The sequence below is a fragment of the Oppia nitens genome, unplaced genomic scaffold (assembly GCF_028296485.1).
Source record: "Oppia nitens isolate AA-2021 unplaced genomic scaffold, nextdenovo-longstitch-racon4-pilon3 scaffold7_pilon_pilon_pilon, whole genome shotgun sequence".
Taxonomy (NCBI): domain Eukaryota; kingdom Metazoa; phylum Arthropoda; class Arachnida; order Sarcoptiformes; family Oppiidae; genus Oppia; species Oppia nitens.
Window position 1 is genome coordinate 519,420 of NW_026533251.1, and position 288,358 is coordinate 807,777.

A 288,358-nucleotide genomic window follows, 5' to 3' on the forward strand; every position below is an offset into this window, starting at 1 on the left:
ATTGATAAACAATTAAATTAAACTATTATTTATTATATAAATATTTTTTTTATTTAAGAGTTCGAGATAAACAAAATAATTGTTAAATTTAATTAGTGTAAATAATATATTATTTAATCAAATAAATTCTAATTTAATATAATTTAACACAAAATTTTTTTAAACAAAATTTAATGTATTGTAATTAAACTAATGTCTAACTACTATAGATAAACAATTTATAGCTACAATATAATAATATATTACTTTAAATCTATATCCAAATAATTTTGTAAAATAAAACATTAATATTAATTGGAAATACAAAAATAGATTTTTTGAAATAAATTGCAAAAATACAATGCTATCTAATTTAAATATATGTTAAGTTTGATTTATTTATTTTTATAGTATATATTATTTATAAAATTGTTTAYTAACTCATTTGTGTCTAAATAATTTTTAAAAATATATTATATAAATATAAAATAATAATTTTTTACTAAAACAAAGTTTTGATATACTGTACAATAATCGAATAAAACTATCAAATAAACTGATAATTTGTTTTTATGAAATATTTTTATTTTAAAGAAAGGCTTACTAGAAATCTATAATAAAATTTTCAAATATTTATTTTGAATAGTTTTTAAAATTATATGAAACTAACGGAAAGAATAACTGGTAAATGCAGAAAATTGACACACAAATAGATTTCATAAAATTTGTAAATTATAATATAATTTAAAGTTAAAWCAAAGCTAAACCTAATAAGTTAGAGTCTATTTGAGGGTCAATATAGCAAACATAAAAAATATTTTATATTGTAATTATAATTTTTTTCCTATTATTTTCATGTAATTTATAAATTATTCAAGATAACTTTGTTGAAAATTTTAATTATAAATTGTTATTTTTCTAAAAGTTTTACTGACATAAATAAGTAAACTGATCCCAAAAGTATATATTAATAAAAATAAATATAAGTTATTACAATTGTAACGGGTATAGGTGAGTGCTTACCCGTCAAATGCCCGTAAAGTAAGACTTTACGAAGCAATATGCAATGCGGGGTATATATGATAGGGAACTGTGACGTAATTACTGTACGGGATGCTATTAGAAGACTATTTGAAGAGTAACGGTATATTTGGATAGCTTATATATTACGCCACAGTATATATGAATGGCCCATTCGAGGCTCTGGTCATTGGTAACTGCGCTATATATCGGTATTTAGTATCGGAAGCCTTGTATCGGAACTCGGAAGGACTCGTCCGTAAAATGACGGAATTATAGCCCAACTCTGTTACACCTAAGGCTTGCACTTACTATTCAAATAAATGATACAACTGTTTATGAGCCTTGAAGCCCCTCCTAGACTAGCTATTGCTAGCCTGAGCTTCTCATTTATTGATAATATATAATGAGATAGTTAATGATTTACATGTATTGCTTATTACAGTATATTAAACATAATAATAATTAATTTAACTTATTTACATAATTAATAATAAAGCATAAATCATTTTAAACGAATAAACATAATATTAAGTAATAGTAAATGAATTCAAAAGTAGAAATAATATCAAATATAATTAGTTATAATTAAATAACTATGTTTAGTTAAAATATATATATTACATAAATATATACAGTTTAATAGTTATACATTACAAAGTAACTTTGTATATTGATTTACAATATTTAGACCATCACACAATATTTACAAGATTTTGTTAGATTTAATTACAATATTTATATTTTACATATAATAATTACAATGATTTTATTAATATGAAAATGTAATTTTTATTTAAGATAAATAAGTTTATAAATAAATATTTAAATAACAATTTAAAAAATAACAATAATAAATTATAATAAAGTAATGCATTATTATTATTGTGCGATAAGAATATAATTTTTATTAAACCATAATCTTATATGTTGTGAAAATATTATTTATTTATAGTATTTATAGTATTAATCTAATTTAATATTTTATTATTTTTTTTATAAAATATTATTAACTATTTTTTTGTTATACATTATAAAACATATTTTAAAAAATTAATTAAATAAATTACTTAATATTATTTGAAGTAATAATTTTTTAAAAAATTCTATGTATTAATAAAATATATTTTTATTATAAATCATATGTTTTGTCTATCGTTGCGATTGAATATTTACTATTATATTGATATAAATTATATCATATAATACTTTGTAGTAGTGTTCACAATAATAAAGAGTTTAGTTGTAAATTGTTTAAAAATACAAATACATCAATAGTTTATAAATAGATATTTATTGATTAATAAAAAAAATGTTAAATATAAAGACAAAATAAAAATTGAGTGCATTATTATATAGATTTATGGTATTAAATAATTTTGCATATAAATCAATATACTGTACAGTATTTTTTAAATTTAAGTATTACTATTTTCAGATGAATATCTAAATAATTATAATACTTAAATCTAATACAGAAAATGTTTTAAAAAATATTTTAAATAAATTTAAAATTAAAACAAAACAAAATAATTAAAAATTACATTAAAATACATCAATCAAACAATGACTAACTTGTTTGTTAATAAGTTTTAACACTCAAGTGAACTCCATTGATATTAATTTAACTTAAATCATAGATTAATATATAATATTAGAATCAATTCTGAGACCAATGGAGTCCATTTGAGTGTTACAGTAAAACTTATTTAGTAACATAAGTAAAGTCATTATTTATTAAATGTATTTTTTAAAAATTATAATGATATTTTTACATAATTTTAAAACTTAAATAAGATTTTCTGTATTTTAGTCAAATTTTATATAAACCTAAATCAAATTATATTAATTGTTTGTCTAGTTTTTGAAATATTTAACATCAATTAGTGATATTGGAAATTGAAATTTTATTAAATTTTATAAAGATATAATAAAGTCATAAAATAATCAAATATATTGGTAGTAAAGTTTATACTGTATTACTGTATATTAGAAATATTATTTTAGTTGTTATCATATAAAATTACTATAAAATTTATTATACAAATTTATTTTATTSTTACATAACCTTATATAAAAATTTCAAATAATTTATTATTTAATTTATATTTTATATTATTTTATATTGATTTTATAATATTTATTCTATTTTTACTTGTAATAAATATGATAACATTGCATTATATTTTGCTTAAATCATACAAAAATTTTATATAATTATCAAAGTTCATATAAAGCAATTTTTATATTATAAATGATTTTTTACATGAATTTTGTATCAGACTTTAAATGATAAATAGAAATATTATTTTTTGTTATATAAAAAAATTTCAATTTTTTTAATTTTTTATTTTATAGTAAATATTAAAATATCTAGTAGATATTATCTACTGTATATTGAAAGCCTACATACAAATATATTTATTTTTAATTATTTATTTTATATAGAAAAAACCTTTTATAAAACTCAGTTTATTGTAAAAGACCAAAAACTATTGAATTTTTATATATTATTTAAGTTAAACTAATAATAATAATATTATTTATAAAAAAAAACATTTTTAATTTATTTTGCAACAACAGTTAATAATAAACAAACAACTGCTACTAACTTTGTTGACATGACCAGGATAATCCCGGAATCAATAGATTATTAGCTATAAATTATAGGGTAATCTATTTTGTATGTTAAATAAACCCAAATAGTTGATCCTAGATTTATCCCGGAAATAATATAAAACATTTTTTTGTTGTTGAATATTTTGCTAATGTCAACACTAACTATCACTTGCAATATGTATAAAATTAATTGTTGTTTTTCAATAAAAATGAATTTAGTTATATTTTAACAATAGCATTATACTATATCATTATAAGCCATAGGTATTACGAAAAATTTTATTTTTGAAATAAAAACACATCATCTGTCAATTAGATAGTGTTTGCATAACACGATTATTATATTGTGAAACATATATATATATACAGTATATATAATTTACTGGATTTATGATTTAGATGGTCATCCGATTGCTTTATATTAGAATCTTATTACTAGTTTAACAATTTTGATAAAGAATCTGGGTACTATTAATGAAAGCTTAAATGACACATTCAAACTGATTAAATTTCTATAATTAAATAGTTTTGACTGTCTAGACAACAAAATTATGAATATTTAATTATTTTTTTAATAAAAGCATATTTACTTTAAAATTTATATTGTAATATTAAATAATATTAAAGTATATAAGAGGATTTAAAATTATTTAGTAATAACATTTTTTAGTTTATGTAATTATTTAACAAATAACTTATTTTAAAATGTCAACATGTTTAGAAGAAAATATTATATTATTTAATTGCAAAAATCTTGATTCAAAAATTAATAATTTTAACTGATTTTTACATTATTACTTTTATAATCATAGATAATAAATATTATTATAATWAAACTTCACATTATTAAAGTATCATTAAAATTTTGTAATCTAAATATATATAAAATATTCATTATTTCAATGTTATATTGTTTCAAAATATTTATCTAATCAGATATTTTTGTTTACAATTATATTATTTTTAATGATATTTAGATTAAATATAAAAAAATTATTACTTTATCACACTTTGTTTATCTAATAATATAAAAATATTGTCTAAACAGACTTTTATAATTATTTCATAATTACGTAAATATCGTAATACTGTGTATAACTCATAAAATAATAATTTTATTTTGTAAAAATGTTACTTAAAGTTATTTTAAAATATACAAAATACCAAAAAAAGTAAATACTATAATATTAGTGATTGGTCACAAAAAATACTCCATTAGTTTATAATCATTGCAATAAAAATCATYAATTTCTAACAAATATTTAAATAAATATTCAATAAATCTTATATTTTGTTACTTTTATTTATGCAATTTACATATGAATTGCAATAAGTATTTATTCAATATTGTAATCGTAAAAATAAATAAAAATATATATTTTTTGATATTCAATAAATCAAAATCACATTTAATTCTAATATTTGAATAGACATTTTTGGCCATTACTTTATGTATACAGTATTAAGTTTTTCTATATGAACTATCTTTAGTTATTGAACCATATGTATAAAAAAAGTCAATTTCAATTTCATACATAAATAGTTATTATTACAAAAAAAAATCATACAAAAGTTTTCCTATACAAAAATYTATCTATTCATTRAAGTCATATGAAAAATATACATTTCTAAATAGCAAACACACATAAATAAATAAATAAATAAACACACACACACACACATAGACACACTCCTAATTATATTCAATGTCAACAAGTATTATACAGTATTAAGGGATGGGCAAAGTTATTAAATATATCATATATAGTCTATATGGCTAATTAAATAAATATTATACATAATTTTTCTAACCAACATAACTTAATTAACATTATTTGAAAGAAAGAGAGAGAGAGAGAGAAAGCAAGTAAATAARAAATATATAATTATTATTTATATTAATGTACTTTTATTATAATGTTTTTGACATAAACTAAACAGATTAATCTTATTTTGTCATTTTTAAAGGTCATGTCTTAAACTTAATTTTTTGTTTTGTTATAAATCTCTAAAAGACAAACTTCTTTTAGGAATATTACCAAAAAATATGTATATTTAGGAAAAATACTTAGTAAACATTATTTATTAAAAAAACTATTTTTTAATACAAACAAAAAATTAATATAAATTAAAATCCTGTAAATCATAAATATTATGGTWCTAACACTTATAAAAAATCTTGTTATTAATTTAAAATAAAATTTATTAAAATTTAATATGTATACTCATAACATGTATACTCTATCTAAAATAAAAGTTAAGATAAGTTTCTAAAAATGTTAAATGATATTTATTTATTTTTTTATAAATATTTTAAGAGTACTTAGATTAAAAAAAACTAGAATTATTTTAACCATGCTCAAATAAACTAAAAATTATGTCTTTACTTTTGAACATAATATTAATATATAAATATTTTAACAATTTATGTCTGCATTTTTGTATTATAGCTAATAAAATATGTATTGTTTTTTTTRTTTGAATTTTAACAATGTATTACTGTACGTAAAAAAATCTAGAAATTTAAATTTTGTTTAAAAATAATTATATTTACGGGGAAAAATAATTTGTTTAAATATAATCATATTTAATTAACATTCAMTTCAATAAATGTTTTGTTGAATATCTGTAATTACACTCAATTTCATCTCACATATAATCATAAATCTGGAAAATAAATATTAAAAAAATTATTAATAAAAAAATGTCTTAAAATTCAGATTATATTTATTTTATTTCCTCATTAAACATTTATTAGTTGTATAAAATATAAATTATGTACTGTAAACCCTCATATTGATAGCACCTGATCTCTACAAATAACTTTCATACACTAAACACGTGGTTAAAAAAATAAGAAAAAAATAARATTAATTTTTTCTATAATTATATTTTGATGTATTCAAGATATATTAATTGATATATAATTTCACTAATTAATTTTGTGTTTATTRACTTAAATAATTTCAAAAAKATATATTTGAAAAACTTAATCTACAATATTATCAAATGATTACAATTTTGAAAATTATTATAGTAGTTTATTAATTATTTTTTAAATTACATAAATAAAAAAAATAATTTAAAACTAAAAAATATTATTCTATGGTATATTTATTATTGAAAATACATCTCAATTAAAATAATAATAATTATATATATGTAAAATATATTTTTGTTTTATGCATTTATTTTATTATTATTTCGTTTTAGTATATATTTGATATTTTATATTTAGAAATTCATTTATTTTGCAAACAATAAAACTAATACAAACTCAATATCTATTTCAATTAATATTCAACCCTTTTATTACATTTAATATTTTATAGCATTTACTTTAACTTTATGTTATACATGTAAGTACACACATACATACACATAATATCTATTTGTTAAACACCGACAATACTATCTATGCATAGTGTGCGAACCACTTTCCCTTACATTCAACACTATGTGTTAATTAAAAACATTTTTGACAATAACTTTTGAACTATTGTCAACTCATAGTTTTGACTTTAGTTATCAATTATATATACCTTAATTAACACACATACAAAGTTATATTAAAATCCTTGACCGGGAACACCGCTTAAACACAATGAAAACATTTATTACCATTAGTTTATATATAAGCTGGTGTTCCACTTTACCCGCCATTCAGTGACTGAGAGCCAAACCTAACACATCACACATGTGCCACACATCTGGAGCCAACTCTCCATCACCTCAAACGGATCCAAAGACATCCGACGACAATATTGTGAAACATTAACATTAAATAAGATAGTTTGTGCTCTACAGCTCAAGTAAATTCATCACTGGATCAACACTTATAAACTTTAAACTCCACTTTTTATAAACTTGTGTATAATTTATACTTTTAATTTGTTTATTAAATAAATAACTTTTTTAAAACCTTAAATACGACTGCAACCCATCATTTATTTTACATATATAATAATTATGATAWGTTAATTTGTTATCTGTATATTAACTGTTGATGTGTGATATTATATATCAATTAATATATGAATTTAAATATTATGTTTAATAAAATTATTATTATTTTTCCACAATTCCTTAAAAATACAAATACATTAATAATTGTGAATATTATGATAAATTAATTGTCATTATAATGTTGTTATTGTTGTTCATAGAGATAGAGTCGAATAAATAGAATTAAATTTATTTTATAAATAAGTTTTATTGAGAATAGTTTTTATAAAAATAAATAAAAATTTAATAATAAAATTAACTTCAATTGAATAACTCAATCAACCAATCAACTTGAATAAAATATGTGTATAAATAAAAAGTTTAATTAATAAAAAATCAAAAAAATAATATCTTTAAGACATAAACAATAAATATAAGTTTTTATTTAATGTAATTTAAATTATTACATTTTTATGTAAAGAATTATAAATATAAATTATATAAGTAATCAATTGTGTAAATATATATTAAACAAACAAACAAACAAATTATATAATCAAAGTCAATATATCATTTTATATAATTAATAACATTATAAACCATAACATTTTATATTGATATTAATTTAGTTATGAATAAATGTATATTATGTAYAATATTATGTAATAAAATACTGTATTGATTAATATAAATAATTAATAGCATTTTTATTATTTAATGTTCAATAAAAATTAGTCAACTTTAAATTAATTATCTATTTATTTGAATTGTATCATTTTGATAATACTATATATCTTTTTGTAAATGTGTAACATATGATAAAATAAATACTGTATATATTATACAGTATAATATATATTTTAAAAATATTATACAATTCCATAACAAAATAATATTTAGCATATTTAAAATATTGTTATTATACAAAAAAAGATATAAAGTGACAAAAATATCAAATTAATCATAATATATCTAGTGTAGGCAAAAAAGAGAAATTTATAAAAAAAAATAATAAAAGCATTTCCACACGCTTAATAAAAAGGAAAAAAATTTAAAAAATAGTTGAGAATGCTTCAAAAGCATTCTAATACGATCTCCTTAACTTAAAAAAGAAAAAAACCAAAAAAAATTTGTAGCGGAGCCTGGATTCGAACCAATGTCCTCGTGGGACAGACAGACAGACGGACAGACGGACAGACGGACAGACGGACAGACGGACAGACGGACAGACGGACAGACGGACAGACGGACAGACGGACAGACGGACAGACGGACAGACGGACAGACGGACAGACGGACAGACGGACAGACGGACAGACTTTTAGAATGCATATACGTATTCCTTTCAGGAATTCGTGAAAAAAACAAAAAAATTTTTTTTTAAAATTTTTAGACGCCATTTTCTCTATGTTCCTGATGAAATATCAAAATTTCAATACTTATCCCATAGCTCATTTTTTATGCTTTATAAAAAAATAAAATTAAAAAAAATAAAAAAAAATTTTGTAGCAGAGTCTGGATTCGAACCACTAATCTATGTGGGACAGACAGACGGACAGACAGACGGACAGACAGACGGACAGACAGACGGACAGACTTTTAGAATGCATATACGTATTCCTTTCAGGAATTCGTGATAATAGAGAAATTTCTAGAAAGTTTCTAAAAGAAATTTCTAACTATGGTATCCCCATGGTTAATTTTGTTTATCTCGATATTAGTTATCTTATAAGTTATAACAATACATTTTGATTAGAAGTAATAGTTAAATATTATTAGTATTAGTATTTTAATTAATAATTAAAATAAAAATTTATTTATTATATTACATTCTTATATATATATAATAAAATGATTATTAAAATTTTAGAAAACTGATTATTATTAAATAATTATAATTATTTTACATATAGGTATCCAATTTTGTATAGTAGTGTTACTACATTACATAGTTAATGTTAAATGAATAGTATTGTCTTATTAATAAAAAAATATTACATTAGCTATAGATATGTCATATATATCAATATCATAGTATAACTATAAATTTAAATTTCTATAAAATTTATTCCTGAGAAATTTTCTAGAAACTTTCCAGTTGMCCATCTCTATTTTAGTATCTATGATGCTTTAGTTATGAATAAAATTTATTATAAATAAAAAAGTATAAATATTATTTATATATGTATGTATATTATGTAAATGTCTATTATTTAGGATAAAATAATGATATTGTTAAAAAAATTTATTTTGAAGAAAGATAAAAATTACATTATTTCAAAATTATAATTTGCAAAATAATTTATAAAATGCTATGATTTATCACATTGTTTATTATTGTTTTTAATAACAAATAATTTTTAAGTCAAACATTTGTTTTAGAAAAATAATAATTTTAATATAAAATATTACATAAATACTCAAAGCAAATGTTATCATCAAAACAATAAAAAACATAATTTGTAATTTTTGCAAAAAATTGAAACAATAATTGAATTGAAAGGTTATTGTTTTTATATATAAATTTATTTTTAGCTTAAGAACTAACATTAATTTTTCTATACAATAAATTAATAATAATAAATTGAAATTTACATTCAATATTTTTTATAGATATATAAGACAATTAATTTGCATCCTATGTTAACAAAAATTGCGAAATAAATTTAAAATTTATGAGAATAGGTTGCTTTGAGACTAATCAAGTGATTATCATTATATATATATATATATATATAAACAGTATAGATCAGGGTTGGAAAATACAAGGTTTTCAATTTCAACTTTGTAAAATACAGTAAAATACAATGTATTGGATGTATTTTACAATATAGAAAAATTACATTAACAATGATATATTTATTTTTTATTAAAATTATTATTATTACATGATTTCAATATCGTTATTAGAATCGTTGTTTTCTAAAACTATTAAAAATTAATATTAATTATTTTATTAATATATTTCAATACAAGAATTAAATTGAATAACTAATTTCWATTTTTTTCAAAATAAAAAAATAATTATTATTACAAAACATGTGTTTGTTTGTGAATTTTAGTATTTTTGTTATTARGTGGCGCTAAATTTTTTTTGTAAGCCAAAATTGTCATGTAATTTACATTGTATTATACTGTATAATACGCTTTGTATTATACATAAACTTTGTCTCTGCCAACACTGGTATTGATTTAATTTGTATTATTTATAGATATAAATTCTAATATTATAAAATAATATAATATAATTATAGTTTTTACAATATAATGTCGAAATTTATAATTAATTATGTATTTCAAATGAAAAAATTAATTATATATTTCAACTAAACCTAATGAGCAACAGATGTGCATTTATAAACAAAAAGTTGTGAGTTCGATACTCATAGAAGAAGCAATTATTTTTGTCTAACATAAACAACAATATATTTAAATGTTATTTATATTTAATAAATTATAATAATTATTATATCTTTTAATTATTCTATAAATACAGTACTGTATATTATTATTGATAATGTTTTATAGATTTAGTTATTAAAAATAATTATCTTATTTCTAATAAATTTATGTTTGTAATAAAACTATGACTTTTTACGTTTAATTAGATTTTAACATAAACCACAACAAAATTGAAAAGTATTGTATTATAATTTTATTATTAATAGTCAAATAGTCATATGTCATGGTTTTATTACAATAATATTATACAAATTCAATATAAATGAATACAAATGTTTTATAATTTATTATATCAATATAATATAATAAGATTTTATTTATCAATAGTATAATATAAACATCAAATAAGTAAAATATTTGTATTTTTGTTTTTTATATAAGTCTATACGAGTTTTTTGTGTGTGTGTGTGTGTGTATTTTTTTGCTATTTAAACAATTTTTTAAATGTTTACTAATAATGTATTGAAAAGTTGAATTAAAATTTTGATATTTCATTTTATATAACAAAATGGCGGCCAAAGTAAAAAAAAATTAAATTTTTTTTAAATGAATAAAATATAAGAAATATGCATTCATTTTGATATAGATCATAAAGATATTTTAAAAAAATTAGTAAAAATTTTAAAGTTTAGTTTTATCAAAAATATGATATAATATTTACTATTTTTTTAAATAATAAAAAAATTTTATTTTTTTAATTATAGATTTGAATAAAGGATCAAAAACAAAAATAAAAAATAAAATAAAATTTTGATATCTAACATAATGAATAAGTAATATATAATTTTATATATCAATAAATAAAATGTTTAATATATTTATATCTGTTACTATTATTAAAGAAAATAACAGATTTAATAGTAATAGTAATAATAATATTTATGACAATAATTGATAGTATTATAAAATCTATTTTCTATTATTTAATTTATTTTTAGCATTTTTTATAAGTTTGCAACTATTGAATTAAATCAATAAAATATAAATTGAATATTTGTGTTTTTACAATAGATTATAAAATGTAATATTTTTATAAATTCATAGTTTTTTAGAGATTAAATTTATTTTGTGATACATAAGTCAAGCTTAAAAGTTTATACTATTTTTAAAAACAAATTATTAAATATCTTAATGTTAAAAACAGTCAATAAAACAGTAATTATATATATAATAGTAAAGCAGTCAATTATTATCATTTATAAAGGTATMTATAAATTTTTAACTACTGTTTACTGTATTTATTCAGTAATATTGTTAGTATTGTGTATTAATTGTATGAAAAACGTGATTGTTAGTTTACTTTTGTTATTATTTATTTATTTTGTTATTATTTTATTTGATTAATATAATATTAATAAATATCTGTTTTATAACTAACAGTGTCCAATATAATTTTTTATATATATAAATATTTCGGGCACATTTTTCCGACATACAAATAACATATGGATCAATAAATAATATAAAAAATAAATAAATATACAAAAAAAATTTGGATACACTTGTACGCATATACTGTACTTTACTGTACAATAAACGCGCGTTACAAGTAAAGTCTCTATACTATTGCCAAACAGTCAAACATAAGTTTAGCATTTTATCCCTCTATGAGTTATTTGTCATAAATCAATATAGTTTAATGTGATGAGGATGAGGATGATAACAATATTATTCAATAAAAATTACCAGTCAACTTAATTAAACTTGTTGATTTATCAAATAACAAAATATTTATACATATTAATATAGATATAAATTGAAAWTTTTTTATTAGTGAAAAAAAAATTACATAATATATACTTATATAAAGTTATAATAATTATTATTATTTTTGTTGGTAAAAAATTGATTAAATTTATTCAATCAACATTTTTAAAAATTTATTAAGTTATTAAATATTGTATTAATATTATATATTTATATTTTCGTATAAAAATATTTATTTATTTTATATAAAAATAAATAAAAATTATCATATTATTCTGATTATTCATAAATATATTTTATGTGATATCTATAGTTAAATTAAGAAATAATATATAAATAATAGGTAAGAATTTATTTTATATTTTTATTAAATTATCTGAATATTCTAATATATTAACAATAAGATATATATACTAATCTTTTAGTTTATATATTAGTTGTATGTTATATATGATAGTATTATTTAGCATTTTAATAAATATTTATAATAAATAAAATACAAGTAGTAATCCATTTATTTGCATTAAATAAAATTGTGAAACAAGTGTCAATAATTATTACACTTAAATATTTAGAGTTAATAAATGTCTTTTTATTGCCCAAAAGCTTTCAATTATTTTTTTCAATTTGCTTTTATATAAGAATAAAAATTTTTAGTAGAAATTTGTTAGTTTGAAGTCAGTTTTTTTTGTTAAATCAAAAAGGTATTCAAAATAAGCAATTTTTAGAATTTAGTTATAATTTATATATAAAAAATAATTATATATATTAAATATTAATATAATATAATATTAATTTATATAGTTTTAAACTATAATATTTAAAAATATTTAAAACATCAAAAACATTTTTCTTTGAATTTTAAACAAATATTTGAATTAGCCTTCATTTTTATTATGTTTTTTTTGCTAAATTATTTAATTAGAAAATATTATTGAAAACTATTTAAATAATTTTAATTAAATTTGGAATAAAACTTATTATGAAATTATATAAATTATTTTTGTATATTTATTTTATTGTATTTTATATTGCAAAGTCAAGTAATAATTTTACCCTATACTAGTTTATACTATAGATTAATATTTATAATATTATTTATAACTATTATAATAATGATTTATTATATAATAATTTGGAAATATATTTTTATAGTCTATATTTATTTATAATTTAATAGATTTGTGACAACAATTGTGAATGAAATAATGTCGTGATATATATAATGATTGCATACGATTATAAAGATATTTATAATCATAATAATAATAATAATAATTTCAGTGCTTTAGTTAACTATCAAACAGTGAATACAATGATAAACAACGAGACTTTTATTAACCAAAAGTCAACTATGAATACAACTATAAATATTACAGATTTTGTTAATTATTTTGATGACGAAAACAATAATATATTTACGACATTATCTTTTAAAATATTTCTAACATTCATCTATTCACTAGTTTTTATCATTTGTTTCATAGGTAAGTAATTTTTTAGAAAATTAAACATTTAATTAATTAATATTTAGGTTTTAGTTTTAAATTATGTAATAAACTTAATAATAATTAATTTTGTTATTAATAAATTTTTCACAGAATAATTAATTAAGTTTTTTTGTATTAAAATTTTTTCATTAATAATACAATTAGAGCAATATTTTAATTATTAAGATATATAAATATCTAAGTTATAAATAAGTTATTAACAAATTGTTAAGCAAATATTGAAAAACAAAATTATTTTTTGTTGAATAATAGTTTTATTTTTATAAATTAATTATTTTTATTATAATTATAGATAAAAACCATTAAAGCTTATAAATAAGTATATATTAATTTAATATATTTTTATATWATAGTAAGAATACAATAATAAAAAAACATTAATAGTTTATTTCTTCAAATGATATTTTTAAAGTTAAGTTATTTTAGTTTTATTAATATTATATAAAATAAGATTAAAATTTATATTTTGTTTTATTATATAAGAAATACAATATATATGATATTACAAACATTATCTAAAATAATAAATTTTTAATGATATACTTATTATATACAGAACAGTATAAATGTAATCCTATTATTTTTATAATTTATAACACAATTTTAGTGAAATAAAATATGTAAAAATACTTTATTTAAATGCTCATTTTATATTTTAAAAAGTTAATATAACATTACTTTTTTAAACAGTTAAACAGTTAAGTTTTTAAATTGCAATGTAATATTTACAAAAAATTATAATTATTAGACTTAATTTTAAATATTACAAATAATACTTGTAAATTGCATAATAAAATTTATTTATATAAGTAATTTTAATAAGAAGAAATAATATAATTTACATACAATTAATTTATTTATATAAATAGTTTAAAATATGATTCTTTAGATAATTGATGTTTTAATATTAGTAATATATAATAATTTATATTTTTAAATATAAAAATTAAGTAATTATATTTGTTTATTAATTAATCATTCATTTATTAATAGTAATGTTTTGCTACATATCAATAATATTTGCTAAGATTTTGTAATACAGTACATTAATATTTTTATAGTTAAAACAACTAAAATTGTTTATCAGTAATCATATATTACAAATTTAAAGACAGTTTTATTAATATTTATACAACAATAGGCTTAATATTTTCTAAAATATATATTTAATCAAATAATTATATTTGTCTTATTGTAAATTACAATTTGTAATATACATACTAATTAATACAAATATTGTAGTCATATATATATATATATTCATAGGATATAAACTTATTATTATTGTATATTTTTTGTTATTAACCTTTTTATGATAAAGAATATATTAAAATCTAATGTAATAATTCTTAATATAAATGTTATATATTTATATATTATTATAAATTAATCTAATTTATGCTTTAATAAAGCTTAATAAAATTATTCAAATATCTATTCATTTGACTATTTATTAAGTTTTATTTTTACGAATATAGAGAAATCTTACTATAATATTAATATAATTTTTAAAAAATAATGTCTAAATTAATGAAATTTTTGTATTAACTCAAATATTTGATTTAATAAAAATTGCTTAATATCATGAAAAACAAATCTTAAAACATAATATTTAATAGTTTAATAATAATATATATAAATAGATATAAAATAATTTTATATAATATTAATGCATTCAATTCTCTGATGACTTTATGTTAATATCATATTATTAGGCAATTCATTGGTAATAGCAGTGTTGGCTCTCAATCGTGAAACTCAAACGGCGACCAACTTTTTCCTCCTAAACCTTGCGATCGCCGACTTATGTGTCGCCATATTCTGTGTCTATCAAAACCTATCGATCTATTTGTTTACCGACTGGTCGTTCGGTGATATCCTGTGCCGTATGTATCACTTCATACACGCCCTGAGCTATACGGCATCGGTGTATATATTGGTTGTCATATCCATTGAGCGCTACTTAGCTCTGGTCTATCCATTGATGAGCCGACGGCTCCTAACAATGAGAAAACTGAAGATAACAATAATCATTGTCTGGTTATTGTCRGCCATCTGTTGTTTTCCTCGTTTCATAATTTTCGGTACCATTCATATACCACTTCCACATCAAGGTTAGACATATCATTAATTAATTAATTAATTAACATTTATTTGTCATTAACTTAAATTTAATAATTTTTGAAACATTACAAAATTAGTAAAGTTAAAATCATTGCACAAATAGTTTATTTTTATATTATTTTTTTATTTTACAAAATTATGTTAATTTCTTAGTACAAATCTATAAAAATTACTAATGATGTAAATGATTGAAAATTTTTGAAAATTTAGTTTTGAATATTCAGAAAATTCAGATCAAATTCAACTTTAAATTAGATAAAAACGTATTAATAATCGGTTTTTTTTTGAAAATCTTTTAAAAATTTAATATAATATTATCAATTAATTTTCGATTATCAATAAAAATATTTTTGAAAACTGAACCTTAATATAATATAATAAACGCTGAGATTATTTGATAAAGTTGTTAAAATTAATATAAAATAAAAGTTTAATTAAATAACACAAATAAGTATTTAATAATTAATTATTATTTAAATCATTTTATTGTTCAGTTTAATGTTTTAATTTATAATCAAAATATGATATACTTAAAAATGATTCAATAAATATTAATATTGTTTTATAAAATCAATAAATAATCTGAATTTCCAATTGATTATTCAGCTTTAAAAAAATTCAGCTGAATTTTGCATCACTATAAATTACACTTATGTGTGAAATGCAATTTAAAATAATTTATAACAAAAATTTACAAAAAGTTTGTGAAATATTTTCAATGGTRTTTATTTAATTAACTTTGTTAGTTATTTGTATTTTTTTTAGTTTTTTATTTCTAATATTTATCATTAATTTTATATTATGTTAACAATTTCTAAAATGTAATTGTACTAATTTATGTGTGGGTTTACACTATATAAATCTAAGTGTAATTGTGTGTATGAAATATACATTAATTTTTACGTATATATTATATATTTTTTGTGAATAAATTAGAAAGAGCTGAGAAAGAGARAGAGAGAGAGAGAGAGAGAGAGAGAGAGAGAGAGAGAGAGAGAGAGAGAGAGAGAGAGAGAGAGAGAGAGAGAGAGAGAGAGAGAGAGAGAGAGAGAGAGAGAGAGAGATTATATATAAAAATAATTGTATTCCTAATGTAAATTTACAAAAAATACTAATATAAGTAAAATTAAATAAAATTTGAATCAAAACAGTTATTTGAATTGAATTTTTTTAAATCTTTTTTTCTATCAGAAACCCAAACATTATGTGTACTCAAACAAGTCATATATGACGCCAAACTATATGATGTTGTGTACATCGCTCTGTGCTTTATTACACCGCTTATCATAATATCTGTACTCTATCTGCGTGTATGTTATCATCTGTGGACCAGTCCGTTGCCCGGCTATAGTCTACAAGCGAATCGGTCGACAACATCGACACCGAACAACGTGTCGTCGCGCGAATCGCAACCGGTATGTAACGGCAATAATAATAATAATAATAGTAGTGGTGGTGGAGGTAGTGTTGCCGCCCATAACACTTACACCGATGCCATGTCGTTTAAAACACGACTGTGCTGTACAAATCACGGCGGGGACAACCATCTGAGTGAGTCGTCCATCAAATTGATAATAGAAAGGCGCAAAAAGGTCATCAAATTGCTTATCGTGATTGTTGTAGCCTTTGCCCTGTTTAGTGCCCCATTTCATGCCCGCAAACTGGCCCAACATTTTCTGCACGGCTATCAAGTGGACTCGGCTTTTGCCACAATGTTTACAATATTAACAACTTTATTGCTTTATTTAAATTCAGGGGTCAATCCTCTAATCTATTTGATATTTTCAAAAAAATTGCGTCGACTAATGATTGACGTTATCTATCAGCTGTTTGTCAAAATCCATGGGTGCGCCACTGGCAACACTGGCCATAGTCGAGACACTGCTACSGATTGTTGTAGCGGTGTAGCCAGGTCTACTAATATTATTTTGCCGGTAAAAGTCGTATCCGATAGCTATGATCACTCCGATTGTAACACTAGAGCTACTATGAAAATCATTGGTAATGTCCAAACTAACAATTATAATAATGTTGATGGCAATGATAATGATAATTATAAGCATGGTAATGCTAATAATAATAATAATAATAATAATAAACATATTTATTTTCATAGTGATAGTTTCAATAGTAGTAATAGTAGTTATAATAATAACAATAATTATAATTATAGTGATAAAAATCGTTTGACAACTACTGTATAGTTCGCAATATATTAATATATTGTATGTATTTTTGTAATGTTTTTTCCAAACTAAAAGTTATTATGATTAAATGATATATTAATATCTATATTCAATATTTATATATATATATATATAATATTGTATATTATGAAACTAATTTACTATGAAAAAGTAATTAATAAATAACATATAATATTACTGGAAACATAATAAACAAAATGATCTGTAATAATATAATATAATATTATTGACTGAAATAAAAAATAAATCTATTTTTTATCATAAAATTAGATACACTATTAATGAGACTATAAACAATATTACATTATTACTTAGAAAGATTTTTTATGAAAAAAGTATTAAATATAAAAACAAACAAAAAAACTCTTTTATGTTTTTTGGTTTTGGTTTAGTGTAAAAAATATCAGCCTTTAATTAAGTTTAAGTTTATATACTGTATAATTATAATTTATAATTTATAAAGCAATTGAGTACATACTTTATATATATAAGATTTATTTATTTTTAAGAATAATCTATTTCAAGTACTGTATATATATATATATATATATCTATATATAATTATTGAATTTGTTATAGTTATTAAATTTATTTTTTTAACAATTAATTATAAATTTAAAAATCTGAATATAATTCTATGTAAAATATATATATTGCATATATATATTTGTAAAAAAATGTTTTCCATATATTTATCTATAAATTTTTATATCATTATTACGAAATTATTTATTGATTTTGTGTTATTTTTCTAATATTATATGCTTTTAAATAATAAAAGTAATATGTAGTCAAATGATTTTTTTAATATAATATCTTATTAATAAAGCTTATTATTATTATTATTATCATTTTCTTGGAATCTATTGTGAAAATTAATTATTTTTTGTTTTATTGGACTACTTGTAAAAAATTAATTTATAGCTTAAAGCTAACCACAATATAAAAATAAAATAAATTTTTAATAATTTATATGAGTTTATGTTAATAAGTTTAACAATAATGTAAATATAATATATTTTCAATAAAATTAATTTTGTGCCATTGATTTATTTAAATAATATTTATGTATATTATTGTCGAATATAAAACAAAATTTAACTTAATTAAAATAATTTTTTAATTTCTATTAATTAATACTATTGTAATAATATTGTAAACTTTTCATTATATAAAAATAAATTATTAATGTAAAATATTTGCGCAAACAATAAAATCTAATTAATTGAAAACGCATATTATTAATAATTATAAATTATATTACCGGTAATTTTAATTAAGAAAATATTATTTTATTTGTTTGAGAGTTTATTAATAAATTAATCAAGTTCAATAATTTTAATGTTGAACTAGAAAGCGGTATACAATTTTAGGTAGATAAACTTAATATAATTATTTTATTTTTTAATTTTAACTATAAATAACTTGTAATTTTTATTGACAAAAATTAGTGTATAAAACTCTATAAAAAATCTAGTTTAAAATTGTTTATAATTATTTTATCGAAAAATCAGTGATAGTAGTCTTGATAATATTTAAATCACTTTAGTTTCTTAGTTATTTTTTWCGTAAAATGTTTTAATAAAAATAATTTTTAATTGCATAATTAAAAATATYAACATAAAAATGTATTGTATTAAAATAATTTATTGTTAATAAATTCAGATTTTATTTCTATTGAATTTAATAGTGAGTCAAATACTGTATTTGATAAAATTTATATCCAAAAAATATACATAAATTATAAGATATAGATATTTTTATAAATGTTTAAATAAAACTTAAAAAGTTATTAAAAACTATTTTTACTTCAATTTTATAAACATTTTTATTATATATATTTTTTATTTTATATATTTTTTATTTTATATATTTTTTATTTTATATATTTTTTATTTTATATATTTTTTATTTTATATATTTTTTATTTTATATATTTTTTATTTTTAAAAATTTGCATTTTTAATTTTATTAAACTATTATTTTATGAATTTAACTTAATTATTATTAATAAAAATTCAAATTGTATAACAAAATATTGTATTGTGATTTTAAATTATAAATATTTATTAAACATTTTAGTAAAGTAAAGTAAAATACTGTATATTTACTGTATTAGTTATTGATAGTACTGYAGTTRTATATAATTAATGATTACAAATATTAAATTAAATATTTTTTAAAACAAAATAGTTTTGTTATATTAAAATAATAATTATAATTTAAAAAAAATTAAATAACTAAAATTTGTTGTATCTCATTATTAAATATAGTCTTTKAAAATAAAAATATACTTTTACTTATAATTAATTTATTAATTAGAAATTTATAATTAATAAAACTTAATTAATTAATTACTTGAATAATACGTGTAATACGTATGTGTTATAAGATTTATTATATTAATATCWAAGACAAAATAAATCAAAAAATGTCTGACTATAATAATTTAGTTAATTGTAAATTAATTTTAATATTTTTGATAATTATCCAACAATTGAACAATTRTGTCAATGGCTCATTGGGCAAAGTAGATGTGAYMATACAYTACCAAYTAATATGTCCTCATAGTAAGGAAATAGTGATTGAACAGGCCATCCCTGCGTGGCGTAAATTGGCTAACATTATGAACCTGGAACTCATACCATACGGTCACAGCCATACACTTATTGACAACTATACAACAATACCGCCGTCGGGACTGAACTTTGAGTGCCAACACGGCTATGACGARTGTTACGGCAATGCCCTTATGGTAAGTTAGTGTACAGTATAGTACGGTATAATACAATACATGCAGTAGTACCAGTGCTCAGRATGTTATTAGACTTAATTGTTATAATTTATTTAGTATATAATTTATTTGCAGTTTTATTAATTAAATTAAATATTTTTTTGTCAATTAAATTTATTCAGTAATTTATTTATATAGTTATTCTCACTAATAGCTAATGTATAAAAAAAGGGATTTATTTAAATACTGTATTCTATTAATACAATAATTGTTTTAAATTTTAATTTTGTTCTATTTTTTAAATAATCAATATCTTAAATGTTATAAATAATATGAGAGGTGAATCGTATATTACTTTCTCACATTTTAAGAGACCCCCTCCCCCAATGTTCGCAATTGTTGACATGTAGTCACTTTAAAATTCGTATGTTCCCAATCCCGCCCACACCATCCATAAGAAATAAAATTAATTTAAATAATAAATTAATGATTTAAATAAACATTTAGTTTAAATATTCCAAAAACTGGAAATAAAACTATTTCTGTTCAAAAGTAAAATATTTATTTAAACTGTTTTTATCAAAATATTAAATTTGATAAAAAATAATTTAAATGTGAAAATTCTAACCTTCTCTACCCTCGTTCGCARAAGTTTGCTTTGGTCGACACCCCCTCCCCCAAGTGAAAACTTAATATGTGAATTATCWCTAAGTATATAAAAAAATAAAAAATAATAAAATTAACAAAATTTAAAATGTAAACACATTTTAGTTTATAGACTAAATTCTTCTATTTAATTAAAGTTTATTATTTGATTTGCTTATAAATAATATAATTTAGTTTTCTATGTAAAGTAAATGAATATTAATTTAAGTGCAAAAAATGATGTAAAATATAATAATAATATACAAATTTTATATATAATGTAATTTTAGTTTAAGTTAATACTACATAACCAAATACTTTATAATAAGCTGTTATACAGTATATATATTGAGTTTTTCAATTTCTGTTTAAAAATTATATTTGATATACTATACTATACTATACTAAACTATTATATTAATATTATACTAGTATATATGAATACTAATATACTATTCATAGTATATATTAAAAGACATTTTATTCCCTTGTTTATAGACTCAATATATGCATAGAAAATATTATGACACACTTTGTTGTTAACAATTATACAACTACAAAATTTTATATATTATACATGTTTGTCAAATTAACAATTATAGATTTTATATTGTTTTTTAAAATAATATTAATTAACATGTTTACTAACTTGAATGGAAAACAAACAATAGATATATAATTATGATTAAAATCATAATAGAATATCGATAACAATGTTTAAGTACAGTATATTAAGGATATTATTAGAATTATTTTTTAATATAAACGTTTCATACATTTAGAAAAATATCAACAATTAATATATTAAATCAATAATTTTTAAGTTTAATTTATAAATTAACAATTTTTTATTTTTTAAGGCATGTGCTATGGCTCAACTGCCTCGCGAGTATAGCATTGCATATATTGAATGTATGTATAAACATAACGCTTGGTCGATACCCAGTATAACTGGCCCCGAGGTATATATAGTTATATAATTTATAATGTTTTTTATATATTTATTTTTATATATCAATATATATTTATTATTTGATTAGTATATTTTCATTAAAAATTTAAACAACAAAAATATTTTTATTTTATTTGAAAAAAATAATATCTAAAATCATCTCTCAGTTAAGTTTTTTATTATGTTATATAACAAAATATAGTGTGATATTAATACGGCTGTCAGGTCTCCAAACATATTATGTGAGAGATTAAAGATCTTTATTATATTTTTAAGACTTTTATTGTTATTACTTGTTTTATTATTATTATTAAAGGCATCTCAAAATCATTTTATTTGTTTTTTTATTTTAAATATATTAATATTTAAAATAATTTTAATTCTTATATTAGCATTCTAAATAAATTTAGCTTTATTTATATAAAGTGTTAACTAAAACTCAGTTATTTAAATGTATTAATATATTACATTTAATATTATGGTAAAAATTAAAAAAAACTATATAATTAATATTACATATATATATATATTATTATTACTATTATAACAATGTCGGATAATATATAGTATGGTCCGATACAACTACTGATCCGGAAACTGAAAATTTTGATTTAATGTCGGCTTCTCCGATAATGACTGTCCTGTCCTTTATATAAAGTATATTATTCTAAATTATGATATGATTTTGAATAATATTACTAATAATAATAAAGTTGTTGTTGATTTTGTTATGGTATACTACTGTAACTAAAAATTATTGCCTTAAAAAATGTGTATACACTTGTTATGACTTAAATAATACAAAAATTAATAACATATTATTATTATTGAGATTCTATTTATAATATAAAAAATAATAATAATAAAATACTGTACTTATATATTATAAATGATAATACAGTAATAAGATAATAAAATTTTTCATATCCGACGTAAGCAAATTGCTATAAATAACATTATATATATATATATATATATATAGGGTTAAGTAAGGGGGGGGGGTAGGGGGTAAGGCCAAAATACCCCCCCCTAAGATCGAAAAATTGGGATTTTACCCCCCCAGACTTTTTGACCAAATTGAAAAAATTGTCGCTTAAAAACGAGGAGAAATGACCCCCCCCCTAAAATTTCGGCGCCGAAGGCGCCGAAAATTTTTTTGAAATTTATAAAAATTTTAATTTTAGTTGATACTATTTTAGTAAGTGTTTTTATGTTTTTAATATTTATAAAAATCTAATTATTGATTAAAAATAGTTAAAATAACGTTAAAAGTCATCAAAAAATAACATTATTTTAATTAAAATAAACTAAAAAATTAAAAATTACCTATTTGTTGAAAAGAGTAATCATATTACAATTTAAATATAAGTTTAAGAAGTTAATAAAACAATAAATACTTATGTTTTTATTAATAATTTTTAAATTTTAAATAAAAAATTTAAAAATATTTTCAATTTTGTACTTAATATAATTAAACTTTAACGAAATTTGAGTTAAATAAGTAGTATTCAGTCAGTATTTGTATAAAAATAAAAATATATAACAAACTATAAACATTAAGTATTGTTTAAAAAATTAATTATGTTAAAAGTTAAAAATTATTAAAATACTAAAAATAACTCATAGTGTATCATTAATGCTTTTATCAACTATTTTTAAATCTTAAATACATTATTTTATTTTTTTTTGTAAAAAATTTAAGTTTTTATTAATTTTAAAAAAATTTTTTAAAAAATATTTATTTTTTGTTAAAATTTAAATTTTTGTTAATTTTTAAGTTTTTTAAGTTTTTTTTTATATTTTTGGAAATTTTACCTATTTTCCCGGGAATTTATACGGGAACTTGTGGGAATTTTATTGAATTTACATGGGAATATTCGGGAACTTAAGGAATTTTTAGGGAATTTTCTCTAGACCCCCCCTTGATTTTGGATTTTTGAAAAAATTGCCGTTTAAAAATGCAATAAAAATCTTACCCCACCCAATACCCCCCCCAAGATTTTTTGAGAATTTTGTAAATTTTACCCCGGTCTACCCCCCCTAAAATCCAAAACCTTGCTTAACCCTGATATATATATATTTATGAAATATAATTTATACAGAAACTAATCTTCACATTAAGGTCTATAGACTCTATACACACACAAAATAAATATTTTAAACATATAAACCGATTATTAAACACAATATATAAATTTTTGTTATTTTTTTATTACATTAAAATAATATTTTGTTCTCTCTGTAATAGAAATGTAAACTAAAATTACAATTTATTACATAATATTGCTAACAAAAAACAGTTTATTTTTAAAAAAAATCCTGATTTACTTTATATAATATATTTATTTTAACAAACATATAAATAGTGTGCCAAACAATTAAGTATTGACTGGATTTTGATGGATGAGTGCACCCGTTCACCGATAGGCAAAACATTTCAATGGCTTAACGGTAGAAAAGTTGAACAATTGCGGCCCAAACATACACACGTGCCATGGATTACCATTGATGGCAAATATAGCAAACATAATGAATTGAAAGCATTTGAAAATATGATTCAATTGGTGTGCGATAGCTATAGAGTAAGTGAATGCTATTTTGTTAATCATAGACTTACTCTAGTTTTTAAAAATTTTATTATTATTATTAATATAAAATAAATAGTTATTTATTTTTAACATAATTTGAAATGTAAGTAAAAAAGTTTTTTTTATAAAAATTATCAAATAGTTATTTTTTAAAAAAGTTACTTAAAAATAATCACAAAAATATTATTATTAAAATTAATCTGAAATTATTTTTTTTTGAGAGTTTTAAATGTCTTTTTTTAATAATTGATAGTTTTATCATAAATAATTGACAAAAATACTAATTGATTATTGATTTTATCATTATTGTTTATAATGAAAACATTGCCAAATTATTGGCTAAATTGTCTAATTTGAGATATTATTGATTACTTTGTTATTTTTACAGCTTATTATACARTATTACTTAAGTATTTTTTAAAAATTAATATAAATAGTCAATTGCAACTACAGTWTATAGATTTRAATAAAATAAGCAAAATTAATTTTKCACAGTATTTTTTACTTTYTATTTTTAAAATAACTTTTATATATACTGTATGTATAAAATAACTKWAKAATGTATATATATATATATAATAAAAATATTGCTCATTTTTTAAAGTATTTTTATTTAGTGAATAAATAGTATTCAAAATGAAAATATCTTTTAAAAATATTTTTATTGATTTTTTGTTGCCTAGCATAGTTAATAAATAAAATATTTTTTTCACAAAATACTTAAAACAAAATATTATATACTAATAATTTGATTTTYATACAGTATGAATACTTCAATATAAAACTTTATATTACAATATTGWATTACTATGTTTATATTTAAATCTATTTTTAAAATTAATATAAAATTATTATAATGAATAATAAATACAGTATATAGATATATACAGTATATTTTAAATTATAATTTATAAAAATCKATCYATATAATTATATGATAAAAATATTAATTTAATTAAAATTTGTTAGAATTTATATATTTTATATAAATTTAAAAATTTATAATTCAGATAAAGTAAATTTCTGTTAAATTCACTATTAATAACTTATATAAAAGAATTCATTATACTGTATATACAAATATAAAATTTTATTATTTAATCTCATTTAAATGCATATAAATTAATAGTTAACAATACAGTATAATAAAGTTTAATTTATTTTCTCGTTTTTTGTTATTATTAAATCWAATCAAAACTCTATTTTTACATTTTCTTAAATTTTWAAAAACAATGTATTATAAGGTAAAATAAACCAATTTTATATATCTATACTTRTATATAAAGTTATATTRTACATAAATTATTTAACAATGTTACAAACATAATAAATTTATATTGTAAATGCTTTTGTTATAGTTACGGWTATTGTCTATTATGTTAATTATTATTTTGTAAGATATTTGTATACTATATATATGTATATATATATATATATAAACTGTATATATAAATATATAWTATATAAGAGTTAATRAAAACCACTCTTATGTAATAAAATTAGATTTAATGGCAACRTAACTGGGATTATGTGTTAAAAATTGTTGTCCCGTCTAAAGTAAAATAATATATTCATACTGTTATCGTATTTATTTAAAATAATAGTAATAATAGTAATACGATAGTATTAATACAAACCTTATTAGGGCTACAAACCGGACATTTGTAATGAAACCACTATTGATTCGGTTTATCCAACAAAGTTTGGTTTCACCCAAAAAAACAGTACATTACCGACCATTTTGTTGACAAAAAATCAGACAATACTGCCGTCACTAAATAAATACCAGCACCAGCACCATACCCATGAAAATGTTACCGCTTTAAAAGACASGAKAAAAGATCTACCAGTGCCACACTTAAACACTGTTGAAATTATGGATAAACAACAGGAAGTATTTCCGGGTAAAGATAACAAAATGATTAATCAAACATTAGGTAAATAMAGAATACATTATCTATTTTTATTTCAAACAAAACTTTTTTATTWCTAAACTATTACTGTATTAAATAAAAACATTACCATTTATTAYAATACAAACAAATGGTTATTTAAAACAGTTATCATATTTRTRATGCTGTATATTATACTGTACAATAAATATGTAATTCATGCAAATAATTAGATAAATATTTGTTTTTAAATATAGYTTTTTTGGATGACTTGTATTTTCTATATGATTTATATTTAACTTTTTTTTATTTAGTATATTACAATATTTTTGAATATAWTATTATTWTTATKAYTACATTAGGTGATGATCATTCACATCATGATCATAAAAAATGTTCACTTATGCATCATTTAGACGATGAAACYATGGATGCATTRATAGCTAATAACAGTCACATAATTCCCGGTGTTCAGATTCAACCCGACCCCCATCARCCCCACCCTMATCCCCACCAACATGAGCATCATCATCATCCCAGTGGTTCTTCATTATACAACAACGACAAAAACAGCATAATAGTGCCTAAAGTACTGGTATATTATTATTACTTTATTWATTATATAAAAATATYTAATAGTTAAATTATTAATATTTATTATCTATATAGGTACCAACTAGTAATGTAAGAAATAWTAGTGAAAATACTAAAAYATTACCGGTATTAGCAATACAGACAAATGGTAATCAAACAAGTATTTTATTTTTTTAAATACTGCATATATTTTGTATAATATTATATGAAAACATAAAAATTTTATTACGAAAATAATTTAATTAATACTCTATACTCTATTTGCTTTTACCAGAAAATTATTATTTTTTATTTTTATAATTTCAATTTTTTAATTTTATATACATTTTCGTCTATAATTTTGTTGGCTAATCGGCAAACTTTTTTTTGACATTTGACCTCAAACTGCGGTCCAATTATATTATTTTTATAATTTATTTTTTTACTCTATTTATATATTTCAATAATTTTTAATAATATCATTATTATTATTATGATTACATTAGGTGATGATCATTCACATCATGATCATAAAAAATGTTCACTTATGCATCATTTAGACGATGCAAACTATGGATGCATTGATAGCTAATAACAGTCATATAATTCCCGGTACTCCAYATAATTCCCAATCTAATAGTGTTAACAGTGATAAAAACAATASTATATCACAATCCAATATTAACGGTATGTAAATTTCTATTATTATTAATATAAATAATAATAATAATAACTTTTTTTTATTTGACTCTTCAAATAATTATAATTAGWTATACAATAGTATATTCATAATAATCTATTTATTTGACTAATGTTTAGCTAACGGCACAGTTGTCACTAATCATATATTGCCGACATTATTACCATCAATACTGTCACAATCAGATATGGGTAAAAACAGACAACTATTGATTGATTCGCATTCAAACCACATTAATCAKGGACCGGGCAATCAGGGAAGTATATCTCGAGGACAGGAAGCACCTAATAACCAAACTAATAGTAGCACCAAWCTATCWGTGCCATTAATTTTTAATAAAGATAGYACACCACAAGCCACTGTTTCAGCTAATAATAATAATAATAATAATAATAATAATAATAATATGTCTATTACTAGCAATATGAATARTGTGTCTAATAGTAATGGCTTGTATAACAATCGTAGTTTACAGTCGACTAATACACCCGGAGATATATCAAACATTGTCAACAAAATTGATGTAAATGCAAATAATGTAAATAATGCAAACAAAACTGTATSTATGATGTTTAACTAAACAAATATTATTATTATTTTTTACCAAAAWTTTTTATTGATATAYAKATTCTTATGAAATTTTAATTTTATTTTTATTTAAAAAACTAGAATGTTTATAAACCAGGCRCTTWACATGGCTAATAAATTAGAAAAAATTAGTAAATGACATTGATACTATTTTTCTATTATCATCAATATGGAMATKTGAAGGTGCAAAAAAAACTAATAATAATTAATTTAACTATTTTTTTATTAAAGTAAAAAATATTTATTACCAATTAATGTATAATTAAAAAAAAGTTGCTAAATTAAAAAACATTTACAACAAATTCTTGACTGATTTTTATTAAATTATTTTAAATGCTTACTAAATATTTTTAAAATWAAAATATTATGTTTACAAAAATTATTATGTAATCTACTTAAGTAAATAGTATAAAAATAATAATAAAAAATTTCMAACTAATTTCCATGTGAGTTTTTTTAGAAAAAAGTAAATAAAAATTTTATTAAACTTTTATTTTAGTTGTATTAAATTGTAATTTTCCGAATATAAATGAAAAATTTACATGTATATTGTATATGTAAATTACAATAAGCATGAAAATTGTTATTTTTTCTAACACATTATATWATACGAAAAAAAATCTTAAGTCAAATAAAAACTATTTTTATTTAGATTTTGCTTTATTTATAGCAACCATAAARAAAATRGTAGAAACCATCATAATTGAATTTTAGTATTTTTTATTAGATGATTAAACATAATTATTTTATAATTATTATTAAAAACATTACTTATWCAYAACAACAATAATAACTACTAAATTATATACTMCACGGAAAGCCTATAAGTGCTGTACATATAAAACAACACTTTAATAGCTATAAAGTAKATCTACTACTATTAGTCTACTAATGATAAACAGTTTTTGACAACAATTACAGTACAATAACTCCGATAAGTTATTTCCAAGTAAAATAAACTTATATATATTTTGCCATTTAATTAAAATATATATCAAACTAWTTAACAATGATTGTTAAATTACTGWTTTTCAATCCGTATTATTATTATCTAATATATACTTTATTAWAATAATTATAACTGTATATATATTAATTTATGAATACTTAATACAATTATTATTATTATTATTATTATTATTAATATTATTATCGTCAAAAATATAATTATTAAATATGCTTTTATTTCAATCAATGACAAATATAACAGTATTGTATACTTAGATAATAACCAGACATTAATTATAAACAATATATTTTTGTTTGTTTATTAATCTAATATTTATTAATTAGTAAACMTTTTGTTATARAATAATATATAAATATATTAAATAATAAAAATATTTAAAAATATATTTTTAATAAATTATTTASAAATTTTAAAACAATATTTGTGACATTAATAATAATATGACTAATTATTTTTGCACTATAATTTGWTATCTTATGCTAAATTTGATTTATAAATTATAATATTTAATTTAAATATTCACAATTAGTAAATTACTTTTTAGTTTTAATTYATAATTATTATCATTTTSAATATTAACTATGKGTTTATGTCTAGTAAATATTTGTTTAGTTTAATGCTATATTATTTTTAAAATGTATCTCTAATAAAAAATATAATATAGTATTATATATATTATAGTATATATACAGATATTATATACCGGTACTGTATTATAATATTTATAAATTATATTAAATAGTATTTTTATGTCGTAAATATAATATAATAGAAATCACATGTTTTTATTGATAATAAAATATCCACTATATAATTTAGTAATCGCTAATAACAATTCACAATTAACTAATCATATACTTTATATATTATTTGTATATTTATTAAATATTTTGATAATTTGCTATCGTTTCACAAATTAAGTAGAAATGTTAGAAAAAGTAATTTAATGCAATAAGATAAAACAAAACTAATTAATAATCAATATATATATATATATATACTGTATATMTTGTTAGATATAAAAAAGTTAAWTTTAGGCACATTAAAATGATTAAAAAATGTACAGTATATTAATATCCTTATTTGTTTTATTTATTATWAATAAATTAAAAATTAAATTATAAAAAACAGATATTTTCTCAATAGCTATCTAATTAATTAACAATACATTTCTATTATATATATTTCTTTAAAAAATAAAAATTATTCTAAATAAATATTTAATTACTTTTCAAAATTAAATTATCAAACAATAATTATCAGAMAATTTAGTAATAATAATAATAATAATATTAAATTTTACAAAAATCTAAGTTACTATCAGCACTATGCTGTTAAGATATAGTCATAACAAATAGCAATAAGGTTAAATTAATAAAAAAAAAGTTAACAATAAAAATAGACTATTAAAATGCAAAAAAATAAAATCGATAAATAATTTATTTGCAACAAGTTATTGAAGACTACAATAAAATTTCTATTATTTTATTTTCTAGTAAATCTAAATACAAAAGATTGAATTAATAAATTGCTTATTCAAGTAAAAGAAATAAATTTTTATTTTGTTTGTTTGTTTGTTTATTTTCTCGTTGTTTTGGCAAAAATATAATCAAACGCAATGTACCATGTTAAATTAGTTACTGTAGTTTTATTGRTGACTACTACCAACCTATTGGTATTATACACACAGCCTGGTTATGGCCAGTCARCCGTAAATATTAAGTTACACTACGAATCGTTGTGTCCGTATAGCAAACAGTTTGTTGTCGACCAATTGATACCTACCTATACTAAATTAGCCCAGATCATTGATTTGCACCTGGTACCGTTTGGCAATGCAAAATGGAACAAGTTTCTTAGATCGGACGGTGATTTTGATGTAGATTTTACATGTCAGCATGGTACTAATGAATGTATTGGCAAYAAAATACATGTCAGTATTTATTTATTTTTATCTAATTGTTTATTTAGTCAATTTTTATTTTATTTTTTTAAATATAAAATTTATACATATATTATAGATTAAAACCATTAATTATTTTTTTAAACAAAAACGTTTGCTTATAAATAATTTTTTTTTCAATGAAAAAATGAAACATATTTTTTTAGTTAATTATCAGTGTGTCTAAAATAATAATTATTAGTTTAAAATAAATATTTTACATATACTATATATATATATATATATATATATATTAAATTATATACAATATACAAAATATGTATACTATTACATCATATACTATTAATTAGGAAATTATGTTTCATTTGTATAACATTTCACAAACTAATTAATGTTGGAAATGTAAAATCAATGCTAATTTTATCTTAATTAATATGTTTATCTATAATTATCATTTAGGACTGTGTATTGCCCACTGTGTCTATCGATCGATCACTAAAACTGTTTGAATGTATGTTTAATGACAACAATTGGAAGGATACGACAGCGGCCGGTAAAAAGGTATTATAAAAATACATTAATATAACAAATATTTTTATTTTTAGTTCAAATTAATTCCTATGTGTCTATGTATTTATGTTTGATTGTTTGTGTGTGTATGTATGTATGTATGTATGTATGTATGTATGTATGTATGTATGTATGTATGTATGTATGTATGTATGTATGTATGTATGTATGTATGTATGTATGTATGTATGTATGTATGTATGTATGTATGTATGTATGTATGTATGTATGTATGTATGTATGTATGTATGTATGTATGTATGTATGTATGTATGTATGTATGTATGTATGTATGTATGTATGTATGTATGTATGTATGTATGTATGTATGTATGTATGTATGTATGTATGTATGTATGTATGTATGTATGTATGTATGTATGTATGTATGTATGTATGTATGTATGTATGTATGTATGTATGTATGTATGTATGTATGTATGTATGTATGTATGTATGTATGTATGTATGTATGTATGTATGTATGTATGTATGTATGTATGTATGTATGTATGTATGTATGTATGTATGTATGTATGTATGTATGTATGTATGTATGTATGTATGTATGTATGTGTGTGTATGTATGTATGTATGTATGTGTGTGTGTGTATGTATGTGTGTGTATGTGTTTGTTTTAAATAGGTTAGAGTTTAAAGATAAAAAAAGGAGTGAAAGGGATATAGAAATTAAATTTTAGATTAAAAATAGAGAATTATTGTATTATTGTCTATTAATAGTAATATACAAATATATTATAAGAAATAAATTGATTATCTTTTTTGATAATAAATTTAAAAAACACACTTCAATACACTTAAATAATAGTACTTATGTACAAATTATATTATACAGTATATCAGTCCATATATATACTACCAGATTTGTAATGTAAACTTTTTAGTTATCTATATTTAAATATATATATATATATATATTATATATATTTGAATAATTATTTTTGATTTTAAAAATAAATCTGAATTAAAATWAATTAATTAAAAATAATTATTAAACAAACATTTATATTTTTAAAATTTTTTAATTATTTTTACTATATACGTGTMAAAAATACTAATTATATGAATAGATTTAAAATAATAATGCTTTATCTATTATTTAAATWTATTTTACTAAAACAAACAATCATTAGTTTATAAATAATTTATTAATACTTATATATTTATTTTATATTTTTTATATACACATAATAAGTATTACATATACTGTATTTACTTTACATTGATTAAATTTTTTTCAGTGCGCCGATCAATTGTCTTTCAATTGGACTACAATTAATGAGTGCACTACTGGTCCATATGGACGGGGTCTACATTTAGTGCACGGGGAGGACCGTCAAAATGAGATACCTAAACCAAACTATGTACCCTGGGTCATTGTCAATGGCGTTCATAATGATAATATTCAGGAACAGGCACAAAATAACTTGCTCAAATTAGTGTGCGATACTTATCAGGTAAATTATAACTATGATAATAATAWTATTATTATTTYAATCAATTAWCTAATCAACTAATTACCTRTTGTTTYAAAAATATGCAAATAATTTWTMTTATTAATAATTAAAAATATTTTGTATATTTTTMAAATACCAGTAATTATTTASATATTTWCATATTTTCTTTCTTATTATTTATTAGGGCACTAAACCAGAACAATGCAAACAAAGTTTATAATAAATTTAAAATATTGTTATTGTAGTTTTAAATTAAAATAAATGATTATTTTCTTAGAAATTTAAATTATATTTTATTAATATATTAATAATAATAAAAAATTTATTTCGAAATATATTTTTAAAAAGATCAACATTAAAAATATTTTTAGTGGCTAATATGTATATTTAAAAAAAWTAATCTATAATAAATTWAAATTAAAATGCAAGTAATTTTTCTATGATATTTAATATTAAAATTTGTTATGCTTTCAACTGTAAATAAAYTAATAATTAGTGAATTGTTTTTTCTATTATTTATTATTTTTCTACATAAATTTCTATTTTTTATATTTCAAATAATAATAATATTATTAATTTTAATGATAATAATATTAAAATAATATGATCATTATATTTACTAATGTTTTTATTGGTTATAAAAATACTATATTTATATATTAATATATAATTTTTACATAAAACTCTTAATAAGTAATTCATATTAAATTCATATCAGTATATGATTATAATTTGTTTTTTGTAATACGATTAGAAATGTTTTTTTCAAGTTTTCTTAATTTTAATAATTAATTTATTTTAGTGGTATTACTTTGACTCAATAATAATGCAAATATAACAATAATCCGTAAAAATCTATAAAAATAATGCATTTTTTATTTTCTAAGTGAACATTCATTATCATATATTTATGTRAAAATAATAAATATTATTCAATGTTAGAATTTTATGAGAAAAGTATTTTTTTGTTRGATTTATATAATAGGTATCAATGTTTTATAATATTATTARATACAAAAATTATRTATTAAATATTAGACTAACCAAATGTATATAAATTATATTATTAATGTCCTATTATACAGTGCATAAATATTACAATTGCATTATCCAAAAAAATGTAAAGTGATTGCATATTTATTTTTTAAACTATTTATTATAATAACATTACTACAAAAAATAACAAATAATTTATAAATTAAAAACTATTAACAATTTGTATAATATCTATATAAAAAACATTTAATTGAAAATGTTTAAATATTTAGGTCARTCAATCTGAAAATATTATAATAACAAAACTATCATATTATAAGAATATATAGTACTGTAGTAATAAATGACAAAAAAATTGCTATAAATATCAATATATAAATTCATTGTCATTAAACTCAAGGCACACATGAGTTAAATTTATTAAATATTAATATATTAATAGATAACTATTAAACAATATACAGTATTAACTATAATAATGAAAAATAACAACAAAAAATTATTTACAATCTACTAGTGAGTCATACATGGCTTAACCAAAAATAGGAAACTCCTGATCATAGTCAGCCTTACTGCCAGTGTTTTCCGATTTCTCACTACTCTCCACACGACCGGCCTTTGCATAACCGGCCGCACCGGCGGCAGACGTCAAACCGTTTTTGTCGTGCGCTTCGCTACCCTTGGCCTTCACTGACACATATCCTCCCTTATCTCCAGCCTTTCCTTCGGCCAGTTTTTTTGTCATTTCGGCTGCGGCTCCGTGTTTGGCATTAGCCCTGTCCCACGACCACGACTTGACAAACCCRTGTCCCCTGTCGTGAGAGTATTCGCCAAAATTGCCACTCTTTTCGTGATCCAGTTCCTTACGTCCCTCTGCATACTTGTTCTTGAAACCACCTAATTTGGAYACTTCGGCCTCTTTGTGACCGCTATCAGAGTGTTTGTTAATTGTAGCAAATTTTTTAGCCGCTGTTTCAAAAAATAATTAATTTTTATTTATTTAAAAATATATAAATAGTTTCGTGTTGATATATTCGTATTAATAGTCTTAATAATAATAATAAATACAATACATTAATTTTTGTGTAATAAATTATTACTAATTACAATCATATTTATGCTTATTGATAGTCATTAAACAATTGTTTTTGAACTAATCTAAAGTGTTTTAAAGTTTAATGATTGTTTAATCTAGTATTATGTCCAACATTTTAAAATTATATTATTAATAAAATAGAATTTTTAATCTAATTCTAATTATAAAATATTTTTAAAAATAATTTTCTAAATTTATAAATATATATAATGAGATATTATAGTTATAATTACAGTAGTAGTTGTAGTAGTAATATAACTGTTATTAAAAAATACTTTTTAACTTAAAATTCAAGTTTATTGTTTTAATGTTTATTGAACCGGTAACTGATTTCTATTATTTTTTTAAAAATAATTATTCCAACTTTTTATAATTTATAGGTATAAATATTTATGTAATTTATATATTCATTAATTTTTTCGAAAATGATATTAAAAATTCAATACCTCCTTCTTTATGATCTTTTTCATAATGTTTGTCACTCTCCCGGTGCCGATGTTCACTATCACCAAGAAATTTGTCGGGTATTTTAATATCCCTATCTATATATCCGTCATCGTCGACATACTCGACCCCTTTGAGAGGATAATCTCTATTCCARTGTACACTTTCCCGATAACCGTTGGGTTTATAATCATAAATATGTGAGACTGTAGGCGGAGAAGCCCTTTGTCTCATATAGGGTGCCGCCAGTGACGACTCATCGTTGCGATAGATATCCCGTTCAACATGTCGTTGTCGAGGCACTGGTGACCGAAACAACTGTCCTATTCTCGATGATGACGATGATTCCGATGYTGGCAACTGGCGTGACGTGTGATATGCAGGACCGGCATCGGCRTAACGGTTATAATATTGAGCCTCACATATAGTCACTAATAAAGTCACACAAATTATTAGCAAAAATTTAGTTGACAAAATTAATAGCATTTTTACAATAGTAAAATCTATTTGTTTGTATTGCGGTAATAATTTKTAACAATAATAAAATATAACAAAAAAAGCTTAAACAAAATGTTTCAAAATTTGAAATACAATCATAATATAATTTTGCTGTTATTGTTGATGTAGTAACACAATAAACTAGTTAAATTCAATTGAAATAATAATAATAATAATAATTGTTTATTTTTCGAAAAACAATAGTATATACCAGTAGTTATAAACAATAATTAGTTATAAAACTTTTTACTTTCTATAAAACATGCAATAAATAAATATAATAAAACATTTTTTCCGACACCACAACTTTACATTTTCCCCTTAAATAATAATAATAATATTATTATGTATTATAATATGATATACAGTTATATAAAAAAACATTGAAATTGAAAGCGGTTTTGAAATAAGACAATAGCATAATAATTATATCCGTTATAAATGTGTTCACACAATTTGTTTGGCATTTAATTGAAAACATAATTTTCTCACTCATGAGAGAAACCCTAAAATCATATATATTTTCTTTAAAAAAAACTTAACATTAATCTAAAAATCATAATATCGCTTATTTTACAAATGACTAACTTTTAATATGCATTTTTTATATTATTATTGTTGTTGTTGTTAACACACATATAGTTTTGGATTATTTATTTTTTTTGTATCTAAAAACCCATTAAATCATAAAAATATATGTACTTGAAATTTGTAACAGAAAAACATAATAATGAGACAAAAAATAAATAATAAACAATGCTTTTTAGATTAAAACATTTCGTGTGTAATTATATTGAAATTATTATTTAATTAAATTAATAGTCAAATTTTGTTTTTATGTTTTTTAAAAGTGATTTATATGTTGTTTTAGATTACTGTTTGATAAAACAATAATTTTAAATTCTAGCTAATGTACTTTAATATTTTAAGTTTTAAAATTGGAAAGTTTTATCATGTATTAATAAATAATTACTAAAATACTTGAATTAACTTAATAGTTTGTTAAATGTTTTATTATCATAAATTTAATAAATATTCTCTAATTAAATTCAATTTTTAATACTATGATTACAATGTTTATAAAATGTTTATATTAATTTGAATTAAATTAGTTTTTACATTGTTTTTATTATTTACGTTTGAAATTAAATCTCATAAATTGTAATATAAGATTAATGCTATTAAGTGTAATACGATAATACAGTATAATATTATTCAATTTATTTTAGTAGAAATAGATAATAATTAATATTAATAAAAAAATATTATACCCTTTTATATTATAAAATTTGATTTTGTGTGTGTAATATAATGTATATTTTAAAAGAAAATTATAAAGAATATTTTATATATTTTAATTTATACGGTATATTCTATGTATAGATACAATTAATAATACTGTATATATAATAAAAATTAATTCTTATATTTTTAGTTGTTAATAAATTTAAATATTTAAAAAAAAAGTTAAAATATATCTATGATTTTATGAAATCTACAATTAAAATATTATGTATATTAGATTAGAAGATACATTCATGCAGTTTAAATAAAAACTGTAGATTATTTATATTATCATTTACAACAAATTGCACTAACTTTACAAATACTTACTTAAAATATTATTTGTGTATCAGTTTTGTCCGTCTAAAGCTAATAAAAATAAATTTTTAAAGATATGATTATAACTAAAACTTTTAGTTACAACAATTTAGGTTACAATAATATAACTTAATATCTAAAACAATAATTACATTATACTGTATATTTTATATAATTGAATATTATTAAAATCTATTTCAGTTATTGTTAGTTATAAATAGACATTTATAGTTTTTTTTATTCATTTGAAGATTGCTAAATTTTGAAAAAATTACTATTAGTAACTTTCTTTAAATATATTTAATCAAATAACACTATTATATTACATTAGTTTTGAATTGTTTTCCACAATACAATTACAATTTATTTGCAAAATATTAATATCTAATTAAGAAACTCTATTATTGAAAAAGTCATACAAAATTACAAATACTATGTTTCGCTGCAACAACAAAAAAGGCTATAAAATCTATTATCATATCATATATTAAACTTGTTATAAATTTATTCAATAGTAATGTTAACTTGAATAAGTATTAGTTAGTTTATCTTAAAATAATTTAAGTAATAGACTATAAAATTACTTTTTATTATGAAAAATACATAATAGTATCTATTATAGCTAAAAGTGTTTTCTTAAAAATTTTTCTTAAATCTATTTAAAATTTTAAAAATATTTTGTAAGATGTTTTTTAAAGAATAAATATATAAAATATAATTAATGTTTATAAAAACTAAAAATTTTATCAAAATTATTAATAGAAATAAATTTATTGTTTTTTTTAAATAAATATATATATATTTCAATACAATTAGTGAAACATATGTTCCCAACTCAACCCAACCGACCCCTTGTATCACTTTATAGACTAACTATTGCCGTTGTTGTCACCACTATTAGTAGTAATATGGATAACATTTTGTGACGATTGTTGTGACAATTCATTGTCAACTGTTTTCTTAATCAATTTAATAGCTTCGGCTTTGATGACCTCTTTCTTAGCCAATGTGTTGTCGGCGACAGGTTTGGCATTTCCGGCATTATCTGTGTGTATGTGTTGGTCACTGTCATTGTCGTCCAAATCAATTTCGTTTGCACTTTTGATCCATTCGATTACCGGCGAAATAAAGTGAAGCACTTTGACCTCAAGTTCGGTCCACTGTTTGGTCATATCTCGCCTATATTTAGTTATAATATCGTTGGCCACCTGTTTGGATGATTTAATCGGATCCATAATCCGATGATACAGTGCATCATAGGTATCGTTGATAGTATGTGTAAAACTATCCCAATCGTCTTTGTATTTATGTTTGGCGACTTCGGTAAGAAATTTGATATCTTTAGCCCTCAAACGTTTTACAGCTAACTGTTTAGTAAACCCGTACTTGTCTTTCGGCCCCTTTTGGTTGATATTAGATCCCCGCCATATCTCTTCCCAAAGCAAACTTTCCTCGTCTTCGGTTGTAAGCTCTACCGGTGCTCCGGTTGCCGGCGACTGTTTGCTGTAGCCGTCAGCAGTAGCACCTGTCTGACCCCCCTCACCACCACCACCACCACCACCACCACCAACATCATTGTCGCCGTCAGCGGCATAACTGAGCTCAACGTTTAGCAGTGCTATTGTTGTCAGCAATATTGTCATACAAACAACGAGATTAACATTCATTATGAGATTATTAATATTATTTTTATTAATATTATTATTTTGCTCAGAAAATAGTAGTATCAATAATATGAAATATAATAAACAAAATTAATAAAAAATAGAAAACTTTAATAATAATAACTAGTTTTTATTTTCGGTATCTTAAATAAACACAAATATTATTGTTATTATTATATTATTTTTTATATTTTAATTAATAATATAATGTAATCCATTTTGTTTTTCTTTAATATTATTAAATTTTCTTAATTCATAGTAAACTACTGTATACTATACATAGTTATACGATATAACACAATGTGTTTTAGCAGATGTTAATATGATATGTCTTAAAATTATTTATTTTAATTGAATTTCCTATTTTATTTATTATATTTTAATAATAAATATAATCAATAAATGTTTTATATAACATTATTTTATAATTATTTTTTGTTATAAAAATAACACTAAAAAACAACAGTAAATTCTTATACATATTTAACTTATAAATAGTTTTTGTTTTGACGTTAATTTATAATTATGTTTTTTCAAAATTTTATTTCATTAATTTTATAAATTATTAAATTTTATTTATTTGTTTTTATTATAAATATAAATAAATATTTACTAAAACATACATTATAAACATTTGACTATATTGTAAAAAACTAAAAATTAAGAAATTATTGGACATCGACTCGAGGATAAAAACCAGGATAGTTGGACTGATGATTATTGTTATGATTATTATTATGATTATTATTATTATTTGTAGGCCTAACCAGTATACTAACTGTTGGTTTTGTTTGAAATGTATAGCTTTGTGAACCCAAATTTGAGTTCAACAGAGGATACCCGGGTTTACTAATCACGGCATTAGGTCCATGATATACACCATCGTATGGTTTTCTATGCGGTGGCCTATTCTGGGTTTGAGAGATAAAATTATTATAGTTATTGTATTGACTGTTATAGTTGTCTTGCGGTGCCACATATGGATAGTTAGATTGAGAACCGATATCCGGTTTGTCGGTTGTCTCACTTATTATTGGCACACTGTTAGTCTGGTTATTGACCAGCGGTTTATGTGGCGGTCGGTTAGGTTTGCTAACAAAACCGGTCAAGTTTTTCAATGTGTTCACAAGCGGTGAGCCCGGGTTTAGCCAATCCAGTAGTTGAAACTCTGTGTCTATTAACGGATTACCCGATTGACTGATAGTGTTGTTGTTTCCGTGTTGTGTAGCGTTTTGTCTAATATTTTGTATAATATCCGACAAAATAAAACTGTTTCCCCTGTCTAGCGATGACACTGTATTTGATTGTAGAAATTATAAGAAATATATAATGCTATTTAAATATGAATTTTACAAAATAATAAATTATTTTATGAAACTTTATAATGAATATTAGGTTTATTATAACATTATATTAAATATTGTGTTGACAAATCACATTATGACCTTGCTAACTTTTAAATTTAAGAAAATAAAACATAAATTATAATCTCTTAATCAAAAATTTATTTAAAAAACATTTAACAAATTAAATTTTAAAATGTCATTATATAAGTGTATTTATTTTTTTGTTCATTCTATAAATTCATTCAATAGAAATATCATTTATTTGATATAATTAATATACTGTATATTATTATATAAAAGTTTAATTTTAACTTAAATAGTTAAATCCATATAAATAACTTATGAAAAATAAGATGTATTTTATAATATAATATAATTTTATGATATAAATTTAATAAGCTATAAAACATATAATTAAAATTTTTAATACTAAAAAATATTGATTTAGGTTGAAATATTATTATAAAGAAATCTTTCAAAAAATTTTTTTTAAAGCATACCATTTTCAACATTATTATTATTATCTGCTAAAATAACATTGGTTATTATTAATAATAAAATAAACATCACATTAATAAATAACTGGATATTTGTTGTTGACACTTGAATTTTTATAAAATTTTTATTATAAAGTAATCTTATAAAAAATTATTTAATTAGAAATAGTGTTTAACAAATAGTATTTTAATCAATTAATAAAATCTTAACTATCTATAATAATAGCAATGTTTTAAATTGTTTAATTTTATACTAGTTAAAAATATATATAATTTATATAATATTCTTATTATTATTATAATCACTATTCAAAATTGAAACAAATATTTTATATTTAATAAGAAAGTTTAATATAAATTAAAATACATTTATTTATTAACTAATTTGTTAACATAAATTAATGTTTATTAATTTAATTTAAGTTCAGAATTTTTGACATAAATTACAAAATATTAAATACTATATAAATTACACAAATATTTTTAAAAAATATATTATAATAACTTTTATTTAGCCTAATTTTTCGGGAAAAAATAATAAGTTAAAAATTAATTATAACACACAAAATAACATTTTAGATATTAGCAGCTGCATATGTAATTAACTAAATACTGAATTGCAGTAATTTTATTTAAAATAGTAATAATAATTAATATGCACTTTAAAATTACATTTTATAATTGAGAAAATTAAAAATGTAATAATAATATAAAGACACGAAAATATTATTTTTATTTAAAGATGGATTTATTTTAATTTTGTATTTAAATTTTTACAATTTTTATTAGAAAATCAAATTTCGAATTTAATGTTTGTAGCAAAAAATGCTATAATACTGTATAATAAACATTTAAATAAAATTATATACAATACGGTAAATAAATTATCAATAAATTTATATAAAAATAAATTATTTAAAACTAAATGAATAATTATTAAAATTTATGATATTTTATTTTAAATAATAAAATAAATGAAAATAATATAATCTTATAGTAATCTTTATTTTATTATATAGTAATTTATATATACTATATATATTAATATATATTATTATAATAAAACTTTATATATAAAATAACTTATAATAATTTTTAGCATTATATAGAATTATATAACAATAAAAGTAATATGTTAGTATTTTCATAAAACTATATTATAATAAAATTAAAATAGTAAAATTCATTATTATTCTGATAATTTATAAAATAAAATTTTTATTTATATCATCAAATTACTAATAATAATTTATTAATTTTAATTGAAAAACTTGTTATTATATTGTAACTCAATTTTGTGTGTTGTGTAACTCAATAGGATAACAATAAAATCTTTATAAAAACAATATACAGTATATGATTTATTTATTTTTTAAATAAAATATTAGGATGACAAAAAATATGAACAATATAGATTTTAGTTTTTATTTTTATTATACAATGATACCAGTTTAATAAAACCTATATATCAGATAAATATCTTATTGTACAGAACTGGTATATCTAAGCAATTTATATGATAGTAAACTATTAATATTTAAACTTTTTTTTATAATATATTATATATATTTGATACTACTGTATTACAGTATATTCACACTGATTCAATTTTTATATGTTTGAATTATAACAATATGTTGTTAAAATTATTTCAAGTTTTATTTGAAAATTTATGTTTCACATAAAGTTGGCAAAAAAATAAAAATTATAGAGAAATTTATAGAAAGTTTCTAATATAAATTTCTCTCTATGGGATCCCTATGTTAATTTTGTTTTCTTTCGATATTTGTTATATTGTAAAAATGCAAATAATTAAATAATAATTTATTAGTATTTTTTATTTACTATAATATTACATTAGCAATAGATATGGAGAATCCCATAGTATAATAATAAAGTAAAATTTCTATTGTTTTATTCCTCAGTTAAAAAAAATTGTCATGGAAATTTTTAGGGAAAATTCTATTTGCCCAACTCTAATTTTATGATACATCAAATTTAGTTTCAAATATTATTAACACATAGATATTTATTTTAAAAATTGTTTTCTCACTATTACTAGTATAGTAGTATATAAAGCCAACAATGAAACTAATAAAACTGTACTTAATATATGACTAGTGCTTGAAATTTTATTCACGACTACTCACGAGAGTTTTATTAGTTTTTTATTTTATTTTATTTTACTTGTTATACAGTATAACTCATATGATAATAATATGATACCTTAAAATCACTTTCACTGTGTATTCAGTTTCAGTAAATCAATTATCAATCACTTAAATGTAATTACAATTTAATCGATTTGTTTTTTTCTGACATTAAATTTCAGTAATTTTATTGTAACCTTAAATTGAAAAAAATATTTCACAACTAAAGTATCGATTAATAATTATTTAAACTATCAAATAGTTATTTAAAAATAGTTATTTAAATAGTTATTTATCTTTTTAAATATTTGCAAATAATAAATGATTTACTTGTTTTATGCATATATAACAAAGATTTAAACAAATATACTAATTATTTTGATTGTTAACAAAAAAAATATTAATTAAAAAAATTAGTTTTTATATAATTTCTGTAACTAATATTTTGTATTATTTAAATAAACTTATAAAAAAATTTACAGTTTAATGCTTATATTTTTCAAAATTATTGAAATAATAATTTATAAGTTTCTATAGTTTCTAACCCATCAAATAGTTATCTATAGTTATAATAAAATATCGTAAAAATCGTCTCCAATGGTTATGTTTAGTGAATATACTAAGTCTCAATTATAATCGTTAAACCGAAAAAATGATTTTTAAGTTGGAAATCAAGACACTATTAATAACTTACAAACTATGTTAACAAAGAAAACACTATAAATCCAAAAACTCAAATTTAAAACAGAAATTGTAAACCTTTTGATTATTATTATTAATTTTTAAATCCACAATATTATCAATATATTCTCTAATCAATATTATTATTTACTACCTGTATATACTTTATATACACTATAAATATATATATATATATAAATCATAATATTTTATTATTAGTATGATTAATTAAATAAACAAAAAAAACTAATAATTTTTTATACTAAAGAAAACATATTTTTTTAAAAAGATAATTAAATTTAAGTATAATTGATTTAATGACAAAAATAAATAACATAATTTTATTACATTTTTATAGTGCAATCAATTTATCTTAACTATTTATGTGTGGCATTATTATTATTACTATTGGTATTATTATTATTTTTAATTTTATCATCCATTGACTGTTTTCTCAATTCATTGATCATATCTTTAAGTAGGCTTTCCTTAGACAACTGTTCAATTTTACCCGTATTATCCATTGTAACAATTTGTTTGTCAGTTTGTTTTTGTTGGTCTTTAAACCATTTATCTAAGAAATCATTCAATTTGTTTCTTTCCATTGCATTGTTAATATCAGTAACGGTTTCGTTGACATTGGTTTTACTTCGGATAAAGGCTTTCAAAATTCTAGAGTTTTTCATATATTTAGCCAACCGGTCGTACCATTTAGTAAAATAATTGTGAACTTTTTCCACAAATCTCTCCATCATTTTAATCACCTTTGACTTACTATCTTTGTCTTTGTATAGATCTTCCAGAAACTTGAGATCATCAGCGCTTAGTTGCAGTTTACTGTTTACATGTGCACCTATCGGTGCTACACTAGGAGTAACCGGTGCTATATCAGGATTAGCCGGTGCTACACCAGGAGTAACCGGTGTTCCTGCAACATTACCCTGTTCAATAGTAAAATTAGTCAACTTACTCTTTTTAAAACATTTCTATAATTTAAATTTTTTTTAATAATATTAATTACAAAAAAATTTAACTACAGTAATATCTAATTATTGTCTATTGTAGTTGTTATCATTATTATTTTATATTTAAAAAATAACAATAGTAATAATGCAATACAGTGTTTAAATAAAAATCTAATTATTATAATTGCTATAAATAAATACTATTATTTAATTTTTATAAAATAACAAAAAAAACAAAAAAATATCTTTTTAAATTATATATTATCTTATCTTATTGTAAAAAAATCATATTTATAGTATAATAATAATAATAAAAATTTATTTTATACTATTTTAATTATTTTCAAAAAATATTTACCGAATTTAAGTTAGAATTTTTTTTATCAGTATTACAATTGACATTATAATCTGAAAATTGATATAACAATGTTATTATTAATATAAACAAATATTTTATCATTTTTAACAAATTAAATAATCTTTGATATTGTAGTCTTAATTATATTTGATTATATTAAATATTTAAATTAAAAATAATTAATTAATATTATAAAAATATTTTTTATTATTAAAAAATAGTTAACATTATTGCAAAAATATACAGATGTTTGACGTACGTAATGTAAATCTTTAATAAATAGTTAATTAATTAAATTTAATTAAATAGAATTAATAACAATTTAATTAAATAATTATTGACATAATATTTTATGAAATATTTGTAAATTAAAGTTAAATAAAAAATTTTATTTTTGCTTTAATAATAATAACATTTTCTATCAATACATTAAAAATAATTTCTAATAAATAAATAAGTATATAAAATATACAATTATTTTAAAAAAGATTTAGCATTTAATTTTTCAGAGATTAATATAATAGGAAAATCAAAAGATTAATTTATATTTATAATGACAACAAAAATAGCTGACATTATTATTATTGGACTACTAATGAATGTTACGGCACTACTGGGTTTGCCTGTTGTTGTCAGCACCGGACTAATAGTTGGCTTTGATGTTGGCGGTGTTGTTGGCGGTGTTGTTGGCGGTGTTGTTGGCGGTGTTGTAGGCGGTGTTGTAGGCGCTGCGGTTGGCTGTGTTGTTGGCGGAGGTGCTGTTGGCTGTGTTGTTGGCGCTGCGGTTGGCTGTGTTGTTGGCGGAGGTGTTGGTTTTGTTGTTGGCTGTGTTGATGGTAAAGTTGTTTGTATCGTTGTCTTATGTGGATCGGCCTCAAAACTTATAGGATTGTGCGATACATAAGCAGTGGTATGATGTATAGGATTACCTAAATACCAATTACAGTAAGTTAGTATAATAATTAAACAAATTGTCTGTTTAAAAAGTACCTTGTTTATCTACCGGCCCATAGGCAAGAAATAGATAATAGTTGTTAGCTTTTAAATTGAAATGAATAGTATCGACATCCGTTTCCTCCGGTCGCCACCACTGACCAGTCAATTGATTGTCGGAAAACTTTCCTTTAGCTGCGGGCATACCTTTAACGTCGACATATTTGATACCACAGTTGGTATCACAATATGTCAGTCCTTGTCTAGACTGAACTGAATCATCAGTTCCCATTGAAAACAGGGTCACCGAATCGTTTCCCATTTGTGTATCACTGGACAAACCAATGCCCAGATACCTGTCCTCTGATGTGGTCTGACGTTGCCAATAAATTTGAAACATGACACCGGGTTTATCATTTTGAGTGGACGGTTTTATTTTAAGCAACACTTGACATGATTTTTTGCTGATACACTCATCAGTCATACCGATGCACTGGTAGGCAATATCGCAGTCGGAATAATGATCATCAAGTATAGGATTGCTGTGCACTGTAAGCACATATACTAAAATCATAATAGCTATCGACAAACAACTTAATTTTGACATATTGTTATTAAAATTAATTATAAATATATTTTTAATTTAAATTAAATATATATTTTTTAAAATATTAAATAAGTTAATATTTATTTTTATTTTTTGAAAATTTACATTAAAATATATACATAATTTTTATCTTTAATAGTAAACAACAAAATAGTTAAAAATATAATTAAAATTTATTTAACTTACCACACACTAACACAAACAACGTTAAAAGTTATAGAAAAAAGTAAACGATAAAAAATATTGAATATATATTTAATTTCATGTTTATTTGATATCTATATATTTTTAAATTTTTTATCAAATTTTCAAAAAATAATTAAATATAACTTCCGATAAATTGTTAGTATTATAATTTAATTTAATATAATAAAAATATTATTATTATTTGTAAAAGAATACTCTGATAAGTTTTAAAATCTATTATTTAAAATGACAATTATTTATTAATAACAAATAAAAATATTATTTTAACAATAGCTTCAATATAATAGTGTTTATCATATGATGCTATTGTATTCAATAATACAGTTATTGAACTTAAATATTGTATATAATTGAAATAATATTGTTTAAAAGTTTACATAATTTATAATTGAATTTTGATTTTTAATTTGTTTAATTTTGAAAATAAAATTTTCTATTTAACTTATAAATTTATAATATACTGTATATATTTTTTTACAAAATTTATTAATTTTGTTATATGATAGTCTCTATAATAACAAGCAAAATATAAAGATTAGTTAAAATATAACAATAATGTTAATGTTAACAATTAATATTGGTTTATAAATCGTAAAAATTCATAAATTGTTTTGTCTGTATATTAATATATAAATTGTAGATACATTAATTTTTAAAAATTATTGTAATTTATATTTATTATTTGCTGATATATTTATAGATATGTTAATACAATAAAATTATATTATTTTAATTATCATATATACATAAATATTTATAAAAAAAAATATTTTTTTTAGAGTAAGATATTTATGATAGAAATTAATTAAAGATTATATAACTATTATTGTTAATACCATAGTATTATTAAAGTAATTATAGTTGATATAAATCCATTATTTATTATTATTTAATAAAATTGTGTTACCCAAAGCAATCTAAAAAATAACAATCTTACTATAATGTAATTTGTTTTTTTAGTCACAAATTTAACTACGATGTTAATAAAAAAAAAAATTTTAAAAATAACTGTACAATAGCTTTAATATATATAAATTATTATATAATTATTTTTTACTTAACTTTTTACTCTACACTCCTACTGTATAATAAATAGTTAAGTTTTTTAATAAATTAAAGTATACAAAAATATAACTTATTATTATCTAAATATATTATATTTAGATTCTCAAAATTTTCAGTAAGTTCAACACATATTTTAGTATCATTTAAATTATTTTATTATTAGATTTTAAAATTAGCCTTGCTTTAATAATATTTAAAAAATATTTTATCATCTCGAGGGTAATAAATTTAAACTTTATAAAATTTATAAAATTATAATGATTTTTTCAACCTGTATATATAAAATATTAATAAATTAATTTTATTTATAAATGATATTTGTAATATAATTTTTAAAAACATATTAAAATTATATTAAATAATATATATTTTTTAAACATTTTCTATTAAAGAGATACTATAGATTTAAATTCAAAATTGATATCTCTTTTGTGGCAATATTTTAATATCAGACTTCCGACTAATGATTTATTTTGAACAATAAGTAAACTATATTTTACATTTAAAAATGACCACAAATGCCAATGTTATAGAGTCTATAATATAGACAATTTTATACTCAATATATTTATACAATTTTATACATCATTTTTTATTTACTTGTATGATTTGATCACATAATTTCATCTGACATTTCTTTAGTAGTTGAATGCAATTTTTTTGGTTAAACATATAAGTAAATAAAAAATAATCAAATACAAAAATATACAGTATAAAATTATGTTTAAAATTATGTTTAAAATTATGTTTAAAATTGTGTCTAAAATTGTGTTAAAATAGCCATTTTTATATGTAAAATATGATTCAATGTATATTTAAAATAAATCATGAGTAGGAAAACTGATGCGGGTATGATATAAGGATAAAACCTCTTTCATGTTTGTTTTAACAAATTTTAATAAATTATATAATAATTTAAATATAAATATTTATATTAAATATTTTGTAAAAAATATATTTTGTAATTTTTAAAATACTATGCAGATATTCAATTTGTCTTTAAAAATAAACTTTTTGTTTATAAATTACTAATTATTATCTCACTATTTTTTTGAAATATTAGATCATAATAATGTTTAGTGCAAGTAAATATAATTGTATAAATGTAAAATTAATTTTTTTAAAAAAGTTATTAATTTCGTCAATTAATGAATCAAACAAAACCAATAACTTAAATATATATTTCTTCATGAAAATCTTTGTTTTATAATTTTATTTTTTCACTTATTTAGATTTTAACTTTTGATTGTTAATATTTATACATATATACAATATTATAATTATTAAAAAAAAACCTTACATTCCATTTAATAATATTATTTTTTTATTTTCCGAGAATTTTTTATACTGTAATAAGTCTTGTTTTTCAAATGTATATAATTTATATAATTAAATGTTAAATAATTAGAGTAATATAAGTAATATAAGAAATATAAGTAATATAACTGTATAATAATATAATTTTAATTAAATTTTACATAATGTGATATTAAAATAACAAAATTATTTTTTTAAAGTGACTAGTAAGTAATTCTTTTCTAATTGATTAATTGAAAAATATTATATTGAATTGATATAAATAATAATATTATGATTCGTATTATTATTAATATTAAATATGTAGAATAAATATAATATTTAATTTATTTAAATACTAATAATGATACTAATAAATAATCAATCACATTTTCATTTTAGTTGTTAATTCTTGATTGAAATATACAATATAACTATTTTTTAATAATAATAATATTATTACAGTATAATATAAACACAGGACCACCAATAATATAAAATATAGTAAAATAAATATCAGATTCTATAGGATTAAAATATTTTTTATTCAATGAATTGCTACAGAATAAGAAAATTTGCAAAAATTTTTTATTAAGAACTAATCAAATATTATTAAATTTCCTGAGAAAAAATGTTTTAAAAATAGAAATAAATTTATATTAGAATTTATTTATTTTTTTTGAATACAGATCAAAAAGTTCTTAAAGTTTCATATTATTACTATCAATATATAAGAAATAAATTAAATTAGTTTTTTTTTAAATATACAAATGTGTTGTAATATAAAATCTTTGACAAAAAATTTCTCAAACATATCAATCTACTGTATTTTGTAATATTTATTACAGTAAATGTATTATCTATACATTATATATCATATACAGTACAGTATCTAAAAGTATATGTATATAAAGTATAAGATAATAATTGATAATATATAATATAAGACAAATTTCAAAACTATAATAAAATTATAATTTTTGTTATTTCTATTTATAGAAATGTTATTAAGAAAGACAAACATTATATACAGTATATAAATTTATATATTATTTTGTTACTTAAAATATCACTGAGTAATAGCATTAGACTGTATTATTAATTAATAATATTTATAAAGATGTTTCAATTATACAGTTTGTTAGTTTCTATACTAATTACAGTCTAATGATGTTTTTATTTTATCTTAAGTATTACGAAATTGTATATTATTTTTAGATTAGCAAATAATACAGTAATTATACTTTAAATAAAATAAACAAATTTAATATAAAGATTTTAATAGTATAATAGTATAAAGATTTTATATTTATTTTATTACTGTTAACTAAATATTTATTATTTTATTTATGTTATTTACTTTATTGTTTAAAGGGCAACATTTTCAATAAGTTATTTAATAATTCATTAATTTATTATATTTGTTTGATAATTATATTTTTATGCCTTATAAGAGCTACAATTGTATAAACATGCAAACATGCTTATTTTATTGATTTTTACTCAGATACTAACTATTTACATATACAGTATCATATAATTAAATATATTATAATGAAAATAATAAATGTTTTTTTTAAAAAATAAACATAATATTTATTAGACAAAATAAACATTTACGATTAATACAATCCAATTATTGTGTAATTATAGCTTATATTATAATTTAGTTAATCTTATTTGAAACTATCATTAATTTGTTTTCTTAGACATAATATTGTATTTACCGTTTGACCCAAACATGAAGCAGTAGTTTAAATCAGATTAAAAACTATTAATGTCTTAGAAATAATTTGTTGACATTACCATCACTGTCATCATCACTGCCACCATAAGTACTATTGTTGTCGTCGTTGTCACAAATAATATATATATATATATATATATATATATATATATTACATATTATCCGACATCTCCTGTGCACTGAAATCGGTTTGTATGGAAATAACTTGTGGACCGGAATAGTTATCTTTAGGATGTACTTCTTCACCTAATTCAAAATCATGAGCAACATTGGTGGTGGTGGTGGTAGTAGTGGTGACGGGTGTCAACTTTAGGCCCACTAATTTAACAATACGCCAAACAATATCCAACATCAGTCGTCTGAGTTTTTTTGAAAATATCAAATAAATCAATGGATTTACGCCTGAGTTAGAGTATAGCATCAAAGTGGTCGATATAGTCAAAAATGTAGCCATTTTGGAGGACACGTCATACGAGCACAGGTAGTGTTGTACGAGTTTTCTGATATGAAACGGACCGGTCAACAGTGTAAAAGCCAACACAACTGTTATCAAAAGTTTGATAACTTTTTTGCGGCGCTCCATTAGAAAATTGACGGCCGGTTCGTTAGCCCATTTRATAGGTGTGTGTCGCTGGTGGTAGTGGTCGTTATGTCTGTCGACTATATTTGGCAATACTATTCCTCTTTTCATACAACAGGACGTCAATAACGATGATGTTTGGCCATCCCTTCTGACAGCTATTGTCACCAAACGATTTGCCTGTAGTTTATAGCCGGGCAGCGAACTGGTCCACAAGTGATAGCACACCCGGGCATAGGTAGCCGTTATGATGGCCAGTGGTATAGCAAAACACAGTATGATGTATACGGTGTCGTAGGTTTTGGCGTCGTATGCCGTCTGCTTTAATACACACAATGTTTTGCTCTCTTTTTTATTTTTAATACCCGATGTCGAAAAATATAATATTTTTAACAATTAAAAACAAAAAGTTTCATAATTTAAATTATTTATATTAAAAGATGCATAAAAACTGTTTTATAACTATAAAATTTTTCATAAATTAATGTAAAATAAATTTAAAGTAATATTTTAGTAGATATTAATACAAATTTTAAATAAATATTAATAAATTATAGGATTTGTTTGCTATTAATTAATTTTTGTTTATATATATATATACAGTATATGGATGTATAGCTAATATAAAATAAACAAATAACTGCATAACTAAAATAACATATAAAATATCATGAAAAGCAAACATATAATGTTAATGTATTGTATAAGACTTAATCCATATAAGGCGTCCATAAAGTAGTCAATAAAGTAATTTAATGTATTGATTATTTAAAAAAGAATGTTAAATATTATTATATTTTTTGGACGTCTATTGGGAATAGTCCCATATATTATATATAAATTATCTGAATTTTATATTTATTTATTGATTTATTTGTATAAGCATTAGAAAAATATTGAATATTTACAAATCTATTTTTCATCTATAATTTTTTTCTAAATAAACAAGAATATGTAAATAAAAAATCGTTGCCAAAGGGGTTTTTACTGGGTTTCGGTTGATATATTAATAACTAATTGAAATAAATCAATATATATATTAAAATCTCATTTTTAAAAACATAAAGTTCAGAAATGTAAAACATATTTTTACATTTTATTTCAATAAAATCATATATGAAATATCTCAAACGATATACTAATAAAATATATTATATATTAAATATACAAATATGATGTACTTATTTATTATATTATAATTATATTTAGATTTAGATTAACATTATTTTTATTTTATTGTTAATTTTATTTAAATGAGTTATAATATTATAATAGAAATTAATGTAAGAAAGATCCGGTTGACAACAAATTAGTCAATAATAAAAATTAGTTATTAAATAGTAAATAAGTTAATATTGCTAAGATAATATTGTTTTTCATATAATTTTAATTGCTTTATTTTAATCAAATATTGAAATATCAACTAAAAAACAAGTAAAAACTTTATAAATATATTTAAATGTCAAGTGTTGAAAATTAAAATATTTTTCAATATAGTTTTTTATATATATTTCATAAATAAATTTAGATTTTGCAGTTTAATGTGATAATTGAAATTATTAAAAAAACTACATAAAATATCTATAATAGATTTTTACATAATTTGCAATTTTAAATAAAATAATATACTTTATTTATAATTCATTTAAAATTATATAATTCATTTTGGGAATTTAATAATAAGAAATTATTAAATAAAATAAAATATTTATTTCTCAAAAAAATAAATAAAATAATTACATTCTTAACATTCTAATGCTTTAATCAACAAAAATATCTATACATATAATGGTAAATATATATATATTTATATATTTATTTATATATTATTTAATAGCATAAAATATATTTTAGTGTTTATAAATTAAATTCTTAATTTAATTTAGAAAAAAATATTTACCGATTGGAGATAATTGTATATTAATGGTACCAAAGATAATAAAACGGGGAAAACAACAGATGGCTGACAATAACCAGACAATGATTATTGTTGTCTTCAGTTTTCTCATTGTTAGGAGCCGTCGGCTCATCAATGGATAGACCAGAGCTAAGTAGCGCTCAATCGATATGACAACCAATATATACACCGATGCCGTATAGCTCAGGGCGTGTATGAAGTGATACATACGGCACAGGATATCACCGAACGACCAGTCGGTAAACAAATAGATCGATAGGTTTTGATAGACACAGAATATGGCGACACATAAGTCGGCGATCGCAAGGTTTAGGAGGAAAAAGTTAGTCTCTGTTTGAGTTTCTCTATTAAACGCCAGAACCGCTATTACCAATGAATTGCCTAATAATATGATATTAACATAAAGTCATCAGAAAAATATAAAAATCTAAAATATGACTATAAATAAATACACATTAATCCTATTAAATCATAAATATAAAATATACAACATTACATAAAAAAATTATAATAAATTTATTAATGGATTAAATTAAAAATGTTATTAAAAATTACAGTTGCAGTAGATATAGATAAATTGTAATTAAAAAGTTTTGTAAAATAACTATAATAAGTCAATGTAAAAATAATATGTGTGTTTTGCCCCTTGAAGTTAACTTTTCAATATTAATATCTAAAGCTTTCACAAAAATACGTGTTTATAAAAAGAGTTGCGAAATATATAAACAAAATTACAAATTATATATTAGTATAGATATTTCGACATAAATATTAATATTTTTAGACAAATGTATAATACTTATGTATCACATGATACAGTATTAAAATTTACATATAAAGTAATTTGCAATTTTTCATAAAAAATAAATGAATATATCTTATGTAGGGTTTTGTTTAATTTTGATGAAACCTGATTTGAATTAATGAGAAACTATGAAAAATTTGTTTTAAATTTTAAATTACTTGTTAACTCAAATCTTATTTATTTAATTATATATTTTGATTTTATTTAAAATTTTTAACACCTTAGTAAATTTAAATTAAAATATAATTTATTATTTTTTAATAAGCAAGAAAATCGTTTTATTGTTGACTAAATATCTAAATGAGAATAAAAAATACTAAAATATTAATTAAAAAAATAACTGCAAATGAAAATATTTCTAAGTGTAGGTTATTTTTAATATTTTTATCATTACAATTATATAGTGTTGGCAAAAAAGAGAAATTTATAAAATAATCGAGAAATTTCTAGAAAGTTTGTAAAAGAAATTTCTATCTATGGGATCCCTTCTTAATTTTGTTATCTTGATATTTGCTATCATATAACAATACATTACCGTAAATATTATTATTATTATTTTAATTATTAATTAAAGTAAAAAATTAATTAATTAAATTACAGTATGATATATATAATACAATTTTACAAAACTAATTATTATTAAATAATTATAATTATTTTATATATAGGTATCTCATTTGTATAGTATTGTACTAATTTATACTGTATAGTATAATATATGTATAGTTTAATATTATATCTTATTAATATAGTATTACAATAACTATAGATATGGGGATCCCATTGTATAACAATAAAGTTAAATTTCTAGAGAAATTTATTCACGATAATCTTTCTAGAAACTTTCTCAAGGAAATTTATTAGAAACTTTCTATTTGCCCATCTCTACAATTATATCAAAATATAGTATATACAATAAATTGTTTTATTATTATTAATATAACTATTATTATTATTATTATTATTATTATTATTATTATTATTATTATTATTATTATTATTATTATTATTATATATATATATATATACGATAATATTATGAAAAGCTATTGGGTATTTTTACTTTTTTCAAATTAAATTACTTATGCAATAAACTGGTACATACTATAATTAAATTGTTTTGAGTGCATCACTAGCTGATCTTAATACAAAAATATAATGTTATATATGATATATAATGGTAAATATATATAGAAAATTATATTGTTAAAATATTTACTAAGATATATATGTAACAAAAAGTTATTATTAAATAAAACTAAAAGGTTTTATTTTTATTATTCTGTATAAAAAATATTAAATAATACTTTATGGCACTGTATATTATTTTTATTAAATTTCTATTTTATAATATTCTAATAAATATTATAGTATTTTCTAAATGCAATGTTATATATAGTATATAGAGTATTGTAATTAACTGTCAATATATTGAAATAAATTATATATAGTCAACATGTTATACATTAACACAAAAGATTTTATTATTAAAACAAATCTATTTTTAGACTCATTGAGTAGTTTTATACGATTTTAAAAGTTATAACAGTTTATTGTATATGATATATATGTTTAACAAATATAATACAATAATATTGATTTATGATGATTATATAACTTTATACTATAATATATACATTATATAATTAATATATAATTAGTTTATTTTATTACTCACCTAAAAAGCAAAGCAAAAATACAATTGTGTAGAAAATTATTAATATAATGTGAAACCAATAACTGCTAAAAATATCATTATTTTCAACAAATGTCATTTTAGATAGCGTGTCGTTTAATGAATTCATAATCTAAAATAAAAATATAATATATAAATAGAAAAAATAATTAATATTAAAATTTAATATAATTTTTTTTATAAATTCATAGATATTAAAACATTTTTAAATATAACATTATTTTCTTACCTTATGTTTGAAACATATTAACATTAATTTTTAAATTTACACATTATATTTATAATTAATTAAATATTAAATTTTTGTTTATACGATATAATTATGAGTATATAAAATTTTATTTCTAAACATGGGAATTTTTAGTAAATACTTATAGATATAATAAATTTTATTGTTTATGTTTAATAAATATATAATTTATTGTTATTCTGTTAAAGATGTCATCAATATATACAATACAATGTATTTATATAGAAAGTAAATTACATCATTGATAACGCTATACAGTATAATAAATACATGAAATAATTTTTGTTAGCATTAAATGGATTTCTCAATTTTAATATTCATCATAAATTCAAAACAAATTTGAAAATAAATTTGAAAATAATTTATATAATATATTATATATAATCTACTTATTATATGATATGACGAAATACACTATAGTATAGCTTTAAATCAATTTATTGTAGTATTTATGTGTCGGTGAAGTTCAGTATAAACCGTTGAAGTTTTCTTTACTAATGCATAGACTGTTAAGATATTTGTATAGTAGAGTACAATTGCGCAAAATCACCTGGATGATCAGCAAAAATTTATTTATAATTTAATACTCTACGTATAATATTGTAATATATAAATACTAGATTTTTTTGTAAAACTTTATAATATACTTAAGTAAATGTTATGTACTTTTATTTTTAATCTCCATTTATTTAATAAAATAAGTAAGGTTTTGCAATTTATTTTTAATCAAAATATCTAAACTATTATTATTATATAACGTATATACAGTATATATTAGTTAAAAGAACAACAAAAATCATAACTAATCTTTTGACAAAAAAACAAATAATCTCTCTCTTTCTCTCTCTTTCTCTCTCTTTCTCTCTCTCTCTCTCTTTCTCTCTCTTTCTCTCTCTCTCTCTTTCTCTCTCTCTCTCTCTCTCTCTCTTCTCTCTCTCTYTCTCTCTCTCTCTTTCTCTCTCTCTCTCTTTCTCTTACTCACACACTCTCTCTCTCTCTTCACTTTTTTTCTCTCTCTTTCTCTCTCTCTCTTTCTCTCTCTCTTTCTCTCTCTCTTTCTCTCTCTCTCCTTGACTTACAAACTAATTTATTGACTAATAATAAATAACCATATATATATATATATATATATATATATATATATATATATAAACACACTTACACACGATTTATTCCTAGATTATTATATTTTTTAAAAAAATAATAATCTTAATTCGATGTTTACAAAATAAATTGTTTACACAAATTGAAAATTGTAAATCTATTCATAAATCTAATTTACAGTAAATATAATACAATTTTATTTATTAACTAATTATGTTACTATAAATAATCGAATTTATATTTCATTAATTAAAATTTTGTTTTTAATAACTGATTTATTTACAGAATCCATTCATATTTAATATATAATAATATATTTAATAAAAGTTAATAAAATAATCAGATTATTATTATATTGTTATTGTGTTAATTTATTGGTTTACTTATTTATAAATTATTAAAGGGTTCACTTAATGTCAAATTGTAAATAATAAAATAAAATAAGAAAAAAATATATTTTTAAAATTATCATAATTTTATCACAATTAGTGAGTGATATGATATGATATTATAAATTTACACAATGCTTACACTTTACACAAAAGCTATATAAAGAAAGTTTTTAATAAAATTTTTTAATTGTCTGACATAATAAACATGATAACCACAATTGTGTCCATAATTGTCTTAAGCACAATAGGCATCGCCAGTGCTATGCCTACTGTTGTCGACACCAACAGTACTGCCGAAGCTTTCAATGTGTTGGCATTTTGGGCGACTACTGGTGACGAAGCGCACACCAGTTTCTACAATGAAGCCAATCGATGGTTTCCACAACAGGCCAGCGCTCACGGCTTCACATACAGAAGCACAAGCAACTGGGATGAGCTGACTGCTGAAAATCTAAAAAAATATCAGGTTTTATTGTTTCTCGATGACGTTCCCTACTCTGACAGTCAGCACCGGGTGCTACAACATTATCTGGAATCAGGAGCAGGCGGTCTAATTGCATTTCATGCGTCCATGTATAACGATGCCGATCCGGGATACACATTTCAATGGTTTTACAATACACTGTTTGGCGCCGGGAGATATGTATCAAATACGTGGTGGCCAACCAAAGCTAAACTACATGTGGATAGTCCTAATCATCCGGCAATGAAAGGACTGCCGCAAAAGTTTGACGCCTGTGTTAACGAGTGGTACCGGTGGCAGCACGACCTGCGCCAGAATAAGGACATTGAAATACTGGCCTCAATTGATCCGTCGAGTTTTCCGTTGGGTACCGACCCGTCCCAGACCTGGCACAGTGGCTATTATCCGGTTATTTGGGCCAACAAACATCATCGGGCTATCTATATGAATGTGGGACACAATCTCATGGATTACGGTAAACATCAAACAAAGTCGTCGACGTTTGCCAGCGAAGAGCAAAACAAGTTTCTATTTCAGGCCATGCATTGGGCGGCCGGTAGGGCTGTCCTCTAAATATGTGATATTAATGCTATTGTTTTATTGATTTATATAATTACCAAATAAATAAAATCTTTTATATTTTTTTAATTCTTTTAAATATTTTTTAATTAAATTCTTCTAAATTCTTTTATTAAAATATTAAAGTAAAGTTTAATAAATAAATGAAATTTTCAAACTACCTAAATACTATTTATTATATTTAACCTTGAAAATATATTGAAACTTAAAACAATAAGTGTATCTTTAAACAAAACAAGAGCAATTGAGCAAGGTACAAGGTATCATAATATAATCATAGATTAATATTGTTTTAAAAAAACATTTGTAAATAATATTTTCATATTATATCAAGGATTAAGTGTGCAATTATATCCTGAAACATGTGTACGCTATTGAATTAATTTTAATAAATATAATCTTTAAAAAAATTAAAAGTACCTCTTGTTTGATATTTTCTAAAAAGATATTTAATAATATTGTACTTTATTTTGTTTAAATGAAATATATTTTTTCTTATAAAATTGACAACTATCTAATATATTAACAAAAATTATTATTTTAAAAATTAATTTTAGTGGATTAAATTTTACAATTCATCAATAATTAAGAAACTATGAAATTATTTACACTGCTATTATTTTACATGGGCACTGCCCTAATTCATAGTAAGCCTACAAGCGATCCCTTTCATGTGCTAGCATTTTGGGTGCCAAGCGGTGATGAGGCACACGTAAACTTTGTCAATGAAGCAAACAAATGGTTTCCGGCACAGGGATCAGCTCATGGATACACCTATACGGCCACAAATAATATGGAACAAATGACTGTAGAAAATATGCGCCGGTATCAGGTCATACTGTTTCTCGATGACGTACACTATGCTATGGGCAATGATGAGCACCGGGCTTTCGAACAGTACGTGGAGAACGGTGGCGGTTGGATGGGCTTTCATGTGTCTGCTTTCAATGACAATCCAAACGAATGGCCATGGTTTTTCAATACGTTTTTAGGCACCGGTAGATTTAAGTCAAACACATGGTGGCCCACAAAAATACACTATCATATTGATAGTCCCAATCATCAGACAATGAATGGATTGCCTAATAAATTTGATTCATCGGTCAATGAATGGTATGCCTGGGAAAAGGATTTGCGCCGCAATCCCGACATTGAGATACTGGCCTCAGTCGACAACTCATCGTTCCCGGTCGGGACAGACCCGAACCAGTCCTGGTATAGCGGCTACTATCCGGTAATTTGGTCGATGAAAAAGTTTCGGGCAATTTACTGTAATTTTGGTCACAACAATATGGATTATGCTCATCATAGAAATACATCATGGACGTTTGCTGCCCGCGACCAAGATCAATTTTTATTTAATGCACTAAATTATCTAGCTAATCGATAGGTTTATATTATGTAATATATTTTTAATAAAAAAAAGTTAGTAAATGTTGGTGCAATTTATTTAGTAAATTGATTATTTATATAATAAATTAATATATAAAATTTATAATAATAAAATTTTTTATAAATATTAAATTATTTATTTCTATATATATTCTTACATTAATAGCTTATGCCTTAGATAACTTTATAAATAATTAAATATTATCATAATAATTCAAGTTAGCATATTAAATTTGTTTCTATTATTTTAATTTATTAGAATATAAACTATATTATTAATTTAATTATAACATGTTAGTTTAATTTATAATGTTTAAAATATTAGTAAATAAAATATTTAAAAAAAAAATTGTTTATTGATTGCAAATACTTACACTATTCAATTAGTTATATTCTAGATTGATAATAATAATAATAATAATAATAATAGTCACATAATTATCCTTTAATGAGGGATTATTTTATCAAACAATAATTCATTTTTATTATTAGTATTATTATTAGATTAAACAGTATAATTGATTCATTGGAAAAACAATTTATTAATATAAAAAAATTCATTTCTAGACTAACTTTTAGTTCAAAGTATATTATTCTACTAACTTATCATATAATGTATTAAATAAGTACTGTATTTAAGTAACTATTGATATATACTTTATACAATTTGTACTAACTTATACAGTATTTAAGTATAATTTACAATAATATAGATATTGTTAGATTAGGTTCAGTACTCATAAACTTATAAAGTATTGGTTTGGTATAAAAACTTATTAAATTGGTAAAGTATAGCTCATAAATATTTCTATATAATAATAAAACAAATAATGAACTTAACATTATTCATAGTATTGACGGTACTGGGTCTCTGTCAGGCCTTACCTATTGACAACAGTACCGGTAGTAACAACAGTGCGTTCAATGTGTTGGCCTTTTGGCAGACAACTGGAGACGAAGCGCACACCAGTTTCTACAATGAGGCCAACCGATGGTTTCCAGAGCACGCCTCGGCCAACGGCTATACCTATCGCAGTACTAGTAATTGGGATGAGCTATACAATCTGAAAAACTATCAATTGGTACTGTTTCTCGACGACGTTCCCTACAGTAATGAACAGAGACAACAATTACAACACTGGTTGGAACAGGGAGGCGGACTGTTGGCTTTTCATGTGTCACTGTTCAATCAAAACCCATCCAAGTGGTCATGGTTTTATAATACACTGTTCGGTGCCGGTTCGTACGTGAAAAACACGTGGTGGCCAACCAAAGCCACACTACATGTGGACAGTCCCCAACATCCGGCAATGGCTGGCATTCCCCAAAAATTTGAAGCCTGTGTTAATGAATGGTACGCCTGGAGTAATGATCTGCGAAATAATCAAAACATTGAAATACTGGCCTCAATTGATCCGTCGAGTTTTCCGTTGGGTACCGACCCGTCCCAGACCTGGCACAGTGGCTATTATCCGGTTATTTGGGCCAACAAACATCATCGGGCTATCTATATGAATGTGGGACACAATCTCATGGATTACGGCAAACATCAGACCAAGTCGTCGACATTTGCCAGCGAAACACAAAATAAATTTTTATTTCAAGCAATGAAATGGGCGGCACATCAATAAACAACTACACAAATAATAAAAAAAATTAATTGTTTTTAATTTTCAAATAATTAAAACTTTTATGTAAAAATATACAGATTAGTAATATTTGATTGATAAAATGTGTTAAATTTTTAAAAATAATTAATAACTAATTTAAAAACACATAAATCTATTGATTTTTATTTATTTGTGTCGCAAAACAGGCGATATTAAGATAGCCGTTAATTATATTATAATTTAATTTAATTGTAAATACTATAAATATCAATGCATTTTTAATTAAATTTTTAAATAGAAAAATAATTATAATTTTATTATAATAATAAATTCATATAATTTTAAACAAGTCTGCAATCTTTACATCATTAAACATACAGTTAGATAAATAGTATTACTTAAATAAATATCAAAAACAAATAAAATAAATTTTTAAAATCTCTTAACTTATTAGTCTTTTAAAAATAATAAGAATATTATAAAACTTTAATAAATAATAAAAACAAAATTTAAATTTAAAAAGTAAGTTAATTTTATTTGAATAATTATTTAAAACATTTTTCATTAAATGTGTAAAACAATTAATTTATCCTTGAAAAAGTCCGCCAAGTATTCCAGTCACTAATTGTGGTAACGATCCGACCACTCCGGTCACTAACTGTGGTAACTGTCCCACCAATGCCGGCACCAGAGCCGGTATTAATTGAACTAACACTGGAACCAATAGCGGCACCAATACGGGCACTAATATTGGAATCAATTGCGGCAATATTGGTGTTAAAAGTGCCAAAAGTATGCCAACTATTACGCCGAGCACTGGTATGAGAATAGGCTGTAATAATGCCAAAAGTTGTGCCACAATATTACCCAAAAGACCGACTATAGGATTGAGTAAATCATTTAGGAATTCCAATTGCATTACATCTACCGGTGCTAATGATTTCAACTCCATTGACTCCATTTTTTCTATAGATCTGCTAACTATTTGATATAAAAAAAATTATTAATATTTTTTTAATACTTTATTTATTATATCATATAAAAAATATAGTTAATAATAGTTAATATATTAGTTAATAATTACCGACTAGGCCAACAATAGTGGCAATGGACAAAATTTTTAAAAACATATTTTTTTAAATTTATAATTATAATATAAATTTCAAGTTAAATATGTTGTTAATTTAACTTACAGTATTATTGTAATACTAAATTAATTTAATAAAGATAATTGTTTAAATATACATGTACAGTACAGTACAGTGTATTTTTCAATTCATAATAATTGATTGGATGAATGTATATTTCTTAAAAAGGATGATAATTAAAATTTTAATTTATTATACTATATTTTGTAATATTAATAGTGCTTATTAAGTATAATTTATTTTATAATATATTATTTTTTTTAATTTAGATTTTTAATTTAGAATTTAGAATAGTTTAATTTAATTGTAACGCCTAACTTATATTAATAAATTAGTATCTTATGATTTAAAAAAAACTTAATATTAAAAGTTATGATTGACAATAATCTTGTTATAATTAATAGCTAACTAAAAACAACAATTAAGTAATTAATTGACTGTTTGTAATTGATGTTTACAAGTAGGCGTAAAATACAACATTATTATAATAACTACATATCAATATTATGAATTAAATTCATAAATATAATTAAAAAATTTAATAATAGTTAGTATAAGTTTTTAATAAGACTATTGAATTTGCATTACACTAAACATTTATAAACAGTAAATAATTAGATAAATATAGAAAATAAGTTAATTAATTATTTTTTAGAAATATCTTTCAAACATTAGTTTTAAAAAATAGTATTAAGAATAAAATTTACAGTAAGTTTTTGCTTACTTTTATGGTTGAAAACACTTATCAATCACTAAACTAGTGATAATGTGAACGATAGGCCATCGTTTCGCTGATACCACTGATCAGCGTTGGTCACCACATATGCACTGGAATTTTTTGGCTACCAGTGCTGTAAGCGATACGGGAGGTCGGCAGGGGTTGAGTGGACATGTGTTATAGTTTGTGAACTTTTTATTACTCAATTCACATATCAGTAATATATATATATATATATATTTATATTTAAATTGTTATAAATAGTTAAATGTCTAATGTTTTCAAAAAATATATATATCTAAATAGCTTCGCCAACATAATAATTAAGAATATTATTAAACTAAATTATTAAAATAAAATAGACAAAATAATAATAATTTTAAAAATCAATTTTATTTTAACATTTAATTAAAGCATTTTTCTCCATAATCTTAATGACCAATTAATTTAGCCATTAAAAAGTCCACTGACCACACCAGACAATATCTGCGGTAATTGTGCGATCAATGCCGGTGCCAATTGAGATACCACTGCTGTCAATATCGGTACAAATAAAGCTAGAAATAGTGAAATCAATTGAGGCAATATTGGTGTTAGACCTGCCAAAAATACACTGACTATTACACCTATAAATGATAGTAAATATGGTTTCAATTCAGATAGCAATTGTGCCCCCAAATTGCTAAAAAAGCCAACAATCGGATTGATTAAATCGGATAGAAATTCCAATTGCATTGAATCTACCGGTGCTAATGCCTTAAACTCCATGGACTCTAGTTTTTCAACAGATCTGCTAACTATATAGATATAATAATATTTGTTATTTAAAATAAAAATAATATATTAGTTAATAATTACCGACTAGGCCAACAATAGTGGCAATGCACACAATTTTCAACATTTTTAAAATTTATAATAATACTTATTATTATTTTGCTTAAACAGAGTAGTGAGTACTTAAAACTTATTATTGTATATTAACTTAGTTTAATAAAAATTATTGCCTTGAATTAAATGCCGGTATACATGTATTTTTAAATAAATATTTGATTACATCAATTTTGTATTACTTAAATAGAATGATAATTTAAATTTTGTTTTCTTATACTGTATTTTGTAATATTAATTCCGTAATAAACTTATTAAATAGAAAATCTTTCAATAATTTTTGAATTTAGTTTTTTACTTAATTAAAATAATCTATAATTTAAGAATATTAAATAATTATTGTTATTTATATTGATCTTTATATTATCTAAAATTTTAATTTTAAATCAAACTTAATATAAACAATAAATTGACTTCACCTAATAAAACATTAATGCATTTTAATAATTAATTGATTTTATTAAGATTATATTTTTAACTTAATATTAATAACTTTATATTTATTTAATAAGATGATTATTTTTGTTGTTTATTGTTTTACTGTTTATTTAAATTGATTTTGTAAAATAAACTACTATAACATTATAATATTGATTAATCAACATTTATTTATTTAATAATACAACATAAAAAATTAAAATCATTTTTTAAACTTATGATTAAATTACAAAATAAATTCAATGAGTAATCTATTTAATATATTTAGATAAACAAAGACTATTTAATTAATTTTTATTTACAAATATCTTTATTTTTTATCAATAAATTAACTTTAAAATAGACAAAAAATAATTATATAATAATTTATATAGTTTATAAAATTATCAAAATTTTAATTAATTAATTACAATAAATAATTATCAGTATTAAAAATTTTAATTAAATATATATAAATCAAAATTTTTTTTAAATAATTTAAATTTACGCTATTTTAATTTGCGTCATAAATGATATGACTTTTTATCATATCGGCTATTGGTTAAAACTATTATATTAAATACAATTAAGTTACACAATCTGTATATCATATTTGTAAATTAATACTTTAAATTTAATAAATTTAGTTTCGTCCAATAGAGAGAAAAAACATAAAATTTTTGAAAATTTTAGAAAGTTTTTACAGTAATTTTTATCTATTAGATAACCATGTTAAATTGTTTTTTATATTTTTATCTTGTATTACAATATAATTTTTAGAGTTAACAAAATTGATACATATATTATATATTCAATTTTTTTAAATTAAAAATCCTATTATTATAATTATTGTAATTCTAATTAAGATCTATAGGTAATTTAACTTGGAATCCGATAGTATAGTTAAAAAAAAGTAAAATATTTATAATAATAATATTACTGTTAGGAATAAGTTTCGAGACAAACAAAGAAACCTAAGTTTATGTCATTACTGTATGGTCTCTGTTATTGTTGTCATAATTTTATATAATCAAATCAGTAGTCAATACTTTAGTTTTCATTTGTGATCAGTTGTTTTGGTGATGTCTTCAAAAGTAAAAGAGGTAGATAGAATATCATCAAGAGATCCACATATCCGTAATGTCATGCTTAACAAATATCGTCGTGGATCAAGTGCATCAGAGACATTCAAGAAAATTAATGAAGTGTATCCAAATGCTTTCTCTAGAAGAGATATACGAGTGGTTTCAGCGATTTGACAATAAAGACTATTGTCTGGGAGACAAAGAAAGATCGGGTGCGCCATCAAAGGTTGATGACGATTATATCAGATCCCTGATAGATGAAGACCCCAGATTAAGTACCACGGAGATGGTATGATACTCGAGGTGGACCAAAAGACTGTTTGGAATCATTTGGTAAAGATTGGAACGAGATATTTGGCTCGAGTTTGGGTGCCTCATGAGTTTTCACCGGCAAAAAAGCCAAACGGGTAGTCATTTTTCAAAAATGACCCGCCAAAAGTTGGTAACCCTAGATTGGGAAGTCATGGCACACCCACCGTATAGCCCAGATATCGCACCGTCCGATTACTAATTGTTCCGATCTTTGCAGCATTTCTTAGATGGTAAACGTTTCAATAACAAAGAGGGGGTCAAAACTGCCATCAATGATTATTTGGCTCATAAAGACGAAGCCTTCTTCAGCAAAGGGATGAATGAGTTACCGATGAGATGGCAGAAGATCATAGATAAAGACGGCGAATATTTTATAAATCAAGACATTGATATTAATTAATTAAATTAGTTTCAACTTTTATGCAATTTTGTCTCGAAACTTTTTCCTACCCGTAATAATATGTCACATAATATACTACTAATTAATTATGTATTATTATTAAGCTTTAAATTAATTCTACTTAACAAATATTAAATTAGATTTGCACAAAAAAACAAAGTTTATTTTTTACAAAAAAATATTTTATTTTTTTTTATTTAAAAAAAAGTTAAACACCCAATATCTAAATATTAACAAACATTAAAATAAAAACAAATTGTTTATAATCTAGATCATTATACTAATTAAAGTTATGCCAAATTTAATGCCGCCTCCAGTGCTAATAACGGCAGCAATAATATTGGTTTTAATGTTGGATACAATGGCTTCAAAAGTGCGGCCAACAAAGTGCCCAAAAGAACCAATAGTGGAGTTAGTAGCGGATCCAATGGGACGGACAATAATTGTAAAAGAGGTTTTAAAACATTTCCTAAAACCCCACTCAACAATGGCATCAAAATACCAGTGAGTAGACTAATAACAGGATCGAGTAAAACATCTAATTGGTTTGCTTCCGGTGCCAGTGGCTGTACCATCATTTCAGTTTCAACTGTTTTACCAGCTATATTAGGAGAGGAGGTAAACAAAAATAATACAAAATTATTATTAACAATATTATACTTTTGAATAATACTAAATATAATCTATTTATTATTATTACCGACTAGAGTGACCAGAGCGGCAATACAAGCGACTACTACTTTCAAAGACATTGATAATTATGATTGTTTGAGGATCTGATAAAAAAAATTTTAATAACTTAATTATACTGTTGTAAGTTAGATGAATAACTAATTTATACTAGCAAATATTTTTCAGGCTATATAGGTATATATTGCATATTTATACCTATGATGACTAATATGTCCAGGTTTATTCGACACAATTAAATTATTGTTAATTATTTTATACACTAACTGTAACTCATAATTGTACTGTACATTTTAGACTAATAGTATTTAAATCTATATATTATGTATAGTAATGCAGATAAATTAATTTACACACAAAAATTGTCAAGGTTCAATTTATATTTTGTTATAGTCACTATATAAAATTAATTTTTATGTCAATGATGATGATTAATTTTTAAGAGTACTGTTTTTAAAAGAAATATTTATTTAATTTTGTAATTTTAAAATATAAATTATATATTAGTCATAACCAGTAGTACACAATTAAAATACGTAATCAATTTACAAAACATTAGATGATTAGATATTTTTAGTTATATTTTTGTAATTAAAAATGTATTGTATAATAGTTACAAATAATATTTTTTCTATACAAAATTATATAACTATAATTAAAAATTAATTTATAATCTTAAATAATTATGCTAATTTAAATGTTCTTTTTAAAATAAATAAATAATTAATAAATTAATTTTTCTAATATTACTTTCAAATCATTTTCAAATATTATCACATTATTGAGTGAAATATAAGAAACTTTTAACAATTTAATTTAAAAAAACATTAGCAATTTTTTTATTTTAACAATAATTTATTTATTATTATTTATTTTTAAAAAAATAATTAATTTTGATTTTATTACAATTTATTATTTTATTAAAGTTAAAAAAAAATTTACAATACTATAATTATAATTTTCTATTATTACTATAATAACAATTATTATTAATATTATTTAATAATACAATTATTAATTAGAGAACACCAGTCCGAGAGTAAGTGGAGTTATAAGTGGTAATAATATCCACTTTAACTCATGTAATACTGGACCCAACAGTGCGATTAGTAAACCGGTTAGAGCAAGGAGTACTATACCTAATAAGGGTCCCAATGGGCCCAACAATGGACCCAATATGGGATTCAAAATGCTTAATACTGGTGACAGTGTAGTCAACAATTGTTGTAAACCATCGGTTAGAGGTTTGAGTAAATCCAAAACGGGCTGCAATTGGTTGGCTTCCGGTGCCGATCTCGCATTTATCATCATTGTCATCATGTCCTGCACTGTATTACAGGCTAAATGTTTTTGTTTTTTTAAATAATATAATAATTAGTAATATATTATATAAATTATATATATTATATATATATATATTACCAACTAGGTTGACCAATACGGCAATCAATACAACTTTTAACAACATTATTGGAAAATAAAAATTACAAATTATAAATATCTGACTAAACTATAATTTACTAAATACTCGTTTGAAAGCTATAGACTAACTAAACTAATTAAAGGCATAGATATTGAGCTTATATATGACAAATTGTTTCATAATTTTACTATATATGATGACAATTATGTTTAATTTTTACCGATATTTTTTGTCAATATTTATCAAATTATTTTTAATTAAATTTTTAAAGAAAGCAATTTGTAAATACATTTAAATTATTAGGACCATCAAAAAACAAATTTGTTATTATGTTAAATTTTTTGTTATAGAAAATAGATATGTATTGAGAAAATTGTCCAGGTTAAATATATATAATTTTCTTCACTATTATTTATTTACGTAAATATATGATGGTTAATTTTTTTGTAAAAACACTATTTATTTAACTATACAGTAGTAGTGTTTATATTAGTTGTAAAATAATTTTGAAACAGTTTTATTAAATAGCATAATCACGTTTAGTGTTTTGAAATTTAATAAAATCAAATTATTTGTTTAATAAGCAATTATTAATATAAAAAATAATTAAGTAACTTTATTTAAAAATTATAATAATTTGTACATTTAAAGTGTGGAAAAACTTATTTTTATTAAAATATTGTATAAATACAATATAAATACAATATTAGATACAAACTAGAAAAAATACAAATTATTAGAAAATACAAATTAGATGTAACTATCAATATAAAAATATAAAGTTTTTAGTTTTATTTTAAAGTATAATTAATGCTTTTTAGTTAATACTGTAAATTGTTATGTATTTAATGAATTTTTTCTTAAAAAAGGTTATTATTATTATACTGAATACTATTTTTTTGCTTTAAATTAAAAAAAAAACATTAATTGAAATTTAAATTATAAATAAAATAGTCTAATGAATAGTTACCGTTTTTTGTTGGTTAATTATTTACTAATAATATTAAACTTTCTATAATATAAAATCAATTTAAAATTTGTCTAATGTAATTATAATTATTAAATTAATAATATATAATCATAGAGATCATATAGTAGTTAAAAACAATTTAAATCATTAGATTTTATAAAATTATATTTATTATAAAATTTAATTATTAAACTAGAAATATTTATATCATAAATAATATAAACTTAAATAAACATATTTATTTGGAAAAACTTTTTTCAAGTTTATTTGAAATAATTGTTAACAAATAATACATAAAAGTAAGAAAAAAATAATAAAATTATTAATTCATTATTTATATTAATTAATTATATTAAAAAATCTTAAAAGAATTTATTAATTTCATTATAATATAAAAAATAATTTTTAAAATATACTAAAATGTTTAGTTAGTATTAGTATCATTAAAGTTGTTATTTTGCTGCAATCAATGCCAAAGTTATTGGCAATAAAATTGGTAACAATAGATCTCTTAATTGGGGTAACAATGGATTCAATAGAGATAATAGAGAAATGATGAGATTGCCGACTAAGGGTGATAGTGTTGATCCCAATAGACCGCTAACTAAAGTTAAAATGGGTCCCAATAGACCTGATAACAATGGCTGTAGTAAATTGCCCAGGACTTCCAATTGGTTGGCTTCCGGTGCAAACGGTAACGACATCATCATCAAATTGTTTTGCATTGGATTACATGCTATTTGGAAAATAAAATAAAATCTATTATGGTAATTAAAAAACTATATATTAATTATTTAAATATATATTATTACCAATAAGATTGATACAAACAACAATAAATGCTAATATCAAAAACATAGTGAAATAAAATAGAATACTTTTTTAAAAGCTTTCCGAAAACAAAATTACAATAATTAAGTTAATACTTGTTTAACAGCTATAGACTAAATAATAAATTTTAGACTAAAACACTTACTTTTACTACTTTACTACATATGCTGACTAAGTATATATATATATATATTAACTAATTGTAATTTAGCTTAATTAATAAAACAAAAAAAATTGTTATTATAGTCTATAATTTATAGATACATTAGATTTTATAATATAGAAATTAGATATTAAAGTGAAATAAAATCAGTTTTAATATACCAGTAAAACATTTTAGACAATCGTATTTATTTATGTTTATAAAACAATGATGATTAATTTTTGTAATTACCATTTGTTTTATATAAAGTACAGTACATTAGAGTATTTTATATAAGTTATAATAATTTTGAAATTCACTTTAATTAAATAGCATAATCACTTTAAATTTTTTTAATTTTGTTATTTTATTAAGATCAATATATTCAAAAAAATATGTATAATATAAATTTATATCCTTAATAAACAATTCAGTAATTTAATTTTATAATAATTAATCAAATAAGATATATTTTACATTTTTTTATTTTTTTAATAAAATTGCATACACTTGTGATATACTTTTTTTATTATTTCTAAAGAAAACTGCATAAAATATATTAAATTTTATAGAATAAACCAGTTGAGAATGCTAGAAAGCATTTCCATACGAACTCCTAATATAATTAAAAATTAAATTCAGTATGATAAAATAAAATCAACTATAGTCATGTAGGGTATCAAATGATTCAGTATTACAAAATAAACTACTATTTTCTCCATTTTCGTGAAAAATAAACTTAAAAAAGAAAAAAAAGAAAAAAAATCAAAAAAATTTTTTAAAAAATTCAAAATAAATTAAAAAAAAATTTTAATTAATTTTTGGACACCAATTTCTTTAATTTCCTAAAAAATAAACTTAAAAAATCACAAAATTAAAAAAATAATCAAAAAACATTTGTAGCAGAGAGTGGATTCGAACCTATGTCCTCGTGGGACAGACAGACCGACTTATAGAATGCATATACGTACTCCTTTCAGGAGTTCGTGAAAACATAAGTGATATAAATTTTAACTATTGCATTTAACTAATGTATAGCATATTATTGAAAAAAATATAATTTATAATATTATAGTTAAATGTATAAAAAAAAATTGTATTTTTAGATCATTATAATTTATAAAATAAACTATTTGATCTTGATTATTTAATAATTATTAGTATCTAAAAAATAAATTCCTAAATTTTAGACTTCTAAAAAACCTTGACAATTATTTGTTGTTTAAAAACATGCGCTAAACTTACAATTAAATGCATTTATTCAATAATATATTATTTACGCATGTATAGTTTTTATATTTTCAAATAAAAACAAGTCAATAGCATAATAATTAAGCCAATTATTTGGGGGGATATAAATTACTATAACAAATAAATAATATAAAATCACATTTTTAATAAAAATTATTATTTATTTAATATTATGTAATAAATTTTAAGATTTTGAAGAATTTATTAATTATACAAAAAACTATATGTATATCAAATATGTCGGTAAAAAAGGTTAGTCAATATCTGGTACGAGAGTTGCGGGTATCGGACGCGGACAGTGTTCGCCAAATATGGACTGAATCGGGATTTATGGCTATGAAATATGGGCCGGAAATATGGCGCAAATCATTCAGTGAGGGTCTATTCGTGGCCGAGGATGTCAGCACAGGTAGTTATATGACATAGATTTGCTGATAGGTTATATATTTTTCAACAGTCAATTCATGAATAATTAATCTTTTGTGTTATTTTCAGGTCAGGTAATCGGTTATTGCGATGGCGTTAACCTCACCAACGATTTGGCATTTATTGGCGGCTATAGTGTTAAACCAGAATACCGGGGACAGGGAATCGGTGCCGCTTTGTGGGCCAAAGCAGTGACATATATGGGCACCGACAGGAATATTGCACTGTTTGCCGCCACACAAGCAATGGGCGATTATTATCGCACAAAGTGTGGCTTCGGTGTTGTACCCGACAGACGACTGGTCCATATGACTGGCCAAGTAGTGGTCAATGATGACATCATTAAAAATATTGATGGCATCACTTTGTCTGTTATCACAAATGAAATACTGCCACTTGTGGTCAAATATGATAGCAATGTTTGCGCCGGATTGAACCGCACTGTCTATATCAAGGAACTGACCAAAAGCCCCGACACTTGGAATTTGGTGGCAATTAATGAGAACCGCGATGTTGTTGGCTATTGTATTATATATACGACCACTACTGAGGTGACAATGGTTGGACCTCTCTATGCCGACAATGATAAGATAGCTGAGCTATTAGTAGGTCAGTGTTGTCATCAATTGCCGGTTGAAAGACGAAATAACTTTTTATATTATTGTTGGAATACTAATGACAAGTCAATTGGTTTAGCAAAACGTTTAGGACTGACCTATTTAAAGGACAGACCGTTTTTATTTAACAAAAAACTAGTTGATGGACAGTTAGATAAACAATTTTGTATTTCTAATAGTTTTCTCTATCCATATTAATATTCATAATTATTGTTAATATATAATTATATTATATTTATTATTGTTATTGCTTAAATTTTAATTTTAAACATAAGTTTTTAATATTTTTTATTAAATCTATATATTTACAAAAATCATTTTTTATTATTTTTATAGACTAAATATTTTGAAAATAAATATGTTTTGAATCAAAAATACAAATCAAATTAATAAAAAAAATATTTCTAGCCAGTTTTGCAACCTAAAATTATATTGTTGATAATTTCATACAGTTTTAAAAATTTTATAGAAATCTGACCTTGAAACAAAAATCATATGTTACATATTTTATAGATATTATGTTTAAATTATATTATACAGTACTACACAGTATAATACTGTAAATTAGTATAGTACATAATGCACTAGTAATTAATATTAATATAAAATTACATCATTTAAAAGATAAAATTATCAAATTAATAATTTAGATTCAGTGTATACTATATATTATTATCTTTGTATATAAATTAAAATTAAATAATAATTTTGTTATATAGGTTTTTGTATAATGTTTTTTATATATCTTATACAATATCTATAGAATATATCTAATTTTTTTTCACTAAATTTTATTTTTGTAAATAAAATAAGTTATATAATATAACAATATAGTCAACAACAAAAATAATGACCACCAAAAAAGTCGTCCAATTTGTTATACGTGAGATGAAACTGTCCGATGAGGCAGAGCTACAGAGTTTGTGGAAAACGGTAGGCTTTTCGCCGATGTCATGCGGTATCGGTATCTACAGGCGTGTCCACACTAGCGGACTATTTGTAGCTCAGGATGTCGACACAGGTTAGCATCACTTATAATAACAATATTTTACTTTATTTTAACAATAATATTCAAAATTAAGAGAAAATTATCGGCTTTTGTCGTGGTGTCCACGCGCGACATGATCTCGGCTACATTGGCTTCTACTGTGTACAACCGGAACTCCAGGGACAGGGCATCGGACACGCAATTTGGTCCAAAGCCATGAACCACATCGGCGACCGAAATGCCAGTCTGTTTGCTTTCAATGAAAAAATGGGTGAACTTTATCGGACTAAATGCGGCTTTACTTATGTACCCAATAGACGATTGGTTCATATGACTGGTCAAGTGGTGGTCAACGATAGTGTTGTCAATAAAGTTATTGACGGCATAACTTTGCAGCCGTTTACCGAAGATATAGTGCCGACAATAGTCAAATATGATGMTCATGTATGCGATGGTTTAGATCGACGGATACTCATTGAAGAGCTGAGCAAAGCATCGGATACGTGGTGTTTAGCCGCTGTTGATGAACACCGTGAGGTCGTAGGCTATGTTGCAATGTATGCAACGGTTTTGGGTGTCACCAAAGTTGGACCACTGTATGCCAATAGTGCCGATATAGCCGAGCTTTTGGTTAACGCGTGCTTTCAAAGCGTGCCATCCAAATACACACATAACATACTTTACACGTGTTGGACGACAAATCCAACAGCAATAGACATAGCAAAACGTATGGGACTTATCTATCAAAAAGATCGACCATTTCTACTGACACGACATAACTATGAGGGACAACATATAGATAAACAATTTTGCATTTCTGATAACTTTTTGTATCCTTTTTAATACAAAAACTATTATATTTTCTGTTAATTTTTTTATAAAAATATAATATAAATTTTTATTAAAATATGCACTTTTATTATTTCAACTTAATTATAATTATATTTTTTCTGTCGATTTTGATAAATAAATGTATTATAAACTAAGAAATTACAATTTTAATTTGATATTTTTCAAATTATAAAATGTTTGTAAATTTATTAATAGTAAATTTGCTGGAATATTGCATTTATAAATTTGAAGCACAAATTCTGTTCAATTGATTTATACAAAATAATGTTATACAGTAAGAGTTGGATACTAAAAACATTAAAAATTAGGAAACTTTATAGAAACTTATTAAAATAAATTACTCTATATTGTAGTTTTATTTGTTGTTATATTTAATTTAAAGTATCTATATTAAAGTACACTGTATTAATTTAAAATAAACAATTAAACTTAACTATGAACAGATCAATTTAATTCAAATTTATTTTTTAATAATTTTTTAGTATTTTTATGGCCAATATTTAATTTATAAACTGATTAGTAATAATATAAATAAATATATTATCCGCGAAGCATTATATAGACATTTAAAATAATTTGTATGATATGTGTGACAGTCTTATGACAACAAACGAGTGACCAAAACTGTTAATCACTTTATGTCTGCAACTTATTAACAAAAATTAAATGTTAAAAAATTATTTTTAATTATAATTATTAAAATCTAAAATAGTGTAAACCAATTAATTATAATATTTAGCAGCAATTTATAACAATTCTAATATTAAGTGCAGACAGCACTTTAGTTTATCTGATTTGGGTATAAAATTTTAATTCAATTTTATTAGTTTAATATTTATCACTTTATCAAATTAAATTTATTAATATCAATACAATTACTTATCAATATTACATGAAAGCCAATGTTATTTAAACAGTATTTATGAAATGTATGTAATATTTAGTTATAAAACTGATATAATATTTATTGATTAAATAAAAAAGTGAAAATATGTTTTGTTTTTTTAGAATAATAAATGATTATCAAATGATAAGTGCATTGTGTACTTTAATAATTTTTTAATTAAAAAAATTTACATAAATAAAATGAAAATACTATAAATTGCAAACATTAATCACATTTATTTCAAAATAAAAAAAATTCATTACTTTGTCTTTTTTTATAAATAATAATATTTTATTTTAAAATATTTTCATTTCTTAATAATAATAATGAGCGCCGAAAATATGACAAAATATATTATCCGTGAAATGCAATTGAAAGACACCGATAGTGTCCGCCAATTGTGGACAGATATCAAGTTTGTCAATGCTTTCAAATGGTCGCCAGAATTATACCATAAAGTGTTTGACTGTGGAGTTATGGTAGTTGACAATCAAAGCACTGGTATGTATGAAAAATATTTATTTAATAAATTTAATTTATTTATGATAAAATAATATAATCTGAAAAGCGTATACTGTATATTGATTATTAAATATTAGGCAAAATTATCGGTGCTTGTGTTGGCGTTAATGTGTCGAAAAAATTAGGATTTATTGGCGGATATGGTGTACTTCCAGAATATAGAGGACAGGGAATCGGACAGTCACTCTGGAACAGGACTATGGCTAATATGGGCGATAGAAATGTAGGCCTGTTTGCTGTCAGCGATACAATGGGAAATATATACAAAACAAAATGCGAGTTCAGTGTTGTACCCAATAGAAGGCTCATACATATGACCGGCAAAATTCTAGTCACCGATGATGTAGTCAAACATATTGATGGCATTACTTTATGTCCACTTAATGAAGAAGTGCTAACAAAAGTTGCCAAATATGATACAGAAGTCACCGAAGGATTAGATCGTAAAGACTATATTGAAGAGCTATGCAAAAGTCCTGATACATGGAATCTGGTGGCCATTAATGAGAACCGGGATGTCGTCGGCTATTGTGTACTATATATTACTGTGACTGAGCTAACAATGTGTGGACCAGTCAATGCTGTCTTCTGTTACCTCAAGAACGGAAAGAAAACTTTCTGTACTATACGTGGAATACAAACCAAAAGTCTATTAGTATTGCAAAGAGATTGGGACTCGACTTTCATTGGGAAAGACCTACTCTTTTCAACAAAGAGGACATTTATGGTCAGTCAGAAAAGCAATACTGTGTGTCCAACGTATATGTTCATCCATTTTGATTTTTATAATTAATAATATATATATATATATCAATAGTAGATAATTTTTGATGAAAAAAATATTCCATACATTATATATTTTCTTAAATTAATAATTTCAAAATAACTTAGAATATTATATAAATTTAATAAAGTAATAATGATATTATTATTTTTTTTAAAAACACTACTTTAGTAGTATTTTTATAATCTATTGAAAAAATTAAATTTTGAATTATCATTTATGATTATGTTTGTCAATGTCATTTATATGATATACTGTATATCATAGATATTTGGGTAGAATTGTCAAAAATATTTTAGACAGCTATTCATCTTATTTTCAAAAACCTTGAAACTGTTATATATTTTGTAATATTATATGAAAATATATGTTAAAACAAGTAACGTCACATTTTTTTAAAATACATTGAAAACTACTGTACATTTTTGTGTGTATATTTTTGAGACATGTTATTTTTTCTAATAATAATTATTACAATCTAATAGTAATATCTTACTGTAAAATTTAGTTTTTATTTTCTAAATTATCTATAGTATATACCATAGTGATAAAACTATTGAATATTATAATTATAATATTGCTTATATGAATGTTAAAGTTATATAGTATTACTAAGTATATAAATACTGTATGAATTAATTGGTAAATTAGTATATTTATTAAAAATATATATATTATTGTTTTTTTAGTTTATGCTAAATAATTGTTCAAATTAAACTTAATTTATATATATAATTGAATTGTCATTTACTATTTTTTTAATTTGTAATTATATTAAATAAAATGAGTGAAAATAGTTTAGTTGATTATACGGTACGCGAAATGCAATTATCGGAAAGCGATGCCGTCATACAAATGCTAAGAGCCGGCGGTTTTAAACACGGCTTAAGACACGGACCGAAAATATTTCGTACGATATTTCCGAGCGGAGTATTAGTGGCCATCGATCGGAGCACTGGTATGTAATAATAATTTAAATAAACATTAAATTTAATACTAAAATTAATATATTTAAGAAAAAATTATCGGATTTTGTCTCGGAGTCAACATAGCCTCCGATTTAGGATTTGTTGGCGGCTATTGTGTACTACCTGAGCATAGAGGAAAAGGTGTCGGACAATCACTGTGGGCCTCAGCTATGGCTAATATGGGAGATAGAAATGTAGGCCTGTTTGCTGTCAGCGATACAATGGGAGATATATATAAAATAAGATGTGGATTCAAGTTTATACCCGATCGACGAGTAGTCAATATGGCGGGCAATGTTGAGGTCAACGATAATGTCGTCAAAAGCATTGATGGCATAACTTTGTGTCCAATCAATGATGAATTGTTACCACTTGTATCAAAGTATGATAGCATAGTTACAAACGGTTTGGACAGAAAGGACTATATTAATGAAGTTATCAAAAGTCCTGATACTTGGAATCTAGTGGCCATTAATGAGAACCAGGAGGTCGTGGGTTATTGTATTGTTTATGTTGCTATCGCTGAAATAACAATGTGTGGACCACTTTATGCCGACAATGAAGATATCGCAGAGTTATTGTTCAGTCAATGCTGTCTTCTGTTACCACAAGAACGGAGAGAAAACTTTCTGTACTATACGTGGAATACAAACCAAAAATCAATTACTATTGCAAAGAGATTGGGACTCACCTATCAATTGGATAGACCGGCGCTATTCAACAAACAGTCTATTAATGCACAGATAGACAAACAATTTTGTATATGCAATGTATATGTCTATCCATTTTAGATTTTTTTTATTCGACATTCTTGAGTCTAAATTAGTTAATAATTATAGTTTTTCATAAATAAAATTAATTAATTTTAAATCTCGATTTATTTTTCTTAATAAGTTATTGTTTACCGGTTATTATGATTTTATAAATAAGTTATTTATTATAAAATACTTATAATTACAAGTATTTAAAGTGAATTATACTGTACAGTAGTACTGTTTGTTTTATTAAAATATATTTTAAATACTGAATTTCATTTGTATTTGGGATAAAATTTTTTATTTTAATTACTAATAATTATTTTCAATTGAAATTATTACAAAATATACGGAATAAAATTATAGACAATACTTAATATAATATTTTTAAAAATTAACAAATAATAAGTGTATCTATTATAAAAAAAGTACATATCTGTTAAGTACATTAAAAAAAAAGTTTTTCAAAGTTTGTTAATTTTGTAGTTTTGTGAAATGAAAAATATATTGAAAACAAAATTAATAATCTCAATAAGATATCAATAGTACATATAAACTTACCTGTGCTAGAAGTCTGCCTAAATTTTTTTATCAATAAATTAAACAATAATTAATATTCTTAAAAAATATGTCATTTAGTACTTGTTTTTTCTCATAGATATGATAATAACAAACAGTAATGTCTTATAAAAAGTAGATCACAATTCAACAACTGTTCACTGATTAGTTGTCATTCAATTTATTTAAAAAACAATGAATTACTTATTTAATACATTATTATCGTTAAGTTTGGCCACTTTGGGTATGAATTTTCAAATAGTAAACTAAAACCATCAATTATTAAACTAACAAACATTTTTTTTTTGGCAACTATTGTACCGATTTTATACAGTCTATTCAAGAAATCTATGCCATCCTCAAGATTTCGGTAAGGGATCGATAGTGTGTGTCTGCAATACGTCATACTGTGATGACTTGGATCCGTTACAGAAGACACCGTCCGGTGTGATCACACTGTTCGAGACCAGTCGTAATGGCGACCGATTTAAACAGACAAACCTCAAGTTTGGTGACCATCACAGCGAACATCCCACCAAATCGCAGACCATAACCATCGATAAGAATAAGAAAGTTCAGAAAATTGTCGGTTTCGGCGGTTCGTTCACCGACGCTACCGGTTATATGATCTCCCAATTGCCGCAATCACTACAGGAACACGTAATACGCGACTATTTTTCGGCCAACGGTTTGGAGTATAATCTTAACCGACTGCCGATCGGTGGCGCAGACTTTTCGCTCCGAGCCTACAGTTACGATGACAACCAAAACGGCGACTTTGATTTGAAACACTGGACTCTGACCGATGAGGACAAGAAATATAAAGTAACAAATAATTTCTAATATAATTAGTGACTTATAATTTTTAAATTGTTTTCAATTGATTGTTTAACAAATACAACAACAATCAGATCCCATACATGAAATTAGCCAAACAGGTTAGTCCACACCAGCAAAAGTTTTTTGGTAGTCCGTGGTCTGCACCGGCCTGGATGAAGACCAACAATCAGATCAATCACGGAGGCTATCTAAAGGGAAACCCAGGGGAACAGTATTATAAGACATTTGCCAAATATTTTATTAAGTATGTGTTTCATTGATATAATATTAAACTTAAACATTAAATATGCTTTCCTTTGTTTAAACGACCAGATTTTTGGACGCCTATAAGGCTGAGGGATTGCCGATGTGGGGCATCACTATCGAGAACGAGCCGTCGGCCGGCAACCAACCCAACTATGGCTTCAATAGTATGGGATTTACTAAAGAATTGCAACGAGATTTCCTGAAAAAAGATTTGGGACCAGCACTGGATGCTGCCGGCTATCAGGTGGGAGCAGACAAACTCAATGTACTAATATTTGACGACCAACGGGACGTAATACACGAATGGGCCCAAACAATATTTCCTGATAAGGATGCGGCAAAATATACTACCGGTACAGCGTTTCACTGGTATGCTAATAGAAACGAAAATTTAGGTAATCTAGAAAAGGCCCATAACGTGGATCCAAGCAAATTCATATTGAACACAGAGGCCAGCAATGGTGCCGATCCTAACAAGGGTGTCGATCTGGGAAACTGGAATAACCTGGAAAATGATGCACGAGATATTATCACTGTGAGTATAGGTGCACTGTTTTATCATGTTTTTCACTTTTTCTATATTGTTGTTTTTGTTTTGTTATTAACTTGAGATAACATTACATAATAAAGTAACAGTAAGTATATGTTCCTTGATATGAGATAAATACCGGTGCCAACCTTATAATCTGTAGACAATTAAAAATAAACGATACAGTTATATGACTACAATAATATAATAGAAAATTTTTCATCTATAATGATAGTTAATTATTTACAGTATATATATATACCTCTACAAATATACTAATTATTAATTCATATTCAAATAACACTAATTTATAAGATAAATCTATTAATTAAAATTTAATAAAATAATAATAAACTTAATTAATTTGGATAACTTTAGGATCTAAATCATTGGGTTGCGGGTTGGGTTCAATGGAATATGGCTCTCAACCCTAAGGGCGGACCAAATTGGGCTAACCTGGCGGCTGATGCGCCCATCATTGTGGACCCGAGCAAACAAACCTACTATAAGCAGCCATCCTATTACGGTTTGGGTCATTTCACCAAGTTCATTTTGCCCGATTCGGTTCGTATCGATGCCCAACAGTCACTAACATGGGATCAGTTGCACACAACTGTCTTCCAGAGACCGGACGGCGGTTTAGTTGTTGTAGTGCTGAACACTAGCGACGAATTGGTCGAGTTTAACATCAGGGATGGCTCACAATTGCTCAGTCATGTAATCCGACCGCACAGTATCCAGAGCTACCTTTACTACTAATAATAAGTTTTAATAATTTTTTTGTTGTTCAGTACAAACTACATGTACTTTTGCACTGGTAATTAATATTTAAAATGCTTTATATTTTACAATCTACACATGTTTTATGTAACATATAATACACAGTATGATGACTTTTTAAAAAAATAAAAGTAAAAACAATAATGTAATAAATTTTATATATTTTATCATATAGTTCATGGAATAGTACAAAATATTTATTTTAAAAAATTAATTAATAAATATTAATTACTAAAAAGTGTGTAATTTATTATACTTAATAATTACTGTACATGTACAGTTTATTAGATTTTTATGACTAAATATAAAATTTTAAAAAAAGAATCATAAGTAATTAACTAATTAATAAATTTATCAATGTCAATATTTTAACAAGAATTCGTAATAATCAAATAATATTTTTAAGACAATAAAAATATTTTAAATTTTTTTACATATTATATAATCAAAATATTTGCAAAATATTTCGCAAATAAAATAATTGATTACTGTTTTATTTGTCAACTTTATAAATTGTATATGACAAAAACTAGAAATTAATATTACACTAATAAACTAATAAATTATTATATTTAATTTATTTTACTAACTTTAAGATTATTATAATAATGTAATATTAATACAGTACTGTATATTTAATATAATATTAAATAAATATTAGAGAACATATACATGTATAAACTATATTATAAAAATGTTAATAAATATTTAATTTATTATTACAATTTTTACTGTTATATAATTTATATAATATAAGTATTGCATAACAAATTGCTTAATTATATAGATAAGTATTTAAAAACAAAGTCATTAAAGATTATATCATTTTTATATAGCAATCAAATAATAATAGATATGGAATCATAAATAATAAAATTTATTTTAAATGTAAGTAAATTAATAATAACTTAATATTTAAATTAATAATAATATAATTACTTAAATAATATAATAAAAATTTTTTTTTATTATATATTCTTAATTTAGAACTATTTAATTATACTAATTAATAAAAGTTTTTAATTATATTATTTGTTTAAATGGTTAGAAAAACTGTCATTTAATAAATAATTTTATTTAATAATAAAAAATTTTTTTTTCAAAACACAATTTTTATATACCGTAAAATATAAACAAAAATATAAAAAACATAAATATTTTGTTTTATATATAATGTAATAATATAAATAAAGTACACAAAAAATAATAATAATAATAATTTATCAGATTTTGACACAAATTTATTAATTATTATTATTAAAAAATCATAACAATGATATAAAGTTTACAGTTATATATTCTTAGATTTTATAAGTTTTTATTGATAATTTATATTACATGATTACTATCGAAACAAATAAATAATCAAAATATTTTATTAGATATCATAACTAATATTATCAAATGAATCAAATGTATAATTGAAATACATATCAACAATAAAAATAATTGTAATAAATCTTTAGATAATTAGATTTATTTTATAAATAATTAATAAAATTATATACTGTACAGTATATACCGTAGTACAGTATATATTGTACAGTACATGTAAATATGTTTATATATAAAGTTATAATTAGCAATAAATATAGCACGTGTTTATCAAATAATTATAATCTCACATATTATAAACATGTACAGGTATATTTATTACAGTATATATAAAATTATTAATATTTTAATTTTCTTAATTTAAACTATTTAATTAATTTTATCATTTTATGCAATAAAGATAATATATATATATTTTTATTACATAATTAAATAATTATTTTGTTTTTTGATTAAACAAAAGAAAACTTTTGTTTTATGATATTTTTTAACTTATTTTAGTCAAACATCCAAACATCGTATAAAAGTATCACTTTTACCTAACTTTACTGTCAATTGTTTGTCAAACTATCCATCGGGAAAGTTAGCAAAAAAAATAATACAAATAATTTTTGTGCACTTTTGTTAATATCTATCATAAATACAAGTATACACTTAAAGTGTATACAGTATTGCAATCAATGCCCATAAGAATTATCAATCATAATAGAAATGAAGACAAAACTTATTATCCTTTTAGATGAGTCTCTAAGTATGCGAAAGAAACGCCACGAAGTCATCGGAGGTTTCAATACATTTCTTAGAGAACAAAAACGTCTGAAAACTGATTCATCGAAACTGTATTTAATTAAATTTAATACAAACGTCAATATTGTCTATTCAGGTCAGTTGTGTCCCAATAACGTAGACAATCTCTCTCTCTCTCTCTCTCTCTCTCTCTCTCTCTGCCTGTCTCTGAATTTCTTTATTATTGCCCATAAATCTGAAACAAAATTTAAAAACATTTGTGACAAAAACTATTTTTTAATTTTAATACAAATTTAGGAATAAACGTTAAAGACGTGCCCGACTTGAAACCATCAATGTATACGCCATGTGGTCGGACAGCACTATTTGACGCCATATCCGAAGGCATATACATTGCTGAAGAAGACATGACTGACAGTGAAAACGAGAAAGTGATTTGTGTTATCATTACTGATGGCGAAGAAAACTGTTCAAAGGATACGACCAAAGACCAGGTTCGGCGACTGTTGGCTCAGTACGAGTCCAAAGGCAACTGGGCTTTCGTTTATATCGGCAAAAACCCCGACCGTTGGACCAAAGAGGTCGGTATGTCTGCGGCAATGGGAATCTCATACAACTATAATGAACCGCGAATTACATTCAAACATATCTCTAATACGGTCACCAAATATCGGGTCTCAAAATATAAGCTGAAGAAAACACTGCTTCAGAGATTTGGATTAAAATAATCTTTAATTGTTTGTTGTTTTGTTGTTTGTATTCAATTATTTCATTTAACAAAAAAAACGATAATTTAAATGTGAATTTTAAGTTTCAAAGCAATCTTATTATATAATTATATTTTTAATATATTGACTTAATGTTTTGAAAACCTAATGAGTCCTTTATATTAACAATAATAATAGTAAGTTATTATTTTAATTGTGATAATAGTTTTTTAATGTTATAATGTAAACACAAAAATGCAATATATAAAGTTATATATATATTAATATATGTAAAATTATAATAATATTTCATTTTAAATGATACTAAATAGAAAATAGAAAAATATTAAATATATAAATTATTAAAATATTCAATATAATTGAGTTTCAATAAAATAGTAAAATTACATAAAATATACAATATTAATATTGAATAAAATGTAAATAAAATATATTTGAATATTATATGATTATAAAATATTAATTTTTATAGAATAAAACATTATAAATATATACTGTATAATATAAATGCAAACAAATTGTAGTTTAGAAATAATTGTACAATTATTGTAAGATAGTATAATCATAAAAATATTTTTTTTAAATAGTACATAATTATAAATTTATTTAAACAGTAATATACTTGTATAATATAGTATTATTATAATATTAATTATTATATATAATACATACAGGTACTATAAATACTTTATGTGAATATTTATATAAATATTCTGCATTATATAATAATTAAATTATGAATTTAATAGTAAATTAAACTTTAATATTCATTTTTAAATGATAATTTCAATTTTAATACAAATGAATGTAAAGATCTAATTGAAAATAAATATTGTAATATTATATTTTATAATAATAAGTTGTTAAAATAATAGTCATATTACAATTAAACAATTAAATATTTATAGTAATATGGTATAAAATTAAATATTAATATATCAATCAATCATCATTTAATTACATAATTATAATTTATAATGATGATTCATGTTGTATGACTCAAATGAAAAATTACTAATAATAATATAAAGCTCACATTGAATTAATCATAATTTAAAAAATACCCATTAACAATTTTATCATAAAATAATTAATTATTTGTTAAAAACTTTAATGTTGGATACAATTATTTAACATTAGAAAATAATTTGAAAAATTAAGTATATATTGTATATACAAATTATTTTAAATAAAAATTAATCAATCTTTTAAAAAACCAAATTAATAACTAAATTAAATATGTTTTTACAATACAGTAATATCGATACTTAATTTGACAACAAATTGCTGCTCTGTTTGGACAGTGATTTGCGAAACTGTGAAACGGCACTATTGGCCATCATATAGTTGCGTCGGGTGTCCACGTGATCATAGTTGATGGCATTGCCACCGGACATACCGGCGTCACGGCTCCATCGGTCCGGGTTTTCACCGATATAGACGAAAGTCCAGTCGCCTCTATTCTGATACCCGGTTATGATATCTTTTACCTGTTGTTTGGTTGTCTCGCGAGAGGAGTTCTCCTCTCCGTCGGTCATAATAACACATATGACCCGTTCATCGTCTTTCTTGTCTCTATCGGCAAGTCGTACGCCCTCTGCTATAGCGTCGTACAGTGCGGTCATACCTCCCGGCAAATAGTTATTTGCTGTCAATTCAGGTACGTTGGCTAAGTCTATGCCTAAATTGTCAACAAAAAATTAATTAATTATTACCATAAATACGTTTTATTGTTTACATTAACATGACTTAAATATATTAAATAAATCTAAGTTTATTGTACTGTATATACTGTAATAATTTTAGTAAAATAAATATTTACAAAAATAAATTATTCTAAAAATAAATAGTTGTACTAAATTTAAAATTAAATCTGTCTAATAATAAAAATTAGTTGATTTATATTTTGGTAGTGATATTGTGACAATAGATTTAATTATAAACAGTAAACCTTATATTAGTACTTATCAAATATAAAAGTTTAAATTCATTAGAAATCAATAATTATTTTTTTTAACAATAAAAATAATTATAAATTAATATTTTTTAAAATGATTAAAACAATAAATATTAATACTGTATACAGTATAGTATAGTGTATAGTATAGAATAGACTCTACTATAAAGATTAATATATAGAAAAACAATAATTTATCAATGTAATACTAACAAAATAAAATATTATCTAACATAAACAACCAAATATGGTAATTATAATTTTTCATAGTTACTGAAATATATATATATATCATTGAATGCATAAAATAATTGTGTAACTAAAATTAGATAAGATTAAACAATTACTATTTTATGTACAATAGTTTTACTGTACAATATGACAATATACCAGTATATAATTTATTTATTGTATAATATTTTATATGTAATACATGTAGTAACATACATATATTTTTAATGGTCATGTTTAATTAATTGTATTATATAATTGGTATAATAACTGTATTGTATATTTATGCACATTTAAATAATTATGTAGTGTTGTGTAAATAACATTATACTGTAATACTGTAGATATTATACAGTTTATAGATTCTGTATTATCAATGTATGTGGGTTTTCAAACAAACAAACATAAAAAAAATCATGAATTGCTTATTAATTACATCACCAACATTAGGCATTTTAACTTTTAAACGTATAATAAGTAAGATTACAATAAAATACAGTATAATACACACACAGTGTATATTATAAAGTATTCAATTATATGAATCACAAATATACAGTATTATCTTTTTTTAGTATGATAAAAATGTGATATTTAGCTATAACATTGTTTAATTTAGCTTTGTTTAAAAAAAATTATTTGCAAAATTTTTTTTAAAAAAATATAATACAAACCTTTATGTACAATGGAAACTGTAGTATTAAATTTGACCATGTACAATCTAGCATGATCATTTTTGATTTGTTTTTGATCGGACACAAAACTATTGAACCCACCCAATACATCACTCTTTTTGTTTCCCATACTTCCACTTTCATCCAGAATCACTATAATCAATGTTTTTGGCATATTTTTTTAGCGATGATTAAACACTTATGTAAAAATTTAAATATATATTCTGTATTAATATTATTAATATACAATTTATTTATTATACAATTTTTTTTAAAATTATTTTTAAATTGTTAAGTTTAACTCAAATTTTAATAGTTGTTTAATTTCTAATAACTGAATGCATTTCATTGCAGTTATAATATATTTTTAAATAAATTATTTATGACTCATTATTAGCTATGCAATTAATATATTACAGTATGTACTGTAAATAATATACAATATAGTAATATACGTTTCAAATAGATATTTTCTAAAAACATGTAAAATATTACGGTAAACATTGTACAATACACTAATTGCACATGCTCATTTATGTGTTAGCATTTTATATACTTACGACATCTAATAAAAAAAATATTATATATTTATATTTATTAATGTAATTTAATAATAGTATATTAATAAATAATTTTTTCAAACAAAAAAAATTTATGATATGTTTTCTAAAAATACAATTTATTAAATAATTAATTAAAAAATACAGTTATATCGTATACAAGTATACAGTTATATTTTATAGTTTTTATATAATATGCTTTCAGTTCAATAAATATTATTTTTTACATAATGTTGTTAACATTATGACAAACTAAAATTTAACATTGTTTAAAATTTTTGTTACAAACTAATCAACACTTAAAATGTATTAAATAATTAAAAATATTTAGTAAATTTTTATAAATAATAAATTTAAAATGTTACAAAAATTAATTTAAAAATATGCTATCAATCAAACTCATTGTCATAACAAAATGTGTTATCATAAAGAGATTATATTAAATTTATAAATATATATTTTTGTACTTAAAGCTGAAATAATAAAGCAAAAATCTATCAGTTGAAAGTTTCATATAAAACACATTTTTTATTGTAAATAAAATTTCTAAAATTTAATTTTTTTGTAACGCAAAAAAAACTTTCAAATATGTCAAACCCTAATCCCGGCTTTAGTTTCATTGTACGGAAAATACGTGTCACAGACTGTCCGGCTGTCCGACAATTTTGGTGGCAAATGTATTCAAATAACTCGAGTAAATTCAATTCAGCCGAATTGGCCATAAGTATAGATCCGAACGGTGTGTTTGTGGCACAGGATCTCAGCACAGGTATACAATATATATATATATATTTAGTATTATTAAATTTTATACACATTTAAGTTTATATATTATTATTATTTAATTAAGCTTTATTATAAGCAGTAATTTACAACTTTAAAAAATAGTTATAATAAAAAAATTATAAAATAATGAATGATTTCCATTTTATTGTATTTACATTATCAAGGTTACATTATTAAGTAAACGTTTGATATGTATAATATACTGTATCGTATAAACAGTACAGTGAATAAAAGTATATGAATTTAAAAAGAAATATTGTTTTTATAAATTGATAATTTTAAAATAATTTTGAAAATATTGTGTAAAATTTCCAAACAGTTTTCTAATTATGTGGGAATTCTCACAGAATAAAATTAAGTATATAATAATCAAGGTTGCAAAAGATTATCAATCTCAAGGGGTATAAGGGGTTAAATTGCAATAATTTCGAATAATCTTGGGCATAGTTAATATATTGAATTTTTAAGTAACAATTTTTACCTAATTTTAGTAAATTCTAAATAAATTCTTTAATACAAACAAAATATTTTCACAAACAATAATATTTATCGACATTTACTCGACACCGGTATATAAGAAATAATTTTATATATATTATGGTACTATAGTATTGTAAAATTAAAATTACATAAATGTTTTTATTATAAGTCAATTAACTTAACTATAAAACAATAAAATTATAATTTATACAAAAATTATAAATAAATAATTAATTTATAATTGAATGTTATTTAAATAGGAAAACTCATTGGATATTGTAGTGGAGTTAAAGTATCGCCAAACCTGGCCTTCATTGGTGGTTACTCAGTGATACCTGAGTATCAGGGACATGGTATCGGATCGATGATCTGGGAAAAAGTTATGGACTATTTGGGTGACATCAATATAACACTGTGTGCTCCCACTCAAGAAATGGGTGAAAAGTATGCCAAGAAATGGGGATTTGAGATCTCAAAACACAAACGTATGGTGAATATGATGGGAAAGGTTGTCTTAAATGACAATCATATTAAAAGTATTGATGGGATAACAGTGTGTCCAATCACTACTGATTTATTGCCCGGTGTTATTGAATATGATAAAAATATATGTGATGGTATTGACCGCCGATTATTCATTGACGGTGTTCTAAAATCTGTGGAAAGTTGGAATTTAGTCGCTATTAATGAGCGCCGGGAGGTCTGTGGCTATTGTATTATATATATATCATGTTCTGATGCGACATACGTCGGGCCATTATATGCGGACAACGAACGAGTGGCCGAATTGTTGGTCACCCAATGTTTGCAACTCCTACCCGAAAATCGACTGCAAAAAGTTTTATATTTATGTTGGGATATAAATCTCAAAAGTATTGCAATCGCCGAGAAATTGGGACTAAAGTTAACCAGAAATAGGCCTATAATGCACTCAAAACAAGCAATTGATGGCAAATCAGATAATATTTTTGCCCTTTCAAGTGCTATGTATTACCCGTTTTAATAAAATATTTGAATAATTTTTAACAATTTGGTTTATCTTCTTATAAACATTATATTATAATTTTTTGTAATTTAATAAAAATAAAACATATATTATATTCAAAACATGTTTAAATAATATCTGTTAGTCCTTATGAATGATGTTATAATTAAAATGTTAATTTCTAATAACGATTAGTTAGTATTGTATAAATCATATTCAATGATATAATTGCTATTCCTATGAGTAAAGACTTTAACAATATATATAAGAATAGTATTCAAATATTTAATATAATATTTAACTAAATTAACTAAAATTTGTAATAATATCTAAAAATAAATTTATTCGTTTTTAATAAAATTAATTATTTAAAAAATAATAGTATTTTTCATTGAGAATATAAAAACTTTTTAAATTAAGCCGGAATTTACTTAATATAAAATTTAAAAAACTAAAAACTAACCTGATACTGTTTGACTAGAATTAAAATTTACAAAACAAATTAAAAATAACATTAGCTTAATTTAAATTACTAATATTATAAATTATTTTTAGTTCATTAAAACTAATGTTTTTATTAAAACATAATTAAATTTATCTATTATTAGTTTAATCTTATTTTTAAATTGTACAGTATTTGTACATATGTGTTAATTCACAAAATATATAATTAAATGTTAAATGTAAATATGCAAAATTAACTTCTACTAAAATTACTTATTATTATATTATATTATATTATTAGTCATATTTAGATATATTACTTATCAAATCTAAGCCATATATCAATATTACCAATAAAATTATGTTAATAATGTAAAATAGAAGTCTCTACTTATGACTGTCAATTCAAATGTTTATTTGTATTATTCAGTTAAAAAAAAGAGTGCACTCTATGAGTGAAATATAAATTATAGATCAAACAGACAATCATTGTATTGCCATAATATTGTCGTATAAATTATATAATATAATTTATATATTATAAAATAGACCAAACAAATGCATTGACAAAAATATAGACTGTCAAACCTTTTAAAATATATAAAATTAATTTAATAATTATAATATACTTATTATAAAATTTAATCCCCGAATTGGCCATCAATATAGATCTGAACATTTGTGGCATAGAATCTCTATATAAGTATTTAATATATATTTGTTTATTATTATTATATTTTATATATATTTAAATTTTTATACTATTATTTATTTAAGCTAAATTATTAGAAGTAATTTAATTTCATTCATAAATAATTATATTTTTAAAAAAAAATTAAATTAAAAATGATTGCTATTATATTATATTTACATTATCAAGGTTACATTATCATGTATCATTATATGAATAGTACTATATGTTGAAGTATATTTTTTATTAATTGAGAATCTTATATAATTGATTAATTAAATTTCATCATAAATTGCAGTACACTATGCACTAACAAATTAAGTTTATGAATTTTTTTAAAAATATAATATTTTTATCACTATATTTATAAAATACTTTCTAAAATTTCCACAAAAAATAACAGTTTTCAAATTATCTATATGTGAGTTGTCGATTATCTTTTTATTTATATTTTTTTATCTTTAAACAATTAATAGATTGACAAACAAGTAGTGGTCTATAAATTCACTTATCATCAAAATAAAATTAGGTATATAAATGTGTACAGTAGTAATGCAATTTTAAAAATTGTTGAATAATTTTTAAATTATATCTTATATATTAATTATATATTATAAGTATACTGTAATTATTAAAAAAAAAATATTATAAAAGTTATGTCAGACATTATAAAGTTAGTCAACATTAATGTACGCTTAATGCGTGTCTCCGATTGCGATGTTATACGCGATTTATGGCCACAATGTAAGGCATCGATATTCAAAAGAGCTAATGAAGTCATGTTAAACATCGACCCGAACGGCATATTTGTGGCCGAGGAGGTCGACACTGGTATATATAAAATTATTACATATAAATATCGTATAATTAAAATTACAATATTAATGATTAATAAAAATAATTTTATTAACACAACTTACTGTTTATATATAAGTTAATTTAAATTCATAATTAAAATATTAATAAAATTTTTATTAGAGAAAATGTTAAACAATTAGTAATAAATAGTCGTAAAAAAGATTAGCCAATTTCAATTTGATAATATTTAATTTTCCAATTTTTAAACAAAATTTTAATACTATTAAAACTCTTTTAAATTTAATAAATACATAATACATTGGAAAACAATAAAATTATAGTTTATACAAAAATTATAAATAAATAATTGATTTATAATTGTATGTTATTTAAATAGGAAAAATTATTGGATATTGTTGTGGAGTTAAAGTATCGCCAAAACTAGGCTTTATTGGTGGTTATGCTGTAAGACCTGAATATCAGGGACAGGGAGTCGGACCGGTTATCTGGAAAAAAGTTATGGACTATTTGGGTGACATCAATATAGCACTGTTTGCTCGCACTCAAGAAATGGGAGAAAAATATGGAGAGAAATGGGGATTTCAAATGATGAAACACAAACGACTGGTGCATATGACAGGAAAGGTTGTCTTAAATGATGACATCTGTGTTAAAAGTATTGATGGGATAACTGTGTGTCCGATCACTACTGAGTTATTGCCGGGAGTTACTGAATATGATAGCGACATATGCGATGGTATAGATCGCAGACTATTCATTGACGGTGTTATTAAATCCCCGGAAACCTGGAATTTGGTCGCTATTAATGAGCGCCGGGAGGTCTGTGGCTATTGTATTATATACAGAGCCCTTTGTCATGTGACAGTCGTCGGGCCGTTATATGCGGACAACGAACATATAGCCGAACTGTTGGTTACCCGATGTTTGCAACTCATACCCGAAGATCGACAGCAAAATGTTTTATATTATTCTTGGAATATAAATCTCAAAAGTATTGAAATCGCTGAGAAATTAGGATTAAAGTTAACATACAATCGGCCGATAATGTATTCAAAACAAGCAATTGACGGAAAATTAGATAAAATTTTTACCGTTTCAAGTACTATGTATTACCCGTTTTAATAAAATTTTATTATCATTTTTGACAATTTTTTATAATGTTTTTCATTTAATTCATAATATTAATTTTTAATATACCTGTTTAATATTTTACTGCATTTTATATTATATAGTATTTTTTAAAATTATTATTATTATTATTTATTAACTATCTTTATTACATTATTTTAAGTCAATTTCTCTATAACTAAAACAAACAAACAATAATTTTTTCATTTAATTATTTATGAAAATTACATATTTCTTACATTAATAATATGGTCACACATTTTTTCGAAAAATGTTTTGTGTTAAATAATGTTTAAAAATTTAAATTATGATACAAATGAATTGGTTTTTAAACAATTTTTTCCAGAATAATAGACAAAATACAATATTTCGATTTAATTCAAGAGAGAGAGAGAGAGAGAGAGAGAGAGAGAGAGAGAGAGAGAGAGAGAGAGAGAGAGAGAATAGAGAACATCCACTTTTATAGTGGACAAAGTGTTTTATGACTATTTCATAAAAAATATTTAATTAAATATTAATAAAATAAAATACATTTTAAAGGTAAATAAATAATAAATATTTAATTATATATTTTACATTTTTTTCTAAACATAATGCAATATCTGTGAAATTATAGAATATAATGTGAGAATATAATGCTTATAGTAATACTGTAGTATTTAAATGAACATTAAAAATATTATAATAGTTGAATTACAATAAATACAATTATTTTATAACTACACGCTAACCGATAACTAATTTTAAGATTATTTAAGTCATTAAATATTTAGAAATTGTTTTAAATAAAAATTACTTAATTAATAAAATTGAATTTGAAATATCACCATGGTAGTTTATATAGTACTTTAAATTCAATGCAAAAATAAAATAGAATTTATTTTATTTTCAAAATTTCAATGACAAAAAATCCATGTATTTCTATAATATAAATAAATATTTTCCTAGTTTTTAGTAAATATTTTATTAAATATTATCGTTTATATTAAATAATTTTTAATAGTCTAATGATAACTGTCAACTCAAACTTGATTTTTGTATGATTGAGTTGAAAGGAGTGCAATCTATTGGCATAATATAAATAAATATTTTAGACTTACAGTAATGTTTCAATACTAATTTCAATAGTAAAGTATAAAATTTAGACCTATTACCTAATACTGTATATATACTACAGTATAAATTTATATACTGTATTATGGGATCATAGAGTATAGAAAATTAGAGTGCCCAACTGATATTATATCTAAAGTATACTAAAAATATAAATAATATATAAATAAATGATAAATTTTGCTAAATAGCTATTTATTTTAACATAAAAAATTAATGAGTATTAAATATATAAATTCATACAAAATTAAATTTAAACAATTAATATAAAAAACATGAAAATATTATAAAACAATTTTCCTTATTTTTTTATGATTATTGGCAACTATACAATTGTGTAATCAATAATCATATGAATAGCATTATATGTATTAAATGTTTTCCCTCTTTTACCCATAATATGCGCAATTGGTTGATCACACTATCTATATGTTTAGGTTATATACTGATAGTAATAGTAAACAATATATAAATTAAAAAACATTTTTTTAGTCTAAATAAAGAATTATTTAGTTATTAGTTATAACTTGAAAAACAAGAAGAAAACTATAAAAAATATGTCAAACAGTAATCAAAACATTAATTTCATTGTACGGACAATACGAGTGGCCGACTGTCCAGATCTACGTGAACTGTGGTGTCAGATATATTCAAATAAGTCGAGTAAATTCAAATCGGCGCCCGAAGTGGCCATCAGTATAGATCCAAACGGTCTGTTTGTAGCACAGGATCTCAGTACAGGTGTGTAATATATATTTGTTTGTTTATATGATATTAAATATGTTTTTTTTGCTAAAATTTTCATTAAAATTTATATATTAATTTATATTAGTAAAATTAACAGTAGATTATTATTCTTTAAAAACTTATATTAAAAAATAAAATTATAAATCATTGCCATTGGATTTATATTTATATTATCAAGGTTATATTATTAAGTTAAACATATTATATATATTTTTTAAATAATATATGATATGAAACCACAATGTGATAAAGTGTAGTAATTTAAAAAATAATATTTTTTCATCAATTGAAAATTTTATATATTATGATTTGATTAAATAAAATTTCAACATATACAGTACAATCTATGCATTAACAAATTATTATAACAAAATATAAATAATAGAAAATTATACAATCATATAAATTATAATAATAAAACTAAAATAAAGCAATAATATCTAATAAATTAATTATCAGTAAAATAATTGAATATATATTTGACCGAAAAAGGTTGAACACCGGGATATCAAATAATCAAATATAGTTTTTGGATAATAGAAATTAAATAAATTTTTAAATACTATTTTATTTTAGTCGAAAATGAAAGCAATAAATTATAATTAGTTTAATTAAAATTACCACATTTTAATGATGTAATATTTAACTTTTTGATATTTATTTTAACAGTATCATAGTTGAATTAAATTTCTAAATAATCATACATTGCTGCACAATAAAATTATAATTTATTAAACAGTAAATCTATATATATATATAAAAAATGTTTATTAAACTAAATAAAATAAATATATAGATTATAATTGAATTTTGAATTATATATAAAGGAAAACTAATTGGTTCGTGCAGTGGAATTAAAGTTTCACCAAACCTGGGCTTTATTGGTGGTTACGCTGTAAGTCCGGAATATCAGGGACAGGGAATCGGACCGGTTATGTGGAAAAAAGTTATGGACTATTTGGGTGACATCAATATAGCACTGTTTCCTCGCGATCAAGAAATGGGCGAAAAATATGGAAAGAAATGGAACTTTCAGATCGCAAAACACAAACGACTGGTGCATATGACAGGAAAGGTTGTCTTAAATGATGACATATGTGTTAAAAATATTGATGGGATAACTGTGTGTCCGATCACTACTGATTTATTGTCCGGTGTTATTGATTATGATAGCGACGTATGCAATGGTATAGACCGCAGACTATTCATAGAAGGTGTTATCAATTTCCCGGAAACCTGGAATTTGGTCGCTATTAATGAGCGCCGGGAGGTCTGTGGCTATTGTATTATATACAGTGCTAACTGTGACGTCACAATCGTCGGACCGCTTTATGCAGACAACGAACAATTAGCCGAACTGTTGGTCACCCGATGTCTGCAACTCCTACCCGAAGATCGGCTTCAAAATGTCAAATATCACTGTTGGGATATAAATCTCAAAAGTATTGCAATCGCCGAGAAATTTGGACTAAAGTTAACCGTAAACAGACCCATAATGTACTCAAAACAGACAATTGACGGCAAATTAGATAAAATTTTTACCGTTTCAAGTACTATGTATTATCCGTTTTAATAAAATTTTATAATTATTTTTGACAATTTTGTTTGTTTTTTATAAAATTTATAATATTAAGTACTAATATACCGTTATATTGATATACTGTACATTTACTTATTAGTCTATTAGCACTTACCGGTACATGTATATTGTATAAATGTATTAACGTTAAGTGCATTTTCATATTAGACAATATTTTTAAAATTTATATTTTTATTATTATTTAGTTTTTTTTTATTTATCTGTATCGCAGCATTTTAATTGAATTTATTCATAATTAAAACAAACAAAACATAACTAAAATCACGCATTTATCACATTAACTATATTTAGTCAAACAATTATGAACTAAAAATAACTTATTATTGTATAAAATAAAATATTAGAAGAATTATATAACTAAAAAAAAGTTAATTGAACTTTTATATTTTATTTAGCAAAAAAACAAGTATATTTTAAGTATAGTAGTTAGAAATAATGCATATTATAAAAAATTAGTGTATTTAATATCATTAGTTAGACTGTGAGGCTTAAAAATCAGGGATAGTTAGTTTCAATGAAACATAAATATGCATTAAAATTTAAAAGTTTAAATAATTGACTACATTAAACAATAATTATAGATATTTTTGTAATAGTTAAATTTAATTTGATTACCAATGTCTTTATAAAAAAAATTTGATACATTTATTGTTTTAAGTTTATATTTTACAATATTCATTATTCACTACTCAATTAGCCAAATGTGTAATTTACTAATTTATTAGTATATTTAAAGTTTTTCTACTTATTTCATAGTTATTTATCACTTATTGATTTTAGATATTTTTTGTTTATAACTAAAATAAAAAAAATAATAAAATATAATTGAAGATACTAAGTAAATATTAAAGTATCATAAATCATATTGTAGATTGTGTTTAATATCATATTTTATATTATATATCGTTTATACAAATTATATTATTTAATAGATCAATGACTTATTTCTATATATAATTAATTATAAAATTATTCAAATTTATTTATATATTTAAAGACTGTTTAAATATATAGGGTACTGAATTATATATAAAAAATAAAAAATGTCTAACAATAAACATTTACAACTTGTATATTATTTACTATATCTTGTTGGTGATACATGTTATAAGTATGGATATCCCAAATATAATATTAATTATAATCGTAATAATAAATTTTGTTATTTTATAAATATCATAATGCTATTTGAATTATGTAAGCTAATAATATTTTACAATAATCAAAGTGAATATATTGCATTAATAATTGGCGAATTTACATACTATTGGACAATTAAACGCCAATTTATTAATTTACAAATTATTAGTTTATTCAATATGTTTATTATCAAATTAATTTCAAATAATAATAATATTATTATTAACAATCAAGACAACAATTATGATATTTTAGTAAAATTTAATTATCTTATGCTGGGTCATTATTATAAGCTAACTAAATATTATCAGTTTTTTCAAAAATATTTGAAAATTAACATGTACATTTCTACAGTTGGCCCGGTAGCTTTGACATTTTTACTAAATTGTGAACCAACATATCTATTAACATTTGGTATATTTTGGTGTATTTACTATAGTTATATTTGGACACATTTTGCATCAGCCAGTATTAATCATGTTTTATATTTTTGTTTACACTGTATGTCAGTTAAGTGTGAACTGAAAATAATTTATGATAATAACATAGACAATAATGACAGCAAATTACTATTGTTATCTATGACTAAATATCATAATCAAATTAACAATTTAGCAAGGTCATTGGATGAGTTTAATTTAAAAATGCGAAAACTAAATGAAGATTGGTCAAAAATTTTATTTTGTTACTGGATTTGTTTGACTTTAGTTATATCTAATTTATTTGTTACATTGGTTTTTGTCAAACTACACAAATTGTTTGCAATATTTTTGGTTATTTTTATTTTATTGACATTTATTTCGATAACATGTCTGATATTGTCTGCCAGTGGTGTTAATACAAAATTCAAATCTATACAAAAATTATTGCATAAGAGATATATTGATATTGTTGACAAAAATTTAATTTTTACTAATAAATCACCAAAATTATTGTTAAAGGTATACCTTTACATATAATATTTCAATCGATAATATATTGTACAGTATTTATCATAATATATATCATTAATTTAATAGATATCGTATTTAATTCAATGGTCATCTAATGCTAAAATTGGATTTTATTGTTGGAACTTATTTTTGATTACACAGTTTACATATAATATAGTAAGTAAATTCAATAGTAATTTAATCAACTATTTTATTATGATTACACAATGTTATTACAAATATTATCTAACTATAATTTACATAATTATAATTTATTATTATTTTTTAATTAATACTATTTTTATGTAAACAGTTTATGTATACGACAACCAAAACAACAATTAAATTCTTCTTATTATTACAAGATATATCATAAATCAATTAAAATATGAAATAAATATACTGTATATATATATATTGTATACCTTTTTCAAAATTTTAAGTTCACTGATATATAAGTGTTATACCAAAATAAATGTTTTCTACTTTGATATATAAGTTACCTATAATTTCAAATGCAGTCTTAATTAAAAAGTTGTGCAATAGTTACGATATAAAATTTGGTGTCGTATTAGTGTGAATCGTGATGTCCTAACTGTTTCTGATATGACAATGTATGAGCCGATTAAGTGCTATACATGAAATACAAACAACAAAAAAGTCAATTCAAAGAGATTTGGACTGATTTAATAGTCTATTAATGTATAGTTAGGAAATTATTTTGTATAACATATATTTATGGATATTATAAAATATCATCTGATAATAATAACAATTTCCAGTAGTATATATAAATTTATGTTACTTGTTTACAGTATATTAAATAATATAAATTACAGTTTAATTTTGAGAAATATATAATAAAAATATTTATAAATACAATTAATTTATTACGAAATGTTAATTATTTTATTTTTATCTATCTATCTATCAATCTATCTCCCATTCTTTCTCTGTTTATGTGAATATTTGTATCAGTAAAACAAAAAACAAATTATCACAATTAATAAAATTATCCATTTTTCACATTAACTGTACTAAACAAGCATTATCACATTAATAATATCGTATAATTATTACTAAATATATTATATTACTCGAACATACTGTATATTTAGTAATTATAATAAAATTATAAAATTTAATGTAAAGATCTAAACATCAGGGACAGGTAGATTAATTGTTGTGAAACACTAAATTATATTTAACATACATTACTACTGTATGTTATAAATTGTTTATTTATTGATTTATTGTAAACTTTAGTACAGTAAAAAATATTTTTTTTTTATTTATATCAATATATAATATCTAAAAATAAGCTTAAATTAAACTTTTATAAACTTTATTGTATTCCTATTCAAGTTGTAGTTTACGTTTTTGTAAGCATTATTAAATACATTTATAATATACAGTATTTATTAAGCTATTAATACGGTATATATTAATATTATAGTAAATGTTTAATATTTTACTATAATATTAAATTTAAGATAATAAAATATTTATAATTTAAATATTAAATTTTTAAAATGTCATATGATGAAATATGAAAATAAATTCATTTTGATAATACAGGACATCATTAAAAAAATTGTTTGCTATTTGTTAAATAATCTAGATACTTGTTATATTTACTAAATTTAAATATTAAATTATTAAAAATGTCTAGCGATAAAAAGTTACAAACCATATACTATTTACTGTATCTTTTTGGTGATACATGTTATAGAAATGGTTTATCCAAATATAATATCAATTATAATCGTAATAATAGATTATGTTATTTTAACAATATCATGATGCTATTGGAACTATGTAAATTATTGATAGTTTATAATAATCATAATGAGTATTGGTCATTATTGTTTGGTGAATTTACACACTATTGGACTATTAAACGTCAATTTATTAATTTACGTATAATTAGTCTATTAACATTGTTTATTATCAAATTAATTGCTAATCATCGTAAAAATTATGACAATAATCAAATCACCAATTATGACATTTTGGTAAAGTTTGATTGCATAATGATTGGTCATAATTATAAGTTAGCTAAATATTATAAACTTTTCCAACATTGTTTGAAATTTAGCATGTACATTTCCACTGGTGGTATGGTATGGTTGGCATTTTTTCTAAATTGTCAACCATCCTATTTATTAACAATGGGCATATTTTGGTCTATTTTCTATAGTTATACATGGACATATTTTTCAATAACATTTATCAATCATATTTTATATTTTAGTTTGCATTGTTTGTCAGTTAACTGTGAGCTTAAAACATTTTACAATAACAGTTTTGGTTTGATAAAAAATAATCAAAAAATATCATTATATAAGTATCGTAGACATATACATAATTTAGCAAGGTCATTGAATCAGTATAATTTAAAAATGAGAAAACTAAATGAAAATTGGTCAACAATTTTATTTTGTTACTGGATATGTTTGACTTTAGTCATATCTAATTTAGTTGTTACATTGGTTTTTGTCAAATTAAACAAATTATTGGCAATATTTTTAATTATATTTATATTATTGGCATTTACTTTAATAACATGTCTGATATTATCTGCCAGCAGTGTTAATACAAAATTCAAAATTATTCAAACATTATTATATCAATTATTTATTGATATTGTCAGTAAAAATTTAGTTTTTTATAGTAAATCAATACAAGTATTGCTAAAGGTATGCATATATTATAAAATTACAATTAAAAAAATTAATTGATATAATTTGAATCATATATTTATAAATAGATATCGTATTTAATTCAATGGTCATCTAATGCTAAAATTGGATTTTATTGTTGGAATCTATTTTTAATTACACAGTTTAGCTATAATATAGTAAGTAAATTAATTTAATATATATGTATAATAATAATACATAGTATGTTAATACAAAAATTTGTTGCAAAAAAACTTAATAAAATAATAATTTCTTTTATTTATTTAAACAGTTTATGTATTCGACAACCAAAACAACAATTAAATTATTTACATTATTATATGATATATCATAAAAATAAATCAATTCATAATATATATGATAATAATAATACAAATTACTATTATAAATGAATGCATTATTAAATTAATTATTAATATGATATATAATATTGATTTGTTTGAAACATCATATTATTGTATTAATAGATGGCGTCTAAAGTGTTTGTCATATAACACGACTCACACTTGTATTGCATTATTGTTTTTATTGTAATAATAAATAATAGTATTTTCATAATATTACAAATAAAAAAAATAAATTATTTATTTACAGTATTGTAAAACTAATAATTATTTTAACAAAAACATTGAATTGTTAGCTATAATACTGTAGTCTAACATATTGTCATTTATTTTCATAATCAATAAATAATACGTTGACTATTATTACTACTATTATTACAGTGTATATCAAAAAATATTATTAAATTATAGTTGATTTTTGTATAATTAGTTAATTGTATGTACAGTATATGTAAATTATCTGTATATAATTAATATAAAATATGATTATTACTAAAATATGATCAAGCTAATTTAACAATTATTGCACAATTTTCTAAAATCAAATTTAGATATCATTGTATTTTTAAAAAAAAAATAATAATAAATAATAATTGTGTTTCAATAAAAACAATAATAATAATCAATTTTAATAGTATTTAATATTGATTTTTGTTGGTTTGATTAATTGATTGAAAAATTTTCAATAAAAATCTGTATACCTGGCAATCCTATTCAATACTAATAAAAAGGTATGTAATTATAATTTTTTAATGTTTTTTTTATTAATACTGTATTTAATTTCTATAGTCTAGACTCTAGACTAATGTATTGAAAATCTGTGTTTTTTTTGTGCAGATATAAGAAAAATAATAAAAACTTTATTTACGACCGACTTATCAATTGTTATGATATAATGATGAAGAAGTCGAAGAGGAAAATGAATGGCAACTCAAGCAGTAATAGTAGTGAATCATCGCTAAGAAGTAGCGCATCGTTTGATCGTTTCGGCGATGACTTCACACAACTGATACTATCGTATCTACCGATTGACGACAAACTGCGACTACAGTGTCTGTCCAAACACTTCCGTACGATGAGTCACAGTTCACAACTGGAACTCATATTTGACGGCTATCTGAACCGTGAATTTGGTTTCAATGTAGTAATGAATTGGTACAGACATTGTGCGGCACACATAAGTACCGTTAGATTCAAGAATCTACACTCCAGTGACATAACCGATGATTATCTTGATTTCCTTGTGGCCAACTGTCCCAATTTGAAACATCTCAATATAGTCATAATAATGGGACGCCAGTATCTGACGGCGCTTAGCGACCAAACAATTGATCGCTTTTTCCAGACATTTTCTGCACAGTTGCGGACATTTGAGACCAACATAACTGATCCCAGAATTGATAAATGGTTGAAACAATTGGATAGACAGTCGGCACCAAATCTGGAAAGTCTTGTAGTCAGTGGTGATCTGTATCATAACCGATACGTTGGTTTAACTTCATTTTCTGGTCAACATCTAAGTCCCGATTTTGGCAAACAGTTGAATAGTCTGGCGTTTCAATTGACACCAAACTGTATGCCATTGTTCAAGACATTTGTAGCCGACTATCACAAACAGTTGGAATCATTACATATAAGATTAACCAAAGACTTTGAACACTTATCGGCTAAAGAGTTGATCACTGGTTTGTCTCAAATGTCTTCAGTGACACAATTGAAGCTCGTGTTTGAGCGGACAAACACCGAGTATTATATCATTGAACTATTGAAACAGTTTGGCCACACATGCGGTCATCAATTGAAATCATTGCAACTCATAGCCTATGATCGTACTATCAGTGAAAGAGTATTGTATCAATTGGTTGATATTGTTGGCGCACGTCTTCAGCATTTACGACGACTGGCCATCAAATGCAATGTCATTATCGATGTCGACGATGAAGACAACGATAATAACAACAGTGAAGCCATCGATAATAACCAATGTCGGTGGCAATTGACCAGCAAATCATTTAAACGGTTACAACAATTGACACATTTGTCGCTTAATTTTTACGGTTATCAACAAATTTTTGGCGACTTTTTTGTTAACATTACCGATCACTTACCGAGACTACAGTGTCTTGACATCGATTATTTGCACAGAAATCAAAAGACAGTCAGATTGATAGGAAAGTTGCCTAACTTGAGGACAGTTAGACTCTACTGTTGTCGCAATCAATGGTTGGAAAGGGAAAAAATTTATAGACTATTGAAAACTAAAACAAACGTTAATAACATTTATGTTAAATATTCAGATTCACCAAGGCAATTATTTAACATTGATAATTTTGTTTTAATTAGTCTCTAAACAAAATACATATTTATTATTATTTTTATTTTTATTAAATTTAGTTTTCTGTATTGTTTTAACTTTATTTAATTGTATGCACAATAATTTATTTGTTTTTTTTAAGTTTTAATATTGTATATATTAAGTATTAAATAATTATCTATTATTTTCAATACAGTTGTTTAATTTAGAATTTTAATTTATTTTAGTAGACTATGTAAAAATATTTTAATAGTACCGGTAATTTGTTGTATCATTTAATGTTATAAATATTATATTTATATTATAATTTATTTTATTTTACCGGTAAATGTTTTTATTTCAATAAGTTTAAAATTTATTTATACAATATTAAGTATCTTTTTAATAATAATTGTGAATTAGATAATATGATAGTAAATATTAAATAATCTAAAATATTTTAATCGTGAATATTATTATCATTATTATATATCATAATTATTACTATAAATGTTTAGTTTAGATTAATTTTAATTTTTTTTCATGTAAAATCATATACCAAATATTATTAATAAACAAAATCTAATAAAGCATTACACTATACGGTATAATAAAATGATATCATATGAATCCTATGAATCATAAGTATCAATATCTAAATGTATTTAACTCTTACAGTATTTGTATCAAATTATTAAAATTTTCATAATATTAAAATAGCTTACAGTAAATACTGTATGATTATTATTTTTTAAAATACTAAATATTTATCTCATCTTTTAAATAATTGACAACTAAAAATCTAATTATCCATTAAACAAAAAATACCATTTCACTATTTCAAAACATAAATTATTATAATTACAATGTATTGTATTAAACAGTTTTTGTTTACATAATAAGTAAAATAATTTATTAAAGTTTATGATTACGATTTATATCATTTGATTTCACAGTTTATTATATGAAAGACCTTGAACATTAAGGAACAGTTTTTATCAAAAAAATATTTAAATGCAAAAAAAACTAATACAAAAAAATACACTCATTATTATTATTATTACAAAAATAAACCAATAAATTTTAATTTCAATAATCTAGAATAATTTAGAAAATCTAAAATGTAATAATTTTAAAAAATTATTTTTATCTATTCTATAATTGATTAAAATTATACCTAACTTTAAATGTAAGGGATAATTATAAAAATAAATGCGCAAAACTTTATTTATAATTGACAAATACAGTATAAAAAGATTTTGAAAATTAAAAAAAAATTAATTAGAAATATCATTATATGTAATAATTGTATCATTATTTTTAATAAATTGTTAAATAACTTAAATATTTTAGTAGTTAACACATCAATAATAATAAAATATGAACATTAATAATACAAACAATTATGAAAATGTTAATAATATTATTAAAAGCAATGATGATAAAAAATATAATACAATAAATAATAACAAAAATGTTAATTTTATTGTACGCCAAATACGGGAAAGCGATTATCCATCAGTGGTTGACATATGGTGTCGATGTAAGTCATATTTATTTAAATCGGCAAATGAAGTGATCGCTAATATTGATAGAAACGGTATATTTGTGGCCGAAAATCTTGACAATGGTTTGATTATTATTATTATTATTATTACATTTACTGTATATAATGTAGTTATTTATTAATATAAATAAAAATATCTTAATTTAGGCAAAGTAATTGGTTCCTGTAGTGGAGTTATTATAGCTCCACACATGGGTTTCATCGGTGGTTACGCTGTTTTACCCGAATATCAAGGATTGGGAGTTGGCTCAAGTATTTGGCAACAAGTATTGAAACATTTGGGCGACAGAAACATTGGTCTTTGGGCTCGTCATGATATTGGCCAACAATATAGTCAAAAGTGGGACTTCAAAGTTGTTACACACAAACGTTTGGTTCACATGACTGGCACTGTTGTGGTTACCAATAATATTGTTGATAGCATTGATGGTATTACTGTTCGGCCAATTAATAATCAATTGGTAGCAAAAGTTGCCAAATATGATAGCGTAGTAACCGGCGGTTTGGACCGCCAGGCATTCATAGAGGGTATGATCAACTCACCCGAAACATGGAGTCTGGTGGCCATAAATGAGCGCCAGGAGGTTTGCGGCTTTTGTATTATAGTCACTGTCACTGGCGATACCACTATCTTTGGTCCACTTTATGCCGAAAATGAACAATTGGCCGAATTACTGGCCGGCCGGTGTTGTCAACTACTACCCGAAAACCGGCTGAAAAATGTTAATTATTATTGTTGGGATATAAATCCTAGTGCTCTGAAAATAGCTAAAAAACTGGGTTTAAATCAAACTGATAATAGTATTATAATGTTTACCAAACAGCCATATGACGGACAGTTAGATAAAATTTATACAAAATCTAGTCATATATATCCGGTTTAATTCTACATAGATTTTGTTTGCTAAAAAAATTACATTTGGATAATAAAATAATATAAATTTAAAATAGTAATTATAATAATATTAATAGTATTAATAGTATACTTTAAAATATAAATATTCTATTAAAATGTTATTGAAGTATAAATCATATATACAGGTAGTAAAACACTTTATTTGGGGGAATTTAAATTAATTTTATGAATAAGTTTTTTATCTAAATATAAAGTGTTATATATTATTTTAAAGCTTATTTATTATATTTTTAAAAAATAATTTACAATTTATTTAAAAATAAAAAATATCTAAAATATTGACCATTTCCTTATAGGTCAAAAATAAACATATAAAATCCATGTTAAACACCAATTAACTAACTTAAATTTTGTGATGATAATTAATTTAATAAATTTTAAACTATGAATATTAATGATAAAAAATAAGTTATATTGTAGATTATAATGATATTATTAGGTTAAATATTTTTAATACAAAATTAAAAGGCTCCAAATTTATTGATGTTTTTTGTTCACCTATTTTATAAATCTATAAACAAGACTATAACTTTTGAGTCATTTTATATTTTAATAATAATTTTTCTATTAAAAATATTATTATATTTAAAATTATAAACTATTTTTCTATAAATAGTCAATATTATTTATTATTTTTATAATTAATTCTAATTAATGAATAAAAATTTAAATATTAGTGTTTAAAAGTACCTTTATATGACCATATATTTAAAAATATATTTTAATTGACCACCCCTTATTTTTTATAAATTTTTAAATATAATTATTAAAATATATTAATTAAGCTTTAAAATGGTATATAATACTTGACATTTTATTTTAAAACTTAAACATAAAATTAAATTAAATTCCCCCAAATAAAGTGTTTTACTAACTGTATAAAGATTTTATCATTATAATACTTTATTATTTAATATTATATATAATACATCAATAGATTTTCTTTTACTCTATAATTTAAATATTACATTATCAATTTTTAATATTTATCATTTAAAAATTTTATTAACTTTTAACTATAATGATGAGACTAAGTATTAATAATTTTAAATATAGATTATTTTAAACATATATTTATATCTAATCATAAAAAATGATATTCAAGTATATACCAAATATTGCATTTAAGAAATTTGTTATATAAAGTTACAGAGAATCTAAATAAATTAGTAACAAATTTAATTGTTATTTTAAGATAATTAAATATATAAATCTATGATAAAGTATCTACAGATTAGAAATATCTCTAATTTTACTATAAATAATAAAATTTACTAAAAATCTAACACTTATAAAAAAAAGTATAAAAGGTAAAATTAAATTTACATTTATTCTATTATTGTATATTATTTAAGATATAATAATATAATTTTGTATCATTAAACTTTATATAGAAATAAAAATTATTTAACTAATAATTTTAAAATTTATTAAATCTAGAATATGAAAGATTATAATACTAACAATACAAATAATAATTGTGATATTAATAATAATAATATTATTTCAAAGAATAATAATAACAAAAGCGTTAAGTTTATTATACGCCAAATACGGGAAACCGATTACCCGTCAGTACTTGACATATGGTGTCGATGTAAGTCATATTTATTTAAATCGGCAAATGAAGTGATCGCTAATATCGATAGGAACGGCATATTTGTGGCCGAAAATCTTGAAAATGGTATAAAATATATGATTTGTTAATTTTGTTAATAAAATATTTTTTTATGAAATATCAAAATTTAGAGGAAATAATTGGTTATTGTAGTGGAATTATTATTGGGCCAAACATTGGATTTATTGGTGGTTACGCTGTTTTACCCGAATATCAAGGACTGGGAGTTGGCTCTAGTATTTGGCAACAAGTTATGCAACATTTAGGCGACAGAAACATTGGTCTTTGGGCTCGCAATGAAAAAATTGGTCACAAATATGAAGAAAAATGGGGTTTCAAAGCAATTACTTATAAACATGCGGTTCATATGACTGGTAATGTTGTGATCGCCGATAATATTGTCGATAGTTTTAATGGCATTACTGTGTGTTCAATAAATGATAAATTATTAGCAAATGTTGCTAAATATGATGGCATAGTAACCGGTGGTTTAGATCGTCGGGTATTTATTGATGGTGTAATCAAATCGCCAGAAACATGGCATCTTGTGGCCATTAATGAACTCCAGGAGGTATGCGGCTATTGTTTTATAATCGGTGTTTGTGGTAACGCAGCAATGATTGGACCGCTTTATGCGGACAATAAAACGGTAGCCGAACTACTGGTAGGCCGGTGCTGTAAACTCGTACCCAATGATAGACTGCAAAAAGTTTATTATTATTGTTGGGATACAAATCCCAATGCTATTAAAATAGCTAAGAAATTGGGTTTATGTCAAACATATGATAGTATTATAATGTTTACTAAAGAGTCATACGATGGACAGTTAGATAAAATTTATTCAGTTTCAAGTCATGTATATCCAGTTTAATATACAATTAATAATTATGATAATAATTTATAAGAATGTGTAATTTATTTAAAAAACTTTTATAATAATTATTAGTGTAATCATAAATAGTTTTAAAATTTTGTTGATAAATTGCTATTACAGTAAATATTAATAGTTTAAAAATACATAAACTCATATAAATACTGTTTGTACTGTATATAAAAATTAAAATTAAAAAAATAATAATATTATTATTTGTCGATTATTAAATAGTTTAGATTAAATATATAAATATATTTTACTAAAGATTGCATGTAAAAAATGCAATTAAAAAATTATATTTAACATACATTATTACTATCTAAATTTATATATGAAATTAATACTGTATTTATTGAAATTTATATTTCAACAAGCATAGTTTCAAATCAAAAAATCAAATATTTTTTTGTTTAAATAGTATAAATATTATGATAAAGTTATATAATATAAAATATATTTATTAAAAATAGATTTTAGATAAAATTAATATTTAATTTTCTAAGGTTTGCTGATTCATACCAAACCCTTTGAATAACTCCATTGGTATCTAAATTAATAACAAAAAAGTTAAAACATTTAAAATTATTATTTTATTAATTACTATAAATAAATAAATAAATATATATATATCTAATATTATAATATTTAAGACTAACCGGGAAAACAATAGTGGAGTTTCTTTCGGTGGCAATAGTTGTTAGAGTTTGTAAATATCTGAGTTGTAGTGCAGATGGAGACTCACTGATCACATCTGCCGCCTCTTTCAGGGAACGGGCGGCTCTCTGTTCGCCTTCAGCAGCGATTACCTAACCATACAAAACAATTAACAATTAATCGGACATTGATTTATAAATTTCATTAGATATACAATAATACTACTGAACCTTAGCTCTGGCATCTCTGGCCGCTTCTGCTTCGGCAGCCATAGACCGTTGCATTTCTTGCGGAAGTTTGACATCCTTTCTAATGTTTATGATTTCCATAAATATATAGTTAATTAATTTAATATTAATAATTATTCAAACCCCATCCCGAATCCCTGAGTTGCTTACATTTCAACCCTTTCCACTTTGACACCCCATGGATGGGTGGCCTCATCTAACGTGTTTTGCATTGTACTCGATATGGTTTCTCTGTCGGCCAATATATCGGACAACACTCGAGTGCCCAAAATGTTGCGCAACGCCGACGCGGCCATCAATTGTGTGGATAAGGTATAGTTTTCGACATTGCAAACGGTGACCGTCGGGTTAAACACTCGATAGTAGACAACGGCGTCAACCGTAACAGTGACCGAGTCTTTTGATAAGACCAGTTGTGGCGGAACATTGAACGACACGGTTCTGAAAACATATTTGTTTTTATAAAAATTAATTTTTATTTTAAATCTAATGAGTGTGTGTATATGTGTGTGTGTGTGTGTGTGTGTGTGTGTGTGTGTGTGTTATAAAAATATATGTATTTAAGTATTAATATAATACAAATAAAATAATTATTCATTAATATACAGTATCTCTAATATATAAATAATTTAAGTAATACAATAGCAACAATTATTATAAAATATTAATATGATAGATTATATAATAACATCAATATTAATAATTAATAGACTATTAGTTCAATGATTTGTAATAACATACCTGATATCAATGCACCGGTAGGTGTCAATGCATGGTATGATAAAAAACAATCCCGGACCTTTAGCACCTCCTTTTACTTAATTACAAATAATCAACAATAACATTATTATTAAATTAAATAATAAATTATTGTTTTTGAAAATTTAGAAAATAAATAATATTTAAAAATTACCTAGACGACCCAATCGAAACATTATTGCCCTCTCATATTCGTTGACTACCTGTACACAAATATAATTAATTGGAAATATTGAAACAATTATACAGTAAATTAATATATTGCAATAGCAAAATTTGTAGAGTAATTCTAGTAATTAATTAACAAAAATTTAATTAAGTACTAATAGTTGTAAGAAAAATAAATAAAAAAATATTATTTCTAATGGCTTTTTGTAATAAATAAAACATAGATTTATTTTAAGATTCTGAATAAAAATAAGATTTTACAAAATATAAAAAAGTTAATAAATAAATAATATCTTAACCTTAATACAGAATATTAGTGAGAACGGTAGGGTACAGATAATAAGTATAACCGATAGCACCGTCAACAACATAGAACAACATCCCGATGAGGCACTGGTATCTTATATTTATCAATATATTTACCAAAATATAAAATATAATACTTATTTATAAAATATTTCATTATGTTTTTAAATTAAATAATTTTTACATTAATTACACAATTAAATACACAATTACCATTGTTATGTCTGTCCGTTCGTAGGCTGTCCTCAATGGGCACTATATTGTCTTTTCTTTCATCCATTATATTAGAAATCAGTTGACTCGAGTCACTCATATATTATTATATTTATATTTAATTATAATATGACAAATGACAGCTAAATGATTGTATTTTTTTATACGGCATATAAAATAATATATTTATATATATATAATTTTATCTGTTATTAATTACCTGTATACTGAACATCATAATTATTATCTAAAATGTAATATATTGTAAAAATATAATATTGATACTTATTATTGCCAACTATGAGTACAATAGAAATATCATGATTTAGTTTCACTACAGTAAATACATTCAAAAAATATTGTATAAAACTTCCAATAGTAGTAGTAATAGTAATAATAATAATAGTACTAATTTAATAATAATAATTTGATAAATTTATTGCGTATAAAGTTTGATGTTTTTCATTAAATATGTAAAGTACACCCATTTTTTTATTAAAGATGACTAATATATTTAATCAGATTTTTTTAATAAATAATATTATTTAATATATTACACAAATATATAGCGTGTTTTATTTGTATTTTAATTGAAAAACAGTTTGTTTGATAAAATATTTTTAAAAAATTATAGAAATGCAATTGTGTAATACATTGTATACAATACTATAAATTTACATTCACAATTAATTGCGTTTATAATGTTAATTGCTATGATATTAATAAATAAATAGTTTTAACTTAAAAAATATAACAAGATTAATAAAAATATTTAAAAATTTATTAATGATATTAAGTTATTATTTTTTTTGTTAACTAAATTAATATTTAACAAATTAATTAATATTATATTAAATCATTTTTAATAAACTATGAATAAATTAAACCAAAAACATTTTTTATTAAAGTTTGAATTAATCTAAAATTTATAAATAATTTTATATAAGTTATACATCCTTCATATATAATAACATAAATAAAAATTCTAATAAAATATTTAATTATTTTAATAAAACAGGAAAATAAGTTTCAAATTAACAAAAAAAATCTTATCTACTTTTATAAAGATGAATTCAATATATATTTATATTATTTCACTTTTAAAAATTTATTTTAATTTTAGAAACTATATATATATATAAGTATATATAATTATAAAATTATGCTTATCATATTTTACGAAAATATTATAATATTTGCTGAAGTTTTTAAAAACAATTTTATATAACTATTGAACTAAATTTTTTCATTAAAAATTTGTTACTATTCAAAGTTAATATTATTAATTTAAATCATATGTATAAAATTGTTTAAATAAATTATTAATTTAAAAAATGACTATTTTTATCACAAAAATTATGTTGTTTTCATTGCTATTGTTATGTTCAACGATAACACCAATTATTGGTTTGAAGAGCAAAGCGATGCCACAAAAGCTTAAAATTAGACAATTATTGATTAATGATAAAATTAATAATAATAATAATCTCAATAATAAACAACAGTTATTTGAGATAACTAGTCCTAAATTGAATGAACCTAGCTCATTACCCAATTTTGAGCATGATAGATTATTAATTGCTTCAAATACGGACAAAATTGAAATGATTGAAGACATATCAGGTTTTTTATTTGATTAATATTTATAGATATTTTGATATTAACTTGAAATATATGTATTATATATATACTACAGGTGACGGTGAACTATGGCACTCACCTGAACTTAGGTCACTTCAAACAGATATTAATAGAGAGTCAGTAGTCAACAAAAAATGTTGTCATTTTCAATATAATGAAAGTATGTATTTATGACCTATGAATAAAAAAAAACTATTTTAATTATTTATTAATATAAATAATATCTTATATATATATATTAATTTATTAATATTTGTACTGTAATTATTTATATACAGATAATTGGGTTCACTATAAGGATAATAAATCTTATTATCTGATCAACAAAACTGTTACCAAACACGAAGCCGAAGAAATATGTCATACATTAACTGGTAAAGGAAGGGATGTCTCCATCCAATTGGCTATACCTGAATCAGCCGGTGAACAAAATTTCATCAATAGCTACCTTTTCTTTACGAAAAACCTGTACAAAAACGTATGGATTGGCAGATCTACTGACACATACAAAGATCGCAGAGGAAAACTAGCCAAACGTCGGGTGCTATACGCCAACTGGATTCGAGGTCGACCCACCCGATACCTCAAGCCATGTATACATATCAGATCGCCATCAGAGCATCAGGTGTTAGGCGATTATGAGAAAAGCAACGGCAAAAAGTTTGTCGGCAAATGGGAGGACGTGTCGTGTTTTACCCAAAATCTGGTACTCTGTGAGCGCCGACAGCCATGGACTCCATCGCAAGCTTACGATATGATTAAATACATGAAAACTGAGATAAATCAACTCAAACAACAAAAAGGTATTTTTGTATATTAAATATAATTATTATACATTAAAATATATATTACAATCTCTTGAACAACAAAAATAAATTAATGTAAATATTGTATAATTTTACAAATATTAAAACATATTATTTTTTCTATTGTTTAGTAACAAAATTAAATTACGTACCGTTTGGCTACATATATATCCAACTGCCCGACCAAATGAAGCCGTCGGACATTTGGCCTCAATTTAATTGGCTGGATATCAGTCAAGCTTATGAAGGTCTGTTTTTGCGTATAATGGGTGGACAATCGGGTAGGTTTGGAGAGATACAGGAGCCGCAGGCACCACATTTGGTTGGTGTCAAAAGCTATGGTATGCACGGACTTCCAAACGTGGAGGACATCCATGAAGAAGCAATCCATGCAAACAACCAGTGGTCGGACGGACACTATAATGGATTTCCCGTTGCTTTTAAAGTAAGCTCTGGTGAAGTGCGGCCTAAAAATATTGCCGTAAAAATATGGCGAAGAGTTTGATATCAATTCATAATAAAATAAATAATAATAAATAATATTATATAAATTTTTTAATAAATTATACTGTTTTTATTAGTTTAGAAAATAATATTCAAGTTTAAAGTTTACCGTAATTTTGTTTTAGTATAATTTATAAAAAATAAGATAAAATTGATCAAAAATTATATTTTAAAATTTTATACTGTTTTTAGTATACAGTATTTTAAATTTTTATTAATAAACTATAAAATAAATAAAACAGTCTATTTTTTAAATATTTTATTCATAATTAAATTAATTAATATCACACAAATGCTTTATCGAGTTTTTAATTAAGATATAAAATAATAATATAAAAGTTTTATAATGTAAAAATTAAATAAAGATAATTAAAATATAAATGCTAAATATTATATTATATTTACTGTAAATGATTGTATATCATACTAGTATTGAGTAAAACTTAATGAATTACAATAAATGTGAATATTAAAAAAATACAATTAAAACTTGTATTAAATAATATAATTAGGCGATAAATAGTATAAACCAAATAGAAATTAAGTATAAATTATTATTTAATTTTTTTTAATTTATTTATACTGTATATAATATTGTAAATCTTATTATGAATGCACGCTAACCAATCCCATAAAATAATAATGACAAACAATTTATATTTAAATTTTTTCTAAATAAAAGCTAATAATTTGCAATAAATTTATTTAATGCATATTGAATAGTATAATATATTAGTTAATTCATAGAATTAATAACTAAAAAGAAATGTATATATATATATATTAAATTGTATAAATACTATAATTATATTTTTTTGCTAACCATAAACAGTACGGTAACTATTGTATAGTTAATTTATAATGTAAATGTGACACATACTGTAATTAGAAATTAAACTAATTTGTAAATTGGAAATGTAGTGCTATTAACCACAAACCGGATGTGCTAACTGTGCCGAACTGTGAGCACTGATATAGTATTTAATATATCGTCTAGTATTCATCGCCGGCATCGGCGTCTCCATCAGCCGAATCGATGCCAACCTCTTCGTAATCCTTTTCCAGTGCAGCCAAGTCCTCGCGGGCCTCACTGAACTCTCCCTCCTCCATACCCTCGCCTACATACCAGTGTACAAACGCCCGTTTGGCGTACATTAGATCAAACTTATGGTCCAATCGGGCCCACGCTTCGGCAATCGCTGTAGTGTTGGACAACATACAGACGGCGCGCTGAACTTTAGCCAAATCTCCGCCGGGAACTACAGTTGGCGGCTGATAGTTGATGCCTACCTGTGCTCATTAGAAAAATACAATAGAATTGATTATCATACTAGATGTTTATACAAATTTCAATATAAATTATACCTTGAAACCGGTTGGACACCAGTCGACAAACTGTATACTACGTTTAGTTTTGATGGCCGCTATGGCCGCGTTAACGTCTTTTGGGACCACATCTCCCCGATAAAGCAGACATACGGCCATATATTTTCCATGTCTGGGATCGCACTTAACCATCTGGTTTTGCGGCTCAAAACAAGCATTTGTAATCTCAGACACTGTCAACTGTTCGTGATATGCTCTTTCAGTGCTGATCACCGGTGCATACGTGGCCAACGGAAAGTGTATGCGCGGGTACGGCACCAGATTAGTCTGAAATTCTGTGAGATCTACGTTGAGGGCGCCATCGAAGCGCAGGGATGCTGTAATAGATGACACAATCTGGCCAATTAAACGGTTCAAGTTTGTATAAGTTGGTCTCTCAATGTCCAAATTGCGTCGGCATATGTCGTAGATGGCCTCATTGTCCACCATAAAGGCACAGTCGCTGTGTTCGAGTGTCGTATGAGTGGTCAACACCGAGTTGTACGGTTCCACCACAGCTGTCGACACCTGAACATCAGTGATAACATTAACCATTTAATGGTCACATCCGATGACAAGACCTGATAATGCAGACCTGAGGTGCGGGATATATACTGAACTCCAGTTTGGCTTTCTTTCCGTAATCAACGGACAGTCTTTCCATCAACAGTGATGTGAATCCACTGCCAGTTCCGCCGCCAAACGAGTGAAATATGAGAAATCCCTGAAGTCCTGAGCACTGATCGGCCAGTTTGCGAATCCTATCGATTACCAGATCTACAATCTCTTTGCCAATAGTATAGTGTCCGCGCGCGTAGTTGTTAGCGGCGTCCTCTTTGCCAGTAATAAGTTGTTCCGGATGAAATAGTTGTCTATAGGTACCGGTGCGTACTTCGTCCACTACTGTAGGCTCCAAATCAACAAACACAGCACGCGGTACGTGTTTACCGCTACCCGTCTCCGAGAAAAACGTATTGAACGAGTCATCGCCGCCGCCAATGGTCTTGTCGCTGGGCATCTGGCCGTCGGGTTGTATGCCGTGTTCCAGACAATATAGTTCCCAACAGGCGTTTCCCATTTGGACACCTGCCTGTCCCACATGTATTGATAGACATTCACGCTATTAAACGGGTAATAAAATTAATGATTATTATTATTTAATAGTAATTATCAAAATTATGATTAGTAGTGCCGCACATGTCGTTTGCCATTCATTGCTATCCAAATAACGGGTAGTTTTTTATTTATTTATTTAATTTTTATTAAATAGCAAACAAATATATATAATATATATAATTAATAATTTTATTTAACATATTTTATAACAACAAAAAAATATTTTAAATATCACTATAAATTTAGAAATTTTTTTAATTATTTAAATTAATCAACAACTAAACTGTTAAAAATACAATAATTAACAGCAAAATAACAACAAAAATACTTAACAATATTGTAAAATAAAAACAATTGTACTCAATATTATATTTAAAATTTTAACAAAACTTTTAAATTATAGACCAAAATTTGCTAAAATAACCACAAAATGTTTATACATGTCTATTGAAAAACACAACAAATCTAACTAACAATAAAAATCAGTTTTTGACATGAATTATATAAAGAAACTAAAACTAATGTAGAAAAGTGTCAAAAAAGTTGACTCCAAATTGATTGTCAAAATTTGTGTATTTTTTTTTGTTTAAAAAGTTGTTTTTGTTTAAAAAAACACAAATGAAAATCTTTTTTTTAAATATAATAATAAAAGATGTGTTGGCTTATTGCTGATATTACAGTCTAATCCCGCTATTGATTATACAAAATACAGTAATAATTAAATATATATATATATTCTGCAAAAATGTTCAAAAAATTAATTATTAAAATTAATTGTTTTATATTATAAACTAAATGCTATTTTCAAACAAATATTGAATATTACATACATTTTTCTACATTTATTCATAACCATATAAAAACTTTATGAAAATAAACAATATTTATAATAGTATTATCGATTATAAACTATATCTGATTTTTTTAGTACCCTCCCTGTGCTTTGCAAACATACTTGAAGTTCAGGAAAACAACAAAAAAAGGTTATCTACTTTTAATATTGTTTTTACGATTTACTGATGCATTTCGTTTGAAAGAAAACTTTATTTAAAAAACTATATACAGGTATATATATATATATATAAAATAAAAACACTTTTTATAAACTCAACTAAAATTGTTTTATATTACTATACTGTTTGTTACGATTATTAAGAGCTAGTGATCTATGTCTCAGAACCGACAGGTGCTCTATGTGTTTGTCAATGTGACTGATATTAAGTGTTAGTTCAGTTAGTTATAACAATTATTATATGAATATAAATAAAATAACTCTATTGTCAAATAATTAGTTATTTAATTATTAACAATAATTTGTTATCAATTTGAATATTTTTTAATTTGAATTAAATATTTATTTTTTAATCGATAAAATCAAATGTATAGTAAAAATAATAATGATAATGAATTATTAATGATACAGTATATTTAAAATAACTATAAATATATGATATATATCTATATACAATATATATATAGAATTTTAAATAATTTATTGCTAATTTATTTATATAATCTAATAATTATAATAAATAATAAATAAAATAACTTATAATTTTTAAAATGCCAATAAACTATACTAATACTATTACAAATATAATTTTATTATTATTAATTCATATGGAAAAAAAACTGACACTATATTTCTAATTAATGAATACTTGTCGTGTTATTAACTAATTTAAGTAATATTTTTGTTAATATGATTTAATATCTATAGTGTATATATATTTTATATTATACTATAATAATATATTAAAACTTTCTGCTATATAAACAGTATATGAAATATTAGTAAATAATTGTTATTTTGAGCAATACTAATTTTGATAAATAATTCATCAATAATTTAAATAATAATTATTTTATAAATTTAATATATAACATATTTTATATAGTTAATCTATATATTGAATATATAGAAATATAAAATTTTAATATTTTAGATACTGAAAATTGTTATTTATAAAAATGATATATTTAAAAATTAATAAATTTTATACTTTTAATTATTTTAATTATTTAAATTTAAAAAATAATATTTATTGTAATAAAAAAACAAAAAAATTGTCAATTTTCACATTAATGTTTTCTAGTTATTTTTAAAATATACTTTTACTAACTCTATAATATAAATACTGTATAATAGTTGTATACACTATTAATTAAATTGAAGTTTTCACATAATCAGTATTACGTATTATAATTAATAAGCAATTTATTCAAGAAACATATAACTTATATACATTTATTTTTAGTAATAACATTATATATTCTGATTATTTCATATATTTTAAAACAAGACAAAAATATTAATGACTATATTATTAAAGCTATTAATCATAATTCCGGGAAAATTTTTACAATAAAAATACTTTTTTCTGTTATTTTATGAATAACGTCTAGAAAAAATTGAAATTTTATTTGTGATGATTTATTTTTTGTTTTTATAATTTTATTTTTATTATTAATAAAGCTTTTTATAGTAATTATTATTATCTTTATTTTAATCACACTTAAGCAAAAATTTAAAATTAATCCCGGATACATGTTATTTAAAAAAATATCTCAATTATAATTATGAAATAAACGTAATGTTCTAATATCTAAAAAATATATTTTCAAGTTTATCACAATGACATTGATTTTTTCATACAAATGTCATTACAATAATTGTTTATTGTTAAAAATATATTGTAATTATACAGAATAATACTTTTTAAATAGTAAATACAATTTTATGCTAACATTAAAATTACAATAACATAATCAATCTTTTACTAATAAAAATATTTATTGTTGATTATAATATTTTAAATCTTTTTAAAAACAAGATATTAAAATTGAATTGTAAAAATGTTAGTTTAAGTGTAATATAATATACAGTATTAAATATCAGCTAATAATATATTACAAAAAGTAATATTGCATATAGTTAAACACTAACAATTTATAATACATACCATTTCATCCATAATATATTAACTCTAGTTTATTAATAAAAAATTAATTTGAGAACTACCATTATATTTATTTTTTTATATTTTTAGTAAAAATACTATTTTAAATATATTATAAACTTCATTATAATGATAGTGTCATATATTTGTCCAAAACAGGGATTTCAAGGATAACATTGTTGTAAAACATCAAAACAAAATCAAATTTAAATAATTACAACTAATAATTAAGATGTAATATTTTATTTAATGACAAGTTTACTATAAAAATAATACACATTCAAGTCTAATAATTAAACCCACAATTATTTATAAAACAATTATATCATAACAAAATTTAAAAAAATATTTTGCGTTGTTTACACAAATGTTTCTCTCAATATTTTTAAAAATAAAATCAATTTTTATATGAAATAAGTTTCTCTTTTTTTTAAAAAAATAAACTAATGTTTTGGTGTATTCAACATATTTGACAGGTGTTTCTCTAAAGTATTATTTTTAATTAATAATAAAACAATTACTACTTCTACTCAACATATTAAACCATTAAATTGTATGTATTTTAAAAACTAATAAATATTGATCAGTTAATAGTATGATAAAAAAATTTGTAGTCACGATATTTTTTTATATATTTAACTCATTTTTTTGTGTAAAATTTATTGAAATATTTAATTTCCTTTAAAGCAGTGTTAAAGCATAATTTAATTTGGACCTTAAAATTAGTTATGATAACTACATTTTGAAAAAGCTATTATATACATAATAGTTGAAAAAATAAAAAAAAATAAATAATAAAAATATTAATGAGATTATTATTGAAACAAAAATAATAGTTTTTTAGTAAAATAAAATTTGCTAACATTTACTATGAATTTATTCTTATTGTTTTATTGATTAAATAATTAAATTTTTATAATTATGTTATATTATTAATGTACCGTATAATATGAATATATATCAATATAGAAAAATTATATATTTATAAATTATATAAAATATCTTTTAATATTTATCATTATAATAGTTTCTACAAAATACAATAATAATATTCACATTAATAATTAATGTGTTTGATGTCAATACGCTATAATTTATTATATATAAAAAACTTCATTAATATTATCGATATATTTTTGAAAAACAATCGATGAGTTTTAATAATAAATATGTTACAAAAACCAAATAGTCTCATAATTTCACAAAATGTTTATAATATTATAAATTATAATACTCTATAATTAACATTAAAATATTTTAAAATTACTATTGATTATTTAAACTATAAATTATTATTTTTCAATTATTCATAAGCAAATAATTAAATAAGTTATTAAATAAAATACTTACCATTTTTATTTTAAATTACTAAGTAATATACTGTACTAATAATGAAATCACAAATTTAAGTTGAATTTGTTTTTCTTATTGTTAGCTTTAATAATTAATAATAAAATATTTTATAAATTTTTAACACAAACACAAAAATACTTTTATAAAATTAAATATAATATATAAATATTTGTTAGTTGAAAATATTTATACAATTTTAAATACTATTAAAAAACTTTTGGTATAAATGTTATATTAATATTAATTAATTTTTTATTAGTTTCACTATTTTGAAAAATCAACAAGTATAATTTTATTAATCACACACCAGTGGTATAATTATCTCACTGTTAGCAATAGTGTTACATATATACTACAGAAGACACAACTCAAATATAGACACTATTTTTGTTTATTGCAGTTACGGGTGTGCACTCACCCACACAATAGGGATATTGAATAAATCAATGAATGAAAAAAAACTAATTACAAAATCCACTTTCTTGAAGTGTCTAATCAAACAATTAGCTCAATATTGACTATATTGAGCAGCAGCTTATGTATGTGGCCTCTGATGATGGCTAATATAATTGAATCATTGTAAGAAGAGAGAGAAAGAGAGAGAGAGAGAGGACTGGGATGTTAGACTAGAGGGGGCGGTTCTGGTAAATACCAAATAATAATACAATGAATACTATGTGCACCAAAAAACTAGACTTTTCAAGAGCTCTGGTATTACTGTATAATGAGGTATAAGAGCACAGACGGTTGTCTCACCTTTTTTTCTATTGATGAGCTACCTGTGCGCTACACACACACACAAACAATATTATACAAGACTTATTTATATATTGTATTGCATAATAAATATAGCACTTTATTGTTTGTAAAAATACAATATATTTGATATGTTTGAGTATACTGTATATCTATATTTCTGTGAAACACAAAATCATTTAGCAGTAACTGAAAAAATTGAAGAAAAAAACTTTTAGTGAAAAACAATGATTTTTATATATTATAATATAAATTTATATTATTCATATGTATCTTATTGTATTTATAATGTATGATAATGTTTTTAAAAGTATTGACTTCAAACTAATCTTTAATAGCTACAATTTTTTTAGATGCATAGATATAATATTACATAATATGAGGAACGGTATGTACAGTACTATACAATATATATACATTTATGTATATATGTATTTATTTTTGACACAAGTCGATACACATCAATGGTTTCCATGACAATCACTGAGAGAAACGTGCGAATAATGATTGTCTATATTGTGTATTGGAGTACAGGTATGTATTTGTGTGTGTGTGCGCTAAACACCTTACACATACCTTTCCCGAGAAACATAGACATATACAGTAGACATTAAGCTGCTATATTACATAAGTTTTATTTTTCCATATGTTTTAATAAAAACGCTATTAGAAATATTATTATTCTTATTATTGTAATACCAATGTATTAASTACTTAAAGATAAAGAGAGTACAAGTAGTTTGTTGTAATACCTGTCCCGATCATCAAGTATTCTATAGTATGTTTAGGTAGGGTTATGACTCATGTAATCAAAATGTATATATACTTTACAGTATATAAAGTATTAAACTTTAAGCTTTTCAATGGAATAAATGTTTATATAATATAATAATAAACTTATGTTTTATGTTATTATGTTTTAGTATAAATAGATTATATTAAATAATATAATGCTTTTTCTAAACATTGCTTGTTTAATATAGTGTATATAAAAAATGTTTTTATTTTTATGTTAACATTTCATTAATACTGTTTACAACAGTATCATCCCATCGATTAAATTTACTTATTATGCAATACATTATATTTAATGATAATTTTTTAACAAAACTTATTAAATATACTGGTATTAAACAAGTAATGTTATTTTTTCTTAGTCATAATATAACAACAAATTATTTTTTTTTAAATTTTCTAAAGTCTAATTGTTTAATATTATTATAAAAATAATTAAATAAAAGAAAAAACAATAAAATTAGTTTATATTAAAAGATTAATAAACTTTTATTAATGATTATTATAATTATTAAATAAAAATAAATTTAAATTAACTACCAAATAAAATTAATACATTAATAACATACTGTAAATTAAAACTATATCATAAAAATGTCATATTTATAATACATTATATAATAAATATTTATAATTCAATCAATAAATGAATAAAAAGTATTTTTTAAACATTTCAATAAATTTACACCAAATATACTGATGAGACACCTGGGGATTGGTATCTAATGTATATAACTATTACTTATCATTACTTGTATTATACAAGTTGTAAATCATAATCTTGGGTTGAATTGCTATGAATAAAGTTATACAAAATAGTATCCGATTTATAAATAGTAATAAACAACAAAAAAGACAATAAATAAATAAAATATAGCTAATACTAAATTGTTGTCAACAAGATATGGTGTCGACTCTTTTCCCTCCCGGAGCGCATCATTTTTAGCCGAAATAATAGCATCGCTTACAGTCATTCATTTTTTGAGTATTTTCTAAATGATTAGTAGTTAATTTAACAATAAATACACAATTTATTATTTATTATTTATTTAATAATGTTTGTGTTTTAATGATCATAAATGTTTAAATATATTTGGTATTTTAAAAACTAAAAACTTTTTGTCAATTAATTATTATTAGTAGTAGTACTGTAGTAAAAATACATTAGTAATAATATTGTATTATATAAATTTTATAAACAATAAGAATATAATCATAATTTTTATAAATAATTTAATTTAAATACTAATATACAAAATAGCGAAATATAACTTTATTTATTATTAAAAATAAAAATTGTTTTTAAGATAACACACACTAAAATGATTAAGATTAAAATAATACATTTCTATATAAAACTTATAATATTTTACCGAATATATTTAACMTATTATAGTATTTATTATTAATCAATAATTATATATATATAAAGTATATCTACTTTATATTTAATGATAACTTATATATAGAAATATTTCACAGAAAATAAGTAATAATTTAATTAACAAATAGACATAAATTTAACATTTTTGCCAATAATAGAAAATATTTTACTTTCTATAACTTTATTACTTTTCAAATAACTGCCGACTATTTTAAGGGTCAATCTATTGACTTAAATCCCTATATAAGGGATAGCACTGACCATACCTTTTATGCTTTGATATGCCAGTGCTTACGACTGCAACATATTAACTACAAATGTATAACAAATTCATAATTAAATAAAATAATAATTTTAAAATATGTAACGGATTGTTAGCTTTGACTACAAGTTTATGATATTTTTGTATAATATTTTAGAGTCAAAAGTTTAAACTATAACATTGTATATATATTTTAGGTATTTTCCATTAGTTTTGAATATAATTTAATGATTAATATTTTATAAGTAATTTTCCCAATACTGTTGAGTAGTTTTATAGATATTTTTGTGTATAAATAGAGATACTTTTATGTATTTTAAAGACAGTTGTTATTTAACTCTAAAACGGGCGACACGTGTGATGTCGTTCCGTAAGTACTAAACATTTAATTCTATTGTTTTTTATATTTTAAGTTTATATTTAAGTTTTGCTTTTAAACGGACGGCACACATAGTGGCCATACCGTACAATACTGTATATTAAATAATTATTTTGTTAATGTTTAGCAATTTAGTCGCTTAGTTATGTTAAATATATATAATATTGTGTTTAAGTTAATAATAATAAATAGTTTTGTTGTTTGATTACTGTCTTGTGTTACTTATTGTCAAGTGTTTAGATGCCGACGGTTGGGATACCGATCGGCCAACATCTGAGTTCCCCTAACAAATTCAAACCTCTCCATTATAAGATTGCCTTAACCGCTTTAAATACAATGAGTTTTTTAATGTATTGGTGCGCCTAATAAACAATTGCGGTAAAACTCAACTAAAGTTTTACATATATATAATATTTTATTAATTATAACTTAGTTTAAGAGTAACGTTAATTTTAGATTATTAAAACTTAGATTTTGTTTAATGTAATTGTTTTTATTAATAATTTTATTTAAAAAAATATTTACATATTTTAGTAAAAAATATATATATTTGAAATATAATTAAAGATATTAATTAATTATAATAACTTAATTTAATAATTATTATTTTGTTTTAAACATAATTTTATAATCGAAAGGAGTATAATTGGGATCATTGGGATCGACATCAATGCCTTTATTATTCTCCAAAACTAAATCATATTTTTGAGTGCTTTGCAAGAATCTGACCAAAACAAGAAACAGGTCAGCGATGGCTAACTTTTCACCTAAACATACACGACGTCCGACACCAAAGGGTATGAATGCCGGCGAACGGGTTGTCATATAATGGCCGTCACTATTGAGAAAGCGCTCGGGTTTGAAGTCATTAGAATTAGTCCAATATTTGTTGTCATCGTTTCTCAATACAATTCCCTGGTATGCAAATACGGACATTCCCTCTGGTATTGTATGTTCCTCTAAGTTTTTTTTTATAAAATAGTATGATATTTATAAAAATTATTTAAATAAATATTTAAAGTTAAAAATACCTATTTTACTCGTAACAACTGCCTTATGAAAGACACCGGTTGGCACAACATTTCTGAATCTCAGTATTTCCGATATAAATGCCATTATATAATGACATCGATGTCTGTCCTCATGTGTTGGCATTCGGTCACCAATTAATGACTCGACTTCTTGTCTTAATTTATTTTGTATCTCTCGATAGTATAACATAATTAATAACATCCATTGAAATGTTCGCTGAGATGTATCGGTGCCGGCAAAAAATATATCAAATATAGCCATTACTAAGTTATTATCTGTAAGATATGGTGCCGATTCCTTGCCCTCCCGGAGCGCATCATTTTTAGCCGAAATAAGTGCATCGCAAAAATCGCGTTCAATATTCTGATCGTAATCTATATAATGTTTTTTGAAATTTTTCTCAGATATTTCTATCATTTCACTGAATAATTGTCTGTGTTTTGTAACCATTTTATAGTCAATTAGTCGTATAAGTGGTGAAAACTCCCACAAAAGTACTCTACTTCCGGCTTCTTTAGGAAAATCTCTTATTATATATAATAACTTTTTGAATTCTGGTTCATCAAAATCATAGCTGTATAACAAATATTTAAATAACAATTAATTTTAATACTAAATAATAWTATAKAGATTTTCTAACCTATGGCCAAATGTACTGTTGGCTAATATATTTAAAAACAAAAGGTATATATAATTGTTTGCCGAAAACGGTTTGTCTGTACCCTCCAGTGTTAACATCTTTTTCACTGTACGGTCAACACTATCGACAGCAACGTTAACCAGTCGTTCATTTGTTGAATATTTTCTATTTTTTTAATTAAAACAAAAATTATTAGTAAATATTATTAAATTATAAAAAAATTATATATATATATTCTAAAACATTAAAAATTATTTATGTTAACTTTTATTATTTCAAATATCATTTCACTTATCATTCAATATTATTACAACCAATCAATTCAAAATACTTTTAACCGTTTGTAAATACTATATATATATATATACACTCATTTCATTGTATTTAATATTATATCCGTTATAATATCACTTCAAGTTATTGTCATTCATATGAAAACATCACACAATTCATTACTAATCACTTCAGTTCACGTGTTCAGTCAATTACTGTCTTTAATGATAATTCAATTCAATCAATAAATTATTATCTTATATCTGGTGTTGTCTTCATTATTATCAATTGTGGTCACTATCGTAGTCATTGCCGACTACTAATCACTGAGTGATATCGGCGACGATTGTATGTTGTGTTTGGGTGTAAGTTGGTAGACATCATTGGCTATCAATTATCACTGCTTCCCTAGTCAATCACATTTGGCCATAATCAAGCTATCACACGCACCCGACATAACAATATATATATATTAAATGCCAAATATTATCAAATCTGTACACGTCTGCCCAAATACAATATTTCATTTGAAAACATATTTGCTATTAATAATAATAAATTGAATTATTTAATAAATTTCTTAATAATTTATATTATATTTACTAAAAAATATAAATTTAATTCTAAAATTTTTATTTTCTATATTAATTACTGTATTATTATTATTACCAAAATATGATGAGGGTCGTCCAGAAAACTCTAAAAAAATAAATAATTAGTAATATTTAATATATTGTTTTATATTATTAAATAATATATTATTATAAAAAATATTTTATAAACTAAAAATACCGTATTACCTCAAATAAAATTTTTAAAAAATATAATATTTTTATTAAAATAAATATAAAAATGATACCGTATTACCTCAAATAAAATTTTTAAAAAATATAATATTTTTATTAAAATAAATATAAAAATGATACCGTATTACCTCAAATAAAAATTTTTTTAAATAAAATATTTTAATTAAAATAACTATTAAATATATAAACGTATATTAAAAATACAGTACATATTGGAAAACACATTTTTTCATTATAATTGAAAAAACACATAATATGTGTTGGTATTACGGTACATATGGGAAAAACACATTATAATTGAAAAAACACATAATATGTGTTGGTATTACGGTACATATTGGAAAAACACATTATAATTGAAAAAACACATAATATGTGTTGGTATTGAACGTTTCTCGAGCTACCAGTGGATCAGTTATCATAATTTGTGGTTCATTTCCCATATAAAGTGTAAATACTGGTCCATACTTTTTTGTCAATTGTCGCATAACATCATCGAAATGTGATTTGGTTTTAAATACTGATTTATATATGTTTAAAAAAAATAATGTTATTTTTGAAAAAACAATTAATTGTAACAATAATATTACATACATAATATATTTCCCAATAGTGGCAATGGAAATGGTCCGGGAGGTAGTCGATAATACTGTGTATAAAATTTGGTCAATTTATACACTAAATAACCGATCAGTATTGTAATAAATGTTGTCCGCAAATCCAACGAAAACAATGACAATAAATATGTTATAATTGACATTATTTTTAATGAATGAAAAAATATTTGGTTAATCTTTTTAAATGCAAACAATAGAAAAATTAATTTTAATTATTTAATTTTTCATACAAATTAAAACTATTTGCAACTGTCTAATATAATATATAAATTAAATTCATACATTTATATACAAGTTGTTTATAAATAGTAATTTTAGTGTAAATCACTGATAACTAAYTGTCCGCAATACACTTAGTTAATAACATCAGTAAATTATCTTATCATTCAAATACAGTAAATGTAAGAATACTGCACTGTATGTAATGTATCTTAAAAAAARGTTTTTTATAAATCTAAACAATTTGTTGTTTTGTTAATCAATAAAAACAAATCAACACTCAAAAAAATTATAGTTATACAGCAGTTATTGCATATTTTATACTTAGAAAGATATTAATTATTTTATAATTTAAAAATATCCAAAGTCTGTACTTATCTAAACTTATATTCAATGGCCTTCAATCTGCCTGTCCTCAGTGCACCTGACAACATTTTATATAACCTATTATTACTGTATAATWGTAATAATCATATAATCATTGTTTATTATTTATCAATCATTGATAATGTTTTTTAATTGAAAATTTCAAGGTTAGTCTTTAAAATAAGAAACATAAAATATATTAAGTAGTTTAAAAATTAAACAAACTATAACCATGCTAATAATATCCGATATTATATAATAATAATAAAACTACAGGGTGTTTATTAAAAATACAAAACCATATAATTATTTTTTATATTATACTGCAATACAATTAATTRAAATAATATTCAATAGATACATTTTTAATTTAATAAACTTTATCTAACATTTTAWCAATGAATAGATCTTTTTAATTTTTGTTARATTTGTAAATATTTATTTGCAAAGATAATAATTTTTAAAAGTATTATTACAATTATTTATTAATTATTTTAATTGGTTTTTAAATTAACAAAATATAAAAATATATTTAAAACTAATTTTACTTTTATTATATAATTATATTTAATATTTACATAAATATAAAATTATTAATTAATWATATGATTAAAACATAAAATATTTAATATGATATTTATACTGTATGCCAGTACATCTATTAAAATATAATATACATTTATTATTTATTTATAATTATTTAATAATTATTGTGATTTAATTTTGAATATAACTTTATATTCAAACGGTACGACTGAATCAGTCAGATCTGGATCGGGAATTATACCATTATTTTCACCCAAAACTATATCATATTTTTTTGTCGATTGTAGAAATCGGACCAAAACCAGGAACAGGTCAGCGATAGCCAACTTCTCGCCTAAACATACACGACGTCCCACACCAAAGGGTATGAATGCCGGCGAACGGGTTGTAATATAATGGCCGTCACTGTCGAGGAAACGCTCGGGTATGAAATTCTGACTTTTTGGCCAATATTTCTCATTTCGTAAAATATTTCCCTGCAATACAAGTACAGATGAATCCTCTTCAAGAGTGTATTTATCTATTATATTGCAAAAAAATATATATTAATTATTATAAATTTATATAAAAAGCATATAAAATATTTGATTACCAATTTTACTTCTGACTACAGCTCTATGTGGTACTCCTGAAGGCACGACATTCCTTAGTCTCATAGTTTCGGCAATAAAAGACATGACATAATGACACCGCTGTTTGTCCTCATGTGTTGGCATTCGGTCACCGATTTGGGACTCAATTTCTTCTTTCAACTTCTTTTGCATTTCCGGATAGTAAGCCATAAACAGTAGAATCCAATGGAAAGTTCGCTGCGATGTATCGGTTCCGGCAAGAAACAAGTCAAACATAGTTATCGCTAGATTAGGATCTGTTAGATACGGTGCCGACTCCTTGCCCTCCCGGAGCGCATCATTTTTAGCCGAAATAAGTGCATCGCAAAAATCGCGTTCAATATTCTCGTCGTAGTCTTTATAATGGTTTTCCAGTTTTTCAGTCATAAGGACTGCCATTTTGGCGAACATTTTATTTTGTTTTTGGACCCATTTGTGGTAAATTAAACGAAATAGTGGTGACAACTCCCACAGTAGTAGACGGGTTCCCGCTTCACGATTAAAGTCACGCAAAATATATAGAATTTGTTTAAATTCTTTGTCATTATCATTATAACTATATATTTATAAAAATAATTAATTAAAATTTTATTACAAAATATTTTTTTTAAATATTTACTTTTGTCCAAAAGTACTGTTCGCCAAAATATTTAGAAACATTAGATAAATGTAATCATTTGGACTAAACTGTCTGTCAGTTCCCTCTCTATCCTCAATAATCTGTATTGTTTTGTCCACTGAATCGATGGCTACGTTAACTAATCTTTCATTAGTCGAGTATTTTCTAATTTTGTTAAAAAAATAAGATTTATTATTATTGTTGTCATTATTGATAATAAATTGTTTGTTAAATATTTTATTTGACACGTACTGTACGGCCGCGTGAGCCACACGTCTTAGTGCTTCCCATGTATGGCCGTAATCGGTAAACACCACATCTTTATATTTATCATTAGATAATAGACTTCCTATAAGATTATAGTTAAAAATTAATAAATAATATTAATACTAATAATAAATTATTTTTTTTGTTAATTACCAAATTGTGAATCAGTTTGTCTGCCGGCGAAATCATTTTTTCTAAACGCTTCTCTAGCTATGTCTACATCAGTGATCATAATATGCGGTTTATTACCAAAATGTACCGTAAATATTGGTCCATATTTTTTAGACATATTTTCCAAAACAGTGTCCCAATGAAGTTTAGTTTTAAATGCTATTTTATAATAAAACAAAATAATAATAATTATATACTGTAATAAAATAATTTTCTATTAATAATATTATTATTTATTTTATTGACTTACAGAGAAAATTGCCCAAAATTGGTAATGGAAAGGGACCGGGAGGTAGACTAGAGTATCGGTAGTAGAACTTTGCCAAATAATAGACAACATAACCTAATATTAGGCTGAAAATTGTTGTCCGAAAATCTAATATAAACCATCCAAACAATTGTGTCAATATAGACATTATTACAATAATTTTTTAGATACAAAAATATTTAAATATACTGTAATTATTAATATATATATTAATTCTTATTATTTGCAAACTATTGGCAAATAAATCTATAATTTATGTTTGACTAAAAAGTTAATACATTTATATACTTTTTTATTACTGCATGTGTTTTGTATGATAATAATTAGTTGTCCTTCAAAACTTACTGTCCGTAGTGTACCTATCATTCAACTGACTGAAAAACAAACAAAAATATATWTAATMTAATTGAATGATTAGATAATTACCARTAAATAAAATAAAGAGTATTTTTTAAATTTTACTTACAGTAATAATTACTAAATTATTATCTAATAAACATTTATGAATATTTAATAACATAGTTTGAMGTTYAAAATGWTTWAGTTTAGTACATTGCGTTCAATAAATTATAAATTATACTATTTATTATAGTTTTAAGATAAAAATAAATGTATATTTAAATGTATATGTATATAGTATAGGATATATTRCTGATAAATAATATTTTTTAATTATTAAATTTAAAATGTTAACTGCGTTAATTGAAAAAATCACAAATTTAAACAATACATTATATAAATTATTTTATTTATTAAAAATAATTATTATTAAATTATCATTTTAAATACAAAGTTATGAATTTTCTAATAAGTATATTATTTAAGATTAATAAATAACAAAAAATAAGTTATAAATATTTTTGCATAATTAAGAATAAATGAGAATATTTTGTTTATTTAAAAATAAAAAATATCTGTTTAGTATAATTATTTTGTATTTAATAATAAATTTCTAGATAATGTATATTAATTATCTCATTTTAGTTTTAAACATAATTTTAAATTTTTTTGGAGCAATAGATTCATTAACATTGGGATCGGGTTTAATGTCAATATTGCTGTCTAATACTAAATCGTATTTTTGWGTCGATTGTAGAAATCGGACCAAAACAAGAAACAGGTCAGCGATGGCTAACTTCTCGCCCAAACATACACGACGTCCCACACCAAAGGGTATGAATGCCGGCGAACGGGTTGTCATGTATTTGCCATCACTGTCGAGGAAGCGCTCGGGTATAAAGTCGTCGCATTTATCCCAATATTTGCTATTATCCCGTAAAATGATTCCTTGGTGTGTAATTATTGACATATCTTCGGGTATAGTAAAGTCACCTAAATTTATAWAAAAGAAATAAATAACTGTAATTAAAAAAACATAAAAATTATTACCTATTTTACTGGTGACTACAGCTTTATGAGGAACACCRATTGGCACAACATTTCTCAATCTCATAGTTTCAGCAATAAATGCCATCAAATAATGACATCGCTGTCTGTCCTCATGTGTTGGCATTCGGTCACCGATTTGTGATTCAATTTCGTCTCTCAATTTTGTTTGTATATCCGGATAATAAATCATAAATAGGAGAAGCCATTGAAATGTTCGCTGAGACGTATCGGTGCCGGCAATAAATATATCAAACGTACACATTATTAGATTGGAATCTTTCAGATAGGGTGCCGACTCTTTTCCCTCCCGGAGCGCATCATTTTTAGCTGTAATGAGTGCATCGCAAAAGTCGCGTTCAATAATCGGGTCGTAATCGGTGTAATGTTTAACAAATTTTTTGGTCATCAATTGTTGAGTATATCTTATATTATCTAAATGTTTTGTAACCATTTTCTTGTCAATCCATCGCATTARTGGTAAAAATTCCCACAACAATAGTCGTGATCCCAATTCATTAGGAAACTCGTTAAACATATACTTTAAATGTCTAAATTCYGGRTCATCCAAAGTATAACTATATATTTTTTTGAATGATAATAATGTTTAGTTTATTAAAATTTTGTAATTGTTTTTTTAAAATTTACTTTTCACCAAAAGTACTGTTCGCTAAAATGTTGAGAAACATGAGATATATGTAATCAAATGGATCGATAGGTTTGTCTGTACCATCTCTTTCTAACATTGTTTGTATAGTTTTATCGACMGAATCGACGGCAACATTCACTAAMCGTTCATTAGTCGAGTATTTTCTAAATATTGAATTAAAAAAAAAGTTTATTAAAACACTTCAAACTATTTAGTGGTGAAACGTACTGTACGGCCGARTGAGCCACACGTCTCAACGCTTCCCAAGTGTGGCCGTAATCGGCAAACACAATATCCCTGTGCTCTTCATTTGATATTACATTACCTGTTAGTTAAGACAATATAATCATTATTTTTTGTTTGTTTGTTTTAATACCAGTATTTAATATCAATAATATAATTATTTAATTACCGATATAGCTCTCAGTTCTTCCCGCGAAATCATTTTTACGAAACGCTTCTCTAGCGATGTCCGCATCAGTGATAACGATATTTGGAATATTCCCCATATATATAGTAAAAACTGGTCCATACTTTTTGGACAATTGTCGAAATATTTCGTCCCAATGATGTTTAGATATAAATGCTATTTTATACAACAATTTTTGTTTGTTTTTAATATTGTATTTATTTATATATAAATTATAAATATATTATAATATTTTACTGAAAAGCTACTTGGACAAATTAAAAGATTATCTAATGATTAACTTACATAAAATATTGCCTAATATTGGCAATGGAAATGGACCGGGAGGTAAACTGTAATATCGGTAATAAAATTTGGCCAATTTGTAGACMAAATAACCGACAAATAAAGTWATAATAGTAGTCTTRAAATCAGTTGCAATCCAAGCAAATAATTTTGTCGAAAAAGACATAATTATTAATATTAWTATTATTATTACTATTACTATTACTATTTTTAGCAAATTTATATTATTAATAATTACAATATTTAAAACTATCAATGTTTATACTGATTTAAAATTATTAATATAAAAAGTTTATATTTATAWACTTTTTATAATAACTAGYTGTCCTTCAAACTACAAACAGGTATATATAAAGCTTCAATAAAGTTTAAGACAAGTCTCTCTATAAAACATATAACCGCTATAARCGAACCGCTAATTACTATAATTAAAACAAAGTAACTCATTATAAATGTTTAAATTAATAAATATTAGAAAAAACAATTATCAWTAGTTATAAACTAATTTAAATTATAATAAAAAAACTATGTAGATAATTTAGTTAAAATTTTTAATTATTTTAAAGTAATTTAATTTAGACAAAAATCAGAGTACTATWAATTTGAAACAACTMATTAATAAATAATATATTAAATCATTTATTAATGTTAATAATTACTTTATTTATTAAAAATATTTAATGTAAAAAATGTAAATTTAAAAAAATCAAGCAAACCWTGATCAAATCCAAACCGTTTTTCATATCTAACTCAAACTTTTTGTACTCATGAAATCAAAACAAAACTTTGATWTCATGAGTACAAAAAGTTTRAGTTAGATATGAAAAACTTATGAATTTATGTTTAAAAAAATTGAATACAATACTTATTATCAATTTTATTAGGCTTTATAAATCATTTAATTTATATTATAATACAATTTATATTTTATAATTATCTTTAGATTATGTTACGATTAATTTTATTATYATTTATTATTTTWTAGTTTATAAATGTAACTAGATAAATTTTATTTTAATTTTTCTTTATTTKTATARTTATATAAAATATAAATTAAAATACAATAGAATAAATTATCATAAATAATGTGTTTTGAATTATATTTTTTATAAATAAATATTTCATAMATATTCAAAAATATGTTGTTATCTGGATTTAGTTTTAAAAACAATTTTATATTCCTCGGGAATAATACCCATTGTCTTAGAAGGATCGGGTTGAATACCCTTATTAGTGTCCAAAACTATATCATAGTTTTGAGTCGATTGTAGAAATCGGGCCAAAACAAGAAACAGGTCAGCGATGGCCAACTTCTCGCCCAAACATACACGACGTCCCACACCAAAGGGTATGAATGCCGGCGAACGGGTTGTCATGTATTTGCCATCACTGTCGAGGAAGCGCTCGGGTATAAAGTCGTCGCATTTATCCCAATGTTTATTATCCCGTAAAATAATTGACTGATATGTAACAACAGACATATCTTTAGGTATCGTATAATTAGCTAAATATTAAAATTAATAATTATATTTTTTAATTAATAAACACTATTAATTATTAATACTAAATTTAATATTATTTAAAAAATCTCTATTTTAATACCTATTTTACTGTTGACCATTGCTTTATGCATAAGACCAACGGGAACTACATTTCTTAATCTCAGTGTTTCCGATATGAATGCCATAACATAATGACATCGATGCCTGTCTTCATGTGTCGGCAATCGGTCACCAATTTGTGTATCAATCTCTTGTCGTAACATTGTTTGCATCGATGGATARTAAGTCATAAACAATAAAATCCAGTGAAATGTCATAAATGATGTATCGGTTCCGGCAACAAATAAGTCAAAGATACACATTCGCAGATTAGCATCAGTAAGATAAGGTGCCGATTCCTTGCCCTCCCGGAGCGCATCATTTTTAGCCGCAATCAGTGCATCACAAAAGTCTCGTTCAATACTTGGATTGTAATCTTTGTAATGCTTTTGCAATTTCTTTTCCATTAAATCAAAAACATCCGCCAAAAGTGATTTATGTTTGTTAACCATCTTATTGTCAATCCATCGAAATAGTGGTGATATCTCCCAAAACATAAACCGAGTTCCCATTTCCTGAGTGAAATCACGTACAATATATTTGATTTGTTTAAACTCAGGGTCGTTCACAGTATAGCTAATTCAAAAAATAAGTTTAAAATACTAATTATTAATAATTTGTTTAATTATTTATTTAATYATAAATTTATTATTACTTTTCTCCAAACGTACTGTTGGCCAAAATATTGAGAAACATAAGATAGATATAGACTTCCGGTATAAATGGTTTGTCAGTGCCCTCACTGTCCACTATTGACTTAATTGTATTGTCCACTGAATCCACGGCTACATTAACTAATCGCTCATTATTTGAATATTTTCTATAATATTATTTTTAAAAAAACAAATTAATATATCATTTAATACAATACTTTTTTATAAATTAAACAAAATATGATTTCATTGAAATATTTATATCATWTTATAATATGCAAAATAACACATACTGTACGGCCGCGTGTGCCACACGTCTCAGGGCTTCCCATTGGTGGCCATAATCGGCGGACACTATATCCGAAAACTTATCATTTGATAAAGTACTACCTGATAATTAAAAAATAAAATATGATATTTTATTTATTAATGCTTTTTCTAATATTAAGTTATATATATATATATATATATATATATACTTATAAAACTTGTAGGCCGTCCCGCAAAATCATTTCGCCTAAAAGCTTCTCTACCGATATCGGCATCACTGATGACTACTTGAGGAGTGTTTCCCATATGTACGGTAAAAACCGGTCCATACTTTTTGGCYAATTCTCGCATAACTTCATTCCAATGGAGTTTCGATTTGAATTCTATTTTAGTTAAAATAAGTTTTAAAATATTTTAATAGTATCTAAATATACCAAAAAATAATTTTTATACACTATTAACTAAACATTTCTAAAAACAACCTACCTAAAATATTACCAAACACTGGCAATGGAAATGGACCGGGAGGTAGACTGTAGTATCGATAATAAAATTTAGCCAATTTGTAGACCATATAAGCTATAAATATTGTCAATATTGTTGTCCAAAAATCCGAGACAATCCAAGAAAATAATTTTGTCAATATAGACATTGTTATTAAGTGTTTAATTTTGTTCACTTAAAATAAAATTTAAAAATAAATAAATAAAAAAGTTTATTTATTTTTATAATATTCAKTATTATAAACTAATGAATAAACTCATATAACATTTCGTATTTATATAGTATCATAACTTTATATGTTATGCTGTATTATCTACTACTAAAACATAGAGTATACCTGATGTCCTTGAAAATAGATTAGTAATAACTTTCCCATAAATATTGGGGAAATATTTATAATTATCCGAAACCAAACCTAACATTAAATGTCAAATGAAACTAAAATTAAATTAATGCCAAATTTTTGACTTTAAAAATTAAAATTATCATTAATATATATTTTTTAATTTAATTGTTTTAAAATATTCTAATTAATAAATAATCTTAAATAATACAAATAATATCTCTTTAATAGTACCTTACATTTCTTGTGATAAGAATAATAGATTATTTTATTAAATTTAATTTAGTAAATCATTAGTAAATTTAAGCATAAATGTAATATTGTATTTATTTAACTTATTAATAGTTTTAAAAATATTAAATCTTATAAAAACCGAATTTTCATATTTAGTTTAAACTGAACGCACTATCAGTAAAAACTTTTATTACTATAGTATAAGCACTTAATAAAATAAAGTATTATTTATAAATAGTATTAAATTTATTTGTGTATTTATGATAAAAATATAAATATCATAACATAATCAAAACGTTATTATGATAATAATTTTTTTAAATAAATAGTGTTAAAATTATCTATTACATATCTATTGTTGAAATTATAAATATTGTTTTATTAATTTAATAATTACATAATACCTGACATTATAAATAAATAAAAACAAAATTAAATTAATTCTAAAAAGTCAGAAAATTATTTTTTAATTGACAATAATTTTGATATAATTAAATAACTTAATACAAGTAGTTCAATAATATAAACATGTTTTATATTGTAATTAATAAATATATAGATTTTTAAAAATTAATATTTTTATTATAATTAATAAAATAATAAATTAGTAATTAATAGTTTGTATAATTTAAAAATACATATTTATTTAGGATAAATCAGAAAAATTATAAATGTTTTAAAATAATAATGTAATAATAAACTATTATTTTAAATATTTGAATGTTTTTATTTAGTTTTTAATACAATCGTATAATCAAATGGATCCATAGCAGCACTTTTATTAGGATCGGGTAGAATACCATTATGACTGTCCAAAACAATGTTATAGTTTTGTGTCAATTGTAGAAATCGGACCAAAACGAGAAATATGTCAGCGATGGCCAACTTCTCGCCCAAACATACACGACGTCCCACACCAAAGGGTATGAATGCCGGCGAACGGGTTGTCATATAATGTCCGTCACTGTCGAGAAAGCGCTCGGGTRTGAAGTCATTAGCTTTAGGCCAATATTTGTTGTCATCGCTTCTCAATATAATTCCCTGATATACAAACACAGGTATACCTTCGGGTATTGTGTAATCACCTAAAAACTAACTGTTAGTTTATTGAAAAACAAATTCAGTTAATAAGTTATTACCTATTTTACTGTTGACTACWGCTTTGTGAGGCACACCAAATGGGGCGACATTTCTCAATCTTARTGTTTCCGATATAAATGCCATCACATAATGACATCGCTGTCTGTCCTCATGGGTTGGTATTYKGTCACCGATTTGCGACTCAATTTCTTCTCGTAATTTATTTTGTAAATTTGGATAATAAGATAAAAATAATAGTAACCATTGAAATGTTTTTTGTGAGGTATCAGTTCCTGCTATGAAAAGATCATATATAGTTATCGCCAAATTTGGATCAGTCAGATASGGTGCCGACTCTTTTCCCTCCCGGAGCGCATCATTTTTAGCCGAAATGAGTGCATCGCAAAARTCGCGTTCAATACTCGGATTRTAATCTTTGTAATGATTTYTCAATTTTTCTTTCATAATATCCTGCATTTGATACTCTACTTTGTTTAGTTTGCRTACCATCTTATAGTCCAACAATCGTATTAGTGGTGAAAATTCCCATAAAAAGAAATGGGATCCCGCCTCCATTGCAAAATCACGTAATCCATAGCTCAGTAATTTAAACTCGGGATCATCATAATTAAATCTGAATATATTGATATTGATTGATTTATGATTGAATTAAAYTTTAAATAATAATTATATAATAAAAAAATAATTACTTTTGTCCGAAAGTGCTGTCCGCCAATATATTCAGAAACATATGATATATATAATCAATGACTTTTATGGGTGTATTTGTACCCTCTTTTGTTAACATTGTTTGCACTGTTTTATCAACACAATCGACGGTCACATTAATTAATCTATCATTAACTGAATATTTTCTATAAAAAAATAAATTAATTTATAATTATATATATATAWATATATATGTTTTGTTTTATATAATTAAAATAGACGTACTGTACGGCCGCGTGAGCCACACGTCTCAATGCTTCCCAAGTGTGGCCGTAATCGGTAAATATAACATCTTTTTGTTTGTCATTTGACATATAACTTCCTATTATTTAAATATCATATTTATTATACAGTATATAGATTTTTCAACAAAAAAAAGATAATAAGTATTTTATTAATAATAAATGTTTAATATCTATATTAATTCAATTACCGAAATAAGATTCAGGTCTTCCCGCGAAATCATTTTTACGAAAGGCTTCTCTAGCGATGTCCACATCAGTGATCATAACCTGTGGAGTATTGCCGATATGTACAGTAAATACTGGACCGTATTTTTTAGACATTTGTCGGAAAACATCGTCCCAATGATCTTGAGTTTTAAATGCTATTTTTTAAGTACAATATCACAAAAAATAAAATAAAATACATTATTAAAAATAAATCTACTTAACTTACATTATATAAATTTTAAAATTATTATAAAACTCTGAATTTTAAATTTTAAAAAATAATTTTTTTCTGCACTTACCTAATATATTTCCCAACACAGGCAATGGCAAAGGACCGGGAGGTAGACTATAATATCGGTAATAAAATTTTGCCAATTTGTAGACCACATAACCAATTAATAAACTTATAATTGTTGTCCAAACATCCGATATTAACAATAAAAATAATTGATTTAATATAGACATCTTTACTATTAGTAATTACTAGTAAACAACTATTTTATTATTATTATTATTATATTTAATAAAAATTCGAAGTTTAATAACTTATAATAATTTTAAATTAATAAATTTTGACTATTCTTTCACTATTTATATACTATGAGTGTTTAACTTGAATTTATTGATATAATATTAATCAATTTGGCCTTGTTGTACTTGTAAATTATTATTTGAACTTAATTTAATTATTTACATTAATAATAATAGATAAATAACATGTAATAGTTTATATAATAATTACTAGCTTTTGTAAAAAAAATAAAATCTTCAGAAATTATATATAAATTAATTTAATTTTAATGTAATAATTTTATTTATAGTTGTGTGAGTTTACATAAACTTTGATCTCACCTTAAATATAAGATTTATAATATACATTTTTTATCTGATAAACTAAAAAATTTATAACGCATTACTGTAAATTTAATCTAAAATTTACTATTGATAGAAAATCAATTATTTAAAATTAAAAAATAATAAYTTTATAGTATGCCAAAAAAAATTACAGTAATTTTATTATAGTTGACATTGAAATTTAAATAAAATTTAAAATGTAGACATTTTTAAACAGTTTAAAAAAGTTATTACCTTAATGTCTATTCAATGCATTAATATATAATTTTGTAAATTGAAATTAAATAATAATAATAATAATGCATTAGTACGCAATGTATACGTATTAAATATGCTAATTAGCAAACACGTTAAAGATTAAATTGTATATATTAGAGGTATTAATAAATACATATGAATTGGGCATTCATGCTCAGGATATTATAGATCTATATATAGATATCATTTTAACATTTATTTTTTATATTATTTTATATTTAATTTTTTAATTTACATTTTTAAAAATTTTAAACTTTTTAAATTGAAAAATTATTAAATAATATTTAAATAATATAGCAAATTATTACTAAATAAAAACTTAATATAATAATTAATAAGATGATTAACATAATATGTGGATATTTATAAAACAATTTATTAAAAAAAATTATGTAATTATTTCTATATGTAATTTGCAATAAACTGTATAAAATAGTAATTAAGATTTAGATTTAAATATAATTGTATATCTATATGGATTAATAGAATCACTAATATTAGGATCGGTATCCAAACCATTATGACTGTCCAAAACAATGTCATAGTTTTGTGTCGATTGTAGAAATCGGACCAAAACAAGAAACAGGTCAGCGATGGCTAACTTCTCGCCCAAACATATACGTCGTCCCACACCGAAAGGTATGAATGCCGGCGAACGGGTTGTCATATAATGATCTTCACTATCGAGGAAACGCTCGGGAATAAAGTCATTACCGTTAGTCCAATATTTGTCGTCGTTTCTCAAAACATGACATATAGAATGTAATCTTTCTTTTAACCCGATTTATGATATTATAGATGACATTGTAATTGTTGATCAAAGTTAACAATCAAATCTATAAGAAGTCTATTGTCTTGTGATGACTGTCGTAGCCATTGAACAATACAATCCTAAAACAAACCATAAGATGTATATTATAAAAATCATTATAAATCTAATTCATACCATCACTTGTTGTGTTATGACTTTGAATTAATTGTTAATAAATATTTGAATTATTTTCTATAATCTATTAATAATATTACTTAAACTAKTAATTAATATTTAATTAAATCATTTTATGTAATATGTCTTTTATTGAACTAAAATGTTACGATTGTTTGTATTTTGTATGTTACTATTTTGGCCTAAAAGACAATAGAGTTTATGRTAATATAAAATGATATATAATGTAAACTATACCCCCTATTAAATAAATACATACAATATAATTGTTACAAAATTATATAATATGGGCACACAATTGGTTGGCTTGAAGTGCAAGCTGTGATACAATYGTGTTGTYTATCAYWTTGTTTTGCATTGGATTAATAAAAAAAACTATATATATTTATTCATTATTTAAATATATATTATTATCAATAAGGTTTATGCAAACTATAATAAATTCTTATGTTAAAAACATAATGAAATAAAATTCAAACAAAATTATAATAAATAACTTAATACTTGTTTAACATCTATAAACTAAATAATAAATTATAGGCTAATTGCAATCTATATATGCTAACTAAGTATATATTTTAAAAATTAATTGTAATTTAACTTAATTTATAATAAAAACAAATAATTTATAGATATATTAGATTTTATAATATAGGAAATAGATATAACATTGAAAAACAGTTCTAATACAAAAAAAAATTAGACAGTAATATAATTACATATTGTATTACAATGATTTTTAATTTTTGTAATTACCATTTGTTTTATATAAAGTAAAATACATTACAGTATTTTATATAAGTTATAATAATTTTAAAATTCACTTTAATTAATAAATAATAATAATGTTATTAATAAAGSACTCTGTAGTTGATGTACTTATTGTTTACTGTATTATACGGATAAATACATTAACTACAGAATGTAGTTATTAATAACATTATTTTTATTTATTTATTGATTATATCATTAATCATTTTAAAAACATTTTATAAAACATTAAATTAAATTTACTTTTATAATATTAACAAATAAATTTATAAAAAATAAACAAAACTTTATTAGCAATTTTTTATTAAATCAAATTTACTTTTTTATGTATTGTTTATAATATAAATATTTTCTATAAATGAAATATACAATTTTTTAAAAGCCATAATATAATTAATATAATAAATTACTGTATATTTAACAACAATAATACTATCGATAATATTTTTATGCATTAAATAGTTTAAAAAACAATTATTATAAACAATATAATTACATTAATTGATTGATAAGATTTAATCATTGATTTCGGGTAATTGTTTTGTATGTAATAATTATAATTTATTTTTTTTGTTTATTATCAAGTAATAATATAAATAATAAGCATTCATAAAGTTTTCAATTAAATGTTCAAATATATTAATATATAAAGATTATCAATTTATAATAACTATAYTGTATGAATAGTAAAACATAATTAAATTAAAAAGTTTGTTTTAAAAAAATATATAAAGTATTATTTATATATTTAAACTGAAATTTTGTTAAAATATTCATTTTAAGTATTAATAATAWTATTATACCGATTAWTCTAWGAATATTTATTCAACAATTTTATATAAACAATGCATTAATAAGTGCTGTAATTGAATAAAGATTTGTTGAACACCAAKAAGTATATTATATTATTTCTATTTAGTCTTTAATATAATACTGTATTTATTAGGATTAAGCGCATCGAAAGAACTATTGGGATTGGCATCTAAACCATTATGACTGTCCAAAACAATGTCATAGTTTTGTGTCGATTGTAAAAATCGGACCAAAACAAGAAACAGGTCAGCGATGGCCAACTTTTCGCCCAAACAYTTACGACGTCCCACACCGAAAGGTATGWATGCCGGCGAACGGATTGTCATATATTGACCGTCACTGTCGATGAAGCGCTCGGGTATGAAATTCTCACTATTTTCCCAATATTTGTTGTCTCGTAAAATAAATCCYTGATATGCATATACAGACATACCTTCTGGTATTATATAGTCTCCTAATTATATTTTTAAATATATTTAATGTCATATAAAAATATTTTGTTTTTAAATTTAATTAATACCTATTTTACTCGTGACAATTGCTTTATGATAGACACCGCTCGGCGCGACATTTCTGAATCTCAAAGTTTCGGCAATAAATGCCATCACATAATGACATCGTTGTCTGTCCTCATGTGTTGGCATTCGGTCACCAATTATTGACTCTATTTCTTGTCGTAACTGTTTTTGCATCGATGGATAATAGGATAATAACAGAAGWAGCCATTGAAATGTGTTTTGCGAAGTATCGGTTCCGCCAATAAAAAGATCCAATAAAGCCATCGCTAGATTTTCATCGGTCAGAAAGGGTGTCGACTCTTTTCCTCCCGAAGCGCATCATTTTTACCAGTTATGAGTGCATCACAAAAGTCTCTTTCAATATTTGAATCGTAATCTTTATAATGTGATCTATATTTCTCAAGCAATAGATTATAAAAATCATCAAATAATTGATCACATTTTGTCACATTTTTCCTATCAATCCATCGAACAATTGGTGAGAAYTCCCAYAACAACATTCGTGGACCAAATTCTTCGTTTAAATCTTTTAACACATATTTTAATTGTTTAAACTCCGGGTCATCAATATTATAGCTATTCATCGGTAATCATATATATATATATATTATAAGTAATATTAATTTTTTATTAAAATCTCAWATTACTGTACTTTTGTCCGAAACTACTATTTGCCAAAATATTAAGAAACGTAAGATATATGTAATTTAATGGATCGATAGGTTTGTTTGGGCCCTCCATTTCCAACATTGTTTTCACTGTTTTATCCACACAATCGACCGCTACGTTAACTAATCGTTCATTAGTTGAGTATTTTCTAACAATTTATTAAAAAGTTTTAATAATTTTTCATATATTTATATTATAACATACTGTATGGCCGCGTGTGCCACACGTTGCAATGTTTCCCAAAAAAATGCCGTAATCGGCAAAAATAATACTATTTGAATATGATTTTCCTTTAAWAATAAATAAAAATAATAATAATAATAATAATAATAAATTTTAAAATCATGAATGATTACCAAAAAAACTGTCCCGCAAATTCAGGTCTCTAGCTATGACTGCAAAATCATTTTTATTAAAAGACCATATTTTTTTGCCATTTTTCTTATAAGCAATGATCGAACTGCATCAGTTTTTAATCATACAATTATTTTATGGACTGTTTCACAATCACACATTATATATAAAAAATTACCAATTTGGACCATATTTTTTGGCCATTTTTCTTATAATGTCATCCCAATTGATGTACATTAGTTTACTGTAGGTACTTTAGAGGGCACTAAACATGTTATCAATTCGTCAAAAGCTAAAACCAACAGTTTTCCTAAATAATGTCACAAAATAAAATTTTTTATATATAATTATTTTATAATTTAGATATCTATAAAATAATATTTTAATAAAATAATTGGTATACAAACCCAGCAAATTGCCGACCARTGGTAATGGGAATGGACCGGGAGGTAGACTATAATATTGGTAATAAAATTTTGCCAATTTGTAGACCACATAACCAATTAATAAACTTATTATTGTTGTCCAYATATCTGATATGATCCACGAAAATACTTGTGACAAYACAAACATATTGTTAGATTAAAATGAATATAAAATAAAYTTTAATTTAAAAATTCTGAWAATTATTATTATAAGTGTCTAAAAATATTTAATATCTTAATTATACTGTTGTAAGTTAGATCAATAACTAATTTATAATGACAAATATTTTCYAGGCTATATAGGTATATATATATATATTGCATATTTATACCTATGATGACTAATATGTCCAGGTTTATTCGACATATTTAAATTATTATTAATTATTTTATACTCTAACTGTAACTTATTAGGCATACATTTACATAAAAAAATTGTCAAGGTTSAATTATATATTTATATATTCACTATATAAAATTAATTTCTAAATCAATGATGATAATTAATTTTTAATATATATATTATTTAGTACTGTAGATAACATAATTTACACACAAAAATTGTCAAGGTACAATTTATATATTGTATTCACTATAAAAAATTAATTTCTATATCAATGATGATATTTAGTTTTTAAGATTATTGTTTTTWAAAGAAATATTTATTTATTTTAATTTTGTAATTTTAAAATATAATTAATATCTTAGTCATAAAGAAAACACAATAAAAAATATGTACTGTTTTTRCGAATAAGACATTTAATGGCAGGTAATGCCATAAATGATAGGTTTAGTGATAATTGCTATACTCCTGGAGTTTGTTTGATTTTATGGTACAAAATCCTAGTCATGTTATATAAGTTTTTATTATCTATCAAATTCATGCAATTCATGATTTATTCTCATTATWTGATTAATGCTAATTTACAGTATTGATCGATCATTCATTAATTATTGATTAATCCTATGATATTAAATTATTTATTTATTTGATCGATCATATATTTAATTATTTATAACTAAATTTAGATATTTTAAAAACACTTATAATAGTRTAGTTACCAGTATTGTCACATTTACTGTCAGTCGACTATTTTAGTTATYGCATTATCTACCAMAGTATCGAAGGTTTTGAGATAATTATTTGTATATCATTATGAAATTTTTTTATTAATTTTTAAAATTGATGTCTAATTAAGTGATTAAAAACGGTGTTTTAATATTAACAAATAAAGGTATAAAAGTTAGCAAAACATATTGTAATTAAAATCACKGTATAGTTTTACGCGGACSGTATTGTGCGCCACCCGTATAGTTGTATGAATTGTCTAATAAAACACAATTAATTGTTATATAATAAAAGTAATTTTATTGTTAATTATTAATATTAGTTAACAAATGTAAAAAACATTGACTTTAAATACTCAGTAAAATATAGCTTAAGTACAGACTAACAGATTCAGTACCTGAGTTAAGGTTCGGTTGATTGTTATATAAACCGTTATAGAGGGGCGTTGTRTRGCCATTATTGGCTGTCCTATACTAAACAATTATTTAATATAAGCTACAAAACTATATGTTTTAACGAAATATATATTATTTTGTTTTAATATTAACAAATAAAWTTATAAATAATAATCAAAACTTTATTAATAATTTTTTATAGTCATAACATTTATTATAATCTAATTTTGATTTTTATTGTATTATTTATAATATAAATATTTTTTATAAATGAAAAATTCAAATTGTCAAAAGCCGTAATATAATTAATATAATAAATTATTGTATATTTTAACAATAATAATATTATTTTTATACATTTGAATAGTTTTGAAAACAATTATTTTTACAAAAAAAAATACTTATAAACAATATACAGGTTTAATGTTATAATTACAGTAATTGATTGATTGATTAGATTTAGTCATTGGTTTGGGSTTTGTTTTCGTGTAATTGTTTTACAATTTTTCTTTTAACCCGTTTTAGCGTATTTTTGATGATATTGTGATTGTTGACCACAATTAACATCACTTTAATTACATCCATAARAAATCCTAGTCTTTTGTCTGATGATGACTGTCGTAGCCATTGAACAATACAATCCTAAGACAAACAATAAGATGTATATTATTTTAATTACCGTAATATTATAAAATCTAATCCATACCATCACTTGTTGTGTTGGATCAAATTCAGTGATCACTGATAATCGTTGAAATGTCTTATACTTGTTATGTTTGTAATAATTAATCAATTGTTTTACTTCGCTTTTATTGGTCAATGCAGTCAACAATATCTTMAACAATCGATACAATTGATCGTCATTTCTGTCATCACATTGGATCCAATTCAAGAGTTGGGTCTGAAAATTATAGGTTTAATAAGTATATAATATATATAGTAATAATACCRTACTTTGAATGGACTGTCCATTGTTTGGATAAATAAGATATAAATGATTGGCTATTGATTGGAGACAACACTGAAAGTCAATGAATAAAAAAAACAATTAATTAGTTATTTGTAAAAAAATCATAACTTTATGGATGAAAACAACTGAATAGGTCATCGATGGTCATCAATGGCTAACTTAGACTTACACTTAAAATTATTTGTTTGAWAATCTGTTTMTTCAACAATTTGGTTCAACTAATGGATTCAAAAAAAAAAAATTACTAAAGTAATAATATATCTATTTTTAATTAAAAAAAAACAATTGAAAAACTATAGTTAATGTTATGGATTTCAGACAGGGTTTTTAGTAGAATACACAATAGTGGGAAAGTAGTGATGTTATTATTGACATAACTAGAATGACCAAATAATACTTTAGTAATACACTTGTAATTATATAGTAAGCAATATATTATAAATTTTTGATGATTTTAAGATTACTATAATAACAATTAAAAATTCACGAAAACTTACTCAGACTTATAAAGTGACAATAAATTATGTTTACATAAATGTTTCAATAATATGTTATCATTGTGTGATTGAAAGAACATGTTATCCAAAGGGTTCGAAGAGCACAAACCGGTAATGAAAATCCCGCAAAGTATGATTGCTCAGTCATATCAGAGTCACACCATACCACTTACATACATATCCCTCTACCGCAGTTTGAGATATTCGACTAAAGTTCGAAAATCGAAATTTTTAAATTCACGTTATTTATGCATATGATACATGATTTCAATGTATTTTTTATACTAATAATATATCTGAAAACAAAATATCAATGTCATTTAGAATTCGAAATATTCTACATTAATTATAAGTGAAATAATGAAAATAATACAATAATTAATTAAAGTAAAAAACTTATCAACAATAAAAATATTACAATGTTAATTTCAATAAAGTAATTAGTTTAATTAGTAATTAGTAATTAGTAATTAGTAATTAGTAATTAGTAATTAGTAATTAGTAATTAGTAATTAGTAATTAGTATTTATTTAATTAAATTACTTTATTGTAATTAACATTGTATTATTTTTATAGTTCATAATTATTTTACTTTAATCAATTATTGTATTATTTTAATTTTTATTATAATTACAATTTAAAAATATTTTATATTAAGATAATCAAAAAAATTAAAATAGTTTTCATACGAGTATAAAAATTATTTATTAAAAATACAGTGAAATAATTTATCATATGCATAAATAACGTTAATTGAATTTTAGTCGAAAATCTCAAATTGCGGTAGAGGGATATGTATGTAAATAGTATGGTGTGCCTCAGTGATGTCTGGGCTATCATTTTGCGACATTTTCAGTACCGGTTTGCGCTCTTCGAACCTGATATTATCTAAATATCATCCGACAGGTATTTTTTAATTTGATTAAATTAATTAAATAATTAAATAAAATTAATTATTAGATGTTAAAAATTTTTAAAATTAATTTTGTATAAATATAAGTTATATATTATTATTAAATTATTAATATTTATTTATTTATATTTATTTCATAATTAAATTAAAGCAACATAATTTTTTTTTAGTTTATATTTTTAATTTTTAAAATTTGGGTTGTTATTTTTTTTATTTGGTAACACTGCATAGTATATTTTGTATTAATTGCTAAAAGCATTAATAATACTATATAACATTTGTGCAGTAATTTACTTATGATGTCATTACTACCTTTACATTGATACCACATGTGTGTATTGTTGTAAAAACACTGATTTCAGACAACACAGTATAAAACTTATAGTTTCATATAGTGATGGGATTAACCAATAGTGGATATGGGAAAAGGGTAAGCATGGAGGGGAAGCATTAATACATATAAAGCTATTTCATTCAATCAATAGTTATTGCTCAATAATATTGAAATAAAAATTTTAGAGTTTCCAACAAAAATAAAAAAATAAGGAAAATTTTATTTTGTTTATTATATAATTTTTAAATTTTTATTAATTACTAATTTCTTTAATTTATAATTTTTATCAATTTAATATTAAATTTATATTTAATTAATAAGTTATTTATCAAAATTTGTTTTATTTTTCTAATTTGTATGTATTATTATTTAGTACTTCAAATAAAATAAATTTTGGTCACTCTAATTTTTTCATACTCTATGGTCCCACAATATCAAACTATAAGTTTTACAAATCTAATAAATTATTAGATAAGTTGTCTGACAACAATAACAATAAAAAAACAATTAATACAATACAACCCAAATACTTTACTATGCAGTATACTGTTCAGGTATTTGCCTGTATTGTTTGTCTAATAATTGATTATTTTTATGTACAGTAATATACTGATAATKAATAATTAATAAATAGTTTCTTAAATATTTAATACCTKTATTATTATTACTTAAAATACTAATTAACATTTAAATTAATCATTTKGTRTAATACTTGTGATGTAATATAAGACATACAAAAGTGAATCAATAAATATGTCATTTATTGAACTAAAATGTTATAATTGTCTGATTATTTTGGTTTAAAAGACAATAGAGTTTATGCTAATATAAAATGATTATTTTACTCACTATTAAATAAATACATACATACAGTATAATTTGTATATTAGTTATTTAAAATTATATAATACAATTTTGAGAAAAATATTATTTGTTTATTATAAAGTAATAATAAAAATTGTAAATATTTATAAAGTATTAAATTAAAAGTTCAAATATACAAACTTTCAATTTATAGTAATCAATATGAATAGTATGAATAGCAAAAACACAATTAAAATCAAAAGATTGTTTTAAATATATATATAAAGTATTATACTATTAATATAAGYTATATTTAAAATCATATTTATTAAAMTATWGATTTTTATTAATACTGTAGTATTAWTAATATTATTATATTATATATTCTATTATTTTCTATTTAGTCTTTAATATAATAGTATATTTATAGGGATTAATTGCATCGAGAGAACTATTGGGATCGCCATCCAAACCATTATGACTGTCCAAAACAATGTCATAGTTTTGTGTCGATTGTAAAAATCGGACCAAAACAAGAAACAGGTCAGTGATGGCTAACTTTTCGCCTAAACATACACGTCGTCCCACACCGAAAGGTATGAATGCCGGCGAACGGGTTGTCATATATTGACCGTCACTGTCGATGAAGCGCTCGGGTATGAAAGTGTCACTATTTTCCCAATATTTGTTGTCTCGTAAAATAAATCCYTGRTATGCAAACACAGACATACCTTCTGGTATTGTATAGTCTCCTAATTATATTTTTAAATATTTTTAATATCATATAAAAAATATRAATAMAAATAWTTTTTTTAATTAATACCTATTTTACTCGTGACTATTGCTTTATGAAAGACACCGCTCGGCACAACATTTCTGAATCTCAAAGTTTCGGCAATAAATGCCATCACATAATGACATCGTTGTCTGTCCTCATGTGTCGGCATTCGGTCACCAATTATTGACTCAATCTCTTGTCGTAACTGTTTTTGCATCGATGGATAATAGGATAATAATAGAAAAGCCATCGAAATGTATTTTGCGAAGTATCAGTTCCGGCAAAAAACAGATCCAATAAAGCCATCGCTAGATTTTCATCGGTCAGAAAGGGTGTCGACTCTTTTCCCTCCCGAAGCGCATCATTTTTAGCAGTTATGAGTGCATCACAAAAGTCTCTTTCAATATTTGAATCGTAATCCTTATAATGTGATCTATATTTATCAATCAATAGATCTTTTAAATCATCAAAAATTTTCTCACTAATTGTCACGTTTTTTCTATCAATCCATCGAACTATTGGTGAGAACTCCCATAACAGCACTCGTGGACCAAATTCTTCGTTTGAATCTTTTAATACATATTTTAATTGTTTAAACTCCGGGTCATCAATATTATAGCTATTCATCGGTAATCAYATATATATATTATAAGTAATATTAATTTTTTTAYTAAAATCTCAAATTACTGTACTTTTGTCCGAAACTACTATTTGCCAAAATATTAAGAAACGTTAGATATATGTAATTCAATGGATCGATAGGTTTGTTTGGACCCTCCCTTTCCAACATTGTTTTCACTGTTTTRTCCACACAATCGACCGCTACGTTAACTAATCGTTCATTAGTTGAGTATTTTCTAACAATTTATAAAAAAAGTTTTAATAATTTTTCATTTATTTATATYAGAACATACTGTACGGCCGCGTGTGCCACACGTCTCAGTGCTTCCCATTGATGGCCGTAATCGGCAAAAACKATATCATTTTTAAATGCTTTTCCTTTAAAAATAAATAAAAATAATATTAATAATAAATTTTMAAATTATAAATAATTACCAAAATAACTGTCAGGTCTTCCCGCAAAATCATTTTTACGAAAAGCTTCTCTAGCTATGACTGCATCAGTAATCATAATTTGTGGACTGTTTCCCAAATGTAAGGTAAATACCGGACCATATTTTTTGGCCATTTTTCTTACAATGTCATCCCAATGATGTTTAGATCTAAARGCTAACAGTTTTTCATACAAAAAAAAAACAATTACTTAATAATTTAGATAAAAAAATCATATTTAAGTGAAATAGTTGATTATTATACAAACCTAATAAATTGCCGAYYAGTGGTAATGGGAATGGACCGGGAGGTAGACTGTAATATCGGTAATAAAATTTTGCCAATTTGTAGACYATATAACCAATTAATAAACTTATTATTGTTGTCCATATATCTGATATGACCMACAAAAATATTTGMGWCAATACAGACATTGTTATATTAATATAAGTTGAAAATAAAAATAAACTTATTTAATTTTTGTTCAAGMACAATATATAATATTTYCAAATTAAAATAACATTAAAGTTAATTTATATTAAAATTCAATTTGTTTTATACTATTACACATCAATTCACACTAATTTAATTGAATTCAATTTGATGTTTATATACTACTAGATTTAATTATAAAACAATTAAATAATAGGTTTTTTCATTTACTTATAAGCATTAACTTTATTTTTTATTTTAAACAAGGTCACATTTAATATAMAGAATATGAGTTTAACACATATAAAACAAACTTTATAATTGTTATTATTTATAAACAAAATAATTATTWATATATTTTTGAATACATAACAACTATAAAATATTAATTATAAATCTATTATAACTTGTAACTAAATAAAAYATTTCTTTATTATCAATACATTTTGTAACACAATTTTAGTKCATTAACTACACTTTAATATCTACAGTACTAAACTAAACATAATAATAAATATTATAAGAAATAAATAATTTCAAGTTTTATTTATTTAATTTTTATTATAAAAGTTAAAAAATAATCTTATATGAATATTATATTGTATTTAATTCAATAATATACAAGTAATTTTTTTATACATATGTRATCATTTAATAATTACAGTACATTTTATAACACATTATGAGTGCATTTTAAAATTCAATTATGTTTTGTACTTTTATCAATAAACAATTYTGAGCATAAAATTTATAGTATCTATAGTATAATATATTTATAGATTCTAAAAATCCTAATAGATATAATTCAAACAAATTCAAAAAAAATTAATATAAAGAGTACTTAAAAATTATGTAAATTATAATAATTATACAGTATATACTATATATATATTATATACTATATATATATATATATATTATATACTATATATATATATATATTATATACTATATATATATATATATATTATATACTATATATATATTATATATACTTAGAGTAATTATATATTTATTTAAAAAAAKATTTATTAAAACAWTTAATAAATCGCAAGTARACTAATATAAATTTATGATATGACAYTTATATACTGCACAATAGATTAATTACATTATATAAATATAGGATTGATTGATACAGAATTTATAATTATATTTTTACTAATTTTATGAAAAGTGAAATAAAAAAATTTATTTAGATAGTTTGAATCGAGTGAACTATTTGTATCAAGCTTAATTATATTTATTTCTAATAATTTTCTTATCAGTAAATATTTTTATTAATTATAATAGATAGTAATTAAGATTTAGATTTAAATATAATTGTATATCTATATGGACTAATAGAATCACTAATATTAGGATCGGCATCCAAACCATTATGACTGTCCAAAACAATGTCATAGTTTTGTGTCGATTGTAGAAATCGGACCAAAACAAGAAACAGGTCAGCGATGGCTAACTTCTCGCCCAAACATACACGWCGTCCCACACCGAAAGGTATGAATGCCGGCGAACGGGTTGTCATATAATGTCCGTCACTGTCGAGAAAGCGCTCGGGTATGAAGTCATTAGCTTTAGTCCAATATTTGTTGTCATCATTTCTCAAAACAATTCCCTGATATACAAACACCGGCATATTTTCTGGTATTGTATAGTCRCCTATAAATAAAATAATTATAGAAGTTTAATACATATTTTTAATCTATTATAATTTTTAAAAAATCAATACATATTTTACTACTAACTATAGTCCTGTGCGGTAAACCAAATGCAACTATATTTCGGAATCTYAAAGTTTCGGCAATAAATGCCATYACATAATGACATCGYTGTCTGTCCTCATGTGTTGGTATTCGGTCACCGATTTGAGTCTCAATTTCTTCTCGTAATCTATTTTGCATATTTGGATAATAAGACAAAAACAATAATATCCATTGAAATGTATTTTGCGAAGTATCTATTCCGGCAAAAAACATGTCAAACACASTCATTCCAAGTTTATCATCCGTTAGATACGGTGCCGATTCCTTGCCCTCCCGGAGCGCATCATTTTTTGCCGCAATCAGTGCATCACAAAAATCTCGTTCAATACTTGGATTGTAATCTTTATAATGATTTTTAAACTTTTCAATCATAATATCTCTCATCTCATCAAACGCTTTATTCATTTTGTTAACCATTTTATAGTCAATCCATTGCATTAGTTTTGAAAATTCCCACAAAAAAAATCGTGATCCCGATTCATCAAATATATCTTTCATAACATATTTAAATTTTTTAAACTCGATAATCCTCGATATTATAACTAGTTTTGARAATATTTTATTTTAATGAGAGTTAATATATAATAAATAATTTTAAAGTATTAAATATTTTATACTTTTCATTGAAAGCACTATTAGCCAAAATATTTAGAAATGTCAGATATATGTAAGTAAATGGTTGTATAGGTTTGTTTGGACCCTCTGTTTTCAACATAGTTTGTACTGTTTTATCCACACAATCAATGGCTAYATTAATCAATYGCTCATTGTTTGAATATTTTCTAATAAATATTATAAAAGTTAGTTTTTTTAAAAATCAATATTAAATATTATGTATAATATAATCATAAATAATAGACATATACTTAGCGGCCGCGTGAGCAACACGTCTAAGCGCTTCCCAATTGGGTCCGTAATCAGCCATTACCACATCATTAGCTAATAAACTGCCTAAATAWATATTTATTAATTTTTAAAAATTTTATTATATAATAATAATTATTATTATATTATTATTATTACTAAAATAACTTTTAGGTCTTCCCGCAAAATCATTTTTACGAAACGCTTCTMTAGCGATGTCCGCATCAGTTATCAACACTTGAGGAGTGTTACCAATATGTAAAGTAAATACCGGTCCATATTTTTTTGACATTTTTCTCATAATGTCATCCCAATGGAGTTTAGACTTGAAAGCTATATTATTTATATTATAAAGTTATTAATATATATATATATATATAATATTATAGTATAAACTTACATAACATATTGCCAATAATAGGSAATGGGAATGGACCGGGAGGTAAACAGTAATATTGGTGATAAAACTTTGTTATTTTGTAGACTACAAAACCYAATATTAAGCTTATTATTGTAGTCCATGTCAGAAAAAATCAAAAAATAAAATTGTGTTTTTAGAGTCATTATATTATTCTCTAATTAAATCTTAAATTCTTATTAAAATATTTTAATATTAATATTATTATATTAGAAAAAAAATAATATATTTAATATAACTTATAATTTATAATTTATTGCTTATTTAAACTTAATATTAAACTCAAAAGTGTCAGTACCACTAAAAATACTAGCCTTTATATAGTAAATATAATTTAATTTTCAAACATGTGAACGAATATTTAGACTACTAATATATTTATAACAAATTAAAAGTGCATCAAATTCTGCTATAAGATGTACTTTATAATGATATAAAATTATAAACATATGCAGTATTATACATATATCTAAAACTATATTATATTGTAAATTACGTAATATAAGTATATTTTTAAAGCAAAGTACAATAGATAACTTATAAGCGATTAATATAATATAATATGATATAATAAATAATTATAAACGCCTTAATAATAAAATAATTTAATTTTTAATTACAATAAATAACAATATTTGCTTTATTTTAYTGGAGAATTGATTAATCGTTTTTTCTTGWGTAAAAATCTTACAAACTTTTTTGTATATATTTATATAAAGTTAGTACAGCYTTATTATAATTAAATTWGTGTWATTGATGAATGTGTACTAATTTTTATTTTATWGATCGAAATGTTTAAAARATACTTATAAAAAATGTAATTAAAAATATTTTATATTAATTTAATAATACAAATATTAATTATGATTTAGATTTAAACATAATTGTATAATCATAGGGATGAAATGCATCAGCTATTTCAGGATTGGCTTCAATGCCATTATGTGTGTCTAAAACAATATCATATAATTGAGTTGATTGTAAAAATCGGACCAAAACAAGAAACAGATCAGCGATGGCTAACTTCTCGCCCAAACATACACGWCGTCCCACACCGAAAGGTATGAATGCCGGCGAACGGGTTGTCATATAGTGTCCGTCACTGTCRAGGAAACGCTCGGGTATGAARTCCTGGCCTTTAGTCCARTATTTGTTGTCATCATTTCTCAATACAATACCCTGGTAGATTATTAATGACATACCTTTAGGAATAGTATAATCACCTAATAATTGAAAAAWTAWAATTTTTTAAATACAATAATAATAATTATTAATATTTAAAATTTAATACCTATTTTACTGTTAACTACAGCACTGTGAGGAACACCAGAAGGAACGACATTTCTGTATCTTAAAGTTTCCGATATAAATGCCATCACATAATGACATCGCTGTCTGTCCTCATGTGTTGGCATTCGGTCACCGATTTGGGACTCAATTTCTTCTTTTAATTTCTTCTGTATATTTGGATAATAAGACAACAATAATAGCAGCCATTGAAATGTTTGCTGAGATGTGTCAGTGCCGGCAAAAAATAGGTCAAATAAAGTCATCGCCAAATTAATATCAGTCAGATAGGGTGCCGACTCTTTTCCCTCCCGGAGCGCATCATTTTTAGCCGAAATGAGTGCATCACAAAAGTCGCGTTCAATACTCGGATCGTAACTTTTGATATGATTTTGAAACTTATTGACCATTAGTTTTGTTGAATTTTCAAATAATTTCCTCTGTTTGGTGACCAACTTGTTGTCCAATAATCGTATTAGTGGTGAGAACTCCCACAACAAGAAATGGGATCCCACTTCCTGACCAAAATCACGTAACATATACTTAAGTGATTTAAATTCTGGATCATTCATGTCATAGCTATTAAATTATTAATATTTCAATATTTTTTAAAAATTATTAATATTTAACTAATAAATACTTTTCTCCGAAAGTACTGTTCGCCAAAATGTTTAGAAACATGAGATATATGTAATCAAATGGTTTGATAGGTTTATCCGGACCTTCCGTTTCTAACATTGTTTTCACTGTTTTGTCCACAGAATCGATGGCAACGTTTACCAGCCGTTCATTTATTGAGTATTTTCTAAATAAAATTATAAATTTATAATATTTATTAATATATATATATATTATTTATTTTTAATAACACGTACTGTACGGCCGCGTGCGCTACACGTCTCAGTGCTTCCCATGTATGACCGTAATCGGTGAACACGACATCAGAAAATTTTTCATTTGATAATAAACTTCCTTTTTATAATAAATATTTTTATATAACAAAAATTATTAGTATTATTATTAAATATTTAATTACCGAAATAACTTTCCGGTCGTCCGGCAAAATCGTTTTTTCTCAATATATCTCTTGCAATGTCAGCGTCAGTGATAACGATCTGCGGTTTRTTAAACATATGAAATGTAAAGACCGGTCCATATTTTTTAGACATTTGTCTGAATATGTCATCCCAATGATGTTTAGATCGAAATGCTTTAATTATTATTGTTAATAAAAATAAATATTAATTTTTTAAAATCATCATAAAAATATTTAAATATATACTTACATAAAATATTGCCTATTATTGGCAAAGGAAATGGACCGGGAGGTAGACTGTAATAGCGGTTATAAAACTTTGMCAAAAGTAGACCACATAACCGATAATTAGTGTGATAATTGTCGACCAGATATTAGATGTAATCATTGCAAACAATTGAGTTAATACAGACATTTTATTGTTAATAGTTTTAAAATAGTAAAATTTAAAATAAACTGTCAAAATATATAGATATTTTTATATTGTTAAATTACTAGAATACATATAATTAATAATAAACATAATAATAATAATAAGATAAAATACTCTTTTCTATCAACTTATATACAAATTATTTTTTTTATATACTGTATATAAGTTAAATTATGTGTATGTTTAGTACAATTGTTGTATCAAATGTGTGGTTTTATCAATAAAACTTGTTATCCTCTAAAATATGTTGTCCCTAATGTACTGTACTTAGTGTWGTTACTAATGTATTGTACGGTAGTTTAAAAATGCAACAAACAATTACAGTATAATTTGAAACATATGCACAAAAAATAAACTTAATTATTAAATAACATTACASCATAAACTATAATTATTTCAAATAATCATTTTCTCTCACTTGTTTGACTACAATTGTTTTGTATAGTATTAATAGTTTGATTAATAAATAAATAAAAAAATATACATGTACWAKTATGYTATAGTTTATCACCAAGGCTATACTGATTATTAATATTATAATATAATAAAAGTATTTGAATCATAATTTTTGTTGTTGTTGTAGATAATATAGTTAACTAACTATTACTATTAATACCATATTTTTCACAAATAGATAACATTTTATTGACTTTTATAAATAACAAGTGTTTGGACTTTAAATTACAAAATATCTTTTATTTATAAACTTTATTTGATTAAAATTAGTAAATATAGTAATTTTATATAATGATTATAAAATTTAGTTTAAATTATTTTAAAAGAAACTAAGTCATAATTKTTTGTTAATTTTTTATTATTTTTATTAATTATTAAATTTTATGTGCTATTATTAATATTATAATAATTTATTATATACACCAATTTATTTCAACATTAAAGTACTGTATTATTTAAATATTAATAAATTGTTTATATATAATAAAATATAATTAGTCAATATAGTAAATAATTTATATTACATATTAAAAATTGTGATTTATATATACATTTTACTATTACAGTAAATAAATATACTAATTACAGTATATACTGATATATATTTATATTATGATCAATAAAATACAGTTACAGTATTTTCATACAATTAATAAATATATATACAAACATATTTAATTTATACAAGTATTATATTATACTATAATATAAATTATATAGATTATACWGTACAATATTATTATTAGTAATTCACATTATACTATTTTTACAATAAAATTTGAATAGTATATAAATCACAAATTATTACAATAAATACTTCATTAATAAATAAATTAAATAAAAACAGCCGGTTATTACAAAACATGAGATCAATGTTTGTTTGGTCTAATGATATGAAAAAATCATAAGTTAGAAAAAATTAATAATAATTAAGAGTAAATCATTTTATATATAAAAATAAATAATTTTTATAATTTAATTTAAATAATATACTGTTAAGTCTTAATGTATATTATTATTATTATTATTGATTTGCATACCTTATGTATATTATTATCAATATTATCATTGATTGAATCGCTTTGTTTAGCGCAATGTCTGTCGCGATGTTTAGTTGAATAACTTTTTGTTGACTTTTTCAAGTCATTGTCGCCTTTAATATATTTGATAGTAAATTCAGAAAAAAACAAAGTTATAAACAATTATTAATTTTTTCAAAAGTAAAATATAATTATAATTATTTTACCGATACGTTTGCGATAAACATCAACAAAGAGTCGGCTTTTCATATGTTTTTCAGACATGTTTTTTGTTGAACTCACTCTCAATATCTCTCCATTTGTTTATGTTTTGGAAAATAGTGAAAATATTTATGAAACTACTGTTGAGTATATATTTTGTCTGCTATTTCAATATCAATGATCGATACGAGAGTCTGGTTATTATGCTATACACAGTGTGTATACAGAATATGTTTGTCATATWATTACCAAAACTATGTGCTGCTCTCCTACTGTCCAAAAAAATAGAGGAATTCAATATACAGTGTATGATAGCTATTGGTAGACATTATCAAGGTCAKATTAATACTATTATTGGAAAGTTTCAAATAACTACTATACCTATACATTGTATAATATTCAATATAATTTAAGCATAGTTATGTAATAACTAAATACTATAATGTAATATATTTATATAATTACAATATATATATATATATATATATAACAAATTGTTATTAGCAATTAGATAAAATATAGATATATTGATAAAATGAAATTTGCAAAATAATTATTATAGGATGTGATTAATTTTATGCAAACATAATGTTAAACTTATTTTATCATTCATATGATTCGAAAAAAACAATTTTAGCAAAAAAAATATCAATAAMTTAGATAATATGATTTCTATATTAGCGGTATATACTGTAAGTATTGACATAGATATTGAGTTACTTATATTTATAATAAATTATAATATTTAGTTTTTATATACCAGTATTTTTTATATAATCATACAATATTTTTTTATTAATTAATTTTTATTTTTGAAACATATAGTATACTCTTTAGGCAGATAAGACTCGGCGACATTAGGATCGGGATCTAAGCCATTATGACTGTTCAAAATAATATCATAATCTTTGGTCAACTGTAGAAATCGGACCAAAACGAGGAACAGATCAGCGATGGCCAACCTCTCGCCCAAACATACACGACGTCCTAAACCGAAAGGTATGTACGCTTGCGGACGGTTTGTCATATAATTGCCGTCACTGTCGAGGAAGCGCTCGGGACGAAACATATCAGGTTTGTCCCAATAGTCGGATGAATCCAATATAATTCCCTGATATACACCCACATCAGTCCCTTTTCTTACAAATATTTCTCCTTTAAAAGTAATACAAATATACACATAAAAAATGTCATAAACTGTATGTCTTGACAGACATACCTATTTTTGTGTCAACCATTGCTTTGTGTGTGACCCCAAATCGGGCGACATTCCTATATCTTAATGTCTCKGCCATCATTGCCATAGTATATGGACATTGTTGTCGATCTTCATGCCGGGCCCGACGGTCACCTATATGTGACTCAATTTCATCTTTTAAACGCTTTTGTACGTCAGGATAGTAGGCTATTAGTAGAAGAAGCCATTGAAATGTCCGCTGAGTGGTGTCATTCCCAGCAAAGAACAGGTCGTAGACAATCATTGCCAGGTTTTCGTCGGTTAGATAACTGGCCCATTGTTTGCCATCTCTGAGCGATACGTTTCGGGAAGTGATGAGTGCATCACAAAAGTCGCGTTCAATCAGTTCGTTATAATCGTCATTATGTTTGCGAAACTTATTCCTAATCATTAACATGACTTCCTCTATAATACGGCGCTGTTTGAGCACCAGTTGCCGGTCCCACAAACGGATAAGCGATGAGAACTCCCACATCGAGAACCGATTGCCAGCTTCGCGGCCAAAGTCGCGCAAAACGTATTTTATTTTTTGTACTCCGAGTCCTCCAAGTCATAGCTATTATCAATCAAAAAGTAAACAAAAAATACAGTTTCCGCACAGTTAGCTTATAATCAGAGTTAGCTTGTATTCAACAATAAAATTTAATAAACAAAAGGTAAATAAAAATAATTAATATAATTAAAAATTTATTAATAAATTAATTTACGTGAAATATTTTTTTTTATATATTTACCGGTAATATTAAAAGCTTTTAATTTAATTTATTACATTAGTATATTTTATTAAAAAAATAATTACTGTAATTATTAGTTACATAAATTAATTAAAAAAACAAACCTATGCCCAAAAGCACTGGTAGCCAACATATTTAGGAACAGATGATAGGTATAGTCAATTGGTTTGAACGGTTGACCAATGCCTTCATTTTTAATAATCAATTCAATCGTACGGTCAACACAGTCATTGACCAGATCGACGAGTCGGTCATTGTTTGCAAATTTTCTATTGTATTAAGAAATAGCAAAATATTAGACCAAAAAATGAAAGAAGACATGACTGATGTGTAGGCGCCAGTAGCTTACTGTACAGCCAAATGGGCTACTTTTCTGAGTGCCTCCCATTTGGGTCCATAATCGGTGAACACTACATCAGCAAACTTATCGTTTGAAAGTTGACTTCCTATATATATATATATATATATATATATATATATATATATATATAATAATTATAATAATAATTTAAATCATCAATCAATTAGATTGACTAAAATTACCAAAATAAGAGTCGGGGCGACCGGCAAACTCCCAGCGCTGGTAGACTTTTTTGGCCGTTTCGATGTCAGCTATAAATATGAACGGCTTTGGTCCCATCCAAAATGTGAACAGTGGACCATATTTTTGGTGCTGTCGTTTAATCACAACATCCCAGTGATGTTCACATTTGAATACTGATAATAATAAAAAATATAAGAATAAGTTAATGTTATAATTTTTTAAAAAATCTAAATCTTGTTTAATAATAAAATAATTACATACGTAGAGTRTTKCCAAAATAWGGCACCGGTATGGGGCCGGGAGGTAACTCAAATACCCTGATATAGAATTTGCTCAACAAATAGACAATTACAGCCAAAATTACAGTTGTAATTGTTGTAAATATATCACAGAATATATGAGTATTTAAAAAATTAATTATCGAAATCATTTTTATGATAAATATAAAAATATACAGTAAATGAATATATAAATAAATTAATGTATACAAAATTTATATGTATAAAAAATATTTAATTTTAAATAAATTTTATTGTTTATGTAAAATATTTTTTTAAAATAAAAAGTTTTAACCAAATAAGTAAACACATTTATGTTTATTTTATRTAATTTAAATCTAGTTATACTTACCTGAGCTTTATATAATAAGCTATTAACTTAAAATTTAACGTTTTTATAACGCACTGATGATATAAACAAGTATGTTATTGCACTATCTTACCTAACATAATGCAAACACGACCTTGATACTAGTAGTTATTTATATAATACTAAAAACATCTACCTTAACAATAACATACATTCATAAAAATATACATTTACTTAAATTATAAAGAATTATAAAAATTAATATTTATTTAATTCCATAATAGAGWAACTCTGTGTATGGTATTAATCTATAAATTGTTTTTAGATATAATTAAAATTGAAATTAATTAGTTTATTAATATTAATCACATTAATATCATGTTTATCACAAAATWAATATCATCAAAAAACAGACTTATTAAAATGCTGTAGTTTGAAAACATAAATTTATTTTAATYAAAATCTAATTAATCGTAAATATATAATATTTTTTATTTAAAATAATTGTCTATTTATGTTTTATTGTAATTAATAATTGTAAATTACAATTTATAATAAATAATACTTTATTATTAATATTAATTTAACATTTAATACATTAGACATCTGTATAAATATGAATAAATTTAAATAAGTAATAAAATCAACTTAGATTTATTAAATATTATATTATATAATAATTATGTAAATTGATAAAGTTTATTAGTCAAATTTATATGCTAATTTATGAAATAATATAAAATATCGGACATATTTGACAACAATCTAAAAAAATTATATATTATTAATAAATTAAAAAATTATACAAAATTATTATTTTAATTACCAAATAAAATGCATTCATAGTCAGTACACCCAAAGGACCCATTTTGATACCAATTTTCTTATTACTCGACAAATGTTCAAAATATTGCATTACTTTCAGTTTAAATCTTTGTCTAACTGTCCAACCCTTCAGAAGCCATTGGATTAGTTGTAAACGTGATGCCATTGAATGTACTTTTATCGAGATATAGGCTAAACAAAAATTAATACCAAATATAGAAAGCATTAACATTACTGTACATATAATATAAATAATTTGAACTGTGCCGGCTAATGATTCAAATAACAGTTGATGCCATAACATTAGGCTAATAGGTATAAGTAAAATCAATTCACTGAAAACTAATTGACTACCAAAACGATTGTATTCATCAATTGTTTTACAAAACCGATTGTGTCTATCAATGAATGTATGAACTCTATGATAGACATCAAGTTTATTGATGGCAAATGTTTGACGAAATGACAAAATTTTATTTAGTTCATTGTTTATATGTTGAATGTGTTTGAATTGAGCGTAAAATACAACAGGAATTACAACTGAAATACATAAAATATCGGCCATAAAAAATAATAGACAATTATGGGTTAACATAAACGGTATAAATGTATAATAAATATCATTAAGTGAATAATATGTTAAAAATATGGTCAATGCAACCGCAAACAAATTGATATCTGTAATATTAAATATATTAAATTATCATAACCCTATAAATTATTAATATGTAAAAAATATTATTATTAAATTATCTACATTTTTAGCTGTTCATTRAAAATAATTATTAAGATTATCCGATAATTAAATTAGTAATATATAATATGATTAAAATTTAATAAATTTAGAAATAATATATTGATATCTCTCATAAAACAACTTACTCATTAACAAATAAACTAATTCACCTAGATAGTTAGTATATTTAGCCAATAAACTTATTTGATTAATCTCAAGATAATTTAATATAATAAATTTATCATTTGCCATACGTAAAGTTAATTGACAATAATGTTTAAAAATGGTGAATTTATGTTTAACATTACAATGAATTATTAGAAATATGTGTATTAATAATATAATGCCTAATATATTTATTAAAGTATTAAATGTTTTAATGCCACCCATATATAATGCATAGTCGTAAAGCAAGTGTCGAGTGTCCAGGTCCAATATTATACATAATATTGATTTAACCAATGTAAATATATAACATATTAGTTGGATTTGTTCAAAAATATTAAACTTTACATTTTTACTAATATTATATCTATTTAATAATTTTAAATAATAGCCAACAATATCAAAAATCAAATAGCTTTTTGTGACTTGTTTTAATAATTTATTATCATTTTTATTATTTTTGTTGTTATCATTAACATTTTCATCAACATTAACATTATCTATATCCATTATTAAAGTTTATAAGTAATATTAGCTATAAATTAATATTATCATATTATGAATTTATCTTAAATATTCAGAATTATTTAATTTACATTAACTAATATACTGTATTTGTTTTAATAAAACTTAAATAATCTATATATAATTTATAAATTAAATATAAAAATAATTAGTTATTTTTCTGATAGATAATTTTCTAGACATTTTAAATATAAAATTATTTTTATTCAAACCGTGAGATAATTATTTAAATTCTCTCTACATTTCCTCTAAGCGTTGGTATATTTAATCACTAGACACCCAATTTTCAAATTAATTTCAATAATTTTCAATATAGTTTTAATTAATTTTATATATTGTATGTAATCATTACTGTATGTAATTATAGATTATGATTTTATGGAAATAATTTTTTAATATAATCAATAAAAAAATTTTCAAAGTTTTATAATATATTTAATGTCTAAACTTTTATTTATAAAAAATTTCATTATAATTTCATAGATAAATCAATATACTGTAAAAGTAATTAAATATAAAAATTCTACAAAWATATATATTGATATAATAGCATTAATGGCATTACATGTTAATTTAAATAATATAAATATAAGATAACTAGAAACTACAAAAAACATTGTCTTAAGTAATAGCGTTTATTTATTACAATCTACTTTAAATATAATATTAAAGAAACCATTATATAAGTATTAAAATAAATTTTGATAAAATTATATAAATAATATTATTAATTATAAAATTTATTTACAAATAATATTATATATTAATTAAACTTAGAAGATAATTTATGAAATAGAATAAAATAGCGAATATATTTGACAACAATCTAGGTAAAATATAAAATAATAATTACAWTATTATACTTAAAAAGTTCAATATTTAATATATTTTTATTAATAAATAAAATTAATACCAAATAAAATGCACTCATAGTTAGTGTACCAAACGGACCCATTTTGATACCGATTTTCCTTTTACTCGACAAATGTTCTAAATATTGCATTAGTTTTAGTTTGAATCTTAGTCTGACTGTCCGATCCTTGAATAGCCATTGAATTAGTGCTAAACGTGTAGTCATTGAATGTATTTTCCCAGACATATAGGCGACACAAAAATTGACACCAAATATAACAATAAGCATTATACTAATCACCAAAGTATATAAATATTTAATTTGTCCACTCAATTGTTCAAATAGTAACTGATGCCAAAGCATCAGATTTATTGGTATTATTAATATCAGTTCACCGAAAAACAATTGACTAACAAACCGATTATAATCGCTGATTGTACGACACAATTGATTGTGTCGATCAATGAATGTAAGAACCCTATGATAGACATCCAGTCCATTGATGGCAAAGTTTTGATGAAATGAAAATATTTTCATCAATTCATTGTTGAGATGTTTGATATGTTTGAATTGTACGAATAGCATGATTGGGATCAACGATATTATAAATATTATATCCCCGGTTGCAAATTGAAATGATAAATGAGTTAATATAAATGGTATACATGTAACCACTATATCATTTGTTGAATAATTATTTGTCAATATTGTTGTAGCAATTAAATTTACATAGATAACTATAAATAATTAAAAAAAATAAAAAAAWTAGTCATTGTTTATAAAATATTTGAATATATTTAATAAATTATCTAATAAAAATAATAATTATAAAATCTATCATATTACAATGAATAGTGATAATATGCAATAAAATTATTACTTACTTACTAAACACCAAAATATATTACAAAATATATTATAATATTTTGCAAATTTGCAAATTTGATTTAAATCAACATAATCAATTATCATAATACGGTCATTGGAAATACGTTTAGTAAATATAGAATAATGTTGAAATACTGTAAATTTATTGTTGATATTAAAATGTAAATTATAAAATAAAAAAATAAAAAAAGTAACCAGCAAAAATAATGTGTAAGTATTGAATATTTGTATGCCACCCATATATAGTGAAAAATCATATAATCGATGTCGAGTATCCAGGTCCAATAGTATACATATTAATGTTTTGATAAATGTAAATGTATAACAAATTATTGTCAAATATTCTAATTTACTAATTTTGTTGCTATTAATATCCAATTTATTATTTAGTAATTTTAAATAATATTCTATAATATCAAATAAAATATATCTTTTTGTTTTGGTATTAATGTTAACAATATCGATGTGAGGGTTAATATTTGCAGACATATTATTATATAACTATTAAACAAATTTATGTTTATTTAATAATTTGATAACTAARAATCTAAAATAAGTAATTATTATTATTTGCTTTAAAATAAATAGTTTATTATTAAATATATCGCAATATTATATAAAATATAAAAATGCAATATTATAATTTATTATAATATTATTATTTTAATATGCTGTTTGTAATAAGTAATTAATCAACAACAAAAAATAAGTTCAAAACTTATAAAAAWTTTTAAATGAAAATGTTTTAAAAAGTATAAAATATAATTTATCAAAAACTCAAATAATRAAAAAAAATTTACTGAATTTAAATCATATTTAATAATATTTTATCATTAAATTAAAAATCTAAAAATATTATATCTTCTAATATGACAACTAATTAACGATTATCTAAATTAAACAATTAAAAAATTTAATTTAATAGTTTATTTTTAATATGTAAATGTAAATAATTAATATTTAAATAAAAATTATACTTAATATACTAATAACTTATTTACATAATATATGAATAAAATTTTTGAAAATATCTTATTATCAAATATTTTATTATTTGAATTAAATAATAATAATTTAAAAGCAAAACATATTTAAGTTTAAATTATTATTATATATATTTATTTATATTGTTAATGATRATTATAAACGATCTACAATTAAGATTTTAATGTATTAAATGTAAAATAAAATTTTAAAATATCTGTTTTTATAAACAATTTAAAAAATATGGTAAATTTCTCATTAAAAAACTTTAATAATATTAAAATTATATAAAACTATAAATTAGAAAACTTTACATAAATATTTTTATTCAAATCTAATTTAAAAAGTATTTTTCTATGTATACTTTATTTTACTGTCAATTATTATATATATATATATAACTTTATGATAAATATTTTATGTGAAAATAAATGATATAAAAAATAACTTCATTGTAATGAATCGTTAGTTTATAGGCCGAGGGTAGTGTTGGATCGATTTAATCTCTTATTGAATAAATCGGTTTAATTACTTTACAGTATATTTCCTATTATTTAGTGTATTGTTTACTTTAATACTAACAATAATACGGGGTTTTACTATAAGTTAGTATTTAATTCTAACTCAATAATTAATGATACCGTAAATTGTATTGTTATTAATATTATATTTATAAATAAATAATTACAATGTATTAATGACTCTATAAATCTAAAGTATTTTAGTGATTGTAAATCACTTATAGATTAGATTCTCAATTGAAAGCATGGGTTAAATATGCATTGAAATCAATACTTATAATTTAATTATAAACTAACTGTAAATAATAGTAATTAGTAATGTCTTAAATATAATAAAACTTTGTGGTAAAAGTCGGTTTTATCATAATATAAAAATCTTATTTATAAAATATTTCATAAAATATGAATAATATGTTTGCAAATAAAATCTATATTTCAATTACGTTTAAATGAATTCAACAAACTTATCGTAACAAACATTATATTCAATACATATTCTCAAATATTAGAAAATCATTGTCAAAATAGAGGATAACGTTTTTTGTGTATAAGTTGTTTATTTAGAAAATTAAACAAAGTTATTATATATTAAATATTAATCAACTAAAATAAACTTGAGTCAAAAAAATTTAAATAAAACAAGATCTACAATATATATTAAAATGTATGTATCGTATGCCTAATAGAGAAGAACAGTACTTCGATAATCCCGTAATAGATGCAAATTGAACATCAATCATCAAAATGGTGTTACAGTAGTATATTCAATGTATTAATGGCACAAAACCATAGTTGCATTAAAAAAATTTGTTGAATCTGTTAAATAATTAAATTATATAAAAAACCATTCTCACCTATTTTGACATCAATTWTATATGTTCTTAAAAACWGCAAATAAAATCTTACAAATAATACATACAGTAAAAAATCAATTAAGAGAAACACAAAATATTAATTTATATTTAATAATATGTCTATTGTTTAACTATTAGAATATTTAAATATTTTTTTTAATTACACAAAGTTTATATAATAGTTTATATTATTTGATTTATTTTTTGTGTTTAATATCATAAATTAATATATCAAATATACAGTATAAGTTTTATAACATATTTATATTTAAACACAAAAATAATATTCATTTTAATGTAAYACACTGTAATTTATATAATATATTAATATATATATATATATATAATAAATTAGTTCATAGTATAAATATTAGTTATATAAATTTATATATATATTATTGTAATAATTAATTTATTAAAATTTTTACTAATACTATGATAATTGATTATTATCTTGATCGTAGTGATGCCAAAATTAATCATGSACAAATAAACTCATGGTGGGAATATTTTATACTAGGCACTTATATATTTAACATTGGTAAAATTATATTATTAATTGATCCTAGATATGAAACTACTGTTATACTATTTGACATGTCTCAATTTATTGGTGGTATACATCAATATAATTTATTTATTTATTTATTTGGTTCACTATTTGGTGTCTATTTGTTTAAATATTTTCATCTAACAGACAAACATACAAATTGGTTGAACATATTTTTGATGATCAAAAATTCACAGCAATATAACAAAATAAAATTTATGAATATTGRTATTTCAAATTATGAAATTATCAAAATTAAAAAATTTGCTAAATTTATTTATCAAATTCAGCATTCAATGATTTTTTTAATATGTTTGTATTTTTTTAATATAATTTAATAGTTTAATTTATAACTTTATATCTAAACAAGATAAATAATWTTTAAAAAAAATTATTATTAACAGTTACATCATTGGCAATCATGTGGATGGCAATCATATATAAATATTACACAATATATACATTTTTCGTATCGCTATTATTTCAATTGCTGTCAATGATATCGTTTTGTATGTTTTTTATCGACACATTTTTTGCCATTGGATTTGTGGTAATAATGAATACTTGCGGTTCGCTTGTTATCAAAGGTATTAATGCAAAAGTTTTCAAAGCWATTGGAAAATCTATTGAATCAAATCAAACTAATAATACTCAAATAGTAATTGTAATACTAATAATATACGYATACATGAATTGGTARCTTTTATGGATAAACACAACAATTTTTGTAGATTTCTTATAGATTCTAATAGATTTTGGTCCAAAATCTACCTGGGCTATTTGGTTACTATTATACCAATCAATTTGCTTATATTGTATCAGTTTCTATTTGAGCACCTGGAGCCATACGCTCAATTGTTTTACGGTCTCTCATTGATTGCACTGACACTGGTATTACTATGGATCCAATATCTGTATGCTATGATGTCTMGCGATATACAYTGTACGTGTATTGCACTGTCACGTGCCGAATGGCGGATCAATGGATACCCGTTTCGGATGCGATTCAAACTACAATTGTTARCTTATTTTGAACGGCTTTCCAGTGACAGGAAGATAGGYGTAACTCTCGGTCCRMATATGAATGCATTGACATTCAAAATGTTTTATCAGGTATTTTGATAGTTAAAAAAATTACAGAAAAAARCATTGAAAATAATAATCATATATTTTTATTATATATTTAATAGATAATACTTAAATATATACGATATTTTCTATTGGTATATAAATTTGCCGAAAAAATAAAAACAATTTAAGAAATAATTTAATGAATACTTACTGTAATAATTAAATAATAMTATATTTATGATTTTGAAAATAAATATTTTGAAAAAAATAAAACTAAACAATATTTTCCTGTTTAGCCATAGAGTAGAATAAAGAGTTAGAWTCAGAGAGTAGACGTTGTGGTGAATCGTACTCAACTACCTGTCCCTTATCGAGCACCAGMACCCGGTCGTAGTCTATAATTGTATTCAATCGGTGGGCTATTGTCACAACAGTTGACAATTGAAACTCTCTTCTGATTGTYTTTTGTATCATTTCATCTGTTTCCACATCAATGGCTATAATAATAATAAAATATTATAATTAATTTTAAYTATTTTTTTAGCTATMGTTTTTTTAAACAAACCAGCAGTTGCTTCGTCGAGCACCAATATCATACTTTTCCTCAGCAAAGCCCTGGCCAAACATACCAACTGTTTTTGACCGACACTCAGGTTTTCACCGTTTTCCTGTATTTCATAATCTAATCCAACATTTTCATTATCGACAAATGTCTTGAGATGTGCCAACTCTAGTACATCCGAAATCTCATTTTCTTTATAATTGCCAAACGGATCAACATTTTGTCGCAAAGTACCGGCAAACAGCACCGGATCTTGTGGTATAATAGTCAGCCGTGATCTCAAKTCATTTAAWCCAATACGAGAACAGTCAATACCATCAATAGTAAATGTRCCGGTCGTCGGCTCAATCAGTCTAAACARTGCCAAAGTTAACGATGACTTTCCRGCACCGGTTCGGCCAACTATTGCCAARCGTTGACCACCRTTGACATCAAGTGTTATATTTTTGAGCACCAGATCCAAACCCTGCCGATACCGAGTGCTATATTTGTTGAATGATATTTGTCCAGATTGTGGCCAATCAGGTGCTAATTTATAATCACATTTAGACAATTCAGTCTATGATATTTCATAAAAAATAAAAACATTTTGATTATTATAAATACGACAAAAATAAGAAAAATAATTTAAAATAATACCTCTACGGATACATCCATTAATTGTAGGCACCGTTCGATTGAAACAATATGTGTTTCCAAGTGGCCTATTATTGAGATTAGCATACTCAAAATGCCAATAAAGTTTATAGCRTASGATAATGTTAAACCTGCCGTTCCTGGGGATAGACTATTCTTATACATGACGGCAAACACTGCAACTATAAGCACAATAATATTTCCCAGAAACTGAACCCGTATTTTAAGCCAATTATCAGCACAAATACTCAGATAATCACAGGCATTGTAAGCGTCAATATGACGGTGCGATTCTCTGACAAAATGATCGGTTGAGCCAAAGGCTCGTATAGTAGTCGTACCGCTAAACGATTCTTCAAAGTGACTCATAATCGGCGAATGTGTGGTAGCTTTGATTCGTCCGATTTGCCGATAACTTGGTATATGAATGCGCTGACAGATAATGAAGAGGACTATTATGGGTAATATTGCCAATAATATGAGTGGTATTTCCAAACTAATGAATATCAGCGAAACAATTAAACTAAATGTGTTTTTAACAAAACTGGGGACTGAATAAACTATCTGTCCGTCAATAACATCCATGTCTTGAGAAAATCGATTCACTATACGAGCTAACGGTGTCGTATCTATTGGATTGTATGATAATAACAGTAATAACAGTTTTATCAAAATATATAAATGATATATACTATACCAAAATAGGACATGGGTGCTCTAACTACATGTTTAATCATATTGTTGTGCAAATTTTGAGCTGCCCTAACCCATATCAATCTCAACGATAGCATTCCAACAAACATACAGATGCTCTCGATTAGGCCAATCATACAATAAGTCAGTAAACGGTGATAACGCAAACCGATATCACCAGCGACTTCTGATTCAAGTGCATCGTTAGACCATTGACTTAGCCATAGACCAGATGCTACAGTAGACAAGTGGCTAATAAAATATAGGACAACAACAACGATGAACGATCTGTAACCCATTAAACGTAAGAAACATTGRTAAACATATAGTTTTACGTAACCGGTCTCTGACTTCTCCATATCTATTAGTTTGCCATTAGTTTTATCTGTCGATGGTATCGGTTGTTCTTTATTTTTATCATTTCTCTCATTGTTTTCAAAAAAGGACAGATCAGGTGATGTTGTTGTTTGTCGTTGTCGTTGRGTTKTTGACTTGTCTTGAGAACTGTCATCCGATAAATATCGAGACAGTTGTCTGTTGGCAATCAATAGGTTTTCTGATTGTCTCAATTTTGCTATGAGTTCTGCATTATATTCACTGTTGTCATCATTGTTGTCAGTATTTGATTCACTTTTTATTAGATAATCGGCAACAAAGTTAGCAAACTCTTCATTTTGTTTAATCAATGTATCGAAAGAACCGCTTTCAGAGATACGTCCGTCTTTTAKGACAACAATTTGGTCCACTTTTGGCAAAATCGACAGATTATGTGTAACCAAAATACGTGTCTTGTCTTTCAACAAACTATTCGGTCCTATAGTCTCATCAAATAATTGTCGGCTCACATGTGCGTCTACAGCACTGGTWGTAAAATATGAAAGTAATAGAGAATAAATATATGATTATTGATTTTTAAAAAATATAATAATTTATTAATACTGATATATAKAMTAAAGTGTTAGATAAGTATACCTCAACGGGTCGTCCAATAAGTAGATATCAGCGCCGGAATAGACAGCCCGAGCCAGTGCTACCCTTTGCTTTTGACCGCCAGAAAGATTTATCCCTTTYTCRCCGATTTCTGTCATATCTCCYGCWGACAAAACTTTCAGGTCTGCTCTTAGAGCACAGGCATCTAATACTCTGTTATATAGTTTTTTGTTATACTCATTGGTAAATAAAATATTTTGTTTAATAGTTGTATTTCTAATCCATGCTATTTGTGAAACATAAGCCACTGTTCCCCATACATTAACAGAGCCATTAGTTAGCTCCATATCACCCAAAAATGTTGATAATAATGATGACTTGCCTGAGCCCACTTGACCCACAACTGCCACAAGTGAACCCTTTTTAATATCAAGTGTTATATCCTTTAGTACCGAATCGTTAGACTCTTTAACCCATTTGAATGAAGCGTTTCTCACAATAACAGGTGTCCTGTCGTTAATCTCATGTTTGATCGATTGTTCATTAATTTCATCGCTKTTTAAAAATTTATTAATCCTATKAAAACATGCTTTCGACTATAATGTAAACRTTTAAAAAAATAATTTGATGTTTGCATAAAATTTATWTAATTTTAAAATACAAACCATAATTATTGCTGTGATAGTCGGCGGTATCATAGTCAATGGCCCAGCTTTAATATATAAATATTAACGATAAAAATAATATTGTTAACATTTTAAATAATATGATTATTTGAAAATAAAATTATGTTAAATTTAGCTAGATAGTTTTTAAAAAATATTTTTTTTAAATTTKATATCTATTTGTATGCTTACTCAATATGTTAAACAATGAAAACGATACGAATGCCTTGTTTGCGTCAAATATATTTTTATCCGAAATGAGTAAAAACATTGAAAAGCTAACTGTGCTAACCTGTCCGGTACAACATTAGAGCAATAATTTTTTTAAATAAATATATGATAATAAAATCAAATTATAAATTTAGTTTACCAAAAATGGTCCAGAGTAAATCAATGCTGTAACTGCTGAGCCTAATCTATGGATAGTTTTCAAACAGTCCATCTCTTCAGCCCTAACATTAACAACCCGTTCCAAAAAAGCCGGTTCCCAGGCATACAACTTAAGTATCTTAATGTTTGATAATATCTCGCCGATAGACTTAACTCTCTTGTCTTTGAGTTCAAGTATTTTGTCCCAAAACCGGTACTCTCGTCGAGTAACAAATGAATTGATACCCATTACGGTCAACATTACGGTCATACCGGCCAACGAGGCGGCACCTAATTGTTGCCACAATAATGTCATACCAATACCGATATGTATCGGTGCCAGCAATAGATGATTGATATATATGAACAATGCGCTCACGTATAGCATATCATTGTTTAATAGATTGATTATTTCACCGGTACTATAGTGTTTTCGGCCGGAGCTCGACAGTCTAATTGACTATAATATTAATTTTTTAAAATTATAATAAAATTAATTTTAAATTKACAAAATAATAAGTAATATAATTTATYAAAAAAAATAATTGTATACCTTTTTGTAAATAAGTGATATAAGAGAGGATTTAATTTTCATAATCATAATAACATTTCTTTTTTTGAATTCAGATTCAAGTAAACCCAAACCAATTAGAGGCGATAAAAACAATAGGAATGCATATAAATAGCCAACAGTTTGATAACTATCGGTCGACTCATTAGTCGTAGACATGTATGTCAATAGTCGTCCCAATATTATTGGTTGACTAAATGATAATAATACTTGTATAAGTTTAAWACCCGTCAAAGTTAGTATTGTTGGCCAAAATGTGTATAGTATTGGCATAAAACAGTCAACATTTCTTTTAACATTTTTCTTATAGTGCTTATTGTAATCACTAATATAATTGTCAATTTGTTTATCCCTATCCAGTGACCAAATGTCATCTGTAGTTAACGGTTGTCGATAACCTTTTAGTATCATTGGTGTGAACCACGAAACTGTTAGTCGAGATAAYAAAGAGGACCGACTTTCAGGACAACTATTCTATGAATAATAGATAAAAATCATTATTTAATTAATTACTTTAATAGTATTATTATATATATATATATATATATTCTGTATAATACTTGAGAATATTCTTCTGGAAATATATTATTTTCATTAATTTGTTTTGAATGCAAAATATATGACAAAAACATTTGACTAAATATTGTTATAGAATATAWCATATGTAATGAATGTTCTAATGTTAATGAATTAGATATATCTACTAAAAATTTATGACTATTTTCAAAWATATTATTAAAATTATKATTATAAATATATCCGAYGGCAAGTGTTGTCCAAAACAGTCTYAGARATGTTGGCGTCAATTGACTATTATTTGTATTTTTCATCAAAATTATTAAATAAATCTATTTAKTKGTAAATATAAAAAAAAGTTTTTGTAAAAATTATTTTTAAAAAAACATATTTTACATACAAACAYTAATGACATAATAAAATGTGTTATAATTTCTGTATAGTTWTTGAAACTATTGATCCGATATGTAATGATTTCAATTGTTAGATAATATAGATTAATTATCAACAATATCGATGTTAATGTCTATTTTTAAATAATTGAAATATATATATATATATATATATATAATTAATATTTGTAATATAATTAAAAATTTACAATTATATTATGAATAATAACTAAATGAAAAATAAAGTTTACATTTTGCGCTAAAAATATTTTGTTATTCATAGTGTTGTTATAGTGATTATTGCTAGCGATTGATGTTTTATTAGCAATATTTGTTGACATCATTAGTAAAATCATTAATAATATCAATGCTATTGACATCTCATTGAAATAATATGTGATCTAAGTATTTAAAAATAAATAATAAAGTAATAAAAATTAAAAATTTTAATAATTTAATTATACAATAATTACCAAATATTGTTGACTAKATATTACTGAAAACATTATTATTAAATACAACAAAAAATATATTAAGTTATCACAATTAATATCCAATTTAAATATCATATACTGTAACATAAAGTTTTAATTTCAAAATATATATTAATTGTTTTTTAAAAAATACTGATGCATGTAATAATAAATTTATATAAAAATTAAATTTTGATAAAAAAATAATGAGCATGCTTAGATAAAATGTATTGAGAAACAAAAATCTATTGTAGTGTCAAACTATAATACATATTATCTCAATAAAATGAACATGTACGTTTATGTTACGATTATTTATGTTAAACAATATTACTGTAATACAGCCTATTGTTACCACAATAGTAATAATAAWGAAATTTTAACATTGATTTTATATACGATATTTATARTATAATAAAAATAATACTAATACTACTATTTATTACAAAAATATAWATATTATAATTGTTTAATTCTGTATTATATAAATGAATTTAATATTAATATGAATCACCAAAAAATATAGGTTTAATAAAAATCTATTGAAAAATAAAACAAAAACACCGTAAAATCGTGGTTTTTCTCCCATATGGAAATGTCTAAGTCATGGGGAATAATGCGAGTTTTGTACCATATGAAAAATATAGTTTTTTATTTTGAATAATAATTTACCACCCCTGTTTTTATATATTTTTTCAAGATTTCCCACCCCTTGTATTTGTCTCTAATGTTCCAAGCCCTTTTAATATGCTGCCTACAATTGTATTTATCGATTTATAATATGTAAAAATACCGTAAATGTATACATATGTCATTCATTTTTAAACACTGTTATAACTAGAGTTATGCATCTTCGGGAGTTTAAATGGCCAAAATCGGTCGGGAAATCGGGAGTAAAAAATGACAAAATCGGGATATAAATCGGGAAATTAAATTTTGTTTTTTTCTTATAGTACTAATAATAAATAGTTTATGTCATAAAATCGGTTATATTTGTTAAAAATAATTTATTTTCAGTTTTTAATTGATTAATTGATTATAAAAATGCATTTAGTTTTAGTTTATAAAAAAACTTTGTTTTACCCATTGTAAAAAATACATTAATTGAGTACAGTATTACAGTACATATGTTTACAATATATACAAAACTACAATTTTTATAGCAAAATTTTATTTGCAGTGTGTTTTTTATTATACATATCGTCATATTCATTGATATTAAGTTAATATTTTATTAGATGTGCCGCTAATATTGTATTCAATATGTATTTAAGTGTTAAGTCAATCTATATTTAGAGAATTTCGGGAAAACACACTTAAATACTGTTTTTCGGTCTTTTTCGGGATTTTCTCAAAATACACCAAAAATCGGGGAAATCGGGAAAAATAGAAGACGTTTATTTGATTTAAAATGTATCCATATTTCTATAAATATTAAATTCCCGACGATTTAATAAATAATAATGTTTCGGGAATTCCCGAAAATGCATAACTAGTTATAACTAATTACTTAATTACCGGTAATATAAAAATATACCTGTTTTTAAATAGATTACTGTTAATTATCGGTCATTACAGTTCCCTATTCCCCCAATTTTGTTTTCCACAGACTCGTTTAATTTACCAGAGGTGGTAAAAAATGCGAGTTTTTACCGTATGAAAATTTTATTTTTCATTTTTTAATTTCATATGAGGAAAAACAGGATTTTACGGTAATAAGATATTTTTTTATTTGAATTTTTAAACAATTAATATTAAAGTGTAAAACGTCATATGAACTAAATGAGTAAAAATTATTAAATGTAAAACAATTTATTAAATGTTATATCATATAATAGTTATATACTGTATAGTTTAATTATAAATTATAACTTATAATTATAGTATTAAATTAAAATTATTTCAATCATTTTACTTATAGTTATATCTTTTATTTATTTTTATTATCATTTATATATCATTTAATAAGACCAGAGAAGACAACTTTCGTTTCTGTTTGATTTTAATGTAAATTAAAATTAACAAATTATTACACAAAACATAAATTTATTTTCTAGTTATTTGTGTTTTAAACAAAAAMTATTAAAGATATTATTATAATTACTGCCGATATCATTGTAATTGTCAATAAATTTTGTGAACAATTTATTTAATTTATAAATTTATTGTTATACATATTTTATAAACAATTCCTATTTTTTATTTATGTGTTATAAAATATAATAATTTTTATTTTACCATTTGATAAAAATTTTTAATWATTTTTTCTGACAAACTTTTATTTATTTATTTARCTRTAAATTATTTATGGAAAAACTACAAACTCATTATATTTTTCTACTAATACATACTGACCTAGAAATAACTGAAATATTAATAATTAAATTTTTATAATAATTTATTTATTGTTTTAAAATTATTAAATACGTGTATTTTTSATAATAMAATATTTAATTATTATTTAATTTWARAAATAATATATATAAACTTTTTTTTAAATATCATAAAAATGTCGGTTTCATATGACTTCACAGGAAAGGTAGCTCTGATAACTGGCTCGAGTTCGGGYATMGGTTCGGCCATTGCTTTACTTTTTTCTAAATCGGGTGCCAATGTGGTGGTCACCGGTCGTAATGCCGATCGAGTAGCCGAAGTGGCCAAACGGTGTACCGATCAGTCACCGAAACAATTGAAAGCATTGCAAGTCGTGGCCGATATTACTAAAGAAGAAGAGTGCGATCAACTGATMGAGAAAACTGTTCAAACATTTGGCAAAATTGATATATTGGTCAACAATGCCGGAGATATTAGGTTTTGTGAAGTAACTGATAACGAGTTTATGTCTAAGTTTTTATCGGCAATAAAATTAATGTTGTATTCATCAGTATATATGACTCACAAATGTGTTGACTATTTGGCCAAAACTCGGGGCACTATTATTAACATATCTAGTATTGAATCAAAACAATCGGTTTGTTTGTTTGTTATGATCAAACACTTTATCTTAATTTATATGACAATAAATTTATCGATAGTACCAAAAGTTATAATAATTTAATTAATTGTTACAATAGATTGTCGGCGTGTCGTCGGATTGTGTGTCCAAAGCMGGTGTCGATATGTTTACGAAATGTATGGCCGCAGAGTTGGGACCAAAACGTATACGAGTCAATGCAATCATGTATTAAATTATATTAACATTTATCACTACATAATTTATAATACACATAATATATAATTATTATTATAAATATAATTATATACTGTAATATATATATATATATTTATATTWATTAACTCTYTCATTATATCACAAGATCTGGTACTGTAATGCCTGATGAAAGCCTTAAGGTATTACCGAATGAGGAAAAGGAAATTTATGAATTATTTGGACRGAAATACCCGGTAGGCAGGGCTGGACAGGGAATAGATATTGCAAACACTGTGGCATATCTGGCCAGTGATGGGGCAGAGTTTATAACCGGCAGTATTGTTGTKGTCGATGGCGGACATCTGGCTGCTAACGTTATGGTTTAATAATTAACATATTTATATAATATAAATAAGATATGTTATAATCTAATTATTCAAAAATTAACTGCTAATCATTAATTAAATGTTATTTTATTAAACAACGTAAGTACACAAAGTAAAATATTAAAAAGTAAGTTATATTCAATAATAACTAATGATAAACTAATAATTAATTTTTGGTGCAATCACATTTTTATTGAAATAAATAAATTGTTTACCATAACTACAAATTTTCTATTATTATTATTATTATTATTGATGCACAATATAATAAAATTTTAGATAAATTATGTATATAAATTAAAAAACAAATTAATATCTTTAAAATATTAAAATAACAACTATTGATTGTATTTTATAATTTGTTTGTACTAAACAATTATCATTTAAACTGTTTTATCATGCATAGAAAATTAAACAAATATTGATTATCTTGAAAAACTTATTGCCGTATTTGTCTAAAGACATTAACAATTAAACAAATAAAAACAATTTCATCTATAAATATATCGTAATATTTCATTTGTTTGATAAATAATTAAATTCTTGTAGTTATTTTAAAAAATAAAACAATGTTAAATATGTTAAAAGTTTTTAATTTCATACTATTGTTTTGTTTGATTKCAGTAAATGCAGGTATTTATTGATTTTTATAAMACTTATTAAAACATAATATTCTTTTGATAATTATTTTTTCAATTTTGCTGTCATTGATAGATCTGTCCGATTTGAGTAATCATATGCGCAATGCAGTCAATAGGGCACAGGAAAATTTTCAGCAAGGTATCAATCGGGCACAGGTAGCCTCACAGGACTGGTTGGCACAGATGAAGACCAATGTAAAACAATGGTCACAAAGAGCTCAGGATTCCATCAATCAGGGCGAGGATGGTATGACTAATTGGTGCGCCGATTTGGACCGCACTATCAACGAGGCACTGGACAATGGTGGTCAGGCATGGGATCAAATGGAYGCMCGATTAGTAGAGTTGGGCCAACAGCTCAATAGGGATGCCCAGACTATGGACGCCAATATGAGAGAACGTACGCAAAAATTAATAGATAATGTCAATAAYAAATTGCAACAATTCAGAGATAGAGTKCAGTCCAATGGGCAAACAAATACAGCTAATTAAGAAAATATACAGTAATTTATCTATTTTTTCAATATTGATATTTTTTAATTATTTAGCAACAAATTAAAATATAATATAACTATTCATGATTATATAAATTGCATAATTTGTATTTTCTAAAAKTATTAGCCTTGTAATAATGTGTATGTGTATAAAAAGTTATTATTCATAAATTAAAATTATATTAACAAATAAAAAAACTTAATTTATATTCAAATTGAATAAATATAGTGGTAATAGTTATGATTCATTTTTTGATTTTTATTTTGATAAAACAAATATTTATATATCATATATATATATATATTTAAAAATAATTATGAGAACTTGTTTGTACTCAACATTTAATTTTGATGTTCACTCAACTGTTAAACATTAAATCAAATGAAATAAACATTTTGATGTTTTTTGATAATTACAAAATAATTATTACCAATTAAATATCACTGTTAAAATAAATTATTTTTATTAAAAATTTCTCATTTATCAAAATTTTCCTATTTATTAAGTGCAATAATTTCTTTTAAAAAAAACTATTTAATAAATAAATTATAATACAAAAATAAATATGTCAAAAACATTAATTGCTGTAATTTTAATTTTTGATATCTTTGTTGTAAATTATGGTAATGAAAAAATTATTTTATATTTATTTATTATTTTTTTAAAAAATTATAAAAATAAWAAAAAACTGTTACTAATATTACTATTTAGGTTTTGATTTAAGTGACATTGGCAATTCAATGCGCGATGCCATCAACAAAGCTGGTGATGGCATACACCAGGGCTTATCATCAGCTCAGGGATCACTTAATTCGTGGATGGATTCCATGAAAGACAGTATGAAAGAACTATCTCAACGAACACAGAATGCTATCTCCGGTGGCGAAGATTCCATCAAACAATGGCACTCAGATCTTGTCAAACAAGTGGATCAGGCTATAGATCAGGGAACCGATGCCATTGATAAAATGCACGACAATATGGTAGACATGGAAAAACAGATGAAAGACAACTGGGATAACATACCGGAGCAAATGAGACAACAATATCAGGATATGTTAGACAAAGTGCACAATCAAATGAGCGTTTTGGAGACTAAATCAGCTGAAAAATCATCGTAAAAATGACTGATATAATAATCTTAAAACTAAATAAAATAATCTTAAAAATTAACCATGATAATTCTTTAATATTATTGTTTAATTCCTTAAATTTAAATTTATTTTTAATAATTTCTAAAAATATTATATAGTATTTTTTAATATAATACAATATATATAATAAAGAATTTTTGTTATAGTTCTATAAGTAATATTTATTTAATAAATGTTTTTTATTTTTATTAATAATAACATTAATAATAACACAGTATTAGATCATTTAGATCAGTGATCAAAATTAAGTGTTATCATAATAACTTTGTGATACATATATAACATAACTAATTTAACAGATATTTAATAGTAATTTTCATAATTTATAACAAACAGTGAGTAAGTTAAACAAACACTTAACACTTACTCATTTAATATGTACTAGTTTATTTGTACAATTTAGTTTTATAAAGTTTAATTTTGATCACTGATTTAGATTATAAAACAATATTTTTTGAAAAATAGCATTATATTATCCATTATAATTATACGTCTAGCTTCTATAACATTAAACTGGATAACATTGTTATCATGATCAATTTTATGATTGCGATTTAATAATTGTTGTGTATAATAGTTGTTAACAAATTTCCCACTAATAGGTAATTGAAATAAATTTTTAATACAATCGTCAATATTGTCTAAATTGATAATTTCATTATTGTTTTCCATATTTTTCATTGAGTCTAATAAAACTATTTTTTCATATTTGCTTTCTAGTAATATATCCTTCAATTTCTGTACAGATTGTTCATCCATTACAGCACTAGTAGCCATCTGTGAGTCATTATGTTTGTCACCATCGATCAGCTGTTCCACATAGTCCTCAAAAGCGTCGTTAAAAGGGGTCAATGAGTTAAGTAAAATGTATTTCGATAACTGTGTCATACATTTATTTATAACATCCCTTTCTTCGTCCAATTTCTTCTGTTTGTCCATCAGTTCAACAATTTTATCTTTTTCTATATCCAGTTCCTTATTATTGGTGGTCATCATTGCAAACTTATCTTCATCTCTGAAATCTGAAATATATTTTATAGTTTCATAGTTACTGTGAACGTGTGTCATATAACTGTGTCCACAAACTCGACAATAATCTTGTTTTGTTTCTTTAATTACAGAAAATTTATTTAAAAAAAACAATTAAACTTTATCTCTAAACAAATTCAATTTGTTTTTTAAAAAAGTATTTAAATTAATAGTCAAACTATTAGTTTAATATAACTTATATATGATTTAACAACCAAGTTTTATATAAATGTTAATAATTATAAAATAAAAAAAAATAATTACCTAAATTGAAAGCTTGGCAATTTAGCAAGCTCAAATCACCCACAATACTGTTTTCATGTGATTTTGGACAATCACTATTGCAAACACTTTTATAATGTTTCAGTAATTGACCATTACTTACGATAGTATCACAACAGTGTTCATCAATACAAACCAGTATCGGATGACTTAGTGATCGGGACTCGACATCAATGCGGGGAACGTATAGATTACGACCAATTAGTTCAATATTTTCATCAATTGTTCCGATATTGTCGGTCCGTATTTCGTTTTCTTTTCCAATAATACCAATATGTTTGTTAATATCCGTTAAGGTCTTTAACAATGTATTTATCATACATTTTGCATAATTCAAAGATATAGTATCAGAAACATTGTGTGGTTCAATGTTTTCAAAGTATTTTATTAGACGTTTACACTCTTTAGATGATCTAAAGTGAAATATTAATCAAATTTTTAGTAATTAATACGTAATATAAAAAAGTATAAAATGTTAAATAAAGTAAGAATTTCATAAATTATATATTTATAATAAAAATCATAAATAATAACCTGGACCAACTTGTTTTATAATCAGTTTTGATATTTTTATTAAAAACCATATTATTTGGTTCACTGACTGCTACTAAATAGCGAAACGACTCGTTGTCAAAACAAAATGTATTGTTTTCATCAAATCTGATCTCAACATTAGGTGGTCTCTGTCTCACTTGTGTCAGTACGTCCTCCAGTGCTGCAGCTGTATCTCCCGGTTCATAAAAAGTACCCCGGGCATTAGTAAATACAAACATTATATTATTTGCCGCAGATTTGCTCAAATGACACAACAATTCAAGTATACAATACTTGAATATAACCCCAACTCTGGCCTCATTTGGCTTTAATAGCACACAAATGCCATTAATAACACTATAATGCGATATAAAATTAAGTATATTTTGCATATTTTGGTTGTCTTTATCCAAGCCTTTAGTGTCAGCAATACCGGGCGTATCAATAATGTTGAGCTGATGATCGCCCAAATCAAATGTATAACAGCGCGGGTATTGTGTGGCCGATTCTGTAGTTTTTTCAGTATTTTCCGTATTAGTTGGGACACCAAATGTCATAAGTTTACGTTTTTTGGTTTTCGGATCCGTTAACGTAAACTTAGCCGGTATTAAACATACCATTCGGTTGATTGCATCGCTTAAACTATTAAATAGCAAATAATTGACAAATGAGTTGATAAATGTTGATTTGCCGACACCAGACTCGCCCAATAATAATAGTGTTATTTCTTTCTTTAAATAATTAAATTAATATAATAAAAATTATTAAATAATATATCAAAAAAAAATCACTTACCTTATTATGCATTTTAAATTACTAAACTTAATTAACTATTTAAATATTATTATTATTATTATATTACTTAGTTAAAAACAAACAAACAAACAAATATTTTATTAATTTTATTATATTAAAATGTATTAGGTTTTAAAATTATTTAAATATTTCTATGATATATTAAATTTTACAAGTTTTTATAAATTATAAAATATGATCTAACTATTATTTTTATTTTTATTTTATTAGTATTCATACATAATGTTTAGATAATTTTTAATCTATAAAAAAATTATTGCAAAATAAAACACTTTTATATATCAAAGTACAGTTAAAATAATGTATAATTATGTATAATAATATATATATAGAGTAAATTTAATAATATATAACATTGAAATATAATTGTTTATAAAAATAAATTAAAAATAATAAATTGCTAAATATTTTACAGAAAATAAATAATAATGCAATATATTATAAAAAAGATTATTTAATGCTTAAAATAATGTTAACTGTAATATTACATTATTATTTATTCAAATATAAATATTTAGTATTACGTGACTACTCTAATGTCTGTAATTTTATCATAATATATACACATAATGTTTATTTAATGTTATATTTAAAGTATATACAGTATATATAATCTAAACAACTTTTATATATAATCACTAACACTAAAATAAATCCAAAAATCAAAATAACTAAACTTATTTAATCCAATTTATTAATTCAATTCTATAATTTATGACAATAATATAATATTATATTATATTATTTTTTAACAAACACTTTAACTATCATTAAAATATTGTAGATTTGATAAAAATTTATAAGTTTAAGTTAATTTGTGTATTATGAGTTTTTATCAATTAATGTGCGGTTTTATTAGATAAACGTTAAGTTGAAAAGATATAAATTGAAGTTTTACTTGAATTGTATAAATTTAGTATAAGTTTGCTTATAATTATATCAATTTTTATAAGAAAATATTATCAGATATAAGTACTCTGCTATATTAAAAATAAGCAATTATTATTGTGATTTGTTTAATAATAACTTAACTATAAAAAAGTATAATTTATAAATGTTATAAAAGTTTAATAATATATGAATATCTTTATAATAGATTAACAAATGGCTGAAAAACAACAAGAAATTGATAAATTAACTAATAGTTTGACCAAACAATTGAAAATTGTAAGTTATTATTAATTATAATTCTAATCATTAATGAAATTTTAAAAATATATATTTTTTGATCTTATAATAGGAAACTAAACAGCAAATAACATTATTATTATTGGGGGAGTCAGGTGTCGGCAAATCAACATTTATCAATGCATTTGTCAATTACCTGTTTTTCGACAAAATGAGTGATGCCGTTAACCGAGCGTTTTGTTTAATACCGGCAAAGTTTACGTTAACGGATCCAAAAACCAAAAAACGTAAACTTATGACATTTGGTGTCCCAACTAATACGGAAAATACTGAAAAAACTACCGAATCGGCCACACAATACCCGCGCTGTTATACATTTGATTTGGGCGATCATCAGCTCAACATTATCGATACGCCCGGTATTGCTGACACTAAAGGCTTGGATAAAGACAACCAAAATATGCAAAATATACTTAATTTTATATCGCATTATAGTGTTATTAACGGTATTTGTGTGCTATTAAAGCCAAATGAGGCCAGAGTTGGGGTTATATTCAAGTATTGTATACTTGAATTGTTGTGTCATTTGAGCAAATCTGCGGCAAATAATATAATGTTTGTATTTACTAATGCCCGGGGTACTTTTTATGAACCGGGAGATACAGCTGCAGCACTGGAGGACGTACTGACACAAGTGAGACAGAGACCACCTAATGTTGAGATCAGATTTGATGAAAACAATACATTTTGTTTTGACAACGAGTCGTTTCGCTATTTAGTAGCAGTCAGTGAACCAAATAATATGGTTTTTAATAAAAATGTTGAAACCGATTATGAAACAAGTTGGTCCAGGTGATTTTTATTATTTATTTTAGTTAATAACTTTTATTATAATTATTTTTAACATTTTTTAATAACAGATCTGTTGATGAATGTCAGCGAATGATGACTTATATATGCAAAATAAAACCACACAATGTTATGGACACCCTATCTATCAATGACGCCAAACGAACCATTAAATTGTTGACACAACCGATGGCTGATATCAGTAAAAACATTGCCGACAATCTTAAAGAATGTCAACTAAGAACTCAAAGAATATTGCATTTTGAGGGCAATATTAAAGACCTGATGAATGAACTCTATATACCGGTCATAGATATAGCGTCGACACCATTGACTGATCCGCGGACTGTCTGTTCCGATAATAATTGTTGTGAATCAGAAAATATTGACGGAAATGTCGTCAAACATTATAAGACAGTTTGCCATTGGAAGTGCTATTTAAAATATGATGATGGAAATGTTATCGGCAATAGAGGACTACTTGATTGTCAGGCATTCAATGAATATAAGCAAACCGGTGACAAACATTCAATTATAATTAGTTTGATTTTATTATTATAATAAATATTATTATCATAGGTCCTGATAGACAGGTTCGACCCGAAGATGCAAATCTACATCCCGACAATTCATGTGTTGCCGATCCCGTAACGGGTCTTATAACTGTTCATTACGCCGAACGTATAAAACATGATTACTGCCAAACATGTGGACACAGTTATATGGTGCACCTACACGTCAATTATGAGACCAGAAAAATTAAGACAAAGCGTAGAGATGAAGCTAAATATGCATTGATTACCAGCGATGAAGAGGCCAGAGATGCACAAAGAGATAAAGTTAATGAACTGATGGACAGACAGAAGCTATTGGCCGAAGAGAGCAAAATTATCAATGAATGTATGGCTATGTTTGCCGTATTTCTCAAACACAACGCATTGACCCCTTTTAACGACGCTTTTATGGATTATGTCGAACATCTGATCAGAGATGAAGAACAAAACAATAGACTGGTTTCGGGAGTTAAACAACAATCAGTAAAACAATTGAAGGATATGTTAGAACAATACAAACACGAAAGAGACAGTATATTAGACGCAATGAAAAAAGGAGATAATTATAAAACAGTTACTCTCGAGGATATCGATAATTGTGTCAACAGATTAAACAAATTGCCCATAAATGGCAAAAAGATACAGGAGTTGATGCAAATGCAATTGACAATCAGCAATAAAATACATCACCATGCTGATCAACATGTTATCAAAGTTAACAATGACAATTCAATTGTCAAATATACTAAAAATATTTTTAAGAAAATCGCAAAAAATATTTTTTAAAATTACACAAATTATGATAAAATACAGTATATTAATGTGAAATACTTATTAACTGTTTTTAAGTATTTTATTTGTTTTTGTTTACTTAAGCATTCTATAAATATATATAATATATTAAAGTAAAAATCTTATCGATTAGATATTACAGTATTATTGTATTATTATTTAATCAAAATATAAATCTTTAATATTATAGTTTTCTAATGAAATAAGTTTCAAACATAATTTTGATGTAATATGTTTATATAATTTTATTCACACACTTAACTACAATGTTATTATATTGAATTTTTGTATATTGAACTAAAAGATTTTATTATAATAAATAATAAATAAATTTAAGTTTACTTTTAAAATATATATGTTTGATAAAAACTAATTAAATTTCATTATTTATTAATTTTTGTCGACATTAAATAATAATAATATTTTTATGCAATAATATATTCAAATTTACATAGTTTTGAAATAATCTGAAAAAGAGATTTATTTTCAAAACTATTATTTTCAATAAAATTATTAATTTTATTAGTCATTAAATCTTGTCACTGGTATTATTAAACATGATTTTCAATATGTATGACAATTAGGGTTAGTAATGATTTGTCTGATTTTCCAAAAGTTCCTTATTTTCTCTGCTTTCTGGGAATTCCAAAGGGTATCTATTTTCTTGTTTTAACATTTATTTAACCCTAAATAACACATTTTATTATAATGTTTGAAAAACAAATTTTATATTATATTAAATTTTATTTTGATTGTTATTCATATAGTAAATAATATCACAAAAATTTATGGAATTGAGAGCTAACCTATAAGTCCTAACAATAATATAAAATATTTGATTTCTTTTTTTTCAATAATATGCAATAAATTAGTTATTCCATCAATTATTTATTATATTATTATTTTAGTTACATTGGAAAAATCATACCTCACTAATAAAATACTAAATTTAAATGATAACAACATTTAACAACAAAAAACTAATAATATATATAATAATTATAATCAAAATTTTAATTACATTTAAAAAGTAATTATACGTATTAAATATACAATTAATTATGTTTTAATTTTGATTTTTTAAACAAATATGTTTAAATAACACTTTTACGCAAAATATAATATTATAATTAATTTATTATAACAGATGATTTTGACATTGTTGCTTATTTTATCAAATATTATTTTTTAAAACTATATTTATTTTTAATTTGTATTAATTTTTTGTTATTTATTTATATTTAATATATGCTATTATAGAAATAATAAATTTATTATTTTATTATATTAGTGATTTATAATTTTTTGTCAGTGTAAATATAAAAAAATTATTGCATATTTTTAAAAACTTTCTTAATTTTTTACTTTAAAAACATTTAAACAATGTCTATAAAAGATATGTAATTTGTAAGCACATTTATAATAAAAAAATTTTATAATATATCACTTTAACTATAAAAGTAATTAATGCGGATTTATGATTATTTGAAAAAAATTCACAATCATTGTAGTAAATTTCAACTAAAATATTTGTTAGCTTTTAAATTTTCTATAAAAATTATACTACAAATAGTTTTCATATATCATAGTTTGTTTGTATTTCATACAGTTATTAACAATATATTTGCATTATAAGACAAGAATAAAATATAAATTAGTTTTTATAAGTTTATATAATTTAACTGTAATTAAAAATGTTAASAATTAAATTAAATTTATACATTTATTTTATGCTAATGTTGTTTATATGTTTGTTTAAAACAACAAAATCTATTGAATCAAATCTTATATATGAAAATCACTATTTTGTCAAACAATTGTATTCACATTTTAGTAAATCCAATGTAAGCCATGAATGCAAACAAGTGATGGACTATTTGGTCAAACATCCCGACGACAGAACWACATTTCAATGTATTTAATTATATTAATAAAAATATTATAAAACAAGTATTTAAAAATGTATTTTTAATTTATTATCTTATAATTAGTGATTGATTCAAGTGCTGTCATCGGCACCGGTATTAATAAAGGAAATTTCCAATATGTTGGCCATTATAGTGAATGCATTGACCATAAATCAGACTTAATGATTGACAAACAATTACACAAATTGAATGCACAATATTGTACACTCAATATCGATATTAATTATTTCTTTGAAAAATTAATATTAAAAAATACGGTACTTATAATATAAATATTTTACATTTATTTTAATAAAGTTTATAATAAAATTATTTATTATTAAACAAATATTATTTGCATTTCATTACTATTTTATTATTAATTTATCAATAATTTTAAACATTTCTATTCAGATATTATATGAATATAAACATATGATTCCCACAACTATTGGTATTTGTTTTCCTCAGTCATGCAATGCACACGACTTGAATACAGTTCTTCAATCATGTAATTAATTAAACTTTTTAAAAATAAATACTTTAACTTTAATTAATTAATTATTTCTTTTAATTTTAGTTTCTAATAATTTTGATATATCTTTATCAATTGCAAATTGTAGTGTTGCTAAAAATAACACATTAAAATGGCATCACATACTTATAATGTAAGAAAATTTTATTTATTTTAAACTAATAAAAGTTAACTTAATAAAAATGTTACAATTACCTTTAATAACATATAAATAACTTAAATTATTAAAAAAATAATTTATATCTAAATATTTTGTTTTTTTAAATGTTTGATTTTTTGTTTTTATTTAACATTAAATATTTCTCATTAGTTATTGTTTTGTTTCAATTGGTATTTTAATAATGTTGGGTACAATTATCGATTGGCAATTTGGATGTAAAATTTTGATAATTTTTTATAAATAATTTATTTATTAATTTAAAAAAAAAAATAAATTGTTAGCATTAGTTTCATCAAACAAATGGATTCAATTATTGGTTGCATTTTCATTGTACACAAATACACGACAATTACTAACAGTAGGAAAACAGCCGATAAATACAATCACTTGTTTTAATGGTTTACGTGTTATTTGTTTATTAATTATAATATTTAGTCATATTATTGATACATCGCACTCATTTGGTAATACAATTTTAATTATAAAATAAATTTCACAAAATAATATCTTTTATATTTTTTTATATATATATATTACTAGTAATGAATGTAAATGAGGTCTTTAGATTGCAGTCGTCTTTTATGATGCAATTTGTAACAAATGTCGAGCTATGGGTCGATATATTTTTATTATTATCAGGATTTCTGTGCGCATACAGTGTTATCAATGATACAAAACAAACAACAATTAGTAAATATGTCGGAAATATCTTTAGAAAAATAATTCATCGCTATATTAGACTTACGCCATCATTGCTGGCAATGATTGGATTTTCCAAATTATTGGAAGTTATGGCTTCGGGTCCGCTTTGGTTTCAATACTTATATCAGTCACAATCAACCAGTTGGTGGACTAATTTAATTTATTTAAATAATATTATTCAAAGTGGACAAACAGATATTTATTCAGTAATTTTTTTCATATATCTAAGGGATTTTTTAAAATTTAAAACAGCACAATTATAGTAAAAAATAATTTAATTATAAAAATAGTTATTTTTATAAACTTTAAAACATTTATAACAATGTTATTGAATTTATTTTATTTATAAGCTATTTGATTTGCAAATTCATAATTAATTTAATACTATATTTTAGTGTATAAGTCATACGTGGTATTTGGCAGTAGATATGCAAATGTTTATAGTGTCAAACATTTTCATAATATTATTGGCATTCAATGATATTAGGTATAAGTAAAAAAATTTGTAWAAGAAATTTTTTAATTATATATTTTTTGAAAATTTTATAAAATATTTACAGAAAACAATATTTAGGTATAGCTATAAATATTGGTCTTATTTTAGTAGCATGGACAGCTATTGCTATCAAAATTATTTTTTATGGATATCCGCCAACTGATTTCAAATATATGAAGTATATTACAATATAATTTAATATTAAATATTTTTAATAATTAATTTATAAATTTGCTATWATTTTTTTTATATTTATTACAGCACTGCACCAATTTTTAACGAAATATTTTTTTCGACATATTGTCGTTTACCTCCATATTGTGTCGGCATATTAATGGCTTATATTTATAATAAATTTGGCAAAATTAATATCAAATGGGTTAAGTTATTATTAAAATTGTTATATATTATTTAAAAAATTAATATATGATATCTATTTTATAAAAATAGCAAATAAATATATTATTATGGATATTATGTATTGGCATAAATGTTGCGATAGTTTCCACAACATATTTCTGGTATTTGGGTTACAGTTATAATAACTTTCTAAGTGTATTATATGGTTCAACTCATCGTACTGTTTGGGCTATCTGTTGGTCATATATGTTGTATGCCTGTGCCACAGGACAGGGAGGTATTGTCAATCGAGTACTTTCATGGCCAGCATTGGTACCATTGAGTCGACTATCATTTCATACCTATCTATTTCATTATCCATTATTATTATTGATTACATTCAGTGCACGACAGCCAACATATTTGGATCCACTTAATCTGGTAATCATTTGTTAATTTTGTTATTATTTTTATATTATAATACTTACTAACAATGACTAATTTTTTTGTATTATTATTAAAATAATTTAATGTCTAGGTAATCACCTATTTGGGATTTACAGTGCTCAGTTTGTTTATTAGCTATTTAACGTATAGCATGTTTGAAATGCCAATTGCTAAAATTGAAAAATTATTCAACAAAAATAATCAAATTAATAAAAAAGCAAATTAAATTAATTAAAATTGTATTTAAAATAAATACAGTTTTTTTTATATTTAATTATAAAGTAGTTTATAAAATAATATAGATTTTATAGWAAAATTAGACTAAATGTTTAGTTATGGAATATTTGTTATAATATTTATATTTTAACATTGTTTTATTAATTTTAATTCTAATAATCAGTTTATTTTACTCTTAAATGATGTTTTATTTTAGTTAATTTACTTATTATATCTATAATTATTAATGAATAAATTTAAGTGTATTATAAAATCAATTAATCTATTTTGTTTGTTGATAAATACAATTAGTATATTTAATTTTATTTTAAAAAGATTTATTATTTATACATTATATAAAAAGTATTGTAGATTTTATCAATTTTTATGTTTTAATAAACTTATAATTACTCTAAATTTGTTAATTATAAAACATTGTTTGGTCTAAACATTATTCTAATTAAATAAATTATTTTAAAACTTAAATCTAACATAAATTACTAATTAAAAATCTATTGTAATAAAAGTTGCTAAATCATAAAATAAATAATAAAATCATCGCAAAATGTATTTACATTTAAAATTATGTTTAAAGTAAAGTTACTACAAAAATCTGTTTAACATTTTAAAACACATAAATGTAATTTTTAATATTATTTTTTAATCAAAATAAATATTAAAATTATTATATTACTTAATGTTGCATTTAAGTAAAACAAATATTAATATAATTTAATATAAACATATTTGTTTTGTTTAGTAAAATGAAAATATTACACCTATTTTATAATTTGGCAAAAATTGCTAATTTATTTTCATATGACGTTTATGTAAACACCACGTCTGGTACAATACGGGGGAAACAATTGGATATATTTGGTCACAAAACCTACCAGTTTTTAAACATACCATACGCTGAGCCACCAATCAATGAGTTGAGATTTGCTAAGACTGTACCACTTAAACAACCAAAAAAAGTAATATTATATTTAATAAATTAATTACAATATATAAAGACTATGACATTGATATTAAAAATTAATATTGTTTAAAATTATAACTAAAAAGCTATTTACAATTAAAGGATATTATTGATGGTACAGATTTTGGAAAGTCATGTTTTCAAAATTTCATGTTCGTTCATAAATTAACGCCAGACCCCAGTGAAGATTGTCTAACTATTAATATTTGGACACCAAATATGCCAATCAGTAATAATATATCTACTGATAAAACATTAAATAATTCAACATTAAAACCAGTAATGTTTTGGATATATGGCGGYGCTTTTAAGTTAGGGTCAATACATTGGCCGCCAATATATACAGGATATGCACTGACCAAACATGATGTTGTGTTAGTGACAGCTAACTATAGAGTTGGTCCGTTTGGTTGGCTATATGGCGGTACCGATGATGTTCCTGGAAATCAAGGACTATATGACCAACTTGTGGCACTCCAATGGGTCAGAGATAATATAAATATTTTCGGTGGTGACGCCAATCAGATAACAATATTTGGCGAAAGCGCCGGAAGTATATCAATATCGGCTCATATCATTTCACCGCAAGCAAGAGGTTTGTTTAGGAGGGCTATAATGCAAAGCGGATCAATACATTTGTTAGAGGCTAACAGTGTCGAGTTATTATCAAAAAATTTGGTATTCAATGATACCAAACAAATGGCCAAATCGTTTAACTGTTCCGTTGATAACACAGACAACAAATGGTTAGACTGTTTAAGAAAAGTCGACGCATTGGCTATAAATAGCTATGAAATGAAATATACATTTCCATTACTACAAACTCACTATTTGCCTATCAGTGCTCAACAAGCATTTAAAACGGGAAACTTTAATAAAGGTTAAAACAAAATAATGTATTTATCAATAATTTAGCATAAATTTTGATTTATTAACATTTTAATCTAATTAATACACATTTAATCAAAAACAACACGACATTGTCTATTAGTAATTTTGATTTTCAACAATTAATTAAATAACTACTTATTATTTTTATTTATTATAAATACTATATATATACAGTATATTAACTATTAATTCTTTATCTATTTATACTATAAATTTTATAGTTTCTATATAACAACAGTTTTTTCTGTTGTATTTTATGCATTTATATTTCAAATATTTAAAAATATAATAACTATTTATTAATATTTATATAATTGTATTTTAATTTTATAAAATTTTTTATATATATATAAAGATATCGATATATTGATTGGTGTCAATAAAAATGAAGGACCGTTAATATCGTTGATRTATTTTCCAATGTATAAATTTATAAGAAATAAAAACGATTTTATCCAATATTTAAAAACCCATTTTCTAATGCATGCCATTGACTACAACAAGACAGTCAACCATTATCTCAATGGTGTCGACATCAATAAAACTAATGAATTGATTCAAGCTTTTTGGCAATTGATGGGCGATATGGCAATAACTTGTCCGACCTATTATTATGGTCGACAGTTTGCCAAAGTTTCGACTAACAGTGCCGTATATTTTTATCATTGGACTTATAGGGCTAAACTATTATCATTTTTAATCCCTTTACTTGGTTTGACCAAACATACTAATCAGCAAATGGCACACCATAGTGCTGAATTAGAGCATGTTTTTGGACTACCAGTGCTATTGGGAACAAGGGATACCAAGTTCAGCACTGATGTAATGACAATGTGGACAAACTTTGCAAAATATGGGTAAAAGTATTTTGTTTGTTTGTTTTTGTTTTAACTATTATATTAGTGTTTTAATTGACATTTAATATTTATTTTATTATTCACAAGTAATCCCACTTATGGACAGTTGTATAGCTGGCCAAAAATGATTGATCCGATAAAGTCTAATGTGACCAAAATTAAAGTGATTAATCCGTATTATCCAAATACTATTGTTGATGATTTATTTACGTCTAAATGTGATGCAATTTGGCAACCTTACTTTATGGGCACACCTACTCATATTAGTAACACTCAAACATTCAATGAAACTCCAATCACCGATAATACTATTGATTATATTAATTATGCTATAATTTTTGTAATAATTTATATTTTATTACTGATTTTGATTATAAAATTTAGATTGTTTATTTGTATAAAAAATGTTTTTTATTATAAATGTATTATTTTAACTATAATTAAAATATTAAAATTATCAACTATTTACAAAATGTATTTTATATAATTTTATATTATAAGAAACATACTTCAAATAATATAATCTATTTTTTATTATATTATAAACATGTTATATTATAACATAAATTTAAATTATTATTTTTGTTTTACATTTTTTATAACTGAATACATAATACTGTCTTTAGTTTGCAGTCGTAAACCAAACACCTGTGACCACAGTTTGCGAAACTTATTGGTTTTCAATGAGTTGCGGACAGATTTCAAATCTACTTTAACAATGTTTTCAGCAATTGTTTCACTATTAATATATCCATTTATGACTATCGATTGATTGATATCCAGGTGCTCTCTAATCATTTGACCATAAAGAGGTAATTGACATATCTGTTCAACACTCTTAACAATATCATGCAAAGTAATGTCATCATTGTAATTATGGGTCCGTCCTATCAAATCATTTAAGACATAATTTTCTTGTTGGTATTGTTTCATAGTGTGCTTCAATTGTTGTAACGATTGTTGACTATCTTCAGGTAACAGTGACTCCCTGTGCTCTTCAACACTAATTAGATAATCCATGTAATCATTGAAAGCGTCGTTAAATGGCATCAATGCGTTATGTTTGATGAAAGTAGCGAACTGTGCCATACATTCAGTGATAGCCGTACTTTCATCCTTACATTTTTGCTGTCCRTCCATTTGTTCATTCAATTTATATTGTTGTGAATCCCTTTCCATTTCCATATTCTCGATAATTGAATGCTTGTCTTCATCCCTGTGCTCTGATTTTATTTTTCTGGTTTCATATCTAACAAACATATGTTTCTTATAGTTATGTCCACACACTTTACAATTATCGCATTGTAGACCTGATTAAGATATTAGATTAAACTCTTTAACAAAAAAATGTTTGAATAGATTTTTTAAAAATAAATTTAGATAATAAAAATTAATAATAGAATATGCCGGGTTATTTTTAAGAGTATTTTTAAAAATAAATCTTATACTAGCGTACATTATACTAATTTAGTATATCTTAACTTAAGGTATAAAAATGTAAAAATTAGTGTAATTAATAAAATTATATAAACAAAAAAAATTGATTACCTGATTGTTTGAATGCATTACAATTAAGCAATCGTTTATATCCCACACTATTACTATTGTAGTCATAATTTAAGTCACAATTCCTTTCGCATACAATATCATAATGTTTAACAAGTTTTCCGTTACTATTGATAGATTGACAGCACTGGTCATCCATACAAACCAACATTGGATTKTYTAACGGTATTATCTCGACTACAGTAACCGGTATATATAGTTCTCGTTTTAGTTGAATAACATTTTCATCAATTTGTTTAATATTATTGCTAATTATATCAGACTTTTTAACATTATCAGCAATATCATTGGCTATATTGGCAAATGGTTTGGCCAACAATTTTATCATACGCTTGGCCTCATTGATRCCTACCGTGTCTTTAACATTGTGTGGTTTCAATTGTCCTAAATATGTTAGCATACGTTTGCATTCATCAATTTGTCTAATAATTTATTTAATTAAAATTATTAACATTATCAAAAAAAGTATTTAAAATACAGAATAAATTATAAAAAAAATAATACCAACCTGGACCAACATTTATCATAATGACCATGCTCACTTTTGCTATATTCCATGTTATTAGGTTGAATGACAGCCACCAGATAATTGAACGACTCGTTGTTAAAATAAAATATATTGTTTTCGTCAAACTTGATCTCAATATTATTTAATGATCYGTATTTCGATTGTTGTATCACTTGTTTTAATGTTTCATCACAATCACTAAGATCTGTATTATTTATATTATTATCATTTTGATGTGTAATATCATAGACAAACATTATATTATTAGCACCAGATTTGTCCAAATGTGACAACAWTTCAAGTATTGAATACTTAAATATAACGTTAACCCTGTCATCATTAGACTTTCAATAGCARACAAATACCGTTAATAACTTTGTAATGGGATATAAAGTGGAAAATATTTTGCATAATTTGTTTGTCTTTATCCAAATCATTAATGTCATCACCAATACTAGGAGTAGTAATAATATTTAACTGACAATAGCCCAGATCCAATTGATAACAGTGTGGATATTGTGAGTTATGATCATTAAACTTTTTATTAATATTATAATTGTCTAGTTTATCAAACATTATTGTTTTAATTTGATTAGTTTTCGGATCGGTTACAATTAATGTGGTCGGTATCAAACAGACTGGCCGTCCCATTGCATACTTTAATTTGTCAAACAGTAGATAATTGACTAAACCATTGATGAACATTGGCTTATCCACACCCGACTCACCAAATAATAAAATTGTTATTTCTTTATTAGAATTATTATTATTTTTCTAAAATAAATTAAATATTATAAAAGTTAATTTTAGATATTAATAATATTATATTTTTTAAAGTTTACCTGTTTATCCATTTTAGTTAGTTGACTATAACTAATGTTTATTTATTACTAACAACTATTAGTAACAACTATTTATTGTTGTCATTATTAAATAAGCAATTAAATAAAATTATAGCAAAAATAACATTAAAATATCATAAAACAGTATTTTATCTCAAGTGTTTTACATTTACATTATTAAATTATAACTTATCAAATATTTTAGTAATTTTAATATGATGTAATTTTTTTATTAGAATATGATAGTTTTTATATAATACAATAAATATACTGTATTTTAAAATATTTAAAATAATAATATGTGATACTTAATAGTTTTATAAAATATTTTTAATCTAAACATTTAATTTTTTGTTTATAAAACTTACATCATTGTTTATTAATGACAACTTTATAATTTTAATATTTATCATTTATCAATTCTGTATAAAAATGATCAAATTAACTTGATACAAAGTTTAAAGTTAAAATTTAAAGCTTAATATAAAATACAAACATTAATATTTAAAAAATGCAGTAATTTATCATATAGTTAATTTATCAATACTATAACTTATTTTTTCCAATTAAGCACATTATTAATATTGAATATAATTTATTACTTTTATTAATTTAACTTAAATAAACTTATTTTTTAAAACATTTAAAAATTTCTAACATTAGCAACAATAATGCAGTTTAGATAATACAGTACAATATTTTAATAATGTATTACTAATTTTGTAAAAAATTCCTTTATATATGTTTTTTTTCATTAGTCAAAATCATAATTTAAAAGTTTAAGCTATGTATTCATAATAACAAGTTTGTAAGTTTCGATTTATTAAAAAAACTCAATTATAAGTTTCAAAATACTATTGGAATAGTAGGAAAGTAATTCACATCACTATCCAAACTATAAAAAATGACAAAACTTTTATTATCAAATAAAAGTACACAATTTTTTAGGCCACTAAAATTTTTTTCACAACATTTGCTCATTTGGTTCAGTTTTGGTGACTTCTTAAAGTGTGTAATGTCTGAAATTTCAATTAATTTTGGTTCTCGCGATATTCGGGAAATAATTGCATATTATTATCGGCTCGCGCTGTCGGCACAGGAGCCAACAGATGAAATATTGCACATTGGGAACAAATACTGGTATTTAAGCTACAGTATCGCATTGATAACGTTACTTCAAATTTGGTCGTACATCATTGAGGACATCCCGAAGATGGGTCAATCACGGGAAGTGACCACCGATGAAAATGTGGCCAGAATTAGGGAACTGCTACAAGAATATCCGCGAATAACGCTATTACAGATGGCTTATATACTGAATATCTTAAACGAGAGAGTACATCATATTCTGCACAATTATAGCAACGCAAGACATATTTGTATCAAATGGGTACACCACTTGTTGTCGGCCGACCAAATGGCTACTCGTGTTAAGATCTGCCGGGAGAATCTGAAGATTTTTTAAAATGGCGGCAATCACTTTATTTATCGATTAGTGAATGGTGACGCAACATATGTGTACTTTTATCACAAATTAAACAGTAAAAAAGCATAGTTATGGGTCATAGAAGATGAAGAGATCCCGAAGTTGGCCAAACGTGAAGTGCATGTAAAGAAGATAATCTACGCCATATTTTTTCGTTCGACTAGTATTGTGAAAATTTTCAAATTGGGAAATGGATATAAGGTTACCACCGACTGGTATGTGAAAAAATGGTTGTCTAAAGTCTTTGAATCTATCAATGAGGATCGCCCGAAGTCTGGACTAACTGGCATTATAATGTATCACGATAATGCCAAGTCTCACAAAACATTGGTAACAACCCGATATCTCGATGACAATGGTGTTCAACTTTTAACACGCCCACCTTACAGTCCTGATCTGTCTCCAGCTAATTTTTGGCTTTTTAAAAATCTCAAGAAACACCTAAGAGGAACGGTATTTAATAGCAAAATTGATATTGACAACGCTTTTGAGTCATTTTGGGAGACCTAAAACCAACCGACTGGCGTGGGGTCTATGAGAAGTGGATCGACCGTATGAAACTTGTTATACGGCCTAACGGATACTATATTTAAATAATATTAGAAAAAAATTTGATTAAAATTGTCTTAACCTATCTAGGCTAATTTCATTTCAACCAATCTAATATATCCAATAACGTTTATAAAGATATTGTAAATAATTTTATTGTAAGCAATTGTAAACTTGATATCGTTTCTTATTAACAATAATTATAATAAATACAGTTTGAGTCAATGCATTACAATTTGCAAACCTATAAACACCATCACTGATACTTTGGCTTTAGTCACATAGGAAAACAAACTGTTATTTTTAGCCAAAATAATTTGTTATACGACACCAACACTGAATGTTYAAACATTAATTGTATGTATAATAAAATTAATCAATCTTTATATATGATATCATAAAATCAAATCATTAAATAAATTAGTACATCATTTTGCAATTATTTTRTRTGAGAAAATTGATTATAATTTAKTGATTTACRTAATATTTGATTATACAYAGTATTATTAMTATAATTAGTTGGATAAATGGCACAAGGATTAAGTGATGTCAAACATTTGTTTGAAACTATGGATATTAAGGTAAGGTTTATTAGTTTTAAAAATTGTTTTTAAATTAAGTATAGGTATAAACTGTAATAATAATTTACTATAATTATCATTWACTAAATACTGATTGTTAGGACAATAAGCAACAAATAACACTATTATTGTTGGGAGAGACGGGTGTCGGCAAATCAACGTTTATCAATGCATTTGTCAATTATCTATTATATGAGCGAATGAGTGATGCCGTCAATCGATCGCTTTGTTTGATTCCCACAAAGTTTTCGTTAACGGATCCSAAAACCAAAAAACGTAAAGYTATGACATTTGGTACGCCCAGTGCTTATGAAAATACCGATAAAACTACCGAATCGGCCACTAAATAYCCGCARTGCTACCCGTTTGACATTGACGAGTATCGTCTGAACATTATCGATACGCCCGGTATTGTCGACACTAAAGGYTTGGATAAAGACAACCAAAATATGCAAAATATACTTAATTTTATATCGCATTATAATACTATTGATGCTATTTGTGTGCTATTGAAGCCCAATGAGGCCAGAGTTGGYGTTATATTTAAGTATTGTATACTCGAGTTGCTGTCAAATTTGAATAGATCTGCGGCCAATAATATATTGTTTATATTTACTAATGCCCGGGGCACTTTCTACCAACCGGGTGATACAGCCGTTTCCCTGGAGGAGGTACTGACACAAGTGAAACAGAGACCGCCTAATGTTGAGATCAAGTTTGACGAAAACAATACCTTCTGCTTTGACAACGAGTCGTTCCGTTATTTAGTAGCCGTTAGTGAACCAAATAATATGGTATTTAATAAATGTGTTTCCGATGATTATGAAAAAAGTTGGAATAAGTAATTTTRTTTGATTKATTAAAATTAAATTTATTTSATTAAATTATATTAATATTAATTAATTATTTAATAAATTACTATTTAATAGTTCTGTCAATGAATGTAAGCGTCTAATGGATTATATTATTCATATGAAGCCACACAATGTTATGGATACACTATCACTGAATCGGTCGAAACGTACAATTAAATTGTTAACTAAACCGATGGCCGATATCAGCAAAAACATCGCCGAAAATATAAAAGAATGTGAATTAAGAACCGAAAAGATATTACAATTTGATGGCAATATCAGAGAACTGGAGCGCGAACTATACATTCCGGTCATTGAAATCAAGTCAACGCCTTTGAAAAAACCGAAAACTGTTTGTTCGGACATAAAGTGTTGCGACTACGAGAACATTGACGGAYAAGTAGTCAAACACTATCGGCAAACGTGTCATTATCCTTGTTATCTCAACTTTGATGACGGAAGGGTTGTCGGTACTAAAGCAYTATTAGACTGTAAATCATTCAATAWATATAAACGAAATGGTTATTATATTATTAAATTAAATTAGTTTACAAATTTTATATTATTTAAAAATAGACTAAAATTTATTTAATTAATTATAATTGTACTGTAGGTCCSGATGAATATGTTAGACCCGAAGATGCAAATCTAWWTCCCGATAGTTGCTATGATGCGGACCCACAAACCGGACTTATGATTGTTTACAGCTGTACTCGCAAACAACGGGATAACTGTTTAGTTTGTAAACATAGTTTCAAAACACATTTACACGTTAGGTATGAAACGAAAAAAGTAAAGTCAAAGCGCAGAGATGAAGCCAAGTGTGAAATGATTAATACCGAGGAAAGGGCTAAAAAAGCACATCAAGACATGATTAACGATTTAATGGACAGACAAAACATGCTTAAGAAGGAAATCAAAATAATTACTGAATGTATGGCACAGTTCGCTGTTTTTCTCAAAAACAATGCATTGACTCCTTTTAATGACGCTTATGAAGAGTATGTTGAATACCTTATTAAGGTTGAGGAACATAAAGAGTCATTAATACCCGGATTTAGCAAACAATCGATACAACAATTGCGTGACTTATTGGATCAGTATCACCACGAAAAGGATGTCATACTTAGATCAATGAAAATAGGAGATAAAAGTCATAAGTCTATTACATTGGAARACATCGATAATTGTGTGAACAAATTGTGTCGATTGCCTATAAGTGGCCAACAATACGGGATCACTTGGATATGCAATTGAAAATTAATAACAATTTGCATAACGAAAAAATGCATCAAAGTATTAAAGTTAACACCAATGATAACTATATTTCCAAATATTTGAAAAATTTATTTAGTATAAAATAATTATTATTAKAAACTTTCCTAAATTATTGTTTCATTAACAAAATTATAACTTTAATTTAATATACTAATGTTTTTAAATAATTATACTAAAATTAAACATTTATTTTCATAKCTGATAAATTATACGTAACTCAATTGATTAACTTTATTTTGAAATTAATTTAATAAAGTATAATAATTAATAAAATTAATTAAGTAATTAAATTTATTTTGTTAATAATGCCTAATTATAATTAACTATATTATATAAGTTTATATAATATTTATAATTATTTTTTTATAAATACTGTTTATTAAAATCATCTAAAAACTGGTTTGAGAGTAATTTAGCAAACATTTAGTTGAAGGTCTTTTATTCAATACATTAATATAAAGTTAAACCTAATGCACTAAATTTTCAATGTCATAAATTAATTGATAAGTTATCATATTATTTATAATGATAACTATGATAGTACAGGATGTAAAACATTTAAGGATACAAATGTTTAATTACATAAAAAGTTTAAAATAATATGRAATAGTTGAGGTTTTTWATGATAAATTTTTWAAAATCTAKCTTTTTTAAATTAAAGATACTGGGTATTTTGTTTTTATATTTGATTTACATAAAATATTTAAAAATTTCTCAAATTTATCTTTATTTGATTCAAACATTTATTTGTATCCTTATATGCTTTACATACTGTATAAATTCCGTGTAAATAGAAATGTAAATATATGTCAGAAAAATGTGTAATATAATTTTTTTAATTCTATAAATTCAACAATTATATATGAAAATTTAAAGTATTTTTTAAAGTTATTATTAAAAACAATTGTCAATATGTCAATAATAACAAAAATTATAAGCTCGTATTTTATACTCGACATAAAGTCAACATTKATAACATTATTATTGGGTTTTCTAGTTTATAAAATTGTTAAATTTTATTTACGTGTATTTCAATTACCACCTGGGCCATTGCCYATACCTATTTTTGGCAATCTACTTGGTRAGCATTTACATAAATAAGATTTTTAAAAAAAATATATTAACTATTGTCTAAATTGATAGCATTGCGCGGCACTAAAGATCATTTTGTATATGAGTTGCGAAAATACAGTAAAAAATACGGCGATGTGTTTACATTTTGGTTGGGAACCAACCCTTTCATATTCATAGCAGACTTGGACATCGCCAGAGAGACGTTCCGCAAAAATGAGTTTATTGATCGCCCCGAGTCGTTTTTTGGTATAGTTCCCTATATATTATTTATWTAAATTTTCAAAGGAAATTAAAAAAACATTAAATATTTGTTTTATTAGCAAAATCTATATCAAACAAAAAWTATTCAGACGTGGCGTTTGATAATTATGGTCATCGATGGGAAGCACTGAGACGTGTCACACACGCAGCTGTTTTGTAATCATTTTCAACAAAAATAAAACTATAGTTATTTATATTTGGATTTTTTGAATTATTATTATACAGGAGCTATGCAAAAACGGATAAGCTGGCATATCTGGTYAGTGATTGTGTGGAAAACACTATAAAAACTATARTAAAACGCGAAGGAYTGAACAAACCGTTTTATCCCTATCCATACATTTATCATATGTTTAGTAATATATTGGCTACCAGTGCTTTCAGTCGGGGCTATGATTTAGAAGATAAAGAGTATTTGTTTTTCAAATATGCATTCAAAGACCTGGGAGAAGAAATGGGTATTAGRCTTGCACTCTGGGAGGTCTCACCATTGATACGATTTTTGGACAAAAAGAAAGTCAATGAAGTGATTAGTGTAACAATTGGAACAATAGATGTAATTAAAGACAAATTTAAGAGTCATTACAATAATTATGATTCAAACGTTTGTCGCGACTTTTGTGATGCACTAATAACTGCAAAAAATGATGCGCTGAGGGATGCAAAAGAGTCGGCACCTTATTTGACAGACGAAAATCTAGCCATGTCTATATGGGACTTATTTATTGCGGGCACCGATACCTCGCAAAACACTTTTCAATGGATAATCCTATTAATGACTTACTATCCAGAAATGCAACAAAAACTACGACAAGAAATAAGCGACGAAATCGGTGACCGTATGGCCACACATGAAGATAAACATCGCTGTCATTAYACAATGGCATTCATATCGGAGACAATGCGCTACCGAAACTCAGTACCGAACGGTTTGTTTCACGGGACAGCAGTTAATACACAGTTTGGTGAATATAATTTGCCAAAAAAGACGGCMYTTTTTGTCAATCAATGGGAAATAATGAATAGTGAAAAATATTGGGAAAATGCCGATAAATTCATACCCGAGCGCTTCCTTGACAGCGAAGGCCAGCATATGACTACCCGACCCAAAGCGTACATACCTTTCGGTGTGGGACGTCGTGTATGTTTGGGCGAGAAGTTAGCCATAGCTGATCTSTTTCTWGTTTTGGTCCGATTTTTACAATTAACCGAAAACTATGATATAGTATTGAGTGATTACAAAGACTTGGATCCCAATCCTAACGATGCCAATGCTTTTATGCCAAACAAACATCAAATTGAATTTAAGATTAAAACAAATAAGTAAATAACAATTTTGTTAAAAATTTAATTATTAAAATTTTTACAAATTATATTTTAAAACAAAATTTATCTAAAATTTTGATTGTAAAAAATACTTTTTTATTCAATATATATTATAAATTATTTAATATTATTCTAAATATTAATACCAAATAGTAAATAGAAATATAGATGATAATTTATAAATTKTTTAAAACTTTTAATTGGGTAATATGTAGAATATTATTGCTAATAAACTTATAATTATGAMAATATTTTAAATGTTTTTTGTATTTTTARTATTACTAAAATTAATATATTACWTMAAAAATTATTTGTAAGTAAATTGTAACAAAATTTTCTTAATATTTGAGAAATAAAGTTTTATAAATAATATTTTCTATAATTCAGTAGTACAAAAAATAGTATACTATTTTTCTTAATTTTTTAAAATTTTTATTTATTTAATTTACACTCAACTTAAAGTCAACATTGTTAACAATACTAATACTGCACATAAACTTTACACATATTTTTTGGCAAYAATATACTTGGTAAGTTTATTTACATAAATGATATGTTTTATATCAAATATAAATTTCAAAAAAAATTATATATTCTATTAATATTAATATCTATTATATTATTTGATAGCATTGCGCGGCACTAAAGATTATTTTGCATATGAGTTGCGAAAATACAGTAAAAATATTTTTATATTAGCTATTTTTTAATWTAAAATAATAATATAAATTTAGTATTATTACATTTTAATAATTTATYATTAATTAATATTAACAATCTTATTTACTTACATTAGTTTCAATGTAAAAATAAAAATGCGTTAATCACGTTTAATGTTATTTTTATTAATTGTCAMTCGTGATAAATTTGACATTTATAATATAAATTATTACATTTATATTACAATTAAACTATATATTGTCCTTGATCGATTTTTAATAATATCAAATGTAAACATAGAAATAAAYGWCCAAATTAGTTTAAGAGTCAGTTTAATTTTATAATTAAACATTTTAGTAAAATTATTAATTATATTAAATTACTKCTAAAACTACTAAAATSTGTTATTTAATYAATATTTAAATAAAGAAAWTAGAATTATATAAATATTTTTTGTTATTAAATATATATCTAATATAACAATTGTTTTTTATTTAACTATTCGACTATTATATAACATTAGAATTTTACAATAATATATAAACAGTATTAATATTATATTATAAATAAAATACACAACAAAAATGAAAAGTAATTAAAATCAATTAATAATTTATATAGATTAAAAGAATATTACTTATTTATTAAATTTATAACCTCCCCTTTGTTCATAAATTTATTTTATAAAAGATCCCCACCACAAGAAATAAAATATTATTTAAATGCAAACGTTTATAAATATATTGTATAAACAGTAATTAATTGTAGCCCATCAATTGCAAACGTAATATGTGAACCACGACTTATTTATTAAATTTATAACCTTTGAATTTATTTATAAAAGATACCACACACATATTATACACACACACACACAGACACACACACAGACACACACACACACACACACACACACACACACACACACACACACACACACACACACACACACACACACACATTATTAGATTTAAACAGWTTATCCCATTKATTAGAAATTCAAGTTTATTGAWTTTAATTTTATTATTAAGTTAAAACACTATTATTATAAGGAAAACAATATTTACAATATTTCTGATTTATTTTWATGATATTATGCAATGTTTGAATAAACAATATAGCTTTTTATTTATTAWTGATAATAAAATAAATTATGTATTATTTTATTATATTGCTTTATTGTCTATTTATATAATTTTATCATATTTGTAAATTTTGAATGYTTATAGAAATTGTTTATAGAAATTTATAAATATAATACTAATAATAAAATAAAATAAAATTATATTTCAATGATTGAAAAATATTTTATTTATATGTAAAAACTATATACTGTATATATAAAGTTATATCTATACAATATTAATTTATAATTGAAGTTTATTTACTTAATAATAATACTAAATTTATGTTATTGTTGATTATTTTGAATTGAAGATTATCTGTATACTAACATTATTAAAATTAAACTAAATAAAATATTGTTTACATTRTTTAATTATTTAAAATAAAATGCAAATAAAATAATWATTATTTAAATTAATAAAATATAACAAAAACATAAATACTAAAAAATAAAAATYTTRATTGAAAAAAATTACTGCATTTGTAAACTTAATAGTTGGCGATCCTAAACGTAATGCACTTAATCTTCAATGTCATAACTTATCTCATTTGTTTAAAAACTTAATAACCAAACGAGTAATATACTGTATATAAATGTTGACAAAAAAAATATTTATTTAAAATATTTTCTTATACTTTATTAAACATTTCATTTATACCTTAATATTAATAATTTTGTTTTTGTGATTAATTTTTTAAAATAATTAACAATATGTCAATTATTACAAACATTATTAGCTCTTTTATTACACTAAACATAAAGTCAACATTAATAACATTACTTTTGGGTTTCATAGTGTATAAAATTGTTAAGTTTTATTTACGTGTATTTCAAYTACCACCTGGGCCATTGCCCATACCTATTTTAGGCAATATACTTGGTAAGTTTATTTAAATAAATAAACTKATTTTTAAAAAAATTCTGTAATCTTTAATTTGACACAAATTATATATAAACTATTGTCTAAATTGATAGCATTGCGCGGCACTAAAGATCATTTTGCATACGAGTTGCGAAAATATCGTAAAAAATACGGCGATGTGTTTACCTTTTGGTTGGGACCAAACCCTTTCATATTCATAGCAGACATAGACGTCGCCAGAGAGACGTTCCGTAAAAACGAGTTTATTGATCGCCCCAATCGTTTATCGGTAAATTACTSATCAAAATTACATTATATTAATTAATATAAATATTCAAAAAAATTAWAAAATATTTTGTTATACTATTGTTKCATATTACAGCCCAAAACCTTTCAAACAAACTGGTCTCAGATGTTGTGTTTGATAATTATGGTCATCGATGGGATGCATTGAGACGTGTGTCACACGCGGCTGTTTTGTATGTTTTACTAAAATAATARTAAATTTTGATTAAAAATTTATCTATTATTAATAGGAATTATGCAAAAACAGATAAGTTGGCATATTTGGCCAGCGATTGTGTTGACACAACGTTTAAAATTATAATGAAAAAAGWAGGAMTCGATCAGCCATTTGATCCCTATCCATACATTTATCACATGATTAACAACATATTGGCTACCAGTGCTTTTGGCCGGGGATACGATATCGATGATAAAGAATATTTAAAACTAAAATATGCGCTCAAAGATATAGGCGATGAGATTGGTGTTAGGGGTATGTTATGGGAGTTCTCACCGTTGATCAGGTATTTGGATAGTCGTAAAGTCAACTATGCTATGAATTTGCAAAAKGAAACTATGTTTATGATAAGAGACAAATTTAAAAGCCATTACGAAAGCTACGACATTAGTATTTGCCGTGATTTTTGCGATGCACTAATAACTGCCAAAAACGAGTCGCTCCGGGAGGCAAAAGAGTCGACACCGTATTTGACAGATGAAAATCTAGGAATGGCTGTATGGGATCTATTTATGGCCGGCACTGATACCTCCCAGAGCACCTTTAGATGGTTACTATTATTTTTATCSCACTATTCGGAGGTACAGAAAAAGTTGCGTCAAGAGATCGGTGCCGAAATCGGTGACCGTATGGCCACATATGAAGACAAACAACGCTGTCATTATACAATGGCTTTCATATCGGAGACATTACGCTACAGAAACTCAGTGCCAAACGGCCTTTTTCACGCAACAGTAGTTCCCACAAAATTTGGTTAGTTTTAATTGTAATTATTTATGATATTAATGTTATTGTTATGTCATTTCAATGTATTTTTATATATTTGTAATTTATTTATAGGTAAATATGATTTACCAAAAAGTATGGGTTTGTTTGTCAGTCAATGGGAAATAATGAATAGTGAAAAATATTGGGAAAATGCCGATCGATTCCTACCKGAGCGATTTCTYAACAGTGATGGCAGTTATATTACTACCCGACCCAGAGCTTACATACCTTTCGGTGTCGGGACGTCGTGTATGTTTGGGCGAGAAGTTAGCCATCGCTGACCTGTTCTTTGTTTTGGTCAGATTTTTGCAATTAACCGAAAACTATGATATAGTGTTAAGTGATTACAAAAACCTAGATCCAAGTCCTAACGATCCCATGGCTTTTGAACCCAATAAATATAAAATAGCTTTTAAAATTAAAAACAATAATTAAATATCAATTACTTATCAATTAACACTGCGTCAGTTGATATACTGTATAAGTTATAATAAATAATAATAAATTAGTTTTATAAATTTTATTACTATTTTAATTATTTTTAATTATAATGTTAATGATGAATCTAATTTAATTAATAAAGGTTAGAAGTTATTAAATATATTATCTCTAATATATAATATACTTTAATTTTGGCTAAACAAATAATTATTTATTAAATTMATTTATATTCTGTATTATATAAATTTAATACTATATATTAAAATTCTACAAAACTTGTAGTAYAATAAAATAGTAGTACAAATTTAATAATTACTATTTTTATTTATTATATAATATTAAATCTAGACTCTGGGCTYATACTTTATAAAACAACAATATTTCATTGACCWTAACTTAAGTAAAGTGTTATGAATTTAATTTAACTTCATTGATATAAACATTGATATTTTTTAACAATCAACTAAATTTTGTATGATATGATCAATCAATTTAACAAAACAATTATTATAATAATTTATATAATTTTTAAAAATATAATATACATTATATTTATATCCAAAAACAAATAAACAAATTTTTATTCTTTAATTATGCATTTTATTAATTTTGAAGATAAAAAATATAAACTAAAATTTATATTTAAAATTAAACATTTTATAAAAAGGAAAACCTTTTTTGAAAAGATTTAAAAGAGAAAACATTTTGAATGGATATAAAGGATATTATTATTATATGTGTATTAATATCAATAACTTATGCCTTGACTTCAGATCATTTAATGACTGGCGTTGGCATCGATTCCGTTAGGTTTCAGAACATTCGACAATTCATTGATCTTTTGTTCAAAGATTTTAATAGCATTTTCGAGAATCTCTTTCTGKTTTCCTGAAGACTTTGACATTTGTTCCTTCAGTTGTTTGTCATCTTTCTTCAACTGTTCCAATAGTTGTTCTTCCAGTTGGCGAACCAAATGACTAGCTTTGTCTCCAAAACCGCTGAACAAACTGCGGGTCACTCTTGAGTTGGCAGCGATTCCGTTGGGTTTCAAAACATTYGACAATTCATTGATCTTTTGTTCAAAGATTTTAATAGCATTTTCGAGAATCACTTTTTGATTTCCCGAAGACTTTGACATTTGTTCTTTCAGTTGTTTGTCATCTTTCTTCAACTGTTCCAATAGTTGTTCTTCCAGTTGGCGAACCAAATGACTAGCTTTGTCTCCAAAACCACTAAACAAACTGCGGGTCACTCTTGAGTTGGCAGCGATTCCGTTGGGTTTCAGAACATTCGACAATTCATTGATCTTTTGTTCAAAGATTTTAATAGCATTTTCGAGAATCACTTTTTGATTTCCCGAAGACTTTGACATTTGTTCTTTCAGTTGTTTGTCATCTTTCTTCAACTGTTCCAATAGTTGTTCTTCCAGTTGGCGAACCAAATGACTAGCTTTGTCTCCAAAACCACTAAACAAACTGCGGGTCACTCTTGAGTTGGCAGCGATTCCGTTGGGTTTCAGAACATTCGACAATTCATTGATCTTTTGTTCAAAGATTTTAATAGCATTTTCGAGAATCACTTTTTGATTTCCCGAAGACTTTGACATTTGTTCTTTCAGTTGTTTGTCATCTTTCTTCAACTGTTCCAATAGTTGTTCTTCCAGTTGGCGAACCAAATGACTAGCTTTGTCTCCAAAACCACTAAACAAACTGCGGGTCACTCTTGAGTTGGCAGCGATTCCGTTGGGTTTCAGAACATTCGACAATTCATTGATCTTTTGTTCAAAGATTTTAATAGCATTTTCGAGAATCACTTTTTGATTTCCCGAAGACTTTGACATTTGTTCTTTCAGTTGTTTGTCATCTTTCTTCAACTGTTCCAATAGTTGTTCTTCCAGTTGGCGAACCAAATGACTAGCTTTGTCTCCAAAACCACTAAACAAACTGCGGGTCACTCTTGAGTTGGCAGCGATTCCGTTGGGTTTCAGAACATTCGACAATTCATTGATCTTTTGTTCAAAGATTTTAATAGCATTTTCGAGAATCACTTTTTGATTTCCCGAAGACTTTGACATTTGTTCTTTCAGTTGTTTGTCATCTTTCTTCAACTGTTCCAATAGTTGTTCTTCCAGTTGGCGAACCAAATGACTAGCTTTGTCTCCAAAACCACTAAACAAACTGCGGGTCACTCTTGAGTTGGCAGCGATTCCGTTGGGTTTCAGAACATTCGACAATTCATTGATCTTTTGTTCAAAGATTTTAATAGCATTTTCGAGAATCACTTTTTGATTTCCCGAAGACTTTGACATTTGTTCTTTCAGTTGTTTGTCATCTTTCTTCAACTGTTCCAATAGTTGTTCTTCCAGTTGGCGAACCAAATGACTAGCTTTGTCTCCAACACTGCTAAACAAACTACTGATCCCTCTGGCGTTGGCATCGATTCCAATATCTAATTGATGTATAAAATAAAATTCAAAATTAGTAAATATTAATGAAATTTATATTTAATAAAAAAATAAATTATTGTTAAACAAAGCGATACTTACAGTCATTAGCGGCTACCCATCCGCACAAAAATAAAATGATTGCTAATTTCATTGTTAGTATCACTTAGTTTAAGGCTTATTCTCAATTAAATTGTTAGATSAGTTGAATTGAGTTGTGATTTGAAATGAAAACTGAATGCCGTTTATATACACAACAAAAATCTTTGTTCACATAACTATTGAATTGACTGATTATTTATGTAAAAAAAATCTATTTTGTTGGTTAAAAAAATTAACTAACAATTAATCAATTTTTAATAATTAACAATAATATTACTTTCATAGTATTTTTTTCGGAATATTAATTTTTTTTTAATTTCCAGCATTTATAACATATATCAAAATAATAATTAATTATACATCTGTTTATAATAAGATATTATTAATTTTGAAAAATTTTATTTATACCGATATTTGACATTTATATAATTTATGTTTCATATTATATATTATAATTTTAGTTTTTATGTTAATTTTAATGTTAATTAATATATTTATTCTTAAAAAATTGAAAAAATTGATAATTTTTGTGTTTTATTAGAATATATAAAAACTTTTACAAATGTCTGACAATTAATCTTAGATAACAATTACATTACAGAAAAAGTAATTACTTTACTTTAATTAAATGCTTACTTAATAGTTGTATTTTGCATAATTTCAATTCAAATGATAACAATGAATTTAATTTTATAATTATTTGAATTTAAACAAAAAAAGTTTAATAAAATTATTAAAAATAGTACAGTATTTAAGTAAAACCATAATACTTGTAATTATGTTTTTAGCCGTTAGTTTATTTGCATACCCGAGCGCAATGACTTTTATAGCAAACCCGTACACATTTTCTGGGCATAACTGCATCGTCGCCAACACTTTCTCGAGGTTCGTCCGACTGTCCACTTGACCTACAGGTCAGACCGTCCATCATTGATACAAACTGTTGTATATTGAGTCTCAGTTCAGCACTGCATACGTTGCCTACCAATACCAGTGGCATTAATGTGTCATTATCAGGGTTTTAAGGAAATAAATGCCTGCCCTGGCAATGCCCAAATAGATGCCATAAATGCCTGGCAATTTGGGCATCTATTTTATTTGATTGCCAATTTAAATTGCTAAAATCAACTGTATTTATAAAAATAATGCTATTTAGTGTTTTAACGTGTAAATTAAATTTACAATTAATTTACTTATTTCCAATGATATTACCTTTTAATTAAAGGTATACAAAACAAAAATACAAGCAAATATATTATAAAAACGTTTTATAAATTAATTAATAATATAAAATTAAAATAATAGGTCTCACCACCTGAAAATAGATGCCCAGGGCATGGCAGAGAAAGGGCAGGCATTTGGCAAAATTGGCATCTATTGTTTATGCCTGCCATTTTTAAAACCCTGGTCATTATATAACAGTTCTCAGTTAATATACATAAAAATTATTTTTATTGAATTATTTATAAATTTAAAAAATTATATTGAATAGTAACTTAAATAGATATTCAAATATTATATCTTTTTTAGTAAAATAATAATAATAATATTATTATTATTATTAAGTTTAATGTTTGTATTATTGAATACTTGAAATAATAAGTTTTTAATATTTATAATTATTGATTGATTTTATGCTATAATTGTTAAAACAGTTATTATTATAATGACATTTATCAATGGTTTTCATCATTTCTTTGGTTTCATCCGATGAAAGTGTATCGTCATTGTTGTTGTCATTGTTGTTGTCATTGTTGTTGTCATTGTTGTCCTCAATAATGCTGTTATCACTGCAGACACTATCGGTATCCGAGTTTTGGCCAATCAATTGGTCAGTTATTACCGAAACTTTTGCATAATTATGATCACATTGTCGGACATCAGCTTTATTTTGTTTTTTATATTATCTTAATTTATATAAAATATACAGTTTATAAAAGTTAATAATTTATTTTTGTAATACAGTATAATATTTGAACAATTTATTTATTATTGTTCACTATTTATATAGAAATGCCAATCATTTTATCTAAAGTTTTTATTTGCTTATCTAATGATTAATTTTGTGATAAAATAATTTTAAAGTTTATTTACAGTACTATTACTAACGGGTTTTTAAGATATAAAAATTAACTTTTGGTATTGGGCTGTAACTTACATATACCCCCTAATATGGCTATAAATTTATGTGAAGTCGTGGGGGAAGGAAACAATTGTGATGGGGTAATATGTAAAACCAGTCAATAGATGGCATATAGGGATAATTACATACATTAAAAAACTTCAATAATTTCAATAGTGGGTGTATTTGTGAATTTATTAAATCAAACTTTTGGTAGGGGGTGTAACTCACATATAACCCCGGATCCCCTAAGGGGGACTATATGCGCGTACTGATTGTACTTTTATAATTATTAATATTTATTAATCAGCTAGATTTTAATTTTTATAATAACATAAAATAGTAATACAAAAATTGTAAATAATTTAATAAATACAATATATATGTTACACTTGAATTGACCCCCTACCCCCCATTATGCAAAATACAACTATTAAGTATTATTAATTAAAGTAAAGTAATTACTTTTTCTGTAATGTAATTGTTATCTAAGATTAATTGTCAGACATTTGTAAAAGTTTTTATATATTCTAATAAAACACAAAAATTATCAATTTTTTCAATTTTTTTAAGAATAAATATATTAATTAACATTAAAATTAACATAAAAACTAAAATTATAATATATAATATGAAACATAAATTATATAAATGTCAAATATCGGTATAAATATAAAATATTTTTTTATAAAATGCTAGTTAATTTTGATTATATTATATTTAATTTTAAAARCTACATAAAAATTAAATTTATTAAATTAAAAATAATTTTGAAATATTAACTGATTTTAAAAATTATTTAAATTTTGAAAACATTATATTTTGTATTATTATTAAATAAAATTTTTCAAAATTAATAATATCTTATTATAAACAGATGTAATGTATAATTAATTATTATTTTGATATATGTTATAAATGCTGGAAATTAAAAAAAAATTAATATTCCGAAAAAAATACTATGAAAGTAATATTATTGTTAATTATTAAAAATTGATTAATTGTTAGTTAATTTTTTTAACCAACAAAATAGATTTTTTTTACATAAATAATCAGTCAATTCAATAGTTATGTGAACAAAGATTTTTGTTGTGTATATAAACGGCATTCAGTTTTCATTTCAAATCACAACTCAACTCAACTCAACTAATCTAACAATTCAATTGAGAATAAGCCTTAAACTAACTGATCCTAACAATGAGATTAGCAATCATTTTATTTTTGTGCGGATGGGTAGCCGCTAATGACTGTAAGTATCGCTTTGTTTAACAATAATTTATTTTTTTATTACATATAAATTTCATTAATATTTACTAATTTTGAATTTTATTTTATACATCAATTAGATATTGGAATCGATGCCAACGCCAGAGGGATCAGCAGTTTGTTTAGCGGTGTTGGAGACAAAGCTAGTCATTTGGTTCGCCAACTGGAAGAACAACTATTGGAACAGTTGAAGAAAGATGACAAACAACTGAAGGAACAAATGTCAAAGTCTTCGGGAAACCAGAAAGTGATTCTTGAAAATGCTGTTAAAATCTTTGAACAAAAGATCAATGAATTGTCAAATGTTTTGAAACCCAACGGAATCGCTGCCAACTCAAGAGTGACCCGCAGTTTGTTTAGYGGTTTTGGAGACAAAGCTAGTCATTTGGTTCGCCAACTGGAAGAACAACTATTGGAACAGTTGAAGAAAGATGACAAACAACTGAAAGAACAAATGTCAAAGTCTTCGGGAAATCAAAAAGTGATTCTCGAAAATGCTATTAAAATCTTTGAACAAAAGATCAATGAATTGTCGAATGTTCTGAAACCCAACGGAATCGATGCCAACGCCAGTCATTAAATGATCTGAAATCAAGGCATAAGTTATTGATATTAATACACATATAATAATAATATCCTTTATATCTATTCAAAATGTTTTCTCTTTTAAATCTTTTCTCAAAAGGTTATCCTTTTTATAAAATGTTTAATTTTAAATATAACTTTTAGTTTATAATTTTTATCTTCAAAATTAATAAAATGCATAATTAAAGGAAAATAATTTGTTTATTTGCTTTTGGATATAAATTAAATTGATTAAATTGTGAATTAATTTTTATGCATTTCAATCAATACAAATACGATAAATGRTATCAATATTGCTTACAAAACATCAATTGATAGTGCTTTCCAAATAACTTTTTAGATGAAATAGTTAGTGTTTATACAGATTTTTTTAAATATTATGTTTGGAAAGTAGTTTTTTTTATGAAAATTTTGATAATACTTATGGATTTTGCGATAAATTTTATAAATTAACGAATAATTAAACTATAATACAGTAATGGGGAATGAAATTTTTGTAATTATTTAATATAAATATTAAAATAAATGTAATTTTTAATAAAAATGTTTTATTGCATTATTGCTCACTTATATCATTTTATGCTTATATATATTTCAAATAWAAWTCAATAAAAACATATTTATTTACTTTATTGTCAATCATTATAATCTTAATCATATAATTAGTGGACATGACCTGTTATAATGGACAGTTATCACAAACAAACAGTCAGTCCAATTGTGCCGTCAAATGGCGTGTATCTGCTATCAYGGTATTTGTATTTTTAAATGCGGTTAAATGATTTTATCAAAAAAATTAACATAGTTTAGTTTTAAAAAATACATTTAAATAAAAAAATACAAAACTTAATTTCATATTTTTTTATAAAATATTAATGAATACAATTTTTATTATTTATATCCCTATCTATCATAATTAATTCAAAACTAAAAATAGTCTAATTATTTTTTTTATTAATGATTTTCTAAATATAATTTTGTATTAATAATTAATTAGCAAATTATATATATTTTTATTGTGTACACTGTATAATATGATAAACAAAATAAAATGATTTTAAATAAATAAATTTTGTAAATTTTACAAATAATTATTGAATACGTTTCCACAATTTGATGGCYGTATTGATGGGTCGGTTTTCACCCTTATTTGTTAGAACAACAACATTGTTAAGATATTTAACACCATTACGTGGTATACCATCGGGTGTAAAAAATTGATCCCTATGTACACGCATATTATGACCAGTATTATCCAATTTCAATATGGGTACAAACGTTTTCCATGTCGACTGATTGGAGTATTGTATTTTGCCAAACGTTTCCGACTCACCTCCCTGTGCTCTAAAAAACAATCCAGCATATTCATCGGTAATATCTGTCCATAGACTACCAGGCCACAATTGGTGTGGTTCACTTTGATTGGGCAGTTGTGTGTAGACAAACCCAATTGGTATGTTTTCATACAATGGRTGATCATGCTTAAATTTGTTATAATCGTCAAKTGTATCTTTTAGTGACAAATCATTTACAGGATTATCAAYATTCAAATGTTTTAGCAGTATGTCTAACAAGTGTTGTTGTACTGTCATCTCCCGGTGCATACTATCCAGTGCTGTACTTAAAAGTTTTGGTGTCCATTCCTGGCGTCGTTCGCATACWACCAGTGCTCGCCGCAAGACGTTCTCCTCAAACCATTTACCAAAATTGTTGGCACTAATGGACACCTGTACGCGCATACCATAGTCGTACCAATTGAAACTATAAGGACTACCGTCACCCCAGTTATTGTATCTCTGAGCCATTACCGTTGTTATACCTGTCCAAACTCTGTCCGATATGTTAGTGTAATGTTGAAGAAAATTCATTGCAAACGCTTGTTCCTCATGTGAATCTATAGTTATCAATGTAGCGTCCAGGTGCTCCTGGGTGCATTTTGTTACCGCCTCATTGACAGTAGCACTCATTGATATAACTTTATAGCACTTGTCCTTTTTGTAGGCAATCCAATCATCGCATAGATTTTGATGTATCGGTAAACCATAAGCATCTGTATATTAATTTTGAAAAAAATAATAAATTACTATTAATTTTAAGGTGAAATTTATTTTCATATAAACATACACATTAATATTGTCAATAATATGATAAATTGTTGGAAATGTTGTTTGAATAACATAATTAATATATAAATATTTTATAACAATTTCTATGTTATAGAAATGTTTAAATTGTTTTCTAAAACAATTAATTGGCAAATATGAAGTAAATACAATCATTAATTAACAATTTATAGCTTTAATAATAAATATAAATATTAACAATCATTTTTTTAGATTACATTTAATTTTACTTTCTCTCAGTAAATAACAGTGAATTAATAAACTTAAACTAATCAATTAAATTGACTTATATTTCTCAAGTGCACACACATTGCATTTGTTATGTAAAATAATATAATATTAATATATTTAAAAAAATATTATTTACTGATTCAAAGAAAATTAAAAAATATTAGTTTRTTTAATTTATTTATAAATAATATTTTTAAAATATTTATATTTAAAAAAAGTTATTATATATTGTATCTGATCATGCTGATTTAAGAAAAACTAAATATTCTGCATATAGTTTTAACATTAAGTCTAGACTCTGGGCTCACACCCTATAAATCAACAATATTTCATTGACCTTAACTTAAGTAAAGTGTTATGAATTTAATTTCACTTCATTGATAAAAACATTGATTGATTTTTTAACAGTCAACTGAATATTGTATGAATTGATGATTAAATTAAACAAAAATATTATAACTATTATTATAATTTATAAAAAATTCTTAATATATTATACATGTAGTTGTTTATAAAATATGTTATTTATATTATTAYATGGATTATATTTATATCCAAAAACAAATAGACAAATTATTATTTTTTGATTATGCATTTTATTAATTTTGAAGATTTAAAAATATACATTAAAAGTTATTTAAAAAATTTAACATTTTATAAAAAGGATAACATTTTGAGGAGAGAGTTAAAAGAKAAAACATTTTGAATAGATATAAATCATATTATTATTATATGTGTATTAATAACAATAACTTATGCCTTGACTCCCGTCAGTTYATTCAATTGTTTCTTCAATTCTTGAACTTCTTTCTCGAGTTTATCAAAAATTTTGTTCAATTTTTCTTTCACTTCGGGTTCTGATTCTTGGATTTTCTTTTGCAATTCACTTTCKTTTTGTTCCAATTCTTSTATTTTGTTGTTCAGAAAGTCTGTTAACTTTTTATGCAGTTCTTGTGCCTCTTGACTGCCATYCTTAACGGCTTTTTTCAAATTCTCGGTCATCTGTTGTACTTTGTTTTGAATCAGATTTTTGACGCCATCGATATCGGCTGYTATTTTTTCTGGTGCTTCTTGGAAACGATKCTKAATGTTATCTAACAAATTATTTGCACCATTTWTGAAGTCATCAAATATWTTGCGGGTCACTCTTGTGTTGGCATCGGTTCCGTTGCGWTTCAGAAGATTTTCCAATTTTTGAATCTGTTGTTTAACGAAAYCTTCGGCTCTTTGAAGAATTTCYTTCTKTTCTCCGGAAGACTTTTCAATTTGTTCTTTGAGTTGTTGGTCTTTTTCCTTCAACAGTTCCAATGCTTTTTCTTCTGCTTYGCGCTTCCAATCGCGAGCTTTATCTTCAATATCRCTAAACAAACTGCGRGTCACTCTGGCGTTGGCTTCGGTTCCGTTGCGATTCAAAAGATTCTCCAATTCATTGATCTTTTGTTTAACAATTTTATCGGCATTTTCGAGAATCTCTTTCTGTTTTCCAGAAGACTTTTCAATTTCTTTTTTCAGTTGTATGTCTTCTGCTTTCAACAGTTCCAATGCTTTTTCCTCCATTTTGCGCACCCAATCGCGAGCTTTATCTCCAACACTGCTAATCAAACTGCGGGTCACTCTGGCGTTGGCTTCGGTTCCGTTGCGATTCAAAAGATTCTCCAATTCATTGATCTTTTGTTTAATGAAATTTTCGGTTCTTTGAAGAATCTCCTTCTGTTCTCCGGAAGACTTTTCAATTTGTTGTTTGAGTYGTTTGTCTTYTTTCTTCAACAATTCCAGTGMTTTTTCTTCTGCTTTGCGCAACAGATCGTGAGTTCTATCGCCAACATTGCTAAACAAACYTCTGGCCACTCGGGTATTGATGGCATCGGTATTATCTTCGGGATGGAGTCGTTTCTTTAACTCCTGAATTTTCTGTTGGATCTGTTTGTAGAGATTTTCAAGWKTTTTTTTATCCTCAATGACTGCCTTTTCGAAGTGTTTATTGATATTATTGGCGGCATTTTCCAGATTATCTAAGAGCTGGTGTTCGCCATTTTGCAACCGATTAGAAAGATTTCCGAGAAAACCGGTCACTTTATCGTGCAATTGATTGCCAAAATTATTAGCTAATYKATGTATAAAATAAAATTCAAAATTAGTAAAWAWTAATGARMTTTATATTTRATTAGAAAAATAGATTATTATTAAACAAATCGATACTTACAGTCATTAGCGGCTACCCATCCGCACAAAAATAAAATGATTGCTAATCTCATKGTTAGGATCAGTTAGTTTARGGCTATTTCTCAATTGAATTGTTAGATCAGTTGAGTTGTGATTTGAAATGAAAACTGAATGCCGTTTATATACACAACAAAAATCTTTGTCCACATGATTATTGACTRATAATTTACGTAATAAAATATATTTTATTGTTTTAAAAAATTAACTAACAATTAATYAATTTTTAATAATTAATTGATTTTTTGTGTATCTTATTTGATTAAACAAAATATTTTGTTATAAATTATTATTAGTACTTAAAGTACTTTTAAAAAGTATWATAAAAATAGATGACATAAAATTATATTTGTATGTTATTTTTAATTAATTACATATATTAATACGTATATTGTCATAATAATTTATAAACTATAGTTAAATATTTAATAAATACAATATATATCTTTTGACAATAATATTATTTTCATAGTATTTTCTCGGAATATTTTTTTCAATTTCCAGCATTTATAAAATATATCAAAATAATTATTAATTATACAGCTGTTTATAATAAGATATTATTAATTATTAAAAATGTTTCTTAATAATAATACAAAATACAATATTTTAAAATGAAAAAAATTATTTCAAAATTATTTATAATTTAATAAATTTAATTTTTATTATTAAATATAATCAAAATTGACTAGCATATTATAAAAAAATATTTTATATTTATACCAAAATTTGACATTTATATAATAGTTTTAGGTTTTATTCTATTTATTTTTAGCTTTTATGTTAATTTATATATATTTATAAAAATAATTATTAGAATAGAACAAAACTTTTAGACTTATTTTAGATAAAAATAGTTTAATAATTAATTTTAATTAAAACACTTATTGTATATAAGTTTAACTTTAATCAATTAATTATTTAACATGTGTTTTTATAACATTTAAAAATAATATATAAATTATTGTCATGTCAACAGTCTCTTTGACTTTATTTTTGTTCAAAATATTTGATTACTTAAATTTATAATAAATCTTAGATAACAATTACATTACAGAAAAAATAATAACTTTAATTTAGTGCTTAATATTGCATTTTGCATAATATTTAAAACAATAGATAAAATTTTATTTATTTATTTACCAACAAATATTAGTAAAATAGGTGTTATTTAGCATAATATAATTGATACATATTTTTACCTTAATTTAAATTTCTATTTACTGAAAATATAGAAACAAAACTCATTTAGTATTAAYGTTTATAAATTATTTATATTATAAGTGTTTTTTACTATAAATGTTTTAAATAAAAATCTTATTTATATATTGAATCCATTGTCAGTGTATAAAGTATTTTTGAGTTTAATTTGAGAGTAAACACAGTGTGATTTGCATTTGCTTTTTGTTTAACAYACATCTAATATTTATCTAATTATATTCAATGTTTGAAAATGTATTAAATTGAAAAACATGTGAAATTAGTTATTATCTCAGTATTTGATATATAAATTTAGTACAATATTATGCTATAASTTATAAATTGAAATTACTGTAAATCTATTTTTCTGAGATATGCATTATTTTTATTAAAAACAAGTTATTAGCATTAGATTTATAATAATATAAATATTTTATATGATAACCAAATCAGAATAAATTATAACAAATATATAATTAGTGTATACTTTATGTATTAAATTAAAACTAAATAATCGATAAGTGGTAGTTCATATATTACGTTTGCACTTGAGGGGAGGGGGTTGGCCAAAGCAAACTTTTGCGAACGAGGGGGAGGGGTAGAGACTTTAAGAACGTTCGTATTTAGATATTTTATTTCTTGTGGTGGTGGGGGGGGGGGTTAGAGGTTAGGGACATGCAAACGTAATTTTTTTATATGACTACATGAGATCAATTGCGAACATAGGGGATGGAGGGGTCTAGATTTCTTAAAAAGTGCCAACGAAATATGTGAATCGGCCCTAATAATAACAGTAATAAACTTTAAACAAACTTTAACTTTAAATAAAATGTAAATAAACTTTAAAATTATTTTATCACAAAATTACAAACAAAATTAATCTTAGATAAGCAAATAAAAACTTTAGATAAAATGATTGGCATTTCTATATAAATASTGAACAATAATCAATAAATTGTTCAAATATTATACTGTATTACAAAAATAAATTTTTAACTTTTATAAACTGTATATTTTATATAAATTGACTRCAATAATGAACAWAACTTTATTTAATAAGATWGTGTATAAAAAATTGTTAACCACTGATGAAATCAATGATATTATTGAGTATTGCGATCAACAAAATAAAGCTGATGTCCGACAATGTGATCATAATTATGCCAAAGTATCGGAAATAACTGACCAATTGATTGACCAAAACTCGGATACCGATAGTGTCTGCAGTGATAACAGCATTATTGTGGACAACAATGACAACAATAATGACGATACACTTTCATCGGATGAAACCAAAGAAATAATGAAAACCATTGATAAATGTAATAATAACTGGTTTAACAATTATAGCATAAAATCAATCAATAATTATAAATATTAAAAACTTATTATTTCAAGTATTATGATAATTAATATACAATTAAACTAATTTTATGCTTCAAATATCTTCAATTATTTTATTTGTCATAATAGCTAAAGTAGTTTCATAAGTAAAGTCATTTATATTATCTGTAAATAATGTATAATTTACCTTGACAATTTTTAGATAAAATATTAAATAAAAACCCTAATTACAAATATTGAATTGTAATCATTATTTTTAAAAATAATATTATTTTACTAAAAAGGATATATGACTATATTTCATAACAATAATATATTATATATTTAATATTACTAAAAATGGTAATTTATCATATTTGGTTAAAAGCGACAAAAATATACTATTAATTTCTAAAAATAATTTCATATCTATTTAAGGTTATATCGTTTTTATATCTTAATTTTTAATCAATTAATTATCAATATAAAAACATGTTWAAAAWTTTTTATAACTAATTTAGTGAAAATAATTTATACTTTTATATTAATATTGTTATAATTACTAATTATAGTAAATATCAAATAATTACTGTAGTTTATAATATATTAATTATGAGTCTCAAACTCATATCAATCGTTACATTGATGGCACTGGTATTGGTGGGCAACGTATGCAGTGCTGAACTGCGACTCAATATACAACAGTTTGTAACAATAATGGACGGTCTGACCTGTAGGTCAAATGGACAGTCGGGCGAACCTCGAGAAAGTGTTGGCGACGATGYAGTTATGCCCAGAAAATGTGTACGGGTTTGCTATAAAAGACATTGTGCTCTGGTATGCAAATAAACTAACGGCTAAAAACATAATTACAAGTATTATTGTTTTAAATGATATTTTTTTAATAATTTTATTATAAATATTAAATTATTGTTTTTGATTAAAATTGTGTCAAAATATTTGATATTTATTTGACATAATTACTGTATCAATTATATTGTATTAGAACATCAATATTTTATTAAATTTAAATTTTTATTAATTAAAATATGCTTTAAATAATAGATTTGCTTATTTTTATATAATATATAATATATATACTTTTTAAACATTACATTCTTTCATATAAAAATATAAATAAAATAAACCAACTTTTTCAACCCATTTTTTAATGCTTATATTTTTAAATTAATTGATATTTWAAAACATAAACATTCAAAAAATTAAACTTCAAATCTGGTAAATATTTTAGTTTAAAAAATTTATTTAATTAATTTTGTTAAAGATTTTATAATAATATTAATATATCATACATTTTAATTTTTATGAAATAATTTAATTTACAATTGGCGTTACTAATATAACGAATTTTTATTATAAACTAGTTTTTTAAATAAATATATTATATCCAATATTAAAAAAATTATATTGAATGCATAATCAATATAAATAAATAAAATAAATTTATATTAAATAGATATTTAGAATAAATTATGGGTGTATAGATCTAATTAGTTTTTTTAATGTCAACATATTTTTTGTACCATATATTTAACTTATTTTGTATATTAAAACATATTTTCAAAAACTTATAAAAGTATACACAAATTGAGTTAAATATTAAAGCTATACTAATATMATAATAATAATAATAGTGTTAACTGATATTATTGGATTTTTATATAATTTTAACTAAGTTTGAAACTTWAAAAAAGTTATAATATTTATTTAGATAATTAATTTGATAMTTAAATTACAAAATGAATTGGTTAGGCTTTAGGTCTATGTTAAAAGATTACGGAAATGTTTATCAATACATTGAAAGACATTCACTCAATGGTTTTTGGCGTAAATATGTCRACGGAGTTAACATGAGTTATATTGGATGTAATCTTAAGTGGAAAAAACATTTGTGGCCTAAGTTTGCAAATAGATTTTATTTGTATACAGAAAACGATAATGTATTATAAATATTTAGTTTCTGAAAAAATATATATTAATATATATATATTGTATTTGACTGTTTATTATTAATTTATTTTTTAAATGATTACAAATTTATTATTTTTATAATTTGTTTACTATAGAGAAAATATTTTGAAGTAAAAGATGAAAGTGCTGGATACTTTAACTCTGTTATAGCACCGATATTATTGCAATTAGGCAAACAAACTAATCATACGTATAATAATATATGTTTTTTGTTTGAAAATAAATTTATTAATAGTAATATTGTTTTTAAAATAATTATATTTATATAAAAAAAATGTTTTTTCCCAAACATTATAGACTTCATCTTTATGTTGATACTTGTAATCATGAATATGAAAACGGATTAGTAAAAGATGGTATCATAACTAGTGTGGATCGTACGCCACACGATTACAATTGGACCATGTGGAAATACAGGGACAGTCAATTCAAATGTGTATCACCTATCTATATGACCAATTATGTAAACTACCTGAGCTGGAAAGTTGATAAAGAATTGCCACCAATTTTAGACATTTGGAAAGCACTATCAGTTGATGTTTGGTACGCAATACTCATATCATTTATCGTACTTATATTGATTGAAATGTATAAAAATGAATTCACAATCAAATCATTGTTTAAATGGATTTGGATTTATATTAAACCATTGATTGAATTGGGCGATGATTTGGGTAATTATAATTGGCTTTACTTGCTATGGTTAACACTTATGGTACCCATTGTTGAAATTATACGAAACGATCAGTTGACAAATATGATTAATAAGTAAGTTTTGTTAGAAAAATTTGATTTATTAAATAATTAAATACTAATCATTTACTAATTATTTATTATAATTTATATAGAAATGTGACCCATGTCAAAAACATTGACGACCTTTTAGATGAAAAAATTACAGTTTATACGGATTACTTTAAATATTATGTTTGGAAAGAAAAGTTTTTCTATGAAAAATTTGATAATACTTACGGATTTCGCGATAAATTTGAYAAATTAATGAATAATAAAACTATAGTAATGGGAAATGAAATTTATGGAAAACTTATTGAAATGTTAAATGAGCCTGAGTCTATTAGATTAAAATTCCTACAAAGTTTAGTATTTATCCAGGATATGGATTGGATAGATGTACTAGTACCATTTATACCACGATTGGGAGTATTTGCATTAGGAGAACCATATGTATTAGCACTTATATCATCCATGTGCTATGGACCTGGATTTAACTATAGTAATGAAACTTACAAAATGTAAATTATTTAATATTATATATATATTAGCAATTGATTTTATAATTTATAAAATAATAATAATAATATTTCTATATAGATCTAGACGTATGTTTGACACTTATATAATACAACGTGATAGATTGATCAAGGGCAATTACTATCTGGAAATGATTATCAATATGTTAAACAACTTTATTTTATTACCGGATAAACAAGTGTCTGATTTTTTTATAAAGAAAAAAGATTATAACGATCTCGTTATTTATGATATGGAAACAGTATTTTATTATTTTGCTATTTTATTGATAAATTGTTTTATTATTTTTTTATTTGAACAAATTTATAATATTGCTTTTAAATATTCAATTAGATTGATTAATATTTAATAGCAAATAAATTTTGCTTAATTATAAGCAATAAATTTATAATTAGTAAATAATTAATATCTTAATATATATATTTTAAAAATGCATGTGAGTGTGTGTATAGCATAATATTTACATTATTAACTATTAGTATCACAATTATTGGCATAACAATATCTAAATTTATAAATAAAATATATAAATAATATTCATAATTAGGCCTGCCAACCCCTATTTACCAAAAACCGGAAAATTATTTTTTAAAACCGGAAAAAAACCGGACAAATTTTATTTAAAATCATATTTTGATTGGCTTTTTACAGAGTTTAGCAATTTTTGATTATTTTTAACATATGTTTTAAATGATATACAATCAAATTCAAAATTGTTTTTTATACATATTTCCGATTTAATTAATTCAATTGTCATGCAATTTCTATCAACTGTCCAAATACGAGAGAGGTGACTGAATACACGTTCTACAAAATCGTTTCCAACTGGTATCGCCATTACGGTTTCGATAATTTTTGTTAAATTAACCATATTATTATTAGTTAAAATTTTACAATATTTTTCTATTGATGTAAATGAATTTAAGGTATCATTATTTAAATAATTATTAAATAAATTTGTTTCATCAAATAAGTGATCTCTATTAATTTCAATATCTAACAGATTTGTTATATCAATTAAATTCTCGTAAATCAAATTATTATTAAGATTTAGTAACTTAAAAAGTTTATAAGAAGAATTATTAAAATCAAAATGTGATTCTAAATAATTTAATGATCGCTTATATACATCAATTGCATTATTATTAAAAATATTTATTTCATTTTCATTCAATTTGTTTAAATTTTGATTAACAATTGATCCAAAAAATTTCATATCCATTCGATTGCTTAATTGAGTTTTTAATGTTATCATTATATCGTATAAATTTGTAGCATTTGTTGAGTCTTTTTCTAATAACATAATTGAATTTTGGAAAATAGACATAAAATGTGACGTAAAATGCAAATAAAGTTCAGGTATTGTTATATCACAATAAATGTCACACCAAACAAAATCACTAATAACTTGAGGACAATTATCAGTACCTATTGCAACAAAATAGTTTTTTAATGGTAATATATTATCAATCAATCGGTCTATTGCTGGTAGCAAACTTAGCCAACGAGTTGGTACATGACGTCTCATTTGTTCAAAATTATATCACAAAAGTCATAACAAGTTTTAAGTGATTTAACTCGTTTTGCAGATGTGGAGAAATGTGAATATATCTTTAATACAAGATTTTCCACATCAATACGTAATTTTATCATTGAATACTTTACTGTATTATGTAAAACATGATTATTACAATTTGCTTTAATAATAAATTGGTTTAAATTTTTTAAACTTTCATATACTGAGTGATGTTTACCGTAGTTGACACTCGCATTATCACCAGAATATGCAATGATGTTATTAATATCCAAATTTTTCTCTAGCAAACAATTTTTAATTTTGCAGAATATGGCATCAGATGTTTCATCTGGATCTTCATAAAAATCTGACACATTTAATAATTCCAATTTTCTGATCAAAGTACTGTATACCTATTGGATATAACTTTACATTGCCTTTATTAGAGGCGTCACTAGAAATTGAATTTATTTTTGATTTTAATGATAATAAATGTTTTTCTATTTATAATGGATATAGTATTTTTTTGGCAATACTTTCCATTTTTGTACGACCACATTGTAATGTTTGACTTATTTTTGAATCACAAAATAACTCTGAGTAATTTGTTGTTACAATCCATTGAAACATAACTTAAATGATGTCTTACACAATGATATGTCAAACAAAGTTCACTTATAGCCACATCTTCTGTCTTTAGACGACTTTTTTGTTACAAATGCAGACATTGTTGCACTCATTTTCAAAGATATTTCATTAGATTTATGTTTTCCGGTGTTTTTGTGTGCCTTTAATGCGTTGATACCGTCGTGTTTGATTGTGATAAATATTGGAGATATCTTACACTTAGCACTGAATTCATCTTTTCCTTTATCTAACCACTCTTTGAAATCATCATTTAATAACCAATTGTCTTTAAACTTAGTCCATCTCTTAGTTTTTTTACGTTCGGGTGAATTAGATTTTGATGCCATTGTTTTTGTCACAAAGTAAACACAAATCTAATGTTTATACTGTATTTTTAAAACAACGTTTTGAATCACATTAAAAATTTTTGTTGAATATTTTAACATTTTATTTACTATTATGTCTACAAAATATGAATATAAATTGTACTCTTACTAAAAACTAAATAAAAATAATTTTAGTTTAAAGTTACTTAATTATAATAAATATTTTTGAAAAGATTAAAACCGGGCATTTCAATGTCCGGTTTTGTAGACTAACCGGACATCATTTTGATAATCTTAAAACCGGACATTTCGGTTAAAAACCGGACGGTTGGCAGGCCTATTCATAATAGTATAAATTAAAGTATTTATTGCTAATTAAATCATAAATTTTTTGTCAATTTGTAAACTATAAGTTTAAATATTATTTATAAATTAAAAGTTATCAAAAAAATCATAATATAACGATAAAATAATAATTATTATTTCATGTAAATTTATAATATAATAGACAAATTATTTTTTAATTGATAAATAAATTTAATATGCATATTAAAATTTTATTGTACTAATAATACTATTTGATAAATACTGTTATTTTATAAATTAATTGAATAACAATTTTTTTAGACATTAACAACTTTTATTAATGATGAAATATTTAAATATTCAAAAATAATTTTTATTATTAATAATAACATGTATTCATTAATAATCTAAACATCAATAATTTATTATATAAATCAATTATCCGATTACTGCTGTATAGGTATTTATAAGATAATAAAACACAAACATTACATAAAATTATTTAAATTTATTTATAAAAACTTGAATAATTTAACAAAAAAAATTATCTAGTCTAATATATCATATGATATATAAGTTTAATATATAATTGTTTGTAATTTTATGTAAATAAATTAATGTTATCTTACACTATATATTGGTTTGTTTAACAGTAATAATTTTCGTTAAAATTAAATTTATTTAAAATTTATGTGTAAAACATTACATACATTTTAACAATGAAATTGTTAGTCATTTATCTATGCATTCTCTATATAGGTATAGTATTTATTATTTAATTTGATAATACTGGTATAATGATATGTTATRTGAAATTGAAATTTTCTATAGGTTTCATTTCTGCTGATTTTTCCGGACCCACAACTCGGGTATTATTAATTATATAATAATGTTAAATAATAAATATCATTATTATTGAACAAATATTTACAGATTATAATTATTTGAAAATACAGTATATAATAGAGAAATATTATTAATAACCTTATTATTAATACTAAATTATTGTTGTTAATAGATGGGTGAAGAAAATAAGGAACGTTGGCTAAAATTTCATGCCTTATCTGCGTACCAGAAGGTCAACAAAACATTGATTAACAACGTGTGTGGCCACTGGTCAGAACCGGTCAAATGTTTTACAAAAATCGGTCGATCGACTGATGCAGAAATGGTTAATTGTGACCGTTATTGCTGTTCGCGTGGATTTGTGACCGGATTTTGTAACAGACATTTGGGTCTCGACAGCGACGTCGGAGGCGTTAGTATTAATTTATTGCCCGTTAAGTTGTATCTGTCGTCCAATTGTTTGTGTACTAATTCATGGACCGATTCGTCGTGTGGTTTGGACGGTTCGTTTTTGGGCATCAGATGTCCTGATAAGAGTGCCTGTCGTAGAAAATGCTGTCGTAATGGTAAAACTGGTGGTCATTGTTCCGGATTTTTAAGATTGAAATGTAAATGCGATTAAATATGTCTGATAAACAACTGTTTGATTTGTTTTAATTAATTTTTTTTTGTATTCAATTTGTTAAAAATTATGTTATTTTTGAATTACTTGTGATATATAATATATATTAGAATATTTAATCCAATAATAATTACTTTTAATTTTTCTATTTTATTCAATACTTAAATTGAAATACATATTATATGTTTTGAGAAGTAACTTATCTCTTATTAGTAATGTCTTGATTTATAACTAAAATAACTATTTTGTCGGTTTAACGTTTATATCTTATACTTAGTACAGTATGTCCACCGAACATAACCAGTGGCCGCTTTTCCCGAAATATTATTATAAAATTATTATTTGATGAGTTAGTAAATATAAAAACTTACAAATAACTATTTGAATGAAATATATATATATACTGGATGTTTATATTATCAATATATACCGTATAAATAACAATATTAATCGGTAAGAAATGTTAAAACATTTGTTTGATTGCCGCGAATGAACAAAATATCTGGCATTTCTGTGGACAACATATCCAACCAATACATGAATACATAAGCATTTAGACAATCCTTTTTAGGGATCTCTAAAGTCCTAAATTTTGAATATATTATATATTAATAGTTATTGTATAATTTACAGTATTTTTTATTATTATAATAATTAATTAACTAAACTAACATAACAATCAATGTTGAATTTTGTGAATTTTCAACAAATAGATCTCTTAATTGTAGATATTTGATTGTCTAACATTGAAAATCAATTTTTAGTAAAAATAAATAATATATAATTAACAATAAGTACGGTATACCTGTGTTTTATGTTTGGCCAGACTTTCCAATATCTTATGTCTAGTATTTAAATTACTTATTGTTAATATATGTTGACTATTAGTCAATTGCAACCAATCATCTGGACTGTAATTATTATTATTATTATTATTTTATTATTATTATTAACATTATAATCAAAATTAATAACTTTATACCTCATTGTTTTGTTGTTATCTAACTTAAGGACAGTAATCTCATGACAATCTATTCTAAACAATTTAATTAATTTAACCAAACTATGTATAGATAATATCAAATGTTTGAATTAATGCTTTTTAAGTTTTATATTTTCGTTACTAAAAATTAATTTAAAAAATTTAATTTAATGAATACCTTTTATTATTTAACTCATAGTTATCCGATTGTTTGTCGACCACAACAAACACTCTTAGTTTACAATGTTTCCACTTTTTTCTTTGGGACAGTATGTATGACACAAGTAATGTGAGTCCTCCGTCATCATAGAGCCAATAGACGTCAATAAGAGGTAAGGTTTGATTACTTTTGATAGTTGTCTTGTAGTTAAAGCTATCAAATAATCTAACTGTGCATTTGCTTAGAGTTTGCGAGTTTATAATTTTGTCAATTTTCATGCCTTTGACTATATTTATATTATTAACACAATTATTATCGTTTACTTTATTATTAAAGTTACTTTTATTATGATTATTATTGACTATTAATTTATTACTTTCACAGTTACGATAAATAATTAATGATTTATTCAATTCAAATGTATTACTGAAATTAAAGATTTTATATAAATATTTATTAATTTATATGAAAAATAGAAATAATTTTTTTATTTACTGAATAATATTAAAATAGTCTTCAATCTCATCAMTGGATAACTGTTGCCACAAATCTCTGAACCCAATCATTACTATATTAGGACTTAATGTATTACCGATACCACAGCACTAAAAGTTTAAATATAAAATTAAAGATATTATTTCATTTAGTTAATAATTATTAATGTTATTCATACCTGTATTAGCATATCTGAACCGATGCTAAAGTTATGAGCCTTAATTAATTTATAAAAACATTTAATATTATTACATTTAAAACAATTAGTCCACAATTGATTCAATTTTAGTTGATCTTCATATAAGCTATCGGTTCTCATTATATTTCCAACAATTAACATACCATTGTGTCGAGTAATATGATTAGCAATTGTTATGAGATTCATATGTTTTTTTGATAAACTTGATAATAATAATATGGATGGCTTATAATTTTTTACATTATCACTAATATTATTCAATCGATGCGCTAATTGAACAACTGTTTTAAATAACTGTGCATTTGATGTTTGTCCCCAATTGACCTCTTAATTCAAAAAAATAAAAATAAAATTTTAATTGTATAAATTAAAAAAAAATGAAACATACCTTTTCTATAATAGAGTACAACACCAAAACAAATACAACAGAAGCCMATTATGACTAAAGTAATATACCAGGAAATGGCAAACATAAGTGCCGTACAAAAAATAGATGTAAACAAACTGAACCATTTGTTATAGTATTTGAAGGACGGCCGCCAATTGACTGTCCGCACGTAATCACAATGAAAACAACATAGATTTATGAGAGCCCACGACAGTAGGTAACAGATAGTGGCGATTGTACTTAAAATATCATAATTGGAAATAGCTATAAATATAAGTGTCATCAAAAATGTTAGACCATATCCTCGACGGGGATCGGCGTGTGGGCCGTAAGGCTTAGAGAACCAGCCAATACCAGGCAATAGATTATCAAATCCTAATGACTATAATTACATAAATCATAAATAAGACTTTATTTTTGTTTAACTACAATTACCTGTAATATTCTGGGTGCTGTTATAAAAGAGCACAGGGATGATGACATTCCCTGTGCTAACAGTCCGGCTACATATATAGGCTCAATATTGTGTAGCTTATTGTCCACTAAAGTCAGTGCAGACATTATAGACATCATAAACTGATTTTTACTGATACCACTTTCACAGTTCTGTTGTATATCGCACGTGTAGTTACCGTATGGATAGTCAGATAGTTTTCCAGTTGCGTATCGATTGCCAGCGCAGGCAAACAATATGATTTGAATAATATATATAAACTGTGCGGAAAACACTGCTAATAGTGAACCCTTAGGTATGGCCACCTTAGCTATAGAGTTTAATATGCATTTAGATAAYGAAAAAAATACAAATTATTTAATAAAGTAATATAATTACGATTTTTAAGACTCGACGACATTGTGACTCCTGTGAAATCACCGCAAAGTGCAGACATATATATACCAAATATACTTAAAAAGTGGTAACCATTCCATTGCGGCAATAGATTAGTAAAACTTATTTTGGCATTAAATCCGATAAAACCGTTAACTTTTTGATAAGGAGTGGTCGGTAGGAATGTGCCCACAAAGAAGTCCAAAAGCGAGAGAACAGTTATTATAAATAAAATCCATTGAGTCTAATAATATATAAAATAATTATGATATTATTATTATGAGTTGCACATATTTTTCAAATTTTTCATATGATATATGATATAAATWTAGTTTATTTTATATATTAAAATAATAGCTTACTTTTGCCTCCAATTCCAGACTAATAAACGGTATGATAGCAGTAATTGCTAAACATATTAATCCAACGATCCTCATATCATTAATACCTGATGGGTATTCAGCTAATCCAGTATCAAATGCCTAAAAATTATATAAAATTATGAATATGTTTTTAATTTTATATATTATTATTAAATTTAGTATAACTACACCTGAAAAATATATTGAATTTCAGTACAAATACCACTTAAACTTTGTGAAACTAGTACTACATTTGTTATAAAATAGATGATTCCAAATACGGCCCCGATTTCTGGTCCCAAATTTCGGGAAATCAAGTAATAGAAACCACCGCAACCTATCTGTCCATTAGTACAAAGGGCTGAAAGTGATAGTACTGTACCAACTAATATAACTGTACCCATTAGTATTTGTACTATACTTAAAACTTTATTTTTAAGTTATAAAAAACAAAACTATCAATTATTAAAATTAATAAAATATTTTATATATAAATTAAAATCAAACTAACTTATGCCCGCCTGTCCGGCCATTATGCCCATCCGTAAGTAGAGAGTACCACCCAATAAGTTCATAAATGTTGGTATCTTTTAGTTTAGCAATTGATTTAATATAAAATAAATTTTTGTTAATAAGTTATATAACAACAACATTATTATAAATAATATTTGACAACAACAAAAATAAAATAACAAATTATCTTACATAGACCATTGTAAAGTATCCAAATTTATCAGTGTCATTTATGTGAATAAAATTTTTACTTTTAAGACCAGTATTTTTCAAACTTTTCGTGTCATCAATCTTTTAAACAGCATTAAAAAATAATAATAAATTATATTTAATTATTATATTTAATAATTTATTACATTATTGGATTTAACAGAATTTTGATGTAACTGTAGAAGTGTTGGCCGTTTTTGATGATTAAAATCAACTTTTTTCAGATAATTTTCCACTTTTGGTGTGACATCACTGGAACTGCATTGGTATTTGTCAATAGGACTGTCCAGTGAGTCAAACACTTTTAGCTCATGAATCTCAAGTTTTAGCATATTTTTTAATTTATTATTATTACAGATATTGAATAAGAAAGTGATATTATATTTAGAGCATATTGAAAAATAATAACAAAATTATAAAAATAATTATTTTTCACAATACTGGTGTACAATCATATTGTTTAATAGATATTTAGTGTATATATATATATATTTTTTATACAATAAATTATATATTTTTATTTTTCTATATAACATAAAACAATTACCGTTACTTTAATATTGTACTATTAATCATCTATATTGTCTATCATCTAAATCTAAATTAATATACTGTATTATAAATCTATTATATAATGATATTATTAATAACTGTATATCAAAAATATTTGTTGCGTAAATTATACTAAAACATTAATAATTGATATAATAATTAATAATATTTATTATAAAACATTTTTAGATTAATCATATAAAAATAAAAATGCATTAAACATATTCTATGATTTATAATAATAATAAATAACAATAACAATAATACTATTGTATTAATCTGTATTATTAAAGATTTTGTCAAATCATTTTAATAAATAACAATTTTAATATAAACATAGCAGATGTTTGCATCATAAATCAAATTTAACAATTAAGTAAACAAATTAATTTTATTAAACGAAATATTAAATTATTAATTTATTAAAATTTTATTTTTAGTATTGTAATAACGATATTTTTATTTTTAATATAACTGCATTATTACAATTTAATTTACAATAACAATAAATCAGTTATAAGTATTATGAAATATAATAAACATTTTAAAAACTAATTATAATAATTTATTCATATTATTAGCTGTAATAATTATTAACTTTATAATTTGGATATAATTAATTAATTATTTAAAAATAATAAATTACTGCATATTATATTATGATGATATAAATACAGTTTACTGTATAAACAGTGATTAATCGGAGCATCTCTGAGCACAGACACCCTTAACACATCCCCATACACACCATCTGCCAACATAGTTGGTCTGACCATCATTTTGATGAGCTGMCTGTCCATTATAACATGTCGTCCCATTAATAAACGATAGGAATTGTTGTTCATTGAGCTCCTGTTTAAACGGCGGCAAATTATTGCTCATTACGGTCGACACCAATAGCACAGCCATTACAACAATAATAGTTTTCATCATTAGAGCCATTAGTTATTAATACAGTTTATGTGTTTAAGTAATAATAGTCTGTATAAAAATGTTTAATAAAATCAATTTTATTGTAAAATGCTTTATATACTAAATATTGTAGAAATACACTGATCAAAGTACCAGGATACTATAATAATTTTTGTTTGATTTTGGCAAATGTAATAAAAATACAGTTTTTAGAATTACATTGAATAATAAAAGTTGTAAATACTATGAAATATTATTTTTGATATTTGCAATAATGCATTATTTTGACAATTATTTATTTATTTTTATTTAAATTATGATAATACAGTATATCAAAATTACATATTTTTAATAAAAATTATACTAAAAATTAAAATCATCATAAAAGTGATATTATTTTATCAGAAATTATGACAATATACAGTTATGAAACATTAGTTAGGTTAATGAACTAATTATATTATTATTAAGATAAAATACTGATGTCATAAACTATATTTCATATTTATTTAATTATTGCAATATTTATTATAAATAATCTAAATTTTTATTTGTTAGCAATATTTAAATAATAATGTATTTTTTATATTATAGTATTGCTTTGTCGCGTTAATGTTACATTTGTTGTGTATTTTATTTCAATTAATAAGTAGTTAATATTTATTTAAAAACATAATTAATCCGGGATCTTTGTTCAATGTTTACCACTAAATTACTATATAAACTAATTGTTAAATTACTTAAACCAAAAAAATATTTTCTAAAATATAATTAATTTGTTAATTTAAGTTTTTAGTTAAAATTTAATTTTTAAAGCAATGGCCGTAAACAAGGTATCAGTTATTGTTGTAATGACAGTGCTATTGGTGTCAACCGTATGGACATCTGTTTTGCCGAAACAAGAGATCACTGAACAACAATTTCTATCGCTATTCAACGGTACGACCTGTTATAATGGACAGTCAGCTCATCAAAATGATGGTCAGACCAACTATGTTGGCAGATGGTGTGTATGGGGATGTGTTAAGGGTGTCTGTGCTCAGAGATGCTCCGATTAACCACTGTTTATACAGTAAACTGTATTTATATCATTATAATATAATATACAGTAATTTATTATTTTAAAATAATTAATTAATTATATCCAAATTATAAAGTTAATAAATATTTCAGTATATATGTATTTTATTATTTTCAAATATTATATATTATATATTATATATAACTTTTATAAGATACAGTATTATTATTATTAAGTTTTCTAAAATTTATTAAATAAAATAGTAGCATACGTTATGCTGAATAAAATCTAAAATTATTTTTATTATTTATATTTTATAAAAAGTTATTATTTAAAATATTAATAAATTTTTATAATTTACAAATGTATTACTTAATACTTACTTAATTTTATAATAATTATTAATCAAAGCTTATGAAATACATTAATATAGCACACCTTTATCATTATTACTATTTTATAACTTAGTCCTAATTAATTTATTTTTGAAAACTTATAATTAAATATATTTTATAATTAAAATAGTATTTAATTGTTGTTGAACAAATTGAATTATATGAATGACAATAAATGAATATAAATTTTATTTTTAAAAATAATTTTTATTTAATGCTTAAAGTAGTTTATTATAAATGTATAATATATTTAATATAAAGTCACTTTCATAACCCCTTTAACTGGTTTTTTATTAATAACTCAAAAACTAATTTAGATATTTAAACCAAAATTTTTTGAGAAACATGGATTTCTGGAACGTACAGTTTGATACTATAAATTTTAATAATTAATTGCACAGGTAGGCTAGCTCAGGGAGGTGTGATATCTCAAAAACTATAAAAGATATACAAAAATTATAAAATGAATAATATACTAGATCAAAAATAAATTTAGACGTGTTTCAGGATTTTTTGATAAAACTCATGGTTTATTCATAAATTACGTTTAAACATAAAATTGTGCAATATTCAAAATTGAATATTTCAATATTGTATTAATATAATAATATGTAATTAATCACAAAATATTCTATAATTAATTAATTATTTAAAATAAAAATATCAATTTTTTATATTATAAAATTTTTAGTAAAAAATAAAAAACAAATATTAGAAATAAATTTCAATGTAAATAAGATTATATTTAACTAATTTAATGAAATTAATATCTGGTATTAATTCTATGCCAAATGAATGCAACAAATAATTGCTAATACCAGTGGTCATACCAGATATAAATTTCATCAAATTAATTAAATGTTATCTTATTTACATTGAAATTTATTTCTAATATTTGTTTTTTATTTTTTACTAAAAATTTTATAATATAAAAAATTGATATTTTTATTTTAAATAATTTATTAATTATAGAATATTTTGTGATTAATTACATATTATTATATTAATACAATATTGAAATATTCAATTTTGAATATTGCACAATTTTATGTTTAAACGTAATTTATGAATAAACCATGAGTTTTATCAAAAAATCCTGAAACACGTCTAAATTTATTTTTGATCTAGTATATTATTCATTTTATAATTTTTGTATATCTTTTATAGTTTTTGAGATATCACACCTCCCTGAGCTAGCCTACCTGTGCAATTAATTATTAAAATTTATAGTATCAAACTGTACGTTCCAGAAATCCATGTTTCTCATAAAATTTTGGTTTAAATATCTAAATTTGTTTTTGAGTTATTAATAAAAAACCAGTTAAAGGGGTTATGAAAGTGACTTTATATTAAACATCAACCATAATGAACTAGTTTAATGGGTCGGGTTTTAATTTGATAACCTGACTCTAAATAATTGATTGCAGCCCAATATTTACCGGCTGCCTCTTTAGTAGCATTGGGCACCTGTATGTGAACCAATGTGTCTCCTGTTTCCATTGGATGAGCACCTCGTAATCCATGTTCCCAATAGATTTGATCTGTTAAATGTCACATTAAGTTCATCATTAATAAATAATTAATTAATTTGCAATTATTTTAATTAAGATAAAATAATAATAATAATAATAATAATATGAGAGACACATACATCCACCATCTTTGAATCTACGATAGAAATAGTCGTTTTCTTTATAAACTGCCAGATAATAGAATTGATGACCCGGCTCAGTTCGGTTATACTCAACTATTATATCTATAAAGTCATTGTCACGAAACCTATGACCAGTTGATCTGCCGTTATGTATGCCTTTTATTTGTAGCTCAACTATGAAATTTTTGTTTCAATTATTTAAAGGGTATAAAATTAGTATATTTTTTGAGATAAAAATTAACTTAAAATAAAATTATTTATAKAATACAGTATATATATATATAGTATATACCTCTGCCACTCATGGATTGTCCGACAATTACCAAAAACACAAGTAATGGTATACCAATTGACATATTTKTTAAAATAAATTTATAATTATTTTTTTTAAAGAACTATCAATATATTAATTATGTTTAATATTCATAATATTTTCTTTTAAGTACATTTATTTATATAGAAATTTAATCAAATTAATTAAATGTTATTTTTTTAAAAATCACTTGAGGACTGTTATATGTATTAAAAATGAATTTAATTGATAATAATTGAATAAATTAATTTTAATAAGATTGTCATATTTTATATAAGACAATGTATTTTTAAAACATAATTCGCACATTATATGCCAATTATGTATAGTAAACATAGAGATAAAATTAGTTTAAAATATACATGTATAAATTTTATAATTATCTTATCTTATATATTAGTGCACAACCAATAACTTGTAATATAATAATAAATAGGGTATCCATTTGAAGTTATTTAACTAATTTTACCGATATTAGAGAATTAGCTCATATAAAAATAAAAGATTATACAAAATTTTATATCACCTATAAATAACTTTTTAAGTTGTTATTAACTTAAATCATTTTAATTCAACACAGTTTTAGTGATAAAATGAAAAAAATTATATTATTAGTAAAGCAATTATGTAAAAATGAAGAGAAATAAATCATAATTTAAATAAATAGTGACAACAAAAACATTTAACCTTTATATGATTTGTCATAAAACAAATATTTTTTTMTTAAAGTTGCTGAMAATAAATGTAGTTTTTTATATTATAAATTATTATAAATTTAAATTTTAAAAAATATAATTTGATAAAATATTAGATCAAAAAATAAAAGTATGCATTATAATGAAAATATCTAAAAAATTTATTACTAAGAATTGTTTGAATATAAATAACTTTTAAGTATTTGTCAATATTTTACTAACTTTTATAATGACTTTAAACTATTTTTAGCGCCTTTAAATGGATAACCTAATAATAAACAATATCTAATAACACTATAGGTATATAACTGTAACATTTAATTTTTAACCGATTAACCTTTGTTATAATTTATTATCATACAATATAGTATTTCAATATATTACAGTAACTATAAACAACATTATGTATAAACAATAAAATATTTGATAAAATAATTTTAAAGTACAATTGACTTTAATTAATACTAAGTAATAATATGTGATTTTTTTAGATATAAATTTTCTCGATGTATTTGTTGTCTAATCGGCAAATTTTTCTTACATTTGGCCACAAATTGCGGCCCAACTAATACATTGATAGCGCTATTTAATCCTCAATTGTTACTTAGGAGGACTCATCAGAAAGTACAGCCGATTAAGGGATAGTAAAGTAGACAACACTTATATATAAAACCAATCAAATTAATCAATTCCTGCAGACATTAGACTAAATACTATTTATTTGAGTTTCAAAATATTTATGTTTGAATTTTTTACTTTATGTGATGCATGTGTCGAGATGGGCAAATAGAAATTTTTAATAAATTTCCATCAGAAAATTTCTAGTAAAGTAGCAGGCGCGGTTAAGGAAATTTTTGAAATTAATATTTTAATTGATATATTTTAATATATAATACAATTTTACACATATATATTAAATTTTAGATCAATCGGATCAATATTTTTATAGTTATTAAATAAAATAATTTTTGATTATAATGGGAGGTATACAAGAAAAATCAAACTTTGAACCCCCAAAAAACACCCGTCCCTGGGATCAATTGTCATGAAATTTTGTTGGTGACATTATAATTATCAATAGATGTTTTTAGGAAAGTATGGATCTGCTCCGCAAACATAATCTTAAAATTATCAATAATTAAATTATATATATTGAGCCGGTCGGGGAGTTTAAAATTTATAAAAATTATCTAACATCATATGACAAATTAAATGATACAAAAATTAGTTTAAAATATGTGATTTAACTGCACTATATCAATAATAATTACCAAAATATAAATTATTAATTTTATTAATTATTTTTTTGATAAAAATGATTTTTAATAATTTAATGTTATATTTTTAAAAATTATTATACTTATATATTAATAATTTTTAAATTAGTTTTTAATTGTACAAAGTTGAGCCACATTAAATTATTAAAAATCATTTTTATCAAAAAAATAATTAATAAAATCAATAATTTATGTTTTGGTAATTATTATTGATATAGTGCAGTTAAGTTACATATTTTAAACTAATTTTTGTGTCATTTAATTTGTCATGTGATGTTAGATAATTTTTATAAATTTTAAACTCCCCGACCGGCTCAATATATATAATTTAATTATTGATAATTTTAAGATTATGTTTGCGGAGCAGATCCATACTTTCCTAAAAACATCTATTGATAATTATAATGTCACCAACAAAATTTCATGACAATTGATCCCAGGGACGGGTGTTTTTTGGGGGTTCAAAGTTTGATTTTTCTTGTATACCTCCCATTATAATCAAAAATTATTTTATTTAATAACTATAAAAATATTGATCCGATTGATCTAAAATTTAATATATATGTGTAAAATTGTATTATATATTAAAATATATCAATTAAAATATTAATTTCAAAAATTTCCTTAACCGCGCCTGCTACTTTCTCACCAATAAGTTATGAATTTGTAAAATTTTTATTAATTCTTAGATTATATTTTTTGTTTAATATAATTAAATAGATTTAATTTTTTACTTTGAATATTAATTAAAATAACAATATTTTGTTATTATTTGTAATAATCATTTATTGTCACAAAATAACAAATATCGAGTAAACATACTTATATAACATGAGGATCCCATTAACAGAAATTAATTTCAGAAACTTTCATGAAATTTATCTATTATTTTATATTTTTTTCAAGTCTATGCATGTGCTATAATTGGGCGAATTTTGGTCAATTTATGCCAATACTGTATAGTAAAGTAGAACTAACATTATATAATAGTAAAGTATTACACTACTTATACAATGTACAGTAGATATACAAAATTTTATATTTTGATTTAATAGTCACAAATAACTTTTAATATGTGAATAGATAGTAATGCCTAAAAATTAGATATTATCTAATAAACTAAACATTTCATATAAAAATATATATATAGAGTACCTGTATAAATTTTTATTTAATTTCTAATAAATACTAAATATTTTAAATGKCTAATAGTATGTCAAAATAACATTTTCTAAAATTAAAAATATTACTATACAATAATATAACTTTAAAAAGGTTAATTTGTTTTACACTTAAGCTAATGTGTTAATTTAATTTATAATTCAACAATAATTTAAACATTTTACTTTATATTTTGATATATTTCTAAATAATACTCAATAATATTGAAAATCGATATATTTATAATATATCAATATATATAATTAATAATATAAAATATTGATTAAGTTTATATAATAATAGTCAACAATAATTTATATTAAAAAATGCCTTTATATGGAAATTTAGATAACAATACTTAACTTTCACGTCAAATAAATAAAGTTTWTTTTATTATAAATAACACATTGTGTTTWTATATATTAATCAATAATATAAATAATACAAACTAAAAAATAATAATTTATWAWTATTTTTAGTGAAAATGAATATTAATCTAATTAAAAMTGATTTTTGCAAATTATTTGTTGTTATTTTACTTTCGTGTKTCTATAACACTGTGCAAAATACAACAGTTGCTATAATTGGCGGACACGATGCCCGGYCMGGAGATAATCCATACATGTGCTCCAWGAGAGTTAATAACGATACACATCAATGTGAGGCATCAATAATTGGGAAACAGTGGGCAGTGACAGCTGCACATTGTATTAAATTGTAATTTATAATTAATATAAACATTTTTTTGTATAATTTAATTAATTAATTTTTGTTGTTTACATTAATAGTTTTAAAGATAACGATAATTTTACACTACATTGCGGTACAGTTGATCGTACTAAAGGTGGTCACAATTATAATGTAGTCAACAAAATTGCTTATGAAAATTGGACACTCGATGATCCAAAAAATGATATTGGTTTACTACAAATTGATGGCAAATTTGATCTGGGCACTAAAGACATAGACAAWATAGTACTGCCAGCACAGGGCTACGATTTACCTACTGGTATTAATGCCACAACAATTGGTTGGGGTTTTACTATTGCCTATAACAGAACTGATGGAAAGTTAGCCGATAAATTGCAAACACTGGATATGCCTGTTGTGGACCGGGATGTGTGTTGGCATGTCATGAAAGGTTATCTAAAGGATATAGGTTTTAATTGGACAATAAGTGAGGCAAATGTATGCGCCGGTGGACATGGAGGTCATATTACATGTGATGTATGTACTTTGATATTCATGTGTTCAGTTTGTTTAACACTTTTTTAGAAAATTATTTTTGATTATTTTATTTATTTATTTTCAAAAAAGCACGATTCGGGTTCACCATTAATATTTAACAACACAATTGTAGGCATAACTTCATGGGGTTATATTGATTGTGGAAAACCTGGCTATCCTGCTGTTTTTACTAATATTGCAAACTATAGAGATTGGATAAAATTACACAGTGGCATTTAAAAAAATTATCTAATATATCTAATAAAATTTAATAATTAATTTAATAATTTATATTAAAATATTATTAAATAGTATTTAGATATATTACATAATTTTGTTTAAATATTCAACTTATTATTTTTATTTATTTAAAATGTATTTATTTAATGTTGTACAATAAATATTATGTACTAACTTATAATTTATTACAATACAATTATTGCACCAATATATTAATTTATTAATAATTGAAATAAATATGGTCAATTATTGAAATTTAGTTATTTRTAAAAATTAATTAGTATATAGCTTAATTTAAAGATTTGCACATTAACAGTAATATTGACCTTTATATACACTGTATTTATGATTATCGTCAAAGTGATTTTAAGCCGGATAATTTATTGATTGATAACTTAATAAAAAATAAAAATAAAATAGAAATTATTGGTTTTTTTGTAAAACAATTTTTTACAAAAATTATCAATTTACTTTACGTTTTTTAACAATGTACGTTTTGTAAAAGTAATTCAAAAATAATGCTAAAAATAATGTATAGATGAATAGCGATACCAATACACGTTGAATACTACAATCGCATTGTGATTGGTTTAGTTTGCGCCATAATACGTGCATATTTATTATAAGACCCAGTATCATTTGTATAATTTGCATTGTTGTAATTAGCATGCTCACTTGTCTAGGTAGAGGAAGTTTCATAATCATCAATGCATAATAGGTATACATAACTGAGTGGACGATTACATTTAATCCAAATGACCACTGGGCAGTACCCGGTATATCCATAAATAAATAGTAAGCGTATAGTAAGGTAAGTGAATGATGTATCCAGTGCAGTTTAATTAGTTTGCTCCGACGCAATATAATAAACACGGTATCCAATAGCTCCGGGATCTTTGACAAACAAAACAAACTGTACCAAAGGACTAGACGATAGTCCCGATAGTAGTCTGATTGACAATAAGTGGCGACCAGTCCTTTATGTTTGTATTGATAGACAAAATTGGGAACCATTCTGATTGTGGCAATAATTGAAAAAATTGCATTCAATATATTCCATAGGATTAACAATGATCTCAATTTATATGACTTTTCACAGTAAGACATCCAATAGCTTAACAGTAAAATTGTTAAGAGATAGCCGATTGATATGTAGAATGTGATGAAAAAATTTCGGTGCAACCATTTTAGTATGACTGGTGCCGGTAGTACATCAAACAAGTAGTCTTCCAATTCAGTGATTACAGGTATGTACGATAAACCGGGTAATTGATCCCAATTGGAGGACCAATGATGAACTGAGTCGATTGAATCGAGATTATAGTAATTGTAGCGAAAATCTGAATCCATTGTCTAACCTGACTTTGTTATAAAAAAAATTAATATTATATCAATCAATAGTTTTATAAAATAGTAATTAATTTCTATGTTTACAGTATTCAATAGCTGTAAATTAAATACCGTATTTACTGCATATGTTTCAGAATATTAATTTTTTAAATACTAATATTATTTATAAAAAATAATAACAAATGTATTTAATAAATGATTTTTTCCGATTCAACAAAATGTTTTTTAAAATGAATACAGACTTTAATTAAAAATAATTATTGGAATACGTGTCAAATATATTTAATAAGCAATAAAATGTAATATAATTTTGTCTAATTATAATAATAATAAACATTATAAAACAATTATTTCACATATAACTTATATTTTTAATGAATAAAAATTTTAATAAAATAATTAAATTTATAAACATTTGATTGAAAACTGATAATTATGGCAAAAGTTATACATTATTACTATTTGTTAATTTCTAATGTCTACTGAAAGACAATAGCATTATATTAGAAGAAAGCATTATTTTATTGATTTTCATTTATAATAACATTTTAAAAGTTAAATAATTGTTTTAAGTTTTAATAAATATGAAATAATATTTTATCATTAATTGTAGCACACAATTATTAATTGTTATTAAATATAATGACATATTTTTAAAACTTTTTTAAAGCAAATATAATCACATATTTGAATGTTTTTAAGAAAAATATTTCATTCAATAAAACCCTAATTTTAGTCACATATATCCAAAGTTACTAATAATCACTAACTTAAGAAAATAGGATTTTAAAATATCATATTATAATACAATTTACATAAAAACAATTATTTAAAACAAATAAATTTTTTTTTAAAAATCAATGTTTTCGGCAAAAGGATAGTTTGGTAAATGTTTGCTCAAATTAAACCAATTGGTCCGAAGTTTGCGGTCCAATGCGTCCAACTCTTTCATGTCTTCAGCTGTCAGTTTGAAGTCAAATATCTTGATGTTTGACTCGAGACGCTCGGATTAACACTTTTAGGCACAACTATTACCCCACGTTCTGTCTATTATTACGTTAATAGTCATAGCATTACGGGTCAGTTAGATATTAATGATATAAAATACCTGATACTTAATAACTATCTGACCGGCATTTTTATTATACTTTTTGGCTAATTTTAAAACAACTGGATCTTTAAGCAATTGGATTTGTTTGGCCCCGACCTCATTTGACCCGGGATTGCCTAACGGTGAGTATGCCGTCAGTTTGATTTTGCGGTCCTCACAAAACTTTTTCAATTTGTGTTGAGCCAAATAGGGATGCGATTCAACCTTTAATTAACATTAAACTGTAAATACAGTTATCTATGAACACATGTGGTTAGTCTACCTGATTAATGACGGGAATTGTTTTGACGGCTTTCAACAGTCGGTCCACTTGTGCGGACGTAAAGTTTGAGATACCAATACTCCTAACGAGTCCAGCTTTCAGACAATCTTCGAGTCCCTGATAGGCCTCAATATAGTCAACATTACCGCCCAATATCTTTCCGTCCGGTCCTTTTGGAAACAGTGTGTCGTCTATCTGTGCAAAACACACCGGCCAATGAATAAGTGCCAAATCCAAGTACGGTGTCTTAAATTTGTCCAAAATTTTGTGAACACATACCGTCACTCGTTTTCGGTTGAAGAACGTAAGCCATATCTTTGAGGTGATGAACAGTTCCTCGCGTTTGACCTAAAAAATTATTCATCGAATCAATAAAACAACAGAAATAAAATGATAAAAACAGTTTCAGACACTATCCATACCTTTCCCTCTTTGATGGCATCGTTAATGGCACGACCGGTCTCTTCTTCGTTAGCATAGACCAGTGCACAGTCAAAGTGCCGATAGCCGCAGTCAATGGCCTTACGTATGGCCTTATACAGTGACTCATCGGGTGGACACTGCCATGTACCCAATCCTATAATAGGCATTTCTTTACCATTGTTTAGCAGCACTTTCGGCACCTGTTTGGCGATGTCTGCACACATACTTTGTCTTACTTTTATAATAATATAACAAAACTACAAAAATAACTCCTAATGAATGTCATAATGAGGCCTAATATAGGGGCAAACATATAACTAATTTTATTAATAGATTTCAAAAAAATAAATCAAATTATTAGGTCTCGCGATGTATTAACTCATAACTTATAAAACTATTTTCATTATTAGCGCCAAATATACATATTATATAATATTTATTTATTATTAACTATGGGTTTCATATTAAAAAAAATTGTTAGTCAGTAATTTTTATATAAAAAATATTAATTACAGTAATCAAATTACAATCAAATTAATTAAAAAAGTGTTTTAATTTATTTTAATTTTATTAGACAGAATTTTATATAAATTTGCTACAGTTTAATATGATTTTTTACAGTATTAATTAAAAATCAAATAAGATAAAATTAAAAAATATGTTTCTACAATATATCAGTATTTTGTATAATAATAAATATTTAAAATCAAAACAAAATAATAAAATATAAAACCAGTTGAGAATGCTAGAAAGCATTTCCACACGAATTCCTAATCATAATTAAAAATTAAATTCAGTATGATAAAATAAATCAACTATAGTCATGTGAGGTATCAAATGATTTAGTATTACAAAATAAACTACTATTTTCCTAAAAAATAAACTTAAAAACGAAAAAAACAAAAAAAAATCAAAAAAATTCAAAAAAAATTCAAAAAAAATTCAAAAAAATTCAAAAAAAATTCAAAAAAAATTCAAAAAAAAATTCAAAAAAAAATTCAAAATTTTTTTTATTAATTGTTGGACACCATTTTCTTCAATTTCCTAAAAAATAAACTTAAAAAAGAAAAAAAACAAAAAAATCAAAAAAAAAATTGTAGCGGATAGTGGATTCGAACCTATGTCCTCGTGGGACAGACAGACCGACAGACCGACAGACCGACAGACCGACAGGACAGACCGACAGACCGACAGTGACAGACCGACAGACCGACAGACCGACAGACCGACAGACCGACAGACCCGACAGACCGACAGACCGACAGACCGACAGAGTTGACAGACCGACAGACCGACAGACCGACAGACCGACAGACCGACAGTTGACAGACCGACAGACCGACAGACCGACAGACCGACAGATGACAGACCGACAGACCGACAGACCGACAGACCGACAGACCGACAGACCGACAGACCGACAGACCGACAGACCGACAGACCGACAGACCGACAGACCGACAGACCGACAGACCGACAGACCGACAGTGACAACCGACAGACCGACAGACCGACAGACCGACAGACCGACAGACCGACAGACCGACAGACCGACAGACCGACAGACCGACAGACCGACAGACCGACAGACCGACAGACCGACAGACCGACAGACCGACAGACCGACAGACCGACAGACCGACAGACCGACTTATAGAATGCATATACGGATTCCTTTCAGGAATTCGTGAAAATATTAGATTTTTAACTCTACTCTTTAAAATTCTGATTTAAAAACTAAGTATTTTATAAAACTGTATATTAAATTAAATATTATAAAACAATATATTTAGCATTTCTTAGTTTTTAAATAGAAAATTAATTTACATTTTAAATTTATAATTAATAGATCAATAATGGTTATAATTTTATAATTATTACTGATTAAAATATTTAGTAATAGCTTTTACATTTACATCAAAAAATAGTCAATTATTATTCAAGTATATAATTAATAAATTATAAATACCGGTAATTATAAATATAATATAACTTGTGTTATACAATGTTTATCAATTCAAATACAGTTTTTATATTTATATATTGATTAATTAGACTATTGTTATTAAAAGTACTAAAGTTAATAACTATAATATTGTATACTGTTATCTAAATTGATCTAATTTTAACAAATAAAATATTATCAACAATATTAGTATTAATTAATAAAACTTTATCAATTTAAACGGCTATATATTTTGATAAATTTTTAAATAAAAATTACCTATATAAACACTAAATCATAGTCAATATTTTCAACAACAAAGATTAGACAAAAATTAATTTTTTTAATAAAATAAATTTATTGAAAATAATATTACAATATGGACATAAAATTATTTGCAATAGTAATTGTTGTTATATTTATGGCACCACAATTGATATTCAGCTCTAAAGGTAACAATAAATTAAAAATTAATATAAAATGACTTATTTAATTGTTCATAATAATAATACAAATCTATTATTTTAATTAAATATTTTTACTATATTCATGTATATCAATATATAATATTTACTTAATAATAATCTGTAAATTAATATACTATTTATATTAGTTTTATTGTATATGAATGCTTATCATCAAAACAAATCTACTGAACATAACTTTACTGATGGCGACGATATATATGTGTATTGTGAGTATGAGGCACAAGGTATTGACGATCCCATTGTGTTTATGACCCTGGCTAAAACAGTTAGCAATGTGGACAGTCAATTTTTCTATTATTTAGATGATCAAACCTGTAAGTATGACCATTGAATGGATCCTATATTTTTTTAACTATTTTTATTTCAACTAATTATAACACATTATAGATAGAGTAAACCATAATGTGCCCGGTTTTGCCGATATTGAAATGATAGATCATTGGAAAGATACATTCAAGATTCGTATAGTCAATGCTACCCAACATTTTAAGGGTGAATACAAATGTGTGGCACATCATGAGGTCGGTTGGGTTTATGAGAAGCCAATTATATTGAATTGGTATAAATCATAAGATAGATCTAATTATATATACTGTATACATTATGCTTATATATTTATATTATATGTATACTGTATATATACCGATATACTATATTAAAATAGTATATTCAAATCTTTAATTAATAAAATAATTTTTGTATTATTCAATATGACTATAATAATTTATAAATAATTCAATAAAAAATTAAATTGCATTCAAAAAATTTCTATTTTCTTTTTAACTTTTTAAACTACAATTAATTATCATTGTTACTTTAATTTATTAAAATTCAATATTTATTACTGATTAAAATATTTAGTAATAGTTTTTGTATTTACATCAAAAATTAGTCAATTATTATTCAAGTATTTTACCGGTAAAATAAAGTATAACGTGATATACAATGTTTATCAATTCAAATATACTGTATGTACTTATATATTTTTAAAGTTTTTAGATATTGATGATTTATCTATTATTATTAAAAGTACAAAAGTTAATAACTAATAAGTTAATACTGTATATTGTTATCTAAAATGCCCTAATTTTTAATAAATAAAATACTATCAACAATATTAGTATTAATTAATTAAACTTTATCAATTAAAAAAGACTATATATTTTGATAAATTTTTAAATATAAATTACATATATAAACAGTAAATCATAGTCAATATTTTCAACAACAAAAAAAATAATATAAAAATTAATGTTTTAATAAATATAAATTAATAAAAAATAATATCACAATACCGACACAAAATTATTTGTAATAGTAATTGTTGTGATATTTATGGCAACATATAATTTATATTTATAGATATTTATATTCAGTGAAAAAGGTAAATACTATAATATATGCATTTTTATATAATAATAAATTAATATATTAGTATTAAATGATAGATAATCATAATAATAATAACTTTTTTAATCTATTTTTTAATTGAATATATGAATGCTTATCACAAAAACAAACGACGATATAGTTGTGTTTTATCGGTATATGAAGCATATGATAGTCATAATCCCATTGAATTGATGTACCTGGCTAACTGGCTAACTGGCTAAAACAGTTAGCAATGTGGACAGTCGATTTTCTATTATCTAGATGATCAAACCTGTAAGTATGTAAAAATAGATTTTATTTTTTTGTTTATATAAAAATATGTGACTAATTGATTTTTTATCACTATAATTAAATATATATATATATATATTATAGATAGAGTGGATCATAATGTGSCCGGTTTTACCAATATACAGATGCAATCTCATTGAGACTCATAGTGTGAATGTCATCCAACACTTTAGGTGGTGAATACAAGTGTATGGCAAAGCATGTGGTCGGTTGGGTTTATGAGAAGCCCATTATATTGAATTGGTATAAACCATAAAATATATTAGAATATGTGATATGATTGTCAAATAATAAAAAATTATAGATATTTTTTGTAACATAATTTGTGKTATTTTATTATAAATTTGTAAATTAATTTTAATATTTATATTGTAACAAAATTTATTTTTTAATGTTATAAAATATCAGTATCATTTATATTATTATTTAATATTGTCTCATTTAGCAATAATTGATGATATTTAACATTTTTATATTTAAGTCCATTTAGATGTCGAGCTCCAGTATGTATAAGCCGATGATCATTATTAAGTAGTCGACCATTACTTGAATTATTGTTCAAATAATTAATATCACTATTGTTATTACAATTATTATTACAATTATTATTAATAACAATATTATTACTATTTTTTAACTCAAAGCTTCTGTTAAAATGTGATGAGTTATTGTTTTCCTGATAATTGTTGGCACTGTTACTACTAATCAATGATCGACCAGTACGTCGTCGATCGCTTGTGTCGCCTATCGTGTGATGTCGGCGCCCAACACCCGGCAAACATCGGAATAGTTGTCCGATTTCGCGCCGAAAGTGTTTGTTGAGACCAAAATAGATGAACGGGTTGTAGCAGACGGAGCTCATGGCTAACATATGGCACGAATAAAATAGTATGGAGTCATACCTAATGATATCTTTGCTAAAATCGCTGTATATGTGAAAGAGATTCAATGGTAGCCAACAAATGGCAAACACTATCACCACAAAGGCTAACATTTTTATTATCTTTTGGTCTGTCCTTTTGATGCGCTTCTGTATATCGTTAGTTCTGTGCCGATATTTTCGACAAATTTTATTAATAATCTTAACATAAGCACCGGTAGTTATAGCCAATGGTATCAAATATTGTGTACTAAATGTAAGTACTGTTATCAGTTGACTTATTATAGCACTCGGCGATGGGTATACTGTATTGCATCGAGTCTGACCTATAAGTTTAAAGTCAACCAATTTGTTAAATATAAGCTCAGGTGTGGAAAATATAGCGGCAAATATCCAAATTATTTTTATGGTAATACTAATGGGCAGTACGTTTGAGATGCGCCGATAAAATCGTGTATTAATTGCCTGATATCTATCTATTGCAATGATTGTCATCGTAAATGTCGATACATAACTATATGTGTGTAGAAATAAAAAAATAAAATTATAATTATTTAATTTTAATTAAATATAAACTTAAATATAGTTATTTATATCTTAATATAATTTTTTATACTAATTTAAATGTCAATAAAAATTAATTAAACTAACTTTAATATATAAATACAAGTATTATAAAGATTTAGTCCAAACTAATTATAATTTATCATAATTTATTAAATAATTATTAAATAATTTATTAAAATTAATTTAAGTGCAAGAACTTAAGTTAAAAAATCTAATGTAGACAATAGTATATAATAATATATAATAAATTAAGCAATTATAAGGAAAGTACATAAAAACTGAATCTATTATTTTAAATTACATAATATTATGAAAGTATTGTGAAACTTTTCCACATCAAATATTTTATTTTTAATATCATACATGATTATAATAACGTCAATTTGTTTGATTGACATAATAATAATAATATAATTAAAATAGTTAAATATAACTATAAATAAAGACATAAAAATATATATTATACACTTGTTTAACAAACAAATTTTATATAATAATATAAAAAATTTAGAAAATTATTATTTTTTAATTATATAAACTTTAATGTTTTTTTGTGTTTAAAAAAACATTTTCCCTATTTATATAAATAATATTCAATATATTACTTAACACGTGTTAAAAGCATTTTTATATGTCTAGTAATTATTTATTAATTTCWAAGAAAACTATTTAATATTAATAATTTAGTGAAATAACAATAAACATTTGCACAATTGAAAAACTTCACAATAATTATGCTAATAAATCAAAAATGCATATATCATTAAAATATAATTAAATARATACTTTTTTGCAGTCATAATAATATACATTTATAATTATTGTGATTATTATTATTGTATAGGTATATACCGCATATACAATATTAATAAAATATTTTTAAAAATTAATTTCACAAAAATTATTATATTATTTTCAAAATCAATTATAAGTAAAAGTAAAATATTAACATAAGATTTATACAAAATAATACATACACTGATGTCACTTGTATTGCTGGCAATAGTTTACACAATACTACACCAAATGGCCAGTCGTTTAGCAGAATACGTGCGATATTGAAAGGTATGTTAAAAACGGTAATCATTAGACCAGATATTGTAATATTAGCCATCAATATATTGGTTTTGGTCCGCATTGTCTTGTTTTTCATTATTACAAAACAAACTAACAAATTGCCAAACAATGAGATTAAGACAATGATTCCGTAGATGATTATCACTGTATAATTGTCGTCCAGTGTAGAGCCCAGACCGCGACCATTACCGCTAGTGTTGCCGTAATGCGAGTATTTGTCGTTCAAAAATTTGAGTAAATCTATCTTATCTTGGCTTAGATTACCCAATGGTGACCAGTCTATCGACGGTAACATATTATTATTATTATAGTTACTATTGTTATCAGCACCGGTAGTAGCTATAAACAGTGCATCACTTTTATTACTATCACTATCATTGATAATTGATAGCATTTGTTGCTGATTAACATTATTGAGATTAACATTATAGTTATGAGTTATATTGAAAAATAAGTCACTACTGCTATCATTAATATTATTATTAATAATATTATGATAATTATTATTATTTTCGTTATTAAAATTGTTGATAGTGTCGTTAAAAAAATTATTATTAGTATTATTATTATTAGTCAAATAGTTTTCAGTAAATTGTTTATTGATCATTTTTTTGTTTGTTTTAATGTTTTAGTTATGCATTTTAATTATATAATTATTTATAAACATATATGATATACTGTATATATAAATATTTTAAAAAAATATCACTGTACTAAAGTAACAAACTTAAAAATGACACATTATTATTATTATTATTGTTAATATCGTATTTATTTATTTATCCATTTATTTATAAAATTCACATTAATATAGATATAGATAAAAATTTGTAAATATATAAAATATTTAGTCTCACTGGTATGCTAAACATTTTTTTTAATTTGATATTTTGTAAGTCAATTTGTGTATAATATTTAATTTAATCAGAGAGTAACATATTAAACAAAATTAATTAATAAAAAAATAACAAACAGTTTGTTAAGTGAACTAAATTACTTATAAGCAGCACACCTTGTATTAAAAATAATATACAGTGTATATTATACAGTAAAATACATTTATCTAAACAACCTGTTTCAGATTAGCACTTAACAAATATCATGGCACACTTGATACATATAATGATAACAAAATAAAAATTTACATTAACAACAACAACAACAACATTGCAATTGTAATTAAATTGTTTTAACAAAAATAATTTTTATTCAAACAACTTTTAACAATATTTTTTGAATAAATAGAAAATTTATATTTTTCTAATAATGACTAATCACTATTTCTTAGAAATATTAAAATTAAGAATTAAACATTATCATTAATAATAATAGTAATAAATTATAATTATTTAAATTATWAATTTSATATAATTATATTATTTTTACTATATTGTAATTCCGGATTATTGCAATCATAAAATGCAAAACAATTTATATTTTAAAAAAATAACAATAATAAATTATTAGTTATTGTATTTGAAAAAATAATTTATTACCACACATACACACACACACAAACTTTCTTGCTTTATAATAAATTAAATCAGCCATATAAAATATTAAACACATATGATTTAAAAAATGATGATTATATTACAATTAAATTAATTAAAATAAACATGATTTTTATAAAATACTGATATTTTATATTAAATTTTTTGCTGTTTTATTATTTTAATGACACATATTTTGTTGTTTTCAAGTAAAATGTTTTTTAGCATTCAGTATTTTTTTTGTTGTAAATGAAAATTTAATATTATTTTATTTCTATTATTATTATTATAATTAACATTAATATAAAAGTTAATTAAGTTTCACATTTAGTTGGCTTATCAAAACACTTAAAGGGTTTCACAATTGTGTTATTTACTATAATAATAATCAATAATAATAAAAATTTTACTAAAAAAACATTTATTTATTTTTACATTTAGACTGAAAATTAAAAATTTCTAAACTTGTGCGATTTTATCTAGGTAATATACAGAAATATCCGTTAATTGCACAATTTTCAATAATTTAGTTTATCTTAACTTTTATAGCTATTTATACTGTACAACTTTTATTGTAACAAAAATAATAATCACTTTTATTATTATTATTATAATTAATAATGTTATTTTCACAACTTATTTTTTATTGCTTAACGTGTCTTATATTTTAAAAATAAATAAATAAATAATTAAAATAAATAACTAAAACATAAATACACWCTACACAGGAAAATAATTTTTTAATGTTATTATACATAGAGAAACATACAGTAGTACTGTATAATGTATTTATTATATATAAATGTTAGTCTTATGAATATAAGTTTTTATCTATACATTTGCAATGTATTGTTGAATCTCTCGCAGCTATTTATTTATATGTGAAACCAGTTTTTAATAAATAAAAAAAATTAATACTATATATATTAAAATTTAAAATACAATTAACCTTGAGTTCACCTGAAAATGATTCAAATAATGTATATACTTTATATATTTACTTTTTTATATACACAGTAAATAAATTTCTATACAAAAAATTATAATCTTATCACTAAATTATATATAGATTTAATTCAGAAAAATATTACTATTTTACTTATTTAATATCTTCTAAATTAATTAAAAATTTTTATACATTATCTAATAATGTAAATCATAACATAGAAATAATGAAAATAAATTTGTTATATACATTTTTATTTATTTATCTACATTATCCATATTTATTTATGAATTAATTTATAATTTAACGTTAACAAAATATTTTTACTAATTAAAAATAATTTTATCTATTAAAAATTTAATTGTAGTTTTTTACTTTAAAATAAATTACATTTAAAAATATATATTAAAATATATATTTTCATTCACATCAGATAAGCTGAGCGAAGCGAAGCGGGATACACAGAGGTCGACCGAAGGTCGACCGACGCGTATCCCAGTAAAATATGTGTCGAAATTACCTGCAAGGGGTGCGGGATTTTGATGTAGACGAGGTTTCTCAACGGGATGGTTTAGGGGGTCAAAAATGATGAAAAATAACCCGCTGTAGAAAAATCTCTCATTAATGAAGAAAGTGGTCAAAATAGCAGAAAACTGAAAAAATTTAAAAATATCATAACTTTTTAACGGTGATAGATAAAAGTATGGAAGCTTGACAATAATATATGTAGCAATAGATATTATAAGTTATATTAATAACAATTTTATACCCCATCGGGAAATTAGATAAAAACCCGAAAAGGTGACATTTTCAAAAACTGAAAATTTAAAATTGGTCATAACTCAGTCAAAAACAGACTTATATTAATTTTATTACTTGAGCCTATAGTAGACATAAATTAAGATTTTTAGAGACCATTTTCAGATTTTTAGCGCCACCTGGTGAATTTTGGGAAAGGTTTAATTTATTTATAATTGATAAAAATCTTTAATAATAATATTTAATTAGTAGATATATAGTACTATAAATTTGTAATTGACAAGATTTTGGTGAGTCAACGGGTTCACCGACTTTTCGATCTTTGAAAAAAGTTTTGTATACAGTATGACAAAGTAGTGCATATTGTAAAGCTCAGCTTATCTGATGTCAAGCGGTATACTGGTTACAAATATATTAATAAATTTATAGTCACAGATAGTATGCGATTATTAGTGTTGAAAAAATAAAATAAAAATTATCTTATTTATTTGGTTAACAAAACTAAAATATTTAAAAATTAAAAAAATGAACATCAATTACGATTATGTTATATGAGTTGTACGAAAATTACAAGCAATTTGTTTTTATTTTGTAATATAATTTTTAAGTTTCTTCAGGATCAGTTTACTTATTTAATTTAATATTTAATTTAAAACTATTAGTTTAAAATAAATATAAAAATAATTATTAATTTATTCGTTCTGCTATTATCTACAAGTGTTGCCATCAATATTGCTGTCATAATAATAATTACTATAATTAATAATTATTTCTAAAACATTTATACATAAAAAAATAAAAATTAATATAAAATTATTTTTAAAAAATATTTTTTTTTTGTAATAAGTTTGATACAATTATTGTGTTTAAATAAATTTCTTTTCTATGTTATTTACGTGATTTAGGTTTAAATAAATACAATATTATACTGTAATTTCAAAACACCACATAAAACAATGATACGCTTATTATCGTATTGTTTATCATAAACTATATTTAAAAAAGTAATTAACAAATAGTATATAACATAATTTTTATTATTTAACAAGAAATAGTTCATAAAAGCAAAAAATTGTAGCAAAACTGTATGCAAATTACAATTATTATAAAAAACTTGAAAAAATTATATCTCTTTTTTTAATTTCTATAGAAAATGTTTAATTTAGTAATAATTATCTAATAATAAAAAATGAAAAAAATATAATTAAGTGTTATCATGAAATAATAAATAGATAACATTAAGTATAAAAACAAATAAATTATATATTATTTTATATACTATTTTATTTTAATAACAAAATAAACTAATAATGAAGTTATTTATTATTTATATAATATTTTTTGTTACTATAGTTTGTAAGTTTTCTCATATTAATTTAATTACTATTAAAATAATAAAAATAATTGTTTATAATTCTAATAATTTATAGATATTGAAATTAATGCAAAACCGGACCATTTGCTAAATGTTTTAAAAATGATCCAGGTGCACAACAAACAATCTAGTAGTCCAAAAATTTATGTCACAAAACAGGATGTRTCTGATAAACTACAAGACTCGGCTGAGATATGTTTGAAAACAATGTATTATCTTAATCAGGATGGTCTCGAACAACTGGGCGCCAATCTAACTGAACTACAAAAATTGGTTAATAGTTATACGGCTCAGTTAGTGGCACTGGATATGACTAAACCGGGAGCTCAGGCGGAACTGGAAGGCCTCAACACTAAAGCTATTGTCATAAGAAAACTTATTGATGACGATACAAAAATTGTGCATGCTAAACTTAATGATCAAATCAATTTGACATTGATACAATTGGAAAATTATGCTAGACGATTTAGCGATGCTCATCATCAGTTTGCCGTTGCTGTACATAATGGTGGTATCAATCAGACAATTGCAATCAATTTGAAAAATGTCAACTCATTGATGACCACTAAATTGACTGAAGATATTATTACCACATTTAATGAACTGAAAAATACGCCGCCATATAAATGCTGTAATCATAGTATTGAAAATTAATATAAATTAATATATATTTATAAACATATTTTTTGTTTTATTATTTATAATACTGGTAGTGTAAATAATATAAATTTATATATGTAATAATGTTTGTCAAATTAAAAAAACTTTATTATTAAAACATTATTGAATAAATTACAGTCTATTATAATCAATTACATAGTATTAATAATAGTAATAAAAGTATTTTGTTTATTATAATTAAATATAATTATAAATATTATAGGATATAATAGATAAAAATTGAAAGTACTTTATTTAATTAGCATCTGTAGCAATGGTTGTCTAATAAAAAGATATAAAAATAAAATAAATGTATTAATTTATAATCAATTTATTTTATAGTAAATAAATTAGACAATTCTCAACAAAATAATAATAACCCATTGACTATAACAGACGGTATTTATAAAACACAAAATTTATTATTATATTTAGGTTTAATTTTACAAACAATTATATTATAATATTACATACAATATACTTTATTTCCTATGAAATAAACAAAGTTTAACAACCAGTATACCGCTTGACATCAGATAAGCTGAGCTTTACAATATGCACTACTTTGTCATACTGTATACAAAACTTTTTTCAAAGATCGAAAAGTCGGTGAACCCGTTGACTCACCAAAATCTTGTCAATTACAAATTTATAGTACTATATATCTACTAATTAAATATTATTATTAAAGATTTTTATCAATTATAAATAAATTAAACCTTTCCCAAAATTCACCAGGTGGCGCTAAAAATCTGAAAATGGTCTCTAAAAATCTTAATTTATGTCTACTATAGGCTCAAGTAATAAAATTAATATAAGTCTGTTTTTGACTGAGTTATGACCAATTTTAAATTTTCAGTTTTTGAAAATGTCACCTTTTCAGGTTTTTATCTAATTTCCCGATGGGGTATAAAATTRTTATTAATATAACTTATAATATCTATTGCTACATATATTATTGTCAAGCTTCCATACTTTTATCTATCACCGTTAAAAAGTTATGATATTTTTAAATTTTTTCAGTTTTCCGCTATTTTGACCACTTTCTTCATTAATGAGAGATTTTTCTACAGCGGGTTTTTTTCATCATTTTTGACCCCCTAAACCATCCCGTTGAGAAACCTCGTCTACATCAAAATCCCGGACCCCTTGCAGGTAATTTCGACACATATTTTACTGGGATACGCGTCGGTCGACCTTCGGTCGACCTCTGTGTATCCCGCTTCGCTTCGCTCAGCTTATCTGATGTGAATTATTGTACTATAAAACCAAAACATGTTATATATTTTCTAAAAGTACATATGTTTTATTATCGTATTTATAAAAAATATTTTGTATTTCATTTTTAAAAAACAATACCTTTTATTCACACACATTATCTGCTTATATAAATTGATATCTTTGTATTGTAATTTATATTTTGATAAATGCATTTAATTACAGTTGTTTTATTTAAATATTATCAATTAAGTTGGGAGATAGTAGTTAAGTATAATTAAAAATAAAGGACTTTAAAAATTAATATATTTAACATAAAATATTTATATTATAGTTAAAGATTTAAGAAGTTCATACTTTTGCCAAATGTATCTAAAATTATTAATATTTGCAATCTATTGCTGGGGTTATATCAGTAATTGCCAGGACATGGATCACAAATCCAATGTGTTGGACACCGATACGGATCAGTCAAAACAATCGACTGGACAGTCGACCCCAGAAACGCAATGTGCGATACAGGCAATCACTTGTGCGGCGCCTAAATTAACATCATTCATAGTTAGTGTACTTCCGCCTAAAATCAACTGTAAGGCATTGAAAAACATTTTAGAGGTCTGTGATCTACCCGATTGTATTCCACTGGTCAATCCCGACGCCGAATCATTGACCACATGTTTGTTTAATAATTGTCAGTCAACTAACTTTAATGACATATTTTCAATTGGATTGTTGATGACAATCAAACGTGTTGTAGGCCAGTGCGCTATAAACGTCAAAGTAACCAATAGACTGGCACAGGAATTGAAAAAACAATTGCTATCAAAAATGCCAATTTTAGGTATACTACCCCCATAGATAGACATTTGAAAATGTAATTTTTTATATAACAAACTAAATATTGATTTAAATTGACATTTCTAATAATAAAGTAGTTGTTAATGAAAATTACTAAACTTTTTTCGATAAAATAGTGTTATATAAGTAATAATAATAAATTATTTATTTAAATAAAATATTATATTTATAAAGGTTTTTCCCTAAATGACATTCACTTTGATTAATTTGTGTTAAATATATTTATATAATAAAGTAAAACAATTCAATAGTGATTACAAAATGTTTATAAATTAATCGTAAATAAAACTTATAGATTATTAATAAGCATTTATAATACAATTTTATAATATTATTATTGTTGTTTATTAACAATATGCTATTATTATAAAGCTTTATAACTGTTTATTTATAATTTATATGTCGATATATCAATATATAAATATATAGAGATATTGTAGTAAACAAAAAATATTGAAATATCGTATTTTTATGATTTATATGATAAATCTATTTAAAATAATTAATGATGACTTTATTATTTCAAAATTTAATATTGAAAATACTGTAATTTAATAAAAAAAATGTATTATAATATTAATGATTAATTGACATATTTATACTGTATATAAATTACACAGTATATGTAACAATAAATAGGGTCTAGTCCAAACTCATTAGACACAAACTTATTAGACCCAAATATTTATTTTATTTTTAATTTGAGTCAAAATTAATTTCTCAAATTGAGTTAGTATTATAAAAACATATATTTTATTCAAAATAATTAAGTTTAGTTAATAATATAAAACTTATTAATTGTATTAAACTATATTTAATAAAATAAAAATTTACATAGTTAAACTATATATTATAAAATAATTAAACACTAAAATTATAAGTTCTATGTAAACAAATAACAAAGAAAAGTCAGAAATATTCCCAATTAGTGTATAAATATTTGGGTCAAATAAGTTTAAGTCAAATGAGTTTGGATCAGATGAATGCGATCACAATAAATAGACATTAAATAATTATCTGATATTATATCTTATAAAAAATATTAATCAATAATATTTATTATCATTTAAATATTTATTAAAAATAAAAATATTTAAATTACAATACATTATATGAATAAATCAATTTGTTTGGAGACACAAAAAACATGTTACGTAAAGAGTGTTTGGATATTACAAATAATTTGATTGCCCTTGATCATTTTTGTTCACCCAATGACCATGATCAATATTTAAATAATAGTCTAGTGGTTCACGCATCGCATATTGTGCCGACCATTCATCTAACAATTTCGGACAAAGAGCTACTATGCGGGCCATTGATTATGATTGTCAAAGAGTTAATTAGAAAACATAAATATCGGTATATAATAATTATATTTATTTTGAAAGTTTGATTAATATTATTATTATTATTATTAATCATTTATTTATTTAAATTTATTGTCATAAAAAACAAAAATCTAGATTAATTCTACTTGAGCCAGTACATTTATTACACGATTTTCTAAATGTTACGGTACATAATATAGCCGATATGTTTCTCTATGAGTTTGGATTAAAAACAGTCGGATTTTTCGACAGTCTATTAAAAAGTAAAGGTTTTGGACTATCGATGAGTGCAAACACCGATTATATAGATTGTTGTACAATAGCTCATATTGTAGGGATGGGTAGCAATAGTCAACAGTATTTCAAATATTTACAATGTTTTCAATTGAAAGTTTGGTTACTAATAATTTTAATATTACTAATAGTGACGTTGATAATTAAAATAATTGATTATGATATGAATAAAATCTATCTAGTTACATTTGATTTATATACACTACTATTTTCAAAAACATTTCAACAATCACTTGATATTGAAAATCACTATAAAAGACCAGTGATTGCTATGTGGGTGCTATTAGTAATGTTTTTGTCGATAATGTTTAGTAGTTATCTATTGGACTATATGGTCGAACCGATACCATATATAATTATCAATAATTTTGATGATTTATACAAAAAATCTAACTTAAAAATAAAAACTGTTCGCGGATTTCCATTACTAGATGATGGCAATAGTAATATTAAAATATCGGATATTGAGTATAGATTAGAGGAATTAGTACCGATATTTAGTCCACAATTTACAACTGGTATTATGTCTAGTGTTATAAATGGTACTAGGGCATTTGCAATATCCAAACAAATTATACTCGATATGATCTATTGGTCAAGAAATCAAATTGATTACAGTTTGTATAAAAATGTTCACTTGTCTAGTGATGGAGGCGCCCACTCACCCGTATTTATGCCATTAAATGCCAAAATTGATCATGCTAAATTGGCCAACATTAATAATTTGTATGTATTAAAAAAAATTTAATTAGATATAATTGATATTCTAAAATTTTATTACTATTATGTTAGTTATAATGTAGATTTTAAATTATATAATTTTTTTAAATTACTATTTCTTGTATAGAATTATTCAATTAAAACAAAGTGGTTTATACGCCCACTGGAAGCTAATGTATGGCAAATTAAGGGGTAATGTGATTATGTTTGACTTAAAACAGGATACATCAATAGCTAACTATGAAAATATTGCACTAAAAAATCTAAATAGTATATTTGGTTTATTGATTTTGGGTATTGTTTTATCGAAAATTATATTTTTATTGGAAATAAAATATAAATTTTTTATATCATTTAAAGATTATTATATAAAAATATTTTTTATGAATAATGTCAAAAATTATAGATACACTACTTTATATGGTTTAAATACTAATAAATACTAGACTTGTTTTTATTGATTAAACATATTTATTTTGTATATATTGTATCTTTAAACAAAAATTGATCATAAATATATTATTTTTATTTATTATTATATTTATAAAATTATTATTTTAATTAAAATCAAAATGTATATTATTTTTGTAAGTATTGATTATTATTAAAATATAATTTGTGCATTTTAATGGTTGTTCTGGTTCATTTATTTAACTGCCTTTTAAGTAGAGATAATTATTTTGTTAATGTATTCAAAATACAATAATTTAAATATTTAAATCAATACAATTGTTTAGATTTTTGACTTGTAGATAAAATATCATAAATTATTTTTATATTTTGCGAATAAAAAAAATCCAAAATTAATATTTTATATTGAAATTATATTTTGCATTTTAGCATTTCTTTCAAACAATAATTATAAATTTATTTATTATAATTTATAATAATAATTACATTTATGCGTGCTTTATTCATTGTATTTTGTATAAAACTATTATATTATTATACAACATTTATATAACATAAAAATAAGTAATATACTATACTGTATAAATTTACAGTATATAATATATACTGTATATTAAATACTCTAATGTACATAATCTTAATATAATTTGTTATATTCAATATTATTTGTAATTTATTATATGAAATACTGTTGTTTAGTTGTTTATAGTAATTATAATTAATAATATTTATCTTATTTGTAATATACAAATTAAAAACATAATTCACATCTTAAACATATTATTTTATAATTAAAAATAATTACATAAGTAGTGAATTTAGTTACTTTAAAATATGAATTATTATAAATTATTTTCAACATTAAAGCCATGTCATAATTGGATAATTGATTCATATCTTGATTCATTAAACTCTAAATTATCCAGTTTAAATTCAATAAGTTTTTATGGTTATTTTATAATAACTTTATATACAATAAATGCAATTAAAACATTTTATTTGATTCAAGCTAACTTTCAAACAAGTGTTTTTCTATATGACATTGCTAAGTTTATTGGCGGTATATATGCATACAATCAATCAATTATAATATTTAGTATCATATATGGTTTATATACTTATATAAATTTTTATATAAATAATAATAATATGCAATGGTGCTTAATATTTGAATTATTACGTGGACATAAGCCAATGCAATATCGATATAAACAAATTAACATTGAATTAGATATAAACAAATGTTATAAATTAAATAAATGTACAAGATACTGTTATATGATTTTTATTCTAATGCACTCAACTTTAAGTAAGTAATTTAAATATTATAATACTAATAATATAAAGTATCAAGTTTAAATTATTTTTACTTAACTTGTTAAACAAGATATAACTAATTAATTATATAAATATATTAGCAAATTAAATTACTAAAAGAATTAAGAGCATTGAGAGTAGAAATGTCTCCATTATAAGTTTGAATTTAAAATTTAACATTGTAAAATTAATAATAAATATACAAAAATATTACAAATTAACATGATATTGAATAATATTTAAATAAAAAAAATTAAAATGTTTGCAATGATGAAATATAGGGATATATATTATTATAAGTATTATTATCACTGTCGCTATCATTATTAATAATTAAGTTAATTAAATATAATTAAATTAATATATTAAATTGTTTTTTTATTTTAATAGTTAGCATATATGTATTAATGTGGATCTCTACAATAATAAACTTTTATACAATTGAAACATTTATGGCATCTCTTATATTTCAATTACTTTTGTTTATATCTATTTATCAATTTCTGACCGATATGTTAATGGGACTAACATTTGTAATAATACTCAGTTTAAACGGCAATTTTGTTATTAAAACTATAAACGACAGAATATTTCGTTTTAATAATTTAAGATTTAAATCTATAAATACATATCAATTATATATATCATTGCAAACGTTTATGAAAGAGCACAACGAATATTGTTTGCTATTCAGTGATATCAATAGGTTTTGGTCGAAACTATATTGCGGTTATTTGCTGACAATGACACCAATTAATCTAATAATACTTAATATGCTATTGTTTGAGAAACTAGACTTACATATTGTTATCGGTGGTATAATATTACTTAAATTAATGTTTATAATGGTAGTTATCATACAATATCTTTTGGCAAAAATGTCACAAAATATTCACCGCACGTGTCTATTGCTGTCACGTTTTGAGTGGCAGATCAATGGATACCCGTTTCGGATGCGATTCAAACTACAACTGATGTCATATTTTGAACGACTGTCCAGTAATCGTAAAATCGGTATAACCTTTGGTCCAACTGATAATGTGTTGACATTTAATTTTTTTGTCAGGTATTTGTGTTTTATAATAAAGTACTATAAGTAATAAATTGTTTATTTATTTAATATTTTATAATATATTTTTAGATATTATTAAAATACTTTCGATATTATTTATTGGTTCATAAATTTGCTGTCACATTGAAATAATTGTCAAGTATAAAGAACTATATGAATAATAGTCAAATATATCAATAATAATAATAATMATAATCATAATATAACATTATTTATTATAATAAATCATATTATTGTTTAATACACTAACCTTTAAAAAATAGTTGTATAAGTAATTGTTTTCAACAATAATATGAGTACTATAGTTATCTGGTTAGGGTTCAATCCCTAGTTTTTAGATTTCCTAGTTTTAAATTTTCTGTTTCCCTGGAAATTCCCAGAGAATCTATTTTCATGTTCTATCAACTATTGAACCCTAAGTTATTGATTTTATTGGAAAGTTGTATTGTATTGTCAAAGAGTATCMATAAATTAAGTGAATTCATAGATATWAAAATTAATGTTTTATATATCTATCAATATTGCATTATTTTATATATCGTTAGATATAAACTAAAAGATATCATAAATGAAATGTAGTTAAACATTATTTTGATCATAAATTAATTGTCTAGAATTTAAGTGAGAGTATTTAACAATAATTTTAATGATAGTTATTGTTTAATATTTGTATTAATTTTTAAAATATAATCATTATTATAAATATATTATTTGATATTAATTTCATTAAATGTTTAAAGTTATTATATTAGACACTATTTCGATTAAATTTTTGCATTGAAATGAATAAAAATGTAATAAATGTAATGTATTATATAATTTTATTGATTAATATTTATATAAAAATGCATTTATTATAATAATTGACTTATTTCGTGATTTTAACGAACTCCTGAAAGGAGTCCGTATATGTACTCTAAAAGTAATTTATTTAAAGCACAAAAAAAATTGTTTTGAATTATAAATTATTAATAATTAATTTAAACATTAAAGTCATGTCATAATTGGATAATTAATTCATATCTCAACTCATTAAACATTAAATTAATTACTTCACTAACATTTTATGATTATATTATACTAACATTGTATTCAAWAAACTTTATTAAAGCAATCAATTTGATTCAAGCTAAATACTTGTTTTTAAATTAAATTTGTTATTATTGTATTTAGTCAGTAAAATAAATAAACTTTGTAATTTTGTTTACAAATAAAATGATAAATTTTGTTTATTAAAATAAATAAATATTAGTCATATATCTGTATATTGTATTTTTTTATTAACATAAAACTTTAAGTAAATTGTAATTATTTTATTTATTAATATAGTTCAGTATAAAACTTTGAGATCAATATGACTGTATATATAGTTTTATTAACAAATGTTATATTTTTAAAAAAATAATATATCTTATAAAACTTGTAATTAGTGAAAATTAGATTTTCTTATAACTAATATTTATATTGTTGAGGATATCTATTATATTAATTTTAGCTATAATTTTGAATACCTATTTTTGTATACTTTTTAATTGATACCTATTTTTAATACATTCCATATTATATTTAACTACTTTTATTGCCTACAACTATTCATTTACACCTATTCCTGGTACGATCGGTCATTTAGGTCATCCTATTGGCACCATTAGACCGATCTAACCGACTAACCGTCTTTTATTTGAACTGACCAATAGCTACCCATTTAATACCATTACATACCTATATCTCACACACACTATAAAAACCCAATGTAMTGCTACACYGCCATTGATAGAGAGTGTATACCTAACCGCCAAACTGTACTTACATTTTAGACAGTAATATCATACTATTACACTCAACTACATGTGCTTATAATACCTACAGYTAACAACCATTGTATTCATACATTTTTATCTTATTATTAAATAAATTGAATTAATATTAATTGTGATTAAAGTCATTGAAACGTCACATCACTAGTTCACCTATTCAACTGAACTCTGAAGTCTAGAAGTCATTCAAGTATATTAGGAAACTTCACCACTACTGCAGATCTGTCTATTGTTTGAGTGACACACACACCGTGGCATTCAAGCAATCCTATCATCAACTGTTAAGTCAATTACTCGCCGACCAGTTGATACTACAATCAGTTGTTGGTCTCAATCGGACCCACGCGAGACAACTGTTACTTTGATTAGTTGGAGTGTCGAGTACTGGTCTCATACCGATTTACCGACCGGTCAATTAAGACAATTTCTGTCCTATTGACCGATCTAACTAATCATAACAAAACTACCTGTGGTTGGGAAGTCCCTTAAAGATAACACAACCGCAACAATATATTATATAAATGTTTTTAGTTATAAATTGAATTTTTAAGATTACATTATTTCGTGATTAATTACCTATAATTATTGTGTACTGTATTATGAAATATTTATATATTTATAAATGAGTAAAACTTAGACTACTTTACAGTACAGATGTATTATGATTTCATGTAACTAATTATTTGCATATATTTATTAGTATTATTTATAGTACAGTAGTTATTATCTCTAATGTTTGTCTAATTATTTGTAAATTGATAGTCAGAAATCAATAATAAGATTTATATATTTAATTATTTTTATATCTAATTTTTACATTAAAAATTTAACTACACATATAAATTAATAAGTTTAGGTATTGAAAATTAGGATGGATTATGAAAAATTAATCTCAACATTAAAGCCATGTCATAATTGGATAATTAACTCATATCTTGATAAATTAAACAATAAAAAACGTTTTATGATTTATTTATATTAAATTAGCTAGATTAGGCTATATGCTCTTTACCCCAATACATACAACTTTAAGTAAGTGATTAATAAAATTAAAAAATGCAATTTATATTAAACCAGTTAAGAATGCTAGAAAGCATTATCAGAAAAAAACTTTGACGAGATAAAATATTATGTTCTCAAATTAATTGTTAGTTGGTTTTAGTCATATAGTCAAAAGACTCGGTATGACAAAATAAACTAAACATTAGTCATGAAGGGTATCAAATGACTCGGTATGACAAAATAAACTAAACATTAGTCATGTAGGGTATCAAATGACTCGGTATGACAAAATAAACAACTATAGTAATGTGAGGGATCAAATTATTCAGTATGACAAAATATAATCATACTTTTGCTACCATTTTTTTGAAAAAAATAAAATAATAATTTAGATCTATTACATCCTATTTTTGATCCTCTATATAATTCTAAACGTTAAAATTTACCTAAAATTTTTTATACTTTTGCCGCCATTTTAAAATAAAATAATTTTGATTTATTATATCTTATTTTTATACTCTATACAATTCTAAACTTTAAAATTTTTACCTAAATTTTTTTACTTTGACCGCCATTTTTTCTATGTTCCCGAAGAGATATTTATAATAATAATTGCATTTATGCGTGTTTTATTCATTTTATTTTATAAAAAACTATTATATTATTATATATTAATATATCATAAAAATAAGTAATATACTATACCGTATAAATTTACAGTTATATTAAATACTCTACTGTACATAATCTTAATATAATTTGTTGTATTCATAATGTTTTTAGTTTATTATATGAAATACTAAAATTATTGGTTATAGTAATTATAATTAATAATGTTTATCTTATTTGTTATATACTTATTTACATTACATTATATACATTAATAACATAATTCACATTTTTAACATATTATTTTATAATTAAAAATAATTACATAAGTAAATTAGTGAATTCAGTTACAAATTATATTACTTTAAAATATGAATTATTATAAATTATTTTCAACATTAAAGCCATGTCATAATTGGATAATTGATTCATATCTTGATTCATTAAACTCTAAATTATCCAGTTTAAATTCAATAAGTTTTTATGATTATTTTATAATAACTTTATATACAATAAATGCAATTAAAACATTTTATTTGATTCAAGCTAACTTTCAAACAAGTGTTTTTCTATATGACATTGCTAAGTTTATTGGCGGTATATATGCATACAATCAATCAATTATAATATTTAGTATCATATATGGTTTGTATACGTATATATATTTTTATATAAAAAATAATAACATGCAATGGTGTTTAATATTTGAATTGTTACGTGGACATAACCCAATACAATATCAATATAAACAAATTAACATTGAATTAGATAGAAACAAATGTTATAAATTAAATAAATGTACAAGATACTGTTATATGTTTTTTACTCTAATGCACTCAACTTTTGGTAAGTAATTTAAATATTATAATAATACAAAATATCAAGTTTAAATTATTTTTACCTAACTTGTTAAATAAGATATAACTAATTAATTATATAAATATATTTTTAAAATCTTAAAATTATAAACAAATTAAATTACTAAAGGACTTAATAGCATTGGGAGTAGGAATGTCTTCATTATAAGTTTRAATTTAAGATAAATATACAATTAAGTAAAAAGTAACATTATATTGAAAAATAAAGATTTAAAATGTTTGCAATAATGAAATATAGGAATATTTATTATTTGAAATATCACTGTCGCTATCATTATTAATAATTAATTTAATTAAATTAAATATAAGTAAATTAATATATTATTATTGTATTTTATTTTATTAGTTAGCATATTTGTATTAATGTGGATCTCTACAATAATAAACTTTTATACAATTGAAACATTTATGGCTTCTCTTATATTTCAATTACTTTTGTTTATATCTATTTATCAATTTCTGACCGATATGTTAATGGGACTAACATTTGTAATAATACTCAGTTTTATCGGCAATTTTGTTATTAATACTGTAAACGACAGAATATTTCGTATTAATAATTTAAGATTTAAATCTATAAATACATATCAATTATATCTATCATTGCAAACGTTTATGAAAGAACACAACGAATATTGTTTGCTATTCAGTGATATCAATAGGTTTTGGTCGAAACTATATTGCGGTTATTTGCTGACAATGACACCAATTAATCTAATAATACTTAATATGCTATTGTTTGAGAAACTAGATTTACATATTGTAATCGGTTTTATAATATCACTTAAATTAATGTTTATAATGGTAGTTATCATACAATATCTTTTGGCAAAAATGTCACAAAATATTCACCGCACGTGTCTATTGCTGTCATGTTTTGAGTGGCAGATCAATGGATACCCGTTTCGGATGCGATTCAAACTACAATTGATGTCATATTTTGAGCGATTGTCCAGTAATCGTAAAATCGGTATAACTTTTGGTCCAACTGATAATGTGTTGACATTTAATTTGTTTTGTCAGGTATTTGTGTTTTATAATAAAGTACTATAAGTAATAAATTGTTTATTTATTTAATATTTTATAATATATTTTGTATTTTTAGATATTATTAAAATACTTTCGATATTATTTATTRGTTCATAAATTTGCTGTCACATTGAAATAATCGTCAAGTATAAAGAACTATCAAATATATCAATAATAACAATAATCATAATCATAATATAAAATTATTTATTATAATAAATCATATTATTTTTATTTAGTACACTAACCTTTGTTGTAGATGTAATTGTTTTCAACTATAATATGAGTACTATAGTTATCTGATTAGGGTTAAACCCTTTCCTAGTTTTTAGATTTCCTAAAGTTTTAAATTTTCTGTATTCCCTGGAAATTCCCAGAGAATCTTTTTTCATGTTCTATCAACTATTAAACCCTAAGTTATTGATTTTATTGGAAAGTTKTATTGTATTGTCAAAGATTATCAATAAATTAAGTGAATTCATAGATATTAAAATTAATKTTTTATATATCTATCAATATTGTATTATTTTATATATCGTTAGATATAAACTAAAAGATATCATAAATGAAATGTAGTTTAAAAAATATTTTGATCATAAATTAATTGTCTAGAATTTCATTGAGAGTATTTAACAATAATTTTAATGATAGTTATTGTTTAATATTTGTATTAATTTTTAAAATATAGTCATTATTATAAATATATTATTTAATATTTATCTCATTAAATGTTTAAAATTATTATATTAAACACTATTTCGATTAAATTTTAGCATTGAAATGAACAAAAGTGTATTTTTAATAAACATATAAAGTTTTATTGATGAAATGTATTATATAATTTTATTGATTAATATTTATATAAAAATGCACTTATGATAATAATTAACTTATTTTGTGATTTTTAATTATAACTTATAATAAAATAATAAAGTGTTAAGCAATGAATTGTTTTACAACTTTACAAATACATAATTGTTAAGTGAAAAGTAAATGTATTATATTATAATAATATACTGATATATAATTACTATCAACAAAACACTTGTTTATAAATTATTTAATCAATTTTAATCCTTTAATATAATATAAAATCCAAAATATTTAAATAAGTAATTTATTTAAAACATTACATTTTGTTTTAATTAATAAATTATTAAACATTAAAGTCATGTCATAATTGGATAATTAATTCATATCTCAACTCATTAGACATTAAACTAATTAACTTCACTAACATTTTATGATTATATTATATTAACATTATATTTAATAAACTTTATTAAAACAATCTATTTGATTCAAKCTAATTAATTGTTTTTAAAATAAATTTGTTATTATTGTATTTAATCAGTAAAATTATTAAAATAAATAAATATTAGTCATATATCTGTATATTGTATTTTTTATTAACATAAAACTTAAGTAATTTAACATATAAAATATTTTAATTAAGTAAATTGTAGTTATTTTATTTTATTAATGTAGTTCAATATTAAACTTTGAGATCAATATGAGTGTACTGTATATATAGTTTTATTAACAAATCTTATATTTTTAAAAAAATAATATATCTTATAAAACTTATAATTAGTGAAAATTAGATTTTCTTATAACTAATATTTATATATTATATAAATGTTTTTAGTTATAAATTGAATTTTTAAGATTACATTATTTCGTRATTAATTACCTATAATTATTGTGTACTGTATTATGAAATATTTATATATTTATAAATGAGTAAAACTTAGACTACTTTACAGTACAGATGTATTATCATTTGATGTAACTAATTATTTGCATATATTTATTAGTATTATTTATAGTACAGTAGTTATTATCTCTAATGTTTGTCTCATTATTTGTAAATTGATAGTCAGAAATCAATAATAGTATTTATATATTTAATTATTTTTATATCTAGTTTTTAATAATTTTTACATTAAAAATTTAATTACACWTATAAATTAATAAGTTTAGGTATTGAAAATTAGGATGGATTATGAAAAATTAATCTCAACATTAAAGCCATGTCATAATTGGATAATTGACTCATATCTTGATAAATTAAACAATAAATTAACTAATTTAAAATCATATACGTTTTTTGATTTATTTATATTATCTGTGTTTGTATTTAACTTAATTAAAACAATTTATTTAATCAAAGTTAACTATGAGACCCGTATATTGTTATATGACATTGCTCAATTAGTTGGCGGTATTTATCAATACAATCAATCGATTTTGATGTTAGCTATAATTTTTGCCTGGTTTACTTATATTAATCTTTATGTAAAAAATCAAAATATGCAATGGTGTATGATATTTGAATTGTTACGTGGACGTATACAAACTCAATATAAATTAATTAACATTAAATTGGACATGCACAAATGCTATAAATTAAATAAATTAGCTAGATTATGCTATATGCTCTTTACCCCAATACATGCAACTGTTTGTAAGTAATTAATAAAATTAAAAAAATGCAATTTATATTAAAATATGTAAAATAATAAAACTGAAAAAATCTAAAATTATGTTGAACATAAATTTTAGTTTATATGATTAAATATTATATATAATATAATAGCTATTATTTTATTATAAAWTCATTGTTGTTATTAAATAAAAAWTTWTAATTGCAGTTATTTTGATGGTATTAATGTGGATATTTACAATTATCAGATTCTATACAATTGAAACATTTTTAGCATCACTTTTATATCAAGTGTCGTATTTAATTGGCACATATCAATTTATAACAGATATGTTAATGGCACTAACATTTGTAATAATAATCAGTTATAATGAAAACCAAATTATAGATACTATTAATGACAGAGTATTTGGTTTAAATAAATTAAAATTTAGTCAAACAGATACATATCAGTTATATTTATCGTTTCAAACATTTATGAGAGAACACAATGAATATTGTTTACTATTAACTGATATCAATAAGTTTTGGTCGAAACAATATTGCGGTTATTTGCTAACAATGACACCAATTAATCTAATAATAATTAATATGCTATTGTTTGAGAAACTAGACATTCATATTGTAGTCCTTATTATAATAACTTTAATATTAATGTTTATTGTAGTATTTGTTATACAATATTATTTGGCAAAATTATCTAAAAGTATTCACCGCACGTGTCTATTGCTGTCACGTTTTGAGTGGCAGATCAATGGATACCCGTTTCGGATGCGATTCAAACTACAACTGATGTCATACTTTGAACGACTGTCCAGTAAACGTAAAATTGGATTAACATTTGGTCCGACAGATAATGTGCTGACATTTAATTTGTTTTGTCAGGTTTTAGCAAAATATATTAAAATTTTATTATTTATGAATTTGATACTAATATATAAATATATTTTTATTTTAGATATTATTAAAATACTTTCGATATTATTTATTGGTTCATAAATTTGCAGTTACACTAAAATAAATAGAAATTATAATATACAGTATAATCTTAATATATTATATTATTATATATTTTATTAAATAAAAATAATTATTATAATAATAAATATTTATTGTAAATTAGTATAAAATTAAATTATTCTTTTTAAATCAAAGTATTTATTGTTTATAATAAAATAGCAAAGTTATATATATGTATTAATTTTATTTATTAATTAAACTTTTTTTTTTGGTATTATAAAAATAATTTTATGAGATTCGTAAAATTTTTAAATAATGATTATACAGTTTTTTTTAAAATTCAGAAGAAACAAAATAATATGTTGTTGTTGTGAATTCAATATTAATTTGTTAACTAAAAAAGTGTTAAATAAAACTTAGAAATATTATAATTAATTTCTTAGATATTATTTATTAAATTATTTTTAAAAAAGTTAATTAAGTGTATTATTTAATGTAAAATATTCCCAAATATTGATATAATTCATGTTTTTAATATTACGAATTTTATATTTATTAATATAATATTTTATTAATAAACAATATTAAGTGCTTATACTTATTTACTTAACGTATTTTAATTAAACTTAATCACTAAAATCGATATAATTTYATATGTAGTTATTAAAAATTTAATAAATTATTAAATTATTTTTTAAAATTTATATTGWCTTTAGACTTAAATTGAATTTAACAAATATTTATTTAATAATTTTTAAAAAATAAATTGCATTTTAGACTAATTCTATAAAGAATAATATATTTCATTTAATTTATAAGAGAGTTCTCTTTAAAAATATATTAAATTATTATTCATAAAAGAAATATCATTAATGTTTATTTTAGTATTCATTTATTAAAATTAAAAGCATTTAGTAATATTATTTTTTAGTTAATTATGTTAATTATATTTATGTTTTTAATATTTTATTAATTAATTTTATAATTTATACATTAAGAAAATTAGTAACACTAATCATAATCATATGGATTATCAAAAATTAATCTCATCATTAAAGCCATGTCATAATTGGATAATTGATTCATATCTCGATAGATTAAGCTTTAGATTAACTAGAAAAACGTCAAAAACATTTTATGATTATTTTTTAATAGCTTTGCATTCAATGACTGTTATTAAAATTATTTATTTAATTCAAGCTAACTATGAAACCCGTATTTTGTTATATGACATTCAATTTGTTGGTAATATATATTCATATTACAACAAATTGATTGAAGTGCTCAGTCAAATATTTGCTATCTATTTGTATTATAATTTTCACATAAACAATCAGCACATGCAATGGTATATGATATTTGAATTATTACGTGGACGTATACCAAAACAATATAAACTACTTAACATTGAATTGGATATAAACAGTTGCCATAAATTAAGTAAATTTACGGGTTATTGCTATACGATTTTAACTCTAGTACATGCAATTTTAGGTAAATAATTTATCTATTTTTAACATAAATTTTAAACAGTATAACTTATACTATATAAGTTATTTATCTAAACAAAAAAATTAATTTAAGACTATTGTATTTTTATTTGTGTAGTTATCCTGATGTTAATCGTATGGATTTTAACAATCATTAGATTCTATAGATTTGAAACATTTATGGCATCTCTAATCTTTCAATTACCGCATTTAATTTGTTTCTATCAATTCATAACTGATTTTCTTATGGTTATCACATTTGTAATAATACTTAGTTATAGCGGCAATCATACTATTCATTCAATGAATAATAGAGTATTTTGTATTAATAATAGTTTCAAATCAATTAAAACAAATATACATCAGTTATACATATCGTTGCAAACGTTTATGAGAGAACACAATGAATATTGTTTATATTTTACTGATATTAATAGATTTTGGTCTAATTTATATTTCGCTTATTTCATAATTATTATACCAATTAATTTAATTATAATTGATGAGCTATTTTTTGAGAAACTAGACATTCATGTTGTAGTAGTCATTATAATTTTATTGATTTTTATGTTTATAATGATATTTGTTATTCAATATTTATTGTCAAAAATATCGAAAGGTATTCATCGCATGTGTCTATTGCTGTCACGTTTTGAGTGGCAGATCAATGGATACCCGTTTCGGATGCGATTCAAACTACAACTGATGTCATACTTTGAACGACTGTCCAGTAAACGTAAAATCGGTATAACCTTTGGACCGACTAATCATGTTTTGACATTTAATTTGTTTTGCAAGGTATTTGTGTTTTATCAGAAATATTTATCCAAATAGTTGTACTATTTATTTGTATGATATTAATTTCAATAAACTTTTTATAATTTAGATATTAATTAAATATTTTCGATATTATTTATTGGTTCATAAACTTTCTGCTTCACTAAAATGAATTGTTATATTTATTGAAACTAATTTAGTTATTATACTTTAATGGTATTTTATTATATTTCACTTATTATACTGTAAATAAATATTGTAATTACATTATCTATTTATTTTTACAGATTTTTCAGTTAACCCATAAATTCAATATAATATTTGGTGTGATTTCTAATGTTATGACTTATATCCACAGTTTTATATATATATATATATATATTAAAATTAATAAAAAATACAATATGTATTTTTAATTTGAAGTTTAAATAAAAATATTTATTCAAATATTATTGAATATTAATAAAAAAGTTATTTTAAGCTCAATTACTATTATTAATAACTAATGTCTAACAGATTTTTAATGTGATGTTTACTATAGATTTTTCGATAATATTGCATAAATTTTTGTTGATTTATGTTCATCAACGCACTTATCGATCAATTTCAGTCCAATTATACTAAAATAACACAACATTTATAAAAAAATTACATTTACATAAATTTAGACTTAAAGTTCTTAAATATATTTTAATTTATTATATTCAATAATACTGGAATATATATATAATTTATTTCACGCACTTAAATACATAAAATTATATTATTATTTTCAATAAAAATTATTTCATTAGTAACAATTACCCATCTACTTTTACAACTACAGTAGATTATAATATTACCATTTAAATAAAATAGTGACCTGTTTTCCTAATATTAAACTATTTAATAACTATTAATATATAAATACTGAACATATTTAGTTAAATGTAAACTTATAATATAAATTTTAATTTAATATTCATATTTTGTCAGTAATGTTAAAAATAATGATTAATACTATTATAAAAATGAGTATAACTATAAATATTATAATGATATTAAAAATATTTTTTAATGATATAAGGTTTGCGTCTGGTGGGTAGGGAAGTAATGCCATCCCCCCCCCCTGAGATCACCAGGGAGAAAATTCAATAATAATTCCCCCAATTTTTCTGGAAAATGATGAAAATATTTAATTATTTTTTAGTTATAAAAAAATATTTTATTTTTCAATTTTAAATTCAATATTCATATCACAAATATTGTAATTTTTTGTGTACTAAATGTTTAATATATATTATACTATTATACCTTCAAATCATAATATTTTTTAACCTTAATATGTTTTTATGGAAAACTATTTATTATTTTTTAAGYTTATGTTAAAATAAATATTGAGTTTAATAAAATATTTTGAGAGTATTAAGGAATTAAGTTGGGAATATTTTCTTTTATTCAGGAAATTTATATGAAATTTATATGGAATTTACGGGAATTTTGTAGGGAATTTACTTAAATTAGACAACAATTGTCGTTTAAAAAAATAAATATTGTTTACCCACCCTATACCCCAAAATTTTTTTATATTTTTGTCATCCCCCCTATACGCCATAAAATAATCGAAAACGTTGTTTTTCAAATAAAATTTTACTATAAATACAATTATTTTTTTTAAATATAAATTAATATTTTTTATAATGGTTAAAATTTTATATAGCATAATTACTYTTATTATTATTATTTTATAAAATTGCATAATTATAATTACTTTGATATGTTGAAATACTTTAGATTTTATTTATTATTAGTATATTGATTAATAATTTTTTATACTCTATGAAATAGTTGTTATAATATTTGCTAAAAAAAGTCAAATAGTTGTTAAAATAGTTATTTAAACTGTATTAAATAGTTGTATATAGTTGCCAAAAAAGCCAAATAAWTATTGAAATAGTTATTTATTTTCTTATAAATATTTCAACTCATATATAATTCACTTGTTTTCAGTATATTTACAAAAATTATTTATATAAATAAACTAATTATTTCTATTGTTAAAAAAGTAATATGAGTTGATAACAGTTTACACATTTTATATAATTTATATAACTATTACTTTTTTGTTTTTACATATATTTGTGCTTAATTTTACAATTTTATGCTTATATTTTTCAAAATCATTGAAATAGTTATTTATAAGTTTTTATAGTTTCTAACCCAACAAATAGTTATTTATAGTTATAATAAAATTTCGGAAATAGCGTCCACTGGTCAACTTCAGTGGACATATTAAGTCCCAGTTATAAGCGTTGAACCGACAAAATAATTTTTTTAGTTGGAAATCAAGACACTATTTATTATAGTATTTATTATTAAAACTGTATATTATAATTTATTTCATCATTTGCATTTATGTTATAAATTTATATATACAGTTATTTTTACATACATTTAGATATAATTACATATTTAATGATAAAAATAATTCCTAATAATCTAAATATTATGCAAAATATGCAAAAATATAATCTTTATTAGAATAAGTATTATTTTAAAACAATTAATATAAATATATATATATATATATATATATATATATACTTGTAAAAATCTTGTTAATTACTATTTAATACAATTAACTAAATAACATTATTAATTTACAATAATGGATAAACCAGATACTAATAATCATATTAATTATATTTTGATTGATTATTATTTAAATAAATTTCGCAAAAAAGTTGACTATAATTATCGTAATACTTATATTGAATATTTTGTGTATGCTACATTTTTAGCATCAATTTTTAAATCGGTATATTTATTATTTTATAACAATGATGAAAACATACAAATAATATTGTTTGACATTGCTAACTTTATCGGTGGAATTTATCAATACAATGTTATAATGATAATTTTGGTGGACATATTTTTCAGTAATCTATTTAAGCATTATCATTTGACTACAAAAAATCTAACATGGCGAATATCTATTGATGTAATCAGGGGACATAATACTGACCATGGTCATAATTTGATTAAAGGCATTGATAACAGTTTGATGCTATTATCAAAAGTTATATTATATACTAAATTTATTTGTTATGTTTTTACTATTTCTTGCGCTTATTTTTGTAAGTATTCATTCAGTTATAATTAAAGTAAAAATTAATTAAAATTAATTATGTTTTTCTAAATCAGATTTTTCAGTGTCACTATTATGGATATCAATAATTATTAGATATTATACATTTAAGACATTTTGCACATCACTTATCTGGCAATTGTTACAAATAATACCATTGTATACTTTAAGCAATGATAGTACATTTAGTTTAATTTGTATATTTTTACTCAATAAAATTTCAACATTACTTATTAAGCAAATCAATATAAATATAATTAAACTAATAAACACCAAAAATTCACAATTAATTAATAATAATTACATAAATTATAAAAATATAAACAAATTTATGAGAGATCACAATATATTTTGTTTAAATTTTGTCAAACAAAACAAATTTTGGTCTGAAATTTATTTAACAGTATTTATCCAATTAATACCTATAAATTTAATACTAATCCATCAATTTTTATTTATGCCATTAAATTATGATGTTAAGATATTGTTTGGATTATCTATATTCCTAACATTGTTAGTCATATTTATTGTTCAATACTTGTTTGCACGTCTCTCGCGTGATATCCACAGCACGTGTTTATCATTATCACGACTTCAGTGGCGTATCAATGGATATCCGGTTCGGTTGCGATTCAAACTACAACTAATGGCTTATTTTGAACGTCTGTCCTCTAAACGTAAAATTGGTTTAACTTTAGGTCCGACAGCTCATGTCTTAACATTTACACTATTTTATCAGGTATTGTAGTATATTTACTATTCAATTAATATAAATTACTATTTATACTTAAAATAATTATTATTTTATTTTAATTACAGATAATTATAAGATATTTTCGCTATTATTTGTTAGTTTATAACTTTGGCGAAAAATTTAAGTAAAGTATATATTTTTCTTAATAATATGATTATATAATGATTAAAATTATAATAAATATTAAACATAAAATTTATATTAGTTATATAAATTTTAATGCGGATATGAATAACTTTTAATTAATATTTTAATCTATATTTATTTAAATTTAATTACAATTTATGATTCATACTTTATTTAATGAGTTTTATAAGATTAATCGTCTTATTCATACAATTTGAATTTGCAATAAAACATATTAAAAAGTTATTGGATGATATTTATCTCAAAAATAAGTAATGGTCACACCATTTAATTATTTTATACTGTTTTATAATACTGTTAAAATATTTAAAGTAATTAAAATGCATTAAAAAACATTATCAAATAAAATTGTTTCATTGATCACTAGACTTTGAATTTTGTACTCATAAGTACCTGTTTATGACATTTATACACATTATATTATATAATTTATATGTTTATTCACAGTCATATAATACACTAATTGTAATATACTATTTTAAGTAATAATACTACCAAGGTCATTATGGAAGTGTTTTATTTTTAAATAGTTATGTTTTGAATGTTTAATAAAATCCGATTATGAATTTTGTATTTGTTTATTACACAATATTCAAATATCAATAGTTTATATTTTTTTACTGGACAATACTGTATGTCTTATAATTTTTATTTATTAGTCATTAAATTAATAAAATTGAGTACATTTATTATCATTTAACATCCGTAAACTAACCATATATTAATATAAATATTTTTCACAAACTATATAATGATTTAAAATTAATATTTTTGAATTAATTTAAAATGTCATTTAAATTATTAGATCAATTTTTAAATTAATTAATAAATTTTATTTTATAATTTTCGTCATCATTTCTTCATATATTTTTTATATAACGTGTTTTTTAGTTATAAATAATTAACAAAAAATATGAATAATTTAAAATATCGACAAAAATCAAGTTACGAAACATCAACGACATCACCAACAGTTGATCCTAACGTTCAGCACTGGACTACAGTAGTGTACGATTCATTGCCCAAGTTTTTACGTGACAACAATTACATCCGCGGCCAACATCGGCCAGTGTTGCCGTCCTTTCGGTTATGTTTTGGCTCAATATTTCGCATACACTCTGAAACCGGTAATATATGGACACATTTGGTCGGTTTTGTTGTGTTTGTTATAATCTCATTGTCATTGTTGGCAATTGGTCCACACAAACACACACTCTTACCAATGGACAAACTGATGCTCGGCGTCTATTTTACCGGTGCATTGGTATGTCATTTGTTGTCAACCGTATATCACACTTGCAAATGTCATTCACCGGGTGTGTGTCACGTGTTTCACGCGCTAGACTTTTGTGGTATTTCGTTACAAATTATCTGTTCAATGATACCGTGTTTTTACTACGGCTTCTATACTCAGTACATGAAATGGTTTTACATTTATACCGGTGCCGGTACAACATTGTTTTGTGTTGCACTGACCATATCGCTGTACCCAAAGTTTGCTACACCAGTTTATAAACCGTTACGGGCACTGGTGTTTTTGGTATTCGGACTGTCCAATGTGGTGCCCGGTTTGCATTTATATTATATACTRGAACCACAGTTTATGTACTGCTGGTCACTGGTAGTCTTACAGGGAATGGTGTATGTTTTGGGAGCCGTAATCTATGCCTTAAGGATACCCGAAAAGTATTTTCCSGGAAAATGTGATCTCTGGCCGCAATCGCACCAAATATTTCATTCATTGGTCACAATCGGAGCCCTAATTCACTTTCGAAGCATTTATCGTATGATTTATTTGAGACAAATTTGATTTTTTAAATATTACTTAATAATATATATAAATGTTAATTAAATATTTTARTTATAAATAGATATTTCTGAATAATTATTATATATAAATTGTATTTTGATAATTAATATATAAAATAAATMTTAAAAWTAACWAAATTARAAATACTTTATAATATCTTTATTTTACTGCATAACATTTATATAATGTTGGAAAGCAAACAAATAATATGTAATTGAATTTTACATAAATTTACTCTTTATTTGTTTTGCTTTCCTGTATTACATTAAAGTACAGGTATTTGTTTTTTAATAACAACAAAAAATAAAATATTGAATATAATAATATRAAGTTAAAATTTTAATTACTATTTTATAGTATTTTATATTAATCAATAAAATTAATTATTTTGTATAATGAGTTATTATTAATGACCAATCAATCTTTGTTAATAATTTTGTGGTAAAACAAACTTTATAATTTTATCATATTATTAAAATAACCTAGTTAACAATGCTAACTTTAACACTGCTAGTGAAAGGCTCAGGTAGTTTAGCTAAGACTCATTTGAAGGACACGAAACCTATTGAAGCGATTAACTGTTCCTAGAAATTGGTTGGCCGTTTCTGCACTACTTTTCCCACATATACATACAGTACATACATAAGCAAATGTCTTAAACGAGTCTTAATAATAAACCAACACAACTACTACAGTACTACTGTTTATATACCAACACATATTGTATTGTAGTAACTGAAGGGAACTGCCCACTGGAGATAACCGAGCTTTCAATATGTCGTATGTTTATACTCTAATATTAACAACATTTATATACTGTATATTCATTGTTTGACAAAACATTTATAATATATTTTTAACACTAAACTAAGTTTTAAAAATTTTAATTATTAATTATATATATTAAATATATATCMAAAAAGTTATATATTCCGTATAAATTATTTGAATATTTTAAACACAACGAGACAGTAGTTAAAAAATTATATATTAAAATGTGTGACGATTTGATACAACTATTGTGCTGTAAAAAGTTGTTAACAAAACAAGAGACCAATAATATAATCAATAATTATAAGAAAATCRARAAAATATTATTGATAACAATAACARCAATGATATTATAATAATAATAATACAGAAAACAAAATCAAAGTAAAAATTTCTGATAATAACATTTCAAATAATGTGAAAACAAATTTAAATGAAAATCAATGCAAACTAAATGAAGATATCGACAAACAAAGTGACAAACAATTTRTATGCGATTTGATTGATTGCAACAAAACATTTAAATCAAAAGTCAATTTACAAAGACATGTGGATGTCGTCCACTTAAAGATCAAGAAATTTATTTGTATGGATAAGAAATGCCGCAAAAAGTTTGCACAAAAAGCTCAATTGAAATTACATTATCAACGACGGCATCTAATTAGCTGATTGTTTTCAAACAATTATTATTTAATATWTTTTTAATATTTTTTTTCAKTTTAATTTATTATTAATATTAACTAAATAAGTATATAATTTTTYAAGTTTACACATTTTTTAACTCACRTGTAATATTTAAATACTTATAWACTATACTAAAAATTARTCATTAATTATTTAAAAAATTTATCAAACAAATATGTTATTTATTGGCTATAATTTAATATTTATTTTTTTATATTAACTTTAATTAGAGGAATAAAATTAATTATAAAAATTTTAGTAATAATTACAATTTCCTCTATTTGTTTGTTGCCAAMTATTGTAAATGATTGCTGGTTAGACAACAAACAAATAGAGGAAATTRTAATTRTTACTAAAATCTTTATAATAAACTTAAACATTTATGAAATCAGATATATTAWTAATATTAGAGTATTTTACTGTAGTATTTTAAATACCGTATTACACACATTATGATTGAAATTCAATATTATTCAAACTTTTACAATTTTATCAAATAAATAAATAAATTTATTATACATGTGAGTCATTAAAAATTAATAATTTATTGATATATAA

At 23.2% G+C, this 288,358-nt stretch overlaps 57 protein-coding genes, 1 long non-coding RNA gene and 1 pseudogene across 60 annotated transcripts; 31 read left to right on the forward strand and 28 right to left on the reverse strand.

Annotated features, from left to right (window-relative positions):
- Positions 1-15,954: 15,954 nt before the first annotated feature.
- Positions 15,955-18,867, forward strand: LOC128963252 (trissin receptor-like; the record flags this gene model as incomplete). Its single annotated transcript, XM_054309753.1, has 3 exons — positions 15,955-16,357; positions 17,559-18,368; positions 18,845-18,867. Coding segments are annotated over 3 exons (1,236 nt in total), but the record flags the coding sequence as incomplete, so codon positions are not given.
- A 2,273-nt stretch (positions 18,868-21,140) lies between these two features.
- On the forward strand, positions 21,141-29,416 carry LOC128963089 (uncharacterized). Its single transcript, XM_054309559.1, has 9 exons — positions 21,141-21,329; positions 22,814-22,915; positions 25,272-25,487; positions 27,139-27,430; positions 27,748-27,980; positions 28,055-28,127; positions 28,465-28,645; positions 28,778-29,196; positions 29,328-29,416. Exons 1-7 carry the CDS (start codon positions 21,201-21,203, stop codon positions 28,548-28,550), a joined length of 1,131 nt encoding a protein of 376 aa, XP_054165534.1. The 5' UTR covers positions 21,141-21,200; the 3' UTR covers positions 28,551-28,645; positions 28,778-29,196; positions 29,328-29,416.
- Positions 29,417-31,683: 2,267 nt separating this feature from the next.
- LOC128963152 (gamma-interferon-inducible lysosomal thiol reductase-like) lies at positions 31,684-34,421 on the forward strand. The gene is made up of 4 exons (XM_054309641.1): positions 31,684-32,149; positions 32,579-32,680; positions 33,951-34,166; positions 34,351-34,421. Exons 1-4 carry the CDS (start codon positions 31,835-31,837, stop codon positions 34,384-34,386), a joined length of 669 nt encoding a protein of 222 aa, XP_054165616.1. The 5' UTR covers positions 31,684-31,834; the 3' UTR covers positions 34,387-34,421.
- A 1,273-nt stretch (positions 34,422-35,694) lies between these two features.
- LOC128963255 (uncharacterized) lies at positions 35,695-37,188 on the reverse strand. Its single transcript, XM_054309755.1, has 2 exons — positions 36,705-37,188; positions 35,695-36,131 (listed from the first exon to the last, which is right to left on the reverse strand). Exons 1-2 carry the CDS (start codon positions 37,186-37,188, stop codon positions 35,695-35,697), a joined length of 921 nt encoding a protein of 306 aa, XP_054165730.1.
- Positions 37,189-41,134: 3,946 nt separating this feature from the next.
- LOC128963257 (putative uncharacterized protein DDB_G0285119) lies at positions 41,135-46,517 on the reverse strand. Its single transcript, XM_054309758.1, has 4 exons — positions 46,464-46,517; positions 45,519-46,081; positions 45,154-45,176; positions 41,135-41,760 (listed from the first exon to the last, which is right to left on the reverse strand). Exons 2-4 carry the CDS (start codon positions 45,893-45,895, stop codon positions 41,135-41,137), a joined length of 1,026 nt encoding a protein of 341 aa, XP_054165733.1. The 5' UTR covers positions 45,896-46,081; positions 46,464-46,517.
- A 173-nt stretch (positions 46,518-46,690) lies between these two features.
- LOC128963258 (uncharacterized) lies at positions 46,691-48,003 on the reverse strand. Its single transcript, XM_054309759.1, has 3 exons — positions 47,454-48,003; positions 47,038-47,392; positions 46,691-46,733 (listed from the first exon to the last, which is right to left on the reverse strand). Exons 1-3 carry the CDS (start codon positions 48,001-48,003, stop codon positions 46,691-46,693), a joined length of 948 nt encoding a protein of 315 aa, XP_054165734.1.
- A 4,466-nt stretch (positions 48,004-52,469) lies between these two features.
- Positions 52,470-55,201, reverse strand: LOC128963259 (trissin receptor-like; the record flags this gene model as incomplete). The annotated part of the gene is made up of 2 exons (XM_054309760.1): positions 52,470-53,245; positions 54,799-55,201. Coding segments are annotated over 2 exons (1,179 nt in total), but the record flags the coding sequence as incomplete, so codon positions are not given.
- Positions 55,202-59,268: 4,067 nt separating this feature from the next.
- LOC128963260 (uncharacterized) lies at positions 59,269-60,099 on the forward strand. Its single transcript, XM_054309761.1, has one exon. The coding sequence runs from the start codon at positions 59,269-59,271 to the stop codon at positions 60,097-60,099; it is 831 nt and encodes a 276-aa protein (XP_054165736.1).
- A 631-nt stretch (positions 60,100-60,730) lies between these two features.
- Positions 60,731-61,495, forward strand: LOC128963262 (uncharacterized). Its single transcript, XM_054309762.1, has one exon. The coding sequence runs from the start codon at positions 60,731-60,733 to the stop codon at positions 61,493-61,495; it is 765 nt and encodes a 254-aa protein (XP_054165737.1).
- An 832-nt stretch (positions 61,496-62,327) lies between these two features.
- On the forward strand, positions 62,328-63,128 carry LOC128963263 (uncharacterized). Its single transcript, XM_054309763.1, has one exon. It carries the CDS (start codon positions 62,328-62,330, stop codon positions 63,126-63,128), a length of 801 nt encoding a protein of 266 aa, XP_054165738.1.
- Positions 63,129-63,611: 483 nt separating this feature from the next.
- On the reverse strand, positions 63,612-64,250 carry LOC128963378 (uncharacterized). The gene is made up of 2 exons (XM_054309881.1): positions 64,192-64,250; positions 63,612-64,088 (listed from the first exon to the last, which is right to left on the reverse strand). The coding sequence occupies exons 1-2, from the start codon at positions 64,235-64,237 to the stop codon at positions 63,694-63,696; spliced, it is 441 nt and encodes a 146-aa protein (XP_054165856.1). The 5' UTR covers positions 64,238-64,250; the 3' UTR covers positions 63,612-63,693.
- A 1,148-nt stretch (positions 64,251-65,398) lies between these two features.
- Positions 65,399-65,958, reverse strand: LOC128963388 (uncharacterized). Its single transcript, XM_054309891.1, has 2 exons — positions 65,832-65,958; positions 65,399-65,770 (listed from the first exon to the last, which is right to left on the reverse strand). The coding sequence occupies exons 1-2, from the start codon at positions 65,872-65,874 to the stop codon at positions 65,421-65,423; spliced, it is 393 nt and encodes a 130-aa protein (XP_054165866.1). The 5' UTR covers positions 65,875-65,958; the 3' UTR covers positions 65,399-65,420.
- A 2,334-nt stretch (positions 65,959-68,292) lies between these two features.
- LOC128963272 (uncharacterized) lies at positions 68,293-70,316 on the reverse strand. The gene is made up of 4 exons (XM_054309776.1): positions 70,188-70,316; positions 69,786-70,105; positions 68,776-68,833; positions 68,293-68,676 (listed from the first exon to the last, which is right to left on the reverse strand). The coding sequence occupies exons 1-4, from the start codon at positions 70,231-70,233 to the stop codon at positions 68,366-68,368; spliced, it is 735 nt and encodes a 244-aa protein (XP_054165751.1). The 5' UTR covers positions 70,234-70,316; the 3' UTR covers positions 68,293-68,365.
- Positions 70,317-73,594: 3,278 nt separating this feature from the next.
- On the forward strand, positions 73,595-74,623 carry LOC128963274 (uncharacterized protein F36G3.2-like). The gene is made up of 2 exons (XM_054309777.1): positions 73,595-73,791; positions 73,878-74,623. Exons 1-2 carry the CDS (start codon positions 73,620-73,622, stop codon positions 74,621-74,623), a joined length of 918 nt encoding a protein of 305 aa, XP_054165752.1. The 5' UTR covers positions 73,595-73,619.
- Positions 74,624-75,274: 651 nt separating this feature from the next.
- On the forward strand, positions 75,275-76,256 carry LOC128963275 (uncharacterized). The gene is made up of 2 exons (XM_054309778.1): positions 75,275-75,446; positions 75,508-76,256. The coding sequence occupies exons 1-2, from the start codon at positions 75,275-75,277 to the stop codon at positions 76,254-76,256; spliced, it is 921 nt and encodes a 306-aa protein (XP_054165753.1).
- A 1,236-nt stretch (positions 76,257-77,492) lies between these two features.
- Positions 77,493-78,466, forward strand: LOC128963276 (uncharacterized protein F36G3.2-like). The gene is made up of 2 exons (XM_054309779.1): positions 77,493-77,652; positions 77,751-78,466. Exons 1-2 carry the CDS (start codon positions 77,493-77,495, stop codon positions 78,464-78,466), a joined length of 876 nt encoding a protein of 291 aa, XP_054165754.1.
- A 792-nt stretch (positions 78,467-79,258) lies between these two features.
- LOC128963230 (uncharacterized) lies at positions 79,259-80,231 on the forward strand. The gene is made up of 2 exons (XM_054309730.1): positions 79,259-79,415; positions 79,474-80,231. Exons 1-2 carry the CDS (start codon positions 79,280-79,282, stop codon positions 80,214-80,216), a joined length of 879 nt encoding a protein of 292 aa, XP_054165705.1. The 5' UTR covers positions 79,259-79,279; the 3' UTR covers positions 80,217-80,231.
- Positions 80,232-80,881: 650 nt separating this feature from the next.
- Positions 80,882-83,310, forward strand: LOC128963113 (lysosomal acid glucosylceramidase-like). Its single transcript, XM_054309589.1, has 5 exons — positions 80,882-80,982; positions 81,073-81,563; positions 81,650-81,822; positions 81,891-82,359; positions 82,732-83,310. The coding sequence occupies exons 1-5, from the start codon at positions 80,934-80,936 to the stop codon at positions 83,110-83,112; spliced, it is 1,563 nt and encodes a 520-aa protein (XP_054165564.1). The 5' UTR covers positions 80,882-80,933; the 3' UTR covers positions 83,113-83,310.
- Positions 83,311-85,024: 1,714 nt separating this feature from the next.
- LOC128963250 (uncharacterized) lies at positions 85,025-85,958 on the forward strand. Its single transcript, XM_054309751.1, has 2 exons — positions 85,025-85,351; positions 85,513-85,958. Exons 1-2 carry the CDS (start codon positions 85,180-85,182, stop codon positions 85,941-85,943), a joined length of 603 nt encoding a protein of 200 aa, XP_054165726.1. The 5' UTR covers positions 85,025-85,179; the 3' UTR covers positions 85,944-85,958.
- Positions 85,959-87,064: 1,106 nt separating this feature from the next.
- On the reverse strand, positions 87,065-89,029 carry LOC128963175 (uncharacterized). Its single transcript, XM_054309669.1, has 2 exons — positions 88,806-89,029; positions 87,065-87,624 (listed from the first exon to the last, which is right to left on the reverse strand). The coding sequence occupies exons 1-2, from the start codon at positions 88,978-88,980 to the stop codon at positions 87,212-87,214; spliced, it is 588 nt and encodes a 195-aa protein (XP_054165644.1). The 5' UTR covers positions 88,981-89,029; the 3' UTR covers positions 87,065-87,211.
- An 838-nt stretch (positions 89,030-89,867) lies between these two features.
- On the forward strand, positions 89,868-91,743 carry LOC128963168 (uncharacterized). Its single transcript, XM_054309660.1, has 2 exons — positions 89,868-90,134; positions 90,892-91,743. Exons 1-2 carry the CDS (start codon positions 89,954-89,956, stop codon positions 91,632-91,634), a joined length of 924 nt encoding a protein of 307 aa, XP_054165635.1. The 5' UTR covers positions 89,868-89,953; the 3' UTR covers positions 91,635-91,743.
- A 1,666-nt stretch (positions 91,744-93,409) lies between these two features.
- On the forward strand, positions 93,410-94,692 carry LOC128963277 (uncharacterized protein F36G3.2-like). Its single transcript, XM_054309781.1, has 2 exons — positions 93,410-93,582; positions 93,947-94,692. Exons 1-2 carry the CDS (start codon positions 93,450-93,452, stop codon positions 94,690-94,692), a joined length of 879 nt encoding a protein of 292 aa, XP_054165756.1. The 5' UTR covers positions 93,410-93,449.
- A 1,620-nt stretch (positions 94,693-96,312) lies between these two features.
- LOC128963149 (uncharacterized) lies at positions 96,313-98,147 on the forward strand. The gene is made up of 2 exons (XM_054309637.1): positions 96,313-96,552; positions 97,386-98,147. Exons 1-2 carry the CDS (start codon positions 96,369-96,371, stop codon positions 98,129-98,131), a joined length of 930 nt encoding a protein of 309 aa, XP_054165612.1. The 5' UTR covers positions 96,313-96,368; the 3' UTR covers positions 98,132-98,147.
- A 10,926-nt stretch (positions 98,148-109,073) lies between these two features.
- LOC128963278 (uncharacterized) lies at positions 109,074-110,541 on the forward strand. Its single transcript, XM_054309782.1, has 3 exons — positions 109,074-109,086; positions 109,629-109,736; positions 109,802-110,541. Exons 1-3 carry the CDS (start codon positions 109,074-109,076, stop codon positions 110,539-110,541), a joined length of 861 nt encoding a protein of 286 aa, XP_054165757.1.
- A 456-nt stretch (positions 110,542-110,997) lies between these two features.
- LOC128963155 (band 7 protein AGAP004871-like) lies at positions 110,998-113,013 on the reverse strand. Its single transcript, XM_054309645.1, has 8 exons — positions 112,893-113,013; positions 112,673-112,773; positions 112,360-112,408; positions 112,188-112,263; positions 111,597-111,887; positions 111,429-111,507; positions 111,201-111,350; positions 110,998-111,091 (listed from the first exon to the last, which is right to left on the reverse strand). Exons 1-8 carry the CDS (start codon positions 112,990-112,992, stop codon positions 111,035-111,037), a joined length of 903 nt encoding a protein of 300 aa, XP_054165620.1. The 5' UTR covers positions 112,993-113,013; the 3' UTR covers positions 110,998-111,034.
- Positions 113,014-114,480: 1,467 nt separating this feature from the next.
- LOC128963279 (uncharacterized) lies at positions 114,481-115,844 on the forward strand. The gene is made up of 4 exons (XM_054309783.1): positions 114,481-114,515; positions 114,589-114,693; positions 114,812-115,336; positions 115,471-115,844. Exons 1-4 carry the CDS (start codon positions 114,497-114,499, stop codon positions 115,842-115,844), a joined length of 1,023 nt encoding a protein of 340 aa, XP_054165758.1. The 5' UTR covers positions 114,481-114,496.
- Positions 115,743-122,696, reverse strand: LOC128963154 (tubulin alpha-1 chain-like). 3 transcript variants are annotated; one of them, XR_008484654.1, is made up of 5 exons: positions 121,288-121,313; positions 117,804-118,328; positions 117,209-117,736; positions 116,782-117,133; positions 115,743-115,806 (listed from the first exon to the last, which is right to left on the reverse strand). XR_008484654.1 is itself a non-coding variant. In XM_054309644.1 (4 exons), the coding sequence occupies exons 1-4, from the start codon at positions 122,635-122,637 to the stop codon at positions 116,837-116,839; spliced, it is 1,353 nt and encodes a 450-aa protein (XP_054165619.1). In that variant the 5' UTR covers positions 122,638-122,696; the 3' UTR covers positions 116,624-116,836. The 3 variants fall into 3 exon arrangements, 2 of the variants coding, with proteins under 2 accessions (XP_054165619.1, XP_054165618.1); XM_054309644.1 differs by lacking the exons at positions 115,743-115,806; positions 121,288-121,313 and adding an exon at positions 122,635-122,696 and having other exon boundaries at positions 116,624-117,133; XM_054309643.1 differs by lacking the exon at positions 115,743-115,806 and having other exon boundaries at positions 116,624-117,133.
- Positions 122,697-126,150: 3,454 nt separating this feature from the next.
- On the reverse strand, positions 126,151-128,042 carry LOC128963280 (steroid 17-alpha-hydroxylase/17,20 lyase-like). The gene is made up of 4 exons (XM_054309784.1): positions 127,886-128,042; positions 127,245-127,819; positions 126,833-127,172; positions 126,151-126,211 (listed from the first exon to the last, which is right to left on the reverse strand). Exons 1-4 carry the CDS (start codon positions 127,981-127,983, stop codon positions 126,151-126,153), a joined length of 1,074 nt encoding a protein of 357 aa, XP_054165759.1. The 5' UTR covers positions 127,984-128,042.
- Positions 128,043-130,845: 2,803 nt separating this feature from the next.
- LOC128963281 (uncharacterized) lies at positions 130,846-135,564 on the reverse strand. Its single transcript, XM_054309785.1, has 12 exons — positions 135,399-135,564; positions 135,096-135,269; positions 134,912-135,008; positions 134,683-134,847; positions 134,038-134,612; positions 133,679-133,980; positions 132,631-132,805; positions 132,363-132,539; positions 132,195-132,291; positions 131,943-132,107; positions 131,305-131,879; positions 130,846-131,232 (listed from the first exon to the last, which is right to left on the reverse strand). The coding sequence occupies exons 1-12, from the start codon at positions 135,562-135,564 to the stop codon at positions 130,874-130,876; spliced, it is 3,027 nt and encodes a 1,008-aa protein (XP_054165760.1). The 3' UTR covers positions 130,846-130,873.
- A 979-nt stretch (positions 135,565-136,543) lies between these two features.
- Positions 136,544-141,614, reverse strand: LOC128963282 (uncharacterized). Its single transcript, XM_054309786.1, has 13 exons — positions 141,564-141,614; positions 141,246-141,419; positions 141,038-141,134; positions 140,794-140,958; positions 140,143-140,717; positions 139,748-140,088; positions 139,009-139,012; positions 138,409-138,600; positions 138,132-138,305; positions 137,946-138,042; positions 137,655-137,819; positions 137,001-137,575; positions 136,544-136,902 (listed from the first exon to the last, which is right to left on the reverse strand). Exons 2-13 carry the CDS (start codon positions 141,376-141,378, stop codon positions 136,544-136,546), a joined length of 2,877 nt encoding a protein of 958 aa, XP_054165761.1. The 5' UTR covers positions 141,379-141,419; positions 141,564-141,614.
- A 3,391-nt stretch (positions 141,615-145,005) lies between these two features.
- LOC128963283 (steroid 17-alpha-hydroxylase/17,20 lyase-like) lies at positions 145,006-146,379 on the reverse strand. Its single transcript, XM_054309787.1, has 4 exons — positions 146,299-146,379; positions 146,078-146,242; positions 145,428-146,001; positions 145,006-145,361 (listed from the first exon to the last, which is right to left on the reverse strand). The coding sequence occupies exons 3-4, from the start codon at positions 145,687-145,689 to the stop codon at positions 145,006-145,008; spliced, it is 618 nt and encodes a 205-aa protein (XP_054165762.1). The 5' UTR covers positions 145,690-146,001; positions 146,078-146,242; positions 146,299-146,379.
- Positions 145,707-147,021, reverse strand: LOC128963285 (cytochrome P450 1A1-like). The gene is made up of 5 exons (XM_054309788.1): positions 146,856-147,021; positions 146,694-146,758; positions 146,299-146,384; positions 146,078-146,242; positions 145,707-146,001 (listed from the first exon to the last, which is right to left on the reverse strand). The coding sequence occupies exons 1-5, from the start codon at positions 147,019-147,021 to the stop codon at positions 145,707-145,709; spliced, it is 777 nt and encodes a 258-aa protein (XP_054165763.1).
- Positions 147,022-149,209: 2,188 nt separating this feature from the next.
- On the reverse strand, positions 149,210-159,795 carry LOC128963286 (uncharacterized). The gene is made up of 20 exons (XM_054309789.1): positions 159,740-159,795; positions 159,490-159,663; positions 159,329-159,425; positions 159,094-159,258; positions 158,458-159,032; positions 158,047-158,389; positions 157,149-157,252; positions 156,917-157,081; positions 156,751-156,835; positions 156,502-156,666; positions 155,851-156,413; positions 155,496-155,780; positions 153,690-153,863; positions 153,548-153,632; positions 153,326-153,490; positions 152,923-153,252; positions 152,679-152,872; positions 152,297-152,607; positions 149,292-149,358; positions 149,210-149,238 (listed from the first exon to the last, which is right to left on the reverse strand). The coding sequence occupies exons 2-20, from the start codon at positions 159,620-159,622 to the stop codon at positions 149,210-149,212; spliced, it is 4,035 nt and encodes a 1,344-aa protein (XP_054165764.1). The 5' UTR covers positions 159,623-159,663; positions 159,740-159,795.
- Positions 159,796-161,221: 1,426 nt separating this feature from the next.
- On the reverse strand, positions 161,222-161,852 carry LOC128963393 (uncharacterized). The gene is made up of 3 exons (XR_008484656.1): positions 161,625-161,852; positions 161,419-161,531; positions 161,222-161,263 (listed from the first exon to the last, which is right to left on the reverse strand). It is a non-coding gene; the product is annotated as an uncharacterized LOC128963393 (long non-coding RNA).
- A 566-nt stretch (positions 161,853-162,418) lies between these two features.
- Positions 162,419-164,303, reverse strand: LOC128963287 (steroid 17-alpha-hydroxylase/17,20 lyase-like). The gene is made up of 5 exons (XM_054309790.1): positions 164,134-164,303; positions 163,940-164,036; positions 163,695-163,859; positions 162,839-163,412; positions 162,419-162,774 (listed from the first exon to the last, which is right to left on the reverse strand). Exons 4-5 carry the CDS (start codon positions 163,329-163,331, stop codon positions 162,419-162,421), a joined length of 849 nt encoding a protein of 282 aa, XP_054165765.1. The 5' UTR covers positions 163,332-163,412; positions 163,695-163,859; positions 163,940-164,036; positions 164,134-164,303.
- An 8,664-nt stretch (positions 164,304-172,967) lies between these two features.
- On the reverse strand, positions 172,968-180,617 carry LOC128963288 (multidrug resistance-associated protein 1-like). Its single transcript, XM_054309792.1, has 11 exons — positions 180,606-180,617; positions 180,473-180,493; positions 177,103-177,594; positions 176,551-177,009; positions 176,373-176,472; positions 176,181-176,227; positions 175,558-176,111; positions 174,590-175,446; positions 173,896-174,521; positions 173,260-173,815; positions 172,968-173,191 (listed from the first exon to the last, which is right to left on the reverse strand). Exons 1-11 carry the CDS (start codon positions 180,615-180,617, stop codon positions 172,968-172,970), a joined length of 3,948 nt encoding a protein of 1,315 aa, XP_054165767.1.
- A 393-nt stretch (positions 180,618-181,010) lies between these two features.
- LOC128963289 (3-oxoacyl-[acyl-carrier-protein] reductase FabG-like) lies at positions 181,011-182,038 on the forward strand. The gene is made up of 3 exons (XM_054309793.1): positions 181,011-181,472; positions 181,576-181,682; positions 181,819-182,038. Exons 1-3 carry the CDS (start codon positions 181,011-181,013, stop codon positions 182,036-182,038), a joined length of 789 nt encoding a protein of 262 aa, XP_054165768.1.
- Positions 182,039-182,582: 544 nt separating this feature from the next.
- Positions 182,583-183,171, forward strand: LOC128963290 (uncharacterized). The gene is made up of 2 exons (XM_054309794.1): positions 182,583-182,671; positions 182,753-183,171. Exons 1-2 carry the CDS (start codon positions 182,608-182,610, stop codon positions 183,169-183,171), a joined length of 483 nt encoding a protein of 160 aa, XP_054165769.1. The 5' UTR covers positions 182,583-182,607.
- A 478-nt stretch (positions 183,172-183,649) lies between these two features.
- Positions 183,650-184,473, forward strand: LOC128963153 (uncharacterized). Its single transcript, XM_054309642.1, has 2 exons — positions 183,650-183,797; positions 183,886-184,473. The coding sequence occupies exons 1-2, from the start codon at positions 183,740-183,742 to the stop codon at positions 184,293-184,295; spliced, it is 468 nt and encodes a 155-aa protein (XP_054165617.1). The 5' UTR covers positions 183,650-183,739; the 3' UTR covers positions 184,296-184,473.
- Positions 184,474-184,836: 363 nt separating this feature from the next.
- On the reverse strand, positions 184,837-186,997 carry LOC128963291 (uncharacterized). Its single transcript, XM_054309795.1, has 5 exons — positions 186,969-186,997; positions 186,174-186,904; positions 185,622-186,052; positions 184,955-185,437; positions 184,837-184,841 (listed from the first exon to the last, which is right to left on the reverse strand). Exons 1-5 carry the CDS (start codon positions 186,978-186,980, stop codon positions 184,837-184,839), a joined length of 1,662 nt encoding a protein of 553 aa, XP_054165770.1. The 5' UTR covers positions 186,981-186,997.
- A 907-nt stretch (positions 186,998-187,904) lies between these two features.
- Positions 187,905-190,322, forward strand: LOC128963777 (uncharacterized). Its single transcript, XM_054310304.1, has 5 exons — positions 187,905-188,030; positions 188,086-188,156; positions 188,230-188,969; positions 189,038-189,483; positions 189,546-190,322. The coding sequence occupies exons 2-5, from the start codon at positions 188,094-188,096 to the stop codon at positions 190,304-190,306; spliced, it is 2,010 nt and encodes a 669-aa protein (XP_054166279.1). The 5' UTR covers positions 187,905-188,030; positions 188,086-188,093; the 3' UTR covers positions 190,307-190,322.
- Positions 190,323-192,844: 2,522 nt separating this feature from the next.
- On the forward strand, positions 192,845-194,907 carry LOC128963292 (nose resistant to fluoxetine protein 6-like). Its single transcript, XM_054309796.1, has 8 exons — positions 192,845-192,887; positions 193,065-193,129; positions 193,196-193,378; positions 193,455-193,822; positions 194,012-194,103; positions 194,177-194,290; positions 194,374-194,491; positions 194,563-194,907. The coding sequence occupies exons 2-8, from the start codon at positions 193,096-193,098 to the stop codon at positions 194,905-194,907; spliced, it is 1,254 nt and encodes a 417-aa protein (XP_054165771.1). The 5' UTR covers positions 192,845-192,887; positions 193,065-193,095.
- Positions 194,908-195,881: 974 nt separating this feature from the next.
- On the forward strand, positions 195,882-197,848 carry LOC128963293 (acetylcholinesterase-like). Its single transcript, XM_054309797.1, has 4 exons — positions 195,882-196,091; positions 196,199-196,976; positions 197,343-197,409; positions 197,665-197,848. The coding sequence occupies exons 2-4, from the start codon at positions 196,247-196,249 to the stop codon at positions 197,846-197,848; spliced, it is 981 nt and encodes a 326-aa protein (XP_054165772.1). The 5' UTR covers positions 195,882-196,091; positions 196,199-196,246.
- A 76-nt stretch (positions 197,849-197,924) lies between these two features.
- LOC128963294 (uncharacterized) lies at positions 197,925-200,574 on the reverse strand. Its single transcript, XM_054309798.1, has 6 exons — positions 200,554-200,574; positions 199,919-200,262; positions 199,393-199,832; positions 198,455-199,154; positions 198,086-198,152; positions 197,925-197,987 (listed from the first exon to the last, which is right to left on the reverse strand). Exons 1-6 carry the CDS (start codon positions 200,572-200,574, stop codon positions 197,925-197,927), a joined length of 1,635 nt encoding a protein of 544 aa, XP_054165773.1.
- Positions 200,575-201,973: 1,399 nt separating this feature from the next.
- On the forward strand, positions 201,974-202,756 carry LOC128963296 (histone-lysine N-methyltransferase SETMAR-like). Its single transcript, XM_054309800.1, has 2 exons — positions 201,974-202,189; positions 202,316-202,756. The coding sequence occupies exons 1-2, from the start codon at positions 201,974-201,976 to the stop codon at positions 202,754-202,756; spliced, it is 657 nt and encodes a 218-aa protein (XP_054165775.1).
- A 286-nt stretch (positions 202,757-203,042) lies between these two features.
- Positions 203,043-205,487, forward strand: LOC128963297 (uncharacterized). Its single transcript, XM_054309801.1, has 5 exons — positions 203,043-203,152; positions 203,315-203,376; positions 203,478-204,217; positions 204,306-204,751; positions 204,844-205,487. Exons 2-5 carry the CDS (start codon positions 203,323-203,325, stop codon positions 205,485-205,487), a joined length of 1,884 nt encoding a protein of 627 aa, XP_054165776.1. The 5' UTR covers positions 203,043-203,152; positions 203,315-203,322.
- Positions 205,488-206,386: 899 nt separating this feature from the next.
- Positions 206,387-211,374, forward strand: LOC128963298 (cytochrome P450 1A1-like). Its single transcript, XM_054309802.1, has 8 exons — positions 206,387-206,589; positions 206,652-206,828; positions 206,903-206,999; positions 207,069-208,166; positions 210,693-210,835; positions 210,931-211,068; positions 211,200-211,291; positions 211,354-211,374. The coding sequence occupies exons 1-8, from the start codon at positions 206,421-206,423 to the stop codon at positions 211,372-211,374; spliced, it is 1,935 nt and encodes a 644-aa protein (XP_054165777.1). The 5' UTR covers positions 206,387-206,420.
- On the forward strand, positions 210,579-212,568 carry LOC128963121 (cytochrome P450 1A1-like). The gene is given in 6 exon segments (XM_054309598.1): positions 210,579-210,835; positions 210,931-211,106; positions 211,200-211,296; positions 211,354-212,093; positions 212,181-212,347; positions 212,349-212,568. Coding segments are annotated over 3 exon segments (1,032 nt in total). The 5' UTR covers positions 210,579-210,835; positions 210,931-211,106; positions 211,200-211,296; positions 211,354-211,423; the 3' UTR covers positions 212,544-212,568.
- A 759-nt stretch (positions 212,569-213,327) lies between these two features.
- LOC128963299 (uncharacterized) lies at positions 213,328-214,857 on the reverse strand. The gene has a single exon (XM_054309804.1). It carries the CDS (start codon positions 214,855-214,857, stop codon positions 213,328-213,330), a length of 1,530 nt encoding a protein of 509 aa, XP_054165779.1.
- A 7,146-nt stretch (positions 214,858-222,003) lies between these two features.
- Positions 222,004-223,735, reverse strand: LOC128963120 (uncharacterized). The gene is made up of 2 exons (XM_054309597.1): positions 223,625-223,735; positions 222,004-223,526 (listed from the first exon to the last, which is right to left on the reverse strand). Exons 1-2 carry the CDS (start codon positions 223,674-223,676, stop codon positions 222,175-222,177), a joined length of 1,404 nt encoding a protein of 467 aa, XP_054165572.1. The 5' UTR covers positions 223,677-223,735; the 3' UTR covers positions 222,004-222,174.
- A 9,172-nt stretch (positions 223,736-232,907) lies between these two features.
- Positions 232,908-233,671, forward strand: LOC128963301 (uncharacterized). Its single transcript, XM_054309806.1, has 3 exons — positions 232,908-232,962; positions 233,035-233,072; positions 233,222-233,671. Exons 1-3 carry the CDS (start codon positions 232,923-232,925, stop codon positions 233,669-233,671), a joined length of 528 nt encoding a protein of 175 aa, XP_054165781.1. The 5' UTR covers positions 232,908-232,922.
- A 2,472-nt stretch (positions 233,672-236,143) lies between these two features.
- LOC128963302 (bumetanide-sensitive sodium-(potassium)-chloride cotransporter-like) lies at positions 236,144-238,141 on the reverse strand. The gene is made up of 9 exons (XM_054309807.1): positions 237,956-238,141; positions 237,792-237,890; positions 237,598-237,673; positions 237,278-237,513; positions 237,087-237,206; positions 236,728-236,968; positions 236,331-236,659; positions 236,231-236,277; positions 236,144-236,159 (listed from the first exon to the last, which is right to left on the reverse strand). Exons 1-9 carry the CDS (start codon positions 238,139-238,141, stop codon positions 236,144-236,146), a joined length of 1,350 nt encoding a protein of 449 aa, XP_054165782.1.
- A 3,904-nt stretch (positions 238,142-242,045) lies between these two features.
- LOC128963303 (uncharacterized) lies at positions 242,046-242,699 on the reverse strand. Its single transcript, XM_054309808.1, has 3 exons — positions 242,636-242,699; positions 242,341-242,517; positions 242,046-242,230 (listed from the first exon to the last, which is right to left on the reverse strand). The coding sequence occupies exons 1-3, from the start codon at positions 242,697-242,699 to the stop codon at positions 242,046-242,048; spliced, it is 426 nt and encodes a 141-aa protein (XP_054165783.1).
- A 3,574-nt stretch (positions 242,700-246,273) lies between these two features.
- On the forward strand, positions 246,274-247,256 carry LOC128963304 (trypsin-like). The gene is made up of 3 exons (XM_054309809.1): positions 246,274-246,506; positions 246,578-247,016; positions 247,107-247,256. Exons 1-3 carry the CDS (start codon positions 246,274-246,276, stop codon positions 247,254-247,256), a joined length of 822 nt encoding a protein of 273 aa, XP_054165784.1.
- A 462-nt stretch (positions 247,257-247,718) lies between these two features.
- Positions 247,719-248,606, reverse strand: LOC128963305 (elongation of very long chain fatty acids protein 6-like). Its single transcript, XM_054309810.1, has one exon. The coding sequence runs from the start codon at positions 248,604-248,606 to the stop codon at positions 247,719-247,721; it is 888 nt and encodes a 295-aa protein (XP_054165785.1).
- Positions 248,607-249,456: 850 nt separating this feature from the next.
- Positions 249,457-250,711, reverse strand: LOC128963307 (aldo-keto reductase family 1 member B10-like; annotated as a pseudogene).
- A 1,976-nt stretch (positions 250,712-252,687) lies between these two features.
- LOC128963308 (uncharacterized) lies at positions 252,688-253,407 on the forward strand. The gene is made up of 3 exons (XM_054309811.1): positions 252,688-252,799; positions 252,961-253,149; positions 253,223-253,407. Exons 1-3 carry the CDS (start codon positions 252,727-252,729, stop codon positions 253,405-253,407), a joined length of 447 nt encoding a protein of 148 aa, XP_054165786.1. The 5' UTR covers positions 252,688-252,726.
- A 1,597-nt stretch (positions 253,408-255,004) lies between these two features.
- Positions 255,005-257,436, reverse strand: LOC128963309 (G-protein coupled receptor 83-like). Its single transcript, XM_054309812.1, has 3 exons — positions 256,943-257,436; positions 255,146-255,912; positions 255,005-255,063 (listed from the first exon to the last, which is right to left on the reverse strand). The coding sequence occupies exons 1-3, from the start codon at positions 257,434-257,436 to the stop codon at positions 255,005-255,007; spliced, it is 1,320 nt and encodes a 439-aa protein (XP_054165787.1).
- Positions 257,437-285,393: 27,957 nt separating this feature from the next.
- On the forward strand, positions 285,394-286,345 carry LOC128963310 (adiponectin receptor protein-like). The gene has a single exon (XM_054309814.1). It carries the CDS (start codon positions 285,449-285,451, stop codon positions 286,343-286,345), a length of 897 nt encoding a protein of 298 aa, XP_054165789.1. The 5' UTR covers positions 285,394-285,448.
- The last annotated feature ends 2,013 nt before the right edge of the window (positions 286,346-288,358 follow it).

Bases quoted from the DNA above. Each gene is read 5' to 3' on its own strand.
- LOC128963257 (XM_054309758.1), bottom strand. From the start codon at position 45,895: ATGATGGAGAGATTTGTGGAAAAAGTTCACAATTATTTTACTAAATGG. The intron at 45,177-45,518 runs GTTAAGATAAAT...TTGGATTTATAG, and splicing joins AATAATGCCACACATAAATA to TGTTTTCTTTGTTAACATAG. The intron at 41,761-45,153 runs GTAAGTTATTAA...AATCAAATACAG, and splicing joins TTTCTTTGTTAACATAGTTT to TGTCATCGCTAGACAGGGGA.
- LOC128963258 (XM_054309759.1), bottom strand. From the start codon at position 48,003: ATGTCAAAATTAAGTTGTTTGTCGATAGCTATTATGATTTTAGTATAT. The intron at 47,393-47,453 runs GTACTTTTTAAA...ATTGGTATTTAG, and splicing joins TGGGCCGGTAGATAAACAAG to GTAATCCTATACATCATACC. The intron at 46,734-47,037 runs GTCAGCTATTTT...TATTTATTAAAG, and splicing joins AGTAGTCCAATAATAATAAT to ATTTACATTACGTACGTCAA.
- LOC128963260 (XM_054309761.1), top strand. From the start codon at position 59,269: ATGATAACCACAATTGTGTCCATAATTGTCTTAAGCACAATAGGCATC.
- LOC128963262 (XM_054309762.1), top strand. From the start codon at position 60,731: ATGGGCACTGCCCTAATTCATAGTAAGCCTACAAGCGATCCCTTTCAT.
- LOC128963263 (XM_054309763.1), top strand. From the start codon at position 62,328: ATGAACTTAACATTATTCATAGTATTGACGGTACTGGGTCTCTGTCAG.
- LOC128963378 (XM_054309881.1), bottom strand. From the start codon at position 64,237: ATGTTTTTAAAAATTTTGTCCATTGCCACTATTGTTGGCCTAGTCG. The intron at 64,089-64,191 runs GTAATTATTAAC...TATATCAAATAG, and splicing joins CACTATTGTTGGCCTAGTCG to TTAGCAGATCTATAGAAAAA.
- LOC128963388 (XM_054309891.1), bottom strand. From the start codon at position 65,874: ATGTTGAAAATTGTGTGCATTGCCACTATTGTTGGCCTAGTCG. The intron at 65,771-65,831 runs GTAATTATTAAC...ATATCTATATAG, and splicing joins CACTATTGTTGGCCTAGTCG to TTAGCAGATCTGTTGAAAAA.
- LOC128963272 (XM_054309776.1), bottom strand. From the start codon at position 70,233: ATGTTGTTAAAAGTTGTATTGATTGCCGTATTGGTCAACCTAGTTG. The intron at 70,106-70,187 runs GTAATATATATA...AAAAACATTTAG, and splicing joins CGTATTGGTCAACCTAGTTG to CCTGTAATACAGTGCAGGAC. The intron at 68,677-68,775 runs GTAATAATAATA...CTCCTAATATAG, and splicing joins CGCTCTGGTCACTCTAGTCG to CTGGTAAAACAGTTGAAACT.
- LOC128963274 (XM_054309777.1), top strand. From the start codon at position 73,620: ATGTCGGTAAAAAAGGTTAGTCAATATCTGGTACGAGAGTTGCGGGTA. The intron at 73,792-73,877 runs GTAGTTATATGA...TGTTATTTTCAG, and splicing joins GGCCGAGGATGTCAGCACAG to GTCAGGTAATCGGTTATTGC.
- LOC128963276 (XM_054309779.1), top strand. From the start codon at position 77,493: ATGACAAAATATATTATCCGTGAAATGCAATTGAAAGACACCGATAGT. The intron at 77,653-77,750 runs GTATGTATGAAA...ATTAAATATTAG, and splicing joins AGTTGACAATCAAAGCACTG to GCAAAATTATCGGTGCTTGT.
- LOC128963230 (XM_054309730.1), top strand. From the start codon at position 79,280: ATGCAATTATCGGAAAGCGATGCCGTCATACAAATGCTAAGAGCCGGC. The intron at 79,416-79,473 runs GTATGTAATAAT...AATATATTTAAG, and splicing joins GGCCATCGATCGGAGCACTG to AAAAAATTATCGGATTTTGT.
- LOC128963113 (XM_054309589.1), top strand. From the start codon at position 80,934: ATGAATTACTTATTTAATACATTATTATCGTTAAGTTTGGCCACTTTG. The intron at 80,983-81,072 runs GTATGAATTTTC...GATTTTATACAG, and splicing joins GTTAAGTTTGGCCACTTTGG to TCTATTCAAGAAATCTATGC. The intron at 81,564-81,649 runs GTAACAAATAAT...AACAACAATCAG, and splicing joins ATGAGGACAAGAAATATAAA to ATCCCATACATGAAATTAGC.
- LOC128963250 (XM_054309751.1), top strand. From the start codon at position 85,180: ATGAAGACAAAACTTATTATCCTTTTAGATGAGTCTCTAAGTATGCGA. The intron at 85,352-85,512 runs GTCAGTTGTGTC...ATACAAATTTAG, and splicing joins CGTCAATATTGTCTATTCAG to GAATAAACGTTAAAGACGTG.
- LOC128963175 (XM_054309669.1), bottom strand. From the start codon at position 88,980: ATGCCAAAAACATTGATTATAGTGATTCTGGATGAAAGTGGAAGTATG. The intron at 87,625-88,805 runs GTTTGTATTATA...TTGACAATTTAG, and splicing joins AGTTTCCATTGTACATAAAG to GCATAGACTTAGCCAACGTA.
- LOC128963168 (XM_054309660.1), top strand. From the start codon at position 89,954: ATGTCAAACCCTAATCCCGGCTTTAGTTTCATTGTACGGAAAATACGT. The intron at 90,135-90,891 runs GTATACAATATA...TTATTTAAATAG, and splicing joins GGCACAGGATCTCAGCACAG to GAAAACTCATTGGATATTGT.
- LOC128963277 (XM_054309781.1), top strand. From the start codon at position 93,450: ATGCGTGTCTCCGATTGCGATGTTATACGCGATTTATGGCCACAATGT. The intron at 93,583-93,946 runs GTATATATAAAA...TTATTTAAATAG, and splicing joins GGCCGAGGAGGTCGACACTG to GAAAAATTATTGGATATTGT.
- LOC128963149 (XM_054309637.1), top strand. From the start codon at position 96,369: ATGTCAAACAGTAATCAAAACATTAATTTCATTGTACGGACAATACGA. The intron at 96,553-97,385 runs GTGTGTAATATA...TTATATATAAAG, and splicing joins AGCACAGGATCTCAGTACAG to GAAAACTAATTGGTTCGTGC.
- LOC128963278 (XM_054309782.1), top strand. The intron at 109,737-109,801 runs GTATAAAATATA...ATCAAAATTTAG, and splicing joins GGCCGAAAATCTTGAAAATG to AGGAAATAATTGGTTATTGT.
- LOC128963155 (XM_054309645.1), bottom strand. From the start codon at position 112,992: ATGAGTGACTCGAGTCAACTGATTTCTAATATAATGGATGAAAGAAAA. The intron at 112,774-112,892 runs GTAATTGTGTAT...GATAAATATAAG, and splicing joins AACGGACAGACATAACAATG to ATACCAGTGCCTCATCGGGA. The intron at 112,409-112,672 runs GTTAAGATATTA...ATTTGTGTACAG, and splicing joins CACTAATATTCTGTATTAAG to GTAGTCAACGAATATGAGAG.
- LOC128963279 (XM_054309783.1), top strand. The intron at 114,694-114,811 runs GTATGTATTTAT...ATTTATATACAG, and splicing joins TCATTTTCAATATAATGAAA to ATAATTGGGTTCACTATAAG. The intron at 115,337-115,470 runs GTATTTTTGTAT...TCTATTGTTTAG, and splicing joins TCAACTCAAACAACAAAAAG to TAACAAAATTAAATTACGTA.
- LOC128963154 (XM_054309643.1), bottom strand. The intron at 117,737-117,803 runs GTCTGCATTATC...ACTGATGTTCAG, and splicing joins GTATATATCCCGCACCTCAG to GTGTCGACAGCTGTGGTGGA. The intron at 117,134-117,208 runs GTATAATTTATA...TAATGAGCACAG, and splicing joins GGTGTCCAACCGGTTTCAAG to GTAGGCATCAACTATCAGCC.
- LOC128963280 (XM_054309784.1), bottom strand. From the start codon at position 127,983: ATGTTAACACTGGAGGGTACAGACAAACCGTTTTCGGCAAACAATTAT. The intron at 127,173-127,244 runs GTATTTTTAACT...AAAAAAACTTAG, and splicing joins AGTTGTTACGAGTAAAATAG to AGGAACATACAATACCAGAG. The intron at 126,212-126,832 runs GTTTAAAACAAA...TTAAATGTTTAG, and splicing joins CCTTTCGATTATAAAATTAT to TACTTACGGAACGACATCAC.
- LOC128963153 (XM_054309642.1), top strand. From the start codon at position 183,740: ATGTCAAAAACATTAATTGCTGTAATTTTAATTTTTGATATCTTTGTT. The intron at 183,798-183,885 runs GTAATGAAAAAA...ATTACTATTTAG, and splicing joins TATCTTTGTTGTAAATTATG to GTTTTGATTTAAGTGACATT.
- LOC128963291 (XM_054309795.1), bottom strand. The intron at 186,053-186,173 runs GTTATTATTTAT...ATTTCACTTTAG, and splicing joins TATAAAACAAGTTGGTCCAG to ATCATCTAAAGAGTGTAAAC. The intron at 185,438-185,621 runs GTAATTATTTTT...CTGTAATTAAAG, and splicing joins TTGCCAAGCTTTCAATTTAG to AAACAAAACAAGATTATTGT.
- LOC128963777 (XM_054310304.1), top strand. From the start codon at position 188,094: ATGGCTGAAAAACAACAAGAAATTGATAAATTAACTAATAGTTTGACC. The intron at 188,970-189,037 runs GTGATTTTTATT...TTTTAATAACAG, and splicing joins TATGAAACAAGTTGGTCCAG to ATCTGTTGATGAATGTCAGC. The intron at 189,484-189,545 runs GTGACAAACATT...TTATTATCATAG, and splicing joins CAATGAATATAAGCAAACCG to GTCCTGATAGACAGGTTCGA.
- LOC128963292 (XM_054309796.1), top strand. From the start codon at position 193,096: ATGTTGGGTACAATTATCGATTGGCAATTTGGAT. The intron at 194,104-194,176 runs GTATAAGTAAAA...AAATATTTACAG, and splicing joins TTGGCATTCAATGATATTAG to AAAACAATATTTAGGTATAG. The intron at 194,291-194,373 runs GTATATTACAAT...TATTTATTACAG, and splicing joins ACTGATTTCAAATATATGAA to CACTGCACCAATTTTTAACG.
- LOC128963296 (XM_054309800.1), top strand. From the start codon at position 201,974: ATGGGTCAATCACGGGAAGTGACCACCGATGAAAATGTGGCCAGAATT. The intron at 202,190-202,315 runs GTTAAGATCTGC...AAAAAAGCATAG, and splicing joins CCGACCAAATGGCTACTCGT to TTATGGGTCATAGAAGATGA.
- LOC128963301 (XM_054309806.1), top strand. From the start codon at position 232,923: ATGAAATTGTTAGTCATTTATCTATGCATTCTCTATATAG. The intron at 232,963-233,034 runs GTATAGTATTTA...AATTTTCTATAG, and splicing joins TCTATGCATTCTCTATATAG to GTTTCATTTCTGCTGATTTT. The intron at 233,073-233,221 runs GTATTATTAATT...TGTTGTTAATAG, and splicing joins TTTCCGGACCCACAACTCGG to ATGGGTGAAGAAAATAAGGA.
- LOC128963302 (XM_054309807.1), bottom strand. From the start codon at position 238,141: ATGCTAAAACTTGAGATTCATGAGCTAAAAGTGTTTGACTCACTGGAC. The intron at 237,514-237,597 runs GTTAGTTTGATT...TTAAAAATAAAG, and splicing joins GGCCGGACAGGCGGGCATAA to TTTTAAGTATAGTACAAATA. The intron at 236,278-236,330 runs GTAATTGTAGTT...ATGTAATTATAG, and splicing joins CAGCACCCAGAATATTACAG to TCATTAGGATTTGATAATCT.
- LOC128963303 (XM_054309808.1), bottom strand. From the start codon at position 242,699: ATGTCAATTGGTATACCATTACTTGTGTTTTTGGTAATTGTCGGACAA. The intron at 242,518-242,635 runs GTATATACTATA...AAAATTTCATAG, and splicing joins ACAATCCATGAGTGGCAGAG to TTGAGCTACAAATAAAAGGC. The intron at 242,231-242,340 runs GTATGTGTCTCT...GACATTTAACAG, and splicing joins TAGATTCAAAGATGGTGGAT to ATCAAATCTATTGGGAACAT.
- LOC128963305 (XM_054309810.1), bottom strand. From the start codon at position 248,606: ATGGATTCAGATTTTCGCTACAATTACTATAATCTCGATTCAATCGAC.
- LOC128963308 (XM_054309811.1), top strand. From the start codon at position 252,727: ATGGACATAAAATTATTTGCAATAGTAATTGTTGTTATATTTATGGCA. The intron at 252,800-252,960 runs GTAACAATAAAT...TATTTATATTAG, and splicing joins ATTGATATTCAGCTCTAAAG to TTTTATTGTATATGAATGCT. The intron at 253,150-253,222 runs GTAAGTATGACC...AACACATTATAG, and splicing joins TTATTTAGATGATCAAACCT to ATAGAGTAAACCATAATGTG.
- LOC128963309 (XM_054309812.1), bottom strand. From the start codon at position 257,436: ATGCTATCAATTATCAATGATAGTGATAGTAATAAAAGTGATGCACTG. The intron at 255,913-256,942 runs GTATGTATTATT...ACACACATATAG, and splicing joins GCAATACAAGTGACATCAGT to TTATGTATCGACATTTACGA. The intron at 255,064-255,145 runs GTAATAATATTG...CAATAATTCAAG, and splicing joins AAGCTTTGAGTTAAAAAATA to TAATGGTCGACTACTTAATA.